General features: G+C 33.3%; 1 protein-coding gene across 4 annotated transcripts; it reads left to right on the forward strand.

Moving 5' to 3' along the window:
• Positions 1-17,783: 17,783 nt before the first annotated feature.
• On the forward strand, positions 17,784-236,815 carry Tusc3 (tumor suppressor candidate 3). 4 transcript variants are annotated; one of them, XM_027954702.2, is made up of 11 exons: positions 17,784-18,083; positions 83,576-83,745; positions 110,254-110,371; positions 122,657-122,797; positions 125,103-125,243; positions 143,108-143,197; positions 199,555-199,618; positions 211,559-211,633; positions 215,229-215,319; positions 230,859-230,921; positions 236,720-236,815. In XM_027954702.2, exons 1-10 carry the CDS (start codon positions 17,946-17,948, stop codon positions 230,875-230,877), a joined length of 1,047 nt encoding a protein of 348 aa, XP_027810503.1. In that variant the 5' UTR covers positions 17,784-17,945; the 3' UTR covers positions 230,878-230,921; positions 236,720-236,815. The 4 variants fall into 4 exon arrangements, with proteins under 4 accessions (XP_027810503.1, XP_027810504.1, XP_071465334.1 ...); XM_071609234.1 differs by lacking the exon at positions 17,784-18,083 and adding an exon at positions 24,644-24,729; XM_027954703.2 differs by lacking the exon at positions 230,859-230,921.
• The last annotated feature ends 51,543 nt before the right edge of the window (positions 236,816-288,358 follow it).

A 288,358-nucleotide genomic window follows, 5' to 3' on the forward strand; every position in this document is an offset into this window, starting at 1 on the left:
TACAAAAGAAATTTTATTCATCAAAAAAAAATTGTTTGACTAGAACTTAGTGCTTTCTCACAATTTCCTATTGGATGAAATTATACTAAACAAGTTGTAGAGAACTTTGGGAAAATGTGCAATGAGATCAGGTAAGTATAGATTTTTATAGTAACTCTTTGTTAATGACTTTCATGGTTGAGTCAACTGAATTTGACTCACCTCATCTATCGTATGAGAGATGCTTCACTGATCTTAGAATTGACATATATTTCCTATATTCCGTCCTTGATATTTGCAGCATAGAGTGTGTATTAAAATAATTACAGAGGAATGCATTGACAATCAATAGACAGAATTCATGTTTTATTTTAACATTTTAAAGCAAGTTATTAAAATGTTTCTAATGTTCTCACCTGACTTTAATTACTGACAATTTCACTTTGTTTACTAGCTTTCTTTGTTGAAGAACGCTTCTCACTTTGATTACTTTAGGGCATTATTCATTTACAATACATTACACTTGGGCTCTGTGAGTTTCTCTTGATACATACATAGCTTCCTGGTACTATGGCAGGTGATTTTTTTTCCTTGAAAATGGTTTGGGTTTCCATTACCATACAGATTACTTTTCTTAATTAAAGTGGGTAGGTTTATAAATTGGAGCTGAAAGCATTGGGCTCCTTCTTGAAACTCTCTGTTTTGCCATTCATTACTTGAAGTGTTCTGGCTCCCATTCACACTACCATTAACCACAGAGCAAGAATTCTTCTGATTTAGACAAGCTATATTTAGACAAATTAATTTTATTAAGTATAAAATTTCACTCTATTCCTCCAACATTTGTTGAAGAAAATGATGAGTATTATACCATCAGACACAACGTAAAAATGATGGTTTTCCATTACTAAAGTTGTACTTCCAAATAGGTCTACGGCTTTACCTAGTAATATAGGGATGCTCTTATTATTTAATTTTAGAATGAAATTATTAATTTTTTTGTGGTGTTGGGCATTGAACCCAGGGCCTTGTGCATGCAAGGCAAGCACCAACTGAGCTATAATCCCAACCCAGAGATTATTAATTTTATACTCTTTTAAAAATTGTTTGGTTGTTACGCGAACAATGAACATATTCATAGTACTCTGGGTTTACTTTTGAACCATGTGATGTTTTGACAACATGAATTCATTGTACAGTATTCAAATCACGATATATATATATATATATATATATATATCCTCACACATTTACCATTCCTTTATGTTGAACATATTCAAACTCCTTTGTTTTAGGTTTTTAAAAAACATATAATGTATTATCTTTATCTATAGTCAGCCTACTATGCAGTAGAACACCAGAATTTCTCTCTTCTCGGTACCCATTAATCAACCTTTTGTCATCTCCCTGAGCCCCATTCTAGATTTCACTTGTGAATGTGATCATGCAGTAGATGTCTTTCTTTACCTTGTTTACTTCATTTAACCTAATGACCCTGGGCTTAAGTTCTTTTAAATGCAACTATTTTAACTGAATGCCAGCTAGGCAAAAAAAAAAAAATTACCAGTAAGTGATAAAATTTTAGGAATAAGAAATTCTTTGACGACCATCTACTTTGTGGCTCTAGGGCTTTGATTCCTTTCTTCCCTTTTCCCCATGATTGATGTTACTAATCAATACCTGCATCTTCCTTGGGAACCTGTGTTACAGGCTCAGTGGGTTCTTGGGTTTTCTACCAGAAAAATCAGATACAAAAACTGTAATGGAACAAGATCCATTATTGGATCTTCTTGCCAGACTGGACACATGGCAGCACTGACCAAAGCAGTGTTAAGCTGGTTCCTGTACAAAGAATGGAGCTAATTCTGTACATGTGAAAGGGTGGTAGGACTGAACTAGAGTTTAGCAATAGTAACTGGCATTAGTTATATTTCAAAGGTATTTTTCTTTTCGTTGTAAGCACTTCTACCTTGAGGGAAGAATTGCCAGTCAGTCTTCCTGGTACTAAAAGTTCTGTTTCTCATATTGATGCAACATCCTGCATAAACATCTTTGCCCTGTAATAAGGACAAGTTTCTGTATAGCTGTTAAGATAACACACAGGTGGGGAGTGGAAGCAATTGCAAGTCACAACCAACAAACAGGTCCTGGGAACTTGCTGTTTCAGGGACTCCCCCAGATTTTATCCTTTATGTTACTAGTCTTTGTAGAGTAATGGTGACATTATCCTGGCTTTAGTGATGCACCTCGTTTCTGAGGCCTTAATTAAACTGTTGGAGAGTAAACGAGTGAAAAGGCATAAATGGGCACATATGATATTAATAGCCAACAAGCCTTGAGTTAAGTTGGGAAAATAGGGAAAAGCACTTACCATGCTTTTAATAGCTAAGGAGCTTTGTATGAGTTAAGGCCCAGGAGCTCATTTGCCTTTGGGCAGGAGTGACTATCTTTTTCCCCCAAGAGCTTTTATTCTTTTATTCTTAAGGGATGCTGGTTTTCATGGGGGTCCCTGACTATCTCACCTGGACCTCCTCTGAAGAGAGAACTCCAGGCTCCTCTATAAGTAGCTCAGAGTCATAACTTTGATATTATATGCATTTTCCAATTTCTTTATTTTATTCCTTGATTTTTTTAATTTTATAGGTGACAAGCAAAGCAGTAAATTGATTTACTTACAACATCATGAAAAGTTATTTCCATAGCTAAAATGAGAACTCAAGTTGTCTACGTAGTGCTACAGTTTCTGTACCTCATCAAGCTGAGTTCTACCTCAGTCTGCACTATTCTATTCACAATTTAATATGTGCACATGTATAAAGTCAGATATGAACATATGTATGTATATATACCTATTAGGGAGAAGATGACAATAATTGTAAATCTAAATGACCTTGAGAGCTTTCTCATATTTAGTATGAGATAAAACTACCACAACTAGTACATTCAAGGGTTGACAACTGTTGGGTGATTGTAGTTTCTGGAAAAATAACAACATTCAACAATGTATACCTCCAAATGAGATGTTTTTTATATTTCAGTAAATACTGCACCCTAAATAATTGCTAAACATCAACTGTATCATAAATTTCATCTTTGATTAGATATTTCACATTTTGTGCTTGTTTGACTTCTTTTCCCTGGGAAATTGACAGATTTCTACCAATATTGTCATACATAGTCATCCTCAAATAAAAGAGTAAATGATAGAATTTTAGAATTTTTTATTGAAATATAATTCACATGATATAAAATGTACACTTTGAATAATGCAATCCTGTAGTTTTTTCTATGTTCATAAAGATTTGCTTCTATAACCCTTATATAATTCCAAAACACTTTCAAACCCGCCCCCAAAGAAAATCCATACCCATCGGTATTCACTCCCCACTCCCCATCCCAGCCTCTGGTGACCTCTGTTCCACTTGTGTCTGTATTTAACTAGTTTGTGTTCTTTGCATCTGGATTCTTTCACTTACCCTAGAGTTTATACTCCTCAATTAAAATCCCCTTCCAGCTTTATAGTTTGCTTAGTATTTATATTATTTTTACCTTTTATCTTTTAAAAGAAAGTGTCTGTCAATCACAATAAAGTGTGTTTTTAATTTGCTAGATCGGCAATTTACTAGAATCTCAAATTATATTATAGTTTATTCTTATAGAAAGTGATGTTAAGAAAACAGAAGTAGAATATTAGATAGAGACTTCAAAAATAGAAAAAAAAACCCAGAAACTTTGCCAAGGCTTTTTATCAAATCTGTATTTTGTTGTCTTTAATGGGAGAAAAAATATATATATTTTAATCACTTAGAAATTGTCATTTAATTTATTTACTTGGTCACAGTCTTGCTATTTTGTTCAGGCTGGACTTGAACTCCTGCACTCATCCTTCTAAGTAGCCGGGACTATAGGTTTGTACTACTAGATGGGCTTTGGACATTTACATCTTTTTTTTTAATATTTATTTTTTAGTTGTAGATGGACATAATACCTTTATTCCATTCAAGGAAGATGCAGGTATTGATTAGTAACATGAATCATGGGGAAAAGGGAAGAAAGGAATCAAAGCCCTAGAGCCACAAAGTAGATGGTCGTCAAAGAATTTATTTTTATGTGATGCCGAGGATCGAACCCAGAGCCCCACACACACCAGGCGAGCACTCCACCGCTGAGCTACAATCCCAGCTCCCATTTACATCTTAACTAATTAGATTACATAAAGACATCGTCAAATAATGTCTTAAAAAACAATGCTCTGCTTCCACAATGTGTATGTTCTTCTTTTTCTTTCATAGAATTATAAAGAGTCATAAATTAGTACACATTTGTAGGGATGATAACTAGTCTGAGCAGCAAAATAGAACTTTGAGAGAAAACTATGGGGTTAAAGCAATTTTATGTCACTAAAGATTTATGCAGAAGGACTTGTGGTATATACCTAAAGGAATATTAAAAGTTAGGAATGCTAACAACCCCTCATTTTTTCATAAAATTAAACATAAATTTTATGCTCAAATTTGCATATGAATGTGAAGATATAACTCCATTAAACATGGAATCAATCTAAATTATATTATTCTCTCTTCTCTATTTGAAAATGTTTATTAAAATAGGCCCATGACATTATAAGTCCATCCTAAAATGGAATCAATAAATGAAATCTCAGTATGCAAATAAGTCACAAAATAGCATTTGCTTATACAACAAAAAGTTATTATAACGATGTTGTGTGGTCCTGATTTTGGCTCATTGATTTGGCTCACTGCTCACTCTGATATACACATCTGCTGACATAAGATTTATCACCCATCTTTTAATTAAATTGTTGAAGCATGATGTAGAAGTCATGATTGTGGGAATAATGATTGCATTTTATTCTCTTATTTGGCTAATTTTAGGATAGTTTAAATATTTTTGAAGATAAAATTCTAATTGAAAGTTATTAAAGATTGTAAATATTAATCCAAGAAGTATATTTTATACAATTAGCATTTGTCATAGTTCTTTCTTAATTATACCTATGTAGGCTTTCAACTAACTGATTATACTTAAATTATAGAAACCTGAAGTTTTAATGAATTAAATTATTATTTAAGTTGTAGAAAGGTAGATATCTGCCTTTAAAGGCAAATGGACTTCTGTTTTATTTTCACATGGACATGAAAATTCTCCAGTTTTTCAAATGGCCTATTTAATATCAAATACTATTGTTGGAAATATCCTCTTTCTTCAAGGAATTATGGAAATACCAAGGAAGGCGAGAGAGAGAGAGAGAGAGAGAGAGAGAGAGAGAGAGAGAGAGAGAGAGATTTTTTTTGACAATAAGGATTTCTGATTTTGTGAGTATATAGACATATTTGAGTATCTTTTAAAGTCACAAAAACAGATTAATGCTACATTAAGATCAGATTTTCCTTCTAGTTGTATCACTTAACATTTTGACCTTGAATAAGACATTATATATACCTCCAAAAGCTTTCATCTTTTCATTTGTAAATGAGATAATTTATGCAAACCACTTAGTCTAGTGCTTGATACAGTTCTAACAAATTATTGGCCATTGTTACCTAATGTTATTTAAATAGTATCAATCTGTATTTCTATGACTGAAATATGGCATGAAACATTGCCACTTCAGTATTGTATTAAGCCTCTGCATTGAGGGATAACAAAATTTTTATTGTATTTACCTTGGAAAATAGATGAAATTTACAGGTTCAACTCCTCCAAAATTGTCTTCAGCCATACAAATTTCTCCCTACCTATCTAATTCAAACCTGTAGCCTATATTGTCTCAACTCAAAAAAAAAATTTCCTTGAAATGCTATCGATTATTCACAAAAGTAGAATAAGTGTTTCCTTGTGTCCTAGTTCTAGGAGATCTAGAAATAAATAACTCTAAGTTGTTGCTCATATAGACTTGTTGGCAGAAAGAAAGAAAGAAAGAGGAAAGGAAAGGAAGCTAGCTAACACAATGAAGGGGCAAAACTGATGGACAGTGCAAAGCCGGAAACAAAGACTATATGCACGTATTTTTATTGGAAGTGATCATAGGGAAGAAGTGAAGGGCAGTGGAAATGAAATATAGAAGAGGGAAGTCTTAAAAGGATGAGTTATCTAGTTTGTTCCAACTATGGTTATATCATCCCATTGGACTGAGATACTTTATGAAATGTTTCAAAATCGATACTTTGTGTTGGCATTGACTCCTTTTTCTCACTGGTCCCCTTCCCCATTGGTCAAGTATAGCTCTGTCACTGGAAAAGTTCCTGGAGAGGGGAACCTCTACTCAGGACAAGTGGGGTTCTTGGATAACATGATGGGAAAGAATTTCATTCAGCCACATGCTGGACAGAGACATGGATTTATTTAGGAGAGCAATTACACGTTCAAGGAAGAATGCAGGCTATCCTGAAAAAAAGAGAGAGGAGGGAGAGAGAGTGGGGGGCAGAGGGACAGAAAAGGAGAGAGAGAGAGATTTGGGGGTAAAGTAAAAAAGACAATCCTCCCAAACTAAAGGCCAAATGTTTTCTCTGATGTGCAGATGTTAATTCACAATAAAGGGAGGGGTGTTAGGGAAGAATAAAAGTACTTTGGATTATACAAAGGGGAATCAAGGGAAGAGAGGGGAAATGGGAATAGGAATGAAAGATAGTAGAATGAACTGGACATTACTATCCTATGTGCATATGATTACATGACCGATGTAATTCTACATCATGCACAACAGGAAAAATAACAAGTTATACTACATATACGTATAATATTTAATACGTATAATATGTTAAAATACATTCTACTATCATGTTTAGAACAAATTTTTTAAAAAAGAAATATACATTCAAGGGAGAATGCCAGCCATCTTGAGGGCAAGAGACTTTAGGATAAAGCAAGGAATACAGGTCAACTCTAAAGGGAGAGACAGCAACCCATTGTTCTACAATGTCTGTATTTATAGAAGAATGGTAACTAGGGGCTGAGCTGTAGGTGGAGTCAGGGTGGAGTTACACAAGTTCTCACCAGTTTTTCTAGCACTTGAGTATTACTATCATTTACTTTTTGCAGGAAAAGGAATGAACTCAGGCTGAGTTGCTCAGTAATGCCTCTTTTGCATTCCAACTGGCCACATGGGAATTTACTTCTCTTTTTAGACTCAATATTTCTTTTTCTGTATCCTTAGATTCCTATCTCAGTCCCATGGCTTTAACTCCCTTGCACTCTCCACTGGTATATAGCTGAGTGACTAGCTGATCTTGCCAGTAATTCAAGCCACAGGGGTAGGAAATGTGAAGTATGTTCCAACATTCCAACTTTCCAATACTCCAGTCCCTTGCATTTCTGGAATCTTCACCTCAATTACTGTAGACTTTTGTGCCCCAGATTCAAAGAACTATCAATTTGTACCAGAACCAGGTAACTTTTCCAAGTCATTGACCTCAAGTTATGAGTAAGTGCTTCCAAGTCAATAAATCCTCCTCCTCCTCCTCCTCCTCCTCCTCCTCCTCCTCCTCCGCCTCCTCCTCTTCCTCCTCCTTCTTTTTTTCCTAGTCATGCAGGGCCAATGCATTCCTGATCCATCTTCACACGTTTCACTGATTTCTGCCTAGTTACTATCCAGATTGTGAAATAAATTTGGTGTGTAAACTATTTTCTTCCAAAGCCAGGGCTATTTCCTAATCCATTTGTACAAAGTTCTGATTCAAGATACAGGACTGTAAAACAGTAATGAGAAACAAATCATTTTGTGAGACTCTGGTTTCACCCTTTTGTTGATATCTCTAGACAAGAGGAAGCTTCTTTCCTCTAGCAAGGTGATTTTCTCTGTCAACCTCAGGCATTTCAGTGACTTTAAGATTTTCAAGCTTGTACACATAAATGCCCAGTTTCAGGGATGAAGTGCAGGTGCTTTATATGAGAAAAGAGGGGCAATGATAGTGAAAAAGGGAAATACCAATTCAAAGATATACAATCACCAAAGAGACTGATGCAATATGACCTTTTGAGAAGTTTTGTGAAAGGCTTAGAAATATCTGACAGTGCAAAGACACTGGGAAACATCTAACCACTGGTTCTCATATCCCAGTGGTCAGGAGGTACTCCACAGTGTGAGTTCTCCTATACTTATGGGTGTCCCTGAGGCAGGAGGTAAAAAGGATGTGAGACAGTCTTAGTTGAAGTACTGCCCCTTGCATCTGTGTAAAGCCTGGACAAAGTGGTGACTTTCAGCATGGCTTAGATAAGTAATTGGTGGGGAAGGGGACAGCAAGAGAAGATTTGAAAATGGCACACAGAGAAGTTTGATGTAGTATATTTTACACTATATATTTTTTCTTTATCCTTTACAGCTTATGTACTCTTCATGAGTACTTTTTTCTCCAAAACATGTCAGCTCTTTGAAGACCACATCTATTTGTTATTTACTAATTACATATTTTTATTTGTGCATTATAACTATATGTAATAGTAGCATTCTTTGCTATATATTTGTTCATATATACATTATAATTTTGTCAATATTGTTTCCCCATATTTCCCGTTTTTCTTCCTTCCTCTCTCTCCCGATCCCTTATCTCTATTCAACTGGTCTGAGTACCACATCTATTTATATTACTTATTTTTAAAGTATTTTTTCAGTTGTAGATGGATACAATACTTTTATTTTATTTATTTTTATGTGGTGGTGGGGATTGAACCCAGTGCATCACACATGCTAAGCAAGTGCTCTACCACTGAGCTACAACCCATCCCCTATATTACTTATTTTAAATTCTAGGATGATCCATCAATGTGTGGTGTTCCATGATAATAGCATGTTAAATGATTAATTAAATAATAAATTTATTTTCAGCTTCCCAAATATCTGACTTTCTAAATAACTGGCTTAAATAAAATAATAAGTATATTTACTAGTAGAAGAGATAAGATAAAGTCAAAATAGTGATGAGAGTTTATTTTACATTTTTTTAAGGTACATATATTTTAAATTTTAAACTAGCCTGTAATCCTAATGTTTTAATGGAATGTATTTTTCTTTCCTTACATTAACTGCTGTGATCACAGTATATGTTTAATTTTGTATTCCTTGACGTAGAGATATTAAAAAGGAGTTAATTAGCACTTTAAAGAAATAGTAAGCCTATGCAGTCAACTAGTATCCTTCAATAATTCTACCGTCATCAAGACATAAGAATACTGAACAAAAAACTTGGGAGAATTAATAGACTTAATTCTCAGTTATCATATCTAAAGAAAAGAAGTTGTGACCTAAATAATCTTAAGACTATTTACCTTTGAGTTTAGAATTGTAGGGATTTATAACAATAGTAATTTCTTAAACTCACCTAAAACCCAGGGCTTTGCTTGAGGTGATATTAAGACCTATATATTTTGTTCTTAGACAGGATAGACTATGTGGAAATGATACCCAATATTAGTATTGGGAAGGAGTTACTTAGGTTTAAAATCTTAAATAAGGTAATCTATACTTGAATATTTGTGAACCCATGTGATTTCCTTGTTCCTTTTATATTTTGCAAGTAGATAGAGGAGTAGAGTACTGATAGACTAATTTTTAAATATCCAAACGTGTCTCTCACAAGGATATATTGTGGAGGATATATTGTGATGTATAATTAAATAGGAGAATTCAGCTGTCTTTTATTAAGTTAGAAATTAAGAAGATTGGTAAAAAAATTGCAACAATCAGACCATTCTGATTTTTTGATAAAAATATGCTATTTATGTCAACAAGGAATAGGCTTACTATTATTTTTAAATAGTTTATTTTTTGTTTTATTTTATAATATGGCAAATAGCAACAACTATAGGCAACAAAAATTAAAGTCCTTGGATCCTCAATATTTTTCGGGAGTGTAAAGAGGTCTCCTTATATTGAGATTCGCTGCAATATATCACTAATTGTCCAGTGACAGGACTAGGCAAAGAATTCAGAAATAGAGCCAATGGTGATTGGAAGATTCTGTGAAGACTTCTTGGAGAAATAGAAACTTGCATGGGGTCTTAAGTGACAAGTGGGATTTAAGTATTGTAGAATGGGAAGGATTTCTATGCAATGAAGCTGGTGAGGGCAAAAACACAGGTACAAAACACTGAATGTAGGGGTAGGGAGACCGGATTGGTTTGCTGCAATGGGAAATAAAGTAGAAGCAAAATACATAGAAAACAAATGAATGGTGGGAAAGACAAAGGCTGGAACACAGGACTAGGGATTTAAATTTGATCATATTAGCTATTGGGAACCATTGAACATTTTCAAAGTGTTGGGGGAGTGATATGAATATAAATGGATTCAACTTTATAGAGAGGGAAACTAGTAGAAATCTTATCACATTAGTACATATGTAAAACGATAAGAACCAATGTTGAGGGTTTACGGTTTGAAGCATGAATGATGTGGGAGAGTAGAGCATGAAGGGAAAAAGTACACGGTAGGGATTTGAAGAAAGGATAAACTATTTACAATAATGCTAAATCACTATTTGGTGTTAAAGATGCTCCTGAATCATAAATGCAAAATGATATTTGATATAACTTAAGTATTTTTTATTTTTATATTATTAGGATTTTAAATTATGTGAATATGTAAACAAAGTATATGAAAGATTTAAAAATTAATTTGAATAACTGGTTAATTAGAATTCCTTATATTTTTAACCATGCCAGGTTTACTATAATTTGCACATGGACACACATTATAGAACTGTCTCATTTATTATGAATAAAGTATAGTTCTTGTTGATTTAAAATAGTCACTTCATATATCATTAACCCCTTTCAATGTGAAGCTTGAATGCTTCTGAAACTTACTTTATTCTCAGTTGGAAAAGCACTATATGCAAGAACTAAACCACTACTGAGAAACAGTTTCTAAGACTGGAATAAATAAATTCCTTGCTTAAAATAATGTGGTTTGTTTGTTTGTTTCACTCCAACATTGTGCACACATTCTCCTTTTCTGTCCTACACACACACACACACACACACACACACACACACATATCCATTAAAAAATGAACAAATTATTTTTTGGAATATAGCCAATGTAGATTAAGCCCATTAACTAATAAATCGGTACCCTTAAAATTAGAGCTTCCTGGTCAGTCCTGGTTTTAGTACAAAGAAATATATTTAACATATTTCTTCATAACCAATCTAGCCCTCTGAAACAGATGATGATGAAATATTGCAGGAAACCAAATGGATTTGTCATAATATTCTACCAATAAAACTTAATGACTGGTTATAATTTCAATTAAATATTTCATTTTGTTAATATGAAAAAAACCTCATCCACAGCTCAGCATTTGTGGTGTTAAGGAAAAAACCTATTCATCATTTCTTTCCTTGAAAATGACAAGGTTAAAATGAACATTTATTAGGTGAAATAAAATTATTGGCATGTAAGTTATTACCTCATTTGATGAGTGTAGGAAATAAATTGAGAAGAAAGCCATGTACTTGGAGATTCAGCATATGGTTTACTCATTAATTTTAAAAGTTCAATTCAAACTTTTATATATAATTCAAAAGAAAGGGATAATTGAAAGGAAGTCAGAATATGTTGAATTGGTCATTTGTACACAAGCAAATTACAGCATTTTAAATCCAGGAGAACCACAAATCAAAATACGCTGTTAAGTATTCTGTAGCAAACTCACATCTATCCGAGCCCAGACAATTTGTTTGGCATAATAAGGATAGCAAAATTATCTCTGTTGCTCACCTGGCTTCATAGTTTCCTTTCCAATGCTTCCCTGGCTCTGTAGAACCCTTTTTCAATTATTTCCAGAATCTTAGAGATACTCTCTAAATACTCCTGTGACCCTCTTGGATTCTTTTCTCTTTTTAAAAAAATTGCTACAGATGGCTTAAATTAAATAGCGTCAATCATTTGTCCATATTCCTACCCTCTCTCTGTATAATTTCATTAAGATAAAGTGAATCTTCCTAGTGAGTCTTGGAAAACTCTGAATGCACAAAAAAGTAACCACCATTGGATTTTGACCTCAGAATATCTGATATACCAGAATTTAAGAAAATAATTCCTTCCCTTTTTCCCCTTATTATTCTTCCCTCCTTTGAGTTACTAACCAATTTACAGTTCTTTGGAATTATATTTCTTGGCCCTTATGTATACTCTACAGGCCTCTTTAGATACATGGAACTGGCTTGAACAAATAAGTGAGATACTGTTTGAGATAACCAAATGTTCAGCATAACTATACTGCATGCTGGGGGTTGTTTCTGAAAACATCTCAACCACAAATACTGGTTAAAATCCAATTGCACAGGTGCTTGCTCTTTGTATGATCATTTCAGTTAGAAAATACTTTATTGGACTATTCCTTAATACAATGTTTTAAAGATAAATTTATATTGGCCTTGGCAGAAATCCTAGGGCAGAAATCAAACTAGATAAAAAAATCAAAGCATTTTATAAATGTTACCATTATATAAAAATGAGAATATTTTAATTTAATAGTATGGAACGTGGCTTTAGGTTGAAAATAATTTAATTGCTGTTCATTGTATGAACATATTACTTTGAAATTTCAGTTATACAGTTTAAAAATAATTGAATGAATTCATCATAATATACAAAATCACTTTTATGTTAGAATATTTGTAGAAAACAGTATGGAAACTTAATCAACTGTTTGAAAACTACTATTATTACTAACCTATTATTATGTTTAGGGAAATGAAAAAAGGCAGGTAAGTTTAAATATGAATGACTGATATTTCCAATTGTTGGTTTTTAAGCTATATTTTTTTTGGGAGTTAAGAGGTTTTTCCTTTAAAAATGCATTCGTATGTACATGTTGACATCTATATAATAGTTCTGGAGACAAAAAGGTTTCTGCTCTGCTATGATGTCACAGACAATATCAGGAACTTGGAGCTGAATTCTGCGCCCATCCTTGTTCTTGGTATTTGATTGTTTACCCATCTGTTAAAGAGACACTTTGACATCATTGTTCTGCTTGTTTCTCTAATGGGAACATGCTGAAATTTCTGTGTATGCTTTTCAGAGATGGATATTTCGTTTTTGCCCCTTCTCTTGTATTCACCCAGTATCTCACATAATGGAGGATTTATTGTCTGGAATTCAGTCAAATATTTATTGAGTACCTACTACCATAATGGAAGTTAATACATAGATAGCATTTACCAGGTTTTAGATGCTATTCTAAATACTTTGCATGTATAGACTGATTCCGTCTTCATGGTACATTATTATCGTCATTTTCCAAGAAAATAAATGAGACAGAGATGGGGAGAAACCTGTCTAAAGTCATACAACTAGAAAGAGTTAGAACATGGACTTTAGCAAACACTCTACTGTGATTGGCACGGGGAGAACAAAGATGAACACAACACAGTCCCTGTTCTCAAAGTATTTACTATTCAGCAAGAGGGAAACTAACATACTTTTAATGTAACTGTAAATCTAGTAATAATAACACTAGCAAATACTTATGAATTTTATATCTATTCTGAAACCTGTAATCATCCTTTTTTTGTTATTGTTTCACTCTCACAAGAATCTTATGATTTTCTTTTTTTAGGAAATAAAGATAATTTTGCCCCATGTGGGAAAGAACAAACCACTCTTTGATTGTCAGTTTGAAGCTGGTCTGGCTCTGAAAACAGTCCCCTGAAAACCAGAACACTGAAGAGTTCTTTTGGATATCAAATATCTCACAGAATGTTACTTTCAGGCAAAGCTACAAGGGACCGTGACAAAGCAAGATAAAATTGAGTACTCTCCACCATCTTGTCAGAGCACAGATAAAAACAACAACACTGACCAAACAACAAAAATGACCCATCATCCAGCTTTCTTGGATAATATAATGTGACTGCTCCCCTTTGATCAATTGTAGCTTTAGATCTACTTTGTTCTTTCCATTTTCTAGACAAAAATCAGTAAGATACCCTACATAAAATCTTTCATTTCTGCCAGATTCGAATCAAGCAAAATCACACTCCTTGAATCCTCTTGAAAGCATACAAAGAAAGTCTATATGAAGCCCCATCTAATATCCTCTTTTGGGACTTCTCACAGTTCCTGTAGGGTTGCCTTCCTTGCTGCAATGAACCAATAAATCCAAATCCAACTTGGTTTGATCCCAAGTGTGTTTCTATGGTCTTTTACTCGAGGGTATTAACAGAAAGGAAGGTATTTCAGCAAGGATGTGCTGCTGGAGCAAGACCCTAGACACAGTTTACAATGTGTGTATTGGAGGCCCCTGGGGAGCTTCTCATGTTCAGGTATTCCAGTTGACTCTGGCATATGTTCTCATGGGATTTTTTTGGTTTTTGGATCAGAATTTTATTGTTTCTCTTTGAAATTGTTCTCTGGCCTTGAAGTTCTACTTCTATGGTCTACTGTTTAGTGTTTTGTCTACATAAGGAAACGTCATAAGGAGAAAATGGATATAGACCTGCATTGTCTGTTTTTGAGCCAGTGCCAGGGAAGGAGGAGTTCAGAAAATATCATTAGATTGGTGTTCTTCAGATAACAGTTGCCAGGGTCACCATTTTAGAATCTTAAAAAGGACTTTTCTCTTAGTTTTATGAGAAATGACTTATTTAATTTCATCTCTCCAGAGTCCAGGTTTTTTTTTTTATCATGTCCCTGATCACTATAAATTAGCTTTTGCCAAATTCCAGATACACATAATTACACAATTATCAACCTTATGGACCCCTTGAGTTCCCATGTGGTCCTCTTAATCTAAAATTGCACCTTTTAAGCCAAACACTTGTTTCTTCTCTGTTTTCTGAATATAAACAATACTTAGGCTCTGACTGGTAAAATTTCCCAGAGCAATTCAGAATTGTAGTGACAACTGGGGGAACTCTGACATCAGCAAAACATAAAGCAGGCAGTATTTAGAGAGTGTGCATAAAATGTCCCTGTCTCATGGCATTTGTGTTAGGCTAGAAACAAAATGAATATAAATGGTATGATGTCAGGCAGTAAAAGGCCAGTACTATAAAAAGTTTGGGTGCGTGTAAAGAGAAAGGTGTTTATTTTTTAGATACGGTCATTTGAGGGTCTATATAGAGAGATCATTTTAAGAGAGGTAGACCTTGGCCTGAATAAAGGGATGAAGTACACCAGGTGAACATCTATCTAGGTGAAAAGGGTTACAACAAAGAGAAAAGCAGTGCAAAACCTAGTATAGAGTGTATATGGCATTTTTTTTTTTTTTTTAGGGAAAACAAAACAGCTGGTCTGGCTGGAATACTGTGAAAAAGCAGAAGAAAAATAGAAGATGAATTTGGAAAGGTAGCTGGGAACAAGGTAATGTGAGGTTCTGAGGGCATGGAAGATTTTGTTATTTCTAGTGTAGACAGGGAAGACACTTTGCACTGATTTATGTATTGAAGGAGTCACCCTGGCCGCTTTACTAACAATAGAAATCAGGAAGGTAGCATTAATGACTCTTGGATTATGCTGGTCTAGGATGTAGTTAAGATTGTAAGAAAAGGAGCATCAACAAATAAAGCTGTCCTGTGTTGTTCTAAAGAATGCTAGAGTTACAAAATGGGAAAAGGAAGGTCAATTCCTAAGACATTGAGAGGTAGGGTAAATTGGAAAGTGAATGTGGATGGCAGCAGGATTAGAGGGAATTTAAAAAAAAAGGAACGCAGATGTGAGGCTCTGAAAATCCACAATTGGGACAGTGGTACCAATAATTACACAAAGGGATTTAAAACAAGTTTGGGAAAAGGGGAGATAATGGATTTTATGTTCACTATATTTAGAAGTAGGGGTAGAATTGATAAAGTCATAAGTTCACTCAAATACCAAAAGTTGAGGCTAGTTTCACAGGTCTCAAGGAAAAAACAAGGGGCTATACTTTGGGAGTGTTTTAGCAAAATAGGCAGGAGGCTATTAGCCAGGAGTTGTTTCTATACCAGAACTCTAATGTAAGCATACTCTGAGTTGCCTTGGAAACATTTCTTGTAACCAATTAGGGAAACAACTACTATAAATGGAACCTCAGCCAATCACAAGCACCCAACAAGATGACTGGATACAATCACCCACCCCCAAACCATATCTACCTAGGGTGAATGCCTAGCTGTGGATATCAGGCAATTTCCTTACTTTGCTATTATAATAAGCCTTGCAAGTTGTCTGCTAATACTGCTGGAGCTGAGCTCTCTGAACTTTTTCTGGTTTCGAGTGCTGCCAGATTTATGAATTGTTCTTTGTTAAAATAAACTGTTCAGTTTAACTTTTTCTTTTAACAGAGTGATAACTAATATAAGCAAAATGTTCACATAATAATGGGAAATGAAAAGCCTGGGAAATAGGAAAGAGAGATTTATTTGTAAATGCCTTTTAAAAATGTGATGTAGCATAAACATGACTATAGAGCTAGACTGCCAAAGTTCAAATTTCTGCATCAACCTTTTCTAGCTGTACTATATAACCTTGGATAAGATCGTCTGGGCCTTTGCATTTGAAAATTATTATATTAGAACTTCCCTGATAAAAGTGTTGTCGTGCAAACATTTTTGATCTGGAGGCCTTGAAATTTCATAACATCTGTAAACATTGTAATGGAAAATATTATAATCCTATTTCTGTTAACCATTTACAAAATTTGATTCCTTTCTTTACAAAAACCCCATATAGTGTTAGTATCTATGACTTTGTTTCCTATAGAAAGTATAGATATTTTCATATTGCAATACAGTGGTTGCAGACATCATGAAATATTGTGATCACTGTTACTTCAAAATTACCAAATTTATTGCAACTGCTGTTAGATTGCATGTGATGACTGAACTTATCTATATCCTCATAACATTTAGTTGGCCAAGTCTCCTGTAATTTTATGCCTCTTGGTCAAACACAATCATGTTGGGTTGCCTGAATGTTTATAGAGTCACACATCTATATTGCTGTCCAATATCCACAAAATACAAATATTAGTTCATCATTATGAGGAAGGAGGAGAATTGTTTTAATTTGATATTTCCATTATGATGGATTCTTTGGAAATCTTATATATTTAATTTCATACATTTAAAATATTATTTTCAGATTAGGTCCATAGGGTTAACCCCATTATCAGACATGTTCATGGTACAAGAAATCTTGAGGTAGAAGAATAAAATGAGTAAGCATGACAACACCTGGCCCTTATCAAAAGTTCAATAAAATGCCTGCTACTATTCTTAAAATTTTAGAGGACAGAAATTGAGTTAAATTCTATTCATTCTTGCATTCAAATCAGCTAGAACACTGCTCTGTCCATTGGCAATCAATAAACACTGAAAGAATGAAGCCAAGTCTATGTTGGCTTCTCAGGATCTTCAGTTGGGGTTGGAAAACAGGTGTCAAGTTGTGGGCCCACTTCTTATGCATCCAGGGAACTCCAGAGTATGTTAAGAGCGCCTGAGGGTTTACGGAGACACATATGTGTCCCTAAACTTATCCCAATAAGAATACGACTGCCAGTGGCTTAGAGGGGCCAGATTCTTAATTCTTCAAAGCTTTCCATCACCCAAGAAGGCAACCAGGTAAAGTGTTGGACTGAGAAGTCCCTTGCTTATTCCTGGGATCTAGTTTCAAAAGGACAGTTTCTGTTTGAGCAAGAGTGACAACAGCCTCTCTTCCCTATGTGGGGCACAGGGTACTTTCGTGGTGAGAACTCCGCGCCTCACGCACCGAACCCTCGCTTCCTCGCCACGCCCACTTCCTGCCCCATCCAGCGCCTTTCCAGGTCTCTCTCCCGGTGAACCGGATGCGCTGTCAGTCTCCTCCTCCGTGTCCTCGGCCTCCACCCAGCTCCTTCGCTGAGCCGCTGCCACCCCGAGGCCCCAACCAGGAGGCTCCCGGCGGCTGGCCTGGCAGGTGTGGGGCGCAGTAGGAGCTGGGCGCTCACGGTTACCGCGCGTGGAGGAGACACTGCCCTGCGGCGATGGGTGCCCGGGCCTCTCCTTCACGCCGGAGACAGGCGGGGCGGCGGCTGCGGTACCTGCCCACCGGGAGCTTTCCCTTTCTCCTCCTCCTGCTGCTTCTCTGCATTCAGCTCGGGGGAGGACAGAAGAAAAAAGAGGTAGAATGAATCCCGTTGGCTTTCTCTAGTGGGCCTGGGCGGGACACGTTGCCAGGAAGCCCCGCTTCGTTGCTAGGCAGCAGGGCTGTGGGGCGTGGGCGGTGGCAGCCGCGTGGGTGGAGGCCTAGGGGCGGGTGCTTTGCGGTCTGCAACCTTTTAGCCCAGTACTGTCCTGAAGGAGAAAGGACGCGTCCGCTTGGCTGCCCTGGGCTGCTCCTGGGAATGTCACTTAGGACCACTGAGAGTCCCTCTGTGTGCAGGCCGAGCTTTGGGCGCTGGTGTCGCTGACAGGGGTGTGGTGGATGTGAAAATACCCTTGAGAAGTATTTATAAAGCCCCAGGAACTATTTAACTCTTTATTTTTCTCCCTTTCTAGATTAAACAGAATATTGAGAGTGTTTTAAGTTTTTCTCTATTCTGAATTATACCTTCTAAAAGTGTACGTTTATTTTTATTTTAAACTCAGTGTATAATTGTGAAATAACCTCACATTATTTACGTTATGCACATTTTTGGGTGAAGTTCAGATCACCTGATTTCAATCTTAGTCTTTGGGCAGAGTGAGATTTGAAATGACTGTGTTTAAAGTAATTGTAGAGGTATTTGTGAATTCGGTTATGCATCATTACTATGGATGATTGATCTAGAAGCTTCAGAAGAAAAATTCAGTGTTTCTAATTGTGGACCGTTTTGGTTAACATACTGTTTATATAATCCAAGATGGTTTTTCTTTGGTGGAATTACACAACTACACAGGTCTCATAATTTGAATCAAGGTATTGCCAGAAATTTCTTAATAGCTGGATAGAGAGTGAAAAAATAGTATAACTTTCGAAGTAATCGTTTTGTCTTTTCTCATTAATCATTGCAGAAAAAACTGTGGTCAATATTAACTTTTTTTTTTTTTTTTCCTTTTGGGTCCTGGGGATTAAACTCAGTGGCACTTAACCACTGATCCACATCCTCAGCCCTATTTTGTATTTTATTTAGGGACAGGGGCGCACACTGAGTTGCTTAGGGCTGCTTTTGCTGAGGCTGGCTTTGAACTTGAGGTCCTCCTGCCTCAGCCTCCTGAGCCACTGGGATTACAAACGTGCACCACCATACCTGGCAATATTAATGACTGTTAGTTTTTTGTTTTTAATTTTAGCATGAAATTAGGCCATACAAAATTTCTTGTGGAGTTTTGACAACAACATTTAGAGAATCACTAGTTTTGTTACAGTTGTATTTAGAAATATAAATTGAAGATATATTTTTAATACTTGGTATTTATATGCTATATTTCGAGAGTTCTAGGTTTTATAGTTGATGATGAGAAAAGTAGAAGATTGAGTAGTAGACTTTTTTTTCTTTTTCTTTTTTTTGTGAGTTACCAGAGCAGAGAGCAATAAAATATGATGAGGAATTCTGATGTTTTACCTCCTGGGAATGTCACTTAGGACCACTCTTTAAACTGCAGGGGGAAAAAATGCAAAAAAGGGTACAGGTTCATGGCATCTTAGTGTCTCCATTTGTAATATTATTTGAATATGTAAAGATGATACCAGTATAATTAATTAAATCTAAAAGTCAGTAATATATTTCCATTAAGATATATTTTATAGAAGGTATTTTTAAAATGAAAAACTGGGGAGAACAATGCTGAAGATTGAAAACGAGCATCTTCCAAAATTATTCTTTTTCTCATAAAAAGGAGAAGCTAATACTAATATATGGTGGTGTTACAGTAACCATGTATTTTTCTTTATGGAAAAAAAAAGGCATATTAAAAAAACATTTGAAGTTTGATACTTAGGTCTCTGAAGTATTATAGGCCAGTTCTGTATATGGTACTCTGTTAGCAAACTGTGATATCTTCCATTATTGGAATAAAAACATTATACATTGGAAATAATGAGAAATGATTGTTCACCAGTATAATGCTTTTTCAGGGGTACCTCTGTTTTTTTTTTTTTTTTTTTTTTTTTCCTGTATGTGGTTTCTTTCTTTGCTGACATTAGAACCTGATGCCCAGTGTAAGATTTGCCATTGAACCAGAAAGTATAGCAGCTGAAATGTAGTTTACTGCAATGAATATGACTACCAGTATATATCAGAATAGGTGACATGGCATGAAGAGCTTTTCTTCCTTGGGAATCCAAATTGAACTCTAAAGTTGAGTTTGGAGTCAAGAATGAATATTAGTTGCTTTTAAGGAAGTAATAATTGTGGTGGTAGTATTTACAACATGTTTTCTTGAGTCAGACAAATGATACAGTTATAACTCAGTCCTTGATTATATGACACCAGGCAAACCATTTAATGTTGCTGAATTCTGGTTCCTTTTTTTAAAAAAATACAGACATAATACCTATATCTTAGGATCATTGTTGGGATTAAATAAGTTTATGTAGTATCTAGGGTGATGACTAGAACATAACTGATGATCAATAAGTGGTAAGTAGCTATTATGTGTTTCTTATTTAAATAAACATGTTAGTATGGTGAAATTCTAAAATGTAAGATTTTTAAAAAATTATTTTTAAGCTTTCTGATGATAATAAATTATATGGCTTCTAAAATAGATTATCTATTACTTATGATGAAACACTGAGAATTCTAGACTTTTATGTTGAGAATTTTGCACATAGAGATTTTGCATCAGAATTAGTGATACTCCATGCATTTGTGTATATGTATGTGCATGTACACGTGTATGTATTATATATATGTTTATATATATGTAGGAATAGTTAAGTGGATAGACAAAGAAGAGTGAAGATTCTTACAGTCACATTTCTTAATTATATTAAAGACAGTCATTAAAAAGTAATTTTTAATTCTCAAATTCAGTGATGTGAGTCTGGAAGACTTTGGCCTCTTAGTCGTTTTCATTTGTATATTAATGCATTTTGCTTTTCTTTTGATAGTTTTTCTATTTCTTAGATTATTATATCAGTTAATCAGCTTCATTTGGAATTGTTGTAATTTATAATGACCTCTTCTGATTATTTAAACAGAGCTCAAATTGTATAATGAATTACAGTAGAAGTATTGACTTTGTTACCCATCAAAACCAGCTGTTATAATAATTTATTATATTTGCAAGGAATGTAATTAGTTAATAGGCTAGGATATGTAGGTATAATGAATATGCAATATGAAAAGTTGATTTGCTCATAAATGCTTTCTGGGAGATTAGTAAAATATTTGCTTAAAATTGTTCAGCTGCCTTTGACATAATTCTGTATGCCATTAATGTTTTTAAACATGTTTTACACTGGATGAATGATATCTAATTTCTAGTGTCCCAACTGTGAAATAGAAATTTTACTTAGAAAATGATAACAAGGAAGAAGATGGAGGTAAGCAATAGAAGTTCCCTTTAAGCAAAGAACTTAAGTGGAAGAAGTATGCAAACATTTTAGAAATGCAGAACAATTTTACATTGATCTGCATACATATAAAAAATAGATGATGCTGATGTCAGGCAGTTGTTTCATTTAGGTTAGATTAAGTGTGTGATAATCTTTGAAGAATGATTGAAAATGACAAGTCTTACTTAGAATAGCCAAATGTGCCTGTCCAAGAGCTCCAGTTTCTTGGATGATGGCAGAAGGTATGGTATTCCTGTATCACGGCATTCCATGAGGAATGTGGCACAGAATTCCATGACTTTTAGGTACATGAATATATTACAGCACTAGAGTTGCCAGAATATCAACATATGCATTGGTTCCTTGAGCTTTAATTGGTTCAGGGCAGTGTAAGAGGGCCAGGTGATCCTCAGGTATGTAGTAGTTGAATTACAGGAGAGCAACCTTGACTGTAGGGAACCCACATATTTTAAAATGCACGAGCTTTTTAATTTTTTTTTTTTGTACCAGTGATTGAACCCAGGGGCGCTTTATCCCTGCATCACATCCCCACCCCTTTTTATTTTTTCTTTTGAGAGAAGGTCTTGCTAAGTTGCTTAGTGCCTTGCTAAATTGCAGAGGCTGGCTTTGAACTTGTGATGCTCTTGCCTCTGCCTCCTTAGCCACTGGGATTACAGATGTGCACTACCAAGCCCCCTTTTTTTTTTTTTAAATAGAGAACTCTGTCTTGACTAAGACATATATTATAATTTAAACATGATGGCTTTATGCTACACAACATCCTTAAAAAGATAATCCAAAACCAAGTTAAGTCTGTAGCTCCACTCACAAGTTGTGTAGAAACCCACGAAGAATTATCTCTTGGAGAAATTTCATCAAAAAGGAACATTTTTAGGATATTTTCTTACAGGTAAATATACCACTGGCATGTATAGTCCCATGTATGTGCTTAATTGTATGTGTATGTCATCGAGAAGGATGGAATGGAAATATGTAACACAAAGCAGACAATATTAACACTTAACCTTTTGTTACATTTACTTTTTCATTTTTTCTCTTTTGCCCTAAATATTTAGTAATTTGAATGCCAGTGCAGTCTCTTATGCCCGTGACTGATGTTGGTTTCTTCACTGTATTAGACTATCATGATTAGATTATTTGCATAAGAATTCCTCTTGGAGCATCATGGTAATTCTACCAAAATAGAAAATTTACCTTTGGTTAAGTGTAGGAGTAATGTGTTCCCTGCTAGAAAATGGGTAGATGAAAAAAATGACTATTTGTTGCATAACAGTAGTGTGAGTGTGTGTGTGTGTGTGTGTGTGTGTGTGTATGTAAGTGTGTAACAAATGGATAATACTTCTGCTGATCTCTATGTAGTTTTTATTTCTGTTGTTAGGACAAGATTTCTGCAGTTCCTCAAATTGAGCATATCTATTGAGCATATCATCCTTTCCTCTCTCCATGTGGTCCATCTAATTTCTCATTGCTATTAACAATGTTGTTTTATGGGAAACAAACTTTTAATGTTCAAGAGCTTCATTTTTTTTTAATCTAACCACCTGCCAGTATAATACATCTTTGCAGTTTTTTTTTTTAACATTTATTTAATTGTAGATGGATATAATACCTTTCTTTCTTTCTTTATTTATTTAATGTGGTGCTGAGGCTTAAACTCAGTGCCTCACATGTGCTAGGTGAGCACTGTACCACTGAGCCACAACCCCAGCCCTCTTTGTAGTTCTTAAATTGCATTTTGCAGATAGTATGTAGAGTCTGTGTTTACAAGATTTCTTGTGGAATTATACATGGATTTAAGGAGAGAATTTTAAAAATAGGGTTCCTGTTATTATACATAAATATGTAAAACATTTAAGTATTTGGGTTGAATATTAAAGCTTCAACATTGTTATTTAGAAGAATAGATAATTGTTGAGAGCCATAGCCGAATGTGCCCCAGCAAACTTCCAGCTGCCAGCTGATGATTGGCTCACAGCGACCCCAGCAAACTTCTAGCTGCCAACTGATTGGCTCTTCTGTGGTGATGCTCATTAGGTTGTTTCCCTGCCCTTTCAGACCACAGAGCTGCTCATTGGGGGACTTTTTTTTGGCTCTGCCCACCGGCCCAGCCAGTTGGCCTCAAGAGCAGGAGGAGGTGGGGAGGTTGAGAGGCTTGTGGGAAGCCTGTGGTGGCAGTTGGGCTCTGAGGGTTTTTCCTGAAGAGCTGTGTGGTGCGGTGTGTGTGTGTGTTCTAAAAATAAAATTCGTTTCTTTTGACAAGTGGCTCCTGAATTGTGCCCAGCCAGACTGCGGCAGATAATACTTTTTTCATAGAAATTATTTTCTCTCTGCCTATCTATATTTCTCTTTAACTCTGGAAAAAAAAGATCATGAGCTAGCTTATTGAGTGTTTTGGAATCTGTAACTTAATAAACATTTTAGTATAGAATAGCATCCTGAAGAAATTAATGAGCTGAAGACAGTTTTGAATAAAAGTAAGTCCTTACTGACATATTTAATAAAGTTTCTGTTGATCATCAAAAATACCTATTGAGTTTTATACTTGAAAATGTCAGAAATTTTCTTTTTGCTTCATGTTACCTTGAGAAATCAAGTAACTGTGATGGAAAGGGGCAGTTCAGTATAAGTTAAATAAATGTGGTATTGATTGTATTTAATGCAAATGTTTGTTGCTTATTTTATATCTTTTAGAGATGGTTTATTTAGATGTTAATATTATGTGACTTAAGTTTTGGAAATATTTTGATATTTTTGGCTCTGTTTGCAGACACAGACAGCTATTGGCAAGTTAGTTCACATGAGTGGTAAAACTTATTTTTTGTAATTATTTATAAATTGTGTAATCTGTTTAAATTTTAAATAGAGTGTAATACCTTAGTATAAATTCCTGAATTTGGTAAATTGGGAGTTGAAAATAAGTATTAAATTATATCAGGAAAAGATAAAGAAAGTAGCAATATAGTAGACAGGATGCAAGGCCTTTCACTTAATTAGATTATTGAAATGCATTGCATGTTTGTGCCCTTCCAAAATTTATAATTTGAATTCCTAACCCTAATGTGATGGTATTAGAGGTATTGTGATGGTATTGGAGAACCTTTGGGAAGTGATTAGGTCCTGCAGGTAGAATTCTTATAAAAGGCACCTGAGAGTTCTTGTTTTTCTGCTCTGTGAAGATATAGTGACAAGTCAGCATTCTGAAGAGAGCCCTTATCAGAACCTGACCATGCTGGCACCCTGATGTTGAACTTTCAGACTCTAGAAAGGTGAGAAATAAATCTGTTTTTTAAGCTCCCCAGTCTAAGGTAATTTGTTGTAGCAGCCTAAATTGGCTAAGACAGTTATATATAATTTTCACATGATGGTTGTGGCAGATAGTCTTGTTTGCCTGACTTTTGGTTTGGTTTAGCTGGGATTATTGCAAGCTCCAAGTAGTAATTTTTATTAGTCAAAGATCATCATGATTTTTCCAGCATCTTTCAAATTGTTTGAAAAGTGAGCAGATGATACAATTTTGGGTAAGTTTCTTTGTTCTTAAAGGATGCAAGAAGATAAATTTTCTCTGTCTTTGAGTATGTGTATGACAGTGGGATGCTTGAGTTGCTGATCTCAACTTGTAATTATGATGGTACAAGCTTGAAGCAAAACCTGTGGAGGAAAATAATAAGAATATGAGGTCTTGATTATGTAACTTAGCTAACCTTGTTATTGTTCTAACTCTGGACTCTTGTGTTCTGAAGTTAAATAAGTGTTTTAGTCAGCTTTTCTCGTTGCTGTGACTGAAAGGACCCAACCAGAGGGAAGGAAAAGTTTATTAGAGGGCTCACAGTTTCAAGATCCTAGTCCATAGAAGGCTGGTTCTATTCCTTGGGGCTCTAGGTAAGGCAGAATATCAAGGTGGAAGAGTGGCTGAGAGAACCAGCTCACATGATGATCAGGAAGCACAGAGAGAGAGGTCTCCACTTGTCAGATACAACTGTATACCCCAAAGCCACACCCCCAATTCCCACCTCCTCACTTCAGTTACCACTCAGTTATCAGGGGATTAATTCACTGATTGGGTTAAGACTCTTACAACCCAATTATTTCTCCTCTAAACCTTCTTTCATTGTCTCACATGTGAGCTTTTTGGGGACACCACATTTAAACTATAACAATAACCTTCCTTATTGTTTAGGAAATTTCAAATTGGATTTATAGTTGTATCATAAAGCATTCTGCTAAAGAAGAAATTACTGAATTAAAGTTTTTTTTTTTTTTTTTGTATCAGTGATTAAGCCTAGGTGCTTTACCTCACCCTTTTTATTTTAAGACAGGCTCTCACTCAACTCAGCTGCTTAGGGCCTTGCTAAATTATTGAGGCTGGCATTGAACTTGTGATCCTCCTGCCTCAGCCTCCCAAGCTGCTGGGATTACAGGTGTGTACTACTGTACCCAGATGAATAGAGGGTTTTGACCCTGTTTTTACAATTTGTACACTTACCGTTTTACTCTAAAGTTCTCCTTCTACTCTTAGCTTCATAACCCTATTTATGAATTAGTAGAGGATTATTTAAATATTAGTAGATGATTATTCAAGTGTGCATAACCCTTTCTGATCCTTGAATCTCAGTTTCTGATCCTTGAATCTCATTTGTGCAGAAGTGAATTTTTCCATGTGTTTCTTCTATTGATAGAATTTTGTTTCATTGTATGTTTGAAATTCTATTTAAATATTGTATGAACCAAAAGTTTTTAATAAAAATACTGTAAGCTTAATATGTGTCTTAAAAGCTGCTAGCCCAAGAAAAGAGTGGAAGAGTAATATATGCCTCAGATATATTTTCTGTATATGATGCATTTTACATGTGAATGCTTTTAAAAATATTTTGTGTGTATAATAGATGAGCAGGTGGTTTCATTTTAAAGGCACACCAAATAAAATACAGGGAAATACCTTTATTTTGAAAAAAAGAAATCATATTTTAGTAACATTCTTTTGATTAACACTTGAGTTAGTATTAGACAAAACTAAAATGGATTTCTTAAGAAGGTATGCTGATTGGGTCATGTTTTCTTAAAAGCTGGAGTTCTCAAGGGGAATAAAGGGACTTTTCATCCTGATGAAACAGGAGTGATTGTGCTCTGTCTTGCCATTGTTTCCAATACATTTTTTTTTTTTTTGGAGTCTTTATGGGAAGGAAGGGTGGCTGAATCAACGTTTAGCACTGTCATAATGGCATTCTAATTCAACTTCGCTTCCAACTGACAGCCACAGGAGTTGCATGCTTTCATCCTGGAGCACAGTGCACATCAAAATAGTAACTATAGAATTTTTTTTAATACTACATTATACAATGTAGTGAATGGGAAATGTCAGATTTTGGGCTAAATAAGGAAGCTGGGACTAGAAATAAGGTTTGCTGACACCCGAGTTTTTGTTTCTATATTTCTATGATCTGTTTTAAAAGAATTTATGCTGTCATGGTATTTCCTCCTTTAACATTGTCATATTATTTTATTACTGTCATTATTCCTTCTTTTATCTTTACATAGTTTATCATTTATGGAATTCCTGTTCCAGGGAACTTGTTTAAATGTTTTGTTTTTTTTTTTTTAATTCCAATTTAATTTGTTTCAAATGTATCTGTATATGAGTTGGATATCACATAGGATGCCTTGTGATGATTCAAAATATGTATACATTGTGTAATGTTTGAATCAGATTAAATATTTCCTTGAACATTTTTTATTTATAGTAGAAGCATTCAACATTCTTCTAGCTTTTTAAAATACACAATACATTGTTGTCATCTATAGTCACCTTACTGTGCAGTAGCACACCATTACTCCTAGCTAATATAACTTGGTGTACCCATTGATCAGCCATTCCCCATGCTCCCTCCTGCCTCCTTTCCGTAGCTGCTCACTACCAGAATCAATGTTTTAAAATTATATTCTGCATATGAATGAGATCATGTAGTACTTATCTTTATGTGCCTGACTTAATAGTTCCATCCTCATTGGCAAAAATGACAGGATTTCATTCTTTTTTATGGCTGAATAGTATTGTATTGTGTATATGTACCTCATTTTCATTATTCATTTAGCAGTTGATAAACACTTGTGTTGTTTCCATTTCTTGTCTACTGTGAATACCCGTGCAATAAACAAGAGAGTACAGAAGTCTCTTTGACATATTGATTGAACTTCCTTTGTGTATATAAACCCAGTAGTAGGACTGATGGATCTCATGGTTTTTGAGGAACATTTATTCAGTTTTCCATAATGGCTGTACTAATTTACATTCCCACAAATGTGTGCAAGAGTTCCCTTTTTGCCACATACTCATCATCACTTGTTATCTTTTTGAGAATGATCATTCTTATTAGGATGAGGTGATATTTCGTTGTGTTTTTTTAATTTTTTTTTTTTTAATGATTAGTGACACTGAGCAACTTTTCATATACTTGTTGCCGGGTTGTATGTGTCCTGAGAGATGGCAATGTAGTCTGTTGCTCATTTTTAAATTGGGTTACTTTTATACTGTTGAAATTTGGAGTGCTTTATATATTCTGAATATTAACCCCTTGTGAAATGTATAGTTTGTAAATATTTTCTCTCATTCTCTAGATTGTCTCTTTGTTCTGGTGGTTATTTCCTTTGCTGTTTAAATGCATTTTAGTTTTGTGTTATCTCATTTGTCTCTTTATGCTTTTGTCTCCTGTACTTTTGGGATCTTACTGAAAACATCCTTGCCCATTCCAGTGTTTGAAAGTTTTTCCCCTGTTTTCTTCTAATAGTTTCAGGTCTTACATTTAACTCTATCCATTTTGAATTGATTTTTGTACTGTGTTAGAGATAGGTTTCTAGTTTCATTCTTGTACATGTTTTTTTGAACCCAAAGAGCGACTGAAGATATGGCAGACAAGTCTTTTAAAACTTCTTAAACTTAACCACTGTAAGAGTATAATTTATAAAATTAGACCATTTGTTTCTTTGTGAAGTTATTTAAATAAATGAAGTTAGGCTCAGGTAACCTTAGATCACACCTAACATCTAAAGGATTTAATCTATATAGTTAATAATGTATGAGGGGTAAGGTTCTATTCTGATTTTCTTGCCCAAACTGTTATAATTCTATCACAGATAAAACACTCTCACACATCTATTTGCCAAATGCAGATATCTGGACACATTTCTCTGAACCTCAAACTTTTTTTTTTTAATCGCCTCTGACCCACCTCAGCCAAAGATATCTGCTGGGACTTCTCAGGAGAATTCAATCTTTGAGGAGTACAGTTTAAATACCAGTGGCCTTGTAGGACACAATCTAAAATTCTTTGCATGATCTTTAGTGCTTTTTCCTGTATGAGCATTGGTCTACCTTTCTGTTCTGTACCTAACCACTCTTAAATGCTTCCTACCAGTATTAATTTAGGTGAGTGACCCTTCTCCGTTTTGGATGAAGTGCTTTTTGATGCTTGCCTAGGTGAATCTCTGTTTTGTTATAGCCTCATGTGCAGTGTTGTCTGTTGTCATTCTCTTTATTAGATATGCCCTTTGAGGAGAAATTGTTTTTTCCCCCCATAGCATATTCAATCATAATGCCTTATGTTTGGCAAATGATTAGTAAAGTTGTTTTGGTCAAATTATTATATCTAAGCCTCAATTTCCTTATCTGTGAAGTGGATATAGTCTGATAGATCCAACTATAGAGTTGTGAGTCATAAATGAGATGATAGTGTAAGTAGTAAAATCTGGTGCATAGTGAGTGCTTAATGCATGTTAGTTTTGGTGCTGAGATTGGTGAATGAATTCTGGGTGTGTAGTATGTGTTTTTGTCATACTGTTGATTTAATCATTGTGTTTTTTGTTTTTGTTTTTGTTTTTATGGGTACCAGGGATTGAACTCAGGGGGCACTTGGGCACTGAGCCACATCCCCATCCCTACTTTGTATTTTATTTACTCACAGGGTCTCACTGAGTTTCTTAGGGCCTTGTTTTTGCTGAGGCAGGCTTTGAACTTAGAATCCTCCTGTCTCAGCCTCCTGAGCCACTGGGATTATAGGTGTGCGCAATGGCACCCAACCTAATTATTGTTTACTTGGGCCTCCAGGTCAGACCTGTGATACTTTATATAACTTGCTTTGGTGTTTCTCCCTTTCTCTGTTGGGTTCTTATTTTATTTTTTAAATTTCATTTTGTTGTGATTTTTTTTGGCACTGGGGATTGAACCCAGGGTGCTTAACCACTGAGTCACATTCCTAGCCCCCCTCCCTGCTTTAATTTTGAGAGAGGATCTCATTAAATTGCTTAGGGCCTTTCTAAATTGCTGAGACTGGCCTTAAACTTGTGATACTCCTACTTTAACCTCCCAGGTCTCTGAGATTACAGGTTTGCCCCCACCATGCTGGCTTTGTTTGGCATTGTTATGGATGGAATTAAAGTGAGAAAAGCAGATAATGTGAAGTCTAGCCCTATTGCTTATCTTTGCAAATTATTAGTTTAGATCATAATTTCTTTTTTTAGAAGGAGTTTAATCGCCTCTGACCCACTTGTACCTGGTTGTTTTGAAGATGATCAGAAGTTACCAACCCATGATGGAGATTGTGCAGCTTTAATTATTTTAATTACTGATGTTTGGAGCTGTTAGTGCATGCATTATAACCTAAACTATTTTGATTGTTTCTTAGATTCTTGACATCCTTCACTTTTTAATACAGTTTTAAATATTATTGTGAGACAATGTAATTTGACTCAGAAAATAATGAAGTATTATTAAGTTATTGGAGGGACTACTCAAATTTGGAGTTCTAGAGAAGAGATTTGAAATATACACATTAGTTGTGATTTTGACAGTTTTCAGTAGGACTTTTCCCTTGGTTAGGTGACTGTAAGTATTTCTTAAAAGAGAAATTGTTGGTCTGGGGTTGTGGCTCAGTGGTAGAGGGCTTGCCTAGCATGTGTGAGGTATTGGGTTCAATTCTCAGCACCACATATAAATAAATAAATAAATATCCATCAACAGCTAATAAAAATATTTTTTAAAAAGAAAAGTTGTTAGGCAATATTAACAGTAACCGTCATTCTTTCATATCTTCCAAGGTCTCAAACCAGTTTCCTAATGATAGGACAGTTTCATGAATCAGATAGACCTTTTAATATTTATATTATTTTCTAGCTGTATGAAATATTACTTCTGTTTATATGATCTTGTAGAAATAGACAACATTTGATCATTTACTCTAAGCAAGTGTTTGTATAGAAGTATTAGTTTTAGCTAAATTTGTTATAGATTGACCCTTTAAGTTGTGGGCCCTTTTGTGAGATGTATGACAATATGAATTCATAATAGTTTATAGTTTCATGATAAAAATATACCAGTAATGTATGATTTTTGAATGTAGGTTATCAAAACCATTAGCAAGTAGAGAATATAATTCATTTTTAAGTAAACTTTCAGGCCTTAGATAAAAGTGGAAAAACAGCATCATTGACACTAATTATACAGGAGTCTGGCTTCATGGATTTTTGAGATTAAAAACTTCTCAGTATTATTTTATAAATGGGATATCGTTATGCAAATACTGTATGAGGTTAAGTACAACAGTGATTTACTGACTACTATTATCTCATAGTTTTCTTCTGAGATGTTATCATTTGTGGATTGTACATAAAATGCCCTGTTCTAAAATAGTCTTATCTCTTAGAAAATGTGGTATAACTAAATAAAACGGCTTTGCAGTTTTTCTTTCTAAGACTCTCATATTCCCCTCTTAAGCTGAATAATCTATGAACATTAAGAAACAGGATATGAGTACATGGGTGGTTTGTGAGTATGTTAATTTAAAACAAACACATAATAAATTGCAACAAATGGCTTAAAGTTACACCCAGGTCTTGTCTTATAGTTTCTCTATAAGTCTGGGTATAGCATAGCTAAGTTCTCTGTTCAGGGTGTTAGGAGGCTGAAATTTAAATGTGGTTTGGTTCCATTCTATTCTAGATCTCCAGGTCTTTTTTTTTTTTTTGTCTCATCCAAGTTATTGACAGAAGTCAGTTCCTATTTGTTAGGGAGTAAATTTCATGTTTTCTTGCTGTCTGTGCTCTCTGTTCTTTGCAACCAGCCTCAGATTTTCTCTCTCTTTATATGCAGTTCACAACATTGCTTTTCAAATTTTTTCTGGGCCATTAGGATGACTTTTCTGATACTACCTTTTAGGATGCTCACCTGATTAGGTCAGGCCCACCCATGACAATCTTCCCTTTTAAATAACTGATAGATCACTGACTGAACTTTGAATCTGGAAATATTTACTGTAAAGATCAACAAAATTTCGGAAATGATATTCCATTGCATCTCAGATTTTGTCTGTATTCTAGGGGAGAGAATTATGTAAGAATATGGGTCATTAGGGATTATTTTAGAACTCTCTCTACCAAAAGTGAACAAATTAGATCTTTTAAATATTTATGTACTTTTAAATGGTGGCATAAATATGGGTATTGGTGTATAGCATGGGAGTATTTAATATGAGACATTTATTAATGACTGTAAAATAAACGTATTAAAAATATGTGCATCAATCAGGGTTCAGTCAAAGAGACACAAGGCCACAAAGAGTTGAGTATATGTATCTATTTATCTGGATTTGTTCCAATGTCTTTACCTTTCACAAAAGTGGGAACTGATTCAGTGGTCTCTGCAAGGCTCTTGTGTGCATGTTGGTGCTGGAGCTAGTGGTCCTTGACCAGGTAACTGGGAAGGGCACATAACTGTAAGGTGGGGAAGAATAACAAGCTGGAACCTATGAGGATGGACCAAATTATCCTCAGAATGATTTCAGAGCTCAGAGTACTGAGAAAATAGTTATTCACAAAAATAGTTGTAAATGATGGTTATTAATTTAAATAGCTCACTTATCTTGCCGTCTCAGCATACCCATTAAACTAATCCAAAAGTTTGAAAGAATGATAGACATTTTTTTCCCCATACGGAAATGAAAAATTAAAACCCACAATTAAGATGAACACTGTTTCAGTGTGTAAAGCAATTGTTTGGTGGAATATGATTTTAAAGTGTATTTTCTTACATTAAAAACTTTATAGAAATGTTCTCCTCCACCTCATTATAGGATAAACAGTTATATTTCTAGGAGATATTTATTTGAAGCTTTACAAGTAGAAATAAGTGTATTTATTTTGAATATCAGGTGTAGTTTTTTATTTCTATGACATATATCTATATAAGCCTAATAAAATGAATGCTGTTTTCAAATTGAGCTTATTAATAATATTATAGACAATATCAGATACTTAAGATGGACTACTCATTGCTTTTGAGTTAACAATCAGCTAAAATAAAAAAATAAATGATCTGATATCTTATTTGACATATTTGTATATGCATCTTACCTTCACTGAGCTGCCAAAACACTGATATTATTTAAAAAATTATGGTATTTTTTTCTCATTACTAAGCCTGAATAGTATAGAATCGAAAGCTAATACTTGAATAGAATTAACAGTTTATATGTATGCTCTACTGTTTTGAAAGATACATATATCTTTTTAATAATCAGGTTTCTTTGTGCATATCAGTGACTATTTGTAATATTTGTTAGCAGCTTTGAGAGAACTACTTCTCATGTTGTTTTCCTGCTGTGCTTTCATACTTTAACCAGATTGAATTATATATTTTTTTCCTAAAGTGTTTTGCTGGTTTACCAGAGATATGTAACATTATCAGTTTTCTCTTCTTTAAGGTGTAAGCTGGATGGCATTTCCTCATGTCCCATGTTTAAATAGGGCCACCTGACAAAGATCTGTGTCATTTCTAATGTGACCTGTGAAGATTCCTGGGTGCTTGGACTGGATTGTCCATTATCACCCTGTTTTAACACTCCACCACTTGGAGTTACAAGTTTCTCTGTGAGGTTCTGAGATAGTGTGCCACTGAGACATAGAAGATATAAGGCAAGGAGAGAGGCTCTTGTTCTTCACAAATAATTGAGACAGACTCATGGCCAGATATAAGTTTTTTTCCCCCAGTATTGTTCAGGAAGGCCAGGATGACCATTGTATTAGTTTCCTATTGTTGCTATAACAAATGAAAAATTTTGTGACTTAAAACCACAAAATTAATTATGTTAGTGGTCTGAAAGTACAGTGTTGCCTCACTGGGCTAACATCTAGGTGTCTGTAGGGCTAGCTACCTCAGGAAGCACTTAAGGGAAAAATCTGTTTTCTTACTAAGAGAGATGGTTTACTGAAAATTAAATATTAAAACAATCTGATCTTTTTCTGTATTTTAAAACATTTAATTTAGAGTAGTACATTTTCCTTACATTTGCATTTGTGAATGTATTGTATAAGGAAATTGTGTCCATCATGTATTAAAAAATTATTCTCTCAGCCTTCAGTCTAATGTAGAGATGTGCATTTGTAGCATCTTCTCTGGACTGTGGTATTAGAATATGGTATTGCTTGAACTGTGGAATCAGAATATGGTATTGTTTACATATTTAGAGCAGTGGCCTCATACAATATACTTTTTGCAATGTTCAGACTACAGCAAGAAATTCAGTACCTATTCTTTAATAGTATTCTACTCTTTCTGAGGTCCAGCAGTTTTATTGCCAGTATATTTTTCCCAAAACATTTAAAGTGTTTCTGGAGTTCAGAAGTAAATTTCAATGACTAGTGTTTGGGGGAACATAGCTTTTAGCATCATCTTATTTATTCCTCATGGCTTTTTTTTTTTTTTCTTTTTGGAACAGGTGATATTGTTACCATTTTAAGATGAGGGAGCCTAACTCAGTTCAAAGATTTTTATCCCAAGGTAACATAGTTGATAAGGGAAAGAGCAGGGTCTCAAACAGATGTAAGTTGTTGATCATCTACCTCTGAAGTCACTACTTTTTTCTTGATATATGTACTTCAGAGTGGGCTTGTGTACCTTGCCTCACAGAAGATGTGTGCTCTTAGCATGAATCCTATTTTAACCTTTTAATTGATGTTGTATATGTTGAATATATTCTTGGCTAAGAAAATGGTGTAGCAAACTGGGAATCTTCAACAAAGGTTTTAGTCAGATAGTCTTTAAATTATCAGCTTTGGATCTTCATTAAGCCACCATATCTTTCTGGGTCACAGTACTTTTATCAGTAAAACTAGAGATGAACCAGATTCAAGGATGTCTTTGATTTCCCATATGTTACCATTTCTTTTAATGAAAGAACTGAAATATACTTCAGGGAAGTAGAGAAAGTTTTATTTTAAATACTTTAAAATTTATTTATTTTCAAGGGAGCACTGAAATTAATATTTTTTTCAGTTAAATAAGTATGTCTCCTAGCAGTGTTTCTTTACTTAGCTACCAAGTATTAATCATTCTCTCAGTGCTCTCATAGTACTCTGAGTCATGGTCTTTGTCAAATGTTATTAGTTTAAGGTTCTTTATGTTGTTTATCTTCTAATCTTCTATATAACCTGGCCCATTATCATGCTCACAGTTAGTTCCTTGCTTAAGTATTTGTTTAGTATTTAAAGCAGTAGCAATTATTTCTCCAAATAAGATTCACCTTTAATTAAATAGTACTTGGGAGGAGGCCAGTTTATGAAATACAGTTTAAGTGATGTGTAATATTTCAAAATAGTGAAAAAGGATTTGGAGATCTTTCTTTAAAATTAAACCAAACTTATGAAAAAATGTTAATTGATTGCATTCTTAAAAACTAGCTTTTAATTCTAAGTAGTCATGTTTTATTGGAATGAACAATGAATGAAATTAAATGTGATAAATTCTGGTGTGATTTTTGTCAATAAATTATATGATAGCATAGTACATTTTCAGTTAATGTTTAACTTTTTCAGCATGATTCTAGAGGTCCTTTCTGTGGAAATATTTTTTGTTTTACTAATTTTCTCAGGTGCTGCTTTGAATTCTTTGACATTCATGTCATTCTTTATTGAAGTATGTAATATGATTATTCTTGTTGACTTGCTTTTTTCACATGTTGTAATTTTTTTTCTTTTTTGAACCTGGGGGGTTTGAACCCAGCCCTTTGTGCATGTGAGACAGGTGCTTTACCTGGGAGCTACATCCCAGCTCACACCTTATAATTCTTTACTTTACTTTGCATATAATTTGAGCAATTCTCTTGTATCAGTTTGTAAAAATCAACTTGATGAAATTCTTTGCATTTATAATGTTGTAGTCAAGTATGGGAGTGACCAAAAAAGTAGTATGGTATGATGAACTGGGATAGAAGCTGGAGGGGAAATTTAGATGAATGTCTGTGATTGGTCCATTTGAACTAATAATATAATTATCTTTTTATTGTCTATATAGCTATGTGTGTGTGTGTGTGTGTGTGTGTGTGTGTGAGAGAGAGAGAGAGAGAGAATGTATTGAATTAACTGTGGCATATGCAAGACTAAAAACCACTGTATGTTGAGATGAACGATTTATTTATGTTGCTAGTAATGAAGGACATGTTAATGTTTGATATCTATGTTTTTGTCCTCTGTAGACCTCCCTTTCCCTTCTTTTTTTTCATCATAAGAAGTTGCTCCTTTATGGCCACATATTATTAGGCCAGGCTCAGATCTTTGTCAATTCTCTTGTGTCTTGCATAGGATTGGCATAAGATTGGGCTAGTGGCTAGAGCACTCCCTGGAGTTTTTCTAAATGGAACTGGCAGGAAGATTGCTTTGCTGATTAGTTTATGAAGTTGGAAGAAAGTGCTTTTTTAGATTATCACTTTTGGCACAGAAAACACTCATGTTTAGTAGCTAAGCTGAAACAAAGAGGGGATATTTATTCAATAAATATTTAAGTACTAACTGTGCCAGTTTCTATGCCACTAATATAGAAGTAAAGCATAAAAAAAATTTGTTGCCATCACTGAGCTTCTATAACTAGAGGGAGTATTGACACCATCAAATTCTTGGGTTTAGTTCTTCCCAAAACCATATTTTTCTCTATTTTTTGTCATATGATGTTATCAAGTCTCTTTTTCTAAACTGGATTATATTAGGCTTATGTCATTTGTTAATTCCAGGATTTTTGAAAAATATAAAAGAACATTTTAATTTTTTTCCTATTTTTATTAAGAATGTAATCTAGAATTTATGTGAATTCTGACTGATGAATTTGGGTAAAATCCTAATATTTTCACATTTCTTTCAGTTTTTGGTATATGGCTGTTATCCTATTTTTTCTCCTATTTCCATTTTAAGCTTTACCACATTGTTTTCTGGTAAGACACATTTGTTGAATTCTTTTTTAGTCGTTCAGGAAAATATATTTGTTTGGTAAGCTTTTAAGTGAATATACATTATCTAATACTTTTTATTGATTGGTAAAAATATAGCAATCTTAATTGAAAATTTATCTGTATTCAAGTAGAATAGATAAAAAAAGATTTATAAATAATAAATTTTGGGTTGTATATACAAAGCATTGCTTTTAACGTTTGTTCAGAAAGAGACTACAGATTTCAAAAAGTTACTCATATTATCACTACTTATGTGTTGTTTATAGCTTTTCCATTACATTGTAAATTCTTGGTTACTTCTTAGTATAGTTGAAATGATGTGTACATCATGTCTTCTCTGAATAGTAATTTTTTTTCACAGAACACCTTAGCACATATTTTAGTCTTTTTCTAGTGTTAAAACAATATTTTTATAACGTGTTCTATGTGTACTCATGTAAAAAACATATGTAATTGAATGTTGACTGATTTTCTTAATTATACTTGATGGAAATTTGTTGAAAGATTGTATTATTATTTAGTTTGAGTATGCTGCAATTATATTTACAGCATCTGAAATTGTGTATATTCAAATAGGAACCTATGTTTCCCCCCATCCCCTTTGTTTATCTTAAGAGCTTAGGAGAGGAAATTTGGAAATGATTTTTAAAATCATGTAATTGTTTGGATGTAATTAAAGCAGGCACTAATATTATATATTATTATTTCTTAATTAAGTTGAACTACTGATAATTACCATTTATTACATGCCTATAATGTAAGTATTTTGTATGTACCCTATTATTTAATCACAACCTTAGTATGATTTTAATTTATAGATGAGGTTAAGAGATGAAAATGTTTTATAAATTAGGATAATTTGCTCTGAATCATACAACTAGCAACTCTGCGAATATTCACGTATGGATTTGACTTCAAAATTGTTCTGAATCAATTCTTTTTCTTTCTTTGCTTCTCATACTGAAGGGAGAAGAGAGTGAATGTGTACCTTTCGGGATATTGAGGTGTAACACAAAGCCACCTGATTGTTTAGAATATCATTATGATCTTTTATTTTATATTGAAATTGTTTTGCAAACATTGTTTTCTATTTCACTGTCAGTTTAGTCCTTTTTTTTTTTTTGTACTGGGGATTGAACTCAGGGCCACTCGACCACTGAGGTACATCCCAGCCCTATTTTGTATTTTATTTAGAGACAGGGTCTCACTGAGTTGCTTAGTGCCTCACTTTTGCTGAGGCTGGTTTGAACTTGAGATCCTTCTATCTCACCCTCCTAAACTACTGGGATTACAGGCGTGCACCATTGCATCCAGCTACTACTAGTTTAAAAAAAAAACAAAACTTTTTAAATAATATTCTCAGTTGACTATAAGGATGGCATCAGGATGGTGTACTACATTTTTCTTGGCATACTATCAAGTCATACTCTAGGGATAATTCTGCAAAGCCATATGGTCATATCTACATCTGGAGTAATTACCAGCTTCAACCATAAAGGAGTTGTATATGTCAGTTAACGGCTCCTAAACAAGTGTGATGGGCTCTGCTAGGTTGGCTTGCTGTACTTCCAATACATTCTGCTGCTCAGGAGCCAAGTGGATTTAGGGTAGTGTGTTTGTTATTCAGGGCACAGCAGACGTCTGAACCAGAGCCTGCCATTGAATCATTGGGTCTGTATCATAGCTGAGAAACCCAGAGTTTAGGGACCCTAAGATATTAAAGGAGTTGCTTTAAATCTCTCCAATTTTTGCCTTGCAGAAGATATAGCTTTATTATTCTGGTCTAGGAAACAAATTCTGTCCTCTGCCTCAGAGGGAAACTATGCTTCTAGGCTATTTATTATGCAAATGTTCTTGAGAGAGATTTTGGAAGAAAAGCTGCCCTGAGACATGCAGAAAGGTCATGGAGAATTATTTCCCCAGGACATGTTATCAAGAAACTTCCCTGATTGTTCCAAAATGTAAGGGGGGAAAAGCACTTATATTCATATTAGTAGAAGGTAGAGAATGAAGAAGGTGGGTAAGCCATTTCTTTTTTTAGGTAACTTTAGGTGCATCCTTGCCATTTTGAGGTCATCATTTGTTCCTAGAAATTATTTCAGACATTTTTGTTTGAAAGTTTATCTATCTTATGTGAACTTAGGGCAATTTAAGAGACATTAACAATTGATGTGTATTCAATTGTTAACCTGCTTAAGTCACCTGTTAGTTTTTATCCATTAATGTACAATAAATCCCTCCTTCTCCCTCTTTTTCCTGCCCAGAGATTTGTCCTATTACATTGTTCATCACTGTCTCAAAGTGTGCAATTACAGATATAAATAAATGAGTAATAGAAAATTGAATAGTTTGTAGAATTGTTAGGAGGCATCATTCTTTAGTGCTCTACTTTTATCTTTGTTTTATTGTCATCCTGCTCTCAATTATTCATTCATCAGACTCACTGTCTTGCATAGGCTCTTCCCTAAAAATGAAATGTTATTTTTTACTGTAAGACATTAGGTTACGGTGGGTCTGGATAATATATGTGTTGTAGTAAAGCATTCAGCCACTTTTAACTCCATCAGAGTGATTTTTTAAAATTGGTAATTCTGGTTGCACTACCTCACCAAGCTTACTTTTAGGGTTTTGACCCTTGGCTCTTTCTATAAGAGCTAGTTCTCATTTTGTAGCTGGCATTGTCTTATTCCACTTGAGAATTTGAGTCAGTTTATACTATATTAGAAAAATAGATCAAACATTTTAGGTTACATTTACACTTTGTGTCCAAATGGGTTTTTATCTGGGTGCAAATCACTTGGAAAACATCTAGAAAAATTAGCCAATTAGAACCTAAATAAACATGTTCAGCTTTATGCTTTCAATTATAAGGAATGTCTCCTGCTGTTAAACTGCTCTCTTTTTAGTATATTTTAAGGTTATTTTGAAGGAGAAATATATATACTAACTTTGGGATGGTTATTTTCCTGCAGAGTTTTCACTTTTATTTAATTTTTTTTCTTGAAGTAATTGTTTGGAAAATTTTTAAATTTTATTGTAAGGTTACTCATCAAAAACTAATTTTTAAAATACAATGCATTGTAATTTAAAGGGAACATTTAGTGGGACATATTCAGTTAAATAAATTTCTGTGTATATATGGCATGTAAATATTTTTATATTTGGAATTAACAGGAATTTTGTGAAATGCAAGGGGCTGGCGTTGTGGCTCAGTGGTAGCGCCTCGCCTAGCAAGCGTGAGGCCCTGGGTTCGATCCTCAGCACCACATAAAAACAAATAAAGGTATTGTGTCCAACTACAACTAAAAAATAAATATTAAAAAAATTTTGTGAAGTGCAAAAGTACATTTCATGTCTTCTATTATGTTTTTGAGGTTAGGGATTAAACAAAGTGTCTCATGCATACTAGGCAAATGCTCTACTGCTGAACTACATCCCTAGCCATGTGTTCTCTTCTTAAGAATTTGTGGTTTTAGGAAAGACAGTCTGCCTTATAAAGTTACCAATGTTGTATTGAAAGATTTCTAAACTGGAATTATTTGAATTTATTTTGCAGTGATTATCCAAATTTGTTATTTTTCAATTCAAATGGAATATTTTCACAGCAGCTAGTTTAAATATTAAAGAAGTTAAATATCTAATGTGTGTGTGTTTATATAGTTTCATTGTAAGAGAATAATTCATTTTTTATTTCAAACATTCTTTTGAGGTGTATAGCAGTTCCCACTTAGTTTTGTTATCATTTTCCATGGTTTCAGTTACCTCTGGTCAATCATACTCCAAAACCATTAAGTGTAATATTTCAGAAATAAATAATTCATGTTTTAAGTTAAAAACTTGAATGATGGATCTCACTAAATTTTGTATTTTGAGATGGGGTCTCACTACATTTAAATAATTCATAAATTTTATGCATTCTGCTGAGCACCATGATGAAATCTTGCAACATCCCACTTCTTCCCTTCTACAATGTGAATTATCCATCATATCCATGGTGATATGCTATTGAGCAATTAGTCATGTAGTAACCCTCTTGGTTTCAGGTAAGAGAGAGAGAGGGGGGGACAGGGACAGGGATAAGGAGGGAGGGTAGAAGGAGGGGGGAGAGAGAGAGGGAAGGAGGGAAGAACTGACCTCTGGGGATCTTAAAACCTAACCCCAGTAGATTAGGGAGGATTACTGTTATTTCTTTTCTAAATATATAGTGCATATCATTTTTTGGTAGTATTATATGTTTAGACTTTTAAGAGATACATTTATTTATGTCCAATATTGAAATTAATTTTGAACTGAAAGGGTTATAAAAGTGAATCAGACACTTATGATTTATATAACATAAATAAATTTTATAAATCTGTATTAATAGCACATTGATATAATAGCAATTGAATAAGATACTGATTTCAGATTTTGAGACTGATGTCAGTTTTTTAAAAAAATATAAATGATGCCAGATATGGCTGTATACGCCTCCAAACTACTCAGGAGGCTGAGGCAGAAGGATTACAAGTTTGAGAACAACCTCAGCAATTTAGTGAGATCTGTCTCAATATAGAAAGTAAAAACATGGGGATGTAGCTCAGTGGTGAAGCACCCCTGGTTCAACCCCAGTACCATAATTAATTAATTAATTAAAATATGATTAACTGGTTTATTTGAGCCTCTTATCACTAAAGTTTCCCATTTAACTTTTTCTAAATAAAGTTTTTTTTTTCTAAATAAATTAAAGCAACAAACCAGAGGTTTTGAATGATTTCTGAAGAATTCTTTCTCACTTAGATATTGGAGTCTGGCTTATAAATTTATTAGCTGATGGTCTGTCTTGCTTAGCTAGCTAATTAGGCATCTAATGCTTTTTATGTAGGTATGAAATTTGGGCTAAGTTAAATACATTGTTTTTTGTGAGGAATGAGACAAACCTGTTTTAATAAATTCTTTTTTTTGTTCCAATACCTTTTTATTTTGAGATGGGGTCTCACTACATTGCTCATGATGACCCTGAACTCCTGGTTTTAAGTTATCCTCTTGCCTCAGCCTCCTTAATAGCTGGGATTGCACCATGCTACTTGGGAGTTAATGCTTTTTTACTTATTGTTTGTAAATGGATTGAGGATGCTTTAATGCTGTAATGAAGGACATTTTGACTACTTTAAATATGAGCAACTGCATCTTAAGTTTCTGAAAATGTGTGTTAACATTTTAAATGACAGTTAAAGATTAAAGAGTCAAAAAATTTAAAATGCTATAAATAACATATAGCTGGATGACTATATAATTGATAAGTGAAACTGCAGCACATTTGGGAAGGAAGGGAAATGCTAGTAATAATTACCCCATAGCAATAAGAATAAACTAGAAATATTTGAAGCAAATCTAATACAAACAGACTGAGATGTTACAGTGTAAAGACAAAAGTTAATAATATATTTTGTTGTGGATATATTTTAAAAGCATACTTGTGTTTTACACAGGACATCCTAGCATTAAAAATAGAAATCATACTTTGTTTTAATATAGTCATGTCAGGGCAGTTTCATTCTTTTTAGAATTTTTGAGGTAGAAAGCATCTTTTAAAGTTGGTATTTTTTATTTGGTTATTGTCTTACTCTATTTTCTGCTGTTACAACAGAATTCCACAGACTAGAGCAATGTGTAAATGATATTAGTTTATTTAGATCACAGTTCTGGAGTATGGGAAATCCAAAGAGCATGGTGCCAGCTTTTGATGAGTGCCTTTCTACTGTGACACTATATCTTAGAAGGACAAGCAAGTATATGTAAAACAGAGTCATATGGAATTCATTGTTTTTATCAGGAACCCACTCCCGTTATAACTAATCTACTTCCACAGCAATGACATTAATTCATTTATGATGACAGAGCCCTCATGGTCTAATAACTTCTTAATATTACCAGCTCTTTTTTTGGTACTGAGGATTGAACCCAGGGATTCTCAAACACTAAGCCACATCCCTGCCCTTTTTTTATGTTTTGAGACAGGGTCTTGATAAATTGCTTAGGGCCTCTAAGTTGCTGAAGCTGGCTTTGAACTCTTCATCCTCCTGCCTCAGCCTCCTGAGCTGCTGGAATTATAGGTATGCATCACCATGCCTGGCTAGCATTACCATCTCTTAATACTTTTTTTTTTATGACAACTAAATTTCAACATGAGGTTTAGAGGTAACATTCAAACCATAATGTTTATGTTTTATAATTTTCTGTTTATCTATATTCTGTATTTGATGAGTCATTGCTATTATACTTTTAATTTTTCAGGAAACTTTAGTTTTTCAAGAACAGTTTCCTTTAGTTCTTTGAATATAATAGCTAATTTGAAGTTTTTCTGTTGCTTATATTTTTTTCCTTTAACCTATATCTGCTTAAGATTTTTCAGTTTGTGTACTTCTTTTAGTTATTTTTATGCATGCTGTTTTGAAAACTGGACATTTTAGATAAGAAATTTTCATAACTGTAGATTCTTATTAATCCCCCTTTCCCTCTGGCATACTGTTTATTTTATTTTTTATGTTTATTTGGATTACTCATAGTTCTGGATGAATTTTTGTGGAGTTTGGCTGCAGTATATAGCTTCTGATTTTAACGGTCAGCTTCCCACATCCACTTGTTTTTATTTTTAAGCCTTGCTTCCTAGAATTTGCCAATGACTGGTCAGAAGTGCGTACCCTAGAGGCAGTAAGTTTTCCATCTTTTGCCAGTTTCTTGGTGTGTGGTTTGAGGAATGCTTTGAAAGTTCAGGGACTTTTAGCCAAGCTTACCAACTGTCAATTATCTTTTCCAGCGGTTACTGAGTAGGTTCATTCTGTGGCCTTCTAGACTAGTAGGCATAAATGCAGTCTTAGAAGAATTCCTTTTGGCTATGTTTTTCCCTAAGTGTTTTTTGTTATGACTGATATGCTGTTTTCACTGTTATGAGTATCTAATTGTTGCTGTAATTGCTCAATACTTTAATCTTTGTTCTTTTGCATAATTGCAGAGGCAGTACTATATATGCTCTTCCTGGAGATCCTCTCTTGTATTTTCCTGGAGCTGAGGAGGAGAAAATGGTAACCCTTTCATCCTAGCAGGAGGAGTTAGAACAGGATAGTAGCCCATGGTCGTCTTAGCTTGCCCCTCTTGGGAAAAACTAGATCTAGTAGATGGATATGACATAGGTGAATATATATACTCGATATAAGGAAGAATTTTGAAATGTCATTTGTTTTGAAATGGAGTTGGCTGCTTAGTGAGAGAGCAAGCTAAGTTTTACCAGAAGTATTCATCTTTGCTGATCAACTGTCAGGATAGTGCACAACGCCATGTTGTGTAGGAAGTTTAATTAAATTATTTCTATTCCAGTGTCAATTATTCTGCTGCATAAGGGAATGGTAATGAATTAATAAAGAAATAGATATTTTTTCTTGGACAACTCTTGAAAGCATACATTATAAGAAGCCAAGTCTTTTTATATCATAAACCATTTTTTAAAAAAATTGAGATGAATCTTAAATGAAGATAAAGTTTTAGGAAGGAAAAATCAGAAATGATTATAAAGAAGGTTTAGTATCACTTATTAATCACTTGATGGATGGTGTAACTATTCTCTTTTGTAAAAGAATGTTGTTTAAACAGGTACTTACAGGAAGTCACATCAAACCTGGTGGCTTAACTATTGTACTATTTCTGTGGGAATTTAATATATTTAGATGTTTAATTGAAGTTAAACTTATTTAATATTCTTGTAATATTCTTAATTGTGAGCCTCATAATAATATTGTTAATACTCAGTTGCTAATAGTTAGTATGAGTAACTTCGAGGACAGGTGTGTTGGTGCCTATTTAATTATAAAATTGTCAACTAGGCAGAATGCTGAAGTAAGGCAAATTAATTCAGGAAGATTGGTTCCCACCCCCTGCTTTTTGTATTATATTGTAAAAATGAGAAAATATTCCATGTATGTGGAAGAAGTCTCTTAAAAATTTTCGTACCAGCTATGATTAATTTGCTCACTTATCATTCTTTAAATGTGCACAAGCACTCTTACAGGTTAGGGGAATCCAAAGGTGAAGACAGTTCATTGTATTTAGAGACTCAGTAGTGTAAGCACTACAGTAGGGTCACTTTATGACCTAATAAGAAATCCCTGTCTCTGCAATGGAAATGGAAAATCTTCATGGTTAGGCAATTGACTAAATTTAGCCTTGACTAATGAGGGGAGTTTGACGTGATGATAAAGGCTGCAGCTTAAATCTGGAATTTGTGTGTGTAGGCGGTGAAGTTGGTGAAGGAGAAAAGTGAAATGGAGTATCACAGATGATAAGAATAGAATTCACAAAGGTACAGCAATGTGAAACTACCATTAGTTTAGAGAATTTCAGAAAGTAGGACCCGTTATGTGTACAGGTTTTTATTGGAAGTCTTGAAACAAAATTTTGAAATTTTATGTTGTTAGGAAATGTGAACACTTTGAAGGATTATATGCACATGTATAAGATAAAGCATATCTGCATTTAAAGAGGTAATTCTATAGAAGTATTGAAGGAATTTTGAATCAGAGGTACTCCAAAAAAGGATTCTTGGGATCTAGGTTATGAATATACTAGTTTGGAAGAGATAATGAAAGACTGATGGTGTTTGTTTAAAAGCAATGGAGAGGAGGTGATAGAGTAAAAAATTCACCATTTCATCAGTTAAACATCCAGCAAATTCACTGGCATTAAGAATATAGGTATGGGAGCTTTATTAGGGGGCACATGAGTTCAGTTTTTGATAATGGCATTTGAGACCCTTGGCAGTTTTATTTAAGGGTCAGGAGAGATAGGAAGATTGGAGATTGATAATAGGTGTCATAATTGTGTAAAAACTGATAAAGCTGTGTAAGTAGATGAGATCTCCTGGGGATTTTTTTTTTTTTTGGACCAGAGATTGAGCCCGGGGCACTTAACCTCTGAGCCACATCCTTAGCCTGAGTTTTACTTTGGGACAAGGTTTCACTGAATTGCTTAGGGCCTTGCTAAGTTGGTGAGGCTGGCTTTGAACTTGTGGTCCTCCTGCCTCACCTTCCTTAGCTTCTGGGATTACAGGTTTGTAGCACAATGCCTGGCTTACCTGGAGAATTCTTATGGAGTGAGGAGAGCAGATGGCCAGAGAAAACAAATTTCTGAAGAAAACCAGTAAAGGCTGAGAAGCAGCCAGGGAGGTAGGAGGAAAATGGAGAGTGTGGTATCACCAAAAATTGGAGAAGATTTTTGAGGGAATGATTAATGGTGCCAAATAATATATTTAGATAAAGCAAAATCAGAGAAGTATTCATCATATTTGCTAGCTAAGAGGTTATTTGTAAAGAACAGTTTAAGGGAGTGATAAGTAGTGAGGACTGAATATTGTGGGTTAAGGAGTAAATCCAAGGTAAAAACATGGAGGAATAACCTTTTTAAAGATGCTTATCCAGGGGCTGCAGCTATGGCTCAGTGGTAGTGCACTTGCCTGGCATGTATGAGGCACTGGGCTCGATTCTCAGCACCACATATAAATAAATCAAATAAAGGTCTAATAACAACTAAAAAAATTTTAAAAAGATCCTTATCCATAGTATAGAGGAGAAAAATACTATTAACTTGAAGTAAATGCAGATTCAAAGGAGTTTTCTTGGGATGGAGTAGAAAGACTAGAATGTGGATATTGGAAATCATTTGAAGGAGTTAGTAAAATAAGAGGAAGTGTGAGGGTAGGAAAGTGGGGGGCCTAAATAATTGATCATGGTCTTAAAATGATTGGATTCCTGGAACACAGTTAAAGGGGATATGTTACCTTAGAACCATGTGGAACTATACTTCTAGATCAGGAAGGAGGTCATTAGTATGGATTCAGATAATTAGGGGTAGGAATTTGAGAAGGCTTATGCAACATGCTTCACTTTTCTCTATGAAGTAGGAAGCAAGATAGTTGGATGTTGTCTAAATCTTATATGTCATTTAAAGCTGAACATACCTTTTTGTGGAGCCAGGACTGACCTGAAGCCATAGCTGGGTAGTGCTTAGTAGGCATTTAACTGTTCCAGCTTTAATTTAATACAGTGGTTTTCATTTTAGTCCTTAGACCCTCACCTTAAACATTATTTGAAGGTTATTAGAATGAAATTTCTTGGGCCCTACTGACTTGACTTTGAAAGACTTAATTTTTGAAAAATAAGTCCTCCTGATTTTTTAAAAACATTTTCTTAGTTGTCAATGGACTTTATTTTTTATTTATTTATATGTAGTGCTGAGAATCAAACCCAGTGCCTCACACATACTAGGCAAGTGCTATATCACTGAGGCACAACCTCAGCCCATCTCCTGACGGTTTTGATGGATGATAAATTTTGAGAACTACTGCTGGTCAGGAGATTACATTTTGAAATGCACTATTCTCAACATGTTAATAGCTAGTTTTCCTGGCTTCCTTAGATAGGCCTAACTCTGAATGTGTTGAAGAAAATGTTTCTTCTTGTCTTGAAACAGAATTTTCACAATAATCAGCTGGGTAAATTCTCAGATTGTACTATAGGTTCAGTATCCCTTATCCAAAATGCTTGTAACTAGAAGTATTTTGGATTTTTTTCTTAAGATTTTGGAATATTTGCCTATATGTAATGAAATATCTTGGGGATGTGACCTAAGTCTAATGAAATTCATCTATATTTTATGTATACATTATACAGATGGCCTAAAGGTAATTCTGTATGTTATTTTTAGTGAGTCTGTATTTTGATGGTGACTTATTACATGTGTTTAGGAATTGAATTTTCCACTTGTTACATCATGTTGATGTTTAAAGAATTTTGGATTCTGCAGCATTTTGTATTTCAGATGGTTGGATTAGGGATGTTCACTTTGTTCTTATATATTGGTTTACTTCTGAATATGGGGCAAAACTGAACCTAATAAACTGCTTATGGACTCAGTTCCTTACATTGATTTTTCTTTCTTTTTTAAAATTTAATTGATTTTATTTTTTTAAATACATGACAGCAGAATGCATTATAATTCTTATTACATGTGTAGAACACAATTTTTCATATCTTTGTGTATAAAGTATGTTCATGCCAATTCATGTCTTTATACATGTACGCCCAATTTGTGTCTTCATACATGTACTTTGGATAATGATGTTCATCATATTCCAAAATCCTTGCTAACCACCTGCCCCCTTCCTTTCCCTCTTACCCCTCTGCCCTATCTAGAATTCATCTATTCCTCCCATGCTTCCCCTCCCCATCCCACTATGAGTCAGCCTCTTTATATCAGAGAAAACATTTGGTATTTTTTGGGAGGGGATTGGCTAACTTCACTTAGCATTATCTTCTCCAAAGCCATCCATTTATCTGCAAATGCCATGATTTTATTCTCTTTTATTGTTGAGTAAATTTCAATTGTGTATATATATAACACATTTTTTTTATCCATTCATCCACTGAAGGGCATCTAGGTGGGCTCCACAGTTTAACTATTGTGAATTATGCTGCTATAAACATTGATGCTGCCAATATGAAAAGCAATATGGAGATTCCTTGGAAATCTGGGAATGGAACCATCATTTGACCCAGCTATCCCTCTCCTCGGACTATACCCAAAGGACTTAAAAACAGCATACTACAGGGACACAGCTACATTGATTTTTCTGTTATCTGTCCAGATCTTTAATTTTTAAAAACTTCTTTCCAGACATTAGAATTTCAGAAATGTGGAATTCTATTTAATGTGTCCTTGTAACATTCAGTTTGTTACTATTTGTTAAGTATCCATAGTCTTTTCACACCATTCATACTTAAATGACACCTCCATATTTTTGGACCAATCCTTATTAAGGCATATCTTGTTTCCCTCTGCTACTTAGAAACATGCTAAAAGGAAAATTTCCCCAAAATAGTATTTTCAGTGCTTGAATAGAATAACTGAGTGAAGTTTTAGAAGCTATTTTGCTCAAATCTTTTAGAATTGACACTTATTAAAGAATGGAGTAAGTTAATAATGTTTGTTGCATAATTATATATGAATACTATTTTATGCTGTAATTTTAAATTTTAAAGTGTTGGAAGTTTGTTTTTTAATTATAAACATTTGAATTTATCAGTTTCACATTAACACAGCTTCATTTTTTTTTTTTTTTTTTGCCTCAGAAACCACCCTTTTTATTTTCCAGGTAATTGTTCTGAGTTTTCTAGTACTCAGACCATTGCTGTTTAAAGTGTGGTTCATGGATTAGCATCATCAGCCTAACCTCAGAGCTTAGAATTACAGTATTTTGAACTGCACTCTGAGCAATTAAACAAGATTTTGAAGTTATCCAAATTCACATTAAAGTTTGAAAAACATTGATTTAGGACTAGAATAGAATAAGATTAGCATGTTAAGTGGATTTTTGTGAATTGATCAGTTAGAAACCTAACAGTGTTTAGGAAGGAAATGTATATTATGAAGAAGTATTAACATTAGGCTAATATAGGTAATTAAAACTTAAATTTTAAATTAATATTAAATTTACCTTGAGCTAGACAATTAGCCTGCTATGACATTGGTATTCATAAATAGTGTGCTGGATCTGTAAGCTAATATTATTATAATCTATACTGATTAGATTTTTATCAAAATTATGTGTAATTCCAAGCTGTGGGACCTTAGATTATTTGGACAGTATATGTAAGTTTGAACCGAAAGTTTAAAACTTGAGGATTAAATTCAAAAGGAATAGTAATAAAGTTTTAAAAACACATTTATAGCTTAAAAATTAGAAATTATGTATTTAAGTACTTTATTTTCTTCTTGGTAGATTGCTTATTGTCATACAGATGAGCAAACAGCCTAGAGAACTTAATGTAGTCAGTGTCCTACCAAAGTGATTAGTTGTTAATCCAGTACATGTTCCAAATTGTTTTTAGAACATCTTTAGGAAAAATTGGAAGAGAAAACTACTTCCATGTTAGGAACAAATGAGTATAAAAATCTAATTGTCTCTTAAGAATAGGAAAGAACTAATGAATTTAGTTTATTTAAAGTAGACTTGTTCTAGTTGGTGGGATAGATTTCACTTCATAATGCTGTCTAATATCTGATGGCTATTTAAATTTTGAATTGGGCCCAACTCTATTAAGGTTCTGGTAAAAGCCTCTGGCTTAGTATTTAGGAGGCCACAAATCTCAATATCTCTCTCTCTCTCTCTGGCTTAGTATTTAGGAGGCCACAAATCTCAATCTCTCTCTCTCTCTCTCTCTCTCTCTCTCTCTCACACACACACACACTCTCTCTCTCTCTCTCTCTCTCTCTCTCTCTCTCTCACACACACACACGCACACACACATACACACACACGTATCTGTTCAATCCAGTAATTCATTAATTGAAAGCAATGCTTCCAGATTACTTTCACTGAAAGGCTTATAGAATCGGTCTTTGCCTCTAATTTTTTGGTTCATTGTAAGGACAATTGATATTTGTAATTAATTAAAAAAATTAATTAAAATGTCTTAAATAAAATCAGTGGGAAAAAGTGAAGCAGGAGTTGGTTTTGAGAAGAAGGTTCAAAGTTTTTTCTCTTCCTCCTTCCAACCCTTCTATTATTTGTAGTTGTATATTATAATGGTAATAATTTTTGTGACACTAGTATTTGGGAAATACCAAATTTAGTGTTGTGATTTATATGAGAACAATTTCAGAAGAAAATTTATAGCTCCTCTGATGCATGAGAATGCTGTACCTGCTTGAACCTATGCTTAAACTCCTTGCTATAGAGACATTGATTTTATTGCTTTGAGCCGCCCTTCCTATCTGTGTTTTAAAATTGTCTTAGGTAATTCCAGTGGACAGCTGGCTAAAACTGTACGCAGTTTTTTTTTAATATTTATTTTTTTTTATTTGTAGTTGGGCATGATACCTTTGATTTTATTTATTTATTTTTATGTGGTACTCAGGATCGAACCCAGGGCCTCGCACATGCTAGGCGAGCACTCTACTGCTGAGCCACAACCCTAGCCCCATGCAGTTTTTGATTAGACTTCTTACTCTGTTGTGGACTCTTCACCTATACCCCTTGACTTCTATCTTAATGGCGTACAAAACCCAAGCTGTAGGACGCTAGGCATGGTGAGATAGTGAGATGTTTCCTGGGTGCATATTAACTCCCTTGTATTTTTTCTTTTTCTCTTTATTTCTTGCATCTAAGAAATCAGTTACTCTATGTTCTTGCCAGTTCTCCCATGCATTAAAATCTAATTTTGTTTTACATTTTATTTATTTTATATTTTATCCTTTTATAGAATAGAAGGAAATTCCTTGACCACTAATCTGCCATGTTTTTGTACATGGAAAATCCCTAAAAGTATTTAGAATTTGTTTCGGAAGATAAGAAGTAGGAGAAATTCTTCCCATGTTGGTTTCTTAACTTTAAAGTACTTCAAGAAAGTAAGATGATTCTTAGTACACAGGAAGTGATGAATATATGGTGGCTATTTTTATTTTTTATATTATTAGGTTTGGACTTTAGTTATTTTAGAAAAACTGTTTCAAAGTGTAAAAGTTGCCTCCAAATGGAATTACTGGAATATTTAGCTTAATCCTTTCAGGTTTTAAGTATATACAGTGTGTATGTGTGTGTATGTATTTGTGTGTTCTGTTTGTTTGTGCTGGGAATCAAACCCAGGAGTATGTGCATTCTAAACTTGAGCTACATCCCCAGCCCATAAATGAATTTTTTTAAAGCAATGACTTTTCATTAACATGTTTTAAAGTTTTTTTTTTAAATAGATAATTTGAGGGTTTAGTATACTTACGTTTATACATTAAAAGGTTGTGCTCACTAAGAAAGATTTTCTCCTATAAAACATAAGGTTTTCTCCTATAAAACAAAACAAGGCTGGTGCTGTGGTGCACACCTATAATCCCAGAGACTCAGGAGGCTGAGGCAGGAGGATTGCAAGTTCAAAGCCAGCCTTAGCAATGGTGAGGTGCTAAGCAACTCAGTGAGACCCTGTCTCTAAAGTACAAAATAGGATTGGGGATGTGGCTCAGTGGTTGAGGGCTCCTGAGTTCAATCACTGGTAACTGCCATCCCTCCCCCACCCCACCCCCCCCAAACAAAACAAAACAAAACAAAAAACCCTGAAATAACCAATAAATAAATAAATACATACGTACATACATACATACATACATACCAAGGTTTTTAGATGGAGCTTTGTGTATTCATATATATTGATTTCTTTACTAAGATATCTATGTCATATTACTATGCACCAGACAATGTACTGTAGGCTCTGGGAAACAGTATGAGGAAGGTAAAATTTTTCCCCTCAACACAGATGAGAGAGAGAGAGAGAGAGAGAGAGAGAGGAGAGAGAGAGAGAGAAAGAAAGAGAGAAAGACACACACTTCCTGCCAAGGAAATAAGTATACAAATGAATGTATGAATATTATTATAGTAAGTGCTCTGAAGAAAAAGCATTCCCTAATAACAACCTGTTCTTTCTCTTCAGAATACTTACTATAAACAATAATATTTAATAATAATAACAGTAATAATAATAAATAGAGAAAACATTAGTTTTGACTAGGAGTTTACATTTCAGTGGAGACCTGAAGTTAAAAGTAAAAAAATCTTCCAGTTATCAAAAGATCTGTGTAGAGGAGAAACATTTTAGTTGTATTGTATAGTGAGCTAAGGAGAGAGCACTTATAATGATATTGGAGTTGTAGGCAGAGATCAGAACAAAGAAGTACTTCCTGGGTCATGTTAAAAGGTAGGCACCAAGACTAGATGATAAAGTGTTTAAGCCAAAGGGGTGACATGATGTCTTTTAATGTTTCAAAATAATCACCCTTGGAATAATTTGGAGAAAGAATTGGTGAAGGGCTGGGGATGTGGCTCAAGCGGTAGCTCGCTCACCTGGCATGCATGCGGCCCGGGTTCGATCCTCAGCACCACATACAAACAAAGATGTTGTGTCCGCCGAAAACTAAAAAATAAATATTAAAATTCTCTCTCTCTCTCTCTTTTAAAAAAAAAAGAATTGGTGAAAACAAGAGCAATGCTGGAGAAAACTTCTAGGAGGCAGCTTTAATAGTTTAGGTAATAGAGATTAATGGTTGATTAGGCAGTTAATAGCAACCAGGGAAGTCAAATCAAAACTACCCTAACATTTTAGCTCCAGTTAGAATGGCAATCATGAAGAATACAAAGAACAGTAATTGCTGGCAAGGATGTGTGTGTATGTGGGGGAGTACATTTATACATTTCTGTTGGGAATGCAAGTTAGTGGAGCCACTTTGAAAAGCAATATGGAGATTACTCAAAAGCCTAGTAGTGGAACCACCATATGACCCAACTGTCCCACTCTTTGTCCAAAAGACTTAAAATCAGCATACTATAGTGTTACATGCATACCAACGTTTACAGCAGTGCAGTTCATGGTAGGCAAGTTGTGGAACCAGCCTATGTGTCCCATCAGATGAATGGATAAAGAAAATGTGGTAAATATATGTAATGGAATTTTTTTCCTTTTTTTTTGATGTTGGAATTTTTTTTTATTGGTTGTTCAAAACATTACAAAGGTCTTGACATATCATATTTCATACATTTGATTCAAGTGGGTTATGAACATAATCCTTTTTTAAAAAAAAATTAATTCTAATTAGGTATATATGACAGCAGAAAGCATTTTGACTCATTGTACACAATTGTGGCACAACTTTTCATTTCTCTGGTGGTATGTGATATAGCATTGCACCATGTATGCAGTTATACACGTACCTAGGGTAATAACGTCCATCTCATTCCACCATCTTTCCTGCTGCTAGGTCCTCTCCCCTCCCCTCCTCTTTACCTAATCATAGTTTCTCCATTTTCACCACCCGCCCCCCCCCCCCCCCCGCCCCGCCGCAAATATTGGATCAGTATCTACTTATCAAAGAGAACCTTTGGGTTTTTTGAGATTGGCTTACTTCGCTTAGCATGATTTTCTCCAACTCCATCCATATACCTGCAAATGCCATGATTTTATTCTCTTTTATTGCTGAGTAATATTCTATTGTGTATATATACCAGTTTCTTTATCAATTCAGCTATTGAAGGGCATCTAGGTTGGTTCCACAGTTTAGCTATTGTGAACTGAGCTACTGTAAAAATTGATGTGGCTGAGTTACCCTAGTATGCCGATTTTAAGTCCTTTGGTTATAGACCAAGGAGTGGGATAGCTGGGTCAAATGGTGGTTCTATTCCTAGTTTTCCAATGAATCTCCATACTGCTTTCCAGATTGTTTGCACCAATTTACAGTCCCACCAGCAATGTATGAGTGTGCCTTTCCCCCCACATCCTTGCCAACGCTTATTGTTGTTTGTATTCTTGATAACTGCCTTTCTGACTGGTGTAAGATGAAATCTCAGAGTAGTTTTGATTTGCATTTCTCTAATTACTAGAGATGTTGAACATTTTTTCATGTATTTGCTGGTCAGTTGTATATCTTCTTCTGAGAAGTATCAGTTCAGCTCCTTAGCCCATTTATTGACTGGGTTGTTTGTTTTTTTGTTGTTAAGTTTTTTGAGTTTGTTATATATCCTGGAGATTAGTGCTCTCTCTACTGTGAGTGTGGCAAAAATTTGCTCCCAAAATGTAGGCTCTTTTTTCACCTATTGATAGTTTCTTTTGCTGAGAAGAAGCTTTTTAGCTTCCCATTTATTGTTTTCTTGATTTTATTTCTTGTGCTTTAGGGATCTTGTTAAGAAAGTCAGGGCCTAATCTGGTGTAATGAAGATTTGGACCTATTTTTTTGCAATGTAGGTTTAACTCGGACATAATGAAGAATGAAATTTTGTCATTTGCTAGTAAATTGTTGTAACTGGAGAACATCATGCCATATGAAATAGACCAGAAAGTCAGGGTCAAATGTTTTATGTCATATACAGAAGCTAGAGGGGGCTGGGGAAGGAATATATATTAAAAAGGGAGGGGGGAATTCTCACCAAAATAGAAGACCAATAGAGTAGAGATAGGGAGGAAGGAGGCATAAAGAAGTAATAGGAAATGAAATCTACCAAAATGTGTTATATGAGTATATAACACAATGAATCCTACACATATATATGTGTGTGTGTGTGTGTGTGTGTGTATCACATATATAATTATAATGCACTAATTAAAATAACAAGGTTTAAGAGGGTAAAGGAGGATAGAGAAAGGGAAGGTATTAGGGAATGAGACTGATTAAATTATATGTATATATGAAGATGGCATAATGAATTATACACTATTATGTATAATTATAATGTATTAATAAAAATTTTAAAAAGTTGGAGATGGAAAGAAGTGGAGAAAAGTAGAATTCATTCAACATGATGATGTGGGAATTGAGGAAGGGAAGTACTGATAAATGTTTCTTAAATTTCTGACTTGGATATCTTTGCTTTATTTACTAAAACAGGAAAAGTTTTGAAAAAAAAATCAGAATTCATTTCGAATCTGGTAGTTTTCATTTTCATGTCTTTATTATATAATCACATGGGGTTTAATGATAGAGATATGATCTGAGATAATTATCAGATGACTTGGTCATGGTCTGAATATCATAGAATTCACTTATTGAAACCTACAGGTATAGCCATTATACACTTAAAGTGTATGGGTTGTGTGTGAATGTTCATATAGAGTGGGGGATACTGGTGTGGAGAGAGAGAATAATCTACTGCTCTTGGAGTGGTAATGATCAAGCACAAGAGGAAATTATGCAATAAGGAGATGTAATAAACACAGGATATTTGATGCTGCTGCCATGTAACAGGGCATACTGTTTTATAGTAAACTTTTTTTTAAAAAAAAATAAACCAGAAATAAAAAAAACTTGAAAGTAGTGATAATAATTTTTCAGCTCCATTATGGGGATCACCATTGTATGAGATCTGTTTTTGACCAAAATAACCTTATGCAGCACAGCTTACACGACCATCAGTTTATTATTATAATTGTGGTGATAACTAGGAGTACAGAATCCTAGGATTAATCAAGCTATTCACTGGGTAGGTAGAGTCTTTATGGTAAAAGCCTCACTTGTACTGCAACTAAGGGACTTTAGAAAGCAGTGGCCTTGGATTTTATAACTCAGGCCAATACGATTATGTGTCAGAGCAATAAAAGAAAAATCCTTTTTCTAGAAGGGACTACAGTGAGCTTAGGTTGTTCTGGCCAGTTCTTCTGTATCTGCAGGACCTCACACTCCTGAACTGTTGTAGTTATTCTTGGAACTATAATTGAGAAAGAGGGGAGATCTGGGTTGTCTGGGGACACTTGGAGAATTGTCCTGTAATTCTCATATACTGTAGGATAGATCTCTTTCCTGGCCTCAGGTAATTTCCTTACAGGATATGATCATCCAAATCTCTAGATTTTCAGTTTTCTCTCTGCATAATTATTTCATCTCTAGCACTTTGCCCTGTGATTCTAGCTGTGTTGGTTACCTTGCCTCTACATGTGTTCACCTCTTCTACCCCTCATCCTTGAATGTTTATCAAGGCAGTGGAGTAGAGTAGTCATAGGGCTCACCTTACTTGTTTCGTGTGTCTTAAACACGTGTGCCTTTTATTTCCTGATGGCCAGTGTCCTGAAAATTATTTCTTTTTGTTTGTTTGTTTCTGTTAGGTGGGTAAGTCCAGTCTCTGTTGCTGCTCTGTCTTTGCCCAAAATGGAAGATATATATATATATATTTAAGCTGTATGATATTGACAAGAAAAATTCTTGAGGGATAAATGTAGTGATTAGGTTACCCTTATATTTCTATGAAGTTATCTCAAAAATTAAGTAAAGTTTTTTAGTATATATGTGGAAGCCAAAATGGACTTAACCATTTTTTTCCCTAGTCTTAGAAAATGCACTTCAGCTCTCTTTGTTGTTGAAATTAAAATGAAGGTTTTTGTAAATTCAGTGTATACTATAAGGAGTTAATGGTTTTAATGGATGACAGATTTGACCAATTGAATAATAAAGGTCCCATGAATATCTTTAACATACTCTAAAATTAAGGTTATGCGTAAAATAGCTCCGTGATGAGAGCTAGCATTTCCTAGTTGTAGTTTGAAAATTTTCTAACTTTTACCTAATATTTGTTTTCTCAAAATGTTTAGAAGAGATATAGAAAACTAAGTACTCTTTCCTACTTTAAGTTCACATATTCTAATTGAATACATTATTTGTAATAATGAAATGAAATATCTAAATTGGATGTCTTTTTAAAAGGTTGATTTTATTTGTATAATCTCCCACAGAAAGAATGAAATGTTTTTAGTTGTGTTTTGATAAAAAATATTTGGAACATGAATTAGCACAGTGTATACTAGTAGTAATGATAATTATAGGGCATACTATAAATTGTAACCTTAATTTTTCACACTGTTATTATGCTTTTGCTGTCATTTATCAATTGTAGTCATATTTTCCCCATAAAATCCCAAATTAAACTGGATTACAAATAAGTGTTCAAAGTATGATACTTGGTTTAAGTATTTGGAGATTTTACATTGCTTAAGTGAGTGGATATAGTGTTTTTAGAGGATTGACTGTAGTTTTATTTATAATTCTTTTTACCCTTTCCCTGATTGTTTCAGAAATGAAATGTTCTGATTATACTCAGTTATCATGTCAAGTATGAGAAGGTCTTTAGTAATTTAATTGTAAACTGGTCTGTGGGTTGTGATAGAGACTACATGATAAGTAATAGGATTCATAGTCCAACGTAAAGCTTGGTCAGTAGCAGCAGTTAAAAGAAAATAATTAGTATGGAAGGCCAGAAGAAATTGGGTGAGTTCAGAAGAAATAGTAAGACTTCTGAGAATATCATAAACTAGTGCATTGTAGGTTAGTGATATCAGAGATAAGCAAAATATGCAAATGAGAGAGTACTTGGACAAGATCAGGACTGGAAGAGTGGGAAGGGGCTAACTTTAATAATAGAGATTTGCTACAGATTTTTATGGAGGTAATTTAAATATCTTATAGACCAACCCAAGAAATGTCTACAGCCTTTGGCCCTTTGAGCCAAAGGTTTCTGAACCAGTATCATTTGGTTTATTATATAAATTTTGGAAACTGCTGCTTTGAAGGTAAATTTTGTATAGTTCTTCAGCCAATTGGGTGCTTGTTTATGAAGTATTACTTTCTAGTTTCAGTTTGTCTCTTATGCTTAGGTAATTTATTGAGTAATGAATGCTTCTTTTTCTCCTTTAGTCCCTTTGGTATGGTGAAATTTGTGTTAAATAAATTTTTTTGAAAATCGTTTTTACATGGTCAGATCTATAGCATTTTATTAACCTAACCTCCCAGAATATTGGTTGCATAAGCCTAGAACATAGGATATGTAAAATATGCTAAATATACATCAAAATCAGATTTATGCTGTTTAGAAAAACTTTCATGAATTTGTTTTTAGAAAATGACCATATATGTAACATTGGAATTAAGGACATGTACTAAAATCATATGGCTGAGTCTTAGCATCTTGAGCTCTAACTAGTCCATACTTTATCATTTGTCAAAAATAAATATGGCCTAGATTTTTAAGTCAATTGGAATTCTAAATTGGTAATTAGGGATAAAAAACTACAGTTAATACTATGCATTGTTTTTTTTGTATTAACATGTAGTCTGTGTTTATCTCTCAGCATTTATATATTTGTATGTATTTACAAATTTTTTTCTGTGGTCTGGCATTGATACTTTCAAGGTATCTTGAAACTAACTTTTCACATAAGTTGTTTTTTTCTAGCTTCAATATAAATAACATCAGATTACTTGTAAATTTCAAGAGCTTCTTGTTAAATAAATCTGACTGAAAGTAGAATTTGGAGGGTATTAGGTAATTGGTATTTTATGTGATTATCTAGAACTTCATCTCTTCATCATCTTCCTACTACACAATCAAATGTTTATTAATTGATATGTTAAAACTCTTTTCTCTAGGATTTTATTTTTCTGTACATACTTTGGTTTCACAATAATATCTCATTTAAAAATACTTCATTTTGGGGGGAGCATATTTAGATTCATAGCCAAATCAGGGGAAGGTACAGATATTTTACCTATATCTCCTGTCCCAAACATTTATATCCTCTTCATTATCAACATCCGTACCAGAGGGTACATTTGTTATAATTGGTGAACCTAGAATGACATAATAATCACATAAAGTCTAGTTGGCTTTAGTGTTCACTCATGGTGGTGTAGTTCTATGAGTTTGGACAAATGTCTAATGTGTCCATCATTACAGTGTTATATAGAATAATTTCACTGCCCTCAAAATCCTGTTTTCTTCATATTCATCTCTCCCTCTCTCCCTATCCTGGCAACCATTTGTCTTTTTACTGTCTTCGTAGTTTTGCCTTTTCTAGAATGTTGTATAGTTGGACTTGTACAATATATAAGCTTTTCAGATTGACTTCTTTTACTTACTAATATGCACTTAAATTTCCTCCATGTTTTTTCTTGGTTTGAATAGATCATTTCTTAGCACTGAAAGATACTGCATTGTTTAGAAATATCATAGTTTATCCATTCACCTATTGAAGGACATTTTGCTTGATTGTGAGGTTTGGCAATGAAGCTTATAAAATAAATTTGTTCAGTTTTTTAAAAACTTTTTATTATTTTTTGATATGTGTGTGTTTGTAGATACAAGTTTTCACCTTCCTTGGATGTATACCAAGGAAAGAGATTGCCAAATCTTGCCTTTAAGAGTATGTTAATTTATAAGTAAGTAACTGTCCGATTGTCTTCCAAAGTGATTGTGCCATTTTATATTTCTGTCAGCAGTAAATGAGAGTTTTTGTTGCTCCTAATCCTACTTAGCAGTTGATATTGCGAATGTGCTAGATTTGTCCATCTGGTACATGTGTAGTGGTATTCCATTGTTTTCATTTGCATTTCTCTGTTGATACATGGTGTATGTCACCTTTTCATTTACTTATTTGTCATTCTTGTATCTTCTTTAATATGTATTTTTCAGTTGTAGGTTAACCCAGTATCTTTATTTCATTTTTATGGGGTGCTGAAGATTGAACCCCATACCTCACGTGTGCTAGGCGAGCACTCTACCACTGAGCCACACCCCAGCCCCTGATGTATCTTCTTGATGGGAACTTTGATACGATATTTGGCCCTTTAGAAAAAAATCAAGTTGTTTGCTTTCTTGTTAATGAATTTTATGGAGTTTTTTTGTATATCGTGGATAACAATCCTTCATCAGATACATGTTTTGCAAATATTTTCTCCCAGTTGCTTGCTTGTCTTCCCATTTCTGTGACATTAATGATGTCCAGCTTATCAATCATTTCTTTTATGAATCCTGTCTTTAGTGTATGTAAAAAGTCATCACCATGCACAAGGTCATCTGGATTTCTTCTTCTGTTATCTTCTTTTAGAAGTTTTATATTTTACATTTAGATCTGTCACACATTTTGAATCACATTTGTGAAGGATATAAGATTGTATCTAGATTCATTTTACTTGCATAGAAAAGTTCAAGTGTTCCTGTATCAATATGGAAAAGACTGTATTTGCTCCACTGTATTTCCTTTGCTCTTTGCCACAGATCATTTGACTATGTTTATGTTAATCTATTTCTTGACTCTGTATTCTGTTCCATTGAATCTGTTCTTTTGCTAATACCATGCTGTCTTGATTGTTGTAACTATGGTAAATGTTGAGGTTGAAGGTTGGGTAGTGTTCCCCAATTTTGTTTTTTACCTTGAAAGTTATATTAGCTATTCTGGATCTTTTATCTCTCCAAATAAACTTTAGAATAAGTTTGTCCAGATCCATAAAATAATTTGCTGTGATTTGGTTTGATATTACATTGAATCAGTAGATCAAATTGTGAAGAACTGCCATCTTGACAGTGTTACATCTTACTATTCATGAAAATGAAGTAACTCTCCCTTTATTTAGTTCCTTCTTTCATCAGAGTTTTATAGTTGGCTTCATACAAATTTTGTGAATATATTGTTAAGATATTTTTCTAAATATCTCATTTTTTGATTTTGCTCATGTAAGTATTGTGTTTTTTAATTTCAAATTCCACTTGTTCATTGCTGATATTTGGGAAAACATTTGAGGTTTGTCCTTTACCCTGTGTCCCACCTTTTACTATTATGACTTATTAGTTTGAGGAGTTTTAATTGCTCTTATTGATTCATTTGGATTTTCTGTATAAATGATCCATGTGATCTGAGAGCAAAGACAGTTTTATTTACTCTTTTCCAGCATACTTTTAATTTCTTATTGCATTAGCTTGGGCTTGAGAGTGAGTGGTCTGAGGGGACATCTTTGCTTTTTTTTTCAGTGGGAAAGTATTTATTTCCTCATCATTAGATACGATGCTAGCTTTTGGTTTTGTTTGTGTTTTTGATGTTCTTTATCAAAAGTTGTAGAAGGTCCCCCATTTTCCTAGTTTCCTGAGAGTTTTCTGTTTATCATAAATAGGTTTTGAATTTTGTCAAATGCTTTTACTGCATCTATTGATATGATTATTTGCTTTTTTATCTGAGCCAATTTTTATGATGGGTTACATTAATTACATTAATTGATTTTCAAATGTTGAATCAGGTTTGCATACCTGGAATAAATATCACTTGGTTATGTTGTGTTATTCTTTTTTTACATTGTTGAGTTTGGTTTTCTAACATTCTGTTGAGGATATTTGAATCAGTGTTCATTAGAGATAATATAGTCTGTAGTGTTCTTGTAATGTGTGTTATGACTTGGATAGGAGGTGTCCCCCCAAAAGCTCCTGTATTAATGTGGAAATGTTTGTAGGTGAAATAATGAGGTTATAAGAGCTGTATTAATCAGTCTATCCTAGTTTGAGTGAATTGAGTGTTAACTATAGGCAGGTGGGGCATAGTTGGAGGAGATGGGTCACTGAGGCTATGTCCTAGAAGTGTGCATCTGTCCTGCAGCCCCTTCCCCTGCTCTTTTTCTCCATATCACTCTTTCCTGTTTCTGCCATGAGCTGATAGATTTCCTCTGCTGGGTTCCTCCCTCAATAAGTGCTGCTACCTGATGCCTTAGCCATCTATCCACTTAGACCTCTAAAACTGTGAGCTCCAAATAATTTTCCCTCCTCTATGTTGTTCTTATTAGGTGTTTTGATCACAGCAATGCAAAAGCTAACTAAAACAATGTCTTCATCTGGTTTTGGTCTTAGGGCAGCGTTGGTGGCATCAAGTGAGTTGTGAAGTGTTCCCTTTGTCCTTTGAAAGAAAATACAGAATTGGTATAATTCCTTCCATAAATGTTAGTAGAATTCCTCTCTGAGCCTATTTGGGCCCAATGCTCTCTCTCTTTTGGAAGTCTATTAATTATTGATTTAATTTCTATCATCAATGTAGGCCTTTTTAGATTGAGGATATTTGTGTCTCTGTTCATAAGAAATATTAGTCTGCAGTTTTCTTGTACTCTCTACTATGGTTTAGATATGAGGTTCTCCCCAAATCTCCTTTTGGGTGTGTTTTTGCAGATTGTGTTTTTGAAGGGATTGGTCCATTTTTATGTAGTTTATTAAATTTGCAACCATACAGTTATTTTTAGTACTACTTTTGATCCTTTTACTGTCCTTGGAATTTTTAGTGTAATCATCTTTTTTTTTTTTTTAAATTTCAGCTCCACTTTTTCCTTCTTTAATAATCTCCCTGTCTTTGTATAGAGTGAGTTTAGAACTTATATTATTTTCTTTCTCTCTAAAGAACTTCTTTTAGCATTTCTTGGAAGGCAGGTTTATTGGCAACAGATTTTCCTAACTTCTTTGGCAGGTAAAGTCTTTATTTCTCCTTCTCCTTTGAAGCATGTGTTTTCGGGCATGCAATTCTGGAGGTTTTTTTCTTCTTTCAGCACTTTGTTTCACTCCCTTGCCATCTTTTTTTGTATGGTGAGAAATCAGATATAGTTCTATCATATCTTTGTTCTTCTAATAGGTAAATAGGAAGGAAGGCAGAAAGGTTGGCAAGACAGGGGAGGGAGGAGAATGTGAGAGATAGTGAGGGGAGGTTGTTATTCAGTACTTTATCTTTGATTTTTCTATAGTTTGAAAATAATATTCCTGGTTATTTTTTTATTTTTGTTTTTTAATGGCCCTTATCCCTTGGTGGTTTAGAGCTTTTAAGTGTATTGTTTTTTGTCTGACATTAATTTAGGGAAATTCTCAATTATTCGTGTTTCAGAGATTTCTTCTACTTCCCTCCTCTTTCTTTGCCTTTTGGTTTTCTGATTAATATATGTTAATTTTTTGTAATTGTCAATAGTACTTGTATTTTCTGTTCTGTTTTTTAATTTATTTTAGTCTTTGTTCTCTTTGCCCTTCATTTTAGAGGTTTCTTTTGATAGAGCCACAGGTTAGAGATTTTTTCCTCAGCTGTGTTCTCTCTACTGATAAACCCATCAAAAGAATTTTTCCTTTTTGTTACAGTGCTTTTGATCTCTATCATTTGGTTTTGGTTCTTAGGTTTTCCATCTCTCTTTTTACATTGCATATCTGTTCTTGCATGCTGTCTACTTTATCCATTGGCGTCCTTGGCATATTTATTGTAGTTGTTTTATATGCCTAGTCTCATAGTTCCAACATCCCCTTTCTGTTTCTTATGCTTGTTTTAGCTCCTTAAACTGTGTTTTTCTTTCTTTTAATTATGTCTTTTAATTTTTTTTTAAATCCAGAAATCATGTACCAGGTTAAAGGAACTTTAGTAAATAGGCTTTAAATAATGTGGTGGTAATGCCTTCTGTCCTCCTTTAATTAGGTTTCAGTCTTTCAGTGTTCCTGGACTATGGACTGTATAAGTAAGTATTCTCAGGTTTTTCTTCTCCTTTTATTTTTTTTATTTTTATTTTTTTGTGGGTTTAATGACAATTTTAATATACACAACAAAAACTGACAACACTAAGGGAAAAAAAAAGAATGTATTTCATACATTTTAGATATAAATTTAAAATTCTCTATTTCAAAAAATCATTAAAGTAGAAATTTTTGCACTATCAATATCCTTCAACTAATTGGTATTATTGAGTCCTCCAGTGAAATTCAAATTTTACATTATTGTGAATTTCACAGGGAACATACATAAAGCCAGATGGTAAGTTGGACCACTAAATAATTCTCAACAAATTTCAAGGGATGGAATCATACAAAGTATTTTATCTGAACACAAAGTTTTGAAAATTGGTAACTGGTAATAATGAGATGTCTAGAAAATCTTTAAGTATTTACATTGAACAACACACCTCTAACTGATTGAACAAAGAGCACATAGAGGAAGTTATGAAACATTCAGAAGTGTTTTCTTCTCCTTTTAAAGGTGGGGCAGAATAGGTAAAGTTGAGGTACAATTGGGAATTTTCTTTTTCTCCTGGATCAGTTAGCCTCTGATAAAACCCCTATATATTAAACTCTGGATAACTAGTTTCTTCTGAGAATAGGTCTTGTGTCAGAACATAGTGCTCTGGCATATTTCAAAATGGCTCCTTTTCATCTATTGAAGGGCATCTAGGTTGGTTCCACAGTCTAGCTATTGTGAATTGTGCTGCTATGAACATTGATGTAGCAGTATCCCTATAGTATGCTCTTTTAAGGTCTTTAGGGAATAGTCCAAGAAGGGGAATAGCTGGGTCAAATGGTGGTTCCATTCCCAGCTTTCCAAGGAATCTCCATACTGCTTTCCACATTGGCCGCACCAATTTGCAGTCCCACCAGCAATGTACAGATGTACCCTTTTCCCCACATCCTCGCCAGCACTTGTTGTTGTTTGACTTCATAATGGCTGCCAATCTTACTGGAGTGAGATGGTATCTTAGGGTGGTTTTGATTTGCATTTCTCTGACTGCTAGGGATGGTGAGCATTTTTTCATGTACTTGTTGATTGATTGTATGTCCTCCTCTGAGAAGTGTCTGTTCAGGTCCTTGGCCCATTTGTTGATTGGGTTATTTGTTATCTTATTGTTTAATTTTTTGAGTTCTTTGTATTCTCTGGATATTAGGGCTGTATCTGAAGTGTGAGGAGTAAAAATTTGTTCCCAGGATGTAGGCTCCCTATTTACCTCTCTTATTGTTTCTCTTGCTGAGAAAAAACTTTTTAGTTTAAGTAAGTCCCATTGTTGATTCTTGTTATTATCTTATGTGCTATGGGTGTCCTATTAAGGAATTTGGAGCCCGGCCCCGCAATATGTAGATTGGAGCCAACTTTTTCTTCTATCAGACGGCGTGTCTCTGATTTGATATCAAGCTTCTTGATCCATTTTAACTTTTGTGCATGGCGAGAGAAAGGGATTCAGTTTCATTTTGTTGCATATGGATTTACAGTTTTCCCAGCACGATCTGTTGAAGATGTGGAACCAACCTAGATCCCCTTCAATAGATGAATGGATAAAAAAAAATGTGGCATTTATACACAATGGAAGACTACTCAGCACTAAAAAATGACAAAATCATGGCATTTGCAGGGAAATGAATGGCACTAGAGCAGATTATGCTAAGTGAAGCTAGCCAATCCCTAAAAAACAAATGCCAAATGTCATCTTTGATATAAGGAGAGCAACTAAGAACAGAGCAGGGAGGAAGAGCATGAGAAGAAGATTAACATTACACAGGGATGAGAGGTGGGAGGGATAGGGAGAGAGAAGGGAAATTGCATGGAAATGGAAGGAGACCCTCATTGTTATACAAAAATTACATATAAGAGGAAGTGAAGGGAAAGGGGGGAAAAAAAACAAGGGAGAGAAATGAAGTACAGTAGATAGGGTAGAGAGAGAAGATGGGAGGGGAGGGGAGGGGAGGGGGGATAGTAGAGGATAGGAAAGACAGCATAATACAACAGACACTAGTATGGCAGTACGTAAAAACATGGATGTGTAACCGATATGATTCTGCAATCTGTATATGGGGGAAAAATGGGAGTTCATAACCCACTTGAATCAAATGTATGAAATATGATATGTCAAGAGCTATGTAATGTTTTGAACAACTAATAAAAAAATTTTTCAGAAATAAAAATACCAACAACGTGGAATTAACCTAATAAGTAATTATTGAAAACACTTTCTAAAGAAATAACTCCTCTATGTAACAACCAAATAACAAGTTGTTTATTCTAAATAAGTAATTCTCTTCTAAATAAATGATTCTAAAGAGTTATTCAAATTACTATCCTAAATATATGACAGATGATTTAGAAAATAATCAAAATAAATATTATATTACCAGACCAAAGAATTTGATCAAAAAAAAAAGGCTTTTTTTCTTTTCCCTTGCTATTTATGGTGAAAAACTAGTGAGTTCCTACAGACAAAACTCAAAAATGTGCGAGTCTTCCCCCATGACTGAGGCCTCATAAAGTTTTGAACTCTGGGTTGTCCAGTTTGGATCTCTAGCAGTTTGTTAGTTACAGCTCAGATTTTCCTGTCCTTGCAGTGGTTCCCACTGCAATTTCTACTGTTGAGACTGCACTAATGAGCTGTGACTCCCTTTGCTCACTTGTTGTTCCAGTCTTGAAGGCAGTGACTTTTTGTATGGATCCAAGAAGTGTTGATTTTTTAGTCGGTTCACTTATCTTTAGGATGTAGTGGCTACTTAGAATTTTCTCATGTGTGCAACTGGAAACTAGAAATATGTTATGCCTTTTTATTGAAATTTTTCATTTGCTTAAGTCACCTTTTAAATTTGTTTCAATCTAGACATACAGTATTTTGTTACAAGATTTTCCTACTTTGGAATTAATCGAAACCAATATGTTATGTTTTGTTCCATTGCACATTGGACCATAAGAATCGATGTTAAAGTATGTTTCATCAGGTTAAATTTCTATGCTTTAGGTTGGAGTGGGTTTTTCAAAGTCAGTTCATTTACAATAAGATGCCTTTTATGACATATATATATATATTTGAAAATTTTACTGTGGTTGTATGATTTAGAAAAACTTCTTGATGGGATAGTCTTTTACATTTTAAATATTAATATCTTCTTAAAGATTTATAGTTTGGTATGGTAGAATAAAATTTATATAATTTATAAATTTTATATAATTTTATATAAATTTTACAGTGCTTTTGTTTTAAGATTATTTTGTAAAGCATTTGTTTGACCTCACTTGTTGTCTTAATACGTTTTTTTATTAAATTGTCATTAATCTATGAGAGACCATCAAATTGACAGTAGGGAGAAAAATGATCTTTTTAATTAAAGCAAAAGTCAATAATATTGGTAGGAGTAAGATTAATTAAGAAAGATGTTGATTCAGCAAATATCACCAAAGATATAGCCGGGAAGAGATTATTCATACATCTGCAGTCACACTGAGTGCTTTGAATTGCTTGTGTGCTATTTTAATGTCATTTCACTTGTCAAACTTTGCAAAGAGAGAAATTAATTATTTGTTTGTCTCTTTTAAGTAAATTGCTTATATTAACTTTAAGGTACCTTCACATAATTGCTTTATTTTGATCTTTGATTCCAAATCCTCAGGCTTCATGTGCCTTATTTGCAAAATAATAATAATAATAATTGTGTTATTATTTAATAATAAAAATACTGTCATTGTTATAAAAAAGTAAGATGTTGAATTATTGAATTAGAATAAAAACAGAAATGCATTTATTGAAGGATAGATAGGTTAGAATAGGATGTTGGTAGGCTTAGGAAATATGAAAAGAATGTTAATTCACTGTAAAGATGAAAGATGAGTAGTGATTCTTACAGTTTATTGTATAAATTTCTTTGGTAAAAGCTTAGCATTATTGTGACCATTAAATTTGTTAGGGATATAAAATGTTTTTTTTTTTTGTTTTTTCTTTATGGGTTACAGGTTAAAATAAACTGGATGAGAGATGGGGAGGTGGGATAAACATATAATAAACATTGTAGGAGGTGATTCAATATAGTGACTCTAAGGGTATGAAGTATGAGAAGATGTTATTTTGCCATGTAGTTCAGAACTGAAATCACTCTCTTTCTGTACCCTCTGAACAAATAGTTCAGTCCAGTTACCCACTATGAACTTTTTTGGTGTTTAATATCACTATTGATCATGCTTATAAAGAACATGATCTTGGTAGATGGGTTTAATGGAATATTTCGTGTCAATAGAAATAACTGTTCTGAATTACTTAATAATTATACATGTTGAGAGATAACGTATACATGTTGAGAGGTACTGTATTGAAATGCTTTTTGTTTAATAGTTTAATAGAAAGAATTCCACCCCCCCATGGACTTTGAATTCAGGCTCACTGGATTTAAAAGAAGTAATTCAAAGTGCAAATCCATAACACTACAGAACTTTAAGCTATGAGTTTATTTTATAAAAAGTGGATTTATTCTCACAGTATCCATGGTTTTCAAGCCCAACTAGGTCTGTTATCTAAATGTTTCTTAAGAGATGAGATCTGAACTTCCAAAGGATGACTGTTATTTTAATTAGCAGCGTTTATATTCATTTGTTATGAGGCTGTCTATATTTGTATTTGGCAGTATATAAAATTCATTCCTTGCTCCCCCTCAACAGAAATGTTTCCCTGAACTATTCTGTTACCAGTGCACTTGAGGAGGGATGGAAGGACTAAGGTTTATGGTTTGTGAGGATCTCAGGAGAGATCCTAGCCCAGTGAAAATGAGAGTAGTGTTGATACTACCACCTAGAGTCAGATACTGGCAGTGGAAACATAGTAAGACTGAGGTCCCATTCTATGAAGAATTTTTTGTTTGTGTAAAAAAATAAGTTACAGGCCATACAACTGTTGAGGAGTAGATCCTGGGTTAATATCATAATTATTTAGATTTATTGTTGATATTTTAGATTATTATCCATTTATAAAAACTATGGTCTCTGGCAGTAGAGGATTTTTTTAATATTAGATGCAAGCTAAATCTTAGGCTTATGAATAAAGTAGAGAAATGTACAATGGTATATTGAAATGGTATATATATGAATGCTGAATCTAAAAGAGAGACACAGAAAGAGTGAAAGCAAGCAATTGATTAATAAAAGATTTCCTGAGTTTCTAAGGAATGATGGGATTTCAGATCTTGAGAATGATGATTTTTCTAGCTTTGAGAATAAAAACATAATATAATAAATGTTTTATATTTCTGCTATGTGTATAGTTATACCAATCACTAAAATAGAATTTCTAATAGAATTACTTTTTCTTTCCAAGTGTATCATATAGAAAGTGAGATAATCGCTTCTACTACATGTGTGTACATAATGCTGGAATACCTTTATTATATTGCTATATGCATGGAGACATTTTTTCCCTCAGAAATATTTGTTTTTTTTCATGTGTGTGAATATAACTCAGATGTTATATATTGTTGCATATTTACTGCATTTTACAACTTGTTTTGTGCCAGTTCTTATGGATATATTTGCATTGTCTATACTGTAGACAATGTATTCATGAAATTGATAGTTTTTTTTTAATATCATAGTTTTTCAGTTTCCACAATTAGCTACAATGGAGAACCAGCATTCACTTTTACATTACAATTTGTAAAGTATATAGGATTTCATTTACTAGTAAGTTTATTGTGTTTTATTTCCTGCTGTTCATTTGGAATTATTTATATTTGTGACATACACAATAAATGATTATAATACGATTTGTCTGAGTTATACCTACATTAAATGAGTTTTAATATACATGATGAAAAATATAGGTTTTATTTCCACATAATTTATCAAGTGGACTATAATTTTTATATCTCACATTTTACATCTACTTATAAACAGTATTTTGAGCTTATTTACAGATGATTTCTTCTGGCGATAGAAGAAAGCAACTCAGTGGTCTGAGATGCGTAGTATAGAGTTAGCAGTTAGACAGGTACAAGTAACTATCTTTGTGACCTTGTGCAAATAGCCTAATCTTTATAAAGGTGCTTGTGGTAGTTGCTGTTTTACTGGATTATTGTGAAGATTAATTTTTTTTATATGTGAACATGTATATATTACATGTGTATCCTTATCATTTATTATTTACTATATTTGTTTTATATGAATAAAAACAGGCACTAGAAATTACCATGGAAAATTAGGATTAGCATAAATTAAAAAGACAAAAATAAAAATAAGGGTAAATGAAACTTTAAAATTATTAGATTGGGAGACTATCCTATGATGTCATGGTAGACAAGTACTTTATTTTTTTATTTATTAAGTACTGGGGATTGCACCCAGGGGCACTCAACCATTGAGCAACATCCCCAGTCCTTTTTATATTTTATTTAGAGACAGGGTCTTGCTAGTTGCTGAGGCTAGCTTTGAACTTGCAATCCCCTTGCCTCAGCGTCCCCAGGCACTGGGATTAATGGCGTGCACCACCATGCCCAATGAGAAGGGCCTTTAAAATAAGACCCAAAGAGATTACGAATTGTAGAGGAACATATTTAACTTGACTGTATTAAATAACAAAATTTGTGGGATAGAGTATATCGTAAATGGATTTATATATCAAGTCATAGAAGATAGATGCCGTACATGTAAATAATTAATATTATTAATATATTACTAATTAATTACCAAGATAGAATAATTACAAAAAAATAAGACAATCCCACTGAAAAATAGTCTGAAAAGGAAGTGTATAGTGGAAACCTGATTGGTTAGTAAACATTAATATGTGTAATATCATTGATCATCATGGATATGGAAATTACAAGGTTAAGATACCATTGTTACTTATCTGTCTTGCAAAAAATTTTAAAATTATGAAAGTGCTAGAATTGATAACTGAGAAAATGGGGACATCTACATTGCTAGTAAGAGTATAAATTAGTATACAGTTAGCCCTCTGTTTTTGTAGGTTCCATGTCTTTAGATTCAACTGGTTGTACTAGCAAACAGGTAAAAAAATTGTTTAGGTCCTGAGTTTGCACAGACTCTATTCTCCTGTTGTATTGCCTAAACATTACAATATAATGGCTATTTATGTAGCATTTACATTGTATTAGGTATTATAAGTAATCAAAAGATGATTTATTAAAGTACATGGGGAAGTATACAGAAGTTATAAGCAAATATTATACCATTCTACATAAGGATCATGTGAGCATTTATGGATTTAGTATTTATGGATCCTCTAAAGTTACTAAGGGACCACAGTAATTAGTCTGGAAAAGCAGTTTGGCTAGATCTTATAATTGGTTATTACATTTTTATATGCCATAGGCATATGTCATAGTCTGGTAAATAAACCTCTATGAACTTCTTTACAGAATAATTTTTAAATGCATAAAATAGAATATGTAGATTACCCTACTGAAATGTAGTTATCAAAATATAAAACAATATAGTAATTTTTATTAATTAGTAATACAAATCTAATAACTGAGCTATAAACATTGTGATTTCAAAAGAGTGATGAGTATGAACCATATTTTGAACCATCAGCAACAAATGGAATAGAGTAGGAAAATATCTATGATTTCTATTGGTTATGAAGTGGCAGTACTGCTAATTCTCCTCTGTATTTGTGCCTCTCCTTAAAACTGAGATGCTAACTTTTAGTTAGAAATTTGTGAAAATGAAGCCTTTCTTATCCCATTGTTCATGAGTTCCTAAATTATAATCATGGAAATGTGGAGTCCCAATTTAAGAACCTTGTAGAATGTCTCACTCATTAACAATACCAATGGTTATAACTTTTTTTTTTGTAATTATTCTTATAAACAAACAAAAACAGAAAAACCTGTGACCATTATTAAGAGAAATGAAAGATTTAATGTGATATATAAATATGATGAAGTGCTCTACAACACTGGGAATAATTGAATTATACTTATGTGTCAACATGCATAGGTTTCTTTTTTTTTTTTTTTTGGTACCGGGAATTGAACCTCAGGCACAACTACTGAGCCACATCCCCAGCCCTTTTATTTTACTTTATTTTATTTTATTTTGGAACAGGGTCTCACTGAGTTTCTTAGGGCCTCGATCGGTTGATAAAGACTGGCTTTGAACTCAAAATCCTCCTGCCTCAGCCTCCCAAGCTGTTAGGATTACGGTGTGTGCCACTGCGTCTGGCTTCAACATGCATAGGTTTCTGAAACAGAAATTTTGAATTAAAAGTTTCAGTATGATATTTTAGAAGTTTGTTATATAAATTAAAACATCAAATTAAAAACAAATCTTATTATGTTTTCATATATAAAGATTGATTTGAAAACAATAGTATTTTTTCCTGATTGGGAGATAGGAAAATAAGATGGGATAAAGAAGATCAAAGGTAATTGTAATATTTTAATTCTCCATGTTTAAACAAATCATAACAAAACCAAAAAGCCAGGCATATTGCAAATAAAGAAACCTGAGTGGTGGATGCTTGGGGGTTTATTTTTATTTTTTTGTAGTTTTTTAAATTAAAACAGCTCAAAGTTTCTAAAATAATGATTATAATCTGAAAATTTTTATAGTAAGAAATAAATATTGCAATGAAAAAGAAGTAGCATCAAGATATTTAAGAAATTATAAAGATTTCTGTCACATTGCTTCATGTATGGGTTGCTCAAGTACATAATTACAGAATTGATATTTTAAAATTAATGTTAGGTTTTATTTGCTTTTTACTTTTTAAAATTTGGAATAAAAAAGAAAGTCTTGAATAGTCTTTGATGATTATGGTAGCAGAATGTGGTTAGGTACTCCCAACAACTTAATAGCCCTAAATATATCCATTTTTGGAATCTTTATCATCAAAAACAACAAACAAACAAAAAAGCCAAAACAAAAATCAAAGCTCAAAACTTTTATCTTACTACATGCAGGAAAACTGTTATATTTGTTGGATTTATATTGGTTTCTTGTATCTCTTCTTTCTAATGGTTCACTAAATTATATTTGAAATATCTGGAATTGCTTTCTTCAGTTTCTTAGCAAAGAGATACATGAAATTCTTGTTATTGAAGAACTTCTGATATATACTCCACGTCATTTTTTTGAAATAAACTAAAATGTTAGTCAATAAAGATGAATGTAGTAGGAACTGTGCAAGTTAGAATACAAAGAAACATCGTCACTTTTTCAAATAGCATTCTGATCCCAGTAAGAATTAGATTGAACTGAAGTGAGCATAGCTTCCAAAACAGTGCAGTCAGGCAATATATTGGAAGATGAGTATAGGAGCAGCACAAAGACATACAGTTCCTGATGCCAATACCTAGAGGAATCAAAATTTCTTGATTTTTCACTACTATCTTTTGGATATTTCTTGCACTGTCCCTCTTTGCTGCTATAGTGTTCATATGTGATATAGGTAAAACTTTCAATAACATAGACATTTATAAAGTAGAAATATACATAGCCCTATAATCTTATATGGAAATAAACCATTATCAATTATCAATGTATCCTTTCAAATATTTAGCTTATATATAAAAATGTTAGTGAATAATCACATATGTGTATTTTTAAAATACGAATTGGTATGTTAGTGTCCTTAAAAATAGTTTTTAGCTGATAAATAACATTTATTGAATTACTTAAATTTTGGATACCCTGTTAGATAAGAGGTATTGTTCAATAAATATATTAATATTTTATGTACTGTATTATGTTCTAACCAAACTCTTATTTTGTAAAGGCACAAATATTATTTCCTAATATTTGCAATTATAAACAGTGCTACAGTGAATATCCTTTTACATAAACATTTGCATATTGCTTTATTTCTTTAGATTTCATAGATATAGTACCAAAGGATGCACAACTTTAAATTTTGTATGTCTTAATGTGCATTATTTTTATGTGTATTGATTTCATCAGTGTATTGATTTCATCAGTGTATGTACATATTGTGTCCCATGATATGTTTTTAAACATTTTCACGAGTATTTAGGATAGAGCATATTTATTTATTAAATAATGTATGATTTTATAATATTTTACCCACTGAATATTACCACTAAATATTGTATTGTATGTAAAGACTACTTCCAAGTTTTAATGATCTGCTTTCATCCTGGCTTCTGTCTCTGATCACAAAACCAAGTGTTTTGCCACAAGGGATTAGGGGAGGTTGTCTGATCCAAAGAAATATGCATTGTTAGTAAATTGTTGAATTACTTAGTTAGTTTTACAAATATTTCCTTATGAGGCAGGAACTATCTGGTCATTAGAGATTCAGTGAAGAACATAGTCATAGTTCTGAGCTTTCAGGAATTTATAATTTAGTGATAGAAACTACTAAGTATCTGAAAATAGTCAACTCTTTTAAAAACTTCTGTTATAAAATAACTGTTAACACCTTAGTTTCCATCTCCACCTCTAAATATTTTATAACTTGCTCTAAATTTGGAAACTAATGTATCATATCCAAAGTGACCATATAGGTTACTCAAACTGGAATATTTTTGAGAGAGTAAGAGGAGATGCTATTATTAATAGCTAGGTAGGGATTCCAAGTGCAGTTTGTAGTTTGGGGCTTCCAAGACAAACCAAGACACAAGATTGTCTATAATATTAATTACTAGAGTTGGTGGTTTTATATTTAAATGTATTTTATTCAAGAAGCATTATACTTACTTAACATTTAGTATTCTACTCTAGATCTTATTTTATGAGTTCTTTATTTTGATTCACCTCTTCATGGAATTCCATCCATAGTTTTTCCATTCCTGAATACATTTATTTCTTGGTTAGATTTTAACCTCAAGTAGTTTTTGTCTCCATAATGGTCCAATGTGTACAATTAACTTTTTGCCTTACATTAGTTTTGTACTTATTATAAGTAATACATTTCAAGATGAAATGGTTATTTATACTAAAGTGATATATGGAATGGTAGTCAGGTATTTGAGTCTGTCCTGGGCCATGTGATTAGAATATTGTCTCTAATATGATATATTCCACACTAAGTTCCATGTAAGACGTTCCTTTGAAAATTTTATTGCTTTTGGGAGCAGTACAGATTGCATTTAGTAGGTAGTTTGATACTTTTTGATTGTATATGTTTTGTACAAAATATCCAAAGCAAATCTTTTGATCTACTGAAAAACTGGACTTGCTCCCTTGCCATTTTGAAATAATTGTGGTAGACAAAAGTCTATTCAAGTTGATGAAAAAAGCATTGGGAAACTTTTTAAGTATGTTTAAAGCTTTGCTTTTGCCTTGTTTTGTGTTGGATTCTATTTAATTTTCTTGCTCTTAATAACTTAACCATTATAGACTTTATCGACTATATGACAAGAATAAGCTCACTGAAAAAGTATCTCTCAATTTCTCAATGTATGAATCATTATTGCTTTTGTTTTTCCATATTCTTGTAGTAAAACTTTTTTTAGCTGTCGCATGTATATTGCCATTTACAATGCAGAGTTGCATACTTTGACTTTTGGAGCAGCACAGATCATTTTATGATATGATATATTATTATAATATGTTACATGCTGAACTCATTTACACTAGTAATGGTCATTATGTCTGGATCTGGCTTCCCACTAGAGTAAGACCAGATGGCTGTATACAGCTGCAAGTGAAATTTCTTCATTGCTCTTAACAGCTGCTGTGGTTTTTTGTATTTGGTACCTGCTTTTTTAATGGGATATTTATTTATACAGTGATGACTGTTCAACAGAAGGGTTAAGAAAAAAAGTGACAGAAGCTAAAGCTGTAGTAGAATAAAAATAAGATTCTCATTTATCCCATTTTATGACCATCCCTGATAGAAATGACTTCATATTTTGAACCTTCAGAGAAAATATGGTCTTCATCAATGATGCTGTCTTTTTACAGGAGGGTATTGTACTTCAGCATTTTGAGAGAGAAAAATAGTCAAAGGACAATCCACATATTTTTTAAAGACCTTTTTATTTGTAGTAAAAATAAAATAGAATAGCTCCCAATACTTCAGGAGCCTATTTCAACTATGACTTTATGAGCTATCTTTACTACGCATATATATATATATATATATATTTGTGTAGTTGTAATTAGTATAAACATATTACCTTCTATATTTCCACTTCCTGATAGAATTTTTATTAGCCACAGACCACATGTGTCATCATAGTCTAATATTTCATTGTACTAATATAATCTCTTCACTATTAATATTTTCTTTTTTTTTTGGTACCAGGGATTGAACCCATGGGTGCTTAACCACTGAGCCACACCCTACCCTTTTTAGAGACAGGGTTTCATTAAGTTGCTTAGAGCCTCACTAAATTGCTAAGGCTGGCCTTGAACTTGTGATTCTCCTGCCTCAGCCTCTGAGATGACGGGATTATAGGTATGGTTCACTGTGCCTGGCCTAATGTAGCCTTTATTTTCTATTATTTGTATCTTTTAACATTTCTCTCTTAACTATATTTAGATTTTTTTCTCTTGAATTATATTATTTGGGTATGTTAAGAAAGGTATGTTTAGTAAATCAACAATTATCAATTTAATGTATTTGTATCATTGGGGCTTTAAAATCAGTGTACCTTCTGAAGAGGTGTATCTCTTAAAATTTGAGAACTTAATCACTATTAAAATTTGAGAAATATAAAATCATTGAGGGTAGGGACTAAGCCATATTTACTCTTGGACTTAGGTTCTCATTCTGTGCGTGGTACACAGTAATTATTATTTCTTTAAGTTAGGTAATGCTGATTACTTCTCATGTAAATACACACACTCTTGGAACTGTGCTTCCATTATTTCAGAGCATGCATTAAGAATCATTCTGATGATTTCCCAAAAAGTCTATCAAGATCTGTTGAAGTAAGAATTTTGCCTGAGTGATTTCTTTTTTCTAATCTTCATACTATTTGGGAAACTTCAGAGTAATTCTATAGTTTTAAAATTTTCTATTTTAAAGCAACACTAAACTGTAATATCCAATCTGAATTTGTAGCACAGAAGTTTTCATCCCAACATAGAAAAACCAGTAGTCAAGTTTTTGCATATTAAAAAGTTTATGCAAATAATGTGGTTTTATATTGCATGCCTTCCTTTTACATTATGAAATAATTTTAGACTCAGAAAAGTGTTACAGAGCACCTAGCTGTCTTTCATTAAACTTTTCCCAAGCTTAACAATATGCATAGTAGTTAAAAATAAGTGTTGTGTATATGTACTAATATGTAACAGTAAATCTCACCATTGTATAAAATATAATGCATCAATAAAATTTTTGGAGAAAATGAAGTAAAAAAATAAGAGTCAACATTAGTTCATTATTAACTAGCATTTAATCCACATTTCAGTTTTACTAGTTTTCCACTAGTGTAATTCTCCTGTTCCAGGACCCAAGCGAGGGTACCACATTGCAATAGTTGCCATGTAATCTTAGTCTTCTCTAATCTATGACAGTTCCTCAGTCTTTACTTTCTCCTTTTCCAGGAATTTGGCTCCTTCAAAGAAGATTGGTCAGTTATTTTATATAATGTCACTGCATTTGGGTTTCTTTAATATTTTCTTGTGATTAGAATGGAGTTATACATTTTGGGAAAGAACTCTGCCCAGGTAATCTGTTCTTACTAGTAGATCATGTGGAGAGTGCATGAGGTTGATAGGTCTTACTACTGGTATTGTTAAGACTGATTGTTTGGATAAGGTAGTGTTTACTGGGTTTCTCCACCATTACAGTACTACTTAAAACTTCATTATTAATGAACGTCTTTGGGAAGATAGTTGGGAACTATGTAAGTATTCATTTTCTCCTCAAAATTTACCTAAACTTAAAATCTTTTGGTAGGTATTATTGTGGAGTTATGATGATTTTCTGCTTTCTTTGTTGCTTCTACTTTGACTGTTTGTAATTCTTCTGTAAGAGTTATCCCTTTCTCCAAATTTTATATTCATGTAGTTATTTATCAATGTAGGTTAGACTTGTGGATACTTATTTTATTCTATGGTTTAGAATTTAATGCTATTTGTCATTTCTCTTGTTCTCAAAATTTTCCGGCTTTAGTTATTGGGATTTTTTTCCCCCTGACTGAGGATTTACTTTCTTTTTCTTTGTTTGTTTGTTTATCTATTATCTATTTATTTCTTACATACATGACAGTAGTGGAATGCATTACAATCATAATTATTCATTCACAACACCATTTTTTCGTAACTCTGTATATAAAGTATGTTCACTCCAAATTATGCCATTATAAATGAGTTCTATTATTATTATTATTATTATTTTTGCATTATAATTCTTAATACACCTTTTTCCTCTTCTTGGACTATACCCAAGGACCTAAAAACAGCATACTATAGGAACACAGCCACATCAATGTTTATAGCTGCATAATTCATAATAGCTAAACTCTGGAGCCAACCTAGATGTCCTTCAGTGGATGAATGGATAAAAAAATGTGTCATTTATACACAATGGAATATTACTCAGCAATAAAAAAGAGTAAGATCATGGCATTTTCAAGGAAATGGATAGCTTTAGAGAAGATTATGCTAAGTGAAGTTAGCCAATCCCCCCAAAAAACAAATGCTGAATGTCTTCTCTGATATAAGGGGGATGACTCAAAATGGGGTTGGGAGGGAGACCAAGGGAGGAAGATTACCTTAATGGGATTTTTTTAATACTGGTTTTTAGGCCCTTTGACTTGCCTTTTTTGAACACTTATTTACTTTCTGTTACCATAAGAAATTACCATAAATTCTAATCTTCTGTCAATTTTCTCTGCTTCAGCCTTTTAATCAACCATGTCTTCAGAGAAAACCCAAGTTCCTTTTTAAAAATTTGCTCTTTTTAGTTATATATGACAGTAGAGTATATCTTGACATATTTATACAAACATGGAGTACATCTTTCATTCTAATTAGGATCCCAGTCTTGTGGTTGTACATGATGTGGAGATTTATTGTGGCGCACTCATATATATATGAAACTTATGTCAGATTCATTCCACTGGCTTTCCTATTCCTTTCCCCCTCCATTCCCTTTATTCCATTTTGTCTAATCCACTTGGTTCCTTTTAATGAAGAATGGTGTTTAGAAACCAAGGTCTTAATGTTAGGTGTGCTGTCGGTGTGCCAGTGTTCCTCAGCTCTGTCAGCAAAATGAGCTAGGAAATAGATGTATACAAATTTGTTAACCCATGCAAGTTGATACTTATTTTTGTATCTATTTGTAAAATATAGATATTCATATTTCTATTTTAAAAGCCACAATTGATAGATATTCTTCCAACACCTACCCAAAATGCAGGATTTATCTTCACCTTCTTTATTTGTAAATTCTTTTCTGATAGTGATAAATCTGGCACTCCTTATCTGGCATTTACTTATTTGTTCAACTCTGTAATCATGGAATGATAAATGTGTAAATCCATACCCCTGCGAGGAACAAAATAGCTTTAAGTATGTTTTTATGTACAGTTCTTTTAATTAATTAATTATTTTTTAGTTGTGGATGGACACAATACCTTTATTTTATTTTATTTTTTTTTAAGTGGTGCTGAGGATAGAGCTTCATGCCTCACATGGCTAGGCAAGTGCTCTGCCACTGAACTACAATACCAGCCTCTGTACAATACAGTCAGAATCATTTGTGAAGGCTTATATTTCATATTGTTAAACCCCACTCCAGTTCTGGTTAATCTTTTTTTTAAAAAGATCCTATGTACAATAAAATTTATTTTCGTCTTGTATATTTCTATGAGTTTGAACAATTGCATAGTCATGGTTATACCACCAAGTTCATGAGACAGAATACTTCATTTCCTGAGATGCTATGTTTTGGAAGATACTTAAAATTCACAGGAAATTTTTGTGTGGATTTCTCTGATATTCTCATCTGGTATATATAGTGAGATTAAGAGGAAAACTTGTTTGAATAGGCAACGAGAATAATAAGAGAGATTAGGAATGAGATTTTACTTCCTATTGTACAATTATTTGATATTCATTGTGGTGCTAGAACATAGATTTTTTTATGTTTTAAAGAATTGAATTTTTTTTTAAACAGAAATAATTCAAATTATATAATTATATGTATTTTAAATCTATTTATTTATTTTGACTATTTTTCCTGGCTATTCTAATAGGTATATATTGATATCTCATTGTAGTTATAATTTGCCATATTTATTTTTATATTTATAAATATTGCTTACATGTATAAACATGACACACACACACACACAATTTTCTCATGTATTTTACCCTGTGTTTTTCCTTTTTTCACCTATAAGCAAAAAGAAGAAGATTTAGAAGAGAAAAAATTTTATCCTGTTATAATCTGGAAAGGTTTTCATGTATTTTTATCATTTCTCTTGAACAAGTTGATTTTAATTATATTTGTAATTAATTAATGATAAAAGACATGGGATAATGGAGACTACATGAAGAAATTTGGAAAATGTTCAGTTTTGCCAGAAAATACTGCTAATTAAAACATTGAGATACCATTTTCACTTACTAAGATTGAGGTGTATATATGCATGTATGCAAGAAAGAAAAAAAAATGGGAATGAATAAGGGGCATTGTAATATATTAATACATTACAGATAGCATTGGAATCTCACACTAATAATGTTTTTTGACAGCACTGAGTATTCAAAAATGTTAATATTGGATCTGTTGGACAGTGCATGATAATGGACTTTTTTTTTTGGAGAGAATTGTTTTTAATATTTATTTTTCAGTTTTCGGTGGACACAACATGTTTATTTTGATGTGGTGCTGAGGATCAAACTCAGTGCCCTGCGAATGCCAGGCGAGCATGTTACCGCTTGAGCCAATTCCCTAGCCCCGATGGACATTTTTTTAAAAAAATATATTTTCTAGATTATCTGTAATAGGAAAACAATATAATTGGACTTCTTTTCAAGACATTCTTTTATTTTCAAGACATAATTGTGTAAAAGTTACATTTTACACAGATTTTTGATATTAAACATGATTATGTACCCTAAAGTTAGAGCACAGTGCTTGCAATCTTTTCTTAAACAAATACAGTGTTGTCTTAGAAGCCAATTATGAAAGTCAAGATTATTTACTTACCTCTACCAGTCAAGGTTAGTTGTTTTTGAAAAATTTTGTGTATATTTCCATATTATTATTAAGCATACATAGCAGAACAACCTATATTTAGTGTTTGACTTAGTTTTTTTTTTTTTTTAAGGTTATGTTTTCAAATTTTGTGTTCTAAAGAAATCCTCTTCAGTACTGTTGGGAGACAATTCTCCATGGATCTCTTCTGTTTCTGCAGATTCTCTTGAGTATAAGCATTGACATGTTTTGTGTTGGACTATTGTTTTGCAAAGCCTTGATACATGGAGATAATGTCTTTCTTAGCTAGAGGGTAGATTTGCTTTCTGCCCAGGAAAATGGAGATAATTTTTTTCCTTCAAGGTGGTCTGGCATGTTTACTAGCAGTCCTTTTAAAAGATTTGGGTTTCCTAATTATTAAGTTCTTCCGCTAGGACATAAAAATCATTACTGTTGCATCTTTCACCCAGGCTGCTCCACAACATCCCTTGGAATGTAATTGACAACAGGAAGCTCATGTTGACTATTGTGTCATAAGAAATAGCTCTAATTCAGGATATTGTTTCTTCTAGCCCCCATGAAATTATGGTTGGCTTCTTTGATAACTTGTGAGTAAAATCTTTGAGCCAGTATAGTTATTTTATGTTTTGATAGACACATATTGGTGAAATTATGTGTTTTTTTAAACATATTATTGTAGGAATTCAGAGTGGTATGTGTAGATTATTGTAGGCATTTGGAATGGTGTGAGTGTGTTAGATTATTATGGGAGTTCAGAGTGATGTGTGTGTGAGTATGTTTAATGAGAAAACTACACTAAAATAGTTTAGGAACTAGATTATTTCTTAACATCAGTTCCCTCTCCCTCTATTAATGGATGACCCTGCTCAATTTCTAGTCTGGAGAGTCTGTCTTTGCATCAATGGTCACAATTCCTATATATTTAAAATATGAAGTTTGGGCTGGGATGTTGCTCAGTGGTTAAGTGCTCCTGGGTTTACTCCCTGGTACCAAAAAAAAAAAAAAACAAACCATGAAATATGAAGTTATCTAATGATATTGGCTTGCTGAGTTATAGTAAAGAACAGTGATATATTTATATATAATACTTATATTTTAATAGCAAATCCTATTAAATATATACCTGTTTTCTGTAAATTATCCTTAATATGGAAAATACCCTTGCTTTTTTCCTCAGATATAAAACTAAGAACAGTTAGTAAAAATTCTTTTATGTAGTTCTCATTTATTAATGAGAAAGAACAATGTCTTCTAAAATAACCTTTATTTTACATTATTAAGAGGATTATTTTACTTTGAAAATATAGTATGTTCACAGGCAGAATTAACACTCTTGACAGTTAAATATAACTAAATCTAAGTAATTAGTTTGTTTTGACTTTAGGATCAATTTCTCTTCTTGCCTTTATAAAACTATGTCATTTAAAAAACTTAATAATCACCCTAGTAATTAGCCATAATTTTTCTTTTTCATGCAGTTAGTATGCCATTGTATGCTTATCTGAATGTTCCATTTCTACAAAATTACTAATTTGAGTACTCTGCTCTTTGGCCAGATTATTTTTCCTCCTCTTTGCCCTTCCATTCCTTTTGATTTGTCTTTTTCCTTTGCTTGGGTGGGTACATAGCACTAAGATGTCTGTCTTCTCTCTTCTTTCCTTATATTCATGCCCAATTTCTAAATGATTCATGAGGGAACCACCCTCACTTCTCGACTTGAGAGGGGAAGAGAAAGAGATTGCATTTTTCCTGAATTCTGTAGTAGAGCTTGCTTAAACAGTGCAATTTAAGCCTTTCTCCTGATCACTAGTATTTGCATGGTTTTGCAAGGGCAGGGAATTTTTCTTATACAGATACAATACTGTAGAATTCTTTCTTAGACTTTTTCAAGTAAAATGAATGATCAAAAGACAAGAGCCTTCTCTACAGAAGCTAGAGTACTACCTCCTCCCTTTGACCCCATTTGAACAGGATGTGATTAGTACCCCAAATTACAGAAGTATATTACTCCCAGCCTCTCTTCCAGGACCATGTTATTCACTATTCTGACTTTTATCACAGTAGATTAATTTTTCTTGTTTTTGACCATATATAATCAGTACTCCTTTTTGTGCAGTTTTAGCTTTGTGTTTATTGAGATTTTTCCTATGTAATTGTATGCAAATGTTTTGAAGAGAAATTTATAGTCAAATGGAGGCTTCCCTTTTAGACTTTGCTAGTGAGGGTGGTAAAGAGACCACAATTGTTATTAATTTATTTTTTTGTGGTGTTTGGCTGGAGTACAGGAGTTATTATTTTTATCTTCCTAGGCTGCTCTTTTCCTTGTCTTTGGGTAGAGAGAGCAGAGCAAGCTTTATGTGAGGATTTTTGTGTGTGTGTGTGTGTGTGTGTGTGTGTGTGTTTGGTCTGTATTCATTCACATTTTTGTATTGTTGACTTCTCTAACATCTGGTCTGGGAAATATGAGACCAAAAGAACCTAAGGAACTCCTCATTCTTCAGGCCAAGCTGCCTTCTCTCTACCTTTCACAATCTTCTTATGTTTGTTTTATACATATTAACAGGATTTTTAGCTCTGTTTAGTAGGGAATTAGGAAAATGTATATCTATGGCATCTTTATGGAAGCAGAAATTGAATTGTTTTACTTTTAGTATCTTTTTAAAATAGTCTTTTGAAGTCATTAGGAAAAGTAAAATGAAATATTTTATGCAATCTGGTCAGTTAATATATTCACCAAAAGAAGGACTCCGAACAGAAAGTAATTTATGATAAAAGATATTCTCAGTGTAATCTGTTTATATTCTAAACTGAAGAATTGTAACCCTGTGTAAATTTAAATTCCTGTGTTTAATTACAGAATCTTTTGGCTGAAAAAGTAGAACAGCTGATGGAATGGAGTTCTAGGCGTTCAATCTTCCGAATGAATGGTGATAAATTCCGAAAATTTATAAAGGCACCACCTCGAAACTATTCTATGATTGTTATGTTCACTGCTCTACAGCCTCAGCGGCAGTGTTCTGTTTGCAGGTAATTTACATATTTAAAATTCTTAAAACTACTAACTCAGGTTTAGAATTGTATTTTATGATTAATATGTATAAGAGAATTAAAGAGTTGTTCATCATTGTGAAATGTAGCAGTGTGCATTCTAGTATATTCTAGAAAATGACTTTGATAGGCTAATATTTCTTTATTATGGGCATATAAAATATTTATTGCATAGTTATGTAAACGGTCACTAAAATTGATATGTTATCTTTAATTCCTGCATGTTGTCTTGTAGATTGCCTCATTATATCTGTGGTCAATGAAGTAGCTCCCTTAAATATACTCTATTTTAACAATTTTATAGAGAATACTCTTTTTTTTTTCCTGAGGGAAATCCATTTACTTTTTGATGTCTCTGGTGATCAGCATTTTTTCCCTAGACTGTAGAAATAAATAAATTGAAATTAATGAAATACTTTTTCAGTATGTATACACTGAAGAAAATTTTGGGCAAGTATAAATATGATATATATGCAACAAATACTTTTTCAATTAAACTTATTTTGAGATAATTGTAGGATCACATGTACTAGTAAGAAATAATACAGAGATATTCTATATATCTTTTCTAGTTTTCTCCAATGATAGCTTCTTATAAATCTGTGGTGTACCATCACAAGCAGGTATTGGCATTGATAAGTCAAGTATAGAACACTTATAACATCATAAGAATAACTTTCTTGCTCTTTAGAGCCAAACCCACTTCCTCTTGTTCCATTCTCTCTTTTGAATTTCACCTCTAGCAATCATCCATTTTCCATTTCTTTAATTTTATTTCAAGAATGTTACGAAAATGGAATCATATATTGTTTGACCTTTTGGGTTTAACTTTTTTACTTATGTAATTACCTCAAAATCCCTCCAAATTGTGGCATTTATCAACATTGGTTCGTTTAAGTATTCAGTAGTAGTTAATGGTGTGAATATTCTTTAGTTCATTTAACTATCCATCTGTTGAAGGACATCTGGGTTTTTTGCACTTTTGGGCTTCAGACTATGTATATAAGGTATACATGAAATGTAAATGAGTTTCATAGTTAGGCTTTAGTCCTGTCCCTATATATCTCAATATATATTCATGCAAATATTTCAAAACCTGAAACCCAGTACACTACCAAAGCAACTTTGGATACTATTTCCTAAGCATTTTGGGTAAAAAATACGCAAACTATAAAATAAAACCACTATGAAAATTCACTTCATAGCTAATGGTGTTGAGTCTTTTCCTATGTTTATTAATCTTGTTGAACATGTTTTTGTGTGCTTATTTGTCATTTGTGAATCCTCTTTGTTGAAATATCTGTTCATGTGTTTTGTCTATTTCTAATTGTATTCCTACCCCTACCCCTGGGCTGCTGAGTTTGAGTTCTTTATATATTTAGTTACTATTCCTTTGTCAGAAATGTGGTTTTCAAATATCTTCTCCCAGGCTGTTACTCCTGTTTTTATTTTCAGCACAAGGTTTTATTTGTTTTTTGTTTTTGTTTTTGTAGGTTTTAATTTTGATGAAGTTTAGTTTATCAGATTATATTCTTGCTTTAGTTACCGAATTGCAGAAGTCTTTGCCTTGTCCTAGGTACTAGATATCTTCTCCTATGTTTTTTCCTAAAAGCCTTATAGTTTTTTATTTTAAATTTTAATGCAATCTTTGGGAGGAAGCATTTTAGTCTTTTATCATTAAGTTACTAGCTCTAGACATTTTTTTCTGGATGGTCTTTATCAAGTAAATTCTTCTTTATATCTATTTTGCTGAGAATTTTTATCAAAAATTGATGTTTTATTTTCTTATCATTCTTTTTGGTGTCAGTTAATATAATTTTGTTCATTAGTATTGTTGGGGTAGTAGATTATGTTGATTATCTTTCAAATGTAGAACCAGTTTTTTATACAGAAGTTTGTGGAATATTATTCTTTTATGCATTGCTAGATTCTGTTTGCTAGTATTTTGTTGAAGACTTTTGTATCTTAGGTTAGAATAAAGATGGATCTGTAATTTTCACTTTTTATGTTGTTATTTAGTTTTGGTATCAGGATAATTCTGACCTCATAAAGTGAATTGAGGAATGTTCCCTTCTCTTTACTTTTTGGAAGATATTATGTGAAATTAGTGTTATTTCTTCTTTGATTGCTTGATAGAATCCTCCAGAGAAATCATTTGGGCCCAAATATATATTTTTAAAAAGCTTTTGAACTACATATTCCTTCTTATTAATGTTTAAGGACAGTGTAGGTTGCCTTTCTTCTTGGCTGAACACTTTTTCTTTTTAGGAGCAAACACTTTTTAAAATTTTTCTTCTTCAGGAACAAACTCGTTTTTATGTTATGCCATGACTCTCTACATTGTATGTTTTCTGTAGACCTTTAAATCATTTTTGGACTTTTAAGTCATTTTGAACTCCAGTGGAGACTAAAGTTATTAGTAATTGGTAATTGAAAATAGTCAGTTTTACACAAACTAACTTGCAGAAGGGAAATTTCAGTGTTCTGAAATTTTCAAGAAGGACATTATAACAAGCTAATAATGTATATTATAGCATGACTAGAAGTCAATAGATAAGATAGTGAAGAAAAATAGTTTGAAAAACAGAACTTCAGATGATACTAAGTATCAAATTTGAGAAACAGTGCCTAAATGGATATATAGCACTGTTGTTAGAATTGGACTAGCACATATAGATAGGGCTTATATGCCTTAGGGATGCTGTAAGGTTCCTACTCAGACAAAAATACCACTGTAATAGGTATTTTGTTATAACAGTTTAGTTTCCATTAAAAAAAGGTGTTTGTGTGTCTGTGTTTGTATTTTGGAAAAATCATTTATTTGCTTCCAAAATTAAATATGTTAATGTGGAAAAAATATATTTAACCAAGGTTTAAAAAATAAATATATTTTTTTCCTGCTGTTAGTACTATTATGAAGAAATATTTGATTATATTTTCATTACTGTAATCTAGAAAGATTTTATTTTCAAATACTTATTTCACAGTGACATATAATTGTATGTATTGTGAAAACATAGTCTATTATATAGTGTTAAATTGTACATGCTTTGGGTATTATTTTACTAGATTATTCTGTTGCTAAATTTGTTTTTCAGTATAGACCCTGAATTTTTTAATAATAGCTAGCTTATAAAACCTTTATTTATTTTATTTCCATTTACTATAGCCTTTATAGTAATATACATTTAAATGTTAAATGTTTTAGAATTAGAAGAGAAAAAGATATTAGAAAAATTTAATTAATGGATCAAGGAAAGAGCTGGGTTATTAGCAAAGAAAGCACAGGTGAAGATTTAGAGGCAGATAAAAAGCATGCAGCAGATTTATGGGCCCCATACCTATGCTTTCTGATTATGTGGGGGTAGGCCAAGGAATTATTATTCTAAAACGTATAATCTTGACAAACCTAGTATGTGTACCGTTATGGAGAATGGGAAAGAAGCAGGTTCATGACTCATAGCTTTTATTTATTTTATTTCATTGACAAGCAATGGAAATGGAAAGGCTTATGTAATGGGATTCAATGTAGCATTGAAAATCTTTATTGAAACTAGAATACATAACTTCTTAATGACAAATCTGCAAAATTAAATTGTTTTCTTCCTCTGTACTGAGCAATTTAGGAGCAAGAACCACTCTGCTTGGAGATCATTACGTTTGCTTTATGGTGTGAAGTAAATTAGGAAAATGATCAGTATATATTTGAAATTGTGATGCTAGTTTCAAAGTTGTATTGGGGTTAAAAGGAAGCTGGAAAAAATAGAGCAACTAGTTGTGTTGCAATTAAGTTAGATTTTCAACAGGATAGTGAAGAGGTTTTCTGTAGTAGTAAAGTAGGGTTGAAAATTAGAAAGTTGGTATAAATGGTTTATGTAATAAATGAAAAATTGCTAAAGTATGATGATGGTATAGAGAAGCATGAGTTATTATGAGATTTTGGTAATGTCTACATTGTAAAATTGTATGTTGAAATTACTATGATGATATTGGAAATGGAGAAGAAAAAAATTGAGCTATCTAGAGTATGGCTTTGGAGTACGTTAGATTAAGCTAATAAATTTATTTTATAGGGTGATATAAATTATAAAGGAGAATATTAAGTAATCATCATTGAGCAATGGTCTTGAGTTCTAGGTGGGACCCATATGATACTGGGCAAAGTGATTCAAAGAGACCTTGAGGTAACATCTGAGATGAAAAACTAAAAAGGAGCTTTAGGAAAAATTCTTCAAGAAAATTATTTAAATCATGTGTCTGAATTATTAATTAAACATTAATAATTTTTAATTATTAAAGAACTATCTTCCCACCAACCATCTTCCTCCCACCACATGAACTAAGTGTTTTCTGGTCCTTCTGTGTCAGTGGAGTTTGGACTATTTCTATAATACTGTTGTAATCTTTTATAATTATATAGAGTGTTTGAAAAGTTCATAGCTATAATTTAAAATATATGCTTTCCTTTGTGAGACTTTTCTGCTTTTTTCTTTTCTTTGAGAAATTGCTTCTGTTCTCAAATTATACTTAAGATTCTGCAGTTGCTTTTCTTTGTTGAAAGGCTGGTGAATGCCTTGCCTTCCGTTTAAGTTCTTTTAGCAAATCATTCTGCTCTTCCTTCACACAGTCAGTTTATTCACAAATTTCAGAATTCAATTCTCACCTCTCTCAGTGCTAAAATCAAACTTCTTGGCCAAATAAAGTTGTTAATTATGACTACTCAGTACAATTCTCACCTCCCTTAAGTGTTAACTCCAAACATCCTTTATCAAATTATACTGTAGGGAATATTCCCAATAATTGCTAAATCTTTTAAATTATTTTCCCATTAAGTAACTCATCTCCTCCAGAGTTTCTTACAGATAGCCTCTTTTAAGAATATTAATATTAATTAAGAAAAAAATTCAGATGAGGGAAAATCAAAAGCTGTTTGTAGAATCAAGCAAAGAACATGCAAAACCAAAATTTTGGTGATGAATTCTAGAAATTATTATATTTTCAGACTCCAAATAAATGAAAAAAATAGTAAATTACAAAGATATTTTAAAATAATTGTGAAGAATGTATTACATTGACATATTAGATGTTAACTGGATAACACTCCCCACCCAGTTGAATAAAGTTTTTTCTATTTGTAAACTTTTGGGGGACTTACGTTGTAAGTCAGAAACGTACACACACAGAATCTCTCTCTCACGTAACTTGTTACTCGGAAAGATAGATCCATTTTATAGATGAAAACATTAAAATTGAGGGGTTATGTAATCTATCTGAAGTCACAAGCTTACACTTGTCAGTATTGGGACCTGTTATTCTAAGGCTATTAGATATTAATACTTTCCTTACATACATATATATTCATTATCATCTGTGAACCATAATTTATATCTTGGTCTCTGTTCTCCACTTATCAGTCTTAGATCAGGGCTCCATCAGCCAACATTTCTTAAACTCCTAAGATTCATGAAAGCTTTTGTTCAAGGATGTATCTCTTAAATGGGACTAAGACATTGAATGTAACTAAAAAAAAACATGTGGAAAAGAGCTCATTAGCCTTTGGTTTCATTACAGTGAGGTCACATCTCTCATAGTATTAGATTCTAAAATTAACAGATAAGGTAAAAATCATGTATGGATAAAATTATCCTTTCTGTTACTTGAAGCACATATAAGTACATTATTTTATAAGTGGAAACATTGCTTATTGCTTGCTTAATCCTTAGAAAAAGGAATAATGATCATTACATTTTTTTCTCATTTTCTTGGCTACCTGAGTAAGCTGTTTCACTTCTTTTTCAAAGACTAGAAAATACCTGTGTCATTCACATTTTTCCCCCCTGTTTGATACATGAGAATTGTTTCAGGCTTCAGTGAAACATGTAATATATAATACTTTATATAATGAAGCTAAGGTTATTGCTGAATCTCTATTTTTTATATTAAAGGCATATAATTTGTTTTGTTTTAATGTTCTTCTTTGATACAATCTAAAAAAAGAAACATCTTTCTCTTTGGCTGTTTTCAGGGAACTTCCCTGATATTGTAGCATTCCTGAATTATTTTCTGTTTTTTGAATTCTTTCAATTTAAAGTTTAACTTTAATCTTTCTGCCTACCTCTGTAATTTCAAACCTACAGAAAATTGAAAGAGTAATATATAGTAGACACCTGTTTTATTCTTTATCAATCAAGGTTTACTAATTATTAACATTCTACCACTTTTGATTTTGTTCTCTTCATACATATGTCAAATATCAGCAAAGTTACCCATGAGTTGTAGACATCATGGAATATTGCCCTAAAGAACTTTTAGTAATACATTTTAAGAACTGTAGCCATTCTTACACAGTCAGAATACTGATACAACTTTAAGCAAATTATCATTAATTCAGTGATGTAATTTGTTGTATACACCTATTTAAAATTTAGATTTGTCTCCAAAATATCTTTTATAGCACCCTCCCTCCAGTTTGGGACCTTATGAAGGCTTATCTATTACCTTTGGTTGCTGTGCTTCTTTAGTTTCTTTTAATCTTCAACATTTTGTGCATTTAAAAAGATGTGTTTTTGCTTTAATGATATTGAATGCTTCTTTAAAAATATTTTTTTAGACATTAAGTGTTCCAAGCTCTAGATTTGTCTGATTGTTTTCTCAACATTAGTTTCAGGTATTTATTTTGAGGAAAAAGTACTATGGGAGTCACTGGTATATTTCATATTCTTTCATGTCAGGAGGCATATAATTTAGATTGTTCAGATACCAGTGTTGAGATTGATCACTTGAATTATGTGATGGTCACCAGATCTCTTTGTTGTATAAGTGTATTTATCCTTGTTATATATACTTGGGAGAGGCAGGTTGGCTGGGAGGGACAGTTCTTAGTTATCATGTGAATATCCTGTTGCCTAGTAGATTTTTTTAAATTAGTGATTGTAACATCCATCAATAATTCAATAATTCTTGCTTGAATTTGATATTTGTGAAATGGGGATTGTTAAGTTGTCATTCTTTCTATGTTAATTAGTTGCCATGCATCTGTAAAGGAGAGCTTTTTGTAACTCAGCTTCTCTTTTGAGTATCCCAGTTCAAGGATTCTCCTTTTTCACCAATCCATTACTATGATTATTCTTCTTATGTTCAAATTGTCCTAAATTTGGCCAGTAGGCATCAACACCTATATCATGGCATTTTTGTACAAGAAAATCTAAGTAATTTATACTTTCTTTACAATGAAACTATGATCAATACCTTTTTTCAAGGAGTTGTGATTCCTCTTGGTTAGGAAGCATTATTTAAAGAAAGTAAGTTATGTGCTAGGTATGCTCATTTCTGGTGGGGTAGTATCATTGTGGTCAGGCTACCATGGTATCCCCAGAAGAACATCAAAGGCCCAGTATCATGCAATTGCTAGAAGTGGTTAGGTACAATGATGTTACCATTATGGCCTCTTTGTTCACAAAGTAAACACATCTAGGATGCATTGTAACTTCTGTTTGAAGTTAGGATAGTGGAGCCAGCTGTCAGTGGTGGTGATCGGGGCAATGTAGGTTCAATCAGCAGCTTAATAGCACTTGGTCTTATCAAATAACTGGTTCTTACTCTGAGCATCTTTGTTAGTGATCCATTAGTGATCATTGGGCCGGTGCAATGTTTTTCCAGAAACAGAGATGTTTTCAAGGAGAGGCAGAAGATTATATGCGTAGGTCATTTGCATTAGTTAATAATAATGTAGGATAGTTTTTCAAAGTCAGCCTTGGTTAGGACTGAGATCTGTTTGGAGTTCTGCCCACTATACAGAACAGCTATATCACTTTGGATATTGCATAAGTATTTCTACATCTGAACAGCCTTAGTAGCCCTTCAAATGCTAGTTTATTTCAAATTAGAGTCATTAATAAACCAAGAGTACACATTTTGGGGAACCTCTGAATTACGCCCCACTGAGCTTTGTTTTAAGTGGCAGAGTTGGGGTTCCCCCAAGGTATAGCTGCTGCTATTGTATATAAAACTGAAAGGCTTCTGTGGCCAGGTCAACTGTAATTTTTTTTCTTTTTGTTTTGGCACTGAGGATTGAACTGAGGAACACTTAACCACTGAGCCACAGCCTTTTTATGTTTTATTTTTAGACAAGGTCTTGCTATGTTGCTGAGGCTAGCCTTGAATTTGCAGTCTTCATTCCTGCCTCAGCCCCGACTTGATGAGATTACAGGCATGTACCACCACTCTTGGCTAGTTGTATTCTTAACTTTACCATTTCTACAAACAAATTCTGTTTGATCCTTCACACTTAAGGAGTTGACCTGTCCCCAAATTGGGATATTAGCCATTTCTATTTGGGGTTTATGTCAGGTGGATAGAAAATCCAGAAATCAAATGGGCAGTGGTAGGTACAAGACAACTTATGTTGCCATAAGCTGAGTCAGAAGATCTTTAGTCACAGAGACCTGTGGTTTAAAGAGGTTGTTGGTTTTGTGTGGCCCCAAAGGCAGAGGATATGCAATGGCTTCCTGGACATTCCCAGTTCAGCCTATTGGATTAGGACCCTGATTTATGGGTTATTAAAATAAGTGATCATGAACAATATTCAAATGTATACTCTTTTTTCAGTAGTTAAAAGAATACAGTCAGGGGTTGGACATCCTTTTGGTGATCAAGTCTGAAGTAAGCAGTTTTTCTTTAACTTCAGAAGAAATTAAATGTTCTTTGCTGACATAATCCCAAGAATTTTTATTTGGCATGGTCATAAAATTGGTGCCAATTTAGTTCTCTTAATGTGATTATGATTCTTTTTTTGCCCTAAGAGCCAAAGTATGCTTACAGTTTTTCACTGAAGGCTAATAATTTTGTTATGCTATGTTTCATAGTTGACAATGCTTGGTCACCTTTTGCAGGTGTACAGTAGGCTCTTTCAATGTGTAGATAAAGGTTTCCATTTAATTTAATTATATTACAGCTTAAAATATCAGTTCTGTTTCATTATTTTTTTTCCACCTCAGGGATTCAAATTCTCTGTTTAATCTTTTTTTTTTTTTTTTGGTGTGGGGGGGTGTCCCATCTTTTATACTTAGCATGGATTTTTAAACTTTCATTTTGTTTTTTGTTTCTTACCTGCTTCTAATTCCTATTCTTAATGTACTTTATTATTTTTTTGAGTCTATTCTTTGGGACCTTGTAATATAGCTTTAATTTCTTCATTATACAGTCTTCTTTTTGCCCCTTTTCATTGGTATCCTGAATCTGATTAACATTTTTTTCTATTTCAAGTTTTTGAATTTGAATTTCTGATTAGAGTTTTTTATGTCTTCAAATGCTTTTGTAATGACATTTACTTTAGATTATTTATGTTTCAGTTTTCTTTCTGGTTTTTAAAATTTTTTAAAGGAAAATGTTTTATCAACTGAAGAATTTTGATCCCCCACACCTGTGATAGTTTTTTTATAGCTGCTGTTGATTATTTGCTGCTCCTTAAAAATATCTTAGACTAGAATAACAGTTTATATTTAAGGAGTGATGTAGGCTTACTAATTTCATAATTCAAATGCCCATTTTGTTTATAAGTGAAATAGTTTGAATATAAAAACTTTTTTTTCCTTCTAGTAATTTTTCCTGTTAGATGTCCACTTTCTTTGCAGTGGTGTGTTCTGAGATAAATTTTGTTTTTCATAGTTCCCTTAATTTCCAAGACTTTGTTTTCTGTTTTGTCTATCACTAATCCTTCAGTGCATGTGTGCCTCTTATTAAGCTGCCTCCTGTTTCACACTATACACACACATACGCACACACACACATACTCTTTCTTCTGTTACCTTTTAAAATTTACATTGAATAATTATACATATTTACAGAGTATAATGCAATACTTGATATGTGCATTGTATAATGACCAAATCAGGGTAAAGCATTTCCATGTGCTTACAGATTTATCATTATTTATGTTGAGAACCTTTGGATCGATCTATTCTAGGTCTTTATAAAATATGATTATTGTAAATTCTAGTCACCCTACAGTGTTGTAGGACCTTGTAACTTATCCCTCCTGTGTAACTTTTATTTTGTTATCTGCTATTCAACCTGCCTCTAAGTCCCCTCTTCTGAGTCTTCCTTAACTCTGGTACACACTATTCTGCACTCTACTTTTGTGAAATCAAACTTTTAGCTTCCACGAGTGAGAACATAACAATATTTGTCTTTCTGTGCCTGTCTCATTTCATTTGACATAATGTCCTCCTATTCAATTCATGTTGCTGCAAATGACAGGATTTCATTTTCTTATAAAAGCCACAAATATTACACTGTGTATATATTTTACATTTTCTTTATTCATTTGTGTACCAGTGGATACTATACTTACTGTTGATTTTGTACTTACTGTGAATATTGCTTTAATAAACATGGGAATATAGGTACCTCATTTATACACTGCTTTTATTTTTTATTGAATATATACTCAGTAGTGGATTTTGTGAGTGTTCTATTTTTAAATTTTTGAGGAATCTCCATACTATTTTCCATCATGTCATACTAATTTATATTCCCATCAGCATCATATAAGAGCACCTTCTTTTCTACATTCTCATCAGCATTTACTATTTTGTATCTTTTTTAATTATAGCCATTTCTAATTGGAGTGAGGTGATGTCTCACTGTGGTTTGTATTTGCATTTCCCTGATGATAAGTGATGTAGAAAATTTTTTCATTTACATGGTCATTAGTATATCTTATTTGAAAAAATCTTTTCAAATCATTTTTTCATTTGTAAAATCTGATTATTTGAATTTTTGCTGTTGATTTTTAAATTCTTTATATATTCTGAGTATTAATAACTTGTTACATAAATACCAGCATATATAAATATTGGCATATATTTTTCTTCCAACTTGTAGATCTTTCACTCTATTTTCTTTGTTGTGCAGAAGCTTCTTAGTTTGACATAATGCCATTTATCTATATTTGCTTTTGTTGCCTTTGCTTTGGAGGCTTATCTAAAAAAAATCATTGGTGATAGTAGTATTTTGATGTGTTTCCCTTAGGTTTTCTTCTAGTATCTTCTTGTTTATATTTGCATGCATTTAGAGTTGTTTTGTGTATGATGAGAAATATAGAGATCTAGTTTCATTCCTCTGCTTTTGGACACAATTCTTACAGCACTTTCTAGGGTATGTTTTTGGCACTTTTGATGTAGAGTTGACTGTAGGTGCATAGATTTGTTTTTCTGGCTTCTGTGTTCTTTTGATCTGTGTGCCAGTTTTTATGGCAATGCCATGCTGTTTAGTTACTTTAGCTTTGTAGTATATTTTGAGGTCAGATAGTGTGATGCCTCTAGCTTTGTTCCTTTTGCTCAAGATTGCTTTGGCCATTTGGGTTCTTGTGTGGTACCATATGAATTTTAGGATTGCTTTTTCTATTTCTGTGAAGAATGCCATTGGTATTTTCATGGGATTTCACTGAATCTGTAGATTACTTTAGGTAGTTTAGAAATTTTAACACTATCAATGCTTTCAACCCATGAACATGATATATCTTTTCTTTTTGTTTTCAATTTTTTTATCAGTATTTTTAAGTTTTCATTGTAGAAATCTTCTACTTTCTTGGTTAAATTTATTCCTAGACATTTTATTTTTTTGAGCTATTGTGTTTGTGTTTATTTACAAGATCCTTCCTTTACATTGTCTAATAGCCACTGTTATTTATCCATCCAGTATTAAACCTTTTTTTCGTATTTTCCAATTTAGACAAGTTTTTTTCCTCATCTTCTTGTCTCTCTCACCTCTCACCACATTCCACCTCTGTTAGGCTCCTTCTTTTCCTTTTTGTTTTTCTATCATCTCTCCATCTTACTTCCTGTTCTGGGGTTGGTTTCTAAAGTTGCAGGTGTGAATTTGTGAATTTCCAAACTCTGTGTACCTTTATATTCTGTATGATTCTCTTTATCCTCATTACATTATCAGCATGAATACTTTTATTTGTTCTTGTGGAAAACTAAGTGGTTTGTAGAAGTTGTTAGTTGTCATTATCCTACAGGAACTCAGTAATTTTCTAGGCATAGTATTAATCTTAGTAGGTAAATTTGGAATCTAACCACAAGTAAGGTAGTTCTTTTAGTAAAAATTATTTTACTGATGATGATGAAGAAGAAGATAATGTATTTATGCTAGATCACATGAAGTTTAGGGTTTTCTACTTCCCGTGTGCTTAGCAGAATTTTATTAAGTGAAGTGAAAAAGAATGCTTTCATATTGGCATAAAACTCATTGAAGAGTTTTTTATTCTACAAAATGGTGTTTTATTTCTCTAAAAATGCTGCATTTATGAAAGTTATAACAGAAATGATATAGTTACTTTGAGAAGTATCATCTTGATAGCTACTCACACATTTAAAATAAAGATGGGTGACGCAGCCACATCAATGTTTATAGCAGCACAATTCATAATAGCTAAGCTATGTAGCAAACCTAGGTGCCCTTCAGCAGATGAATGGATATAGAAAATGTGGTGTAAACACATGGAGTATTTGTCATAAAGAAGAATGAATGACTTTATAACATTTGCCAGTAAACAGATGGGTATAGAGGCTATTTGAAATAAGCCAGGCCCCCCAAACCATAAGTTCAGTATTTTCTCTCATATATGGAAGCTCACCCACAGCATGGTGTTGGGTATAAGAATAGAAGTTCAATGAAGCAGACAAAGGGAAATCAAGGGAGGGCCAGGATGGGATGAGATGGGAAAAGGAAAGAGGGATGGGACAGGGAATACAGTGGAATGAATCTGACATAAATTTCCTATGTTCATTTATGAATATACTACCGTGAATCTCACCATTGTGTATATCAACAAAAATTAACTTAAGAATAACTATGGGTAAATGGCAGAAAGATAAATAGCGGAAAGGGAGCAGGGTGGGGATAGGGTAGGGAAAGGAGAGATACTGGGTTCTGATTAGAACAAGATATATTCCGTGCTTGTATAATTATGTCAAACTGGATTCTGTTGTCATGTATAACTAAAAAGAATCCATAAAATGTCTAAGTTTTTTACATTTTTATCCCTAAAGCTAGAAATGTTATGTACTAAGTTCATGTTAATAAATTATACTTAATATTCATGTTATTTTGAGGCTTTTGTTCTCTCTTTTCATAGTTTCAGAATGTTAGTCCTTTAACATATTAAGTAAGATTAACTATTTTTTATGATTTCAGACCTTAGTTCTGAAATATTTTCTCTTAGATACACAGACTTTTACTCCCACAGGGATAACTTTACAAAATATAATACTTTTTCAAGTAAAATTTCTTCAGATATATTCTTTGTCTGTGGTAGATTGTATCTTTGTGAACAGAATACAATGAAGAAATGACTTGCTCGTTTTATGTCAGAAGATATCTATGCAGAAAAGAGTTAATATAGCAAGCCTGAAATTTCTATCTTTAGACAAGCCAGCTCTTAAGGTTTGCATTTTCGGATTATATATTGGAACTTGGAAATTATAAACTGAAACCACTGTTCCTTAACTGATAGTGGAAGCTCTCTGTTCCTAAACTGTTGTTTAAACAATGAAGTTAATGCTGAACACCTGCTTTCCTTATGGGAGTCTGGAATTTTGTTATGTCCTGGCAGAGGGTGTCTGCATGACCAGCCTTGTTGGGTACTGAATCTTTAATGAGCCCCCTAGGTAGAATGTGTTTTACACATGTCATAACTCTTTGCTAAAGGAATTAAGTAAGTCCTGTGTGACTTGGCAGGGAGTCACTCTGGGAATCTTTCATCTAGTTCCCCTTAGACTTTGCTTTAGGCAACTTTTTTTCTTCGATGATTTTGCTTTATATCATTTTGCTGTAGTAAATCTTAACCATGAATATGACTAAATGCTGATTTTGTGAGTTCACCCACCAAGCATGTGGATGTTATTGGGGATCCTTAACATAAATTTAATAATTCTGAAATGTTTCTTAATGCTCTTGGCAAGAGGTTACATATTTAATATTCATTTTAGTTTTATTTTAATTTTAATGTGTAAGATCTATTGAATAAAGTGGTTTTTAACCTTCCACTTAAGAATCTTAAAAGGTATTAGGGGAAAAGAAATCAAACTATTTTATATAATCAGAGATTAGGCACTATTGCAGTGATATAGTTTTGTATCAAATGTTGATATTTATTTTTTGCACCAGTAGTTAGTTACTGAGCAGTCACTATGTATGTAAAGATATTATTATGGTTACTAGGGAAATAATGGGAACAAAATGATCTGGCTGCAGCTTTCGTTAATCTCAGAATCTAGTTGAAGTTTTGAACACTATTCACATTACATAGTTATTAACTTATAATAATCTAACTTATAAACACCATTAAGGAAAACACATGGAGATTTATGAGAAGTCCCTTGTCATATTTCTTAACTTAAATGTATTATGATCTAACCAGAGGATTGCAGAAATGACTTTCTCCCAAATTACCAAGTGAAGTACAACTCCAAATAGAACACTTGGAATGTAGCCTTTCAATCACCATTTAAAAGCCCCCTGTTCCTACTGATGGGAAGAATCAGAAATCCCCTGTGTTTCTCTTTTGCTAGCAAATCTGTAAAACTTCTTTTTCCTTTTTCTAAAAAATAATAAAAAATGTATTATGATCTAGAGGATGTCTAGAAATTGATGAGACATATTAATCTGCTGCCATGCACTGAAAATGGCTGTGTGTGACTTATGTTCTGTATGTGTTATGGATGTGTTATATGTGCTCTGTAGCAATAGTAAGTTAGGTTAGGAGAAGGGATAAAGAGCACATTAAAAAATTCTGTACTGAGAATAAGCCACTTTATTGGGGAAATTGAAAACTTTGAGGTCTGGTGCAGAGAGTGAGGGAGAAAGTTTTAACTGGCTACAAAATTTTAATATTCCAATATATAGTAAATGGATTTTAAGGTAGATGGTGAATACACCAAGATTTGCATAACCTTTGTCATTTTCTAAAGAATTTGATTTGTCTCATGCTTTGTTATTCTTGGGACTCCTCTTTATTATTAGTATTATATGCTAAAAAGAGAAAAATCAACAAATTTATATAACTTATCCAAGTTTATACACTATGAAGTGCAAAGCCTACTTATTATACAAGTCTATATTTTCAGAATTCAAATGCTAGGTCTCTGTCCTTACTGTTTGACTTCGTGGTAATAATGGATTTGTATTACATTGCTTACAAGTCATGATAATGTTATGGTGGTAAGTTTTATGTTTGTTTAATTTTATGCTGAATTGTTGTAATATTGCACATTATTTTTCATTTGAACATAGACCGATATATTTAACTGAAGAATAAAACCTACAATCTAATCAGGTGAATTACATCATGAAAAGAAAACTTTCCATTTTTTTCCTCCAGCATTCTTTTATCCCAGCTATCCTCTCTTCTGTATGCATAAATGGTATTTTGAAAGCTGGCTAAAACATATACATTACTGAAACCCATTCTTAGATCTAATATAATATATGTGTTCAATGATTTGCATTAAAAATAATTTCACATTATTTCTGATTTATGTGTACTGGGAACAACTCTGAGAATTAAATGTATAATCTCTAGCTATAGCAACAGGTATAGTCAAAGTTGTCTTTCTGAGTCTTTTTTACACCACTAATTCTTGGCCATGAGACATATCAAACTGCTTTACATTCCTCATAGGAAATGAGGATAAAACTAGTACCTGTATCATAAAGCCTTAGCAAAAACATCCCCCTGCAGCAACAACACAAAGTGATACAAGAAAACTTTTGAAAGTCATAGAAATGCTTATTTATCGCCTTGACTGTGGTGATGGTAACACAAGTATACATATATATGAATTCACCAAACTGTACAGACTATGGATATTAATTAGATACAGTATTTTTTTTGGGGGGGTGGGGATAGTACTGGGGACTGAACTCAGGGGCACTTGACCACTGAACCACATTCCCAGCCCTGTTTTGTATTTAATTAGAGATAGGGTCTCACTGAATTGCTTTGCACCTCAATTTTGCTGAGGCTGGCTTTGAATTCGCTGTCCTCCTGTCTCAGCCTCCCAAGCTGGTGGGATTACAGGTGTGTGCCAACACGCCTGGCTAGGTGCAGTATTTTTGGAAGACAGTTATACCTCAGTATAACTGGGGGAAGAGAAAGTAAGAATATTCCTTCAGTGTTTAGCGTTAAGACATTCCTATGGGTACTCTAGTAATTCAGAATCTAGGTAGAGCAATAGTACTGGATAAAAAAAGTTGCTCGTAATATATATGTTATATAGCAAACAAGATCGGTTTACTATATAACATATATAATACATATAATCAAATGGTTAATTGGTACACCAGTAGTCCCAGAATTGTTTTAAAATAATATGTGAATCCCTGTACCTTTTAGTTAGTTTTTCTATGAACCTCTAACTGCTCTAAAAAATAAAACATCTAATTTGAGGTGATGGAAGTCTTAATTAATTTGATTTAGTTATTCTATATTGTATTAAAAATCATAGCATCGCTTTGTACCCCATAAATAAACACACTATAATTTACCAACGTATATGAAACAATGGTCTACCAAAAACAAAATACATTTGATGAGGAAAGCATAAAAAAGAATGAAGATTAAATTATATATGTATAAAACATAAACTGATTCCTGGCATATACTACAGTGAATATTGCTGATGATTTTGATACTTTCAGTCAGGCAGACAGCATATGATCTCCATCTCTTGGGACACGGTTTCTATAACTTTTTGTCTGCTTTTTTGATTCATTTCAGTGAAGTTGTTTGAAGTCTGCCTATATTCTGTTCTTTAGCACATGAAGCTAAAGCATAGATTTGTTGGGTAATTCTAGAGGATTTAAGGTATAAGTTAATGCTTTCCTAAATTTTACTTTTCAGGTTTTACAATAAATGCATTAATTCATTTATTCAATAGATACATTGTAAATACCTTGAGTGTGTCTACATACATTATCATAATAAGATTTATTACATTGTTTTGAACTCATTTTTTTGTATTCATTATTTAATATTTTAAAGTGTTTTTATAAAGTATTGAAGTATATTGAAGCAAGTGCCTGTGTCTACCCCTTTCCCACATGAATTAATTCTTGTTGATTCAGCCATTATTAATCTTTATTATTAGTTATGCAAATATTTATCAAATACATAATATAATTCTTCTATCTATAGTATGCATATATAAGAGGTTATATACACTTGTTGAATGAGTTGGGTAAATCACTTTTTATCTGTTTAGGTCTGATAATGGAAAAAAAATGGATACACAAGAAACAAAGTTGTAGTAGACACAACTCTTTATTTACTAACCAACCAGTAAATTATGTGGTCAGTTGCAAAATGGCAGTGAGCTGTTGATTCCTCAGCTCTGTAGTGGCATTGGGTCTGTTTAATATATTTGAGTATATTCATCTGCTTACCCTAAGTATGTCTAGCACAGAGTATTGCATAGGATACTGTTAATCCCCCATTTCTGCCTCCTCCCCACCCCACCCCCCCACTTAAGAGCACCAGAACCTTAAATGTTAGGTAAGTCTTCTCATTTCAGATCTATGTATGTCACTATCAATAGAAATTATTAATTTGGAGTTTTATGAAGTCTTACTTTTATATAACTAACCTATATTTATGTCTGTATATAATTTGTAAATCTATGACTAAAAAGGCTTATTATTCTAGGAGTTTAATATGAATCTGTTCCCTGATATTCCTAGTTTTATTAATATTATTTTTGATAATTGGATTAATATTAAAAAGAGAAACCATACTTACCATACTTTTTAAAACATTCCTTCAAGAGCTTTAAAGATAAAAATTACATTCATCATGAGAAATATTAAGTATATACTACTATAGATGAGTTAATAATCCTTTCTAGTTTTACATAATCTTTTAAAAAGAATTAAAATATAAAAATTATAGCATTTGAGTTCACTGATGTTTTGTCTTGTTCCCATAATAAAAAATGGAGAAGATTCAATATAACAAATTTAAGTTAACAGTACCCAGCAGTTACTGCTTAAGCACTCCTGGATCCTTGTGATGCAGCATGACTGCCCTCTTCAGGCTGTATGCAAATATATTAGAAAACCCTAAATTCATCAGATTTGGCTATGAATGTTCCTGTGAGCATTAACATGAAATATTTTTCAGTTAGCAGTGTTGGAAATGTAGTTATCTGACTTAAGTGTGTGGAATGCTTGTGTTTTTTCAGTTTTCAATTTAAAATGACAATGAGGTCTGAAGTGTGCTAAAAAGCACTAGTAATGTCTTACTTTGTATTATTAGTTTAGGCTGACATAAACATAGAATCCATATGCGAGAATTCACTGAATTAAGATTCTTAAGCTATCTCTTGTTAGGTTTCCTCTATCCCCCATTAAACATTAAGAAATTGGAAGGGGAGAGTATAAGGGATAATGGGGTAAGGATGAATATAGGATAGGGTCTTCACTGGGGCACATATTTTCTACTAAATCTTTTGTACTCTAAACATATGTCATTAATACTAAATTACATTTCTCAGGCTCATCAAATCATTTTTAATGACCCAGTTTTGCTTGCTGCTCTTATTGCTAATAAATTACACACATTGGAAGAAAGTCCCCATTTACTTTGTTGGTATTAAATTTTCACTAAGTATTTTATTTTAGTTGGAAAGAATGTTTTTTACTTTGCTTCCTATAAAAATATTTATTCATGGTAGAGATATTCCTAGAAGATTTTACTGGATGTTTTGGCCTTCTAGATACCAAAGGGAGAGTATGTACAAAATAGATCACATGTTTATATATTATTTTAATAACCTATGTTTTCCCCACTAGGCCATTATAATAGTATTTAGTTGAATTCCAAACATTTATTTACTTCTCCCTCAATATATTACATGCATGGTTGCAAGGAAGAGTGTTTTTAAAAATAGTATTTTGTATAATGCACTTCTTTCAAAAACAATATGAAATTGTTCACTATTTATGGAATTAAAGTCTTGGTCTTATTTTAACATTTACAGTCTTACTTTCTAATATGAAGTTTATCCTGTTATTTGAACACATTAAGAAACATTTCAGAGGGCTGGGGCTGTGGCTCAGCGGTAGAGCACTGGTCTCACATGTGTGAGGCCCTGAGTTGGATCCTCAGCACCATGTAAATAAAATAAAAAGGTATTGTGTCCACCTACAACTAAAAAAAAATTAAAAAGAAAAGAAACATTTCAGAGTAGTTTTTATTAATACTTTTTCTGTTACTTAATGCTATTCATACTACTCATTCCCTGTTCTTTCTTATTATACTTTTACATTTTTAAAAAAACTTGTTATTTTTCAGATTTTTTTCACATTAACTCTTAGCTACATTCTACTATTATCCCATCTTCCTTTTTATGATAAATAGCACCTACAAATCTTCATTCTTTTTTGCATATATATGTCTTATTTATATATTACAGTATATATCTTTTCCTTCCTTGAACAGCCTTCATAAAGGTAGAGGCTTTGACTAGGGAATTATTCTTTCCTGGCAAGAACCTAAATAGAGTAACATAAATCTAACTTGGGCTTTTAGTCAGACTTCTTATATTTGAGAGTTTTTAATGTTTTAAATTTAGTTTTAAGGTATTTATGATACAGTGGTAAGGAAAGTGCATTATTTACCATCACTATCAGCAAAACTTCATTGATGCCTGTTTTATACAAGATGCTAGCCATTGGACAGTCACTGTGTACAAAACAAAACAGATCTGTGCATAAAATAAATAGTAGTATGCAGTAACTGTGAGAATTTTTGTTTCAATCAGTCACATCAGCAAGTAGGTAGAGATAATTTGAAGTGACTTTTGAGGAAGAGACAGTTTTTGAGTGAGCTTTGAAGGAAGACAGCACATTCTAAGCAAAATTTTTAATACATGGGATAAGAATGGACCTGGGATGTTCATGAAACAGACTTCTTGAGTGTGGTATGTATAGATAGATTATCCAAGTTGTGTCTGGAGTATAGAAGATCTTCACTTCTGCCAATTGTCTTCTATATTATATAGGTAGTAGGAAAGTTTTTCAGGATTTAGGAATAGGGAAACATCTACAATTTGGTTATTGAGCACTTAAATCTGAAAAAAAAATGGAATCATACAAAAATATAGAGTTTGAAGGCAAAATTCATCTTCTTTGCTCATTACCATGTTTCTTTTTTTTTTTTATTAGGAGTACACATGAGTGGTAGAGTGCTTGCCTCACACATGTGAGGCACTGGGTTCGATCCTCAGTACCACATAAAAATAAATAAGTAAAGATATTGTGTAAATAAAAAAAGACTCTGATATTATTTTTTAAAAGTACATATGAGGCTGGGGTTATGGCTCAGTAGTAGAGTGCTCAACTAGCCTACATGAGGCAATGGGTTTGATCCTCAACACCACATAAAAATAAAATAAAGACACTAAAAAAATAGGTACATATGATTATCTGATACTTGGTGTTTATTTGCATGCAGACTCTTACAAGAATGTAAGCTCCTTGAGATCGATCAGGGACTTTGCATTTATTATTCACTCCAGCATTATTACCAGGCAAATCATTTGTGCTAATATGGATTTGTGGATTAATAAATGCATGAATGTATACTTACTAGATTTTTGTAGGTCTATCCTAGGTTATAACAATATGAGGATAAGAAATTCAACATTTTCCCTGTCTCAGGTTATAACATAAGATGTTATACACAGATGTTGAAAAATCTAAACTAGGGTTATTTTCATCCTGGTAATTTGTTGAAATTAAAACATTTTTATTTTGTAGTATATTATCACAAGGATGCTAGTTTTTGCCGAATTTCTATTTTCCTAGGTTTTATTTTAAAAGTTAAAATGTTTTTAATGAAATACCCTAATAAAGCAATTTTATTTATATACTGTTTTCTTAATTAAAATGCTATCCTTGTAGTATTGTTTAATAGTGGTATTGGTATTTCTTAAGATTTATTAGTATGCCAGATGTTGTGCATGCTAATTCACTGTGTGAAATTATATATTTTTCCTTTAATAATCAGTGATGGATTCTTATCAGTAATATTGTATTCCATTGGACAAAAATAAAAACAAACTAAGCTAAGCTGTTCATTCTGCATGTATTCCACTAAGAAACAGCACATTTTCATTCATATGTCAGCTTCATTGTACTAGCATCTTAAGTCTTTCCCTCTTTGGACCTTTGTGCTTGCTATTTTGATGTCTGAAATGTTTACTTTCCAGCTGTTTTCAGTGTTGACTCTTTCTCATTCTTAGGATTTCACCTTTAGTGGCATCATCTAAACAGCCTTTTAAGACCATACCATCAGTTTCTCTGTCATACTGCTTATTTTTTGTCTGCATATATCTTTATCTTTTAATTACTTATATTTATTAATTTAGATATTTATTATGTGTCTTCCCTCTAAAACATCAACTCTATAAGAGCAGAGGCCTTGGAGACTAGCTTACACCTTTCTTTTTCATGCTCAGTAAATATTTTTTCAGGGAATTAGCAGTGATTTAAATCTTATTAAATTACCAATATTTTCAAAATTTGTGACCATTTTCATAGAAAATATTACAAAATCTATCCTGTGTATATTTCTATGTACTAAGCAAAATGCAGTCTTACAGTATTCTTTACAGTGATCAGTTTTTGTACTCTGCTTTGAGAAAATGGTGTCCTTAAAATATTTACTTTATGCTAAGTAATCTCAGATTATAGCACTGCTCATATTCAGTTTTCTTAAAATCATCTTTAATCATCAGCTATACTGCATGCTCCTTTTTAATTAATAAAAGAAGAAAAGAAAAACGAACTAAAATGAAGAACTGCAGTCCTTGACCATTGCAACTCACCTGTTTGTAAGAGCTGCAGAGATGATCACTGTTGTTTCTTTGTGTTTTCTTTTTGTTTTTCTCCTCATGTGTCTAAATCTTGTTCCTTTTTTTGATACCAGGGGTGTTTAACCACTGAGCCATCTCCTTAGCACTTTTTATATTTTATTTTGAGACAGGATCTAAGTTGCTTAGGACCTCTCTAAGTTGCTGAGGCTGGCTTTGAATTCGTGATCCTCCTGCCTTCGCCTCCTGAGCCACTGGGATTATAGTCTAAATCTTATTCTTAAAGCAATATTTAATATAGTGAACTTATGTTTACATTTCTTGCTGTGATAGGTTAAGATTTAAATCCTCTCACCTCTTCTGATTTTTAGTACATTTTATTTCTGCTTTTGATTAACATTGTAACAATAAATAGCATTCTTGTTATGTCTTGTCCATTAACTGTAGCTGACACTTCTTGGTTTTCTGATTTTGACATAAAGATCAGTAAGCACAACCTTCCCTATCTTCTCTTTTTCTTTTACCTGCCAAATTTTGTCAGCAATACTTCTATATTGTCATAGTTAATACATTTTCATTCTAGAGCTTAAGCATAATATATCTGTTCCCTGTCTATAGAGAGAATTAACAAATGTGAAAGAAAATAAGCAGCACTTACATTATTTATTTCCACATAATAGCATTCCTTCAAAAATAGGAGGTTATATTTATGTCCTACTTTTCTGTAGGACAGTTGTGTATGACACCTGCCCCAAACAAAAGAGAGCATTCAGAATAATTAATTGTTTTCTTCACTGATTGATGGAAATTATGCTCCATTTTAATTTGCCTCTTTTCTTGACCTTGCCTCTTATGTTCATTGTTTTCTTCTTTTCCTTTTGTGGTAGCAAATATGTCTTTCTTAATATAGTAAATATTACAGCAATTTCTGATTTTAATTATTGTCTAGCATCTATTCTCTTCATCTACATGTACAATTAAATTCCTATTCAAATTTGTAGTGACTACTTCATAGCTTCAGAATTAGATTACAGCTTTTTTACACATTTTCTACCTTTCCTATCTCACCACATTTTTACTTGTTTTTTCATCCCCTCTGGTAATGTTTCTCTCATTTTCTCACTTTTTCATTATACTGCCTTTTCTCTTGATTATATCTTAATGTAATTTCCTAAACAAATGTGCAGGAAGTAAACTTTAGATCCCTACATTTCAACATGTTTATTTCAAATTTGATTGTGTCATTGTAGAATTTTAAATGGAAAATATTCCCTCAGAACTCTGAAGAACTTGGTTTTATCTGTCAGAGTCTAATATTGTAAGTGACCAAACATCCACTTTTACTGTTTGCCAGTTATGAACATTTTTTCTGTGAAAACCTTTAAAATCTTCTGTTAATCCAGTGTTTTGAAATATCACAGTGTTTCTCGATGTTGGTCTTTTTTTCATTCCTCTTATTCAAAACCTGGGAAATCATTCTAATTTTAAGGAGTAGTCTCTTTTAATTATATCTAAAATCATCATCTGTTTCTTTTTTCCTCCCAAATAATGTCTTAAAAAGCTTTTTTGTTGATTGGTAAAAATTCTTGTATATTTTGGGATGTACAAGAGGGTATTTTGTTATATTTTTCTTTATCAGTTTATAATACTTAGATTGCCTATCATCTCAAACATTTATCATTCTTTCATGATAAAATTCAAAATTCTTTCCTCTAGCTATTTAGGACTATGTGATACATTACTATTAGCTATAATCATAATTCACAATAGAAAACCAACATTCATAGCTCTTATCTAGCTATAAATGCAAATTATTAAGCAGTTTCTCCATATACCCCAGTCTCACCCTCTGCCCTCTGATAATAATTATTCTGCTAACAATTTATGTCAGTTTACCTTTTTTATATTCTTCATATGAGTGAAATCATATTTGGTCCTTGTTTCTGTGTGCTTGCCTAATGCTCAACATTACTAATCTCCAGTTGTATTCATACATAAATGACAGGACTGTGTCCTTTTGATGACTGACTAGTACTCCATTGTGTGTATCTACTGTATTTTCTTTACTTATTGATGAATGGTTGATTTTATATCCTGGCTATTTTGAATAGTGCTGTAATACATATGGGAGAACAGGTATCTATTTGATATTTCATTGCCTTTGAATAAAAATTCATGAATGGGATAGCTGCATCACACAATAGTTGTGTTTCTTTTCTTTTCTTTCTTTCTTTTTTTTTTTAAGGCTTTAGTTTGCATTAGTTTTTTCATAGTGGCTTTACTAATTTATATTTCTACCAACAATGTCTAAGAGTACCTCTTTCCCCATGTCCTCGACAGCACTTGTTTTATCTTTTTGATTATAGCCATATCTTGGGTGAGATATCTCAGGATGTGGTTTGGATTTCGTTCCTATATCCCTAATGATGTGGAGGACTTTTGTCTGTATCTTTTGAGCTACTCTACTCAGTTTATTTGCCCACTTTTAAGCTGGACTATTTGCTTTTTTTTTATTGCTGTTGAGTTCCTGATATAGTCTAGATATTAATGCTTTGTCAGATAGTGTGCAGATATTTTTTCCCATTCTGTAGGTTGTGTCTTTACTGTGTCGATTATTTCCTGTACTGCCTAGAAGCTTTTTAGTTCTGCATAACCTCATTTGTCTATTTTTGTTTTTGTTGTTGTTATTATTTATGCATTTAGACTTGTTTTGAGGTGGTTTATTGGATTATAGTTCCAGGTTACTTTCTTCCCTCTTCTACTCATATTCTACCTCTGTCTTTTTTGTTCTATGATTTTTTAAAAACTATCTTCTAATGTTCATATTTAATTTGAGCTGTCTCTTTTACTTTGTTTCTTATATTCCTTTTCTTCCTTCATTTTTTTTCATCTTTCTTTCTTTTTGGGGTGAATACTGTTGGTTGGACAAGTATGTGTACCATGTGCCCTGAGCATCCTGCACATTTTTCCTGGGTATGCCACGAAAGGCTTGGCTGCTCTTTTGCCTGTGCAGTTTCTCAGGGTTTTGTGTATAGCGATAAGCTTTGAGGAGTTAGATGTCTCAGACAACTAAAGCACAGAGCACAGGCTTGTTAACAGTCCTCCAAACTTAGTATTTCTCTCCTGTAACACAAGCGACTATAAGTGTAGGCATCCATGAGGGGCCTTTGTGTTACTCTATGAGATTGGGGGCAGTGAGAACTAATGCAAACAAAAATTAAGTAATAAACTCTTTTTTCTTTTCTCTCTCTCTCTTTCTTTCTTTCTTTCTTTCTTTCTTTCTTGTCTGTCTCCGACTCAACAGTATTATTTCACAAGAATTTATGCTTGTCTTTTACTTTTTCTAAGTCTATCAGCATTTTCTTTTTAGTGTTTTGACCTATGGAATCTGCTTTTGTTCGGGGAATTTGTTTTAAAATTATGTGAGGTTTTCCTGTCATATCTGATGATTTTTTTTTTTTTATAGTCATTAAACAATAGAAAGGCTGACACTGGGATTGGGGAGGGCAAAAGTTTGTGTGTACTATTTATACAAATAGTAGAAGTTTAATTATAAGACCCTTATTTTCAGATCATTTTTTTATCTCTAGACTCTGCTGCTTATGAATCTAGTGTTTTTCCTCATTTCTTACTGTTCTGTAATTGCCTCTTAGATTGTAGCTTTCTCTATCAAATCTGTCCACTAGTTGTTTTCCAATATTTGTTTAAATTTCTTATCTGCTGCTAGTTTCAGTCTGTTTGGGACTTTACCTTTGTATTTCTTACATTTTGGGGGAAGCGGACGAGAGAAACAGTTGAGAATAGTTAACTATATAGAAGAAGCATTCTTTTTTTTTTTTTTAAACTTCTTGCTTCTGGTTTCTCTTATGTTCTTTCTGCAATGCCATTTCTCTTGTTTCTCCTTCCCCTAGATCTAGTAGGAAATATCATCATCTGGAAAATCGGCAAATGTTCAATAAAAATAGGTTCAATACAGGAATAAATATTATCTTAAAAAAAGGTTTGTGGCAGCTGGTTTAGTACTCAGAGAAATTGGTGCTTAATTTTAGGTTTATTAAAAGCATTTTTACATAAATACATAAAGGTGAAGTATACCTGTATTTATAGCTTTAAAACTTTACATTTTCTTAGGATTTTTGTTGTTCTGTTAAACTCAAATGAAAATATTTTAAAAAATTGCTGTGTGCCTTTTACTAAAAATTATTGGAAAATTTCATATATATGTATAGCAAATGCCACAGAATGTTTTTATTCCCTTGAACAAATGTTGGTAAATTTTAAAAGAGCATGTCAAACTTTTGGCCCAGCAGTTTTTGTTGCAACTATTCACCTTTACCTTACAGCGTAGCCCTAAGAAATACTTAAATCAGTCAGTATGACTGCACTGCAATATAACTATTAATGGGCAGCAAAATTTGAGTTGTATGTAATTTCATCTCATAAAATATGTTCTTATTTATTTTTATAAATATTATCTTGTAGACCATACTTGTATTATTAGCTTGCAGTTCATACCAGAACTTGTCAGTTCTTGCCCTAGATTACTTGTCCTATTAGAGACTTTTTTATTTGAATATTGATATGTTTTCTATTTGCTCCATTACCTTTTTAGGCAAGCTAATGAAGAATACCAAATATTGGCTAACTCCTGGCGCTATTCATCTGCTTTTTGTAACAAACTGTTTTTCAGTATGGTGGACTATGATGAAGGAACAGATGTTTTTCAACAGGTAAAAAAAAAGTTGTATTTCATTTTGGTAATACATAGTATAGGGGGTTACAGTTGATACATTTTTGCTTGCCAAATAAAACTGTATTTCATTAAGTTAATAAATATAATAAGTATTAAAATATATGATTTGATTAAAGTTATAGTTAATATTATCTCTATCATTTTAGTTTCAGCCATTGTGGGTAAACACATTTTGAAGTTTGTATTGTAGAGCAAATGTGTTTTTATCAGCATACAGTGGCAGTTTACATGCATTAATGTTATTTTTTTATTTAGTTATATGTGGTCTAGGTAATATTTTGCACAAATTTATGATACTTTGTATAAAACCTAATAGAAGTTTTACTTAATCTTAATTTCTCCATTGTGGTAAATATAAATATTTTAATATAAATTGTTATTTATTTAAAAGTGTTTTCTCTCTGTTATGGACTGAATTTTATCCCATTCCAAATTCATATGGTAAAGCCATAAATCACAACATGACTATATTTGGAGGTAAGGTGATTAAGGAGGTAATTGACGTTAAAGGAGACCATTAGGGTAAGCTGCTAATCCAATAGGACTGATGTTCTCATAACAGAGGATACATCAGGAGTGAATGTTCGCAGAAAAAAAGGCCACTTCATAGCAATAAGGTCGCTTTCTAGCAAAGCTAGCAAAGGAAGGTTCATCAGAAACCAAACCTTGCCAGCACATTGATTTTGTACTTCCAGTCTCCATAAATGTAAGAAAACAAACCTTCTATTTTTTTAAGCATCTTAATCTGTTATGGCAGCAAAGTAGAAGAATGTAACTTCCTTTACAGTCTTCTCTATAAACAAAGTATTGGATTTGGTATACAGATACTAGTTGCCATTGATGTTGTCAAGTTGTGTTGTTGTCTTTGCTAATGCTGAGTGCTTATGTTTCTGCTTCTGTTCTGAGTGCTTCGGATTATGGCTTTTGTTCAGGCGGTTTAAGCACTTAGACCTTTTTGCCCACCCAGGGACATCACTTGCGGGTTGCTCGCAACTAAAACACTCAGGGGTCACTCCAGGGGAACTGAGCTAATTGGGCTGCTGAAAATACCACACAAGAGACAGAAATACATTTATCTTTGGGGGTGCTGTGACAGCTCCTCTGACCTTAAGGGTCCCTTGGCACAGAAAGAGAAGAGACCATGTGCTGACCCCTTTTATGGAGGAGAAGCTATTCAAATGAGGCAAGAGGTCAGTTTTCAAGGGGCTGAGTCTAGCTTCATGATGTCTGCTGTCAGCAGGTTGACTGACATATAGACAGGCCACACCCAAGGGCTGTGTAAGAGAAGGGGACACACAAAAGGTGATTCCATGGAACATTCTATCCGAAACAGGGCAAGAAGTAATGTTGCAAAGGAACAGGTGAGTGTAGCTCGATCCATGGGGCTGTAGGAAGGCACGCCTATGCAGGAGACATAGTGGCTGGAACCCTAGAAGATCCAGGCTATCTAGCAGCCTGACCACACCACTCAGCAGGGGAGATGGACCCAGTCACATGCTAGTCAGCATCCCTCCCGCATCGGATATATTCTTTTCATTTGGCTTCACAGTGACCAATGAGAGAGAGATTACGTCTCCATTTCACAGATGAGGAAATTAATGTATAAAGAGATAGTTACTTTTTCAAAGTTAGAATGCCAGTGTAATTTGTACCTAGAATTTGAATTCATCTGCTAGCACTCAAGTCTCTAGCTCTTAATCAGCTATTTTTCTCAGTTAATAATTTGTATCCAATCTGACTACTAGAGCCAAGGCTTCCAGTCCAAATGTCTACTCGTTGTAGGCTATTCTGGTCTCTTGTTTTTCCAGAGGAATTTTATGACTGCTTTTTCTATTTATATGAAGAATGTCATTGGAATTTTGATTGGAATTGCATTAAATTGATATAGTGCTTTTGGTAGTATGATTATTTTGACAATATTAATTCTGCCTATCTAAGAACAAGGGAGATTTTTCTCTCTTCTAAGGTCTTTTTAAATTTCTTTCTTTAGTGTTCTATAGTTTTCATCATAGGGGTCTTTCACCTCTTTCATTAAGTTGATTCTCAAGTATTTTATTTGATTTTTTTGAGACTACTGTAAATGGGTTAGTTTTACTAGTTTCTCTTTCAGAGGATTTGTCACTGATGTACAGAAATGCTTTTGATTTATAGGTGTTGATTTTATATCCTGCTACTTTGCCGAATGCACTTATAAGTTCTAGAAGTTTTCTGGTGGAATTTTTTGGATCCTCTAGATATTGAATCCTGTCATTGGCAAATAGTGATAGTTTGAGTTCTTCTTTTCCTATCCACATCTCTTTAATTTCTATTTTCTGTCTAATTGCTCTGGCTAGAGTTTCAAGAATTATGTTAAAATGGAAGAGGTGAAAGAGGGCATCCTTGTCTTGTTCCAGTTTTTAGAGGGAATGCTTTCAATTTTTCTTCATTTAGAGTGATATTGCCCTTGGACATAGCATAGATAGCTTTTATAATGTTGAGATATGTTCCTGTTATCCCTAGTTTTTCTAGTGTTTTGAACATGAAGGGGTGTTGTATTTTGTTGAGTGTTTTTTCTGTATCTATTGAGATGATCATATGATTCTTTTATGTCTATTGACACAATGAATTACATTTATTGAGTTCCATATGTTGGACAATCCTTGCACCCTTGGGATGAATGCCACTTGATCGTGGTATGCCATCTTTTATATGTTTTTGTATTTGATTTCCTAGAATTTTATTGAGAATTTTTGCATCTGTGTTCATTAGAGATATTGGTCTGAAGTTTTCTTTCTTTGATATGTTCTCTTTCTGGTTTTGGAGTCGGGATGATATTGGCCTCATAGAATGAGTTTGGAAGTATTCCCTCTTTTTCTGTTTCATGAAATAATTTGAGAAGTATTGGTATTTATTCTTTGAATGTCTTGTAGAACTCATCTGTGTATTCATCCGGTCTTATGCTTTTCTTGGTTGATAGGCTTCTGATGACATCTTCTATTTTATTGCTTGAAATTGATCTGTTTAATTTGTGCATATCATCCTGATTCAGTTTGGGGAAATCATATGACTCTAGAGATTTTTCAGTGCCTTTGATAGTTTCTATTTTATTGGAGTACAAATTTTCAAAATAATTTCTAATTTATCTTCTGTATTTCTGTAGTGTCCATCGTGATATTTCCTTTCTCATCATGGATGTTAGTAATTTAAATTTTCTCTTTCCTTCTCTTTGTTAGTATAGCTAAGGGTTTATCAATTTTATTTATTTTTTGTAATAACCAACTTTTTCTTTTTTTAAATTTTTTAATTGTTTCTTTTGTTTCAATTTCATTGATTTAAGCTCTGATTTTAATTATGTCCTGTCTTCTACTGCTTTTGGCCTTGGTTTATTCTTTGTCTTCTTGGGCTTTGAGATGTAATGTTAGGTCATTTATTTGTTGACTTTTTCTTCTTTTAAGGAACAAACTCCATTCAATGAGTTTTCCTGTTAGTACTGCCTTAGTAGTTTCCCAGAGATTTTGATATGTTGTGTCAGTGTTCTTATTTACCTCTAAGAATTTTTAAATCTCCTCCTTGATGTCTTTCGCAACCCCTTGTTCATTCAATAGCATATTATTTATTGTCCAGGTGTTGGAGTAGTTTCTGTTTTTTATATTATCATTGATTTCTAATTTCATTCCATTATGATCTGACAGAATACAGGGTAGTATCTCTACTTTTTTGTATTTGCTAAGAGTTGCTTTGTGACATAATATATGGTCTGTTTTAGAGACGGATCCATGTGCTGCTGAGAAGAAAGTGTATTCATTTGTTGATGGATGAAATACTCTATTCTATATGTCTGTTAAGTTATTGATTGTATTACCGAGTTCTGTAGTTTTTTTGTTTAGCTTTTATTTGGAAGATCTATCCAGTGGTGAAAGAGGTGAGTTAAAGTCACCCAGAATTATTGTGTTTTGGCCTATTTGATTTTTGAACTTGAGAAGAGTTTGTTTGATGAATGTAGATGCTCCATTATTTGGGGCATATATATATTTATTACTTTTGTTGATGTATGGTTCCTTTAAGCCATATGAAATGTTCTTATTTATCCCTTTTGATTAACTTTGGCTTGAAGCCTACTTTATTTGATATGAGGATAAAAACCCCTGCTTGTTTCTGCAGTCCATGTGAGTGGTATATTTTTTCCCAACCTTTCTCCTTCAGTCTGTGGATGTCTTTTCCAATGAGATAAGTCTCTTGCAGGCAGCATATTATTGGGTCTTTTTTTTTCCATCTAATCTGCCAGTCTGTCTCTCTTGATTGGTAAATTTATGCCATTAACATTCAGGGTTATTATTGAGACATGATTTGTATTCCTGGTTGTATTTATTTATTTTTGGTATTTAACTTGATATTTCCTTTAGCATAATACCTCCCTTTGCTGATTTTTATTGTTTTTTGTTTACTCCTTATGGAATATTTTGCCAAGGATGTTCTGTACTACAGGCTTTCTAGTTGTAAATCCTTTTAACTTTTGTTTATCATGGCAAGTTTTTATTTTGTCATCAAATCTAAAGCTTAATTTTGCTGGATATAAGATTCTTGATTGGCATCCATTTTCTTTCAGATCTTGGTATATGTTGTTCCAGGACCTTCTAGCTTTCAGGGTCTGGGTTGAAAAATCTGCAGATATCCTAATTGTTTTCCCCCTATATGTAATCTGATTCCTTCCTCTTGTGGTTTTAAATTCTCTCCTTATTCTGTATGCTAGGCATTTAAATTACAATGTGCCTTGGTGTGGATCTGTTATGATTTTGTACATTTGGAGTCCTGTAAGCCTCTTGTATTTGATTTTCCAATTCATTCTTCATGTTTGACAAATTTTCTGATATTATTTCATTGAATAGATTGTTCATTTTTTTGGTTTGGTTTATGCCTCCCTCTATCCCAGTAACTCTTAAATTTGGTCTTTTTATGTTATCCCATATATCTTGAATGCTGTACTTATGGTTTCTTACCATCTTTACTATTTATCTTACCATCTTTTTTGCTGGGAATGGTTGAAAAGTCATTTTATTATCACTTTTGGAACCCTTTTTTTCCACTTAGGCCCCACCCCCCCTTTTTTTTAAAGCAGATTTTTTTTTTTTTTTTTAAGAGAGAGAGAGAGAATTTTAATATTTTTTTTTTTTTTAGTTCTCTTCGGACACAACATCTTTGTGTGTGGTGCTGAGGATTGAACCCAGGCCCGCACGCATGCCAGGCGAGCACGCTACCGCTTGAGCCACATCCCCAACCCCCCAGCCCCTTTTATCAGTGCCACACCCACAGACATTCCAGGTTGTCAAGTGACTGCCAAATGTCACTCCAGTCAAGCCACACCCCTCCTCACCCCCTCCACACAGTACCCACCTTCTAGCTAAAAAGGAGTACTTCTGGGTATGCTCACACCCACATACTTTCTTAGGCTGGGTCAGGGATGGGCCAAAGCCCCACCCCCCAATGCACCAGTGCCCTGGCGTGGACAAGTGCCATAGTCAGCTGCCCTAGTACTACTGAGGTGGCACAAGGATTCCTAAATTTGGAGGGGCTTGGACAAAGGCGTGGAGGGGATGAGGAGGTGAGGGCAAAGACAGTTTCAGTTGAACAGGTACCAGTGCTCAACAGTGGAGAGGCTACCCCACTTCTAGGGTCCCCTTTATCATGCATATGGTCAACATTCTTTTCAAGATATATTATATATTTTGTCTTCATTGTCTGAGGTCCTGTCTTCCAAGTGACCTAATATATTGGTGGTGCTTTCTATTGAGTTTCTAATTTGGTTTATTGTTTCTTTCATTTTAAGTATTTCTTTTTTTTTTTCAGAACCTCTATCTCCTTACTGAAGTAATCTTTTGCTTTCTGTATTTGCGTAGCTGTTTATCAAAATGATCTTTTGCCTCCTGTATTTGCTCTCTTATATCACCCTATAATTCACAGGACATTTTAATTATGTACATGAGGAACTCCTTTTTCGTCATTTCTTCTGCTGTGTTGGCCATGGATTCTAGTAATGTAGTATCTTGGTTTGTTTGGGGCACTATCTTCCCTTGTTTCTTCATGTGGTTTGTATGTCTTCCCTTCTAGCACTGACAGTTTTTACCCTATAGGCTTATAGTGTCCCTGCAGGGTTCCAATACCTCTCCTTTAAGGCGGAGAACAATATTAACATCCCAATACAAACAAAAACCAAATAGCCTTAAACCAAATAGCTGGTAGTATGACATATATGTTTTTTTCACAATATACAGAAATGGTGAGTTCAGTTATTATCTATAATATAAACAGTAGGTTTGCAAAAAAGTCTACAGTTTCTGGTAGTATACAAAGAACCAGGGGTGAGGTGTAGCATGAGATGTTGAGTAGGTAGGAGTAAGGATATAGAGTTATTATATATTAGGAAGCAAGAAAGAGGAATCCAAAGAAGTTGGTTAGTAACAGGAGAAGAGAGAGAAAGTGATTTTGGGTTGACAAGTAAGTGGGAAGACAATAGAGAGAGTACAACAAACATTAAGTATTATGAAATATTAAAAAAATATATAAAAATGGGAGATAAAAGAATATACAACACAACTGTAATATACTATTCAGACATCCCAGTCTTCAGTAGCCTAATTCATGAAAAGTACTTGGTTTTACAGATTTGGGGAATGTGCGGGTGAGAGGAGAGAGAGAGGGAAAAAAAAAAAAAGAGAAAAAAAATCTGGACAGAATATAAAAGATTGTTTTTGTTGCAAGCCAGTATCTTTCTTGCTTCTCTTCTCATCCAATAGGTTGGGTTGTCTATTGTTTGCTGGTATCTCCACCCTCAGGATGGTGAAGGTTATTAGGGTGGGAGGGTTGGTCTTTCTTGCAGGGTAGAACTCCTGTAGGTGGGGTTTAGCTGACTCCTTTGGGGTCCTCTTATGTGATGTGGGCACCTGGTCTTATCTCCTTATATTGCCTGTAGACTTCACAATTCCTTGTCTCTAATTTGGTCTCTAAATTGTATCTCACTCATCCCTTCCCTTTCTACTTCCCAATCAGGAAACTCTCTCTCCCAAGGTCTATGGGCTGTGCTCTGTCTATGGGAGCTGTACATCTGTCACCGAGAGCTGTTTTGTATTGTGTAGTTCTGGACCAGGTTTTGTAGCTATGGATGGCCTTTTGGCTGTAAGCACTGTACCGGGTTATTGGCTGCAGGGGAGAGTGGGGAGTTGTGGATTATAGGTACCTTCATTTTGTTTCCAAGCCCCATCCGGTGTCTTGTGTTATGAGTTGTCCCAACTAAAGATGGTGACAAAGGTGTCCCAAGATGGAGGCGGCTACTTTTGGTGCTGGGGTGTTGGGTCTGGTGGGGCCTGGTGGTGGTGTTGGGCAGAATGTTCAGAGATGCTGCTCTGTGGCTTACAGTGTTGTGGCTGGTGGCTGACTGCAGACTCTGTGTAGTGTCCTCAGGTGCAGGCTACTGCATGTAGGGGACTCCCACAGTGGTTGCAGTATCCCAAGATGGAGGCCACCTGGGCAAGCCCCACGTTAGTAGATGGGGGTCCACACAGGCATGGTGGCCAGAGGTCCAATGCATGGGCTGCTGTCGAGAGTCCTCTAATATCTTGCAGAGGAACAGTCTTCCCACTACTTGAATCCCAGGTCACGGAGCAACACAGAATGCAGCCTCCCTCTGGCCCATCATCTTTGATCCTCCCAGAATTCTTAATAGAGATCTGCATTGTCTTTTCCCGAAACTTAGCCCCTGGCAGAGCAATAAGGGTTTTCATTTTAAATGTGGAAATCCACAAAGTTTTAGAAGTTAATGATTTTTATGAGGAGCTTTATTCTGCAAAAGTGGGGAAATATGTACTTTGTTCCACTTGAGAACTACTAAGGGAAAATATAATGCTTATATTTTCTTTCCCAGTGAGTCATGTTTTGTTTTGATGTTCCTTTAAATCAGTGTTTTAAAGTGCTGTCAGCAATAATTTGGTATCTCAAGATAAAACTAATAAGTACAGAAACTTTTAATTCCTAGCTTATTCGGGAGACCTTCTCGGAGTTACTTCAGTTATGTGTAATTTACATAGGAATGGCTGTGGCTAAGTATTGGATGGCCAGTGGGTTAATGAATATAGTGTGTTAGAAGCAGCTATTAAACAGATATATGTTGTGCTTTGTTTAGTGCGCCCTTGAAGAATTTCTTTGAATTACATGACTGAAAAAACCTAAAATATTAACCTCTAGTATGGATTTTTCTGATTGTTATAAGAGAAGGCATATGAAAGACTTCCTCCCTTTTAATATTATACTTAGATGTTGAGTGTAGCTCTGTCTTGTGTATTCATTGAAAAAAATGCAAGTGAACAACTTCTAGAGTGGGAGAAAAACAGGAAAGAAAGGAACTAGTAACTCCATACTTTTTTCAGTTTAAGCAAAGTTACTAAATGCCCATATGTGCAAAGTTCCCTGCAGGAAAATGGACTAAGATAGACTCTTGATGTAGAGTATTTATGTGTGTAGACACGTATATTTGTGTATATGTGTGTATGACACTTCTCATATATATGTGATGTGTCTGTTATATGATGTTATCTTTTATAATCTACCTCATGTTTGCAGCATATTGTAGGGACTTTTTATAATTTACTGTTACAATGAACTAGCTTAAAATTTTTATAAAAAGTTATTTTGAAAAAAATTGTGGGCAATTTACAATTTTTATCCAAAGGAGATTGTTCGAAAAGCATCATCATAGAGTGGCATTGAACTATGCATGCCTGTAATCCCTGTGATTTAGAAGGCTGAGGCAGAAGGATCGAAAGTTGAAAGTCAGCCTCCATTTCCCTGCAAATTCCATGATTTTGTCATTTTTTAGTGCTGCGTAATGCTCCATGGTGTATAAATGCCACATTTTTTTTATCCATTCATCTATTGAAGGGCATCTGGGTTGGTTCCACAGTCTAGCAATTGTGAATTGTGCTGCTATGAACATCGATGTGGCAGTATCCCTGTAGTACGTTCTTTTAAGGTCTTCAGGGAATAGTCCGAGAAGGGCAATAGCTGGGTCAAATGGTGGTTCCATTCCCAGCTTTCCCAGAAATCTCCATACTGCTTTCCAAATTGGCCGCACCAGTTTGCAGTCCCACCAGCAATGTACAAGAGTACCCTTTTCGCCACATCCTCCCCAGCACTTGTTGTTGTTTGACTTCATATTGGCTGCCAATCTTACTGGAGTGAGATGGTATCTTAGGGTGGTTTTGATTTGCATTTCTCTGACTGCTAGAGATGGTGAGCATTTTTTCATGTACTTGTTGATTGATTGTGTATCCTCCTCTGAGAAGTGTCTGTTCAGGTCCTTGGCCCATTTGTTGACTGGGTTATTTGTTATCTTATTGTCTAATTTTTTGAGTTCTTTGTATACTCTGGATATTAGGGCTCTATCTGAAGTGTGAAGAGTAAACTAAAAATGACAAAATCATGGAATTTGCAGGGAAATGGATGGCACTAGAGCAGATTATGCTTAGTGAAGCTAGCCAATCCCTAAAAAACAAATACCAAATGTCTTCTTTGATATAATGAGAGCAACTAAGAACAGAGCAGGGAGGAAGAGCAGGAAGAAAAGATTAACATTAAACAGAGACATGAGGTGGGAGGCAAAGGGAGAGAAAAGGGAAATTGCATGGTAATGGAGGGAGACCCTCATTGTTATACAAAATTACATATAAGAGGTTGTGAGGGGAATGGGAAAATAAACAAGGAGAGAAATGAATTACAGTAGATGGGGTAGAGAGAGAAGATGGGAGAGGAGGGGAGGGGGGATAGTTGAGGATAGGAAAGGTAGCAGAATACAACAGTTACTAATAGGGCATTATGTAAAAATGTGGATGTGTAACCGATGTGATTCTGCAATCTGTATTTGGGGTAAAATTGGGAGTTCATAACCAACTTGAATCTAATGCATGAAATATGATATGTCAAGAGCTTTGTAATGTTTTGAACAACTAATAAAAAATAAATTAAATAAAAAAAAAAAAAAGAAAGTCAGCCTCAGCAACTTCGTGAGGCCCTAAGCAACTCAGTGAGACCCAGTCTCTAAATAAAAATGTAAAATAGGGCTGGGAATGTGGGTCAGTAGTCAAGTGTCCCTGTGCTCAATCTGGTACCAACAACAACAACAAAAAAACAAAAACAAAAAACAAAACTAAAAAAGGGAGAGAGAGAGTTAGAAAACCTGAGTCCGCATCAAACTGAACCTCTTTATAGCTGGCTGTGTGACCTTTGTAAATTGTGTGATCCTTTCTTTAAGCCCCTCTCTTCTAATCTTTAAGAGGCAAAATAATAGTGCCTTTCTCTTATGACTTTTGGGAAGATTAAAATGAAATGCTAATATATGTAGATGTTTAATTTTCTGCCTGGTGTATAAATGTGTATTCAATCATACTGGCGTGGCAGTCTTCCTTCTCCCCAAATTACATTATTGTTATTATTATTGTTATTTTGCAGAAGTTTAGTTAAATCTAAATTCTGTAGAATAAATGAAAAGTTGTATGGTACAGGAATGAAGAGCAAGAAGAGAAACCATTCCAAAAAAAAATAAAATAAAATAAACTGTGTATCCCTTTGGAAAAAATAATTCCTTAAATGTTTTCTTATTCTGTGCTACTGCAACAGAATATTATGAGTTTATAATGAACAGAAATGTATATAAATGTTCTATGTAAAGGTGCCAGAATCTCTCAAGGGCCTTCTTATTATGTCATCACATGGTGAAAGACAGATAAGACAAGAGTAGTCAGCTTTCCTTTTTATAAACCTCTAATCTCACTCAGAAAGGTAGAGTTTCGTGACCTAGTCATCTCTCAAAGATCCCACCTCTTCCTATAATAGTAGCAATTTTTTTTTTTTTTGGTACTGGGGAATTAATTAAACCCAGGGGCTTTTTACTACTTAGCTACATCCCCAGTACTTTTGATATTTTATTTTGACACAGGGTCTTGCTAAGTTGCTGAGGTTGGCATCAAATTTGCAATCATCTTCCTCAGTTCCCTGGAGTTTCTGGAATTACAGGTGTGTGCCACATACCTGGCCCAAATATTATTATTTACTGGTGGTATTTATAAAGTACTAATGCAGATAACATGGAGGTAAATAATGAGAATTTGATTGAATTGGTAATATTAAAAATGAGAAATATTTGGAATAGGTTTCTTTCAAGTATTCAACTCTTGTAGTGAGCTGACTAAAGCTGTATAAATTGGAAGTTATTTAAATATGACAGCTACAGTCAGAGTTTGTTTATAGGGCACAAGCTGTTTTAGTCCTGACTGTAAACTTTGTTGCTCTTGTTAGCTAAACTTTTACTGTATCTTTATCTTGATGTCAATTCTTAATTTAATGGTGTAATGGATGTGAATTGATTTGATTTTGATTTCATTCCGATTATTAGGGAATGATGAACTATGTTTAACTGTTGGCCTTCCATTTTAAGAGTTTTTAAAAATAATTTCTGGGCAACAGAATGTTAATCTGTGTATACTTGTGTAGTTTGCTCCTCGATATAAATTAATCTAATACATATTTTTAGACTTCATATCATTAAAAAGTATTATAATTATTATAGGATAGTGTTCTGCTTAGTATGCTTTTCAAATGGAAATGACCCATGGAAAACATTCCGGTGATATAACCATTTTAGACATTTGAATTAATAGACATGTTGAACGGAAAAAAGACTATATTGTGGGTTTCTTTTGTAATCTCTGGTAATTTTAAGTTATTTAGACAAAATATATCAATTTCTATTGCTTAATAATCATTACTACAAAACAGATTTTCAGTTTTATAGGAAATTAAATCTACTTATAATGTGTTTGAAATTAATTTCATAATATGTATATTTTTGCCAAATTTCAATAGTTGGTTAAGAAGCAAAATAATCTCTATACGTTGTAAAATCACAATATTTCTGTTACTTTCAGTACCTTTTTCTTTACCTTAATTACAAAATTCTAGAAAGATGAAGAATGAAATGACTGTAAAAATGTAGAGGATGCAGTTGAGGATATTAATAATGTATATTAAATGTGAGAGTTCAGAGAAGTTAGTCAAATTCACCATTTTTTTCATTCAATAGTGCATTGGGATGCATAAAAACAAAAATTAAGCTCTCAAAAGCCATTTGGATTTTTAAATAAAGTCTATTTCCAAAATTCAGGCAAAAAGAGTATAAAATGTTAGATCTACAATAGATAATGTTGGGGTGATATTTAGTGTTTTTTATCATGTTTTACAGCTCAACATGAACTCTGCTCCTACATTTATGCATTTTCCTCCGAAAGGCAGACCCAAGAGAGCTGATACTTTTGACCTTCAAAGAATTGGATTTGCAGCTGAACAGCTAGCAAAGTGGATTGCTGACAGAACAGACGTTCATGTATGCTTTCATTCCCCACATTGTAATAATAGACTTATTAGCTTGTTTTATTAGAGTATTTTAATAAGTCCATAGGATTTTAAAATTTGCATATGGATATTTGTTCTAGCATAGAGAAAACTATGTCTGATATCTAATGAATGATAAGCTGAACTTCCATTAGGTGAATTCAGATGGTTTTTAGAGCAATGGTTGGTTGATATTTTAAAAACTGTTAAAAAGTTCATGAGTTAGACCCAAGCTAATTGGAGAAGGGTGAAAATGCATTGAAAGTGGTTTAATAAAATTAGCAATTAAAGAAATTTAATTAAAAACCAAGTGATAAAAATTTTTATCTTTTGTGCAAATAGGAATAGAATTTAGAACCATATGAAAAAAATACCTACTTATGTGTACTGCTGTTACAACTGTAAATTGATGTAACTATTTTAACAGTATATGTTATAAATCTGTCTTTTGTAATTTAACTTAATTCTACTTCTAGGAATTTAACTTAAGGATGTAATTAGGAATGATTCAGATTCTTAGTCATAGAAAATTTTTAACAGCTTTCATTTTAATGGAAAAAATGGAAATAAATCAAATGTCTAAAAAATAAGAGACTCAATAAATGTGCTATGACATAGCCAAAAAATGATTTGCAAGAATATTTCTCATAGGATCAAACTCACGGTCTGCCAAGTGAGAAAATAATTTTGAAAGTATTTATAGTATGATCTAGAATTTTTTAAGAGCATAAATGTAAATATCGGTTGAAATAGACTGATTATTGTGAAAGGAGATGATGTTAATGATAACATCTAGGACTTAGAGCTATTTTTTTCCCTAATAATGTCATTATTTTCTGCATTGAACAAATTTAACCAGTTACTTTAAAAGTGCATTTATACTCAAAGTAATACAGAAACATTCATTTTTACCAGTAGGTCTGTATACATTTAATCTAAGATAGTTGTCTCTCATGTGGACCAATTGGACAAATTGTGTTCACAGTGGTATCATAATTTTATTTGAGCTGCTACTGTCCATGTTAGAATTATTGAATCCTATTGTGTAGTTCCAATTAGAATGTTATACCTTTTATAACATTTTCCCACCTTTCAAGATCTATTCTAGAATAAGTCATTTCATTTAGTTATCTTTCTTATCTTGCTTTAATCTGGAATATTTCTATAGCCTGCTGGCTATCCTTTAGACACATTGACACTTGGAAAAATGGAATTTTTATCCTACTTTTTACAAAGAATGATTTCTCATTTGATCTACCTAATGTTTAGTCATATAGGATTCTGCTTATACTTTCTTAGCCACCATATTATGTAGGTCATGTTTTTTTTTTTTTTTTTAAATTATCTCCTGTATTTGTCCTATAAATTGTGAGGGGATATTATCTTCATGCTGTAATCACTCCAAGGTCAGGTACTAAGCAATTGGAGACCTCCTGCAGCCCAAAGCCTTTGGAAGTTATCCGAATCATATTTTCTGTCACGTATCACTTCTGGTATCTTTTTCATGTGGTGTGTGATGCCTGTTGTTTCTTGAACTTGTGAGTACAATCAAGTTGTTTTTATCTTGAACTTTTCCACCTGCATCTGACTAATCATATCACAAAAGAATACAAAACATATTATTTCCCCCTGTGGTTTGTAATTTATTGCTATTCTTAATTAATTTGGTTCTAAATTATATCAGAGTTCACTAGTGGGAGTCCTTCATGGTGACTCCTGTGTTCTGTGACATGCCTCATCATGTTAAATACTTTCTTATTTTCTGACCTAACAGTTAATTCCAGACTCTTCTTGTATCTACCCATTTACTCAACCTAACTTCAAAAGCCATCTCTCCAAAGATCCTTGGTTCTTTTTAGGAAGGAAAAGTTACTATAATCAAGAACTATATGTACTTTACAAATCATGAGTTCCTATCAGTTGTATCTATTTCTATTAAATAGCCTTTATACTTTAAAAGACAACATCAAGAGTGAGTAGACAGCCCACAGAATAGGGGAAATATTTTGCAAATCATTTTTCTGATTTATATTTAGTAATATATAATAAGGTTCTAAAATGCAATAAGGAAAAGACAAAACCCATTTAAAAGTGAGCCAAGGATCTGAATAAACATTTCCATATGGAGATTGTACAAAAGGACAATAAACCCATGGAAAGATGCTGAACTTTGTCATTCCTTAGGGAAACCAATCAAAAATCCAATGAGAAGGGCTAGTAAATTGGAAAAAAAAAAAAAAAAAAAAAAACTTGATTATTTCTCTTTCACTTTTAAAATTTTCATTTCATTTTTGCAGATTCGTGTTTTCAGACCACCGAACTACTCTGGTACCATTGCTTTGGCCCTGCTGGTGTCACTTGTTGGTGGTTTGCTCTATTTAAGAAGGAACAACTTGGAGTTCATCTATAATAAAACTGGTTGGGCCATGGTATCTTTGGTATGTGATTCACACTGTCTCTTTTTCACCTATTTCTTTGCATAATAGTTAAGTTTTATAATATTAGCAAAATGAGCCAGATTATTAATATAATGGATTCAAGTATGAATGAGAAGAATTCATTTTTTATGACTGTGATGATATAGTGTAAGTTCATTGTCAGTTTAATCTACACTATCTTCCTTCCACTTTTCACTATTAAAATGCAATGTTCCTAAGCACTTGGCACATTTCAAGTGCTAAATAACACATATTGAACATATTTAGAAAATCAGTAAGAATTGATAATGATAGCTTGAAGTAATTTGCAAACTGAAGCAATTTGCAAATGTATTCATTTTTTTCCAACTACTATTTCTACTGTTTGCCTGATGTTTCTTAGGTAGTGGGGTTAGTAGATAAAACACAGATCTGCCTATAATGAATTCATTGTGAGGATACAAACAAATCAATAGACAAATACAGATAAGGTTATTCCTGCTCTAATGGAGGGTAAGCAGGTAGAACTATAGGAATACAGAGAAAGAGTACTTACTCTAGAGTAAAGGGTATCCCAGAGTATGAGAGGAGCTAAATTTTAAAAAGTAATGAAATTCTTAAGGTCAAGTAATCAGTGATAAGGATTATGGACTATTCAGAGGACTATATTTCTGTGTGGCTAGAGCAATGATGACAAAGCAAGAAGCAGTAAGAGATGATGCTGGGAAATAAAGAAGGCAGTTCTTGATCACAATGCTAAGACGTATGGGTTTTATCCCACAGGCAATGGGAATCCATTAAAATACTCCTGAGACAAATATCATGATTAAGTTTGTTAAAGTGATCACTGTAGTACATTTCATTTAAAGCAGTGGATTGATTTGGCAGATGGAATACTAGTTAAGATAATTTTGGAAGAACCATATGAACATGCTCCTTTCTGAATTTCTACAGAAGTATTTTTCTTCCTGATTCTTATGATCATGCTAAATTTCTTTAAATAATTAGCTAATAAAATAAAACATAAATATTATATAAGTAAAATGGATTCAGATTCTGATAGGTCTGGTGCTTACTAATTATATTAATTAAGACGTTGGTGTTAAAACATAAATATCACAAAATTCATATTATACGTATGGAAAATAAATAAAACGATTTCCTGATGTAGAGGGAATTATTATTATTATTATTATTATTATTATTATTATTATTATTTTAATGTAACTATTTTGAAAGACATGAGAGTAAAGCAAAAAATAGTAACATTAATAAATTGATGGGTTTATATGTGTGTGTGTGTGTGTGTGTGTGTTTAAGTGGAATAGTATCAAATTAGTTGGGATGAGTTTAAGGTACATAAATATTGTAATCTCCAGATGAACAACTGAAAATTAGCAAAGAGATATAGCTAGCAGGTAATAGAAGGATTAAAATATAAAACTAAAACTTACCTATAATTACAGAAGAAAAGAGGAAAAACACAAGAATAAAAAACAAATGAAGCAAGCTGGGTGTAGTGAGCATGTCTGTTATCCCAGCTACTTTATTCCATTTACTGGGAAGGCTGAGGAAGGAGGATCATAAATTTGAGTTCAACCTAGGCAAATTAGAAAGACTTGCCTCAAAAAAATAAAAGAAGTTGTGGCTGGGGAGGTAGCTTAGTGGTAGAGCGTTTGGCTAGCATGTGCAAGGCGCTGGGTTCAATCCCTAATACTACAAGAAACAAACTCGTCATGAAACAATATAAATTAAAAAATGGGAGAAAACCATAATCATATTAATGTGTTTATGTGCATTGTGTAAACAAACATAATACTCTAATAAAATGCAGTTTTCCCACAGGATAAAAGTCAGTGAGAAACTGGTGCAAGAGAAATACTTTAAAGGCAAAGGTACTAAAAACAAAAGAATAGAAAACTACAATACCCAAAACAGGCCTAAATAAATGAAGAGATACCCTATATTCAAGATCACAAAATTTTATATTGTCATGTTATATTTCCTTCAGATATACCTATGGTTTTTTTCTCCTGGTTAGAACTCCTAAGATGGTGATTGGGCACAAACATTAACGGGAGCGGTTTCTGGCACTGCTTTGGCTTCTGTATGAACAGGGATATAGCACTTGGGAAGTTGCAGCCAAGCAGCTCAGATGACTTCCCCATGCCCAGTGCTGTTTGGTAAGTGGCAGAGTTTGTGGATGCATCCTGGTTGCCACCCTTGTGCCACTTTTTTTATGCTGGTATATATTTGAGGCAAAAAGTTATAAACTCTACCTGAGTAGCCACTATCACAACTTCTCGAAGCCCACCTGAATCCAGCACAGACATGTCTAGCATTCAGATTACATGGAAATGATGGTGTCATTGCTGCTGCTATTCCTGATTGTGCTGTGCTATCTTGATGCTGACTCCAAACAAACAAACAAAAAACCCCTCTGGAGTAACTCACTTTGCATGGCATCACTAAGTTGGACAAGATTATCTCCTTTATCTTGAAAGAGAACTAATGAAATTTCTAAGGTTTCTTGAGGCCTTTGCAGAGGAGCAACTGAAGGTGCATATATATTTCCTCCATTGAAGTTGTAGTCATTTATCAACACTAGATACTCATTCAAAGTTAATAGTTATTAGTAAGAATCAGCTTTCAGGGACTCCAACTGTCTTTGGTCCCTTTGTCATAGGGCTATAAAAAGTGGCTAGGAAACTATGTCTCAGCATTTTTAGAGTTTCTTTACTGGATTTTTTATTTGATCCAACAGCAAGTTTGGCTGGGGATTAGGAGCTTAAAAGAAAGAAAGACCAGTGGTTTCATCTTTAACCCAAAAGTTTCTGTAACAATCTGTAAGCACTTCCCAAGCATTGCTGGTGAGTGCCCCTTGGAATCTATTTCCCTGAACATCTGATGAAATGTCCCATGAGACCCTTAGGCTCTTGGAAAACGCAGAAGTCATCTCTTGAGTGCCCTGAGAGACCTTTAGGCTTTTTTATTCTTCTAGAGCAGCCATTTTGTTTAATTGCCCAATCTCTGCACTGTGTCAATTTGCTGAGCTTTCAGATGTCAAGGCGGTAATTTAAAACGTAGCAGAAATGAAAGTAACAATCAATATTTATTTACTTACTAGGTCAGTTTATAAGCAAGACACCAAGAAGAACTGATTCATTTTTCCCCCCAGAATAGTACTGGGCAGGTATCAAATGATACTCATTGCAGACAGGGAAATCATCTTACTATAAAGGAGTCCGCTAAAGGTATCTGCCTTTATTAGACCTGATGGGGTAAAGGAATTCTGAGTCAACAGGGTTCCCAAAAATGTGTCAATGTCTCACCTAAGGCTCCTGGATAGTCTAGGAATACACACACACACACACACACACACGTTATATATATAAGCAAAACTGGCCTAGGAAGGGGAGCATGAGTATCTGACTACAATCAGAAAATGAATATACTGGCTGGGCACCAAGTCTGGTATGAAAAGGGCAGCCTTCTCTGCTCAACCATCATGAGGCCTTTTGGTTGCCTATTACAACACTTGAAAGATGAACACTTAACGCTTGTGTCTTGTATGTAGACTCATCACATTTTAACCAAGAGAAAGTTAAGGTGGCCATAAGGCAAATAGGATTTCAAACATATAAATAGTTACATTGTAAGGATTGAGAATAGAGTCTGCCATTTTGGCTTTAAGGACATAAACATAACCTGAAAGAAAAGATATCCTATGTAAATTGCCAACAGAATGACAGCAGGGGTGGCAGCATTTACTTTAGACAAAATAGACTTTAAGTCAAAAACAAGACAAAGAAAATTATTGTATAATAACGGAAGAGTCAGTTTATCAGATGTGTTTAATAATAGCATAAATATATGCACTCACAACATTGGAATGCATTTTATATATAAAGCAAATATTAATAGAGTCAAAAGGAAAAATCGACAGAAATACATAGGGAACTTCAGTGCCTCATTATTATTATTATTTTTTTGGTACTGGGGATTGAACCCAGGACCTTGTGCATGAGAGGCAGCCCTCTACCAACTAAGCTATATCCCCATCCCCAGTGAATAAATCATCCAGTAAACCAATGAGGACACAGATGACTTGAGCAGCACCTTACACCAAATAAAACTAACAAGAATACACAGAAATTCCATTGCAACAGCAACAGAATACACATTCTTCTCAAGTACACATGATACATTCTTTAGGATAGATTATATGTTGGGAAATAAAACAAGTATTAACAAGTTTAATAAGATTGAAATAAACTCAAGTATGTTTTCTGACTAGTGATGTGAAACTATAAATTATCAAGACACAAATTAGAAAATTTACAAGTATATGGAAATTAGCACACAAGCAAGAAGATTAAAGAAGAAATCAAAGGGAAATAAATAAAAATATAAACATAGCATGTTAAATTTTGTGATATTTAGTGAAAGAATTCAAGAGAGAAGCTTATAGAAATAAACAACTTATGTGAAGAAAAAATTAGATCTCAAATAAACAGGCTGACATTTTACTCTAAGGATGAAAAAAAGAACAAACTAAGCCCAAAGTTAGCAGAGGAAAGGGGAAAAAAAACAGTAAGATATATAAAACAAAGACAATAATAATAGAATGATCAATGAAACGAAGAGTTATTTTTTTAAAACATAAAATAAACAAATCTTTACTAGCCTAACTATGAAGAAAGAAGATTCAAAAGGAAAAATGAAAGAAGAGACATTATAATTTATACCACAGTAGTACAGATAATCATTGAAAAGAAGATGTTTTCAAGGTCATTTTATAAGGCTAACATTACCCTGAAACCAAAGACTCTATAAGAATACTACATGCCAATATCCCTGATGAATATGAATGCAAAAATCTTCTATAAACTAATGGCAAACCAAATACACCAGTATATTAAAAGGATTATACATTGAGCTGGGGCTGTAGTTCAGTGGTTGAGTGCTTGCTTAGTACATCTGAGGCCCTGGGTTTGATCCTCAGCATCATATAAAAATAAATGAAGACATTTAAAAAAAAGAGGATCATACACCATGATCATTTGGGATTTGTTACTGAATGCAATGATGGCTCAACATGTGAACCTGAACACGTTACATGTGGAAATTAAAAGGAACACTAATCATCCTGAAATTTTTATAAAGTACTATCAGCAATTGATAGATTCCAAGACCCCCCCACAAAAAGCTTCCATGAAACCATAGGTGTCATGAAAACATGATTTAAACGCTATACTCAATAAGTAAATGTTGTGTGTTGTTCAAGCATATGCAGTGCATTCAAAAACTTTGATCATGAAATTCATCATGAAGGATGAGTTCACAGATTTCAAAAACCAATATAATGTTTTGTGACACTAGTGTAGTGAATTTAGAATTAATATAATATATAATTGAAAAAAAAAACATGCTTGGAAACTATCAGTGCACTAGGATTTGAATGTATAATAAATGAAATGTAAACCAAGGTCCAGAGAGAAGAAATGAGTTGATCCATATTGTAGCTAACAGCATAGTATTTCTGCTTATTGGTCCAAAAAAGAGTTTGGGTCCCAATTAAATTCCTTATAATATCTAGATAATAAAACAAACCTCCTCATACAACTAGTGGTTTTCCAGCCCATTCTCTGAGAATTTTTGGTGAAGATACAAGTTTCCTATAGTCTTAGAAAAATATGTAACATGCTGGATTCTCTTTACTGAGAGGCTTCTAGGGTGCCACCACCTTGATATATGGCTAGGTAGACATTGAGAAAGAACTTTGACTTCTCCCACTTAATTCTGATGGCTCAAGACACTTCTTTTTTTTAATTGTAAAATTATTATACTTCTTACTAAAAGTGAAAATAAGTTAAAATATAAAATGAGATTAAAGAAGCAAGTATTAGAATAATTACTCAAATAGGAAGAGGGTACTTTAAAAAAGCTGGCTCTATGAAAGCATCAATGAAATGGATATACTTAGTAAGACTGATCAAGGTAAAAACACAAAACAAATAAGATGGGTAAAATAGTACCTAACTCTAGAAACAGTTCTTTAAAATTTAATACTATATATCACTATACACACATGTAGAGAGAGAGAAGAAAAAGGTTTTTATTGAAAACAAAATTATTTTATGAATATATATATTATAATAAAGATAGTAACCCTTAATAAATTTTATCAGCATCTGCAAGTTATCCTTGAAAAAGTCGCTTGTCCAGTACTTTGTTAGGTCATTTAAAAAGAAATATTCATGAAGGGATTATCTAACTATGAAAGCCTTTTTAGAGACTAGTAAAAGAGAAAATTCACACATTTTTAAAAAATTATTTTTATTATAATTATTCAATCATGAATTCCACACATTAATGGATTTCACCGTGACATTTCTTTATATGAATATATTCTTCTCTTACTCCTCCCTTCTCTCCCTCCTAAATCTGGTGTCCTTTCCCTTCGCTAATAGTCTTCTATGTTGTTCTAGACATCTTATTTTTTTAATGCTTTCCACATATGAGAGAAAACATGGGTCACTTGTCTTTATTTATCTGACTCATTTTGCTGAACCTATAACATGATGATCTCCAGTTCTTTCCATTTTCCTGCAGCTGACATGATTTCATTCTTCATTATAAGCCCCAACTTCTTTTCCTTATAAAAGTTTTCTTTGGAATATGGTTCTAGTTTAGGTCTGAGCATTCCCATTTTCCTCTTGAAAACTAAGTACATAATGAAGAACAAAATAAAACCTCTGAAAATCCATTTCCAAGTGGCTGGAAGAGGGAAAAAACCGTCAGACTCCAAGTTACCCATGAATTTTTGCATTGACATAGGAGAATAGCAGAGACAGTGTAAGGTGCCCTCCTTTTAATGACCTTTTATCATAATGAACAGGGAGTTCTGAAGTATGGGTGGCAGATCTTAAAAACTATAAGGAAATATATATTCCCAGAAAATGAAAATGCTCTTCTAAGAAGTAATAGCTATGATTTCAAACTTCTATTTGGACAGATTCACTAGGAAATGATAAAATGAGAGCAGAGACAATGCTGAGGAACCCAAAGGTTAAAAAAACAAACAAACAAAAAACTTCATAAAATATCCCATCTAAACTCACTACTAAGGTATAATAAGGTAAAATAAAATTATACTAAGGTATAATAAAATAAACTTATTTATAATTTAAATATGAGCAATAAGAACAATATTACAAAGGAGATAGCAATGTCTGCACACATTTACTACAAAATTAATTATAAATGGCAGAAATACTTCCCCACACATAAAGAAAAGTTAACAGAAAAGTTTGCCACAAACTTTGTGGAAATTAAAAAATCAGTCTGCTATGGATAATGAAATGTTATAAAAAAAGACCATAAAACCAAATGTGAGAATTTAGTGAAGAGATGGCCAAAGTACAGGAATAAGTAAAATAGCACATGGCAAACCTTACTTATGAATGTAGAAGCAAAAATTCTTAAAAAAAAAAATAGTGCTAACCAAATTCTTAAGTTATTCAAATCGCAAAAGTTAGGGTTTAGGAAAGGTTAAGAATTTAGGGAAGTATGAAGTAATTATAAGCCCTCACATTAATTGTTTCAAAGGGAAATATGATTTATGATTATAAATATGATTAGATGTCATAAAATTACTTTAATTCATCAGTCATGATTTTAAGGTTAATAAAGTATAAATTCTTAATTTACCTGATTCTTAACCAGGTAAAGTGTACCTATTAAAATATATCTTAGTGAAAATTGAAAAATGATGTCTACAGTTTCCTACTATTTTTTGTTTTACTAGGGGGATTAGTCAATGTATAAGATCAGAGAAAGAAATATTGGAAATAACAATTATAAAGAAGGAAGCATATCACTATTTACCTATAGTAAGATTTGCCTATGATATAATTGTCCACAGGAAAATTCAGGAGAATTGATGGAGTTCCAACATTTTTCTGAATTATGTTCAATATCCAAAAATCATGAGGGTTCTTATATACTAAATCATTTAGACATATTATTAAAAATGAAATATCTTTTACAATAGGAATAAAAAATATATGGTACTCAAAAGTAAATCTAACATAACATGCACAAAATTTTTACTTATATCTATCCATCTGTCTGTCTGTCTGTCTATCTATCTACCTACCTATTGGTACCAGGGATTAAACCCTTTTATATTTTATTTAGGGACAGAGTCCGCCTCACTAAGTTGCTGATGGTGGCTTTGAACTCCAATCCTGCTACCTCAGCTCTCTGAGCTTCTGGGATTATAGGAGTGTGCCACTGCGCCGGGCTTGTAGGAAATATTTATAAATAGGTCCTTGAAATGGATATATACATGTATAATACCTTATCTGTAGCAGATTAAAATATTGTTACACCTAATAATCAGTTTCTTTTGCCTTCTTGGAATAGCCATTCATCCTTCCTATTTTATTTTTATCAAAAAAAAAAAAAACAGGAGTCTTTTAAAATTGAGAATTACAGAAAATTCTATCCCATGCTTTTATAATTATACAGAATGAATACTAATGTTACATATAACTAAAAAGAAATTGCCTCATAATAAAAAAGAATACAACTATACTACAACAGACAGGATTGAATTGGAAATGACAGAATAGAATGAAAACTATCCCATGCAGTAGGCACAGTAAAGCAGTTCTCCCTTCTGCAATAATAATTCGAGATTATATATGCAAGCAGAGCCTCTTTGGCCTTCTAATAGATAAAGCAAATATAAATTTAAAGTTTGTATTTTTGAGAGCAACCAAGATAAGATCTATTAATTATATAAATTCTTAATATTTTCTTGAATGATTTAAAATTAATTAATTTTCCTCTAGTGAAAATAAATGGACACTATTTGTGACATTAATTATCTCAGTTGTTAATTTCAACAGTATTTTCGGGTTTCCCAGGCTTTTTTTCAAGTTGCCTCTCTTAGTAAAGCTACCCAGCAACAGTATCTCTTTTAAAGTGTTGTTGAGATGTTAAAATTTTTTTTGTATTTAAACATTAATATCATGCTTATCTCCTTTTCAGTCTATCAAAAAAATGATATTGTCTTCACTCTGAATTCTTACTCTTTGAGAGATACTCGGTAATTATATTTTAAATTAGTAATTATTGACATTACTATGTTGAATATCTTTCATTTTTTGGATATGCCTTATGTTTATCCTTTACAATGATTGCAAAGAAACTTATCTTATTTTCATTTTGCAAACAAGGAAAGAAAGATTAGGTTAAAGGCAACTTGTAGGAAAGTGATTCAATTCTGAAATTTGATTCCACATATCTGATGAAGTTCTATATTCTTTTCACAAAGCTGAACTTCTCTAAACCTGAGCCCATATCTTATATGTTGGATATTAAGTAACTGGATATATTGAGCCATTATGATTGCAAATAAATGGATAAACACCATATGATTTATGTGTTAAATACTTGAAGAGACCAGTTTTTTTGCATTCTGTCACACAGATGTTGTGTTTTACTGTGAATCCTTGAAAGCTCATTAATTTGGTGAAGCAGAAGATATTATAACATTCACAGACACATACTTCAGGAGGCAATCTTGGCAGGTATGCCTGCTCCCCAATGACAGCCTTTTAGAACTCAATAACTGGCTGCAGAAAGCCAGACATATTTTTAAACAGTAACTCTGCACTGATAATAAAATGTTGAATTAAAAAAAAATTTTTGCATCTCTCCCTGCTTTTCTTATTAATGTGGAGATAAACAAAACCATGGTGGCTTTGACTTATCTGTTGATTCACAATGTAAACAATTTAAATCATCTGAGGAGTAAAATTAGATATATAATTTAATTTTTTTTCATTTTCTGCCTTCTTCCATCAGCATCACCATTACCACCAAACTTAATTCTTCATTTATATGGCAGAAAATTGGATTTATTTATTTTCTATTTCTCTTAATCTAGTTTTTGATATTTCCTTAGAAATTTAAGACATAATCTAAAGTGATGCCCCATTTATTGAGATTCTCAAACATTTGTCTACTTAAAATAAACAATATCTCATTCTGATTTGGAAGTTTGAATGTATTTCTAAAAAAAATGGTAAAAATACTCTCAGTGAACATGTAGCAATTCTGATGAAAGTCTTGGATTGCACAGTTAAAACAAAACTCTTAAAAACAGTGAGGAGTTATATGAAATTAGATCACTTTAAAATTTTCAAAAAAATATACAGAAGGGTGAATAATTAGAAAAATAGTATAGTACAAACTATCTCCTTGATACTTCTTAATAAAGAACAGGACTAGCTACAAATAACTGATGCATTTTTTACTAGTGAACCTATGCAAAAGTACTTCCTAGTGGTATTTCCTAGTGATAATGAGCCCTCAGTTTGGTGTAGACTATATTCTAAGACTTTATTTTCATTGTTGTATTCACTTTATTTTGTATGACTCACAGGAAGAATAAGAATGATATGTATATTGGGGAAAGGAATGACTCATAGGATAAAAATGAAATGTATGTATATTGAGGATAGGAAGTTATTGCTTTATTGTATAGGACAAACAGAAATCCTGTAACTTCCTGATAAAGAGGAATTAAAACATACATATATTAAAACATAGATCTATTAGGGCTTCTGGTTGTTGAATTTTAAAACACATAATAGAAATGTACTCATGAATAGATCCTTCTGGTTTCATACTTCCTAGAACATGGTGGAGGGAACAGAAATACTTGTTCGGTACTGTATGTAGAAGCTTATGATTGTTTCTGGATAAAATATGCATCATTGATTGGTTATGGTTTCACTCCCTTCTCCCTTTTGCTATCCCCAAACATGAAGGTAATGGACAGTGAGTGAACATAATACCTGCTTTTTGATATGTTTAATGTAGAATGGTTCAATAAAATATTGAACTACGGGTGTACATAATATTATAATTCATATATACACAATAAAATGTATAGTGTTTAAAATGCTACTTACTTGGAGCCTATAATGCAGATCTTCATGGCAGCTTAAAGCTCTTCATAGATTTTTGTCATTTCAAACCAGATATTATTGTGATGAGTAATGACACTCATTTTCAAACACAAAGAAAAGCATCCTAAGAATATATTGTTAAAAGCATGTAAAATAAAACATAATTAAAAATATCTATTAACCCAACCTTTATTATCATAGTAAACCACAGTAGGTTAGAAGCTATTTTCTGCCTGTTAGCTCAAATTATCTGTATTAGTAGGATGATTCAAATACCCCAACATTTCTTCTGCACCAGAACAAATTATATCAGTTTCATTACTTAAATTTTCTGAAAAGCTTAAGAGCTGAAGATTATATACACTTCTTAATTTTCACACTTATGAAAGGTTCTTTGGCATATATGCTTTGTGATTTATTAGAATAATTATATTTCTTATTTCTTTCAAAGCTACAGGATGGCTGTGACCTAAGAGATGTTGGAAGAGGACTTTCATTCTTCCAAACTTATTTGAAAAGAATTGTATGCTTTTAGTGTTAATGGTTACTACCTTTGTGATTTATTGTTTTGTTCACTATGAGGAGTGAATAATTGGTCACTGTTGTTTGTGGATGACCCTTAATGGTTTTGGCCATCAGGCAATGGAGTCCTCTGGCCATTTGAAGATAGGAATGTCTATTTGCAAATAGGTTATTTCTATGTACAGGCAAATGAATATTTGTATAAAGACTTATGACTATAATATAATGAAATGAGTTTATATTTTTCTTAATAAATCTAGTTACTAATTTTCTGTAATGAAGAGAAGCAATAGCCTCAATAACAGAATTTAAATTACCCATATTATGGACAGAAATTTTTTTAGCATTTGAATGTGGTTGCCTGAATCTTTTGCTTCTAACAGTGACAATTACTTAGCCTGTGAAGTTCCTCAACACTCCATGCCTCTGCTAATCTTAATTGAACTCATTGGTGATTATAAATAATATTTATTGAACAGTTATCCTCAGTGTATCCTTTGGTCCTTTCTATCAAATTATATACCTTATCTTAAGAAGCCTTTCTTGGTAACTGAAAGAATCATAAAACATTTCCTACCTTTTTTCTTACAAATATAGTCTATAGAATGAGTACAGTACAATAATGATAACATTTTTACAGAAGATTTTTATAAAATTGAATATGTTAACCACGTTTTTAAAAACTCAGTACAAATAATTCACTTGTGAATAGTAGAAATTGAGTAGTATATGAATTCCCTGACAAGCTTTTCTGCTGTTACTCTGGTCATTTATACCAATTGTTAGTTAAGTGATGAAATGTCATTAAATTACTCAAAATGTAATAATATTATATTTTAAAGATAAGGAATATAAAAGAATTGCATAAAATCTACATAAAATATTAAATCTTGTTCTATAAAATTATGTCATTTGATATCTGTAGGGAATTGGTTTACAGATTCCACATGAGTATCAAAATCTATAGATGCTTAAGTCCCGTATATAAAATGAAATAGTTTTTGTATATAACCTATACACATGCTCTATATAACATGTGTATATAACCTATACACATGTTAATATCATCTTTAGATTACTCAAATACCTAGTACAGGGTAAATAGTTGTAATGTTATATCTTTAAGAATAAGTGACAAGGAAAAAATTCTGTGTGTTTTTAGTCAAAATTTCTTTATTTTGAAGTGTTTTTGATCTATAGTTGAATTTGCAGATGTGGAACACAGATATTGAAGGCCAACTGCATTTAATTTTCACATGTATGAACAGTTTACTGAACATTTGATTAATTAGGATAACTTCAAATTAACTCATGATCTTATTTATATTTTGTGCTTTGCAAGAAAACAAAAACTTTTGATTTTCAAGTTTATATCAATTTCATAGTGGAAATCCAAAACATATAAACCCAAAGTGTTAAAAGCATGTTATGATTTTTTCCTTTTTCTTTTTCTTAAAGATACAATAAGAAACATTTTCCCCAAATTAAATCTCTCCTCAAGTTCTATTTTCTAGGATAGTTAAAAGCACAGTTACTGTAGTGGAAATGGGCATGAAGCACATTGTCCCTCTTTGGTCAATGTAGGAACTGAGGAGCTCATTTTGAAAAACAAGGAAAATAGATACACCTCAGGCCACTGGTGTTCTTAATTCAGGGTTACGGAAACCTGCATTTGAGAAAGATACCAAGTTATGTTGTGTTCAGTTTAAGGTTTATTGAATACTTACCTATTATAATACTAGAAGTTAACTATTCTCTTGCTACATTGAGGTTGATGTTTCTGTCATTTTTTTGTGTAATCCTAATGTTTAGATTGTGCATGACATGAAGAAAGTGCTCAGTAAATATTTTATGTGAAAGTTAAATGGATAAATACATTTCCTTAGGTTTAAGGAAAATTTAATATATGGTTGTTACTTTCATTGGTATTTATACCGTTGTTTTTTTATGACTTAGACTAGTACATGTTTTTATTTTTTTCCTTAGAAATACTAGCTTATGTTATTTACATTTTTAAAAATATATTTCTAGTTGTAGATGGACACAATACATTTATTTTATTTATTCATTATTTATGTGGTGCTGAGAATTGAACCCAGTTCCTCACGTGTGCTAGGTAAGCACTCTAGCACTGAGCCACAACCACAGCCTATGTTATTTACATTTTGATTAGTTTTAAAATAGCAATGATGGGTTTCAGTGCATTAACCTTTATTTATTCATGTTTATTTATTGACTAATTAACTAGAATTTGAAAGCCTACTCTGTGTACTCAGAACTATGAAGAACAACATGGAGATACAAAGATAGAACAAGGTAAAAAACACTAGGACATGAGCCCTGGGAATCTGTTCTCAGGGACTTTACTTCCATAGTGAGGAAGACAAATCAGACAAGTGCATCAATATGCACAAATGCTATGAAATAGCATATTATAGCATATATGTATGCTATTGTATATATAGTATACATATGATATATATACCAATTATTGTTTTTCTAAGATGGAACTATTTTTATAATTCTCCAGGAAAATAAAAATCTAGAAAATAAAATACTTTCCAAAGAGACAGCCTTTAAAAGTGTTCTTTGAAATGACTACAGCAAATAATCTGAGTGCTGTTTTTAACATTTCTATTTAGTCATTTGGTCTGAAGCCAGTGTTCAAAAAGAACAATTATATGAAACTTTAAACCCTGAAGTGTCTGATTCTATGAAGAAGCAGAAAAATAAACATGATTGTTGACAAAAACTTCACAAGTCTTGAGATTTGGGAATTTGCTGAGGGATAATAACTAAAAATCCTAAGTGAAAAGCTTCTGAAAAGCAGATTATTTTGTAATTTTTTGAACCAAAAATTAAATTGAGGCTCACTTACGGGATCTGACTTAAAAACCCTTAAAGGCTGGATTCAGTCAGACAGACTGAGTTTTATCAGAGTCATAATTTAATCATGACTTAGTACATTACCATATTGGATTAAGTGGTCATATCACCAATGAAGTTGATAGTATCAAGGAAGTTGAGCATCTTTAATAAACGAAGCTAACACAAGCAGAAAGAGAATATGTGCCTAGTGCACTATTAATTAAATTAATTGAATCCATTGCTAACACCTTCACATAAAGAGGCTAATATTTCCAAACATTTAAAAACTAATGCCAGTGTTATTTAAATTTTTTTTATAATGTAAAAAGAGGATATGCCTCTCAACTTATTTTTAAAACGTTTTAAAATCTGATGGGGACATTTTAAAAACATAAATGATAGGTCGATCTTTCTCATGAATTCAGGGATGTAATTATTTTAAACAAAGTACTAGCATTTAGTGATTAAAAATAGTAATATGTCATCAAATGTTTTTTTCAGTAATATAAAATAGTTTCATATGTGAGAAACTGTCAATATAATTCTCTACACTAACAACTATAGAGAAAAAATATCTTGGTCATCTCGATATATGCATATAAGCATTTAATGGATTCACTGACAGTGGGAATAAAGAAAAGGATGGAACCTAAAGTCAATATCATAATTGATAACTTGAAGCTCCAGAGATAAAGAATGAGATGGCTTGTATGGAATATTGTATTAAGGCCCAGAGTGATGCATGAAGACAAAAATAAAATATATATGCATTCTACAAAGACTAAAAATAAAAATGCCCTATTAGCAGAAGATTTTGTTGTGGACATGGAAGAATTATTAGACCTAATAAGTAAATTAAGCAAGATTTAGATAATCAATGTGTATTGAATCAAACGTATTTGTATGTACCTGCAAAAAAAATAAATAGAATTTCAAAAGAAATCATCTGTTGCCATAGTATTAAAACAGTCATGTATCAATCTAATTAAAAGTATGTGACACCTGTACACTGAAAACTACCAATTATCATTTGAAGAAATTCTTTAAAAGATTTATACTAATGGTGGGTATAACATGTTCTTAGATAGTTGTCTCAGTATTTTAAATATATCCATTTTTACCTTGAAAAAATCTATATTTTCTATATTTGGGTTGAGGGTATATCTCAGTGTTAGACTGCTTGCCAAGCAAACAAACATGAGCCATAGGTTTCATCCCCCATACCCCACCAAAATGAGAGCTTTTTGCTAAAATACATTATTTTGAAAGTGAAAAGAATGCAAAGTCATAGTTTTGATAAAGATTATTTGCTTTGTATATATTGAACAAAGAATTGCATCCAGAAGTATAAATAACTTTAACAAAAAAATAACAGGCAGGTAACCAAATATTAAGAGGTCTTTTGATGGGAAGTTCATAGAACTATCCAGATTTCAATCAAAATTTGAAAAAGTATTCAACTGCATTAATCAGCATAAAAGTGCAAAATAAAACTGTAGTTTGACCCTACTACACCTCAGTCACATTAAAAATGAATTGTTTGTGAAGATTTTTATCCACCAAAACTCCTATTTGGAAGATAAATTTAATTTAGGCTCCTGAAAAATGTTTCATTGTATCTACTAAAGGTGAGTATTCATACTCTATAATGTTGCATTTTCAAGAAAATGTTAGTAATGTTTAGGAAAAGACACAAGAGGGCTCCTGTCTTTCTGACAGTGTTCCATTTCTTGAATTCAGCTGATTAAAGGAGTGTGCTAATTTTCTAAAAATATATTTATCTGTTTACCCTTACGGGTTAGGCCCTTTATTATATAAATATTTTAGTCAAATAAAAATATGAAATTCTATTAAAATTAATTGCAAAAATTAAAATTTCCAGATTAATGAAAGTAATGAAATGGTGATATTCATTTGTTAAATCAAAAAAGGAAGCATCATTTACACTTATTTATTTAAAGAATATTTAAATGTGGGCTATTTTACATTGCAGAAGTTTATGTTTATTCAGTTTATGTTTAAATTTATGTTTATTTATGTTTATGTATTGTCTTATGAGAAAAGTGCTATAGTTATATGAGTAATTATAAGTACTGTAAATGCATCTGTTAATACTTCAAATGACTCAGCAGAGTATTTTATATTTAAGCCTGCTTTTATTAAACTGGTTCCTGGAATCTTGAATAAATCATGTATTAAAGTGCATATTAAGGAGCATACCATTATAGCATTTATATCTAATTTTAACATCACAGTCTTTTTAGAGAATTTAAGCATCTCAAGTACTAGAAAAGCTGGTGATATCTGTTTCCTTATTTGATGTATTAAATCACGAGACCCAATGTGGATCTAAAAACTACCATAAATTTAGGTAATTATGAGTACAGATAATATTTTGAGATATTAGCTATAACTTATAATTTGGGACTCTTATGATCTGAAATATATTTCTCTCATTGGCAAAACTACAGGTCCTAATAAAATTATTGTGATCTGCTACTTACTTTCATAGTTGAAGGAAATTACATATGTTAGTTATAAGATAAAGTGAATGTTTGTTTTTATCCCATTGAAGAGCAAAGGTGTTCAGGGTCATGAATTTAAAGATTTTATGTGGTTTAAACAAATCACCCTTACACATGTGTTGTAGTGATTGATCTGTGACTTCTGACTTATATATTCTCTCCCCCACCCTCTCTTTTAATGCCTAGGATCTTTGAGATTACTTTTTCATATATATATATATATATATATGAAAAACTAATATATATATATATTTGTATATATTTGTATATATATATATATTCATTATATATATATTTGTATATATATATATATATATATACAAATATATATATAATGAATATATATATATACAAATATATATACAAATATATATATAATGAATATATATATATACAAATATATATATATATATTTGTCTCATAGGCCCAGCCGGCATAAAAATGATCTCTCAGTTATCCCTGGCCGTATTTTTTCATGATTTCTTCCATCTCTAAACATCTGCTGAAGTTACTGTTCTACAGTGTGCTTCAAGCAGTTAAATACTTATGGGGATATAAGTGTGTTAACCTAAAAATGTAGGCTTTTGGTGATATAAGGTAATAAAGGAATGAGTTTTAGAAAATCTAGATCATTATCAGGTCTCACTGAAACATCAAAAATCTCATCTGTGCTTTTGACTAGCTCAGGTTGGCACGTATCAGATTGTCTGTCACCATGCCAGATACTTTACATATGTTATCCAATTTAACCATTAGTGTATCTCTTTAGTAGAGTTGGTATCTGAGTTCTATAGACATGGAGTCTGACAGGAAAATAAGTAATTTACCCAAAGTTCCATGGTTATATGTTTAGTAAATTTGAAAACTTTTAAAGTGGATACTAACGTAGGATATTTTTAATGATGACCATTATTTTTTTAAAAAATACATAATTTTAGTATTCTCTGATTTATATATTGAAACATCGTAACCTTTTTTTCAGTGTATAGTCTTTGCTATGACATCTGGCCAAATGTGGAATCATATTCGTGGACCTCCATATGCTCATAAGAACCCACACAATGGACAAGTGGTAAGCGTGTTTTCTAACCATTGGTATTCTAAACTTAATTCTTACTTAATGATAGGAATCAGAAATTAGGTTTAGCATTTATAATAGAGGATTCTATTCATAACTGTATATTTTGTTTATTCTCACCACCCCTGTCACATGTTTACATGTGCGTGTGCACACACATGCCCACACACATGCTCACACACTCATACACATATAACTTTTTTTTAGGGTGAAGACTGCTCTCATGTTGATTTTTAAGATCAATATATCTATCACATCAATATATATGATGTATATTCTACTTTTTTAACTTCATAAATTGCTATGGTGAAAACATGTAATGCCACAAAAGAAAATGTATACACCTTGTAGCCAGTGTACCATCAATGGTAAATTTAACCTACTTCAGAAGAGGTTAATTAAACCATCATTAAGATTTCTAGCTGTCATTATGGTAGAATGTTAAGAATCCTTTGCCAGAAAATGAAAAGTGGAATTGATATGTTTTTAAATTACTGGCAGATTTCACATTAGTCACTCACTGCTCCTGGATTCACTTGATAATGTTTATTGCCTTCCCTTTTCTTTTGATGGGTAGGAAATACTGTAATAGATCAGCATAGCCTAGTACTTTCCATGAAGCTTAGTATTAGGATGGTGAAGATTCAAAATACTTTTAAAATACATATTTTTCTCTAACTTAAAAAAAATATTTTATCTGTTCTCCCACTTTGTTCTTTTCTCTTGCTGCTGGAGTTTTTGGAAATGAGTGCTTACATTACATTTCATATATAAATATTTCAGTAGATATCCCTTGATGCGGGATAGCTTAATCAGGTTTTAGGAACTAATTGCATATTAGCAGACTAGCAGTCATTTATACTGTATAATAAGCAATTTGGTCTTAACGGTTTTGCAAACATTTTCAGATTTCTCCTATAGATGGTAAAGTTACAGTCAGCATTAGACTATATGGATAATCATCTGCCATAAGTTAATCACACATGACTTTTATATTGTTGATGGTTTTGAAATGTCATTATATAAAGAGAAGAATGATTTCAACTTGCCTTCAACATTCAAAATCAAGTTATTACAAAGAAAATTGGATAGTTATGGAGCAACAAATCATTCCCTTATCTTTAAATCTTCACCATAAATTCAATCTCATCAGTGATACCACCTACCACCCTGTTTGAAAAGTCCTTTTTTCTCTTATAAAGTGAGTCCTTATACTCACTTTCTCCTTTTCCTGTTTTATTTTTCCTTAATAGCATTGATCACCTTATAATATGATGTAATTTACATATTTTGTGTCATTTCTGTTGTCTTTCACTGTGACTCCAATATTATATATAAGCTTCTGACAGCACAGATTTTTGTCTGTTCTGGGCACTGATATATTCCTATCATAAAAATGGGACCAATGCAAAGATTTGGTCACTGTTATGATATTTTTAAATGTGTATGTTTAGGAAATATAAATTTATAATTACTGATATTTTTTAATATTTATTTTCAGTTGTAGTTGGACACAATACCTTTATTTTATTTTATTTATTTTTATTGGTGCTGAGGATTGAGCCCAGGGCCTCGCACATGCTAGGCAAGCGCTCTACCACTGAGCCACAACCCCAGTCCCATCATTACTGCTTTTTTTTTTTTTTTTTTTTTTTTATAAAAAAACCTTTTTTTTTCCTTGAGTTTTATTATTTAGAAAAACTAGTTTTAAGGGAATTAGGATTTATATACTTTTGGTTAAGCAATAAGTTTTATTTCAAAGTTTTACATTACATTCCAAATTTCAAATTTTTCTTTAAAAGCTGAACTTAGATAATATAAAAACAACAATGTAACTATGACAATTATTATTCACTTGGTATATATTAATTGTATCTTTATCCAGTGTAAAAGTCTTTAAACTGTAAGATTTCTTTAAATTGTTTTTATTAGTTATACATGACAGTATTTTGACACATTGTACACAAATGAAACACAACCTCTTATTCCTCTGGCTGTACATGGTGTAGAGTCACACCAGTAGTGTAATCATACAAGGATATAGGGTAATAATGTCTATCTCATTCTACCATCCTTCCCATCCCCACAGTCTTTATTATTTTTTAATATTCTTCTAGAACAGCATGTCTTAGGCTAAAAAATTCTTTTTATTAATGTTTTTATTTCATTAAAGTATATAAAATTGATCGACTTTCTTATGTAATATTTTAATATGTCTATGTGATCTATGTCCTTGTTTTCTTCACCGTTTTGTTCTTGAGGCTCTGTCCTCTTGCATATGGTTTACTGAAGTGTGCTTTAATGATGAAACTTGCACTGATAATGACAACAAAAGCCATCTTTTGTTGATTATTGAATGTCAGGCACTAGGCTATGTAAATGAATATTTTAGGCTATCACATGAATATTCCTAAAGCATACTTTTGTGGTAATAATAGTGTTATATGTGCATTTCAGTTACCACTTAAGTTGGAAATCCTAAATGGCTCCTGATTTCCTGCCCATTATAATTTTTCTTTTCAACCTGATACTCTGCTACTTTGTAGAGAAACTCAGTGTTAGCCTATTTGTACTGTTCATTGTTCTCCAAAGACATGATTTATTTTTCTGCTTCCATTTCTGGAGTATTCATTACTTTTAAAAAATCATGACCACCATTCAAATATCATCTAGTCTACCATTCCTCTGAGGTTAATTCCTTCTTTCTTTGTTGTCTCTCCTTTCTTATATACATTTATGCATATATTGTTAATCTATTTAGATATTGTAAGCTTTCTTTTAGTAGAATAATTTTTAATGTTTCTAACAATGCTTATTAGTCAAATCCTTAAACATACAGAGTTTCTCTTAAGCTGTTTTTCATCTGTAAAACATGCATACCATTTTGAAAGGTTGGCACGGCTCTTGAGAAAAGGTACTCTGAAGGTACACAAAGAAGCATAATAATAAAATAAAATTTTCTGTAAAAACCATTTTCCTCATGTATAAATCTAATTTTCAAATATATTTATTTATATTGTTAACACTTTAATAGAGAATTTAAAGAAGCTGAGCTTATAGAAGTAGAGTAAAATAGTGGTTACCAGAAGCTAGGGAGGGGAAACAAAACAGGGAAGGAGTTGAGATTGGTAAAACTGTATAAAATTATAGTTAGATAGGAAGAATAAGTTCTGGTGTTCTCCTGCACCATAGGGTTACTATAGTTAACAATAGTGTATGTTCCAAAATAACTATAAGAGAGGATTTGGAGTATTCTTACACAATGATGAATGCTTGAGTCAATAAATATGCCAAATAACCTGATTTGATCGTTACACAGGGAGTACATGTATCAAGACATCATTGTGTCGCATAAATATGTACAATTATTATGTGTCAAAAATAAAATTTAAATTATAGTCTCCTTGTACTAAATTTTGCAAACTATTTATAGGAAACTATTATACCCCAAAAGCAGCAATCGGATTCTAATTTTTTTTTTCAGATTTGCTAAATGATTGATGTCAACTATATTTTGATTTATGTTCAATGGATTGAGAAGTTTATGCTAAAACTATTAATGAAGAATTATGTTCTTTACTACTGAACTTTTTAAATGCTTTAGATTTTCACTATCAGATTCTCTATAGTTTCATGAAATATTGTCTCACTTTCTCTGAAGACATAGTTTCTAAAAACAATTCTGAGTAGGGATGAGTTATTTTGTGTCATGTTTTTCCTGTATTTGTGAGGTGTTTTTTTTTCCAATTATAGCAAGTACATTTAACATTACATCTACTCTCTTTAAATTTTAAGTGTACAATACAACATTTTTAACAATAAGCAAGATTTCCTGGATTTATCTTGTGAAAGTTTTTCCTTTTTGAGTATTAATATTTCCCCATTTCACAAGTATTAGGTGCTTAGCCATCACCATTGTACTCTCTACTTCTGAGTTTTGACTGTTAGATACCCTAAAAAATTGGAACCCTGCATTTTTTGTCCTTTGGTATCTAGGCGATTCCACTTAGCATTTTGTCTTCAGGTTTCATCCATGTCATGTATGATAAGATTTCCTTCTTTTTAATTCCCGAAAAACATACAATTATATGTATATGCCACATTTTTATTTATTAACCTGTTAGTGGATATTTAGTTTGTCCCATTTCTTGGTTATTGTGAATAGTACTGCAGTGAGTATAAGAGTGCAGATTTCTCTTTGAAATTCTAATTTTAATATTTGGGACAAATACATAGAAGTGGGATTGTTGGATCATATAGTATTTCTGCTTTCACTTTTTTGAGACATTTCTATACTGTTTCCCATTAGATGTACCATTTTACTCTTCCACTAACAGTGTACTATGCTTTTCTTTTATCCACAACCTTGCCAACAGTATATGTTTATTTCATAATAGCCTTCCAAATGTATATGTGATGATATCTCATTGTGACTTTCATTAGCATTTACTTGGTGATTAGTGATGTTGAACAAACAGTTTTTGATGTATATATGGGCCATTTGTATGCATTCTTTGGAAAAGTATCTATTCAGGTTCTATGTTCATATTTTAAATGTAGTTGTTTGTTTGCTGTTGAGTTTTAGGAATTCCATATGTTTTGGATAGCAGCCCGTTATTTGATGTGTGATTTGCAAATATTTCCTTTCATTCTGTAGATCACCTTTTCTCTTTATTCTTTGTTTCCTTTGTCATGCAGTTTGATGTGGTCCTACTTACCTATTTTTTTACTTTTGTGTTCATATCCCAAAAGATTATTGCCAGGACCAGTGTTGTGAAACTTTTCTTCTGTTTTCTTATAACAGTTTCAGGTATTATATTTAAGTCTATCATAGATTTTGAATATAGTTTTATATGTCCTGTGAAATAAGGGTTCAGTATTTATTTGTTTTTGTTATTGGAAATTGAACCCTTGGCACTTAACCATTGAGCCACATCTGCAGCCACCCCCCATCCCCCTAGCAACTATAAGATGCTAAGCAACTCAGTGAGACCCTATCTCTAAATAAAATACCAAGTAGGGCTGAGGATGTTGCTCAGTGGTCAAGTGCCCCTGAGCTTAATCCCAGGTACCCCCCCCCAAAAAAAAACAACAACAGCAGCAAACAGCAGGATAGATAGATTCCAGTGTGTTCAGACATTGGAACATATATAATAATAACTGCTATTTTCACAAAACCATAAGGATGAATCTCTATAATGCCAAATGAAAAAAGCCAGAAACAAAAATGTATCTATTGTCAAATTTCATTTATTTAAGCTCAGAAACCAAACAAAATAATCTGTGTTTCAGAGTCAAAAAAAAAGTGCTTACTTTTGAGCTGGTTGGATAAGTAATTACAGTGTGACATCAATGGTTTTCTAGATAACTTATTGTTTGATCTAGGTGATAGGTACATACATGAGATCAGTTAAAATTCATCCAACTTTATATTCTTAAAATATGAACTTTTTTCTATGTCATATTTTCCTATTATTTTTTTCTAAAACAAAAGCTTTAAATAGAAGCTTTAAAAATGTTTGATCTTATTGAACCTAATTCAGCTCTTTCAAATAATATTTTTATAGATGTTTCATAATAAAACCTACTCAATTGATGGTTTACAATGATTAAGAGAGATTGTTATCATTGTGTTCTAATTTTTTTTCTTTATTAGGCATTTAGTAAATCCCCAAATCCAATATTATTAACTTGGAAATGTTTAGTACATATTCAGAGATAAAGGAACCTATGTTTAACTCAGTGCCTCTCACACTTATTTATGTCCTCTGTTCACTTTTTATAGGCACTAGACATATTCTTGGTAGTCCTCATAATTAATGTACAAAGAACTTTGACATATATTATTTTACAAGAAAAAGTACTATGAATTTGGAGAATAGGTATTGTATAAATGAGAAAAAGTATTATTCTGTGAGAATGCAGTAGATTCAGAATTAGAATCATGAAACTTATAATGTGACTAAGAATTACTCAAGATTAAATTGATGATATCAAATTATTTCAAAATATAAATTTAAAATTAAATTTATTAAATATATTACTAAATATATATATATATATATATAAATTTAAACATATTAAATATATTATTAGCAGAAGTGATTAATGTTTGAATCTTTATGCTTATGTCCATTTTAAATTTTGATTGAAGTTCAAAAAAACTAAAGATTCTGAACAACTTGTGAATCCAGTAATACCTTTTGTTTTCTTTATGGATACTAGTTACATATGGTGAGAGAGGGCTGGGGGTATAGCTCTGTGGTAGAGCATGAGGTAGCATGTGGGAGGCCCTAGGTTTGATCTTCAGCACAGCTAGAAAACAAAAACAAAAACATCCATGTCGTAATACCTGTACAACTTAACTAACATGATCCTTTAAAAACACATAGGTAAGGACTACTTAGACCACTGAGGTGGCTTAAAGATAGGTCAGGAATAAGTACTTAAATCTGTCATCATGTTCTAGGCTTTTTTTTTCCCCCTAATTATCTGATTCTTCCAAGTTTTTCTCTCTGATATATTTTGATTGTTTCTATTTCAACCTTTGTTTTTTAAATTTATTTTCTGATCATAGAAGGAATATGTACTTATTATCATGGAAATTTAGAAAATTCTAAAAAAGGCACCAGTATAGAACTATAGTTTCTTGTAAGGGAAAGAATATGTTAATGTGGTTAAGTAAAGTACCTGTTCATAGATAATAGGTTAAAGAGAATGTTACTGGATTAAGTAATAAAGCATTGAGAAATATAAAGGCAGAATATTAATATCCCAACTAGTCATTTAAACTAAGCAGAGTACATAAAAAGCCATTGAGGATTGAATGTTCTTTTTTACATCAAGCAAATATCAGCCTTGTAAATATATGTATTAAATAAAGAAATGATTCTGTATAAATTCCCAAGGCGATGTTATAAAACGATTGAAGACAAACAGGTGAAGAAAGATTTTCAGGCTTAAGATTTTCGTAAACTTCTGCATTTCTTCTTATAACACGGATAACACAATTACAAAATAAAGCTAAGCTTAAATCCCCAATTGCAGTAGAATTTCCATTAACATTCAAATCTATTAAAATGAACATAGGTACAGTTTCTTTATGCTTATAAACTTCTTCAAAATTCATATGAAATTTTGCAGTAGCGTACTTTTCATCTGTCTTACTCTCCAGAAATACTGCTGCATGTCGTGTGTCCTGTCTTCTTTATCTTACCAGAGAATTTTGTATTCTTCTTTGTGCTGTTAAGAAATGGAACAATAAACTTGCTCTATATAAACTGACAGTAGATTCCACTTTTGAATCAAAACATGAAAAGCCATGACTCTATGTAGTACTATTAATTTATGTTTCAGAATCGTAAGTTTCCCACTCATGGTTATTTTTCTATTCTTGGTATTTTTGGAATCCTGAAACACTAGATAAATGTTATTAGAACTTTAATTTTTCTCATTTATAAAAATTTCAAGGTAGATATAAATACTTGTGTTCCAAAGCCACATTAAATTTCACTGCCCTTATCGACTGGCTGTATTTTGTGAAATGTAGAAAGGGTGTTTGGTATATAAAACTAATGTCATATGACCTGGCACGATTTTGTTCCCTGCCCCTACCACAGAGCATTTGGTAGTGGCTGTATACATTTTAGGTTGTCATAACTGCAAGGACACATACCTACAACTTATAGTTAGTAGTAGAGGACAAGATGCTGTTAAATATCCCACAGTACAAACAGCAGCCACATGCACATATCAGAAAAATCATCCAAAATGCCTGATTGTTGAAAGTCCAAAGCTCTGTTTTTAGATCTTCGGAGAGCCTTAGATATAAGTTAGTTTTAGATATAATTTTGTTTTATATATTTTGTGGCCAAAATCAGATCACATCTAGCAAAGGGCATGACTTTGTTTTCTCTTAAAAAAAAAAAAAATGAGTGAAATAACCCATGCTTAGGATCGTGCTGATCTTTAATATTTAGGAAGATTGTATACATTGAATGTCATCACAAAATATGACTTCTTTTTAAATGGACTTGCTAAAATAACCATAAACATGATTTAAGCTGTGACATTTTTGAAAGACTGACTTAAAAAGACATTTCTATTCCTTTGTCTTGAAGTCTATAGGCAAGGAGAAACAGATGGAAGGAAAGCAGGACTGAGCTCTTCTCCAACCTCTGCCTCTTACCGAATGTGTTGCTTTGGGGAAGTTACTTAGTCTTTCTGTTCTTCTGTAAAATTAGTTTAATATTCTTTTTCTTACTTTATCATTTTTTTTTCTGAGATAAAACCTAGTAGTAGGTTTGTTTGGTTCAGTGAGGAAAATGTTTATTTCTATGCCCATGCCAGCACAGACCTGGTGGAGACTAGTGTCATAGGATAAGGAGGGAAGGCTCTGTCTGATAAAACCAGACTGTGCCAGACTGGCTATCAGGCCAGGACAGCCAGAAGCTTAATCCTGGGGAAAGACAGAGTTGGTAGAGTAAGACAGAAGCTATAGGTAGTGAGGATGAGTGGCCCGGGGTGGAGCAGCAGAGAAGGGGTGGGCTGTATGAGTGCTTTTTTAAACAGTTTAAAATATTTCTGTCTTCATTTATGTGTTCCTTCCAAATAAATACAAAGATAGTGATTCAAGTGAATGTGATTTATATTGAAGGTAAAAGAAATATGGGAGAGGAAGGAGAAACTGAGTCTCAGAAGAGAGGGGGGCCAAAAGTAGTATGTTACCCATTCAGTTAGTATTGTGAATCACTGAAGCTTACTTCTTCTAGGAGTGCTCTTGAAGCCAGTGTAGAACATACACTAGCTTTCCCACTCAAGTAGTGATAGAACTGAGGTTTTTATCTACCAGCTCTCATCAGTCATTTTTGAGTGCTAGTTGTCTGGTGAAGGCATTACTTTCCTGGCACTGGTGAACTTCAGCTGTCAAAGTCAACCAAGTAAAGAAATGATGAAGGTCCTAGAGTTAAAGTCAGGCTGGAGTACATGGAGGTACAAAGGGAAAGGAGAAAACAGGCAGTGCAGTCAGAGACAGTGTTTACTGCAACTTTCAATAACGTGCTAGTTTGATTTTTTTTATTTAGTATATTACAAAACAGTGGAAAATACATATAAAACCATATTTTCATACTGGTATTTTTAAAGATAGCATACTGTGAAAAAAACAGCAACAAATAATACTAAAATATTTCACCAACTGTAGTTTTATTTCTTAAAGATAATGTATGTCTGGTAAACAATCATTCATAGGAGTTTAATTTCATTTTGTTGCATATGGATTTCCAGTTTTCCCAGCACCATTTGTTGAAAAGGCTATCTTTACTCCAATGCATGTTTTTGGCACCTTTGTCTAATATAATTGTAATTTTGTGGGTTAGTTTTTGTGTCCTCTGTTCTGTACCATTGGTGTACCAGTCTGTTTTGGTGCCAGTACCATGCTGTTTTTGTTACTGTTGCTGTGTAGTATAGTTTAAGGTCTGGTATAGTGATGCCACCTGCTTCACTCTTCCTGCTAAGGATTGCTTTAGCTATTCTGGATCTCTTATTTTTCCCAGATGAATTTCATGATTGCTTTTTCTATTTCTGTGAGGAGTAGCATTGGGATTTTGATCAGAATTGCATTAACTCTATATAGTGCTTTTGGTAGTATGGTCATTTTGATAATATTAATTCTGCCTATCCAAGAGCAAGATAGATCTTTCCATCTTCTAATGTCGTCTTTGATTTCTTTCTTTAGGGTTCTGTAGTTTTCACTGTATATATCTTTCACCTCTTTTGTTAAGTTGATTCCCAAGTATTTTATTTTATTTTTTAAGCTATTGGAAATGAGGTAGTTTTCCTCTTTTCCCTTTCTGAGGATTTGTCACTGATACACAGAAATGCCTTTGATTTATGAGTGTAATGGGCCAAGGACATGAACAGACACTTCAAAGAAGAGGATATACAGTCAATTAACAAATATATGAAAAAATGTTTATCATCTTTTGCAATTAGAAAAATGCAAATTAAAACTATTCTAAGATATCATCTCACTCCAGTCAGAATGGCAGCTATTATGAAGACAAACAACAGTAAGTGTTGGCGAGGATGTGGAGAAAAGGCACACTCATAATTTCTGGTGGGACTGCAAATTGGTGCAGCCAATATGGAAAGCAGTATGGAAATTCCTTGGAAAACTTGGAATGGAAACACCATTTGACCCAGCTATTCCTCTCCTCAGTCTATGCTCCATTGAACAGCTAAAGCAATTCTTAGCAGCAAGAGTGAAGCATACTACAGGGACACAGACACATCAATGTTTATAGCAGCACAATTCACAATAGCTTAAATGTGGAACCAACCTAGATGCCCCTCAATAGATGAATGGATTAAAAAATGTGGCATATATACCCAATGGAATATTACTCAGCAATAAAAGAGAATAAAATCATGGCCTTTGCAGGTAAATGGATGGTGCTGGAAAAAATAATGCCAAGTGAAGTTAACCAATCTCAAAAAACCAAATGCCGAATGTTTTCTCTGACATAAGGTGACTGATCCATAATGGGGTAGGGAGGGGGAGCATGGGAGAATTGATTAACTCTAGATAGGGCAGAGGGGTGGGAGGGGAAGGGAGGGGGCAAGGGGTTAGCAATGATGGTGGAATGTGATAGACATCATTATCCAAAGTACATTTTGAAGACATGAATTGGTGTGAACATACTTTATATACCAACAGAGATATGAAAAATTGTGCTGTATATGTGTAATAAGAATTATAATGCATTCCACTGTCATGTATTTAAAAAAGAAAATCAATTAAATATTTAAAAAACATTTATAGTGTTAAAATGCATACATATGTAAGAAGATCTATATCAGAAATAATTTATCCTTATTACACATTTTAACAATTCTTTATATAGACAGATCATTTGTTACCTTACTGAAGGTTTGTTATTGATGCTTTGTCAGTAGCATCTGTGTTTTGAGTTGGTTTTTCAGAAGTGGTATCCTTTGCAGTTCTCTGAGCTTTAACTTTAGTAACCGATGTGATTCTGCAACTTGTATTTGGGGTAAAAATGGGATTTCATAACCCACTTGAATCAAATGCATGAAAGATGATATGTCATGAGCTTTGTAATGTTTTGAACAACCAATAAAAAAAAAAACTTTTCAACAATGCATCCTTGAGAAATAATGATCAGAATAGCACAGAGTTTGTAGTCACATCTGTGGGTGGAATATATATTTTCTATAAATATGTATATATACAGGAACATATATACTCACATATGTATATTATATATATTTTACATAATCAATATAGACCTGTGTCATCTCTGAACTTCTTATTCTGTCTTTCATAAAGATAGAATAATGTTTCCCTTATTGTTTATTAATAATTTTTTAAATAATTTTCTAACTGGATTCAGCTTTCTATACCAGACACATATACTAAAAAACTGTGGATTATGTTTTTGGGTCTTCATTTAGTTATTAGTTTTGTAAAAATTAAATGTATTTTAAAGTTTGGTGACTCTTCACATTATCACATATCGATTATTAAATAAAACCTGACTAGAAAAACTGAAAATATTAAGTTTCACTTCATTGAACTTAAATGTAAATGAATAAAAGAATGTAAAGAAAATTAATAGTGCATGCAGTATGATGCTGTGCTGATTTGCAAGTTTATTTGTTTGTTGCTATTAAGATGGTATGTAATGGCACAAGCCAAGTACTAATGGTCCACTTAACAGCATGAAAGTCATCACAAAACTAGTCATTACTATGTAGCTGAAGGGTAACTATACAACTGTATAGTTACATGAAACATAAAAACATTTTGCGCTGTTAAAAAGATCATCTTAAAGAAAAATGCACCCAATGCAATGAAGCTTATACTTACATTATAACTTCCACTGTAAACAAATTTATTGTTCCTTTTGTTTTTGTTTTCTGAAATTTGTAGTTTAGATGCTGTCTGTGGATTGCTAGGGGTTTAGATACATAACCCCAAAATTTTCACTGCATTGGAGTTAATTTATGATTAAGACTGAGTGTTGTGTTCTACATACAAAGGCAGAAGCATTTATTGTGAAATGTCATGCTGCTCATTTAATCTAGAATTCATCATTAGTAAGCACCAAAGTCTTACACTTTCTCCAGTGTGCTACACTTTCATGCCTCAGGGATTTTGCACATCCTAGATCTCAGGGATGTATTAAGGGTACTATAATTCCATGTCTAGTTTTAAATTGAAAATGTATAGACTTAAACTGGATGTTATTGTTATATTTTGAATGGAAATATTTATAAAGGCTCTTCAGTAGTTTTAACATTTTTGCCACCCACAAAAAGAATGTTATTTACATTATCCTGGTTTTTTAATGAAAAACTGACAAGATGAGAGTAATTGACACACTAAAGATATGCAGAAAACTTAGAATTTGGAATGGAGATTCTGTCCTCTCTTTTATTCATTCCTTATTTTTTCATACAAAAAAAATTGTGGAGAGCCTATTAAATGTTAGGTACTATATTTTTCCTAGTATTAAAGCTATATCATGATGCTCACACACTAGTGGGAAGACGGAATGATGTGGGTGGGCACAAAGTCTCAGTCTTTCGAATCTCACTTATTATATCATGTAGTAGGAGAAACTGGAATTGTTTTAGAATTCTACTTCAACACCATGGTTACTTGATGTGACCCTGCATTTGATCTCTTGGAAAGTTTACCATATATTCCCTTTTATTTTTTCTATTTTTACCTGCCTCTAATTGGGTTTGATGAAATTCCTTGCCTTAATATCTAGCATCTGTTGCTGGGCTGTATGCCTGCCTTCTACCTGGTTTTGACTTTCTTTGTCACCATTAATTTTAGGGACTCTTGATCCTAAACTCTGGTTTTATCTTGATTGCCAACTTATGTTGCTACCACAAACTGTTTCCTTTCAACTGTTGCTACATATGATCTGATTAATAAATTAAAAAGAAGGCCCTGTGGTTTATATCCTTACCTCTTCATAAAGAAGTTCACACATGAGAGAGATTAAATAAATAATAGTTGAATAGGTGAGTATTTGCAAACAAGAAGACAAGTTCTATTTCAGCCTTTTAGGAATTTTAATTATACATAAGAATTTCCCTTTTAAGATTTGTTTGTACTTTTTAGTTAAAACCTCAGAATCTCATACACACAGGCGTTATCGAACTACAAAATGAGAATGCATTTTAATATGCCAAATTTCATCTAATGCAGTTAAATATTCTCTGAAAATCTAGAAGAAATATGAGTTCAGAAGAGAAAGTTTAAGAACAACAACAACAAAAAAATGAAGAATTAGCCCTCCCACAGAGAAGGGATAAGTTCCTTATTAACCTGTTCATGTCATTTAATTTTTTTTTCAATCAGAAAATTATTTAATAATTGGAAAGAGAAATGTGCTAAATAGATTCCTGTGGTCTTTAAAAACAAGGATATTTTTAAGCCTATCAATAAAATCAACTATATTGAAGATAATTCATAATAAGCATATATATGGAGTTTTGAAAAAAGCACTTTTAAGTTATGTCTTTGAAATTAAAAAAGCAAGACTCTGAAATTTCAGTAACTCAGACTATTTCTTACTCTATATATGTTTATCAAGCATTTTGATTCTATAGAGTGAATTTTATATAAACTTAGATAAATAAATATTCAAAACTATTTCCATATTTATATTACCTACATTACCCCTGTCTAGGTAAAAAAGAGAAACTTTTGTGTAAAATTTAAGTATCAGGTTACATTAAAATATTTTTTAGTGTTTTTATATGGCTAAGGAGTCTTTTCACTTTTTCCCCCATAAAATCATGTTATATATAATTATCAAAACAGAGAGTCAGTATATAATGTCCCTCTTCTATTTAAAAAAGCCATAAAAATAGTAAGATTTGATTATGTTGTAGACAAAATTAAGCTTTAGTTCAAAAAGAAGCCCTAAAATTTTAGAATAATTATTAATACTAACGGGATGGATGAAGTAATAGATATACATTGGGGAAATGTCTCATTCTTGCAAGAGTCATACTGAATATTTAAAAGTTTAGCAATAGATTTCTCTTAACTTTTGTTTCTCATTCATTTCATCCCTCCAAGTATTATAAACTGTTAGTGTCATTTTTAGTTATTTGATAAAGTAGTATAAAGCATACAGTAGAATTGGATACAGGTAAAAAACTGAATGAAGCATATTTTATTTTAATTTTGGTTTCTAATGAACAAATAACACATTTTTGCTTAGTATAAATATTATAATCTTGGAATGGAATCCTCCTCTCTTTGTACTTTTTAAGTCCCCTTTCTCTGTCATTGTTCAATTGTCTTTGTCTTGACATAGTTATTCTTTAGCTCCTTGGCTAAATATAAAGTTCTGTTCTGAGTGGCCATGGTATGGGCCAAGGATGTAGCTTATTGGTGGAACACTTACATAGCAGGTGTGAGACCCTACTTTTATCTTTAGCAGTTAGGTTGGGGCTAAATGTCCATGGTAGTTGTTTGTCACAGTTATTTAATCTTCTTTTTGCATATTCATATCTATTAATAAAATGAAAACATTTTGACCACAGAAGTAGAATGCTTACTCATCTTTATAATCCTCTTCATGAGGATTCATTGTGGAATAAGTGAAGATTCCAAAGAATGTTCACCCAAGATAACTAGGACAAGTGGATTATGTCCATTTTATTTTTTACTTAGGTATGTAATATTGTCTGTTTTGCCCTACATGTTTATAACATGATTGAGGTTTTCTTTTGCTTCCTTTGTTTTGGGAGTAATTTGAGAAAATAAGTTCTTTAAATTTATTTTGTTTTACTAACTAGACATTGATTACATAGAATATAGTTTATTTACAAAATTATTTCTGTATAACAGTATTTATGTTTAGTCTGCTTAAAAATTTACCCAATTCAGGTTGTAATTGTTTATTTTTTACATATGCTAAATCTATCTGTTTAAAAAGTTTATCCAAAAGTAACTTCATTTAGACTTACCTGAAACTATATTTATTTAAGATACTTTTGATACTGTGTGTCAAAATAATTAATATATATCAAATCATATTAAAAGTTTAAAATATTGCTTGCCTTTACTATAACTTATAATCTTTGATCTCTGAAAGTATAACTTAAAAACAACCTTGAAATTTGTAATATTCAAAGTAAGCCTCATTCCCCAAATGAATTTTATAATAGATGTACTAGCAGAGCTGCTATGTTAATGTGCAAAAATGTTTTAATTCTCTACCCAAAAGCAATTACTGTGAAAAGCAATATTTTATTTCTTCCCAAAATAAAATTATTGTATTCTACATCAAGTCTTGCAAGAATCTTTCAAAAGTTATGAATGTTGGGTAACATTATAGTCTTTTTTCACCAAGAGATGGAAAACAATCATCTTTAAAATAAAGAAAAATTGTGAAATATGTAGTAACTATATATTGTGTCTGAGTTTGATATGCAATTTATATAGTTGGTAAATCTTTCAGTTATGATTTCAAGTTCAAATTATAATCTGTAAATCTTTAGGAATGCTTCTGTCATCCTATAAGATTTTATCTTATCTATGCTCTCTCAGGGATGATGCATATCAATTCAGTTGGATAGGCAGTATAATTCCTACAATTTCATCTCACATGTTCAAAATTACATTTGACAAAATTTGTTACATACTTTATAACAAATTTAATAGTAACTACAAATAGATCAGATTGTACCTACAGTGCCATATCACTTTCTTTTATTCTTTAAAATTGTCCAGTAAATTTTCCTTTCATACAGCCTATCTCTAGCCTCACTAAGGCAATGCCACTAAGGAAGAAGAAATGCCTGCATTATTATCAAGTAATTTCTGTGGCACCTAAATTGGGTGAAACTGTTATATCTCAGTAATATTTGTTGTTGGGCAACTTTAGTATGTGACACTATATTTATTTATGATACTTTGCCTATGTTGTACCCTCATTAATTATTATGTGCAAATTAAATGCTTTTCATACCTTTGTACTGCATCTTCACTATGTTCTTATATTGCTTATAGTTTAAATTTTGATAACTAGAAACCATTATTGTTCTACAGTTTGCTTATTGTTTAATGATTTAAGTTTTTAAAGCATGGATCATCTTCAACATATTTAAATAACTATGTATTTATTAAAATATTTTGTATATATAATGAGCAATAATTTAACGTAGTAACTCCTGGATGAGTTGTTGTTTATATTTCATTACTTATTATGAAGTTATATTAAAGGCGTTTTCATTTCAGAGTAATGAGTGCTACTTGGTCCAGGAAGAATCTTAAATGCACAATGAAACTTACTTCCTTATTTATTTATGACTGGATTTATCAATCAATTTTAGATCCCAGTAGCACATGACATTTTCCATCTTACATAAGACTTTGGAAGATGAGCCAATTGTATAAGAATCAGAAGCCATTGGAATGTTTTGTGACTTTTTTAGAAAAATTAATGAAGTTTACAAAGAGTATAGACTTCCACCTTCCACTAGGCAGTAACTAAACACTGAAAAATCAAGTTCAGTGTTTTAGAAAGCACTTAGGGGTAAAACAGATTCTTAAAGTTTTTTTTTTTTTTAAACATGTGGTTATCCTTTTAACAAATGCTATAGAAACAAGAATTACACAAGCAGCAACTAAAACCTATGTATAATATCCTGCTAACTCATTTTTATAAGCAGGATTTGAGTCAGAATAAGGGGCATTTTATTTTATTTATATATTTTTTAAATTTTCTGCATCTTTTTTTTAACTTTATTTATTTTTTATGTGGTGCTGAGGATCGAACCCAGGGTCTCTCATGTGCAAGGCGAGTGCTCTACCGCTGAGCCATAACCCCAACTCAAATAAAGGGCATTTTAATATTACAATCTGTTTATAGTATACACTTGAAAATAATTCATTGTTAGTTGTAGAACGTGCATACCTTGTCCTTTGCATGTTCCATAGATTAAAAATAAAGGTGGAGACAGCAGGATTGCAGTCATAGCAGAAGTTTAGAGGATGAAATTATGAGTCCAAATACTCTTCTACTCCACATGACCTTGAATCTAATAAACTGACAGTGAATTTCAGAATGTGTTCCTACTGGAAATATTCATACTTGAATTCATTTCCTTCTGTTCACTTTATGTTATCTCTCTTTGCCTTTCATGTTGTATTGAGTATATCTTCTGGGCTCATTTCTTGGATTCAAGAAGTTCATAATTGAGTCAAGGATGCAGATGAATGCCTGGTTATTTCTTATAGAATTTGACATGAGCCATAATCATACATACAAGTGAAGGGCTATGTGAGCACAAAATGAATAGGAGTGAAAGACCCTGTCTCTTAGGCTTGGTTGGCAAAATAAAATTTTCTCAGTGGAAAAGTGGAAAGCAGATTCAAGATATGACAAAGAGCAAAGTCCACAGAGAGTAATTGGATGTGATTAGTGCGTGGGAATGTTGAGAAATGAAGCTAGAAAGATAACTTGGTGCTAGATTATGAAGGACCTTGGCAAAGGTGATAATTTGCCCTTAATCATATGAACTATAGGAAATCATGAAATAATTTAAAGTAAGAGTAGAGTGGGTTGGAGATACCTAAGAGAATATGTTCCTAAACGAGATAAGTATCTTTTACAGTATTTGTCTAAAGTTTTGTGAGGATACCCCTTTTCTGGAACTTTAGCTGCAGAGATTAGGGTCAGTGGCAGTCCACCTCCCTTTATCTATGTCCCTTTGTGTTTCTGTGTTGCTGGCTTCTTTAATAATGTTATCCAATCCAAGATGTATGAAAAGAAAAGCCAAGGAGCTCCTAATGTTGTTGCTGGGTCCTGAGGTCACGACCTGTATGTGTTTTTTCTGTCTACATGTCAGAATCTTCCAGGGGTTTAGACACTATTTAACCAGATGAATGGGGAAATAGATAACCTTATCTGGAACTAGAAATCTTAAAATGACTTGTAGAAATTTTTATGGAAGGAGAATGTTAAAACAATGTAATACATAGATGTTATATATACATTTAAATAAATGTGTATATCCCTATAATAATCCAGATACCAACCATTTTATTTCCCCCCAGTTTCCTAAGACCTTCTTCTATTTACATCTCCTCTTATTCAAAGGAAGTCACTGTTGTGATTTCTGTCACAATAATTTGCCTGTGCTTGAACTTTCCATCAAATTTAATTCTATCAAAAGAATTACATACCATATTTCTGAACATTGTAATTAACATCATGTTTTTGAAATTAAAGATTATTTTTAAATGTTTATGCTACAGTTGGTTTCTCCTAAAGTTCATATATTGCAAATTTAATCCCCCATGCAACATTGTTGAAAAGTTGGAACTTAAAGAGGTGATTTGGTCAAGAGGGTTCTGACCTGATGCATGGATTAATGTAGGTTCATTGTTGTGAGAGTGAATTTGTTATAAAAATAAATTTGGCCTTCTTTTTCTCTTTCTTGCACTTCTACACTCCTTCATGGGATGATATAGCATAAAGGCCTTCACTAGATGTCAGCCTATTGAACTTGGATTTCCCAGCCTCCAAACTATAAGAAATAAATCTCTGTTCTTTTTAAATTACCCATTCTTGTTTATTCTTTTATGCCCAAAATGGACTATGATGCTTTGTGAGTATATATTTTTTAGTATTAAAATTTAAGTCAAGGGCTGGGGCTGTAGCTCAGTGGTAGAGTGCTTGACTCACATGTGTGAGGGGTTGGGTTTGATCCTCAGCACCACACATAAATAAGTAAAAAAATAAAAGTCCATTGACAACTAAAAAATTTTTTTAAAAAATCAGCTGGCCACAGTGTTGCACACCTGTAATCACAGAGGGTCAGGAGGCTGAGGCAGGAGGAGTACAAGTTAAAAGCCAGTTTCACCAATGGCGAGGAGCTAATCAACTCAGTGGAGACCCTGTCTCTAAATAAAATACAAAATATGGCTGGGGATGTAGCTCAGTGGTTGAGTGTAAATCTCTGGTAACCCCCTTCACCCATGAAAAAAAAAAATTCAAGTCATAGGATAATGTATTAAAAGTGGAGTTTTAGGAAGAGAGTTAGTTTTATAGCAGGTATAATAGGTGTTGGGGGCAGGAGAAAGTTGATTCTGGAAAGCAGAAGGTACTGGAGATGTTTAACTCCCCAAAATATCAACAGAAAACTTTGTTAATAAAGCAAAGCTAAATTGTATTAGAACTCACTAAGAATTTTTTTTTCCTTCAGTATCTCAAAAGTAAGAAGTAGAAGTAGGAACTTTAGATATCTGTGGGAACTGGGACTGATTGTTTAAGGTGGGCTTTTCAAGGCAGGCAACTGATATGGATTAGGGAAATTTTATGGTAGAATAGTTTAGGTTTGCTGAACTGTAAGATGAGGATATTAAAGTAAGCTGTTTATCTAGGTATGTGGACTATTGTCTATGATAAATTGATGTGTACAAATTTCCTGAAGCATACAGTGAGGTTATTTCTTTGGTTTATAGTCTTATCTTTGCCAGGCAAAGATTTCCTTGAACAAACCACTAAGTCATGTTGACACAGATGGTCTCAGTTCTCAGTGATAAGTTAAGAGGTTGTTGATGAATTTCAGGTTATTAAGGCTGCAAACAAGATAATGGCATTGTGATGAGAAATGGAAGAGCCATTATATAAGGAATGAACAGAGTGTTTATGGAGTAAAAATAAAGAGATTTGCTTTTCAAGGGCAGATGGGGCTTATTTTTGTATCTTTTACTTTGGCATTTATCTTCAAGATTTTTCATAGATCTTAATAGATGGAAAAGACTCTGTAAGTACAAAGAAAGAAGCCTCTACTTGTAAGAAAGCCTTTTGCAGCATCCACATTAAGCAATAGTTGTTGAGCCTCCTAAACAATTTAAGTGACAGGAAACTTGCTTTCTCATGAGACACCACTTTTAGCTTTAGGAAGCTTTATTTTTGGGGAAAATATTTCTTACGTTAAGGTGAAAACTTGCCTTGAAATCCTTTATAATTCTTTCTTCCCCTTTTCTGGAAATTTGTAGGGTAAATGCCTTCAAAGTTTCTCATTTCAGCTAAGCAAATGTTTTAGTTTAGTTTATCATGCTAGACTCTAGTTTTCTATATGTCTATTTCTATTTTCTTAAGTTGTTATGTTGATTTCTAAAGCTTCTCCATCCTGGGTTTCTTTTATCCATTTTACTCTTTGGTTTGTCAATGCCACTCTTAATAACTGCAGTGATCCAGTTGAATTATATTTCTAGATGTGTTCTGATCAGGGAGGAAAGGAAATAACCGTCTTTCTTTCTGGGTACTAGAACTTATATTACTTAAATAACAAAACAAGCAACAAAGCTAACTTCCGTTAGCTTTTCTAATAGCTACATCAGACTGTAAACTCATGGTTCATGTGGTTTCAGCATTACTAGGTAGATCAGAGATGGTAGCAACAGAGTTCCAGAGAGATCAGTTGAAACTGTTCAGGTGGGTGATGCTGAGAAGTGTATCTTCCCTGTTTACTAATAGAGAATAGAACAGTTGCTGTTTTCTTTCTGTCTGTACTCTCTAAAAGTGAATGTTATAAGAAAGTGTTTGTAATGATTCTGTGTGAGTAAAAATTAGACTGCTACAAGTTACAAGAGAAAAAAAGAATTGTATTCCTGAAGTAATTTCCAACAGTGAGTTAGTAGTTTCAATAAAGATACTACAAAGTATTGTCAGCAGAATCCCACAAGCATATAGATTTGTGGTATATTATTAAAAGAATACTTTGTCCTTTGGTAAGGGTGAGGTACTCCACCTTTTAACTCCACTAGTCTTTCTCTTCTTGAAATAGAAAATAACTGTGTAAAGAGGCAGTATTGAAACTGTCTTATTATTATTTATTTTTGACCCTAGTAGAGGGAAAACTGCTGCAATTCTTGCATGTTGATTCCCCAGATGATTGCAGAATTTCATTTTAGTTGCATCACTTGCTATTATTAGAGAAGAAAGTGTCTTCTGAACTCTTTAGATTTCAAGGTTGTTGCAGAAGAAATAACAGGGCACAGTAGTACAAACGTTAAAGAGATATGTGACTTGAACCTAATTAGATATAGAATAGAATATTGTGGACATAAAATTAAAACAACAGTATGTATTCCAACAATCCTGCGCTTCTCCTTTTCTGAACTATTCTGCATGGGATTTTCTTTTTTCAAAATTAATGTACTATGTACTACAATTGAGTTGGAAAATTTGAAGTTTTAGTCTTGTTCTTAACATGTGTATTTTATATTTTTAAGCCATGCTGAAAATGGCACTTTGGGCAACCTCATATTCATTTGTTTATTCATTTATTCCTTCCACAGAAGTTTAAAGAGTACCTGCTGTGTGCCACATATTTTTCTAGTCAAGCTGCTAAGCATTCTCGGCTAGGCACTGCCAATGAGGTGATGAACAAAATAGATAAAGTTCTAATCCTCTAAACATTTTTATTTTAGCTAGGGGATACAGACAGTAGAAAAGCAAATGTGGCAGATGGTAGTAAGTACTTTGTGAAGAAAGCAGAGTGCTAGGAAATTTGGGAAAGTGTTCTTGTTGTTTTGTTTTTAAATAGTGTTCTGAGAAGGCCTATCTTAAAAGGAGTCAGTTAAGCTGAGATTTGAAGGAAATGAGAGTGTGATTTGTATTGGTATCTTGAAGAAAAGGATTCACTAAGTGCAAAGGTCCTGAGGTAGACATATTCTTAACTATGTTTTTGAACTTGCAAGGAAGGTAATACAGTTGTAGTGAAGAGAGTAAAGGAGAGAGTGATACATGAGGTTAAGGTGATAGTAAGGTGCCATGGTTTGGGCAGGAGTGTGGGTTGGCATGTATACTATAGACTGGGGCCTTGTGAACTCTGATAAATTTGGTGATGGCATATGGATCACATTCAGACATTTCTATTTTTTAGATATTATGAAAATAGCTTTTCTGCTATAATCTATGCTCTTAGTCTTATTTCATCTAAGTCTTATTTCATATCAGGTCAATCTGTATTCCTCTTCCTGCTTGTAAACCTTGAGAAATTTCTGTCCTGTGACATAAGAGAGATTATATTTCATTCATCCACTTTCTACTGATTATTTTCTTAAATATAAGCACTTTGGATTCTGGTTTCCAGTTAAATGTTTAAAGATACTCATACTGTAGATGGTTGAATCTCTTAAATTTTAGTAGTAAGTCTACAGCACCTAATTGTTCCAGAGTGTAATCTAGAGACAGGAGCATTTTGCCTGTTGTTTTAGTCCTATATAGTATAATATTGTATAGTGCTTTCCTCAATTTTCATTGAATAAAAATGATTATTAAGGGGTATATTATCTATATATGGTATATATATTGATGGATGTTTATATATCTGTTGCTTATTTTCATTTCATAGCCCAGTAGTAGTATTCTTTGTATTTATTGTAATCAGTAATCCAGTTAAAGAAGCAAAAGGAAAAAATGTCATTTCTCATAAGTAACATTCCATTTTAAGGTGTTTTCCCTAGGAAATGAAACAAAAGTTTCTCATAATATGCAATCTAACAAGAACATCCAATTACATATTAAAATATTGGTTCTAGGCCAGGTGCTGTAGCACATATCTGTAATCCTAACAGCTCAGGAGGCTGATGCAGGAGGATCACAGGCTCAAAGCCAGACTTAGCAACTTAGCAAAGCTATAAGCAACCTAGTGAGAACGTGTCTTAAAATTAAAAAAAATAAAATAAGAAGAGCTGGGGATTAGCTTAGTGGTTAAGTGCTCCTGGGTTCAATCCCTGGTACTAAAATAAATATTTTAAAAAATAAAATACTGGTTCTAAGTAAGCTAATTAGGAAAGTACACTTCAACCTTTATGACTATGCTTTTATCATTCAAAGATATTGGTGTCATAATGTTGATGCTTAAATGGGGTTTGAAATGTCAATATAAAAAGTACCACTCTGAAATTATGTTTTCAAGAGTGGAAAAAAAGTAACAGTATTATCAATGTTTTTAGAAGATAGCCAGTTTCATTATGATCATACTGAAATGTGGATTGTGATGTAATGTGAATACAATGATAAATATTGTGTAACTGGAAAGTAAAATCATAAGTACGCCTTCTATATGGATGAAACATGAACTACATTGAACTCCCAATTGTGCAAGAACAAGATATAATAATGAACATCTTCTGAACAGATTTCCATTTTTAGAACAGTTTCAACATTTTAGGAAGTAAATTCCTTCTCAATAAACGGGTACTGAGTTATCAATGTTATTCTTTTTTGTACATTTTATGCTTTTAAATTTGGGAAATCACCTTGTAGGGAAATATACAAAATTAATTCAGCTATTCAGAATAGATGAAAACAATAATAACGGGAAGAGTATTGGTTTTGCTTATTTTATTGTATGAAGTATCAATCACTTATTGTCAAAAGTGTGTGTGTTGTGTATTGTAGGCTCCATATTTTTTCCTAAATACTGGTTTCATTGTTTTTTGAGTTACTGTGTCACTTATAGCTTAATACCATTGTTCAGTAGTATATTGAAAGTTTATCAAACTAACCTAATTTTGTATCACATGGCATTTTTAAGATTTGCCTTCTTTCATAAAGTAATTAAATTAGATAACAGGTTAATGTGAACACATATGTGTCTGAAAAATGTTATTCCAAGTGATTTTCAATGAGCTTTAAAATGTATATTTAAAAAATCTGGGACCCTGTAATCTCACATACTCAAAAAGGCTAACAACATAGGATCTTAAGTTTCAGGCCAATCTGGGCAACTTGGGGAAACTCCTTTAAAAATGAATGAATGAAATAAAACAGGATGGAAATATAACTCAACTGTAAGTCACTTGTCTGGTAGATTTGAAGCCCTGGGTTCAATTCCCAACACCACAAGGAAAAATAAAATCTGATATTAAGTTAAGGTTGTTGGACTTGTGTTTTCTGTCTTGATCTTTTGTGATAAATATTGTAATGATAATTTCTTCCTATTGTCTGTCTTTTCAGTGATTCAATACAGTATAAGAATTGATAAGGAACCTATACTTTGTTATATTTCAATAAGTAATTTATGATGCTCTTTTATCTCAAGCACCACTAAATAATGGAACAGTGAGTCATTTTTCTAGACATAGCTATAGAGGAAGTGACATATAAACAGAAAACAACCATGCAATTCAGTAACAGTTGCAAGTATAAAGTTGAATATATTTCTGTGGGAGCAAATATGGAACAACAGCTTACTGCCTGGATCAATCTGCAGGAAACAAAAAAGAAATGGAAAATCACAGATCTTTAAATTTAAGTATGAATTTAGAAAGTGGATAACACAATATATTAATTTCCTAGAACTGTCACATCAGAGTACCTTAAAACAACAGAAATTTGTTTTCACAGTTCAGAAGACTAGAAGTGTATAATCAAGATATTGGCAGTGTTGGTTCTTTCTGTAGTTTCTGAGGAAGAAACCATCCCATGCATCTCTCCTACTTTCTGATAATTGCTTATAGTTCTTGGCATTTCCTAGCTTGTTGATGCATCAATCCAATCTCTGCCTCCATGTTCACAAAACAGCTCTGTGTTTCTCTGAGTGCCCCTACAAGTCTGATGACTGAAAGATTAATTTGGATACTGAAGCAGCAGATGATGGAATGATGAACAAAAAGTGTTGTAGTGATGCTACAGCAGCAATTATGGAACTCCATAAATAGTTAAATGATCAAAGTTAAGAAAGGATTGTAATGATTTGGGGATACAAGTAGATAGTGTTTGCTGTAATTAAGAATTTTTGTGGGTAGGAAAAGCATAGCACTGATTTTTTAGATAGAGAATTTGGATGAACAGTCAATCTAAACTTATTTAGTTATATTTTCTCTCTAGCATTATCCAAAATATTTTAGAGATCATAATCATAGATCCCATTTCAAGAATGTTTTGAAACATTTATAATCATGAAACTAATAAAAATGAAACAAACAATTCAAATCAGCATATAAGTAAGTATGCACCTAGTGATTCTGACTTGTAAATATAACAGAGTTTCAAATTAGGAAAAAATCTATATGGAGTGTAGTGCTATAAACAGCTTAATTGAGAAGAGGTACTTAAATTTGATAAGTCATTTGAATTGGTTATAAAAGGAGTAGAAAGTACTCTACCTGATAGGTGATCATTAAGATTGGAATACATAAATAAAAATGTGTACTACTCAGGAAAGATAGTGTGATTAGAAAAAGAGAGGGCAGCCAAATACAGATTGCATTAAGTTTAAGAAGGAATACAACAGACAACATACTCTAACTTGGGAGGTCAGGTAGCAAATTTGTACTCATTGAATAGCTAAATGAACCAGTGGTGGTGGTAGGTGTTCTTTTAGTATATTAGCTCAACAGCAATATATAAGTCTGTAATTTTATTAGAAAATAAAAATATTGGAAGAAAGCTAAAAATCTGAAAGTATGAGATGATAACAAATATTACTAGAGAAGAAGGATTTTGTGTTGGCTTTTTCACATATTTCCTCTTTCTGGTTTGACTTATTAAACCGGATCTAATTAATCCATCTTCTTAGATGTATTTTACATTTTCTCCAATTGTTGTTCTTCCTTACTCTTTACTTTCCCAATCAGAATTTAGCTCCTGACAAAATTCTTGTGTGAGCCATCTAAATATATCTTCTACAAAAGCATAACCTAGCTGAGAATGTGAATGGTGATGATGACAAACTCCCTATAATATTAAAAGCTTCATGTTATCTTTTTCAGTCTTTACCCTTTTATGAAATACTCACTATTATCCCCCACTTACAAGTGAAGGAACTCTTTTTCAGAGAGCTTAAATAGCTTAAGCAACCTAGATCTGCCTAATTGCAGAGCTCAGATTCATAGTCACTTTATCTTTTTTTTCTTTTTTTTATTAGATGCTCAAGACAATACAATGATCTTGACATATCATACATTTGATTCAAATAGGGTATGAATTCTTATTTTTCCATGTGTACAGATTGCAGGATCACATTGGTTATACATCCATGTATATACATACAGCAGTCCTAGTGTCAGTTGTATTCTGCTGTCCTCCCTATCCCCCCTCCCCTCCCCTCCCATCACCTCTCTCTACTCATTCTACTATGACACTTATCTATCTCTCTCTCTTTTTTTTTCTCCCCTTCCCCCTCACACCATTGTATATGTATTTTGTGAAACCATGAGGGTCTCCTTCCATCTTCGGTGCAATTCCCCTTCTCCCTCCCTTTCCCTCCCACCTCTTTTCCTTGTTTTGTGGTAATCATCTTCTCATGCCCTTCCCTACTCTGTTTTGAGTCACCTCAGAGAAGACATTCAGTATTTGTTTTTTAGGGATTGGCTAACTTCACTTAGCATAATCTGCTCTAGTGCCATCCATTTCCCTGAAAATGCCATGATTTTGTTATTTTTTAGTGCTGAGTAATATTCCATTGTGTATAAATGCCACATTTTTTAATCCATTCATCTGATCTGTTGAAGGGCACCTAGGTTGGTTCTACAATCTAGCTATTGTGAATTGTGCTGCTATGAACATTGATGTAGCTGTGTCCCTGTAGTATGCTCTTTTTAAGTCTTTTGGGTATAGTCCGAGAAGGGGAATAGCTGGGTCAAATGGTGGTTCCATTCCCAGCTTTCCAAGGAATCTCCATACGGCCCTCCAAATTGGCTGCACCAATTTGCAGTCCCACTGGCAATGTACAAGTGTACATTTTTCCCCTCATCCTTGCCAGCACTTGTTATTGTTTGACTTCATAATAGCTGCCATTCTTACTGGAGTGAGATGGTATTTGACAAAGGTGCTAAAAGCATGCAATGGAGAAAGAATAGCATCTTCAACAAATGGTGCTGGGAGAACTGGAAATCCATATACAACAAAATGAAATTGAATCCCTTTATCACACCATGCACAAAAGTTAACTCAAAATGGATCAACGAGCTAGGAATCAAACCAGAGACTCAGCATCTAATAGAAGAAAAAGTTGGCCCCAGTCTCCATCTTGTGGGGTCGGGCTCCAAATTCCTTACTACACATATAGCACAAGAGTTAAAATCAAGAATCAACAAATGGGACATATTCAAACTAAAAAGTTTTTTCTCAGCAAGAGAAATAATAAGTGAGGTAAATAGGGAGCCTATATCCTGGGAACAAATTTTTACCCCTCACACTTCAGATAGAGCACTAATCTCCAGAATATATAAAGAACTCAAAAAGTTAAACAACAAAAAAAACAAATAACCCAATCAACAAATGGTCCAAGGATCTAAACAGACACTTCACAGAGGAGGATATACAATCAATCAACAAGTACAAGGAAAAAAGGCTCACTATCTCTAGCAATCAGAGAAATGCAAATTAAAACCATAATCACTTTATCTTAATCATCTTATGATGATGTCTTACAAGAAGGCTTGTCCCCCTCTCCACTTTTCTTAATTTTTTACTGCATTGTTACCACTTAGCTCTTACTTTTACTTTAAATAATATATACTTACTTAAACAAGATTATAAACTTACTGAAGGCAGAAATTATGATTTTTTTCAGTTTTGTTATCCAGTGTTGATCTTTGACCAAGAAAAAAATAAAAAGTTAAAGTTGATATGAGCACTGACCTAAAAAGAGTCCTTATTCCATATTGAGTGATGAGCCTGCTTGCTGGACAAGTTGTAAGAAAGGTTTAAAATAAGCAAATTCGTTGAATGGTACCAAAATGCCTATGGCAGGAAAGAAAACATTGCTGAGAATTGATAAATCATTTTTTAAACTCTCCACTGTATTTTTTCAGTTACGTTTTTCAGATTGACTACATAACTCCATAAGTACTTAATAAAATGTAAATTCCAGGAAATGAGATCCATAGAACTTCAAGTAGATTCCCAGATTACTTGCTTATCCTCACATAGTTTCTATAAATACATTAAAGCAGGGAATATACAAATGCCGAATTTAGTGAATTTTCATGAAGTGTGACCAGCACCAGATCAAGTAATGGAATATTATCTCCATTTAGAAGCCACTTCTTATTCCTGTATCACCCAGTTTTCCATCCAAGCTATCCCACAAGAGTTTCCTGTCCCTAAAAATTTCTTCTCCAAATCCAGGCTTGCTCCTGGTAATGAAATAACAAACATTATTTCCCAAACCATTACCACCGTTTTATTCTCCTCCCCTTTTTAGCATTTTCCCTCACTCCAAGCATTTTCCTTGGTTAAAAAAAAGAAAGAAAGAAAGAAAGAAAAATTTTTTCTTCGGAAAAATTCCTGTAGGTTTCTCCTCAGCATTAAACTCATTTGAGACTAAAGTTATAGTTGAAGAGCTCTCTCCTTTCTTTGGTAGGATTCAGAATTACTCCATTCGTCTTAGAAGATTCTGTTTTTTTGTCAAATGTTATTAGAAAGATTGAAAAGGATAAACATAATTTTTAAAAGCTATGTACCACTGATAATTTATTTTACTGCTTCTAAACCAAAAGAACAAATATTTTGGAATATATCCAATCAAAACGAAAGAGGTTACTAGGTATTAGTGAGAAAAACAAAGGAACATAGACATTTTTAACTTCTATTAAGCATCAAGTAAGACTCTTAGTTTTAGAATTAATGATAGTTTAGCATCAGCATTAGATAAGTTTACCATTGAATTGTTCAGGTATGCTTTACTAAGCACTTTAAGTGTATGAACACGATTGTTGGAATTATAAGCAGTTTGCTCAAGAAAATATCCGTTAGAGAACAGAACTAACTTTATTGTTTATGTCAGTAAGGATAATTCTAATTGTGAATATATTGAATATTGCATATTGAATCAAATTTTCATTTGAGATTTTTAATAGAGCATTATAATTATCCATGATGGTAAGTTTCATTATGATATTCATATATGCCTATAACATAAGTTCCTCAGACTTTTCCCTCTTTCCCTTCCCCTGATTTCCTTCTTCTATTCTGTTGGTCTCCTATTTATTTTTTGATTTGGTGCACTATACTTGTACATCAAAATGGGATTCATTGCGATATATTCTTATCTGATTAGCATAATTAGGGCAGTTTCATTCTACAGTTTCTCTTCTTTTTCCTCCCTTCCTTCCTCTCCCAGATCCCCGTCCTGTATTCTACTGTTTTCCATTCTGTTCTTGTGACATCTGCTTTTTTTTTTTTAATTTCTTATTTCTCCCTAGTTTTCCCATGAGAGAAAATATACAACCTTTGGCTTTCTGAGTCTGGCACTTAATTTAGCATAATGTTTCATCCTTGATGTAATTTCAGTCTTCTTAATGGCTAAATAGAACTCCATTGTGTATATATACCACATTTGCTTTATCCATTCATCTATTGAGGGATACCTCCTCTGGTTTTATAACTTGATTATTGTAGATTATGCTGCTGTAAACATCATGGTGCTGATAACACTGTAATATGTTGGTTTCACTTATTTTGGATAAATACTGAGGAGTGGAATAATTGGCTCATATGCTGATTACATTCCTAGTCTTTTGAGAATTGTTTTTGGCAATTTTACTACTTGAGAATATAAATGTATACATTCCTCTTTCCCACAGTTTGATATAATCAGGTTTTTACTCTAATATTAGAAACCAAAATGGAATCATAAACAAGAAACCTTTTTAAATAATATTACTGTTATCAAAGAAAAATACTTAAGTACTAAATAGATAATATACTAATTCTAGTTGTGTAGGATGATTCATAATTGTTCAGCCCTTTTTTCATCTTTTCAACAGAAAAACATTAAATTGATTTATAATTTCTTTACATGATATAATTTTATATTTCTTAAGATTAAAATAATACATATTAATACTCAGAAAGTGGGATTAATCTATTTATAATAGATCAACTATTAACCTATTGTAAATATTTACAGTATTCAAATTAATCATGTAATAACTTACTCAAAAAATACAATGAAGGGGTCTTAAAGGACTTTTAAAGGTTATCTGTTTTTTCTATTATTCCTGCTTATTTGATTTTCATTTCTTATCTTTTTTCTTAGATCTCTTACTTTCCTATCTCATCTCTTTTAAGAGATTTACTCCTATCTATAGGACACTAAGATTTCTTTTTCCAGAATCTCCATCCTCTTTCTATTCAACCATATCTTCTTCCTCCATCTGGAATCCTATTAAGCCCTAGCCTTTATTCACTGCCACTTGTAAAATATTGTAGAAAGTCAGAAATAGAGTTTTGATTGGATGTATTTGAAAATATTTGTTCGTAAACATTAGCATATTTCTACCTTAATCTTTACACCTTGTATTAAAAATAAATTTAGATGACCTTATTTTCTGTATGAATTACTGTAATTGTTGTCTATACCCATCAAGCTGCCCACTTGCTCTTTCCATTTTGTTAAATTAATGGGCATTTTAAAATTTGATTTGTCCATAACATTTGCAAGCAATTTTTACTTTGGTGGAATATTATAAACTCCTTAATGACAACACTAAATATTTTTGCATTTCCTTACAAGAGAACATTGGGCTGAAGATCTGACTCAGTGGTAGAATGCCCTAAGTTTAAGCTACAGCACTGAAAAAAGAAGAACAAAAACAACAAATGGTGGGTAGGGAATGGAAAAAGGAACATATCAATCCCCATAAAATCCACATATTCTTTTTAATAACTGTTTCTAAAAATTCAGATAATACTATCTATATAAAAAAGGCTCCCTGTCATTATTCTTCCTCCAGTTCGTCAATTTGTTCCACAGATAATTATGGCATACAGTTTTTAATGGATTCTTCCAGTTTATTTTATGTCTTCTACACATGTTCACTTGTAGACATGCTTATATTATACATGTATATAATTTCTAGGTTTGTATTAATATTGCATTTGAAAAGTAAAATCTAAACATGTTGTTATTGTTCTAAAGGAAGCTGACAATAAGATTATCAGTCATTAATTGACAGACTTTTAGAAAACTATCATTCTGTCATTTGGACCATAAATTAGTTTGCTTGAGCTGCTATAACAAAGTACCACTGACTGAGTTGTTTAAACAACGGAAATTTTTTGCTCAATATTTTGTATTCTTAAAATCTGACATCAAGGTGTCAGCAAAGTTGGTTTCTCTATGGCCTCTTTCATTGGACTTTAAATGGCCATCTTCTCCCTGTGTTTTCACTTGGTCTTCTTCTGTGCATGTCTTCATTGGGATCTTTTTTTGATAAAGACACTACTCATACTGGATAAGGGCTCATCCTAATGAACTCAATCTGACTTAATGACCACTTTTAAGACCCTGTCTTAAAACACAGTCATATTCTGAAGTACTAGGTGTTAGGATTTAAACATATGAACTTTGAGGGCCACAATTCAACCCATAATGGAAGCTGAATATTCATTTGAAACACTAAAAATATTTCACACATGGGCTGGGGGTTTAGATCAGTGTGTTAAACTACTTGCTTATCATATGCAAGCCCTGTTGTCCCCGGCACTGGAAAAAAATTGAAAAAACTAAAAAAAAAAAAAAAAAAAAAAAACTATACCTAACAAACAGTTGTTCACTTATTAATATGTTTTGTCTTTACAATTACTTAACACTACATGTTAATGTAGTTAGTGATTAAATTTTCTTATAGTGAAAGTACATTTTGGAGGATGTTATATGCTCATTGAAGCTATGACTTTTAGTAACTTCACCTAGTTTGTTCCCCCTGTGATATCTTGTCCGTGGTATAAGGCAATTTGAAAACAGGTAGTATATTAATATTTTATTTTATTGTTTATCTTAAAGTATTATTCACATTCTGTATGATGTCATTACAAAAAAAATGTTCCATTGTTGGGAATACAAAGATAGAATTGTTTTTATAGCCCTTTACCTCAAACAAATTTATAAAGTAGTTGGATTAACTTATAAAGTCAGTTTGTCTAAATAACAAATATAGCAATATATTGAATTATTTTGTTTTGAATTTTTAGTTTTGGATCTCAAGGATATTTTTGTCATCATTGAAAGGTAGAGGAATGAAACATAGCTTCTCTCCACCCATAAAATGTTTTAATTACGTTAAATTTTACATTATAATACAGGTACTATATTTTACATATTAGTTATATTTGCTGGAAATGCTTACCAGAGAGAGTCTTTAGCATTGAGAGCAACATGGTTCTGAAATTATTATACTAATGAATACTAGCAAGCTATTTTAAAGCCTCTGATATTAACACAAAATGGAGTACAATACTGACTAAATAATTTCCGGAGTTATACTTCTTTCTTAAAGGAATGATAAATACAATTTCTTATTGTATACCGGGTAGTTTGTGGTCTTTCAATCTGTTCAATTTTATTAGGAATCAGTTTATTTGAAAACACAGATATTTTTAAAAAATTATGTGTATTAACTAAACCTGGAGAATATCTAAAGCAACATCGATCTAACCAATATTGATAAGTACTAGTTTTAAGTTCTCAAGTACTTAGAATTTTATTTTTATTTGTATTTTATTTTTAATGATTCCCAAGGCAGAATTTCTTCCTACTCCTACCTCTTATTTTATTTTATTTTGGGGTGGATGGGGAGAGTTCCAGGGATTGAACTCAGCGGACACTCAACCACTGAGCCACATCCCCAGCCCAATTTTTGTATTTCATTAGAGACAGGGTCTCACTGAGATACTTAGAGCCCCACTATTGCTGAGGCTGGCTTTGAACTCTCAATCCTCCTGTCTCAGCTTCCCAAGCTGCAGGGATTACAGGCAGTTATCACCATATGCGGCCCCTACCTCTTTTTTTGATTTTTTATTTGTTCTTTGTAGTTATACATGACAGTAGAATATATTTCAACAGTAGAATGATTTTATACACACAAACACATGCGCGTGCACACACACAGAGTATAACTTTCCATTTCTGGGTTGTACACGATGTGGAGTTATACTGGTCATGTATTCTTATATGAACATAGGAAAGTTATGTCTGCTTCATTCTACTATTGGCTTTTTCACATTTATTTTTGGGGGTAGACTACAATACAGTGATAGCATATGAGGTTCGTATTTTATTTAGTCCTGACTATGGACATTGTTACTTATTATTGGGCAAGTTACTTAGCCAATATAATACATTTCCTTTCATGTAAAATGAAAGAATATGTATAAGGGTTTTTTCCTTTGCTTTTTCCTTTTCCTTTTTTTATTGCGGGGGAGGGTTTACTGGGGATCAGATCTAGAGTTTCTTAGGGCCTCGCTAAATTGCTGAGGTGTGTCTTGAATTTAAGATCATCCTCCCTCAGCCTCCAAAGCTATTGGGATTACAGTGGTATGCCACCATGCCCACCTGTTTGTTTCTTTTTTATTCTGTTTTGATCATTGAATAAAATAATGTGTACACATTATCTGATGTAAGACAGATTTAAAAGAATCAAATCATTTCATATTTTTCCAGTAATATTCTATTTTAGAAAAAAATGTTTCATAAATACAAATGAAAAATTCACAAAAATATTTTCCCATGGATATGAGAATATGATGAATATGATTCTCATTTATTTATTCTTTTTTTAATACTGTTTCTTAGAAAACATTTCTCTTTCATATTCAAGTATAATTTATATACAGAAAAATATATAAAGATCTTAAATACACTATTTAAGATAAGTTTTTAACTATGTTTGAAGATGCCAATGGAGATTTTGTGAATGCCCTTTTCTCCCCAATATATATATTGAATATATATAAATGTATATATGTATGTGTGTATATATATATATATATATATATATATATATATGAATTAGCCAGTCTAAAAAAAAAGCCACAGTTTAAAGAGAAGTTGCTCTTATTCTTTAAAGAAGCTATGTTTACAGTGTACCACACTGCTAATAAGTATGAAAGTAAATTATGATTTTTATTTTTGTAAGCTAATGTGGGATATTTGAAATTGATAAAGAAAAATACAGTGTTTTAAAAAATTTGGAGTATATTCAGTTAAACCAGTTTATGGATAAAACAGTAAGTGCATCTATGTGCCTTTATAAAGTAATATGCAAGTAGAATATACTAGTAATGTTGGGATATATTTTTGAAATGTTTGGAAAAGTAGAATTTTTAATTGTATGCTTGTAAATAAGTGCATAATAATCACCAAATATCAATATTTATTTCGTTAAGAAACTTTTTAGGCAAAAAATTGCTTACTGACCTTATATACAAACAGAGATATGATAAATTTTGATATAAAAGTGTATTAAGAATTGTAATGCAAAAAAAATATGAGAGCTCATGTATAATGGCATGATTTGGCGTGAACATACTCTATATACAGAGTTATGAAAAATTGTGCTGTGAATGGATAATTATGAATGTAATGCACTCCACTATTGTCATGTATGTAAGAAAAAAAATTGCTTACTGAAATAAAAATCATTTAATGAGTCAGCATGAATCTAAGGAGTAAACTGTGGTTTTATCAACCAATATTTATAACTAGTTAAATCTTTACTTTTTTCTCTAGGATTTATATAATTTTCTTATATTAATTTCTTCATATTATTCTGAGAAAATTTAATATAAATTTCATTAGATAAATTAAAAAATAAAAATGGAATTATAAGTAGATTTGAATTATATGAAAAGATTTTGATTTTCTCTAAATATATAAATTTTTACAATCATTTCATATTTTACTTTAGGTTTTAAATTTCTTTTATATTGAAATTGTTTTGAAATATATTGAGATAAGTATTTTAAATCTGTTTTTTTTTTTTTAAGTAGCAGAAATATTTTTCTCATTCTATAAATTTTTCCCTATTTCTGAAATGGTCATCAGTTCTGGACTTAAGATTCATATAAATAACACTGGACATTACAAATCCATATATGATTAATACATAGATTATTATAGAAAGTAGATATTAAGATAGTTTAGCAGCAGTATGTATTATCTTCAGCAAAATTTTATTACTAAACTAGGTTAAATTTCAGTGACCTTCAAGTCAAGGGGAATTTTGTTTAATCTGTAAGAAGAAAGATCTTTGGTTGATATGGGTCAGGAAAGAAAATGAAATAGCCTTAAGAACCTATATAAAGGTCAAAATAGGGATAGGAAATTTGGGAGACATGAAGATACAGTTTTTACTAAAACATGTAATTGTGTTACTAGAAATAATGTGAGAGAAATTGTTTTTAATCTTGCATACCAATTATGTCTGCCTTCTATCACTTGCCAGTTAGATCAGATAAACAGTTTTATTTTCCATTGTCTATTAATTTCCTTGTTCCATCATACCTGTTTGAAGTTCTTTTCTAATATCCTTTACTTATGTCACTATAATTCTACATCGAAATAACGATTTTAGTTAGCAGTCTCTGGGGTCTTTTCTTTGCCTTTCACATTTTTCTAAAAATTATTTGAGTATATAGCTAAATTGATGGCCAAATTTATACTCTTTGATAAAGACTGTGCAATTTAGTGTAGCTACTTTTATTAATTTATGATCTATTTAATCCTATAGCAACTCTCAATGAGCAAGATAACTATATTATCTCTATTTATAACAGTGGCAACTCAAGCATAGGTTCAGATCTGAGTCTTCTAAATTTTAAAATGTTAAAGCACACTATTTAAAATATAATGAGGATTCCATTTTGCTTCATATGGTTAGGTAGCTTTGTATGTTTCCTTTTACTTAAAGGTGCTATGTTTTATATTGTTTTTCTCATTTTATGAAGCACAGTCTTTCTTTTAAATATGTTTGTTGGTTGTATGATAGATTCAGAAGTATTGACAGGGCTTTAAATGACCTCTATGCAGTTTCAAGCTTTCTAAGGTTTGTGAGTGATAGACTTATGAAAGTAGTGATTTTGAGAGGTTGGAGAGTAAAGATCAGAGAATCCATAATCTAAGCATGATGTGGTGAGCATTTAGGCAGTCAGTTATGTCAAAGTAGTAGAAAAGTGGCAGATATAAATCTGGAAGTGCACACTGGCTTCATGGTTGGTTGTAGGCAGAGATGTCCAATTTGAAACTCAGGTCATTAGAAGAGTGGTTATATTGTTGACAGCAGTGTCAAAGATAAACTAGTTTATATGGAGAATATTTACATTTATTTCTGAAGTTTTGACTTTAGAGAAGATGTGAAAGTTGACTTGGCTGGAAAGGGTTCTGTCACATATAAAAGCTGTCAATTCTTTTTAACTTTTTTTATTATGAAAAATTTTAAACGTACACAAAGCAACACAAAATAGTACCATGAGATCCTACAGATTTTCTTCCAATCTTCAACAGCTGTTAAGTTGTCCACTATCTTACTTTTTTTGTTTTTTGTTTTGTTACCAGTATCAGGCACCAGTGATTAAAAGCAGGGAATTCAGGGCTGCTTAACCACTGAGTCACATCCCTGGCCCTTTTTTTTTTTTTTTTTTTTTTTTGGAGACATTCTCAACTAAGTGGCTTAGAACCTGGCTAAATTACTGAGGCTGGTGATCCTTCTGTTTCAGCCTTCTGAGTCACTGGAATTACAGGAATGTGCCACCACACCATTAACTATCTTCCCATATATACTCTTGACCACTTCCAGTCCTTCCCTCCAGGTAATTGTGAAGCAAATCTCAGACATTATATAGTTCATCACTAATATTTTTTATTTGTTCTTCTTAGTTATACATGACAAATAGAGTGTATTTTGAAGCATTACACATACAGGGAGTGTAATCTAATTAGCATCCCATTCTTGTGGTTGTACATGATGTTTGGATTCACTGTGGCGTATTCATACATGAACATAGGAAAGTTATGTGCAATTCATTCTACTGTCTTTCCTGTTCCTATCTCTCCTCTCTTCTCTTTTCATCACCAGTATTTCAGTACATGTGTCTCTTAAACACAACCACAATACTATTATTACACACAATAATTAATAATAGTTCTTTGGTATCACTGAGTCCAAATCTCCCTTATTCTTTTTTTTCGTCTAGTTTTTGTTTGTATTTTTGTATCAGTCAAGTTCCAAATAAAGTGCTGTGTCTGAAGTCCCAAAGACTACTCCAAGGTTTTATGATTCATTAGGAGGACTCATAGGACTTAGCATCTGATCATCTACATGGCTTGGTTTATGACAAAGACAGGACATAAAGCAAAAGCTCAGCAAAGAGGAAAGGCACACAGAATGAAGTCCAATGGAAGTCCAAAGGCACAATGCGATGAAGTCCAGACACAAGCTTCTGAGAGTTTTCTCTCCAGTGGTGTCATGCAGGACTCAATTCTTGTAACGTCAAATTGTGAGGAGTGTGAAGTGTTGTCTCCTGAGAAAGCTCATTGGGAACATGGTGCCCAGGGTTTTTTATTGGAGGCTGGTCCTGTAGGCCTCCTCTGCCTAGTAGATACCAGAGTTCTGGACTATGGAAAGGAAAGCAGGCATTTGCCATAAACCATTTTGTGGAACAGTTTAGGCACAGAGAACCTTCTTCATCCCTGAGGGAATGATGGTAACATTCCTGAAATCCAGGTTTCTAGATGCAGCCAAGAACCAACCTTTTAAGAAGGGCTTTTCAAGGATAGCAGTCCCACGTCTGTTTTCTTCACAGGTGAATACATTGTGACTGCTGGTATATCTTTAATCTCTCTTTTTAAATGTTTTTATTAGTACATTATAGTTATACATAACATTGGAATTTACTTTGACATAACCATACATGCATAGAATATAATTTGCTTCACTTTTGTCCCCAGTACATCCCCTTTCCTTTTCTTTCTTCTTCCCCCTGTTCCCCTTCCTCAACTCTACTACTTTCCACCTATATGTCTTCCAAAGGAAAAAAATATATATAAAGAGACTAGAACTTCATGGACAAATTTCTTTTCTTAGAGAGAGAGAGAGAGCATCTTTTTTAAGCCACCAGCATCTTTTGTCTATATTGCTGCAGTAACCTTTCTCTATTCTCCTTCTTCCTTGCTCCATAGATCATGTTACTCTTCTGCTCAAAACATATGTTATATGTATGTATAATCTAAGTCCTCAAACAATGTATTGACCCTCTTACCCTTTTGTGAGCATGTTTCTGTCTTAAGACCTTTGTATTGGCCATTACTCCATCTGCCTCTTTGGTGCTTTCCCAGTATGGCTAACAACCTTAATTGATTGAAGTCTGCTCAAATGCCAGATACATTCTCTGTGGTGTTTTTGCTGACTTTTCTCTCATTTAAATTGCATCCTCTTCCCCACTCAGAACATCCCCAATCCCCCTACTTTGATTTACCTTTTTTTTGTATAGAATTTTGAACTGATACAGTATATAATTCATATTGCATTATACATACACATGCGTGCAACTTTTATGTATTAATTGTTGTTTCTCTCTCTTCTTCCAACCCAGCATACAAATACACACATGTACACATACACTATGTCTAACCCCATCAAGCCAGTCATATTGTTTTGTTCAGTATTTTATCTTAAGTGCCTGGAGATACAGCTATCACATGTTACACAATCAATAAATATTTGTGGAATGAATAAATATAGCAACATTAATAGCTAACACTTCCTGAGGGGTTCCTTAATGTCACACTTTTCTAAAAACTTTATTATAACAACTTTGTGAAGAAGATACTTTTTTATCCTCATTTTACAAATGAGGCAACTAAGCTATAGGTCGGCTATGTAATACACCCAGTTTTACACAACTAGAATTCAAACCTAGCAGCCTAGTTTAAAATCGCAGTTCCTTACTATTGGAGTATGGGACTTCTATCAAAGATGATTCTCATGCTTAGTGCTATAAATTTTATAGTAGAACTTGAAGTTGTATAACATATTGTTATATGTTATATATACAAAGTTTCTCATAAAGCTGGATTCACAGTGATACTATACTGATTGAATATAAAGATGAATGTTGGTAATTTGTAAATTTTCAAATAGTAAGCTTTAAACAATAGAAATTTGCATAAAAAATGAAGTTCTCATTTGACAGATTAGCAGGCTTAACCAATAGTATCCATTAGTGGTTAAACCAAATCCAACACACTTCAAAGTCATGGAACTGTCAACTAAGTTGTATTGTTCTAATATCTGAATCATTATCAGTGCCATTTTCATTTCTTAGGAAGGTTTCATTTATCATATTTCACAAGAAATTTTGTGCTATATTTCACAAGCAATGTCAAGATAAAGGCTGTAATGTCAAAGATTTAGAGGCAGTGACTTCCCAGATTTGTTCATCAGACTGCAGTGGTCCTGGTCATATAAAGGAAATGAATGGGACTGGACTTCTAAACCTGTTGGCATTAGGTGAACTTGAGGGAAAGTATCATTCTTGAGACCATAAAAGAAAAGTTTCATGAGTGTGAACTAAAGCTATGTGTAGTACTAGAATATAAGACTTTCTGTAGCAAATAGGCATGATATAACAGGGCTCAGACTCAGCAGTATTTTGCTTGTATTGCACTCAGTAAAACGTCTAACAAATACTGTAAAAGTTTGTTATTAAATAATAAACACCTGGCCACCCCAAATTCATTATCCATGAATATGCTTCAATATATAGAGAGAGGAGGCGGGAGAGAGAAAAAGAGAATTATGAAAACATTAGCATAAGTACTAGAGTATTCATAGGTACATTAAAAAAAAGAGAGAAAATATGGTAGATCATCCATCTAAGAGAACATGATCATTTTTTAAAAACATTTGATAGCCATCTTTTTTATTCCTTAATATTCCAATGAGTGTCAAAATATGATCTGTAGCAGAAAATTAATCACAGAGACATTAAATAGCTTTTCTGGAGTGAGGGAAATCATTCTATTTACTGATAACTCTAGAAGAGAGTTCCTTAGGCTTATCACAAATAAAAAATATTTGGTAATATGAAATGAGTAACTTTATTTTTAACGTAGAGTGATGCAAATTTAAGCTACATAAGTTTCCTTGCATTTTAGATTTATAATAATCTTATGAAAATATTAATCTTCCCTGATAGTTACTCTTTTTCCAGGATACAAACTTTTAAAAAGCACACATTTTTATTATATTTTTCATATATACCTTATGTGACATATCTACAAAATCATTTGAGCTATAGGTTTACATATAGACTATATCTTGCATTAAAAGCTATTCAATTGGATTTTCAAGTGCTGAAGAATATAACAAATAATTTTCCTCTTTGGACTTTTTATTAAATTAGTTAAAAAGAAAATTCTATGAAAGTAATTACAGTATGCATTTCAAATTTTGCTACTGAATAAAATGAAACCCAATGTCTAGAAATATATTAGCAACAAAATATTAATTACTGAAATTACTTAGAAGGTTAATCATAGGACAACCTTTTAAACTTCTACTTTATACTCAAGGGAAGCTTTCTTAGTCTTATTAATGTTGTCATATTTTTGTTCTTTGAACATTTATTTTGAAAGCACAGTAGAACAAGGTGTTCTAATTGGTTATATAATCAGCTTTGTTCATAAGCTAAAAAGTGCTTCTCTCTATAGAGTTTATTCCCAACCACTGTCTCATCTAGTGTCTGGGACCTAAGGTTGTTTGTGTTATCCTAGGAGTTTTCCAACCATGCCATCTATGTCTTTACAGGCCGACTTTCTAAGGAAGGGCAATTAATTATGAACTATTTCAACATATTCTGCTTAGAATCTCTTCAGTATTGATTGATTTTCTTCTCTTTTCTGTTTCCTTTCACTTAAAATACATAGATTACCAGTCTTACTGACACTGTAATTAGGGAAAGCTCATAAGGATAGAGGCTTCTACACTTTACCATCTAAACATACAACTTTAAGGAGAAGAGTCTGAATGACACCAAGCATTCCCTTCCTAGTCTTGGGCTGCAATTACAGAAAAACTGAATTTCTCAAAGTCCCTGGTTAGGAGCTACTAGCTCTCTATTGGTTCTTCCATTTCCAGTTGGTTCAGTTTCTATAATTTTTACCATGTCTTTTATAGTATCCTAGAGATTCTCAGAAAACTAGATAGGATAAATAAAATACAAGTTCTGATTTACTGATTCACCCTGATGTTATTTGTAGGTTACAAGCCTAATTTACTTCATGTAGGTTTTTTTTTTTTTTTCCCCATGTTGTTAGGGGTCAATTTACTGTCAGCACTCTTATATTAAATCTAAATTACTGCAGTTCCACTAGGAATCCTTTTATTGTTTAAACACACACAAACAAAAAATACTAGGAAATTGTTTCACCTGAATATATGCCTTTCTTAAGGGATTTGATAAGATTACAACATTGCCTCTTCCTGCACAGCTTTCTGCTAAATGTAGTTAAATAGATATGGCCTGCAACTCATCCACAGTGCAAAGTTCTAGTCCTATCACAGACCCTACTGTATTAGAATATTCATATATCGAATCTGAGAATCGGTTTTATAAACAAGTATACCAGGGAAGTTTCATGCATAAATAATTTTCAGAATTCTTTTGAGATCTACCAACATACGTTTAGTGATCAACCTTTTTAACCCTCAGTAGGATAACAAAATTTAAAGAAAACTTCTTGGAGCATGGCTGGGACAGGTGAGGATTTAACATGCCTCAACAAGTCATGTGATAAGTACAGCTGGAAAAGGGCTATCTTAGACAGCTTTTTTGTTACTGTAACAAAATATCTGACAAGAACAACTTAGGAAAAGATTTATTTTGGCCTACAATTTCAATTCATAATCACTTGGTCCAATCATTTGGGCTTGTGGTAAAGCAGAACATAATAGCAGGGAGGGTATGGAAGAACAAAGCTGCTGACCTCAGGGCAGCCAGGGAGAAGAGGGAGAGGGAAGGAAGAGAGAGAAGAGAGTGTGTCTGACTGACTAGAGCTCTCATGATACTGTCACTTTTCAACATCTTGCCTCTGTATATCACTGCATTGAGGAAGTCTTTAGAGGAATGTACATCATAACAAGGGCTAAAAGATGTCTCCAAAATTTCAAGTAACAAGAAAGCAGTGGCTTACTGCTACCAGATAACAAAATCAAAATATATTGGCCAATAAAGAAGCTTATCTCTGTTTTTATGACAAACTTTTTTATTTTGTGTCAATTATCATCATCATCATCATCATCATCATCATCATCATTATTTTAGTTAAACCAATTATTAAATGAAGTGCTAAGAAATTTCTAGTAGAAGACGTATAGCTTCTGGGGAAATCAAACATAGATGGGTTCTTTGTCAACTGGATATAGGTAATAATCTATTTATCTCTCTTTCTTCAAGCAAAATCCAGAAGGACTTACCCTAGCTATTTTATTATCTGTATTACATCTGCCATTTGCTGTAACATTCTACTTATAATTAATCCTGCCTCAGAGAAGTTGATGTAGCTTGATGAATGCAAAGTCCCAAAGGACAGAATGAGAAACTTGCAAATATCAAGAAATAGAGGAATCTTTTATTGGAATATAAGTGAGGGATTTCGGCTTATTTTGTACAGTGACAGTGGTGATCCAGGACACTTGATTTCACTACAGCTTTAACAGAAACCTACCTACTGTCTCATAGGTGGGATTTCCTAATTCCCTTTCCTAATTCCCTTTCTCCTTTCTTCTCACTTCCTTCTCTCATACTGTTTTCATCATTTTTCGTATTTTTTACTAAAGACTCAATTAATTAAGCAAGATTATATTATGATACAATGGGAAGTTCCTAGGGTGTCTTTACAGTATTTTATTAAGGCACAAATGAATTAAGATAGTCTGTGTTATACTAATAATTTCTAAAGTATACTTTCCTGAATATTAGTATTCTAAGAAAGAAACGAAAAAGGAAATAAGAAAGATTATTTCATTTTAGTATTTTGGGTACCTTGGCACCGAAAAGAGACTCAGGACTAGAATGCTGTGACTACATTTCTACTAGATGATGTATGAAAATTTTATCATATTTACTTAGAATTAACCTGTGATTTGGGTTAATTGCCCCCAAATTCATATGTTAAAGCTTAATGCCCAACATGAGTTTGTTGGAGATAGGGTCTTTAGGAAGTGGAATTAAATAAATTCATATGGAAAAGGCTTTTGTTGGATAGGATTGGTGACTTTATAAGCAGAGCATCCTCCTACCCCCCACTCCTGTGTTTACAAAGAAAACGCCACTGAGCACACATTGAGAAGGTGACTATCTATCTTCAGCCCAATGGGAGCCCTCACCAGACTCCAGTCCTGGGGAAACCTTGACCTTGGACTTTTCAGTCTCCAGAACTGTGAGGAAGAAAATTACTATCCTCACTTCCTTTTTTCCCTTCCTTCCTTCCTTCCGTCCTTCTTTCCCCTCTTTTCTTTTTCCTTTTCTTTCTTTCTTCTCCTCTTCCACCATTGAACCCGGAAACTACATCCCCATTGCTTTTATTTTTTAATTTGAGATAGGTTCTTGCCACTTAGCTGAGAGATTTACTAAGTTGTTGAGGCTGGCCTCAAACTTGCAATCCTCTGACCTCAGCCTCTTTAGTTACTGGCATTACAGGTGTGCCACCATGCCCAGCTAAATTTACACTCTTTAAGACACACAGTACTGGTATCTTGTTTGGGCTATCAGAGCAGATTAAGATACTTGATAAACACAGTTGATTCTGTAATACTCAGAAAAGTAGTGCTTTCATTTTGTGTAGTCCTTTGAGCAAGGAAGCTAGGATGCTTTTACTGGAAAATCTTAAACATCGAAGATGAATTTCAAAGACCTTTAAGTTTATTTGAAAGCAGTAAGGCAAGCAACCCTTGAAATTTTTTTTCTTTTTTTTTCACTTGCTATTGGAATAATTTCTGTATTTGCAAAGATACAAAATCATATATTAGATAACAGAGTTATTATTACTTAGAGGATTTTCTTAGGTTTCAAGAATATACTACCCTCATACTGGCAGGTAGTGAAACAGTGACTAAAACAGGCTAAAGGGATAAACGCTAGTACTTTTTTATGATGTTTTCAAGGAGGGGTAAAAGAAATGGAAAGAAAGAATTTACAAATTATTTTATACTGATTGAATAAAACTACATGAAAAGATTGGACACAAAGAATTCATGTAGATAGTGTGAAAGATAATCACAGTAGTGTTTCTGATAAAAGCTATTGGTTCTTTTTATAGTCATATTTTATCATAAAAGAAGATACCAAGTGTGTTTTGTGGATTTGACCTTGAAATGAAACAAACTGTCATTTGAGTAATACCCAAGAATATTAAATTTTAGTTTCTTTCATGTGCATTTTCTTGATGTTACAAACAGTTCTTTATAAATAGTTACATTTTTTTAAATGACCAGAATTAAAAAAATTACATCCCCTGGGTTTGGTTTAAGTATATTTTTTATTCTTTGTTGTTAAGTAACTTGTGCCAAAGCAAATAGATGCCAAAATGTATTTTATCAATGAATTAGGGAGAAATAGCAATTAATTTGAGCTCTACATATGTACTTTGTCTTCAGAAGAGCTATTTTCTGAGATATATATCTAAATAGATAGATAGATTGATTGATTGATTTTGTATTAACTAATGGATATTGATTTTACCATCTATGAGTTCTATGATTAAGATAGAATAAATTTTTTAAACTCATTTGATAGTCACCAGATCCATCCATTTACTGGTGGAATGTCATAAAGTCATTCTTCTTTGTGGCTGAGTAATACTGCATTGTGTATGTATACTAATACAGATTGACTCCATAGCTTAACTATTTTAAATTGTGCTGCTATAAACATTGATGTGGCCGTGTCATTGTAGTATGCTGATTTTAAATACTTTGAATATATACCGAGGAGTGGGATAACTGAGTCAAATGGTAGTTCCATTCCTAATTTTTTGAGGCAACTCCATACTGTTTTCTAGAAAAGATAACATTTTTAACAAATGGTGCTAGGAAAACTGGAAATCCATATATAGTAGAATGAAATTTAACCCCTCTCACTATGCACAAAACTCAACTCAATTGGATGAGTGACCTAGGTATTATGCCAGAAACCCTGCACCTCAGCTTTTTCCCTTTCCTCATTCCTCCCCCTATTCCTCTTCTTCTGTGTTGTTGTCTTCTATTTATTTATTTTTTTAATTAGTGCTTTACAGATATATATAAAGGTGAAATTCACTGTGGTATATTCATATATGTGTGTAGCATAATTTTTTCAATTTAATTTCATTTTTCAGTCCCACCAGCAATTTTTGAGTGTACCTTTCCCCCCACATCCACTTGTATTCTTGATAATTTTCATACTATCTGGAGTGAGATGAAATCCCATTGTATTTTTAATTTGAATTTCTCTAATTGCTTAAGATGTTGATTATTTTTCATATATTTGTTTATGTATTTCTTCTTTTGAGAAGTGTTTGTTTAGTTCCTTTGCCCGTTTTTTTCTTCAATTTAATTTTTGGTATTAAGTTTTCTGCATTCTTTAAATATCCTGGAAATTAACGCTTATCTTAGGTGTAGCAGAGATTTTTTTCCCTTTCAGTAGACTGTTTCTTCATGCTCTTGATTGTTTTTGAGCTGTGAAGAAGCTTTTTAGTTTGATGCTATCCTATTTATGAATTTTATTTCACTTCTTGCACTTTAGGAGTCTTGTTGAGGAAGTCGGTTTCTAAGCTGACTTGTTCGAGTGTTGGACCTACATTTTTTTTCTAGTAGGTGCAGTGTTTCTAGTATAATACCTAGGTCATTCTTCTATATATGGATTTCCACCTTTCCTAGCACCATTTGTTAAAAAGATTATCTTTTCACCAATGTTATATTTTTGTGCCTTTGATAGTATGATAGAACTGTATTTATGTGGGGTTATCTCTGTATCTTCATTTAGTACGATTGGTCTACATGCTATTTTGGTGCCAATACTATGCCATTTATGTTACTATAGCTTTGTAGTATAGTTGAAGTTCTGGTATTATAATGCCTCCTGCTTCACTCTTCTTGCTAAGGATTAATTTGGCTATTTTGGGTATCTAATTTTTCCAAATGAATTTCATGATTGCTTTTCTATTTCTATGAGGAATCATGTTGGGATTTTAATTGGAATTGGATTGAATCTGTATAGCACCTTGGGTAGTATGGCCATTGACATTATTGAGTATGGCTATCCCTTTCCATCTTCTAAGGTCTTCTTCAATTTCTTTCTTTAGTGTTCTGTAGTTTTAAATACATTTATGACTGCTTACTGTGTTTTAGGCCAATGCAAAGGGTTTTGAGTTTGTTATATGATTCACTTTTCATATGTTTTTTTATTTCTATCAAGCAGCTTTAACAGTTTGAATCCTAGAATAATTTTTTGAAGGTTTTACTTATTGCAGATACAAGACAATAATACCACTTAAGGTATTTTTAAATAGTCTATTAGTGCATTATAGTTACACATAATATTTGGGTTCTTTTTGACATAATCTATATGCATGCAATATAATTTGTTCCATTTCAGCCCCAGTGTTTGCTTTTTCTCTTTCCTCATTCTTACCCCTATTCCCCTTCTTGTGTGTTCTTGTCTTCTATTTAGTTATTGTTTTAATTAATGCTTTATAGATACAAATAAAGGTGAAATTCACTGTGGTATATTCATATATGTGTAGCATATTTTTTCAGTTTAATTTCATAGTTTCTCCTTTCTCTGTCCCTTCTTCTTCCCTCTCTATCCTGTCCCTGTACTAAACTGATCCCCCTTCTGTATTCATGGGTCTCTCACCCTGTGTTTTCTACCTGCCTTATTTTGCTCTAGCTTGCATGTATGAGAGAAAATATTCAGCCCTTCACTTTCCTAGACTGGCTTATTTCTGCTATAACTTCATTCTTTTTTATGGCTGAGTAAAACTCCATTGTGTGTATATGTGTGTGTGTGTGTGTGTGTATACATGTGTATATGTATACACACACACACACATATATACATCCCTATATGTATATATGTGTATGTGTATATATGTATCACATTTTCTTTATCCATTCATCTGTTTTGGAGTACATAGGCTTGTTCCATAACTTGGCTATTATGAATTTTATTGCTATAAATGTATATGTGCCTGTATCCCTATAGGATAGAAATTGGATAGCTATGTCTTATTGTAGTTCCATTGCTAGTCTTTTGAGAATTCTCTATACTGCTTTCCAAAGCAATATGCTAATTCAAAGTTCCAACAACAGTGTATGAGTGTATCTTTTTTCTTATTATCCTTGCCTGCATTTACTAATATTTGTATTCTTGATAATAGACATTCTGACTGGAGTGAGATGAAATCTCAATATAGTTTTGATTTGCACTCTCCCAGTTGCTAGAGATGTTGACAATTTTTTAATGTATTTGTTGGGTATTTGCATTTGTTCTTTTCAGAAATGCCTTTTACCCATTTATTGATTGGGTTATTTGGGGTTTTGGTGTAATTTTTTTTTTGAGTTCTTTATATACCTGGATATTAATCCACTGTCAGAGAAGTAGCTGGCAAAGATTTTTCTCCCATTCTGTGGGCTCTGTCTTCATGCTTTTGTTTTCTTTTCTGTAAAGAAGCTTTTTAATTTGGTGTCATCCCTCTTACTGATTTCTTATTTTAGTTCTTGAGTATTAGGGGGTCTTAGTAAAGAATTGGGGCTTGCCACAACTTGTTGACCCTCTATTTGTCTAGCAGTTGCAAAGTTTGTGGTCTAATTCCTAGGTTTTGATCCACTTTGAGTTGACTTTTATGCAGGGTGAAAGACAGGAATCTAGTTTCATTCTTACACATATGAATATCCAGTTTCCCCAGTACCATTTGGTTAAAAGGCTGGGGTTTTTTTCCAACATGTTTTTGACACCTTTGTCAAATATGGGATGACTATCTATTATCTACGTGGGTTTATTTTTGTGACTTTTATTCTATTGGTCTTCAGGGTTTTTTTGATGGCAGTACCATGCTGTTTGTGTTACATAGCTCTGTAGTGTAATTTGTGGTCCTATATTATAATACCTTCAGCATAACTCTTCTTGCTCACAATTGCTTTGGGTATTTTAGGTCTTTTGTTCTTCCAAATGAATTTTAGAACTGTTTTCTCTGCTTCTGGAAGAGTGTAATTGATATTTTGATGGTTATTTCACTGATTCTTTATAATGCTTTTGGTAATATGGCTATATTTGTGATATTAATTCTGCCTGTCCAAAACCATGGGAAGTTATTTCCATCTTCTAAGGCTTTCTTCAGTTTCTTTCTTCAATAATGTTCATTGTTAGAGGTCTTTCTCCTACTTGGTAGGATTTATTCCCAAGTTTGATTTTTTTCTTTCTTTTTTTCATAAATTTTTGAGGTTATTGGGAACAGGACAGTTTTCTTGATTTCTCAGCAGATTCATTATTGATGTCTAGGAAAGCTATTACATATGAGATCTTGTATCCTGCTACTTTACTGAAATTGTTTCTGGTGTAGAAATCTGTCAAAGTGTTTTGGGATCATCTAGGTATACAATGATGTCATCAGCAAGCAAATATAATTTGACTTCTTCTTTTCCTTTTTGTTTCCCTATAATTTCCTTCTCTTGCTTGATTGCTCTGGCTAGAGTTTCAAGAAGCATGTTGAAATAGGAATGGTGAGAATGGACATTCTTGTCTTACTCCTGATTTTTGAGGAAATGTTTTTATTTTTTCTCTGTTTAGTATGAGGCTATCCTTGGATTTGTCATATGTATAGCCTTTATAATGTTGGTAAGTTCCTTCTATCTCCAGTTTTTCCAGCATTTTAAGTATGAATTGGTCCTGTATTTTGTTGGAGGCTTTTTCTATAGCCATTGAGAAAATCATAGGGTTTTTGTCATTCATTATATCTATGTAGTGAATACATTTTTGATTTGTCCATGTTGAACCAATCTTGCATCTCTGAGATGAAACCCAATTGATCATGGTATATAGTTTTCTTAATGTGTTTTTGAATGCAGTTTACCAATATTTTTATAGAGGATTTTTGCATCCCTACTCATCAAGGATACCAGCGTGTGATTTTCATTCCTTGATATTTTAATATCAGGTATTTTGATTAAAATCCATTTATCAAACCACTATGCTATTCTGTTTCCTTCATTTAATCAGTATCCCTGTCTGATTAGAGATTAGAAACTCTAATTCAAATTATTGAACTGACCAAGTAAATAACTAGTTTCTCAAATTGAATGGTTATTATCAACACTAAAACCCAAAACTGGTAAATTCATTTCGTTACAATTGCTCCCTATTCTGACAACAAACTATTTAATCACAATGGCATTATTATTTTCACAACAATAAGTGTTTAAGGTAAATTAATGAATATTTACTAAAAGCAAAATTTTCAGATATTATCAGAAAAGCAAAACATGTTGACAGATAACATCTTCCCAAGAATTTAGGAATGAATTAAGTGGAGTGAAATTCCTTTCATCTATTGATATATGGTATAGTTAGTTTAATTTTTTTTTCATCTTTATTCATTCTTAGCACTGCTACTAAGAGGTATTAGAAACACTGTATTAAACAAAATATACTGTTTTTATTTTCAAATATGTTACTTTAAGTTAAGAAAATATTATCTATTTGTATACTTTCATGTCATGCTGTGTAAAACTTTATTTAATTTTCATTGTAAGTAAAATTAGGCTTTTAAGTTAGCAGTCTTATAAAATGATTTAGGAGCCATTTTTAAATTTTATTTTGGCTCATGTATGCTGTGAACTATTCAGTAGACTGGACAAGTAAAGAACATTGTTATACATGTTCTGTTAGAATATTTGTCTCTATGAAAAAATTTATGTCTATTAAATGTCAAAGACTGCTGACATTTTCTTAACTATTTATTTGATCTGCAATTGCCATTGAAAATACAAATTAAATATATTTTCCTGAGTAAGTCACCAATAGCCACTGATATTTCCTCATTCATAAGATTTAGTAAAAGACAGAAAAAGAATGTAAATGAATGCTTTAACTACAAAGGAATTCATTCCTCAATATTCCTTTTTCAAATAATTTTGAAGGAACATGCATTTGTTAAATACAAATTTTTTAAACTATTTTAAAATTATAGAGCTTAGTTTAATCCTATGTGAATTAGACGATTGCTTTAGGTGTCCTCATAAATGACAATGATGCATGGTAAGGAAGACATCTAGAATGCTTATTTGTCCTTACTGCTCTTATGGTTGCTTTCATGACTTTTAGTATTCGCAGTGTCTTTGCTGCATTTTACTGTACAACAGTAGTTTGAGTGTGTAAGCTCCTTGAAAACATAGTTGTTGTTATTTTTCTTTTCTCTAAGTGCTGGATGCCCATTGCCTAAATTGGTGCCTGATACATACTAATTACTCAGTGAAGATTATCAAATGAATTCTGGTTTATTAAATCCAAGAGTCTTGGGATATCTGGTCTTCATGAGATTTTGAAGACTCAAAAAGATGAATGAGTCCTTTGGGTATAGACCAAGGAGTGGGATAGCTGGGTCAAATGGTGGTTCCCAAATGACTTAAAAACAGCATACTACAGGGACACAGCCACATCAATGTTTATAGAGCACAATTCACAATAGCTAAACTGTGGAGCCAACCTAGATGCCCATCAGTATATGAATGGATAAAGGAAACGTGGTATATATACACAATGGAATATTATTCAGCATTAAAAGAGAATAAAATCATGGCATTTGCAAGTAAATGGATGAAGCTGGAGAATATAATACTAAGTGAAATTAGCCAATCCCAAAACACCAAATGCTGAATGGTTTCTCTGATTTAAGGATGCTGATCCATAATATGCTGGGAGGCCAGTGGGGGGGAGATTAAATGAACTCTAGATAGGGCAAAGGGGAAAAGGGAAGGGAGGGGCATAGGGGTAGGAAAAATGGTGGAATGCAATGGTCATCATTACCCTAAGTACATGTAAGAAGACAAGAAGGATGTGACTCTACGGTGCATATGGAGATATGAAAAATTGTGCTCTATATGTGTAATATGAATTGTAATGCAGTCTGTTGTCATTTATAATAAATTTTAAAAATTTTAAAAAGGATAAAAAACTTCGAATCTCAAAAAAAAGATGAATGAAAGTCAAGTATTAGTACTGGTTTCTGAATATCATCTTTTAAAAATATCAGCTTAGTACACAATTCATCTGTGACAATGTATTTCCAAATGTATTTGAGCTTGCTTATCTAATGTTTAGAAAATGGAGTTTATTTAAGTGTTACATGCTTAATTACTTTTGATTATTTACTATAGGGAGTGCCAGGTACTATACTAATAACATGATAAGACATCTTATTTAATTTTTAGTACTTTGAGAAATATTCTCCTATCTTTTTAAAGATGAAATAATTAAAAAATAAAATCAATCAAAAAATAAAAAAGATGAGACAATTGGGGTTAAATTATTTGTGCTAGGTGACACATGTAGTAAATGACAAATTGAGGATTCTCCAAAGCTGCTCCTTGCAACAGTCTTATACATAAAGGAAATAAGCTACAAGAGTAATAGATGAGTTTTGGTGAAATGATAAATCCTTAGTGAGATAAGCCTCTGAGGACCAAGTATGATTTTTTTTAACCTAGCTATCCTTTTCAATTGGAAAAAAAAGTTTGTAAGTTCTGCCTTATTGTGCATTACATGATAAAGTGATATTCTCACATGTGAAAAAAGCATTCAAAGGTTTTGAGCAAAGTAATGATAGAATTTGCTTTCTTTTAAACTGTTAATTTGGCAGACAAAATATAGGGTAGAGACAGAATAATGAAGAAGGCTTTGCAATAGTTGAAGCAAGAGATGATGATAGTTTGGGCTTTATTCCATAGGCTTCTTTGACACTTTTTCCTAGAAATGGCAAGAAGTGTTGAATTTGGAATGAATTGTAAAAGTGGGGGCAACACTATTTTCTGAATGATTGGATTATGGGGAGGGAGGAAAGAAGAAAGAGAAGAGATGGGAGACAGGGATAATTCCAAGGTTTTGACCTAAACAACTGGAAGAATCACATTGATGTTTCCTGAAATAGCAGAGAGAACCCTTCTGGGATAGATATGAAGACAGACCACAGTTTATGTGGCCATTTTAAGGTTTAGACTTCAAGGTAATGACCATGAAACTAAAAATGAAAATGGGTGTATATCACCCTGGATATAAATGTGAGAATCATCCATATAGACTTGATAAATTACAGCCATGAGATTGGGTGAGAATATGAGGAAAGAGTGATTATAGAGAAAAGCCTTAAGTGGAATTCTGAGACTTCAGAGTCTAGAGAAAATTAGAATTAGGAAGGGAATAGCCACAGGGACTGAGGAAGAGGAGCCAGTGAAGTGGGAGAAGTGAGAGTGGTGTCCATAGAAGACATATGAAGATATGACCAAAAAGGAGGAAGTAGTCAGATATGACCAACTTTTCAGATAGAGTATGTCAAATAAAATTGAGAAATGGCTATAGAATTAGGCAATGGGGAAATCCATTGATAACCTTGACAAAAGCATGATCAGAGAAAATCCTCTTTCTTAAAACAAGAAAGTGTGAAACCATTCACTTAAAAAAATATCAGTTCTTTTCTAAATTTTTAATTCTAAGTGAAGTATCTTGCAGTTTTAATAAAAATGTAAGCATATTATCCTTTACTATTAAATCTAGATATTTTAATTATATAAATAATTTTAACTCCTTTATTTGTCAACATTTTATTATCTGAATGCCAAGGAAAGCTTTAATATTCTTCTTCTTCATGTTTGTTGTGTTCTTGGTTTTTAGAGGGCAAAAAGGGCATGACCTGTATAGACAGACCCAGGTTTCAGGCCAAACTTCACTAATTATTAGTTGTACCATTGTTTGCAAGGAGTTGTATTTCTTCTAATCTATTTCCTTGTTGGAACAGGTAATAACTATTTTAAAACATAGTAGATACGATGAGAACATATGTGAAGTTTCTAATGAAATGTTTAGCAAATAATAAAATAATATAGTAAATATGAGCTGAGATTATGAGTCACAGAGACCTAATTTCCACCCCAGAGCTTACATATACTATATGTGAAAATCAGGGCAACCTTCTTGACTCTCTTAAACCTTTGTTAGCTTATCTGTAAAATTGATGTGATCAAATTATCTACCCTATATGGTAACTAGAATTAAATTAAATATTTCATGCAAAGTTCTTACCAGTCTTAGACAAAATGAGTGCTCCATAAATGGTAGCTGCTATTATTATTTATACTTATGGTTCTATAATTATCCTTGCTATTATAGTTATTTCAAGAATAAAACCTTAGTCTTAGTTCTTAAACTCTGAGTTTCTAATCATACTTGATATCAAGTATAATTTATATAGTGTTTGTATTTCTTTTGTTGCATGTTTGTTTTCCTTAATAATTTTATTGTTGTCTTCCATTAGTAATATTAAAAATCTTACATGGTTAATTAGCAGCTAGTTTGTCATTTTTTAAGTTACATTGGTCATCACTTGGAAAATCTAAATAGATAGAGTCAGAAGAAGAAATATGTATGATAGGATTCTTTATCCTCTACTATCCCCCCTCCCCTCCCCTCCCCTCCCCTCCCCTCCCCTCCCCTCCCCTCTTCTCTCTCTGCCCCCTCTACTGACATTCATTTGTCCCCCTTGTATTATTTTTCCATTTTCCCTCACTTCCTCTTGTATGTACTTTTGTATAACTCTGAGGGACCTTCCATTTCCATGCAATTTCCCTTCTCTCTCCCTTTCCCTCCCACCTCTCATCCCTGTTTAATGTTAATCTTCTTCTCGTGCTCTTCGATCCTACTCTGTTCTTAGTTACTCTCCTTATATCAAAGAAGACATTTGGCATTTGTTTTTTAGGGATTGGCTAGCTTCACTTAGCATAATCTGCTCTAGTGCCATCCATTTCCCTGTAAATTCTATGATTTTGTCATTTTTTAATGCAGAGTAATACTCCATTGTGTATAAATGCTACATTTTTTTTTTTTATCCATTCATCTATTGAAGGGCATCTAGGTTGGTTCCACAGTCTTGCTATTGTGAATTGAGCTGCTATGAACATCGATGTAGCTGTGTCCCTGTAGCATGCTCTTTTTAGGTCTTTAGGGAATAGACCAAGAAGGGGAATAGCTGGGTCAAATGGTGGCTCCATTCCCAGCTTTCCAAGAAATCTCCATACTGCTTTCCAAATTGGCTGCACCAATTTGCAGTCCCACCAGCAGTGTACAAGTGTACCCTTTTCCCCACATCCTCGCCAGCACTTGTTGTTGTTTGACTTCATAATGGCTGCCAATCTAACTGGAGTGAGATGGTATCTTAGGGTGGTTTTGATTTGCATTTCTCTGACTGCTAGAGATGGTGAGCATTTTTTCATGTACTTGTTGATTGATTGTATGTCCTCCTCTGAGAAGTGTCTGTTCAGGTCCTTGGCCCATTTGTTGATTGGGTTGTTTGTTCTCTTATTGTCTAATTTTTTGAGTTCTTTGTATACTCTGGATATTAGGGCTCTATCTGAAGTGTGAGGAGTAAAGATTTGTTCCCAGGATGTAGGCTCTCTATTTACCTCTCTTATTGTTTCTTTTGCTGAGAAAAAACTTTTTAGTTTGAGTAAGTCCCATTTGTTGATTCTAGTTATTAACTTTTGTGCTATGGGTGTCCTATTGAGGAATTTGGAGCCCGACCCCACAGTATGTAGATCGTAGCCAACTTTTTCTTCTATCAGACGGCGTGTCTCTGATTTGATATCAAGCTCCTTGACCCATTTTGAATTAACTTTTGTGCATGGCGAGAGAAAGGGATTCAGTTTCATTTTGTTGCATATGGATTTCCAGTTTTCCCAGCACCATTTGTTGAAGATGCTATCCTTCCTCCATTGCATGCTTTTAGCCCCTTTATCAAATATAAGGTAGTTGTAGTTTTGTGGATTGGTTTCTGTGTCCTCTATTCTGTACCATTGGTCCAGCAGAACACAACAGACACTAGTATGGCAATATGTAAATCAATGGATGTGTAACTGATGTAATTCTGCAATCTGTATATGGGGTAAAAATGGGAGCTCATAACCCACTTGAATCAAAGTGTGAAATATGATATATCAAGAACTATGTAATGTTTTGAACAGCCAACAATAAAAAATTAAAGAGTTTCAACACACACACACACACACACACACACAAAGGATTCTTTAGAAGTTACATGAGTGAATCAGAAATGGCTCTTAGCCATTTTGCCTAAAACTGTGCTTAAAAATATCTGAACACATCTACAAAGGAGGAAACTGATTTAATTGTTGGAAAAATTAAAAATGAAAACGAAGGATGGTTTCGATCAATAAACAAACAATAGATTTTACATAAAAATAATGAGATAGCTTTGATGACAAAACTCAGACTTTTTCCTTCAAAAAGACCACGGGAGTCATCTTAGTTCTTGATTTAATTGATGAAAGAATACAAAATTTATGAGTGATTTTGTTGTCTTGTCCAGGGTTAAGTGCTGGAAGGAATAATTTTCTGACTCCAGTTTAAATACTCTTCTCATTAAAACACACTTAGTTCCAGTCAGTTATTGTTATAAATAAAATGAAGGAAAATATTGAGTAAAAGAAATGTTGAAATGACACAGTGAGGCAGTGTAAGTGATGTAAAACTTGAGGATATTGATTTATGTTGTAAGGTATTCTATTTTTCTCCAGTAATGTTTTATAAGTTAAAAACCTAGAAAAGGACTTTTGTTTTAAAATAATTTTGTTTAAAACTATAATTAAAGCAACTAATTATCATTGGAGAAATTAATGGCAGAAATATTTGGGGAATTAGTTTAAAAGCAAATCTCTAAATGGAGATTTGTGTGTGTCAGATTTTCTGTAATTAAGTGGTATTAATACATATATGTAAAATTCTTCCTAAGTGTAAAACTAAATTATGTATTTTGAAATAAGAAAAATACAGTTCAATAATTGTACTTTGAAAAAAATGAAATATGTGCATTTTATGAAGCTAACTCCTTATTGTAGAAACTTTGGTAAACTGGAAAAGAGTAATTTGACAATTTTTGAAACTTATTTAAATGATGAAAAATCAGCAATTTTATTTACTATAACTTGTAATCTTATGTCATCAAGTAAATTTGTGTCTGTGTTTGTGAGAAATCTTTTAACAACTTTATATTTATATATAAGTTTACTCTTTGTTAAATTTCTGTCTACGGTTTAGTAATATCATGAACTAACATTTTCATCTATTTCAAGTTAACTAAGAATTATTTTATTCAAAAGAATTATAAATAGGAACTTCTTTAGTGGATGTTTATATTGTTTATCTTCATGACATGAAACTCTGAAGTAATTATATCTTTTTCCCAGATTGTTAATTTTGTTTCTTTTTCTTGTTTTATAGAGCTACATTCATGGGAGCAGCCAGGCTCAATTCGTGGCGGAGTCACACATTATTCTGGTACTGAGTATCCTTTAATACAACTGATGAATTGAAAAGGGAAAAACAAAGCTGCATACTGTCAATTTGATTTTATTTCTGGCAGTAAATATGAAGACTTTTAAAAGATATTAAATTTTAAACTTTATGATTAGCTTTCTAATTCCTTTGCTAATTTCCTATTACAGTGTAATTTTATTGTTATGCTGAATCATTAACAAACTATAATTTTCTTTTTTTCTTCTTCTTTTTCAACTGACTTGAATCATAAATATTGCTTTTATTCTACCTTGACTACTACTGGCTAGATATTTAGTTTGTTTATGTGGTTTTCACTGCAGGATCCCTGTGACATAAATAGCATAAAAAAATAAGCAGTTATCTTCTATGTTCTGTATGCATTAAGTGAAATAGCACACATAAAACATTTAGTACTCATAAAAGACTATTTGGTTTAATTTCCTTTTTTTTTCTTTCATCTTTCTCATTCAGAATTTTACTAGGTTGCAGATAGTATGCATAAATACATATTTGTTGTTTTTTTCTTTAGCACCAAACAAGGTATAGATGACCAGAAGAATATTCCATATATTTGTAAGAAATGTAGCCTGAACTATCAATCACAGTGTTACTTTTTTTAAATTTTTTAATATTTATTTTTCAGTTTTCGGTGGACACAACATCTTTATTTTATTTTTATGTGGTGCTGAGGATCGAACCCAGCGCCCCGCGCATGCCAGGTGAGCGCGCTACCGCTTGAGCCACATCCCCAGCCCCACAGTGTTACTTTTTAAAAAAATTTTTTTAGATGTTGATGGACTTTTATTTTTATTTATTTGTTTATATGCAGTGCTGAGAAATGAACCCAGTGCCTCACACATGCTAGGCAAGTGCTCTACCACTGAGCCACAACCCCAGCCCAATCACAGTATTACTGAAGTATTCGAAATGTTTAAATTTTTCCAGAGGAATATTTATTGAACCCTTCTAATCATGTACTTTACGGGATAATGAAAAAAAAAATACTGTTTTAAGACTGAACTTTAGAAATGAAGTTTGAAGAGATTCTAAATGTCCAGTTTATCCTCTGGAAGCTAAATGTTGTGTTTCTGAAATTCATCTAGAAAACATTATCATCTTTTTCCTCTGTGTAATTTCTCAAAATTTTATTTTTTCCCATCTTAATTACCATATTTGGATGCACACAAAGAATTAGGTATATCTATAGCTGATGCCTTGTTTGCGTTACCTGTGCACATAGGATATCAAAATTGAGAAACTTCCATGATGAAACTAAAAAGAACAAACCTAAAATTCATATGAAAGCAAAGGAGACAATGAATAGCCAGCCAAAACAATCCTGATCAAAAGGAGTGAGGCTAGAGACATCATAATACCTTATTTCAAACAGTACTTAAAACAGAATGGTAATGGCATAAAAACAGAAGTTTATTCCAATGGAATAGAGAGCATAGAAATAAACCTCATACAGCTATAAGTATATTATTCTTAACAGAGGTACCAAAAACATACACTGGCAAAAAGTCAGCTGTATATAGGGAATTGAAACTAGATCCCTCTCACAAAAACAACTCCAAATGGATCAAACACCTAAAATGTAAGTCCCAGAACTTTGAAACTGCTCAAAGAAAACAGGAAAAATCCTTAAAGATATAAGCAAGACAACAGCTTTCTGAATATGACTTTAATAGCTAACTGAGTGTAGTGGCTAATGCTTCTAATCCCAGCAACTCAGGAGGCTGAAGCAGGAGGATCACAAATTCAGGGCCAGCCTCAGGAAATTAGCAAGGCCCTAAGGAACACCAAAAAAGTAATAATCCTATCAATAATTGAGCAAAGGAACTGAACAGACACTCTCAAAAGAAAAAAGTACAAATGACCTTTAAATATATGGAAAAAATACTTGATTTCTTTAGCTATCAGGAAAATACAAAACTATATTGAGATTCTTGCTATCATCAAGAATATACAAAATAATAAGACTGATGAGAATAAAGGGGAAAAGAAACCCCTGTGCATGGTGTGAATGTAAATTAGTATAGTCACTATGTAAATCAACATGGTGGTTCCAAAAATAACTAGAACTACCATATGATTTAGCTATTCTACTACTGGGTATCTGCCCAAAAGAATTAAAGTCAGAATACTCTATAGAGATAACTGTATAATTCAAAATAGCCAAGTTATGGACTCACCCTAGGTGCCTGTCAGTATATGCACAATAGAGTAATATTCAGAACGAAATGGCATGTGTTCCCTCATTTGGAATCTAAGGGAAAGAAAAAGACATCATGAAATAACAGGGAGAAGAGAAGGGCATTAGGAGGATCACAGTTAGGGGAGTAGATATGATATTTTCATATACTAATATTTGTATTATATTTCATAGTATATTTGCATATACTAATGAAATCCATTGTTCTGTGTAATTAAAAGGCACTGATTTAAGAGAAAAAAAAAAAGAGAATTGTTCCACGGTAGAGGAGGCTAAAGACACATGACAACTTAATGGAATATGTTATTCTGGACTAGATTCTATAATAGAAATTTAAAATAAAAATAAAGTCACAGGGGCTAGGGCTGTGGCTCAGCAGTAGAGCGCTTGCTTAGCACGTGCCAGGCACTGGGTTAAATCCTCAGCACCACATAAATATAAATTTTAAAAAAGGTATATAAAAAAAAGCTTTAAAATATAAAGTTACAGAGAATACTATTGGATAAACTAACAAAATCAAATGTATATGAAATATTAGTAAAAGGTTTTATGCCAATGTTAAATTTACTGAACACGATAAATAAGTACATAAAGTAATTTTCCTAATATACAATGGAATGTTCTCTAAAAAAAGAAAAAAAAATTGTGATGATGAGTATTTTTTTGCTTTAGTTTTTCCATAGATTGGAATTGGAAATATCTACATTTGAATATACATTTCTCATATTTTGTGATCTTGTTTAAACAGTACTATATTTCTAGACTCCAGCTTTAATATGGTAAATGTTAGTGTTTTTTTGTGTATAAGAGGAGCCTTAAATGAGAAAATGAAATATATATGAACATGTCAGTTTTCCTCTTTATTAAATAATAAAGGCGTAGCCTTATTTAGCCTTTATTTTTTTTTTAAAGTTTGTCTATGAAAATACATTTGTGCTAAAACAAATGGTAAAAAATACCAAGTATTTGTTGCAGGTAAATTGATTTATGCTAAAACAAATGGTAAGAAACACCAAATATTTATTGAGGTTAAATTGTTTTAAACTCTTATTTACGTACATATTATTGTTTCATTTTTTCATGTTCTCTAATTTGTTTCAGTCCATGGGCTATACTTTATCCAAAGAAGCAAGTCTATTAAAACACATCAGGAATACCTAGCAATGAAAAGCTGTGTTGAGACTATTATTCCATTGTGTGGCAGGAATTCGCCAAGTTTTCATTTCACAGATCATTGACATCAAGCTGAGATTTAGGATGCGAAGACATTTCACAAGCAGTATGAAGTGTTCAATATATATTTTAGCAGGAATACAGAAAAGAATTAAAAGTCCCTGTTTTCTATATGCCAGCAGTAATTATTTGCTTTATTTCTCCTGTGTATTTTTATTTTAGAGATATAATAGATATATAAAGAGAAAGAAAAAAATTCTTTTAAAACCATGGACTTATTAATATTATCAGTAAATGTTTAAAAATACCATTTTATGGTAATTTCTTATTTTAATTTCACTTGAGAAAGTCTACAGGTATTTTTGAACTTAGCACATTTTAAAAATTTTACATATGTATTTTTTCTGTTAGTGCAAAAAAAGTAAATATCAGATGGTTAGTTTGTGTTTATCTGTACAGAATATTTCTGCCTTTTGGTTTCCTCCTTCTAATTTGGTAAGTCAGATTATTAGATGCAGTTGCTATATACAAAGTTTTGTTGTAAAAACCTAAGGGAAAAGAGACGAAGTTTTTTGGTGTCATTGGTTAGAAATTCATATTTAATCTCAGTAAGATTTTTCTTTTTATCAGTAGTGGTTTTTTTTCTTATTGTGTTGTTTTTATCCTTTTTAAATAATAATTCTAAGTATTGTATAAAAGAAAACTATGACAAAAGAATAATGAAGTATTGCAGGAGGCAGCTATAGAAGAGCAGCTTGCTGCCTAGAGAAGTTTGACTAACTTTTCAGCTCTGTTTTGAAGTGCAAAAAGGAGACTCACAAAGGAGTGCAATCAGTGCAGAAGTACATATTGAAATTTAGGTGCCTTATTTATTCATTCATTCACTTATGGTACTGGGGATTGAACCCAAGGGTGCTGAAACCACTGAGTCACATCCCCAGCTCTTTTTAGTGTTTTATTTAGAGACAGGGTCTCACTGAGTTGCATAGTGGCTTTGAACTCGAGATCCTCCTGTCTCAGCCTCCTGAGCTGCCAGGATCACGGGTGTGCACCACCAAGCCCAGCCCCTTATTAATTCTTCAGGATGTATTGTAAGGTTGTAACCAGATTGCCTGATAAATTTTGATGTGGAGAGATAAATAGTGTCACATCTTTTTTCTGTTCAAGCAGTCAATCAAGGAGGTTCGTTCTAGTAATACATTGAGGATAGAGTTCAAAAGAGAGAGCAGAGAAATTGGGAGGTACTAACAATTGACTGTAGAGGAGAAACTTAAATAATGATGAGTGACTCAGTGACTCATTGAAAGGAAGAAACATCAAAACTTGATGGTATGTGTTACAAGTGAGGTTCATGAATAGGAATAACATGACTCAGGAATTCAGAAATGTATTGGAGGATAGCTTTACATTAACAATCTTAAGAAATACAGGAGGAAAATAAGGCATGAAAAGAAATAAGCCTAACAAATTCTTAAGTTTAATAGGCTTCATATTTGATGGATGAAAAGGGTTTACTTTGTTTAGAGTGCTTAATATCATAATGTCAATCAGTTGCATAGTGAAGAATAAATTTTTCAACCCATTTTTTGTACTCATATTTTCCCAGTAGGTCAAAATTTCTGTGGTGAACAGGCCACTGGTAGTCTTTCAAGATTATAGTGTAAGTACATTTGTTAGGCATTTCTAAAAGATTGTTTCCCTAAAGATATAGTGGATATGTTTGTATTTGTTTAGTTAGTCTGTCATATTACTGTGCAAAATACCATACCTTCTTGCATTACAAAATGAACAGTTTTTTTGGTAAAGCATAAGTATATAACTATAAATACCTACATGTGAGCACCTGCTAGCCACTGAGGTATAAAAGTTGCCAAAATTTATTGACAATGTCCCCGATGTGTGTGTAAACGAAGAGATAGTTTTACAACAAATAATGATGCAAATTATTTATTTCAATTTATGTTCTTAAAAAACCTTTCAAATGCCCCAGATGTGATAAATCTCAGGGTTAAGATAATGGGTCTCAACTGGAATTATTAAATTATACTCATATGATTTTTGAAACTATAATTTCTTGAATTAATATGTATATGAAATACATTAGCATATAACATTATCTATAAAACATTTTATATAATTTCACAAAGTAGGAATTTTGAGCTATAGTGATCACATGGGAAAGCAGGATATGCTTTAGGTTGTAGAATCTTCTCGATACAAAACTTCATATATGACTTTTAATGAGATAACTTGTTTTTTTTTTTTTTTACTAAATGTACTTACAAGCATGGCACAGTAGAATAAACAAAATTGCAAGTAGTGATTTGTTTTTATTATAGAGCAACTTGTTTTCACAATTAGAGGAATATTTTCAGAAATGCATTATTTTATTATCTTAAGTATCTGCAGTTGTTTCTACCAGTGGATAAGAAGGGTAGTGGTAGGTAGGAGAAAATTGTTATTTAAAACTTTATTTAAAATTCCAAATTATAGTGAATGTCCATTGGTCATAGTTTTTCCCACTGAATTAAGATATGGTTTATGTCTGCCAGTATGTATAGTACACATGAGTTCTAGGATCAACTTTGTTGTCTACTGTATAAGCTTTGACCTGATACTGTACTTTAATTCTTCACATTCTTAATGTTATGGAATCACAAGAAGATCACATGAAATAAGTATCAGTTGGAAATAAGAGTATTGATACAAAAAACAAAAGTTTTACTAGCAATAATTTTTAAATATTTTAATGTTTACTCTTACAAAAATCACATTGCATTTCCTATAAGATATATATATTTGTTTTCTATTTATTATGAAAGAATTTCATTCTGCATTTGTTTCCAATTTGTGCTAAAGAGTATTTTTTTATTTTAATGAGTATATCTAAGGAGAAGTATACTATAGAAGAAAATTAATGGTGAATGCAAGTTAAAGATAATTTTAGATTTAGATTCTTAAGTATTTTATAATGTGCTAACATTTTTTCAACATCTGTTCTCATTTATCTTTAAATTGACAAAATCTCAATTTTCTTCCTAGAAGCAACAGTAAATTTACCATAATATGCAATTGAGAATGAATTATAATGAAATGTAGATATATTTGTTATTAGTTCTGTAGGGTGTATAATGCTTCTGTGGATTGTATGTAATTCACACAATACCAGTTTATTTTATGTGGATATCAGTATTTTGACTTTTAAGCAGTAGGACAATGATCAGCAATGATCACCTTGTCTGTGACCACTTTTGCAATGAACACCAGATTCGAGTAAGAGCAACAGACAGCATACAGCTTGCAGTGGTTGAAAATATTTACTTTCTGTCTCTTATAAAAAGTTTGCAAACTCCTGCTCTGTAGAATGTGGTCAATAAAGAAAAGTGAGGTCTATGACTTTATCACTCCAAGAACAGTTCCTGTTAACTTTTTGATATCTTTTTTTCTTCCCACTGTGACTTTTTTGCATTTGTTTTGAAAGAGATTAAGCTATATTTTATATGCTTTTCATTTTCATTTGGCATGGTGACTGTTTTACTTCATGATTAAGAACTTTTTATCAGCTTCATTTTATATGACTACTTAGTCTACCACCTATAAGTACCATACACTATAGTTGACATTTGTGTTTTTAATATTTCACTAGTATAAATGACCCTTAAGTAAACATTTTCATATTGTCAATTTTAAAGGCAGGTTGAGGTGCACCAAATGTGAAAACAAAGACTTTTTGAGGCAAAGTGCAGATGGCTACCCTGAAAACACATATACTAATGTCCAGAATACATTCTTCAAAATGGTACCTGAGGAGTCTGGTTTTTATAAATAAAAAGAGAACACATTGGTTGAGATAGTTACATTAAGTGGCAGGAATAGCACAGATTGTTGATTGGACATGGCTCACTTGTTATGCGTTTCAGGGAAAGAACTGCATAGCAGGAAAGGCTTTTACTGGGGTATTTATTATCTTTATAACATTGGGGAGTTGGCAGAAATCTGCTTTGCCAGGTCAGAGTGACCTAGGTGACTGCAGTCTCATGCCTGATGCTTGATGTATTCCCTGGGTCACAAAATTCTTTTGGTATTCTATAGTTTGCTTTGTTTACTTAGAATGGCTTTATATGAGTGGAGTTCCTAGTCATATTCTTGGAATATGCATCTATTCCTGACACATAGTGAATTATCATTGAGATCTGCTGAGTTTTTTGACATGCTGCAACCTCTTAATATTTGAGACTTGACAATTCCTTTCCCTTCCTGCCTTATTTATTTAGTATAATAGGGATTTTGCTTATACATACTTACATAATTTAAAAATACTGTATCATTACTGCATGTGCTTCCAACACAAATAGTACATTATGAGAGTTTGATTTAAAAGCAACATGTAAAGAAATGATATAAAGGTAAACCATAATCTAGACAGATGTGTTTGAGAAAACAGTTTTGTGAATAATTTGCAAACATATTTGGAAAATCTATAAAATGAAAATGATCTTGGAGTAGTAAAAGAGGTTTTTAATGCTCTATGCTTTATGAAAAAAAGATTTTTATGTTTAGCATAAAAATGTTTTATGCTGAAAATCAAGCTAGCTACTTTTGCTCCTTTAACCCACTCTCATCATCATTTTCATCTAACCCTGATTCATTTTTTGTAATTTATTTTATCCTTTTTTTTGATTTGCACCTTTTGCTCTCTGTAACTTTGAGAAGGTTATGTAGACTTCTCTGGACTTGAATTTCCTTTTGTATAAACTGGTAATAATAACATCAAAGTGTGTTGGGTAAGATGGTAAACAAAACACTATTTCTGCTCTGTAGGGGCTAAAATTGTAGTGGTAGGAGAATAACAATAAAGTAAAGAAGAAAAGATGCAGTCTGAAAGTTTTTTTTTTTTCAAAACAATGTTATAATAATAAGTAAAAGGAATTAGGGCAAAGAAGGCTTCTCTGATAAGATCATTTGAGCAGAGAACTGATAGAGGTAAGGGAGGGAGTCAGAAGGACATCTGGGAGAAAACCATTTCAAGCAGTGGAAATAATAAATTCAAAGATCCTAAGGGAGAGGAATGTCAGTCTTGTTAGAATACTAGTAAAGATAAGAGTAAGACCAAAAAAGGACAGAAGAGTGTGGGCATCGATTTGAGGTACAAATCATGTATGAACTCAAGGTTATTTTGAGGTCTTTAGATTTTATTCAAAGTGAGATAAAAAGCTATTAGAGTAAGAATAACATTATCTGACTTGAGTTAAAGGTACATGAAAAGGCCATAGATGTTTTTAAGACATAAGGTTAGCAATTAATTTCATAAGCAAGAAACAACTAAATTCATAAAGAAAAATGTTACTTAATTTGGCTGTGTTAAAATTAGGTCTTCTGCTTGATAAAATCATTAAAAAGAAAAGCCATAAAGCAGTAGAATCTGCATGTAACACTTCAGTCAATTTGTGTTCAGAAAAAGTGAAAGACATTCTACAAATTAATGAGAAAATAAGATTTGTTAAAGTTGGCAAAAGAAAACAAACAAGCATGTACAAATGATTGAACACAAAAGTAAGAATGAGCATATCAAAAGATGCTCAGACTCAAGTGGGGAATATTAATGCAGCTCCCCACTTACCTGTTTGATAAAATGAATAGTACAAAGGTACTGTGTTCATTGAATATAAGAAAAATGGAAATTCTTACATTGCCAATTTTTTAAAAACTATCATTATGCCTAACAAATTTGAACCTACATATACCTGACCTCAAAAATTCTGTGTCCAGGTGTACACCCTTCACAAAAAATAATGTGCACTAGGAGAACTATAAAAAGTATTTCTTTGTAAGAATATTTGTAATAGCAAACATTGGGAACAAATTGAATGTCATCAATAAGAGAAAGCAATAAAATATATTGCAACCTTATGAAAAAATGTTTAAATTTTTATGAAATTAAAAAGTATTTTAAATAAGAAGCCATTGCTCACAATTCGGAGGAAGAATAGTAAAAATGGAATGAAGATACATCCAGTTACTATCCATTAAAATATACTTTTGAGTAATATACTTTTCACTGAGATAGTATCTGTATGTTTATGTGTATAAAAATTTAACCTTGAGGATATCTTAATATATGGTTTTTGCTTTTAAAATTGTCAAGCATTTAATTTTGTAAATTTTATTTTCCCTAGTAATAGAAATAATGCCACCCCCCCAATTTTATTATTGGAATTGGGGAAAGTACCTAGAGTCATTAAATGAATAGGTCTTATTTTTAATGCCATTTATGTTTTAAATATTTACCAAGATGTTTGTTATGGCTAAAATGTTCTAGAATTCTAGATGAATTATCAGTAGATCAAATATCTATAATGTGTGTATTCAAATTTATATAAGAATATAAAAGAGAAAAAGAAGATTAAAGGCGAATCGTAATAGGATCCACATTGGTCCCATCTTTCTGCACCAAACATCTGCGTTAAGCAGTAGACATTCTCTACATATGAACATGTTTAGTGATACAGATCTTTAGTTCTTTTTTTCTGTCATTATTTACAATGTGCTATGATTAGGAAAATTTATACAGGTAGATCGTCCAAAACACTATAAAATAATGAGTCCTTAAGGTCTGCAGACTTGTACTGGTACTACAAAACAGTCATTCTCTCAACCATATCCTTTGCAACATGATTGAAATTCAGTAATATCTAAATTTCAGTGGTTTAAAAACTGTATCATGGTCTCTTAAGGTTTAGTGGTAGCATTTGAAGGGTGTGGGGTGGGGGACAGGGCAGAACTTCATAGTGCTGGTCAGGTGTTTTTCTCTGGTATACCTAAGCTTCCAAACAGGTTTTGCTTGTTTTTTTGTTTTTGTTTTTCCCCCCAGAAAGGGTTCCAATACTATAAATAGAATAGTTTGAAAACCTTCTGTATAGAGAGCTGTTTGTAAGCAAAAGTGCGTAACTTGTGGAGTCAGGTATTTATTATGCAGAAGTTGGTTAATATGGTCTTGAAAACAGAGTCAAATGCAAATAATTTATTAATAATCAAATTCAATAATGTGGTTATAAAAACTGACTCAGTGTAGAAACATTTACCTGTAGAACTTTCTCTGACCTCTACTTAATTGTATAGATATAACCCAGTGATATCCTTCCAGGTTTTGCTATTATAGAAGAGGCATCCTGCTTCTACTGCTGCTGTGTCTTAGAGACTTATTGATACTATTTGTACACATATAGCTAGAAATAAGAAAAAAAATCAAAGAAAATGGAGGAATTTCTGGGCTAGAATTACTTTATTTTTTCCTTTGTTTTTTTAACCATTTAGTTCTTTGAGCAGAATACATAATAAATACATTTCCAGAATTGGTGGGTTCTAAATCTTAACAGTAGACAATGTCAAAAATGTTGTAATAACATGAAGAAGAATGTTCTTAGTTGAAATGCTCCCATGATTTTCTTAATACCTGACATCTTTCAACATGGCATGAATAAACCCATGATTTGAAAGTAGACAAAAAGTAAAGAAGATATTTTGTGTTCTCAGTTTCAGTTTTAAAATGGCAATTAACTGACTAGCTGTAGGACCTGCTAAATTTGTTAAATTGTTTTATTATAATGTGCTTTTTGTAAGTTTTTTTTTACTGAATCCTCAAATTTTCTAAGTGAAATGATAACTGACTTAAGTATTTATCTAACTAAACAAAATCTTTGAAACAACACATTTAAAATTCAAGCATAAAAAAGCAATTAAACACAGAGACACGCACTGTGAAAAGGAAAGAAGCCAACTTTAATACATTCTCATTTTCTAGGAATTCAATGAATTTTGTCACTGTCTTCAAGTGGTATGGTTTAGATGTGAGGTATCCCCCAAAAGCTCAAGTGAGAGACAATGCAAAGAGGAGAAATGATTGGGTTGTAACAGTCTTAATCCAATCAGTGAATTAATTCCTTGGTAGGGATTAACTGAATAGTAGGGTGTGGATGGAGGAGGTAGGAATTGGGGCATTCTTTGGGATATGTATTTGTATCTGGCAAGTGGAGAATTCTCTGTCTGCCTTCTGGTCACCAAAGTGTGAGCTGCTTTCCTCTACCACCCTATCCTGCCATGTTGGGCCCTAAGGAATGGAGCCTGCCTTCTGTGGACTAAGACCTCTGAAACCATGAACCCTCAAATAAATTTTTCCTACTCTATAGTTGTTCTGGTTAGAACCTTTAGTCAGAGCTGTGAAAAAAGCTGACTAAAACAGAAAGTAACACAATTTTATGTATAACAACATGAAATGTTAGAACTGGTTTTGAAGTTTCTTAAAGTGTTATGAAAGTTCTGAATTTAAAGAGTATTTAGAATTAAACTCTCAAAATCTAGCAGATTAAAGAACTCTAGTTATAAGTATTAAAACTTAAGACATAAATAAATAATGGTCATTTTATGTAATGTAAATATGAGTTGCATTTACCTGTGTTTGCATTTGTAATTTAACCATTCTGGAACACTGTATTCACTTCCAGAAAAATTTATAGATTTTATTGGCATCTATTTCTACTGTCTCCTTGACAACTACTACAGATGCTGCTATCACCATGGGAATGGTTCTTCTAAATGAAGCAGCAACTTCCAAAGGAGATGTTGGAAAAAGACGGAGTAAGTCTCTATTGGTACTTTTTTAATTTTGTTTTTAGCTGGAAGATTTTTTTAAAGCAAATCGGAAGTATAGAAAAATTTCTTTATAAACAAACTTCTAAAGAAGTAGTATAATTTGAAGGTTAAGATTTTTTTTGTTTCTTGGATGTTTGTATGAATATACTTGAAAATGTTATTTCTTCCAAAATGGGATTTGGGTGATACTCTTTGGAATTATATATAAAAGAGAGATGCCATCACCCTTGTCAGGGATGCCTTGATCCATTTCTGCTGAACCATTGTCTTTGTAATAACATCCAGACTACAGAGATAGAAAAAGAATTTCTGAGTAGCATCTTCAGAGATTTTATTGGCACATAATATGTTCCTTATGCCGGGATAATCAAGGAGCATTAGAAACCTGACTTGGATTGAGGGGTGCTTCTGCATAGGTTTTATACTTAAATATCATTCTTTCCTTCCAATTTCCTTCAGATCTTCTTTTATCAACCTTTTTAAAAGGAGGTCATCTTCTGTTACTATCTTTTCCTAGGGCTTTGCTTTTCCATTGATATACCAACATATACAGCTCTATCAAGTTCCAGCTTTATGATTTTAAATAAATTAACTGTTTTATCCTTTGATGAAATGATTCTTCTCAGAGGGTTGTAGAAAAACAAATAGTTTTATAAGGTAACAAATTTTGGTAGGTAAAAAATAATGCATAGGAAATATATTTTTCCTGGAAAAACATAGATTAGCAAAGAAAAGAGGCCTTAGAGTCAATGTTTTCTCCCATAAGCCTTTTTATAATTAAGTCCATACATGATTTTATGATTATACCTCCACAAAACTATAATTAAATTTTTGCCAATACATTTTGTATTTGTGAACACTTTTTAAGACCCAGAGTTTCTGTTTAAAAGCATAGGTATCTGAAAAATATTAATAATTTTTTAAGATATTTAAAATAAAAATCTAGGTACTTTCTTTGAGATTTTTAACACATATAAATGTATATATATAAAGGAATCAGTGATTTTTTTAATACTTGAAAGTGTTAAGTATTGAAATGTTTGGATGTGTAATGTACAGTCAAAATTCACCTCTGTTTTCCCTTGATACATTCTACACACTGTTGTAAAGAAACTACAGGAGAAATGAGGGAATTACTTTGCTTCTTTAAACATTGTTGAGGATCGTAAAATGATGTATCTTTTGAATAAACAAGGTCGTGTTCTTGGGATTGATCAATCACGCTTATGAGGACATACTCTTAATGTGATGATATATTTATCTTATGTCCTGTCATATCAAGGTAAGTAATAGTAATAAGAAATATATAAAGTTTTTAATATCACAATATGCATGATACAGTAGAGTTTATAAAACCACTACTTCCAAATTCCCTCTTGATAGATGTTTCTATCATGACTCCTCCCAATTACCTCCAAGTTTTGTATTCTTGTGTGCACATGGATACATGTGTGTAAGTGAGAGTGCATTGTGCACGTGAATGAATTGGAAAGTATATTTTTTAATTACTGCTTTTGGATTCAGATGTGATTTCTTACTTTGATATTGCATAACTGCTATGATTATTAATATTGTCCAGTTCAAAATGCTTCCATGTCATCATGGCATTTTCTTCTTACAGGTGTGTTGTTATCTCATGATCTGTCATGGTTCATTTATTATTCTGCACTATGCTCAGTTCTTCTGATTTCCCCATGCACAAACACTTGAGTCGCATTATTTTGTTCCACTGCCTAATATTAAGTAAATAAACTGTTTTACTTGATCACATATTTTGAGCCTCATCACTCATTTGAGCACAACCTACGAGACTAGCAAACAACAGGGCATAACAAAGAATGCTTTATTCCTCTTCTGAAAAAATTAAAAAGGGGACATAAAGGAAAAGAAGTGTTTGGTAAAATATCTTAATTTGGAAAAGTATAAAGTAAAGCATTGTGTAATTAATTCTAAGATTAGTAAGATTGATGTAAGTGGTTTTTCATATGTTATGTCTTAGGGTCTGGTGTCTGTCTTACTTGGCTATTGTATGATTTTTTGAAAGCACGTTTTTCATTTGTGGTATTTGGGAACCTTTTTTTTTACTTTATTTTCTGCTAATATTCATTTCAAGTTCAATTGCATCACGTGTTGTCTAAAATGAGAGGTCACTGAGGCTACAATTGGATACAATTAAATGCTTATGTTTTATAATTTGTACTCCAAACTTAGATATTCATGCAGAGTTGAATGAAAACTGGCAGAGTAGACCATATTTCGGCAATGCTGTACCTTATCTACTCACTGATTTTCAAGATTGAGATTAAACCTGGATTCATTTATATGCCAGGAAAAAAATTTAAAATCATATTTCATTGTTATAGAAGCATATATGTCCATTTAATTTTCCTTTCTTCTTCTTCCTTGGTGTTTTAAATCTCTTTTCTCCTGTCTTCCTTTCTTTGACAGTTATTTCAGATATTTTATAAAACCAGATTTTAGAATTCCCTGTGTTTTTTTCTTAAATATGTCCAGATACTTCTTATTGAGTATTAAAAAAACACATTAATTTCTGATTTTATAGAAATTCTATAATTCTAATTTTAAGAAAAAACAATTTCTCATTGTGTAAAACAGATTTAGATAGAATTTAATTTACTTGTTTTGTTTCATTCTAAACATACCTACATTTAATTGGCTTAGACTTTTAAGCATTTAAATTTGATAAGCATGTTTAGATATATTTTACTAGTAACAATGAATCTTCTTTAATTAAATATCAAAAATGTACATGCAAAAGAAACATAATAGATTTTATCAATCATTTACTTTTGAGTAAAATCTTCCCAACCATAATAGAAAGGAAATGAAAAAAATAAGAAAGTATTGTCAGCTTTTCTGGTACAGAGTAATATAGAAAAAAACGGACCACAGCACGTAGTACCATAACATATGCCTTTTGTTTCTCTGTAAAACATACTGAAATACCCAGACATTATTACCTGCTTTGGGAAGGAGGGTGGTTCTCCCTTTCGCTCTGAGACCTTATTTTCTTACTCTCCCAACTTTTATTTCTAGCTTTATATAGGCTAAAATGAACTATTTTTTAGTAACATGCTTTTATACTGAGGCAAAAATCTAACCAGTAACTTAAAATTATATTTCTTTATGAATACTGCATGGCATCTGAGAAGAATAAAATTTAGCATTTCTAATAATGCAAATGTTCCTGCTGTTACAACCAATACTTCAAAATGCAGGGGCTGATAATCTTGTTTGTGGTTTGTTATATTTTGTTTTGTTTTGATCCCTTTGGGGCATTTTAGTACTTGTAGGAACTCTGTTAAAAGAAGAAAACCACCAGAAGACTTAGATAAGTCCATTTTGTTGTTTTCATACCCCAAATAGTAGATTTTCATTGAGAAGAATGTGGAAAATAATGAATACATTGTATTGTGGATTATCTGGTTTGTTGTACCTGTGTGTGCCATGAACTATTAAATGTAAGTATTCTGTAAATTGGATGCATTTTAAAAATATGAACATTTGGGTTGTCATTGCATGTGTTTAGACTCTAATGGCATTTTCTCTCTTTTTCTAGTAATTTGCCTAGTGGGATTAGGCCTGGTGGTCTTCTTCTTCAGTTTTCTACTTTCAATATTTCGTTCCAAGTACCACGGCTATCCTTATAGGTAATATCTTTATATTATCATGAATGGTTTTATATTTAACTCAGAATAAACAGAATTTCAGTAGTTGGTATATAATTAAGGATTAGTATAAGGTAGCTAATTAATTTGCTATGTGGTCTTAAATTCAATTAAGCAAATTTTTGAGCACCTACCATGTGTTCAGCATAGTAGACTATACAAAGGAGATATAAGGCATATTCCTGTTCCTAAGTAAGGTACAGTTTCACTTTAGGGATATATCACTGTGTATTTATATGCACATATAGTGAAATGAGTTTAAGCTCTATGGATTTCATCAAAATTTCTTCTTTCTTTGGTTTGCGTATTTATCATGATTTTGACTTCATTTGCAAGATTATGTTTTCATGTAATCTCCCAGTGTCAAATAAACATTCATCATCTTTTGAATTCAGCAAATTTATAACTTTTCCAAATAAGAAAAGCCAACTTGAAAGGGAAAAAATAAATGATAAACTAATCTCTGGTCACTAGAATTCGTCATAATGAATATCTTGTAAGATTTTCACCAGCATGTTGTCCAAATTGGAAGATGATGAAAATTCAATCTGAGATCATATTACTGTTACCAAACCTCACTGACTAAAGCACACTGCAGTAAATGTGTCAGATTACACCTATTGAGTTTATGAATTAGGCATGTTTGTCTTTTGGGCATATTCCTGCCTTAGCTTTTTTTTTTTTTTTTTTAAGAAATAACTTTTACTGTCTCTAGAGAATTCTTCTTATAGATTAACCTATGTTTCTCTCTTATAAAGAAATAAAAGCCATATACTTCCTTCCTCAGAGACTTTAAAGACCCTATCTGCTGAGGTGATAGAACCAGTGAAATGTGGTTAGAAAAAAAAAAGCTCATTATACTTTAATATACCTTCCTCACATGAACAGTGGACATTTTTTTTAATTTTATTAGTGCATTATAATTATGCATAATATTGGAATTTAACATAATTAGCCAAAGCATGGAATTTAATTTGCTCCAATTCAGTCTCAAGGATTTCACATTTCCTGTCCCTTCTCCCTCCCTCTGATGCCTTTCTTCGACGAGTCCTTCTTCTATTTATTTATAGTTTATTTTTTAATTTAGTGTTTTATAGACATAAAGTGAAATTAACTGTGGTATATTTATAAATACATACAGTGTGATTTTGTCACATTCATTCTACATTTCCTCCCCCTTTCATGTCCCTTCCTCCTTTCTCCTCATCAGTCTCTCTTCTACTTCATTGACTTTCCATGTATCTTTATATCTGACCGCCACCTCCCCGCTTTTTCATCTCCTTTATTTTGCTGTAGCTTCTTCATATGAGAGAAAACATTTGACCCTTGACTTTCTGGGTCTGACTTATTTCACTTAGCATGATATTCTCTAGTTCCACTCATTTACCAGCAAATGCCATAGTTTCGTTCTTCTGTATGGCTGAGTAAAACTCCTTTGTGTATTTATACATTTATTTATCTATTTGTTGACATGTGTCCAAGCTGTTTCCATAACTTGGCTATTGTGAATTATGCTGCTATGAACATTGGCGTGGCGATATCCCTATAGCATGCTGATTTTAGATCTTTTAGACATATACCAAGGAGTAGGATAGCTGAGTCAAATGATGCTTCTATTTCTAGTTATTTGAGGAATCTCTATATTGCTTTCCAGAGTGGTACTGATTTGCAGTCCCACCAATAATGTATGAGTTCCCTACATCCTTGCCAACATTATTGTTTTTTTGATAATTGCCATTCTGACTGGAGTGAGTTGAAATTTCAGTATAGTTTTGATTTGCATTTTGCTGATTGCTAGAGATGTTGAATGTTTTTCCATATATTTGTTGTTCATTTATATTTCTTTTTTTAGAAGCATTAGTTACTTTGCCCATTTTCTATGTCTTTTTTTTTATTTGATTGTTCATGTTTTGTTTTTGGTAGTTTTTTTCAGTTCTTTATATATTCTTGATATTAATCCTCTGAGGAGCAGATAACAAGGATCTTTCATTCTGTAGATCTTAAGTGTTTACTGTACAGAAGCTTTTTAATGTAATGTCATCCCAATTATTGATTCTTGGTTTTATTTCTCATACTTTTGAAGTCTTGTTAAGGAAGTCAGTGACTGTGCCAATGTGTTGAAGTTTCTGGCCTACATTTTCTTCTAGCAGTTGCAGGGTTTCTACTCTAATTCCTAAATCTTTGATCTACTTTGAGGTGACTTTTGTGCAGTGTGAGAGAGGGGGGTCAAATTTCCTTCTACATTTGTTTTCTTGTCTTGTTCCTGTTTTTAGAGGAAATGCTTTCAGTTAATCTACATTCAGTATGATGTTGGCCTTGGCTTTGTTGTATATGGCCTTTAGAATACCGAAGTAAGTTTCTTGTATCCCTAGTTGCTCTAGTGTCTTAAACATGAATGGGTGCTGGACTTTGACAAATGCTTTCTCAGCATCTATAATCATGTGATTTCTACCCTTAACTCTATGTGGTGAATTTTGTTTATTGATTTGCATATGTTGAACCAACCTTGTTTCCCTGGGATAAAACCCACTTGATCATGGTATACTGTCTTAATGTGTTTTTGAATGGTTTGCCATTATTTTATTAAGGATTTTTGCATCTTTGTACATTAGGGATATTGGTCTGAGTTTTCTTTCTTCCCTTGAGTTGTCTTTGTCTGGTTTTGGTATCAGAGTGAGGCTGGCCTCATAGAAGGAATTTTAATGTTTGTACATACATGATGGTAATGGTGTTTAGCTTTATATTTAGTATTATCTGGAAGACAAATAATCCCATAAAAGGGATATCTAATTATGGAATTATATAATCCAAGTGTAAGTCTTCAGTGCTACCTGTTTTCTCACATGGATGAAGGTACAGTTCTAATTCTCTTCATCACACATCCATTAAAAATAAATGTATTGTGGGAATAGAGGCAACATGGGTATCAGATCTGAGTTGTGGGATCATCTACTTTAAACTTTGTCGATGATATAAACTTTTTAAAACATTATTTCTGGGGGCAACAATAGATAGACAAAGTGTCCAGTTTCTTTCATTTTATCCTTAATGTTAGCCAGCCAGCCAGTTTTTTTCTCTGAAAATGTGAAAGTATTAAATTAATCAAATCCAGGACAACTAGTACTTTAAGAAAGATGAAGTTACTTTTTTTCCCTCATTCCTCCAACCTTGGGATTGGGAATTCTGGTGCTGTATGAATTTTCTTAGTTTGACATATACTAGTTCTATAACAGAATCTGTAAATAAAGAGAAATACTCTGTATTTTTAAGTCTTTTATCTAGAATACCAAGAGCATTTAAATATCAATTCATTTTGATCTATAGCACTTAAACTATGTCAAAGGTAAAGATTGTATCTCTATATTCATTAAAATATAAACTACAGCAACATCTGCTGTGAGATCTTAAACCACATTAGTTGACAGAAAGAAAAGTAAATAGCAAATTCTAGCTTTCCTTGTATTTCAGATCACATTATCATACCAGAATATCATTTACTATGTAGATTATTTTGACATAGCAATATGAGTAGGAAAAGTAGAGAAAAAAATCGGGATTTACTAGTTCCTTATATTGTTATTTTTGATGGCAGTATTTTTGGCATTATATAAATAGTTTTCAAGTTTGTGCTTTCTTTCAAGTCATGACAGTCATTTACTACAATAACTCTCTACTACTCTGGGTTGTTTTTACTTTTTTTTTTTTTTGCTTGTTTTTTTTATTAACCAGGTTAAACATGTAAACCACCTGAGAAGCTTTTCCAAATTCATATTGTAGGCTTACCCAGATACATGTAGTAAGCATATGTAAAATAGGATATACCTATTGATTTAATTGTAACTTTCTTATGTGTAACCAGTCCCATGCTCTTGCCAAGATTCTACCATCCTAATGAGATAGGAAGCCAGCTGAAGGCAAGCCTAAGACTGAAATGTATATCAGATCCTCTTTAAAAAAAAAAAAAGAGAGAGAAGGAAATCATGGCCACGAATGGCTTACAAATATGAAATTTTACATAGTTTGATGTAAATCCATAAATAAATGAGGAGCTACCAAGTAAAGAATCACAAGAGAGACTCAGTGTGCCAAACTGAGGTGTGGTATAGAGAAGTGAAAGGGAGACTTCTGGGTGCTGCAGTGGCCCTGCAGTGTTGTCTTTGATGTGCTGTTGTGTGGGTTTACCAGGTTGGTTTAAATATCCTAAATAGCATTTGGCTGATCTGTGGGGCAATTTTAGATTTAAATAGCATAAAGGTAATTAAGCCATTTTAGAAAATAGAAAGAAGTAAAGACAACTAAAAGCCTACTTGCCACACAACTAGATATTAGAGAAAAAAGGGTTTAGAAAACAGGTCATAAGGATAAATTTGCTGCCCCTATTTTATGCTGCAGAGGTGACGCAATTACTTGGAGGTACAAACCTCTAATTTTTCTACCACGGTAATTGAGTAATTTCTTTTCAACTCTCCCACCCTTGCTACCCTGAAAAATGTGTGAACTTTTTCTGAGAAGGGCCTGATTTCTTAAATTTGTTACTCCCCAGTATGTGGCATGAAAGTTAAAGAGAACTTTCATTATTCCTCCTGATCGTAGGCCCTGGTCCTCCCTCTGAACTCCTTAAAGGTATCTCCATCACCACAATTACTTTCCATATTCATTAGTGTTATCTGTATATGTCAGGTGTCTGACTTTGTTGGTGCCATTCAAAGCTGAATGTAAATTAAGCATCTATTTCCATTGAAGGGAAGTCAAATTAAATGACAGATGCCTACAAAAGCATTAAGTGAACAGAGCAGTATTCAATTCAGCTAATTTGTGTATGTAATATAGCTTTTGAAGATACATCGTTCACTTTCCTTAGAGGTAGTTCTCAAAACTGACTTTACAAATACATGTAATGACCTCCATGAAATGGCAAAAATAATTGAATTTTTAAATGAGTTAGCATCTATATGAAGATTGGTCAGAAGACAAACTGTTTTGAAATGTGATTTGTACAGTATTCCAGCTAGCATCCAGTGTAGTTCAAATTATAAAAGTTCAAGAATAATTTGTGATGTCCTGTGCAGCAAATTAATAAATTTCCTCAATGTTGGATCAAGCAGTTACTGTGTTCCAGGTATTAGGAATATGACCATTAATAGGATAACCAAAATCTCTGCCCTCACCTCTCTGCCCTTACATTCAAGTGGGGTGGGTGATGAGACAGAAAAACAAGTGAAAAGTATATTTCACTAAAGATAATAAGGAGAAAGGGAATAGAGATGTGGTTTAAATCTGGATGATATTCTAAGGAGGTCATCATTGAGAAGGGACATTTTATTAATGACATAAAGAAAATGACTAGAATAAGCCTTATAGATACCTGGAAGAAGAATGTTCTAGGCACAGAGAACAGCAGGTTTAAGGACTCTTACAAAGGCATGAGACCCTGAGAAACAGACAGTTGTCTGGAGTATAGAGCAAGCAAGGGGTAGAGTATGGGAAGTGAGGCTGCTGAGGTCAGAGGTGAGGCCAGGCTGTAGATCATACGGGTTTTCATAGGACTTGCTAAGAACTTTTTTCTGAATGATAGGGAGTCATTGGAGGATTTTAGAGAGCATTGACATATATCTGTCTTATTTCTGTGCATTATGAAATTTCAGGATGCTTTATAAACATCCTGTATCTGACTGCTAATAGACAAATCCTCAGAATTGTTGTACAGATTGAGAAATTTTTTTTGATCCATTACTGGTAGGATTGAAAAAATGCTTTATGCATTTTAAGATCTTGAAGACATTTTTCTCCCACTTATTTTGATTTTTAAAAGACTCTCTGAAAACAATGTTATTTTTCACCTTATGAAAGAAGCACTATTTTGATAAGGCAGCAAATTCAATTTATTACACTTTAAAAAATAAAGTTCCTTTGAAAAAAATGAATAAAATTTTAAAGGGACAAATATGCATTTGGGGCAGCATTTTATCATATTTATATAATTATTTAATGTTTGTTTCTTCCATTAGAGAAAAGCTCTCTATGGACAAGAGCAAGCTTTGTCTTATTTGCTACTTTTCACTAGATTCTGGGACAAAGCTTATCACAGTGCGTAGTATTTAACAAATAAGTGCAATTTAATTTGTAATTACAGTATAGAACAAGTATTTTGGTGACAAAAATCTACTTCATGAATTGAAAAATGTATACAGACTGAAATCAAAACATGACCTAGAGTCTAATGAGGTTGAAGGAATGGCCTTTAATTTCTTTTGAATTGTTTTCCTCGGGCTTGCATGAAAATATTATGTACATGCACTTGTTTTGCCCATATGCTTTCTTGAAGAGCAAAATTCTGTTATGTTGAGGGAAAAAGTAAGAAGACTGATATGACAGACATTAAAACCTTAGGGGTTGTTTAGAACTTTTACCTTACATAGACCAGGCAGGTTATCTGAAGTGATATGAAAAAGATTAGCTATTGTGTGTAAAAACTTGAACTTTACATTTTATATTCTTACAGTAAGAAATGTATCTGTACGGGCTGGGGCTCAGTAGTAGAGCACGTGCCTTACACATGTGAGGCACTGGGTTCAATCCTCAGCACCACATAAAAATAAAGATATTATTTCCATCTACAACTAAAAATATATGTATTTAAAAATGTAGCTGTAGATATAATATGGATTATCAGAACATTTTTCTTATGGTTCTTGTTACAATTTTTTTAGTTTTTGTTTTAATATGTAATAGCTAATACTGTTACATGTACTATCCAGGTTTTGTTTTTTTATTTATTTTTTAATGACAGTGGAATACATTATGGTTCTTGTTACACATATACAGCACAATTTTTTATATCTCTGGTTGTATATAAAGTATGTTCACACCAATTCATGTCTTCATACATGTACTTTGGATAATGATGTCTATCACGTTCCACCATCCTTGCTAACCCCCTACCCCCTCCTTTCCCCTCCCACTCCTCTGACCTATCTAGAGTTCGTCTATTTCTTCCATGCTCCCTCTCCCTACCCCACTACGAAGAGGCCTCTTTATATCAGAGAAAACATTCGGCATTTTTTGGGGAGGATTGGCTAACTTCACTTAGCATTATCTTCTCCAAGGTTATCTATTTACCTGCAAATGCCATGATTTTAAACTTTTTTTCCTGAGTAAAATTCCATTGTGTATATATATATATATGCCACTTTTTTTATCCATTCTTCTACTGAAGGGCATCTAGGTTGGCTCCACAGTTTAGCTATTGTGAATTGTGCCGCTATAAAACATTGATGTGGCTATGTCCCTGTCATATGCTGTCTTTAAGTCCTTTGGGTATAGACCAAGGAGGCGGATAGCTGGGTCAAATGGTGGTTCCATTCCCAATTTTCCAAGAAGTCTCCATACTGCTTTCCAGATTGGCTGCACCAATTTGCAGTCCCACCAGCAGTGTTTGAGTGTACCTTTTTCTCACATCCTCGCCAACACTTATTGTTTGTCTTCATAATAGCTGCCATTCTGACTGGAGATGATATCTTAAGAGAAATGCAAATCAAAACTACTCTAATTGCTAGAGACGATGAACATTTTTTCATATATTTGTTGATTGTATATCCTCTTCTGTGAAGTGTCTGTTCAGGTCCTTGGCCTATTTGTTGATTGGGTTATTTGTGTTTTTTTTTTTTTTTTTTTTTGGTGCTTAGCTTTTTGAGTTCTTTATATACTCTAGAGATTAGTGCTCTGATGAGTGAGGGGTAAAAATTTGCTCCTAGGATATAGGCTTTGTCTTCACCTCACAGATTGTTTCTTTTTGGCACCAAAACAGACTGATAGACCAATGGTACAGAATAGAGGACACCGAGACTAACCGTCAAAATTACATTTATATTAGACAAAGGTGCCAAAAACATGCATTGGAGAAAAGATAGCCTCTTCAATAAATGGTGCTGGGAAAACTGGAAGTCAGTATGCAACAGAATGAAATTAAATCCTTATCTCTCACAATGCACGCAAAACTCAAAGTGGATCAAGGACCTAGGAATTAAATCATAGACTGTCTAGTAAAAGAAAAAGTAGGCCCTAATATGACTCCTTTAGTGAAAGAATTAAAAATCAAGAATAAATGGGATGGATTCAAACTAAAAAGTTTCTTCTCAGTGGGTTCTGTTTTTTGACTGGTAAATCTTTCAATGACAATATCCTTTAATGGAATTTTCTAAATTTCACAGTGTGATCAGAGGAATCCTTATTATCCTTACATTGTGTGTATTTGTCTGGTAATCATACTGGCATCAAATGTAGAATTTTTCTCCCAAGAAGATTGTAATTACACATTAATTTCAGTTAGGATGATTTATCCAAATAGACTTTGGAATCAGGAATACTCTTCAAAGCTCTCATCAGTGATCCATATTGAAATATCTTCTGTTACTAGTGCTAATTAGCAAGAATTTGGAATTTTGCAAGGGGAGTCTATTAAAAAGTAGCTTATATCCTTTATTACTCATACTTAAATCCCTTATTATATGATTGAGCAATTGAAATTGATCAAATGAAAGTTTACCTGTGTAGTCTTCATTCCAAGTTCTCTAAACTGTAGTGGTCCCTAGGTAATCCATACCTTTGCAAATCATCTTTTCGCACAAAACATTCTGTCTGGAATAGGTTTTCCTTTTCCCTCAAAGCAAACATCTTCTCAGAACTAACTCCAGTTGCTTCTTCTGAAAAGCCTTTTTTAAACTCCAGTAGGAGTTCTCTCCATACCTGACACCTCAATACCCTTACAGTACTTTGGTATGTATCTTATGTGTACTACTTAGAACTCAAATTTCATATTGTCTGTTCTTCATTGAGTTCCTTTGGGTTTAGGAATTTAATGATTTGCCTTGCACAGAAAAATTATAAATATTTGGCTGAAAGACTGAGGGATAAGGGAAGTTGCCCTAGTTCTAGCTCTGATTAACAGGATATTGGCCAAATTTTCTACTTTGCCTTAAAAACTAATAGCTTTAAATTAAATACCAATAACAAATTCTGCAATAGAATTTTCAAGTTGAATCCATAGAATTTTGGTTTTAACATTACCTGATACTAAGATCATTTTTTTTAAGTCTTGAACCAAAGCAACTATTGAAAAGTATGTTCATAAAGAGATGTTTCCAAATGTCCTTGCCTACTTTGTGTTAAACTAGTTGTTTTCAGTATTTTGGACATAATCTACCCTCAAAATGATACACAAATAGCATTAATAGTTACATGGAGATTGAAACTTTATTACTAAGGCAACTCTAAAGTCTCTGACATCTGTGATTGCATCCTCTCAACTTCATGCTTTGGTAATTCACTTCCCTGGGGTTTAATTTTCCACATAAAATGAGGTAATAAGGTTGGATAAATCAGATTTCTTCCCTGATTCATGTGGTAGTCAGCTTTATGTCGCTGTGACCAGTATACCTGGCAAGACCAACTTAGAGAGAAGCAAGCGTTTATTTTCACTCATGGTTTTACAGATTCAGTTTGTGGTCAGCCAGCTCAATTTCTTTGGGCTAAGGTGAGGCAGGATATCATGGTGGAGGAGAGCTGTTTAGTTCATGGCAACCAGGAAGTAGAGAAAGAGTGATGACAAGGTACCCGGGACAAAATATGAATCCCAAAGGCACACCCCCCACCCCCACAGTCACACTCCATGTGCCTACAGTTACCATCCAGTTAATCCATTTAAGTGAATTAATTAATCCACTGATCTAATTAATCTAATTTTATATCTGAATATTTTTGCATTATCTCACCCATATGATTCAGGTAGGCCGTGCCTCCCAAAAGCTTAACATTTGGTCATTTTCAAGGAAATTTTTAAAACATTAAAATTATGTCTAACAATCATAATCTTCAAAGGTGGCTCTTAATCAGTTGAATAGTTTCTGTGCATAAAGAATTATGTGCTAAGTTATTTCATATTTACTGTCCAGTTTCAAATTTTGAATTACTAAAATGCTTTATAGACATGTTATGCTTATTATAAATAATTTTGATCTGTTTGGAGAAAGTAATTATGCCCATGAAACTAAGTATCAAAAGCTAATGGCAGTCTGTTGTATGGAAATAATCTAGAGGTGGCAAAAATCACTGTGGGTTTGAATGAAAAGGGCTGACTCCAGAACATGGCTCAAATTAGATTAAAATTCCAGCCTTTAGACAAAATAGAGAAGAGTGGCTAACAATATTTCTTAAGCAGAACATATACCGACAGAAATGTGTGACTGGTATCTTGTGAGGTTATGAGTCATTGCTGTGGCTTGATAAACAGTATGGATTACTCAATGTATTTTTAGCCATAAGTGCACTAATTAGTCAAAAGGATACAAAAAGAAACATATAACACATGAAAATATTCTTATCACTTTGGGTGAATTTTAGGACAATTTTGCAATTCAAATTCTAAATATTTCCAGAATTAGTTGTTTTTCCAGGTAAGTTTTGAGTCTTCTTCATAGTGATCTGGAATTTAGAACAGGAAAGGACCATGGAAATATTACCCTCAAACTCATTTTACAGATGAGCCTGAGAGCATTTATCTTATTTGAGGTAGAAGTAGAACTTTTGATGATCAGCTCAGTTCTCTTTCTCCTGTGCCATTTTTTTTTGTACTTCATTAATTCTTATACACCTGTAAATAAAAAGTTGTTTAATACTCATTCTTTTCTGAGCCATATAGGATATTAATTACATTCATTACAATATAGAGAAACATTATAATCAAAGAAATCAATTTTCCATTTAATTATTTCTCTAGCTGAAAAATTTCTGTGAGGTCTGATACACAGTGACCTCAATAATCTGGTAGCCAACGCATCTTGACAATTTGATATTGAAGACCATGGTAATAGCTTCCTAATCGGTTCTCTTGACTCCTTTGTGAGCTTGAGTAATTCAAGAGGAAGAAGCAACTTTACTTAAGTTAGAATTTATCTTATTTTTTTCCCTTATGATAAATTTTACAAATACATTAAATGGAACAATAGGAGATAGGCAGAAGAACTGAGTCACTCACAGCGTTGGCTGGTTAATAAAAATTGTTTTTATGTCCTTCAATTTACTAAATCAAAGCCACTATAATTTACATGGTGAAAGATGTGATTCCTTTAATTTTTTCTTTAATGTTTTATAATATTCTCCTTCAAATTTCTTCAGATCTTTACTGAGATTTCAACTGTTTTCCTATCCAGTTGAAATTATTCCTCTAGCTTAATTATCACTTCCCATATTAAGCCTTCATGTAGTTATCTTCAGCTTTTATGAGAATTACATATGATTCTGGCAAATTGCTCATCATGTGTCCATAAATCCTTAATAGTATATATAGATAGCCCTCTTTATGTTTCATACTTTTTTTTTTGCTTTGTCAGGCTATGTAGGATATAAATTCCATTCATTACATTATGAAGGAGCATTATAAACAAAGAAAAATATCTATTTTCCACTTACAAAACTTACTTGCTTTTATTAACTATATGTATGCTAAAGTTACCTTTATAATGATGTATAAGATATGTGGATCTACTTTATTCTGATGAAATTTTGCTTTCAGGTTTTTCCCTTCAGAATTTTTATCAATTCTTATAAATTATTATGTTAATATGTAAATTTCAAAAGTAGTATTTAAAAGGATTACAGAGATGTATATACCAGAATTCTGGACAAATCCTGAGCTAAATTCTAAAAACCTGGCAGAACAAGTTAAAAATATATGTATCTGTAAATTAATTAATTGGAGAAAGCAAAAACGATGGTAAAAGCAAGAGTGAAAAAGAAAAGTAATTCTGAGACAAGTAGATAGGCGAGATGATAAAGGAAAAGACCTTTTCAGTTGACTTTTCCTGTGAAAGTAGCTCGTTCAACTATGAACATAGCACCACATAGTTAAGGGACAGTCTGTATTCCCAGAAGCATTCATCTATACTTTTAAAAAAGCAAATAAGCCTTCATGTTAGGTAAAGGCAGGTTGTGAATGAAATGCAAGAAGCCATTATTTAAAAGAAATGTCCTAGAGTTATTTCTGAAAAGGCATTGGTAGATGTCTATTTTCAGAGATCATCAACCCTTACAGTCTTTAACCATAGACCTTGGGATCCAAGAACTAAACCAATTCAGGCATTCTATGTCAGAAATACAGTGTGCTGTGTTTATAGCAGGAAAGAAAGCTTTTTTTTGGCCAAAACCAAATACTTGACTTTCTCAATTTTAACACGTATACCTAATTAAATAAGAGGTGAACTGCAAAGATAGTTACATATTCTCCTTCATAGTAGCTCTTAGAAAAACCTCCCATTTCTACACACTTTACAAAAATGATTTGCTGTATGCTTAAAATGATGGAGGTTGTCCAACATCTTCCAAGTACAAGGAAGAAGATGTAATGGACAGTATGGGGCAGTTTCAGAGATTTAGAAAGTAACAGGTTAATGTGAGTATCTTTATAGACAGGCATTTTGGAGGAAATAAATGTACTTTGGGGAAAGTGGGAAGGTGACTTACTCACATTGGGTCAAGTGAAAGAAGCATAAAATTATCTCTCAGAAGGGCTGGGTGGTAGCTCTGTGATAGAGTACATGAAAGCTTGAGACTCTTTTATCCCTAGCATTCCCTCCCCCCGCCCCCGCAAAAAAAAGTGCTTTGTAATAGTTAGTTCAGTATAGATTGGTTGGAAAGCTGATGAGTGAAAATAAAATTGGGAATAATTTCAGTGGAAATTATATTGATATTTCTTAGCACTTTCAGATGGGCTGGGATGAACTAGTCTTGGTTTTTATGACTGGACAAATGATTCCAGTATATCCTACTTGACTGGTGGTGTAATCCAAGCTGAAAATGTCAACCTAATGCTACATGATTCTACTTCAGAATAAAACAGTACCTGGACCAAAAAAAAGAAAAAAGAAAGTCTATGCTTGGGATAAGACCCTTGAGGTACCTATTAGTAAAAATGTACACTAAAAATCGCTTGTAGCTATCGATTATTAGGCTTCAAGCCTAATATCAGATTACTTTATTGAGTATTATGTCATTGTTCTCTGCTATTTATATCCTTCAGAATCTTCCTTCTGAATTGCTATAAATTACAGCTTTTGTACCAGTCTGATAGATTTATATGGATAATTATCATTATAATTATCCATATAAATGTCCATGATCATCTTTAAACCCATTTTTTTGGTCATTCTTTTCTCACAGTTTTGAATTCTATTTAATTTGAAACCCATAATTACTTCTACCTGGAGTGATCCTTTTCTGATTTTCATTATTTTAATCTTATTTTTATAAATTCTTGAACATTTATGCCCCCATCATATTTTCTCAGTATTTCACACTACAGAATTTGTTTCATCTTGATATATGTACACCGCTAAAGGCATAAAAAGCTATTTTAAATTTATAATATATATATATATATTTACATCCTATTTCTGTAAATCTTCCCTAAGTTTTAGTATTAATGGTGTATTCTACAGCAGCATTATGTTTTATACCATTACTAAAATTTCCCAGATTCGTTTGTTTCAATAAGCAAACTTTCCTTGCTTGTGTGTCTCCTTGGACAAACTGTATGACTTTTCTAACCTTACGTTTTCTTGTTTGTAAATTGAAGATGACTTCACTACCTCATTCTGTGTACCTGAGAGAATGCATATAGATCACTGTTGCTTGCTACATAGTATTAATTAATGTTTGATGTTAATTATCATTAATTTTGATTAAATACATCTGAAATAATTATATCTTTTTTTCTAAACAGGGCTTTAAAAAAAAAAACACTAAACATTAAGTAGCTTTGTTTCATATTTGCATAATTCAGTTGAGTGAAGCAGTTTTTCCCTGAACCTTTTGATGAACTTAATATCAAGGGCCTCTGGAGTCCAATTACCAGTGAAATAAGGTTTCTTATGAATTTTATCTAATTACCATCTGAGTTATATTGAGAAATTTTGCATGTTGAATAAAAATTGTCTTTAGTTCTTGCCCTATTTTCTAAGAGCAAAGTGCTAATAAGGATACCTGATTGTCTTTACTTACTAGTAATTACCTTCTCTGTATTTCCCACTGGCACCCTGACTTACAAATCTTCTTCAGAAGACTTCTATGACACAAATCTCTACTAACTGTCCTTTTGATGCCTAATCATCCTCAAGATTCTTTAACTGTTTTACATAGTGTAGTATAAGGCAGGAATAATAATAATTGAGTTCAAGTTTGTTTAATTTGGTATATTAGTAGCTAAAAGCTCTGGTTCTTCAGTTAGACAAATCTGAGTGTGCATCTTGGATCTTAACTTTAGGATTTCTGAGTTTTGTTTTTCCTCAGCTCTAAAATAGTGTTTTTCTGGTGTTTCACTTGTTAGAGTAGTCTGTTATTTCTCTATCTTTTGCAATATATTTAACTTTCTTGAGCCTCTTTCTTCATCTGTAAACTTCATATAATATTTACCTCAGAATTTTAAGGGGATAAATTTATAGCCACTGAAATACAATGGGTTCTGAATACAAATTAATTCTGTCATCCACATCTCTCCCTGTATCAGCCATTTTAGCACTAATTATTCATAGCACTTTACCGATTTACATTTTTTATTGTTTTCATACACAACTGCTTCATGTGTTTAATTTCTTTCTAGAACACTGTAAGGCCTTTGGGAAAGATTCCTTGACAAATAAACCTTTTTTATATCTACAAAGTGCTATGCACATAGTAGGTGCTCATCCTATACTTGTTAATTCATTGTTTACTTAAAGATGTTAATTCTTATCAACTTCCAGTAAATGCAAAGTAACTTAAATAGAGTGAAGAGCGTTGGTTTGCCAGATTGCATGACTTCAGGACATGCAATCCATATTGAATGGCACCCCCTAGAGTTGTGAGGTGGTCCACACAACTAAAGGCATGTGTGGAAAGATAGCTCAATCAGGTTTCTGGAATAACTATCTTACAAGTAAAAAAGCAGAATGCAGTTTAATTAAACGCACAGTAGACACAGTCTCTCCCCTTATCTTATCATGAACTATAAGTATCTATACCTTTGGTTATTTTGCAAGATGATTGATAATAGAAATGAAAGGCATTCTTAAAAATTCCGGGTAAAATACAATAGTGAACGAACAAGCATAGCAAGGCCAAAAATTCTCAGGATGTACAGTGTATAGCAACGTAGCATTCATCTGTATATCTTGTATGTAACCTTTCATCTATAGAGAAATCAAATAGAAAAATATAGAAATAAATGTGGTGACCACATTTGTTGACCACAACACAATGTATGTCATTGACAAGAATTTTGCCATATTGCCTTTCTCATGCCGAGTCCATAAAAGGTCCAAAGATGTAGATGTGGTTTAGAAAAACTGGGAGTGCTATAAAGGCACCATCTTGTATCTTATCTAGATAAAGAATACAGTGCTAAATCTTGTGATAATATTGTACAAATGGAAATTGAATCTTAAGGATTATTTTTTCCATATTGTTGTATTTCATTGTGGTGTATTGGAAAGTGATCTGGACTTTGAGTGAGAAGATCTGATTTGGACCATGGCACTTAAAAACTATAATCCCAGGCAAGTCTTTTAATCTTCTCTGAGCCTCAGTTTTCCTCATCTTTTAAATAAAGACCATATTTTATCTCATAAGTAAGACAAGTTATAGTAAATTACTGTTTTACAAATGTAAGATAATTGTGAGACTCCTATAATTACAGTCTTATGCTGTTATACTTTGTTGCTACAGGGATAAATCTTCAGTATAAATTTCTACCAGTAGACTTTGACCCCTGGAATTAACCATTTTTGTAAATATTCAAACATATCCCCTCCACCTCAAAATGTACTTCTCTTTGTTATCAATTTTGAGAAGAAATGAAAACCTAGATCAATGAAAATGTGCTTAATTCTGCATAGGAAAAAATATAGTCAAATCCCTTTTCCCATTAACAATATAAATAATATATACAAGATTAATAAAGCAAAACAAGTCCTCCACGCACTTAAGTTAATTACTCTTTTGTAAAACCAACATTTGATCATTTCAGGTATAGATAACTTCTACATTAACTAAGTTTCTTAGAAAGTTGAAACCAGTTTGATTCTACACAGCATATCCTAATTCCAGCATAGGAAACAGTCTGAGTTAACATGTACACAGAGGTGCTCTAGGGGACTTTTTCTGTTGGGGAAATTTAGCTCATTTACTCTGGCAGAAACAGCAACATTCTGCATCCCACTGGAAGCAGGGAAGGAATAGAAAGTTCCTGTTATGCAAATGTGTTGTTTTTCATCTATCCCTTGACCCACATACTAGCTTTATTGTCCCCCACCCCACCCAAACTTAGTGTCCATGTTTCTTGCCATTCTTAACTATTAATAGTCATGTAATCAAAACTCCAGTGTGCCCCTCTTCCAGCTGCATGGAGAACTGGCCTTAGCAATAGGCTTGACGGCTATTACCCCATATTACTTGTAGAAAGGTTTCTGTTTTCAAAAATCTCTTTTCTTGCTAATAAAGGTTTGAATTTCTGTAGGCCTTTTCAAAAGACCATTTGCTTCAGACTTGAAGACTTTTCTGGGTTCAGGAATCTTCTATTATAGAGAAAAGAGCCCCAGGACTTTTGACTAAAGAGATCTGCCTAACAGCTCTAATGTACTGCTCCCTAGCATTCCCATTTAACACTTATAAATGTGAAGATTAAAAAAAAATTACAAGTTGAGTTGCACTAATCATAGGCCAATGAAACAGGAGTGAAAATTCAACCAGTGACCTGTGAAGAAATGAGGCCTTTCTTTCTGCGCTCCCCTTTTTGAATACAAAATCTGAACAGCGGTTCCTTTCACCACCTAAGTAATTTCTGAGACAGAGTGCCTTTATGTAACCACTAGATATCCCTGATTCCTTCCCCCAGTTTGAGACAGAAGGTAAGAGCAGTGCCCAAGAAAATTCTGTGTATTGAAAATTCAACTATTTCCCAATTGGACAGAATGCATTCCTTCAGGAACATTGTGTACATGTTGGTTTTTCAAAACACCAGGAACAGAGTAATTAATTCAAGGAAAAAAAAAAAAAAAAGCAAAACACACATTCCCAGTTCAGATATTTCACCAGAAGGGAAAACGACGTGTTTTTATTATATCCTCCAATGACCACCCAGTGACCCAAGAAAAGCCAGACACTCTTATCCCTTCCTTTTTTCTTTTAGGTTGCTTTTCAATCCCAAATGTGTGACAAATCTTGATCTTTCACTTGAGATCTAGATGTGAATACTACATTAACAGCTCACCTTGTGTCCAAAATCAATGTCATGTCTGCCTCCAAAACTGTTGTATTGCCACTTATTTTTCCTAAGACATTCTCGGTCATATGGGATACAGACCTTGGAATCATTTTGTACTGATCCCATACCCTTGTCCTGTATTATGTCATTTGATTTGGTTTTCATCACTTTTATAGTCCCACTGCTGCCATCTTAATTTACAATTTACAGCTAGCTTCCTAATATATATCTTGATATTTAGTCATTATCCTTGGTATTATCCTAGTATAATTCCAGAGTTATCATTTTAAGATATGTACCAATTATGTAGCTACTTTTTCCAAACCCATTGGTAGCTGATGAGGAAGAATGGTGGCAGGGGGTGGGGGAGGATCAATGTATTACAGACAAGCAAAGTGGGAAGAAAATAAAATTAATCAATCCCCACACCCAGGTTATCAAATAACACTTTAGCTTGCATATGCTTTAAATCTAGGGAAGGATTCTGTTACACAAATCTTGTAAATCACATGTCTTTCATGTATCATGAGCATATTTCAGTGTCACTAACCATTTCCAAAGTATAATTTTACTAGCTATACAATAATATTGGAGGATAAAACATGACTTTAAATTTGGGCTCATCTACACTTATAGTACGGTACAGCCTTCAGTGTAACCTATGGTTTAGTTCAGGAATCAGCAACTAATTCTTGCTTTGGTTTGCCCCACATTACTAATAATGGATTTTATAGTTTAAATCATTGACAAAATATTCTATGATAGGTGAAAATTATATGAAATTTAAATTTCAGTGTCTTAAGAAATTTTATTTGAAGCACATCCAGATTCACATAGTATTCATGGCTGCTTTTATTCTACACCAATTTGAGTAGTTTTAAAAGGATCAATAGTCCAGAAAATTTAAAATATTTTCTTTCTGAACTTTTACTGAAAGTATACCAACTCCTTTTAACTCCTTGTTTAGCCATACAAAACATAGCACTTAAAGGTATCACAGCATGAAAATTCATTGTGTATTCAACTTCTTTAGACTAGACTAGACTATCCCTTCATTTTACTATCCCATCATTTTACTTATTCCAATGTCAGCTTTGTTTCTTTTGTTTTTAAATTCTGTAGCCCTATGACTCAACAACACATTAACTAATTTGAGCAGGTTTATCCCCTTTAGATAAAAACATAAGAACTATGTCTTTCAGTCCTTTCATTTTCTGCATACCTTCTGTGTACAATACTCAACATTATTGATAATCAATAGTTCTTTGTTAAATGCTTATTGAAATTGACTTTACAGTCTGGATAAAATTTAACCAAGTTTCCTAGAAAAATTTATTTTGAATTTCAAATAACAAACTTGGTAATGAATTATTAGAACATCATTCCTCAGCAAGTCAGCATTTTTATCTAAATCCTGGATATTTGAGGGAATCATGAGGAGAGAGCCATTCTTAAAGAGAATTGTTTAAGATCATCATCTCCTTATCTTTTTGTATACAGGTATTCATCTGCAGCCCTCACATACTTTAAGTAAGAAAGTTATGCAGACTGGAAAGGGGATAGTTGAAAACCTTCATGCTGAGGGAAGGGAGCAAATGAGAATTTGTGCTAGTTCTGCCCTGCTATCAAAGCTCAGTGTGTACAGTTTACTACCCATGCTTCTATTTTATATTTCCACCCCAGTTAAAGTCGCCCATGCATGTTTTCACTCCAGTGTAAGGTGGCCACAGTCATTAGTGATTATAGATATGCAGACTTATGTACATCTTAGTATTTGTGAGTTTTTTTTTAAAGTACAGTGTAAAAGCACTTACACATTTTTGTGATAAACATTAAGAAAAATGTGCAAGCATTGTTGGGAGTATAAATCAATAAAAACTGTTATGCTTTTGGATTATACATCAAAATTATTAGACAAGTAAATGTGAAAAGAGAAAAAATTCAGCTAGATAGAAATGAGAGATTAATCCCTTGAGTGATGATATAAGTATAAAACATTCATATTGAGCATTATTTTTGACATTTAATATTTATATATTAAAAATAAAAACATGAAATCCTGAATGATCAATTACCTTAAAAAGTATGAACTCTTATTCGTTAACATTTTAACAAAATTGACACTTTTGTGCTCATGTCTTTACATGTATATATTCAAGATATTGGAAAGATTTTTATACCTCATTTTTATGAAAAGAAACCTACTTAATAGTTTTAATCCTTTGTTGTAGGACAGTAAATAGAATGAGCAGTTGGAGATTGAACATATTTGTCATTTCATAATAAGATATAAACCAGCAATTATTGCAGCAAGTTTTAGAAGTAATCACTGAGCATTTCAGTTTAGAAGAACTAGAATGAGAAAATAGCATAGTAAGGATTTTAATCTATTTTCATATAAAATGTTGTCGTAAAGATCCTTTTACTCTGTAAATATATCAGCATCTAAATATCACATAACTTTGACCTTTCTAGCTCTAAAAATTCAGGCATTATAAAATTATAAAGGGTTATATTATATTTGCTTTTATGCAGGTGTATTTTTAACAATAATCAAAGGTTAACTTTATTGGTGTACATTTTGAAACTTTCAGAACATTTTTTTTTTTTTTTAAGAAAAAAATCAAAACTCCCACAGGTCCTCCATTTCTAGTTCCAGTTTTTCCAACTATGTTTTAAAATACTTTATGGTTTCTTTTTTCATTAGCCATCATTCTTCCATTAACTTTATCTTCAGGGTGAGCTTATAATTGAGGAAAGGAAATGCCAACAAGTTTATCTGTAAGTGACATACCTACTATCTTTTTTGCCATCGGTATTGTGAAAGGTGGCATGAATTAAGCAGCTACCAAAGCTTGGTGTTCTAATGAGGTTTATTGCTGGCATTCTTCATGGAGATGGTTACCCCTTCAGCACTTTAGTTATAACTTATCTTGAAAAATAAAAGTAGTGTCTGATTGCATCCTGATAATCAGCATGATTTGATAATTTCTTAAATACATGTATACTAATTATTCTTCTTATGTTGTATAACTTTATAAATAACACTACAGTGTAAATTATGTAATTACTAATATTGATGTAACTATTTTTTGTACTTTAAAAATAATAATGTATAAATATATTTTATGCCTTATAATAAAATGCATATTTTAAAATATGTTTAGTTTTAGCACAATACAAGAATCATAAAATACTAGCACTGGAAAGAACTTTGGAAATCATCCAAAACAAACATACCCTTCACTAATGAGGAAACCGAGGTTCAGAAAGACAATACAATATGCCTAGGATATAATAAATTTAAACAGTTTGAACAGTTTTCCACAGTATGGTTTTCAGCTGCAGTAATCACTAGTTTCTTTTGTGCTTCAATATTTAGTTAACAATTATTTGTGTCTTATTCATTTGTGAAAACTCAAAAAATATACCACATCTTGGCAGATACAAATATAAAATTTAAACTTAATAAATTATTTAAGATATCTTACAAAGTTAAATTCTTGTTTACAAAATAAAACTTTGCTTAGGGATATTAAAAAATATTTCCATTTTCCTTTTAGTTCTATATGTACCAGCATCTGTTTGTAATATTGTTTTATCAAAATCTATTGACAATTTTAATTACATGTACATTGTTTTTGACTGTCCAATATAATGAAATTGCAAACCACAATAACAAAAGACCAAATGTTTAAATAACTATGGTTTATGTAAGGAATTATAAATAAGAAAAACAATATTTTCTTTAGGACATTCAAATTCAAATATTTCAGTCCATTTCTTTTATTCCCCTACATTATCATTCTAAATGTTTAACTATTGTTCTATCCAGCGCAATGATGAGAGATGCTTTTATAAACACAATTCAGGTCATCACATCTTTTCTCACCTCTGACCCTGTTCTCACTATAAGCCTGACCCCATTACAAAAACTAGTTTCAAAAAATACCCCTGTTAGCAAAGTTACAATTAGATGGATTTATATAATCATGACATTTGTTGCTTTTACTTGTACTAATTTAGAATGGATTAAAAAGCATATCATGTTTTTCTTATGTTCAGTACATAATAATTTTCTTTCTTTTTCAGCTTTTTAATTAAATGAAGCCAAGTGGGAGTTGCATAAAGTGAATGTTTACCACGAAGATAAACTGTTCCTGACATTAAAATATTTGTACTTCTTGAGTTCATTTCTTTGTCAATTGTGATAAGCTAGCTTATTCTTGTATACTTTTTTAAAACTGTGGGTTTTCCTAGTAAATTTAATTTATAGAAATAGATGGTAGCATTTAGTAATCTACAAGAGAAACAGTGTTTTTCAAGCATATTCAGTGTATGCCACAGGACTGAAATAAGTGACAATGTAACTATAAACTGTTTTAGAACTGTTCACTCATTTGTAAGGGAAACCACAATGTTAGTTAAGGAAACCTATGGAATGTATGTTAAAGAATTATTAGTGTTGTACAGGGATAAAGCATATGCATGAAAACATGTCATGTATGGAAAATTATACTACTGCAGTTTCAGTTATAAAGGACGTACACTGTTGCAAATAGTGTTTGGTTCTTATTAATCATAACTAGTTCAAAGTGTGTAGGATGAATGATACCAGCAATTTGGATAACTAGCCTAGGAAAGAGTTTCTTCATGGATTCTCAATCTAAAGCAAATATGCACTAAGTCAACATGTCTCAAAGCCATCACACAATGGAAGCAAAATCAAACTACAAATTAATATTTATTCATCTTTACAAGGATCATCCAGGAATCCAAATTTATAAGAGCAAACCTAACCCAATATGGCCATTTTCCTTTTGTTTTATGGAAGCAACTTTCATCAAAGCCCCATGCCCTAAATCCTTATGAAAGGTTAGTTTTCCTGGGATGAGTGAATAACACAATGAAGCTTTTTTGAAAACCAAACACAGGAATGTAATATTGTGTTTGTATCCTGGTTTAGTTTATAAAGCACATTCACATACACTATATCTGTTCTTCACAACAACCTTGAAATTTAGACAGGAAATGTAAATTTTGTCAGAGTTATAGGAATAATGGAAGCAGAAAGCCAAAAATAAAATGTTGAACTCATAACTAGCATTTCCAAACTCTCAAACCTCTACTTTTTACTCTGTAGTGCAACTCAAAGATAGATATAGGAAAATAATTCTTTATTCAGTAAGTCAAAACTTATCTAATTTTCATTAAGAGCTGAATAATTAACCACAGAGCATTTTGTCTATTGGGAGTTCTAGCTATATACTCTCAGACAGGAATTGGGTATGTTCCACTGAGTTTACTTCTTTGGTACCTGTGAATTTCAGTGAAGAATGGGGGATATAAAAATCTACTGATGCATGTTCATCAAGCTATATCCCAGGGCAATATGTGTGCTAGCAGGATGAAAGGTATCTTTTCAAAACGTAATATTCAGTGAAAATAATTCAGAACTATATTAACCTTATCATATATTCCCCAAGTTTATTATTAAAAACACTAATTTCCCTAGTTCCTAATCACGGATTAATAATAAATTCATGGAAATTATGGAAATGGTACTTATGGAAAAGTATATATGAAAATAATTATTTGTTTCAAGCTTATCCCTAGGTAGTAACTGACTTGTAATTCTTAACTGCTTATAATTTTAAGCCACTTAATATTTTTATGGTCCTAAAAGTTCACTTGGAACTTAAGACAATACAAAGAATTTGAGACCAAATTTTTTACTTTAATTGGTCCCCTTAAATCTCAAAATTATCTTCTAGTTAGTATGCATTTGATTAAATGATGATGTTGACAAAGCACATTAATTTCTCTACAAAGCTTTTTTTTGTTTTAAATCATGACCAATCAGATCATTCTCAGACAGACCCTATGACCAAGGTAATAAATACTTCCTAATCCCATATAAGTTTTCCACCTTCTATTTTATAATTGCCTCTGAACATTAGAAGTAATTTCATCAATAAAAAATTCTTTCTAAAGTGCATAGTTTAGCTTCACTGTAGATAATTGTTGCATTCGTGATATTACTCTAGAGGGAAATAATCTGTCTCAACAAATCATTTCTAGTAAGTGCTGTAAGCAAAACTACCAAGAGTGACTCAATATATAGTGTGCTTACAGAATGCAGTTATGTGCAAAATCACATACCTAATGTGTTCATTACCTTTGCTGGACAATTAGAATTGGTTTGTATCTGGTATGTTACATCCTGCAGTATCACTTCACAGGCAGATTCATTGTATTAAACTCATAAAATTGATTGTATATTTATCCAACTCCAGTTAGAATTTAAAAAAAAAAATACTTTTCTGCCTGAAGAAAAAAAAAAATCCTAGTACAAAATTTCATCCAAAGGAGTTTCATTTAATAACAACATATGATGAATAACTTGTTGCATTTTGTTTGGCATACGGTTCTTTGCATTAGATATTCACATGAGTAAGCCCAATAGTGTTTATCGCTTACCATAATTCTTTTACGCATAAAGAATATTCCTTGTCAATTACAATTCAGTGGGCATGGCAATTGGGGAAATTAGATCTTGCTTTAACCACACAGCTTGGCAAGTGTTCCTTTTCTATTACGAGAACCTCCCTAAGGGTACTTAAAGAGTAGTTATTCTTAATTATTCTTTTAAAAAAAATCATTCCTTATTATTTTTTAGTTATAGGTGGACACACAATAACTTTTTTTTTTTAACATGGTGCTGAGGCTCAAACCCAGTGCCTCATGCGTGCTAGGTGAGCACTCCACCACTGAGCCACAACCCCAGCCCGTGACATTTTTATATCAGTGACATTAACATATGGTATTTTAGGAAGCTCTATAATGGGCAAACACATCATATAAAGAATTAGGAACAAAATATTTGAAAGGATTTTAGGAGCCTTAATGTACTGCAGAGTTAACATAGCTTATAAAGTTTTAAATATTGAAACATGGTTAATTTTCATACACCAGGAAAAGTTGTACCGCATCAGATTAATCATGTAACTAGTGATTTTTTCTGATAGTAGGGAAAAGGGTGAGTGTTATTGCTAGTCATACTTACAAATGGTATAAGTATGCCTCCAAAAGTTACAAATTTCTCATAATTCATAAAGATCTGTTATTAGTTTTTCCATATTCCTTACATATATTTATATATTGAGAATACACACATTTATATCATATGTATAAACATTTATATGACAAGAATCTAAGTAGTTACATAGTGTTTTTAAAAAGTATGGGAGGAATAGAAAAATTCTAGATAGGGCAGAGGAGTGGGAGGCAAAGGGAGGGGGCAGGAGATTAGCAAGGATGGTGGAATTTGATAGACATCATTATCCAAAGTACATGTCTGAAGACACGAATTGGTATCAACATACTTTATGTACAACCAGAGATATGGAAAATTGTGCTGTATAAGTGTAAGAAGAATTGCAATGCATTCCACTGTCATTTAAAAATTTTTTTAAAGCATTTCACCTTCAGAGTGTAATAGGAAAATCATGTCACAATCACTTAGATGTGAGTATATTTCCATTAAAAATTAAGCATATCAGTAAAAATTACATTGTCAGGAAGGGACACACTCCTCCATGGAAACACTGGCCAAAAAAACTATCAATTTTATTACAAGTCTGTAAAATAGAGGTTTATAGCATTCAAGCAAATGTTTAAATCAAGTTTTAAGGTAACTGAGAGCCAGTAGTTTACCTTAATGGCTTTTATCTTACCCTACCTCCTTTTTCCTCCCCAGTCAGTCCCTTCTTTCAACATGGTGGCCAGCATTTCTGGTGTAGGTTTGTGTTTCTGAAGGAAGCAGAATTGGTCTTGTTCCCAAGACATAGTCTAGCAGCTTGCCCTTGTATCATCTAACAAATGAGTCTGCGGCTAGACTAAAACAATTTTGCAAGGGAAAAAAGGCAGGGGGGGGCGGCTGTAGTGGGAAAGATTTCTTAAAAGTATTGATAGGTAAATGAATAAACCACTGTTGCTTGGGGCAAAAGATTGTGTTGGGACAAACAATAGACAGTTGAAAGGCTGGGAGGAAAAGCTACAGAATGAAATACTTTGGAGAATAATATCTCTCAATGTTCCCACATATGCCAGGGACTCTAGAGCACCATATAGATTGCCAGGGCAGGGTGTTTTTCTAAGGCAAAACCCTGAGAAGATGCTGAACTTTGACTTCTTGCTGCTCTTGACAACTTTCCCAAGCAGGAGGTGAAGTCTAAATCAGCATTGCTGGGTACATATTGAAGGAATGCACTATACAGTCATTCTGCAAAGATGGGGAGAATCTTTTTTTTTTTTTTTTTGGTTTTCACATTTGACAGCCTTCCTTAAAATGTGTGCAACCACTAGACAACTACTAAGCTAATGAAGTAGAAACCCCATTGACCACACATAAAAAATCGTTTTTACAAAAGTAGTTTTAAGTCAGCAGCCTGAGGCTGTAGCTCAGTGGTAAAGCGCTTGCCTCGCTTGCGTGAGGCACTGAGTTCAATCCTCAGCACCACATAAAAATATATTCTGTGTTCATCTACAACTAAATATATATATTTTTAAATAAAATTTTAAAAATATAAAAGTCACTAAGCAAATAGTTCCAGTCCACAACATGCAACAGAGACAAAACTTGAGAGCAGATTCCGATTCACAGGTGCCATAATAATATCCAGTTTATTAAAAATAATGTATAAGGTATATACACAAAGAGACAAAGTATAGCTCATTCATATATAAAAAATTAACAGAAATCCTGTGAAGTATTATATTGAACTTACTAGACAAGGTCTTTAGTATATAAAGTTAAAGGAAACTATGAACTATGAGCTAAAGCAAGTAGGGAGAATGATCAAATTGAAATATACCAATAAAATTATAAAAAGGTGTCAAGTAGAAATTATAATGTTGATTATTACAATAATTAGTAGCATATTAGCAACCAAAATAGTAGAAGTAACTATAATAAAAATAGAAAAAGTTACTACAAAAGGTTCAGAACAGATGGAGAAAAGAACTTGAAGCTAGGTTAAAGTGATACTGTTCACTTTTCTAATTATATTAGACTGTAAGTAAAAGATGGGTCCATCAGACCAAACATACCAATATACATATTGCATGAGTTCCAGAAGGAGAAAAAATATTTGAAGAAACCTGAAAAATATACCAAATTTGAAGAAAGATACAAATTCCTATTAGCGAGCTCAAGAAATTCTTACTAATAGAAATTCAAGGAGACCCAGTGTTGAAGCACATTTTAAGTCAAACATATACAAAGAATTTTGAAAGCAGGAAAAGTAATTTAATATGCAAAATTGTTTAATAAGATTAACATCCAATTGCTTATTACAGACAATCAAGGAAGAAGGCATTTTAAAGTGCTGAAAGAAATTGTCGACAGAATTCTTTATCTGGCAAAGTAGCCTTCAAAAGGAGTGATAAATTAATACTTCCCTGATAAGGAGTCTGTTGTTTATAGGTCTGTGCTATGAAACACAAAGGGAGTACTTCAATCTATAGTAGAATGCAGTAAAAGCCTCGGGAAAAAAAAAATGAACATTGGTAAATAATTAAAGATGAAACATTTTAAAAACATGTATAATATAATTATAAATCTATGTTAAAAGATAATATGTTCATGTAATTTGTGACAACAAAAGAATGTATGTGATTGTATAGGAAACTAAGTTGACATAATTTATGTATTAAATTCATGCAGAAGAGGAAATAAGGGAATTAAATTGTATGTTAAATAACTAAAAGCAGTAATTGAATAATTGAGGAACACCAAAGATATTTAACATATAGAAGATGATTTGCAGAATAGCAGAAGTCTTTTCCTATCAGTAATCACTCTAAATGTAATTGCATTTAAAGCCTCAATAAAAAGCAAAGATTGGCACAATGGATTTTTAAAATAGGGCCAACCTTCCTGCTGATTGTTAGAGATTGCCTTTAGATCCAGGCATGAATAGGTTGAAAGTGAAGGGAGAGAAAAAAATATTCCATGTAAATAACCACCAAAGGAAGATAAGCAAATAGAAGCCAATGCAGTGTACAAGCCAATAAGTTCAAGCAACATACATAACATTCCTCTAAAAAGAGCAGAATATGTATTTTTCAAAGTTCACATGAAATATTCTTCAGTATAGACCAAAGTTGAGACAATTCTCCAGTTTAAAAAAATTGAAATCATACAAATTATCTTCTCCAAACCACAAGGGAATGAAACTACAAATGAAAGCTGGAAAACTATGGATTAGCCAAAACATGTTGATCATAGAAGAAATAGGGGAAATTAGCAAATACTTTGAGACAAGTGAAAACAAAAATGTTACATATGAAAACTTTTGAGATCTAATGCAAACAGTGCTCAAAGAGTTATTTGTAACTGCGAATGTTCAGATTTGAAACAGTTGCAGATTAGCATCCTAAATTTTTCTAATTTTTATGAATATACACTAAACTGAGACCAAAACGAGCAGATGGGTAGAAATAATCAAAAGTAGAGTAGAGCATTTATGCAGAACCTGCATCCAACATTCAGAGTGAAAGGTGTAAAGATCTTCATCCAAAAATTTGGATTAGGATGCACAGTTGTACTACTTCTGTTCAGCATTGTGCTGCATGATTTAGATGAAGGAAAATATGAATTAGAAAGGAAGACAAAATTACATCTATTCACAGATCACATGATCTTTATATACATAAATCCTAAAGAGTCTTTTAAACTATTAGAAGTCACAAATTTGGAGAATGCAAAATTAACATGTAAAGATTGTTTTATATACTAATGTTTTATAATCTGAAAATGATGTTAATAAATCAGTTCCTTTAATAGTAGAATCTAAATAGATAAAATAATTTGAGATTAGCAGAGGAACAAAAAAAAAATTGTGAAAGAAATAAGACCTAAACAAATGAAAAGACATCCTGTACTCATACATTGAGATATTGTTAAGAGGGTAATCTCCTCTAAGTGGTCTGAATATTCAATTACCTATTAAAATCCAATGGTTCTTTAAAGGGGGAAGGAGAACTAGTTCTAAGGTTCATATGAAGAACATGCATCCCTAAATAAGCACTGCAATATTGAAAAAGAGCATAGTTGGGAGACTCAGATTTGTGACTTCAAAACTTATTATAATCTTTCATTGATAAGAACATTGGTACTGACAAAATACCAAACAGATACTAGCATAGTGACAAACTTACAGATTAATGGAATAAAATTGAGGATCCTAAAAACACCTATAATCTCATCTGTTGCTTTCCAACACGGGTGCCATTCAATGGGGACATACTGTCTTCAACAAGAGGTACTGGTACAACTGAATTTTCACTTGGAAAGAATGAAGTGGGTCCTTTCCTCTTGTCATATATGTGCTAACCTATAAAACTCTTAGAAGGAAAGGTAGCTGTCAATCTTTATGACCTTGGATCTGACAGTGGTTTCTTAGATGTTACACCAGAAGAACAAGCAACAAAATAGATATATTGGACTTGTTGAAACTTTTTAAAAATGTGCAAATGATACTACATTGAAAGTGAAAAGACAACTTGCAGAAATAGAGAATATTTGCAAGTCACTTGTCTGATGAGGACCTAGTACCTAGAATATATAAAAAATTGTAACTTAGAAGTCATTCATGAAAAGACAGAATTCCAATTTAAAAATGTAGTGTGGGTCAAATTATGTCTCCCCAAACAAAGATATGGTAAATCCTAGCACCAGTACTTCAGAATGTGACATTGTTTGAAGAGTTGATACAGGTGTAATCAGTTACAATGAGGTTCATCAGGACTAAAAAAGTAGATTTACAGGTGTATGTAGTGTCCATAGTGGTGAAAAATCCAACATGTAATTATTTTAAACAAAAGAGGCATTGCTCCTGAATTTGGTTTTCTATTTTACTATGCTTTTGTATAGATTAGTGTGAGATAAAAATGGGCAGAAAACAATACAATCAAGTTCGATAAAGGAGAATTAAATGAGGATAAGATTAATAGTTTTCTATTCTTAAATTCCAAATGAATAGTTTCTATATGATGCAACCCTTTTTGCTGATCACTATGGAAAAGGGGAGTAAGCCAGAAGAATGTCTTAACTGCTGATTGTTCATAATCATCTGAAGATATAAAATCAAAATTCAACTTAATGTTAAAGCCTTAAAAACAAACAAAAAGGATTCCCAGTATTTCAGTTTCATCAGTAATCATGTAACTATACTTTTGTTCTGATCCCTCATGTAACTACATTTTTGTTTTGTGTTCCCTGAAGGCATTTCTACCTTTGATGTATATGTTAGTTTCCTTTATGAAAGGGTAAGTATACTAGGCAAAAATAAATAAATAAATAAATAAAAGTGGGCACATGGCTTACCATTCCTCTGGGAGGGGAGACTGTTGCTTGATACCTCTGGAATACTATTTTTGAACCATCTTTGCAGTACTATTTTTAAATTTTGGTGCTATGGTATTTAAAATGCATGATTTAAATTTCTCCCCATGAATACTTATTCATATTTGTAAGTTTTGATACAGCTAGCTTTAAAATCTTCATCTTATTGTGTAGTTTTTAAAACCTGGCATTACTTTGCCATATGTTCAAATCAACTAACTTGGGGGTGGGGGGAGGGGTTACTGTAATATTTTTGCTTCATCTCTAGTCTGTAATTGACAATAAGCTATATTCTCACTTTAAAAAAGTACTTTTATCATCAACCATCCTACATTCCACAATTACAAAATACAATATCCAAAAAGGGCTTTAAAGTGGGTAATTTTAAATATCTTCCAAAAATTCGTGTGTGTGTGTGTGTGAGAGAGAGAGAGAGAAAGAGAGAGAGCGAGCAAATTTTAGTTCACCGTCATTGAAAAACATCACTTACCTTCTGTGTGTTGCTTTTTCTGCCTTTATCAAAATAAAGTGGTGGTACTATGCTAATGCAGGCAGGTCTGCAACCCAGAATACACTTTACATGTTTCTTTGTATATCCTGCCACCTCACCACCACCACCAAATTGGATTCTCACAAGGTTCTTTTCCAGCTAGAGTTTTCTTTTGAAGAGTAGAAGACAAAGAGAGGACTTTTTCCTGACTTAATTTTAAACTGTGGAATAGGGTAACTAAAGGACAAGTCAACTGCTGCTTAAAGTCTCCATCTTCTAAGATATCAAGAATAACACTCCAAAGGAAATACACCAATGCTCCAGAAATTCGAGGTATAATGATTACCTTTACCCCTTGGGGGGAGGAGTGGGGTAGAGGTTGAATTGGGAGGTGTTCCCAAGCTATTCCCAAAAATGAAGAAGGAAAAAAGGCATAATTTTCCTCAGTGGTTTTTCTGTACTACACATTTCCCTAACTTCAGTCATTGTTACTCATAAAGGGAGACTTTTGCCATACATTGGTGCTATTGCACAAAACTTACTAGGTAAAAGGCACCTCCTTATATGCTGCTTAAACATAAAACCTGAACATGTTATTCATGTTTGTACTATGCTAGATGTTATCAGGTAAAAGAGAAAAACAGTCCCTGTGTTGAATCAGATAGAAAGTACACAAACAATAGTATTTCCTCTAGTTTTGTAAACTTTTTGCAGGCGAATCATCATTTGATCCCTACAAATATGATAAACCAAGTGTTCAAGTGTAACTAAACTTTATAGATGTCTAAAGCTCAGAAAAGAGAAATGCCTAAAACTTAAAGGATTGTGATAATTCCTGAATCATTTTAAAGTTTTATCTTAGAATATCACATAAACTCATTTAATAGTATAAATTCATGAAAGTTCTTTTTTTTAATTTTTATTGTTGGTTGTTCAAAACATTACATAGTTCTTGATATATCATATTTCACATTTTGATTCAAGTGGGTTATGAACTCCCATTTTTACCCCGTATACAGATTGCAGAATCACATCAGTTCTTAACTAAGACCATTAATGAATGTTTTCTTAGTCTCTTGGCTGACATAGGAGAACTTCAGTTTAGATGGACCAGATTAAAATACATGAAGAATCTATGCCTGTACCTTTGAAAAAAATTCCTGAAAAACATCTTTTTACTCTCCTTGCCACCCCAATCCCCACCTCTCTGTGTGTGCCCTTCCATTAGACACTCAGAGGCCTTGCTATGAGGCAGTTAAACTGGCTACCACCAACCATACTTTCATCTAATTAGAAACCATTTAAGTTAATTGCTTGAAAAGAAGAGGAAGAATAAAAGTATGACATATTCCTAGCATTAGATGAAATTGTATCAGAAACTAATCTTATTTTTAATTCCATACTTTGAAAAGGATAATTCAACTTTTTTTAAAAAGGTAGAAAAGTCATGTTTTAACAGTCTGGATTTAACAATCCAAATCACTAGAGAGAAATCAACATCTACTTCATATTAAAACTCTTACTGAACTTGGCAGAAAGGAACTTCCTAAGCCTGATGAAGGGCAACCATAGAAATCCTGCATCAAATGTCATACTAAATAGGGTAAGCCTTAATGCTTTCCTGAAAGATCAGAAACAAGAATGATCTTATTTATAGTCAACAGTATACTGAGGTTCTAGCCAGTGCAGTTTGAGAATAAAAGGTGTCTCATATGAAAAGACTGAAGTAAAAGTATTTCTATTCACAGATAATAGAATAATAGAATTCTGATATAATCAACAAAAAAATTACTATGACTAGGTAAGTTTAACAAGTTTGCAGGATATCAATACACAAAAATCAATTGTACTCCTGTTTATTAGCAATTAAAAAAATTAAAAGTTGAGATTAAAAGACCATTTATACTATTAATGAAAACAGTTGAAATACTTAGGAATAAGTGTAATGAAAGAAGTAATAAGTTCTATATACAAAATAACCAACTTAAAAAGGACAAGGGATTAATTGATTTTGTAACAATATAAAATGGGGCTGGGTGCAATAATGCATCCCTGTAATCTTGGCTGAGGCCTGAGGGTTAAAAGCCTGGGTAACTGTCTCAGAATTTAAAAAAAAAAAAAAAAATGAAAAGGGTTTGCAGTAAGGCTCAGTAGTGAAGCGCCCCTGGGTTCAATGCCCCATACCAACAAAAAACCACCACCTACAGAAACTCCAGTAGTCAAAACTGACATGTGTTTAAGGATAGCTATATAGAGCATTAGAACAGAGTAGATGATTGGTCCCATCAGTATAGGCAACAGATTTTGGACAAAAGTATAAAGGCACTGAGGTGGATTGAAGATCCTCTCAGTGAATGTTGCTGGAACAAATGGACATTCATGTGCATAAAAATTAACTTGGAGCCACAACTCACATCATGTGAAAAATTTAACTTAAAAATGAATAACAAATGTGAAATTTTTACAAATCTCTTAGAAGAAAACCAAAAAAGTCTAATTTTGAGTCAACAACAATTTCTTAAATATAACACTAAAAGATATTAGCCTTAAAAAACAAATTGATAAGTTCTTTTTAAAAATTTAAAATATCTATCCTCAAAAGGATGCAGTTAAAGAAAAAAAAACCTCTGGCTGCGAGGGAATCTTTGAAGCATATATTTTATGAAAGGATGAGTATCAAAAGTATATAAATCTGAAAACTTGATAGAAATAAAACCAACTCAATTTAAAAATAAAGATTTGAATAGATGCTTTTCCAAAGGAGACATTATAATAATGATTACATGAAAAGATATCACTAGGGAAATGCCCAAGATAGGATTACACACTTGTTGAAATGGCTAAAATAAGAAAGACTGCCTCTACCAATTATTGGTGACAATATGGGGGAATTGATGTACTCATTCTCTTCTGGTGCGCATGGTATTAAGTCACTTAAGTTTGGATAGGTCTGCCATATGCTCCTGCCCTTCCAGTCCTAGGTATTTACACACAAGACATGAAAGTGTATGTGTATATAAACAAACATTACTACTAGTTTTATCCATAATAGCAAAACTGCAAACAATTCCAATATCATCATCAGGTAAATGGATAAAGAAATTGTGGATTCCTTATACATTGAAATGCTACTAAATTCTCTATACATTGAAATGCTACTAAGCAGTATGTATATGCAAAACATGGACAATTGTGGTGATAACCACAAAAGAATGCGGTACATTTATATAGACTGCTAGGAAATGTAAGGTCATCTATAATAACAGCAGATCACAGGTTGTTAGAGGAGTAGCAGAGAGGCAGACTTTACAAAGGGAACAAAGTAACTGTCGGGTAATGAATATACACCAAGTTATGCCCAAACATCAAGTTGAAATCTTAAATATGTGCAGTTAATTTTAGGTCAGTGAGGCATTTATAAAGCTTTACAAAATGAAATTCACTTCTAATGGGACAAAAGACTAAATGTAAAGTTAAATGATTGGCAAAATTTCAACGAAAACGTAAAAGTGATGTATGGATAGCAACATATCTGATAACTCTGTATATTTTATTTGGCACATTAAGTGACAACTTATAAATAAAAGAAGAAACTACCAAAAATAAAAATCTCAGTGGGAGATTTTAATATCTCTACCAACTTTGACAGGCTAACTGTACAAAAAAAATTTTTTCTCAAATAAAGAACACTTATTTTGAAACCGTCCACAAAACAATACTATATATGAAATTACAAACAAAAGCTGCATTACCCTAAATCAAAAGATGCATGAAATAATTATTTAAAATTGATACTTTCACATCCTCACCCCACAAACTACTTCATAAATTCAATGAAAGTTACAAAAAATTACAATTAAGATTTATACGAATATTTTTGGAATTATACATATGGTAATTTTAGAATACAAAGTTAAACTCAGTAAAAATGTACTCTTTAAATGTTTACTTTTAAAGAAAGATGAAATAGCTAATGCAATTGAATAAATTGATATAGAGGATGCATAAGGAAGACAGGAAGAATATAAGCATAGAGACCTAACTCAAAAAATAATTGAAGATTTTTTTGAGGATAAAACAGAAGTAGCATGAATTGTGAAGATAACAGATTGTGGGTTGTAAAAATAACCATTTTGCAAAAAGTATAAATGATAATAGCACCACAAAATTTTAGATTCAAGAATATGAAATAGTTTATTCATATTAATTCAAATGACAAGGAAATAAGTCATTTTTTCTTACATATACAAAAGACATTTTCAAGTTGTCTTCATGATGGTTTTCTCCTGAAAGTTAATATCATACGTAGCTATTACTAAGTATCAGTATGCACAGGGGTGTGTTACAGGTGCTTAAAGTACCCTACAATCAATTGAAGAACCTGGAATGCCTTAAAGACCTAATTTATATGGTGTCTGGCTGTATTTAATTTTTGAAAAGCCTTTGCTGTCATTCTCAAACAAAACTCATTGCTATTCATTGACCATAGTGAATATGTAAACAAGTTTCATTGTCAAAAGACTATTAATGCTTAGAACTGATCCTAAGCAGAATCATGTATGTCTCTTGTAATAGAAATTTTAGAATAAATGGAAGTAGCTTATTTCTGGATCAGAAGATTGAACAGTTGAGAAGTCCATTATTTCTAAAGTAATTACAACTGGATTATTTTTGATGTAACCAATCCATGTTAGATTATTCAATTTGATGAGTAGTTAAGAATTTCTTTAATTTTATATAACAAAAGATCAGTACACTTGTAAAAATAGAAAAGAAGTAGTGCAGATGTTAAATAATTCTCACAGTAGTGGAATTAGTGTGAGTTTTGTTTTCTTTGACAATAAGTTTAGTTTAAGATGCTCAAGGTCATAGTGCTAGTTAATGACACAATATAGGATTACTTTAATCATACTCCAAATAGCAGTTTTTAGAGGGCTGCACTTGGGGCCATGGTATCTTAAAAATCAATACTTAAATTGTTCTGCCTCACATAGATTTGGGATTGAAAAAGTATCAAAAGAATAGATGCCAAGAGCCACAAACGGCAGTGCCCTGTGGCGAGAACCCAGTGGCACCACATGCCGAAAGGATGCTTTTCTGCAGACAGTCCACAGACCTCTCTTGTGATCTGGGGAGGACAACACACCAAAGGGCTGTCATCTGTATGTTGAGAATGCCTCAGAGAGGAAAGTAGAATAAATTAATGGCTACAGTGGTGGTAGATGTAATATATCTGAAAAGAAAAACAAGTATGAAGAATCAGAAAGGAAAAGACTCATATTTGTTGTCATAATGGATTCAAACATACTATGGAAACTCTTTGAATCTAGTCATGTTATAAGTTCCTGATCTGTAAAGTAGTGATTCCTGTTTAAAAGTGATACAGTAGACTCAGTGGATAACTCTCTGTAAAAGGAACCTAAATTATGGGCTTCCAAATTAGTATATGGCAGAAATGCAGTATAAAAATTAAAAATATCTTTGGAGTAAGAAAAAAGTAAGTATCCTGACACAGTTTAGAATCATTCTCTTCTAATTAAGAGAATGTGTTATATGTAAATATATAAATACAGCACTTATTCAAATGTTTAAAAGCACACCCAATATTTTTGAGCTCTTGTGATTTTATCTCACCAAATATCACCAGCCAGTTTCTAGGTGTATAGGCAGATGAGACTGCCACAAACAATTGATCAAACTTCTCACATTTATTTCCCTGCACTTCAAATTATATTGTGGCTACCACACACTTTTTGCAATCTGGCCTTAAGTTGTCTTTCCAGTTTTGCAACTCAACATCATTACCCTTATCCAGTCAGCTAACTGAAAATATTCCAGCCAACCAAACTGTTTGATAACCTTGAATAGACCATGCTTGCTTTTGGCCCTTTATTTCTAATTGAAAGACCACTTCTTAGTTCAACTCTTACTATTCCCAAATATGATTAAAAGACAGTTCAAACACTACTTTCTGTGGGGTTTTCCTGTCCCTCAAATTTTCACTGTTTATTAAATATCTCCATATCCTTCTATAGTTGCAATACTTTCTATTCTTATTGTGACAGATCAAGTATTAGGTCTCATATATTTAACATGTAGTAAACCAAACACCTAATAGACTGATTACATAGTAAATAATCAATATTGGTTAAATATAGTTGAAGACAAATAAAAGAAGAAAATGACCTATTTCATCAACAGCTCATGCAAGGTCATAGTCATCTGCTGCCTGAATTTTTGTGGGTAACTTCCTGTTCTAAACAGCTCACAATACCATTTCCATTCTTCAGTCCATCACTCATTAATCCATCACTCATTAATCCATTCTATGCAGCAAAAATTAATTTTAAATAGAGTGTGTTACTCCCTGGTTTAAAGCATTCAGTTGTTCCCAATGCATTCAAAATTAGACTCCTTTCCAATAGTCTATATGGAAAGTCTGATATGGTACCTTCCTCTACCTCCAAAATTTGTCTTACCATTGTGGCATACCCAGTAGATGTCATTACACCTGGTATCTAGTAGATACTCAATGAATATTAATCAATAAATTAGTTAATAGTTCTAGAATTTAGGTAGCTTGGTTTTGTTCAGCATCTTTTGGCTTTCCAGTGTTAGAATAAAAAAGGTGAAAAATTGACACTAAAATATAATTATGTAAATTTTTGTTTGAGAATATCTTTTTTTAAAATAAAATGCAAAATTTTGCACACAACTTTTTAAAATTCTAATCATTTTTACCATAAACTTCAATCATTCCTCTACCACAAATATGACTTAAGCAGATGAGATTAGTTAAAAAAATATGCTTATGGAATCTTCCTTTAATGATACATTTAATGGTAAGATAAAAGTATTTTCAAATAACAGAATATTGATCAATAAATGTGTGGTTTCTCACTCCATAGAGAATACAGAATGGTATATTTCAATTTTTCTTCTAATTAGAAAATAGAAGCTGTAATTATTAAAGAGAATATGAAATATCTAGGGAAAATTATTATGTTAAACCTGAATTTGCAACTGGGTGTGGTAGTGCATGCCTTAATATCTGTGGCTTAGAAGGCCTAGGCAGGAGGATTGAAGTTCAAGGCCAGCCTTAGCAATTTAGCAAGGACCTGAGCAACATAGAGAGGCCCTGTCTCAAAATACAAATTACAAAGGGTGGTGGTGTGGTTGAGTTATAGAGCAACCCTGTGTTTAATTGCCAGTACCAGGAAAAAGAAAAAGGCTGAATTTGCTAAAAATTTGTCTTTAATCTAAACACTACATAAATGGTTTTCTTCATCCTTCTACCTAACACCAAATTAGCAATATCTTATGCCTTTCAGAAAAATAATGTGGTGATGTCAACATGTGATCAATAGGAGATCTGACAGTAAACCAAATAAACATCTGTTAATGGATCAGCTCCCTCTGAGACCACATCAGAAATGAGTTGAGAAACTCCTGTGCACTAGGCAACTGAGAAAATATTCATATCACATGGTTATGAGAAACTGAGGCAGAGCCCCCTGGGTGCACACACACACCACCAGGCACTGTGACAAGGAATTAGGAAAGAATCTCTTAACAACCAGTTTCTCCAGAGAGGAGAGTTTGGACCAGAAATCTACTACACTAACAAAAATTCAACAATTTAGCTCTTAATTCAACTCTGAGAGCAGACAAGTATAGGCATAGGCCTTTCTAGACCACAACAGGGTAAGTGGTAGTTTTAGATAGGTGCACAAGCACTGTCAGAGTAACAGAGACTAACAAAGGTTCCAATTTCTCCCTGCAAGGGACTTGCAAGCATATTCTGCCAACAATCGCTACTGGCAGTTGAACCTCTAACTAACCTGCATCAGGGAGATGACAGGAACAATAACTGTAGATCACTGACAGTCTGAGCAAGACCTTAGCACTTCTCAATCCTTCCCTGGCTTGCCCCAGCAAGAACCCCATGTCTAGCAATTCTTCCTGAGAGGAGTTTTCTTATTTATCAATAGTATTCTTACTATAGCCTGAGCAGGAGTCTAGCACTTCCTGAATCTTCTCTGCTGACCTGCCCCAGTGATAAGTTGTGGTCCATCTATTCTTCCTGAAGGAGCTTGTCCATGCACAAGTGCCACAACTTCTATGCCTCTCCCTGGAGGCACTGCCCCTTTAACCACCCAGCTGATGGGGATCTACATTTCTAAGACTTCCTACACCATAGAAACAAAAAGGTGGGCAATAAAATGGGTGGACTTGCAGTGCCTATCTCTACAGAATTTGAGGGCACATTCTGAATATGACTGCAGGCATTTGCTGTAGGTCATCTCCCTGAGGAGAATGGGGAGTAAACATGCACTCTCGGCTTACTGTGGGGATTAAAGAAACGTAAAGGCATTTAACATCCCATTTACAGCTACATCTAAAAGATCAAGCTTCTACCTTACCTGTTTAGTGGTACTGACAGGGTGTGGTACATTCTAATCTGGTGGGCTATCAAGAACAGAGGCAGGCAGTTTCAATAAACACAAAGATCCAGATCCAAGAGGCATGTTAGACTCTGGCTGGCTAGATTGCCATCTCTGTATGAGGCAAGTCTGACAAGGCTAGGAGAGGCAGTTGTCTTAATACACAGAAACCATCACAGAGAGTTAAGGAAGAGAAATATATTACGATTAAAAGAACAAGATAGATTCCCAGAAACTGATTCCAGTGAAGTGGAGGGAATTCAAAATATTTGTCATAATTCCAGTGACCAAGAGGGAATTAAAATATTTGTCATAATGATGCTCACTGAGCTCTGGAAAGCAAAGCAAAATTAAAGTTTCAACAAGAGTATTTTTTAAAGCACTAAACAGAAATTATAGATTTGAAGACTATAATTGAAGTGAAAATTCAATGTAATTTATGCACAACCACGCATAAAAAACCATTCTAGAAGAGGAGCAGATATTGAAAGGGACAAAAAACATTTAAAAGAATTAATGGCAGAAAAGTTTCCAAACTTGGTTGAGGTTATAGAATTCCTAGCCCAGGTAGCTTAAAATACGTCAAATAAAATTAGAGACTTCCTGAGACAAAAAAAAAAAAAATCATACTCAAAATGTTCAAAAATTAAAGTCAAATAGAAATTTGAAACCAAGAACAAGACAATGTGTTACATACAAAGGAGCCTCCATAAGACTCAGTGGGTTTTTTGTTTAACAAAAACTGCAGTCCATTAGGGAGTGGGCTGATATAGTGAAAGTTCTGTAAAAACAAAACAGACTATCCTGATAACAATTCTATACCAGTAATCTTATTTTTCAAAAATGGATAGGAGGCAGACTTTCTCAAACAAAAACTGAAGATGTTTATCACCTCTGAAGGGAGTTCTCTCATCTATGAAAAGACACCAATTAGTAACAGTGAATATACTTTCATGTACTTTTATGTTAACAGTAAGTACATTATTACATTCAAAACACTAATACTGGGGGCTGGAGTAGTGGCTCTGTGGTAGAGTGCTCACCTAGAATATGCAAGGCCCTGGGTTCAATCCTTAGGACCACATAAATGTAAAATAAAGATATTGTGTCCACCTAAAACCAGAAAATATTAAAAAAAAACCCAAAACACTAATATTGTATGGAAGTGGCAGTTATCTCTGATAACTATAAAACTATTAAAAGTAAAAGCTACAATAATTTGTTAAGGGATACAATTTTTTTAAATTACTAATATAAAATTGTATATATATATATGACATCAAAAACAAAACATGGGAGTAAAAGTGTAGAGTTTCTTATTTAATTAAATTGATTATCAACTTAAAACAGTCTGTAATGTTTTACATAAGCAAGCTTAGAGTGACCAAAAAGCAAATGCCTATAATGGATATGCAAAAGATAAAAAAGATTTCCAATGTAGCACCCATAGAAAACCATTAAACCACAAAGGAAGAAAGCAAGAGAGGAAGAAAAGAACAAAGGATTTTCAAAAACCCAAAGACAGTTAAGAAAATGGCACCAGTAATTTAATAATTACTTTGAATATAAATGGATTTAACTCTCCAATCAAAAGGCATAGTGTCGAGGGATAAAACAATTTCTTAAAAGACCCAACTAGACACTGCTTATAAAAGGTAAAAGATATTCCATGCTAATGAAAACCAAAGAAAGGTATAGCTATAATTTTATGAGACAAATAGACTTTAGGTTGAAACTGTAAAAAAAATCATGTTGGAGCAAAGGGACAAATCAACAAGAATTTACATACAATTATAAATATGTATGAGCCCCAAATCAGAGCACATAAATACATAAAGCAAATATTAAAGATCTGAAGCAAAACATATTGCAATGCTAGTTATAGTAGGGGATTTCAGTACTCAACTTTCAATAATAGATCAATTATCCAGATGAAAAGAAATATGGAAATATTGGACTTGAATTACATGTAACCCAAAGGACCTAACATACGGAAAGTGCCATCCAATGGCCGAGAATACAGATTCTTCTCTAGTGCCCATGGAGCATTCATTCTTGAAGGTAGAGCATATGTAAGGCCACAAAAGTCACCTTAACAAATTAACAATTAAAGTCATATGGGGGAGCTTTTCTAACTGCTCTGATGAACTATTTTCATGAGGAATCAAGAAAAATTGAGTGGAAATTAAACAATAGCTCCCAAATACCTATTGTGTGAAGAAAGAGGAAAATTTAAAAATACCTTGAGACAAAAATGGAAACAATATACAAAAGTTTGGGAATGCAGCAAAATCTTTTCTAAGAGGTGACTTATAGCATTAACTGCCTACATCCAAAAGAAAGATCTTAACAACTATCAGTCATTGTAATCCAAAAGTTAATGTAGGAAGGAAATAAACAGCAGGGAAATAAATATAATAGAGATGAGAAAAGTAGTAGAAATAGAATTCTGTTGTAGAAAACCTAGACTAAGAAAGAAAACTCAAAAAATGAAAGAGGAGACATTACAACTGAATGTAAAAGAACAAAAGTTATAAGTATGCTAGAAAATATTATATACTAATGACTTGGATAACCTAGAAGAAATTAATAAATTCTTATATCCTACTGAGTTTGAATCATTAAAGAAATTGGAAATATTGACAAACTAATAATGACTAAGGAGATTAATGGGAGACTACTTAGGATTGTTTCAAAGTCCAGCATTAGATGGGCTCACTACTGAATTCTACCAAGCACTTAATGGAGAAATAGTACCCTTTCTTCTCAAATTCTTGGAAAAAGCTGAAGAGAAAGGAACACTTCCAAACTCATAAGGCTAGGGTCACCCAAATATCAAAGCTAGGCAAGGAGTATTTTTTAAAAGAATTACGGGTCAATATTCTTGGTGAACAAAATGTAAAAGTTGCCAAGAAAATGCTAGCAAGACAAATTCACCAGTATAGTAGGAATTATTCACTATAATAAAATGGGATTTATTCCTGGGATATAATGATGATTCAAAATACACAAATCAATAAGTATAATTTACCATATTAACAGAATGAAGGGAAATGCATTTGATCATCTCAAAGGAAAGACAAGGAATCCCACTCTTGCCTCTTATATTCAATGTAGCACTAGAAGTTCTAGCCAGATGAATTATGCAAGAAACACAAAAGGCATCCAAACAGGAAAGGAAGTATAAATCTCTCCCCTTTTGGGGGATAACCTGATTTTACATATTAAAAAACCTAGTCTCTACCAAAAAAAAAACTCTTAACTAATAAATGAATTCAGTGAAATAGCAGGATACTAAGTCAACACAGTTAATGTTTAGCATTTCTAAAGAATAACAAGGAACTATCTAAAAAAGAAATTAAGAAAACAATCCCACTTACAATAGCATCAAAAAATACTTAGGAGTAAACTTAAGAAGATGAAAAAACCATATACTGAAAACTATAAAACTCTGAAGAAAGAAATTGAAGATGACACAAATAAATAGAAGGATATCCAGTGTTTGTGGATTAGAAAAATATTGTTAAAATGTCCATACTAACCGAAAGTATTACGCAGGGTCAGTGCAATCCCTGTCAAATTTCCGCAGGCATTTTTCATAGAAATAGGAAAAACAATTGTAGAATTTGTATGGAACCACAGAAACCTTGAATAGCCAAAACAATCATGAACAAAAGAACAAAGCTGGGGACACCACACTACCCAATTTCAAAATATATTAAAAGTTATAATCAAATTTGTTCTGACATAAAAGTAGATAGAGTGACAAAAGAAAAAGGATAGAGAGAACTGAAATAATCCCACATAAATGTGATCAATTGATTTTTAACAAAAGATACCAAGAACACACAATTGGGAAAAGGACAGTCTCTTTAATAAATAATACTGGGGAAATAGTCTATCCATATGCAGGGTAATGGAAGTGCCCCTTTAATCCCACCCCTTATACAAGATTCCACTCAAAATCGTTAAAGACTTAAGCATAAAAGCAGAAACTGTGAAAGTACTAGAAGAAAACATGGGGAAAAGCTCCATGACATTGATCTGGGCAGCAGGGATTTCTTGGCTAGGACTCCAAAAGCACAGGCACAGTTTGTGGGCGCAGGGTAGGGGTGGGGGGTTGGTGTGGAGGAAAGAGGCAAACCACAATTTGGGAGAAATGTTTGCAAATCCTATTAGAAAAGGGTTATTATCCATAATATGTGAGGAACTCAATGTACTAAAAAAGAAAATAACCCTTTTAAAAATTGGGCAATGTTTCTCAAAGAAATAAAGACATACCAAAAGGCCAAGAAATAAAATGTGCAAATCACTAATCAGAGAAATGCAAATTAAAACCAGTATGAGATACTACTTCATACCTATTAGAATGACTCATCATAAATATGAAAGATGTGTTGGCAAGGATGTGGAGAAAATAAAGTCCTTGCCTATTATTTCCTGGGAATATAAATAAGCATAGTTAGTTTCTTTTAAAAAGAAATATGAACATTCATTAAGTAAATGATTACTGGAAATCCACTAAAATGTAGAAATCCTACTTCTGGATATATATCATCAAAAGAAAATGAAATTAGTATCTTGAGAAATCAGAACTTCCACATTCATTGCAGCATTATAGTAACGGAAACAAGCAAGAAGCTCATTGATTAATTAATGGATAAAAATCTGGTATTCACATACAATGCAATACTATTCAGTCTTTAAAAGGAAATTCTGTCATCTGCCACCACATGGATGGATATAGAGGGTATTATGCTAGATGAAATAAGCCAGGCACAGAAAGACATACTACATGATCTCTTACATGTGAAATCTGGGGGAAAAAAAAATCATAGTAGTAGACAGTATGGTGGTTACCAGAAACTAAGGCACAGGAGATCATAGTGCAGGGGGAAAGGAGAGATGATGGCCAAAATTAAGAATTTTAAGTGAGGAAGAACAACTTCTGGTTTTCTACTAGCACAGAATAGAAACTATAGCTAATAATAATGCATTTTTTAAAAAATTTGCTGAAAGAATGGATTTTAAATGTTCTCTTCATGAATAAATGAGTACACAAGGCAATGTCTACATTAATTAGATTTGATATTTAATCATTTTACAATGTATACATGTGTAAAAATATTCACATTGTACCCCATAAATATATGTAATTATTAATCTGTCGATAAAAAGTGAATTTTAAATGACAAAAGAATATTGTGGTATTACTCCATTAAGAATTCCCAATGCTATTTGCTCAAATATTTAAATGTACTATATGAAATTCAATTTCAATAGAAATCGACTTAATTCTTTGCACATTATTGAGATGCTTTAAAAATTATACGTATTAACTCATTTCAATAGTTACACTGGCCACCAAAGCTAATACATTTTGTATATAATAGAATGAGTACATTTAAAACATTTTTAAAATAAACTTTGAATCAGTATTATACTCCACTTTAAGGTGGTCAACTGAGCACACATGTTTTCTTTAAACCCTCACATGAGCACTGCAGCTCCATTACATGCAAGATAGGCCCTGATAGAGTTGGAAAACAAATGAAAATTTGCTCAGGTTATGAGACACCATCTCAGTGAAGCAGTCCATTATTATGCATTAATAAGAAAATTTTTACGAATTGGAAACATTCATCTTAAAAGCTATATAAGGAGAAATATACCTTTAGAGGTAAAGTATTTTAATATATCTTTAAAATAATATGGAAGCTTAAAATAGCAGAGAGAAATGTTTCTCCTAGGGATTCGCAACCATAATAGTTTCTTACCATTGGAAGCAGGGGAAAAAAAAATTACAGGATGTGTTTCTAATTCCCTTAGTCTTCTCACACGCACACACACACACACACACAGGTGTACCTGAAACCTCATATACACCAGATAAACTATGGTCAAATAAAATGGGATCTGAAAGTTGAAAAGGAATCATGAAGTTTCTTGGCTATTTTATTTGCTATTCTGCTATGCTTTTTATATTTTTTAAAATTCATCCATACACTACATCTCAAAATACAGAACTTTGGCATTCAAAAAAATTTTAAACATTTATAAATTTATTTTTCATTTAATCCTTCTGAATTGATTTATACTTCTATTGCTAAAATTAGGGTACTAATTAGTCTATTTCCAAAAAAAAAAATCTTAGAAATTAAATATTGCATTTTTTAGTGTTAAATTGAGATTTTTTCAGCATGATTTCAAATATAATTCTTAAAACCAAGCTATTTTTATAATCAGCATCATACACACTAATTATAGAACAATGACAATATCAATGCACCAGTGAATAGTGGATTAAAATCAATCTTTTATGATGAAGTGAGGCATAGAATATGAAGTGAAACAATATAAAATATAAATGGAATATGAAATGGGAAAATCAAAATGATGATTATTTGGTCAGTGTGAAGTGGTAAGCAGATGTTTATCATCAATTGTATTGGGTTAGTCTTATTAAAAAGAAAGAAAAAGGTCCAGAAAATATATTATTTGAAGGATTTTATGATGTTCCTTAAACTCTTCATAGAGTATTGAAACTAGTACCAGTAATTACTATATATTTCCTCACTACAACCTATTATTTCTTACTCCCATGTTGTGTTTCCAAAAACACTAGAATTTGATGCTTTTACCTCTTAAGAGCCGTTTTGCATATTGAATCATAACTCAGAACAACAATAACCTTGGTCACAATGTTGGACTGCTTATTCCCCTTTAATACACTCTTCCCAGTTCATGCTACAAATAACAATCATGTTTATTTCAAAAATCTAGAAGAAAGGCTTTTGGAAGTTTTCACCATAAAGAAAGATAAATCAAAAGATGAATAAGCTTAACCTTATTTAAACATTATTCAATGTTTGCATATATCAAACATTATTTGGTATAGCTAATATGTACAATTTTTACCTTTTATGTATCTGCTAAAAATATATTTTTAAAAAAATTAACAAAATAAAAAATAATCAGTTCACATAATCCTTCTCATTCTTCAAAGAATTATTATAAGTCAGGCTGAACTTTAGTCATAAGCGCTAGTTGTTAGGGAATGTCATTCTTTACAATTTGGAAAGATGGAGTTATAGTCATAATAGATATATTACTGCTCCCAAGTGTTACTTTTCTTTCTTAAATAGTTTTTAAAATGATTCAGAAGGAGCATGTAACTTTCAGGAGATAGTTTCCAAACTTCCTGAATTCTGGCCTTCCCCCTCTGCCCTATGTTTTGCTTACCTCCATGGGAGAATCAGGCTTTTAACAGAGCATGGCTCTGAGGACATTTGAAACCCAGCTAAGAATGTGTGGGAGAACATTCTGAATTGAAAGCCATTTTGAGGACTTGGTTACTAACACTTCTCAATCCTGATAAGTTTGACATTAGAATACAGGGATTCTTCCAAATGTGTGGTGGTGGTGGTGGGGGGGGTGGGGGGTGGAGCAAGTACTTAAGAGCTAAGTTTTAAAGCTGGCTAATCAAAGGAAGTCAGGTCTTCATCCAGACTGCCTATCTGGGAACTGATCAGAATGTCAAGGGCGAGTACCATCAGGTGAAAGATTTATTTCTCCTAAAGGTCTGTCTTTTAATCAGCCTCTTTACTTCAAACACAGTGTTTCAAGAATGCTGTGGGCTCTGAGGAAACCTGACTTAATGCCAGTGATGTCACTGTCATCATTTTAGGGTAAAAAGGCACATTGGGAAAGCCACTCCTCTAGAAATGAGAGTGATGGGCTCTAGAGAAGTTATTATTGGTGTTTCCACAATCCTCAGCCATTTGGGGATAAAAGAAAAGTCTCACTTGCAGGTTTTAGATTATCAGGAAAAGTAAGCAAATGGCTTTGACTAACAATGCCTCCCCTTTCCTCCATTACCAAGAATTCCTACCCTCAGGCTGAGCTTCACACATGCTTGTTTAAAAGCTCCTACCATTTTCAAGGAAACAGAATTGATGTCACTATTCAAGCATGTCCAGAACTATTAAAAGTAGCATCATCCACATTTTCCCAGAGTATTAGGTGAGAACCTTTTGCTTTTTGTGTCACTCATAACCTGCCAGGATGGATTCTACGGAGCAGCTCACATCACTACTGATACAGGAGGTAAGTTGGTGTGATGCATCCCAGGGATCATTTGCAGTGTGCAGCATGCTATAAAATGGACCTGACAGACACTCCAATTCATCACACAAGCAAGGGCAGCCAAGCCTCATGTCTTGGCACAAAGATTACAATAAAATAAAAGCATTTCATGTTGTCTAAACCTAGCCACTTTGGTAACATTGTCATTGCATCGTAGGTTCATTTGATTTATTAACCAGTCTTAAGAGACAACTCCCAAGTTTGACAGAGGATCTCATACAAATGCTTAATTAAAGCCATTAACAAAATGAAGCCATGAATTGTGAATTAAAAACATTCTGAACATTTAAATTATCCTAACAAAAATTAAAATAACCTATGACTATATGTGGCAATTATATTTGCATGTGTAGGTATATATAATCAAAATGAAAGAATATATATATATATATATATATATATATATATGGTCAAAATGAAATTTTAAATTTATCACAATGAGCAAAATGTTATTTATTCAACAAAAATATATAAACCCTTTACCACGAGTCTAGCACTATGAAATGCATTAGGGCTACAATAAGGACGAAAGAAGACCACAGTTCCTGTTCTGAGCAAGAAAAAAGAAGAGCTAATCACAAGGAAAACTATTCATTGTCAGCCAATCTCCAGAAGGTTGAGGTAATGGGGAAAAGGCCTTGTGATACCAGAAGGGTGGTAGCAGTAGGCCAAGCAAAGCACACAAGTGACAGAACTTCTGGCGGAAGCCCAAACTTGAGGGGAAGCAAGGTATGCTCAAGAATGTAAAATTACGGAAGCCCAAACTTGAGGGGAAGCAAGGTATGCTCAAGAATGTAAAATTACTTCTCCATGGCTAAGTATCATGGTTATAAAGAGAAGGGGGCCAGAGATATGACTGGAGACATCTTGGAGAGTTACTATAGTCAAAGATCCTAAGAGTTGATATTGAGCCCTTCAGCAAGCACCAGGAGGTTTTTCCAGCAGGAAGTGACCTGGGTAGATCTGCATTTTCAAGACAGCACTCTGACCACCCAATGGAGAATGGATTGGACTGAGGCAGGAGTGGAGGAAGTTGTAATACTCTGGCCAAAAAGTGATGAATTAAAACTGGGACAATGAAAGTGGAGATGAGATGATAAGAATTTTATCTTAAGAGAAAAATTCACAATCTTCCTCTAACAACATTTTAGGAGAATTAACAGCTAAATAACTTCTGCCAATTTGTCCTAGTCTTTGCCTGTTTGCTACTATAAATGCTAATGTAATTTTTATAAAAAGCTGCATCAAAAAACAAAAATAACATGCAAACAATAATCAGCACCTTCTCATCCCACCGAGTGTGGTTAAACATGCATGCACACACACATCCTATCATCTGTGCACAAAAACAGTAGTAGAAAATGCTTCGAGTTGTCTTTAGAATGTTAATATATATACACAGTCCTGCCCACCTAAATGTGTGGCATGGATTTAGTTCTAAACTAATTAACAGATCATCTAAATCCATTTCCTATTGGGGAGATAGGACCAGGCGGGCAACTATTGTAAGCGATACTTTTCCATCATTGGCCAGCTCTTATAAAATTTTTCTTTCTTATATTAAACCCAATACCTTTCACAATGTGGTTAATGCTGAAATGCAAAAATCATTCCCTTTTGCATCTTACACATAGAAAAAAACAACTGAATATGAAAAATAAAAAGCTCATTTAAGCTCTTGCCTTTCCCATTTAAAAAAAATACTAGTTTGACCTCTTCATGAGGTCAGGGGTCTTCTGTTAACAATGACTTTTTCTCTTTGTGACAGGACAGGTATCTGCCTTGCTATCACTCTAGCTTGTAAGCTCTGCTTCACACAACAGATTGTGTGGCCAACCTTCATCCCTTCCTTTCTTTGCCAGTGTGAAAATTCACCTGTTAAGGAAGGAATTAAACACTGGCTCCAATGCAGTCCTCTTGCTTTCCAGGACACAAAAGGCTACAATGTGCAGGCAAGCATTGTGGTTCACAGGCTGGGTGTCTATATGCTGTCTTGGAAGTATGATTAGAGAACAGTTGGAACTACTGTTAGGCACACACGCACACACATACCTATCTACTAGTGAACACCTAAAAATATATACCAAATGATGTTTTAAAACATTTCAGTTGAGTGAGGTAGAAACAAATCTTGCTCTCATATTTCCATCCAAGAAACTGTAAACACCTGTACAAACAAGGAGATAACAAAAATACATATTTGTTACATGCTATGCAGGGAATTAAAATAGGCTGTTAGGGAAGAGATTTCCCTAAAAAAAATTATATATAAATAAATAAAATACTGATTGATATTGAGATACGAGGGCTAGTTTTCATCTTACCTGTACTGACAGCTGAACTGAACGTGGAATAACATGCACTACCATGATGAGAAATTTCATCTGAAATTCATGATCGCGGACCTCCAAAGGACTCAACACCACTAGCTCTCACACTACATTTCTCTAGTCCATTTCATACCTGTCGTTTCTTTAGAACACCACTATCTTATTTTGTCACCGTCTGCTGAGGACCTTGCTTCCTATTTCACTGAGAAGTAGAGGCAACGGAAAATATCTTTGGCTCTTAACACCAAATCTACCCATTTTGTTGCCTTTTCCCCTGTTGCCAGGGAGGATGAACTTGGCATCCCCTTCCACTTCTGTGCTAAATCCCTTGCCCTGCGACTTGCTCCAGGGTAGGACTTCTACTTCACCCTCTCACATCTCCCATCTTTCCTACTTCCCTTGGTGGATCCAATCAGTGTTATTCCATTCTGCTGGAATATAGAAACTGCATCCCTTCCCATACAGCAACAACCACCTACAAGGACTAGATGGCTTAACACAATGCAGCCTCAGTAATTTTATGACTTTGGCTCCTTCCTCCCCCTTTGTTAGACTCCAGCAAAATTGGGTTCTTTGCTGGTCCTTGAATATGGCATAGCACATTTCCACATCAGGGCCTTTGTACTTCTGATTCCATCTTCCCTAGGCGTAGCTTCCTCATATCTGCATCACCCCCGCCCCCTCACTTGTTGTGTCCTTAGTTCACATGTTAACTTGTGAAATAGCCTCCACATCCTACTCAACAGCCCCCTTATTTCCACTCTTTAGACATCTTGTTTTTCTCCATAGATTTGTCATCATTTGAAACATGATTTGTTTCATTTTTTTTATATGACATATAGCCGATGTCCCCATACTTCACCAGAATATAAATGTCAAGAGGGCAGGGATTTTGTTTTTATTAACTCAGTTTCTTTTTTTTTTTTTTAACTTTATATTCAGAATGTAGAACAAAATCCTGGCACACACACAGAGGCATTTATTAAATGTTGAGTGGACTGAACTCATCAAAAATGAACAAATCTTGCAAAAATCATGGGAAGGAACATTCCAGGCAGAAGGAGTGGCTAATAAAATGTCCCTGTAAAGGGAAAAAAATTCACATGCTTGAGGAAAACAAAGCTAGTATGGCTGGAGCAGAGAGGGAAAGGGAAACAGGATCCAGGATGCTTCCTCCTAAAGACAAAAGGATCTGCCAGCTGCCTTTCCCACTCCTGCATATTGATTGCGCTATGCCAATGCTTTCCTCCTGCCACTAGCTGGGGACTCCAGCTGTTACTGAATGAACTGTACATCTCAATTGTAGCACCTTCACTTCATAATGGCCCTTACTGAATCTCAGCAGGACCTCAAATGACCATAACCCTTGAGAATCACTTTCTCTTTGGTCCTTGTTCTCATACCCCACTTTTCTGAGAATCCAGTCATTTTTAGAGTAAATATTTCCACAAAAATACAGTCAGTCTACAACCCCCCCCCCCCAATAAACTGTTTAGTAAAGGAGACCATTGGGGTCTTCATTTCCCCCTCTAACTGGAAAGTCAGATTATATTTTTATCATATAAAAACAATGATTCCTCCAAAAGAGAAGGATAAGTCTAACATGTAATTTGAATGCACCAGAACTTATTATCAAGTACTGTAAATGATTTGAGATTATTTATCCTACTTGCACACTAACCAGGAAACCTGCCACAGCTTCATGGATAAAGGTAGAAGACATCAGATTACTCTTAGCCCACAGTTTATTACTTTAAATGACTCAAAGCAATAGAAATAACCAGAATAACTGCCTTTCCTTCTGGTTTCCCCAGTGTCAATTCTCGGCAACCAAAAGAGGGCCAAATGACACCCGCACATGAATAGGTTGCATTACAGGAGAGGAACCTCAAGCTTTGAGAGCCCCAAGATTTTACAATGGGAAAAGCTTGGTTGCTTTTTGCTGAAGAGAAGAACATTTCCTTTATTATTCTAGACTGTATGTTCTTTGCTCCAGATTAACAAGTTATATCTTTCATACCCGTTTTCTATACAAAGGAAAGTCCAAGCCCTGCTCAGAAGATGTGCAGTAATAGAATCCTGTGAAGAGGACAGCTCTTTTCACTTCTATACTTTTCTGGCCTTTGATGAATCTTCCACAAGTATGCCATTCCAAAAGCCACTCTGCTTAATGTGGCTGACACAGGATGGGACACATTCTTTCCATTCATCTTATGTAGCCTTTAATTGAGTCCATTACCCAAAAAACTCCACACAGCAGTCGTGACCTCAATTATAGCCCTTGAAATCCCAGTCCTAACCAGCTAAACAAATCCCATAACCATCAGTTTCTGCATTGAACTTTTCACTTGGCCCAAGGCATTAATCCAAGTACAGAAGGGTGTATTAGCATTTTCAGACTCTTCATTGGCCTGTGAGCAGAAAATATAAGGCAATTCTGTCATCCAAAAAAACTCTGCCCAGTGAACTGAAACTGATCTGATTATCTTCCAAGTTGGCATCATTGATCACTTCAGCTAACATTAGGGGCCAATTTTATACCAACATTTTAATTTGGAAGACTCCCAAAGTATAGATAACTGTCTGCAGATTACACCTAAGTATTGTATCCATTACCCCTCCAAGAAACTCTTTTGATAAACTAAGTATAGCCTCATTTTGGAGAGATCTCTGAGATCTGAGCGCTCTCTGAAGACCAACCTAAAGACATGAGTCACTACATTTTCAAGTAGAAGGTAAGAGATGCTTAGCATGTTTCCTGGAGAGATATGGTGCCTCTGGAAAGAAGCTATTGCTTATATTTGTTGGTATATCCCAAGTAGTACCTAAATCAGTTTTTGTGCAAAGACTCCCAGAGCTTCCAATGTAACCTCCCGTTTGGCTGCTAAGTTCTAGAACTTCCAGTTCAGTTTGAAAAACATATTTCATCCTTGTTTTAAAGGGGTTGCATGAAGTCCGTCAGTCCAATATGCCCTTTCTTTTCATGTCACCAGCTGAGTGGCATTTGTCTGCCCCACAGCATGATCTAGTGTCAGATGACCACACTGGGACAACAATACAATCTTAAAACATATCCAGAGTGGGTAAGTACCACAAACAGCTCTGAAAGGGGATCTGAAAATTCAGTATAGTCAATCTTCCAGTAACAGGTTAAGGCAACATCTCAAACAACATGAGCTCCCTTACCCTAAGACAAACACATCAGTCTCTAGCAGAAGTCATAAGTTGGGCTTGTGGTTATGGTCTCTGTATCAGAAATACTTGGTCCTTTTCTGTGTACTCAATATATGTTGGTGGATATGTTACCATGCCTGGTATAATGATGGATTCTGATAGGAAGAACAGCAATTTGGGTAGTGTAGGCCCAGTCAGCTGCCTAATTCCTATTGGTCTCATCAGAGAATGGGGTCTCATTGTGTATTTTACATTCAGTCTTCACTTAAGGAGCAACTTGTTCTTAGGTGGCAGAAAGGGGAGGTAAAGTTTGTACCTAAAGCTTGGCTATCTTTAGTAAAGTTGCTGCCATAAGGCTGAGGCTTATTGGGCTCTTCTTATTCTATTAGTCATCGATTCCGAGTTGATCCCCACCCAAATGGGAATATTAAAACAGAAAGTCACAAGGTTCCTTTTGTAGACAAGTAGCTGCTTTGTGAAGAGGTTATACTTGATAGACTTGTCAGGGAAATGACAAGACCAAAACCCAAAGGGGAGTCTCTGGATGGAGGCAAGTTCTCTTTGCTAGAGTTCAAAATAGAAAAAACATTGGTCACTTGAAGTTATTAATATCATGGGACCCCAAAATAGAGTGCATGTGTTTGCTGGAGAGCTTCCAATGGAGACTGTGATTTAGGCCCTATTCAAAATATGTTTTGTGCCAAGTGCTGAGGCAAGTTCAAGCCAGCCTCAGCAATTTAGCAAGATCCTATGCAACTTAGTGAGACCCTGTGGTCAAGTGCCCCTAGGATCAAGCCCTGGTACTAAAGAAGAAAAACAAACAAAAATAAGTGGTTTGTGGATTAGCTGCAAAAGGACCAAGTAGAAATTCTAAAGGTACATTCTGTCTCCAATTCCTGAAGGGACCAATGAGGTTTTAGGCCTCATTTTGGTTCTGGGGTTTTGAAAAGAGCATTTTTACTTCAAGTGCCAGAGTGATTGAACTTTGTGAATTCACCCACATAGTTCTTGAAACTGTACTTAGTAAGCAGTCCTCTGCCATTTTTCAGGGTCCATAATTTACTCTGGAGGAAATGTGTGCTAATACAACAGTAAGGGCATTGAGGATGAGTATTCTGACTTGATAACATTATGCATAGAGGGAAAAGTTTGGAAATTAGAGGATGAATACAATTTTGATAATCCCCAAATGACTCACAATGGGCAGGAAAGTTTAGGTAAACGCTGGGGGAGAACTACCACCACACTTTGAAGCTCTTAGCATGGGAGCAAGAACCCATTGCAAATCCTTCCTTGCAGTAGTATGGTAAAACAGGAGTTGGCAGTGTATGAGACCACACAGCAAGTGCTATCAATCTGTGTAATGGATTCAGTTACTCTTACAATGTCTGCCACTGCTGAGGCCATGAGAACAGCAACTGAACTCAATTGGTAATTGAATTCACTATGAACCTCTAGCTCCTATTAGTTTTTTCACCAGCTGTAGAAGACTGTTGTATTGAGTGATTGCAACATCCCTTACTACCTTTCTACCTTCAAATCCTTCATCAAAGTGGTAATTTTTCCTTTCTCCAAGATATTGCACTATTTCTGTTAGGTCACCTCGGGGAGGTCAGGGATGAAAGATGGGAGGAATTTCCAAGTCCTACTAACGGTTCTCCACTGGTGGCTCTTCCCAGTCAACAATGCCCTGCCCCTGGCATTATGGGACACTGTCATGCGGCACATTCATATCTATTGTACATTCAGACATAGAAGCGCCACCAGCAGAACATGGAACAGAACTGCAAGGTCGTATTAGCTTCCTCTCCCACTCTGAATCCCTTCTAAAGCCTGATTAGTGGAATCTGAGTACACCTTTCATTGACCAGCAGGGAATAATGTCAGAGGTGCCCATATCCAAAAATCCAAAAGTTTTGAGTTCCTCCTCTTTTCAGTGTTTTCCCAAACATAGTATGGTGGGTGGATATCACCTTCAATTCCACCATGGGGACCCACAAAAAGAGACCCTTAACTCTGCCCCTAATTTTCTTCATTGTTAAACTTTTGGAGGGTAGAGAAAGAGTGAAGGATTAGAGGCACAGAGAAAGCAGGAGATGAGAGAGCAGCCCCCTGCTGTTAGTTAAAGAAGACATCACATTTACCTTCAGTACTGAGCAGAGCGGCATCTGCTTTGGCTGAACTTGAGGCATTTTGTTCCACCCGTTCCATTCCTCACATTAGTGAGGTCCTCTTGTTTCTACCACGGAATCCCTTGACTCAGCATCACAACCAAACTGCTTTCCAGCCAGGACTATGCCTGCAACCCTAGCCAAGGCACGCTTGGCTGGCACAGGGGCAGCTTTTATAACAGTTCACTTTAATGTGAGACACCTGCAGCCCTATTGTCTGCTGACATCTCTAAAGCTCTTGCCTGTTTCGACATAAAGGTTAGGGAAGTTTGCCATAGAGATGGGGCTGACTGTGGAATTGATGTACATTTTGTTGGGTTAGTTTCTCATTCAGCACTGTAAATCAAATGACAGCAATAACAGTCAGAATACTAGTCAGTGTCTCCTCCATGTTTTCCCTACGAGTAAAACTGTCTAGGAGTAATCTCCCTAAAAGGGAATATACTCACTGATGGCCACCAGGACCCACAGCAAAAGACAAAACAAAACAAAAGCTAAAAATCAAAAAACAAGCACCTCTGGGTCCTTGTACTATTGTCTTCAAACAGCCAGCATGATTGACTACAGGAGGGGGGAGGCAGAGCTTCCCCACAGCTGCTGATTGTCTTCCTTATCATGCTGTACCTCTGATTTCTAAGGGAACCAACCAAGGTTCCAACACTCAGCCTAGTTCTGCTAACAGTGGTCCCAGATTTCCTTCCTTTCATACTCAGTGTAGACCTGTCCCTTTACAATTGTTGACAGAAAAGTGTGAAAACCTTTACTAGCCCAGAACTATGCTCGGTAGTAGTTGCTACAATGCAGTGCATCTGAGCTGACCGTTATATACTCAAGGAAGTTCCTCTGCCCAGAGGAGAGTTAACAACTTACCATTTAGTACTTAAAAAAAATTTTTTTTGTACCAGGGATTGAACCCATTTAGTACATATTTTGATATTTTTGAGTCTGCTTCCTGGTACTGTCAGCCTACATCCACCTCCTCAGTTTCTTCTCATCAATATACAATGGTGAGAGACCATTTATTGTCCCATTAATCCTACAATCTGAACAACATGTTCACTACCAATTCCCATGGACTTCCCTCAAACCCTGTTTATTAACCCACAAGGTCCTTACTCTTTATCTTCTAGAAAGACATGTCTTTGTCACCATCACCCCCTCATTGCCAAAATTGCCAAGGATTGTGAAGGGTCTGAAATCTTTCTGTCCTGGGCAGCTAACAAATTGTCCTGTTCATTGATGTTGACAGATGGCATGAGACTCTAGGTTAGAGACAAATGACATTTTTTTTTACTTCAAACAGTAGCAGAAGCCAGAGTATCTGCATATTTGGTGGCACTTTCCTGAGTTCAACATCCCACAGGACAACACAAAGAAGGCCAGGTGACACCTGTGTGTATAGCAGATTGCAAAGAAAGAAAGAACCTGGAGTTTGAAAACGCAAATTTGGGGGGGCATCCTCCCCTGTCTTCCAAGGCTGTAAGCAGACTTGCCCTTTATTATAAAGGGAAATGGTCCCATTTTTCCAAGGTTGCTTCTTGAATAGATAGGCCAGGATAAAGGACAATCAGAACCTTGATCAGAGACATATGGAAACACAAGGGACTCATGGCAAATTAGCTTCTCATAGTTTACCCTGACAACACTAATTGGAAAGCGCATAGATAAGGCTTTCTCCTGGGATGAGCCTACATCACAGCAATGCTGGTTTTATGACTCCTTTTCCCCCCACTATATGACCTGCCAACTTCCTAACCTGAACTACAGATGTAAAAGCTTGACAGGTACTTTCTCAGTAGTTTCTGCAAGCTTAGAAATACACAGCACAGCTGTAATAAAATCATTCTTTTTTAAACACAAGACACATGTAAAGTGTTGTTCTAAATCTAATGCAGTTTTCATTGCCTCCCATTTGTTTCAATCCTAAGATTCTAAGATGCTGGATCTAAAAACTTCACACAATGTGGCTAGAGACTGCTCAAGTCATATATCTTTGAGCTCTTCTTACCTGTCTGGTACTATTCTAGCCACTGAGGAGAAAACGGTAAAATCAAGAAAAATTCTTACCCTCATAGGTTAATATATACTATGGGAGAAGGGAGAGACTGAAATAAACAAGTAAATACAGGACTATGTGTGATAAATAAAAATAAAGCAAATTTAGGAAGATAGGGGTGCTGAATGGGGCCATGGTGCTACTTTAAAAAGTGGCTAGAGAAGCCATCCATGATAGGGAGGTTTTTTTTTTTTTTTTCCTTCTTCTCTATTTTGTATTTTATTTAGAGTCAGGGTCTCACTGAGTTGCTTAGCAGCCTTGCTTTTGCTGAGGTTGGCTTTGAACTCGCAATCCTCCTGCCTCAGCCTCCCAAGCCACTGGAATTACAGGCATGCACCACCATGCCTGGCTCATGTTAAGGAGATATTTGAAGGCAGGTCTAAGGTACCTGAGGTTGAGCAATGTCACTGGTTGAGCCAGGCAAAGAGAGAACAGCAAGTGAAAGGCCACAGACTCATATCTTCCTTGGTGTTTTTGAGCCAAAATATACTATTGTATTTGGAGCAGAATGAGGACTTGGTCAATTTGTAAGAAATACAATCAGGGAGGTGGCCAGAGGTGAAACAGACAAATTTTGGAGGTCCCTCTAAGCCAATATAATAACTTTCAGGTTTTATTCTGTGTGAAATATCAGTAGTAGGTTTTGGGCAGAGACATATCATCCATCTAATATGTTTAAAAAGTAATTCTGGCTGTTATGAGATGATGGGCCAGGGGCATGTGGTGAGGATGGAGGAACAGAAGAGAGAACAGGAAGCAGGTGAGACTGGCTTACATGGAGGAGGCAGACTGGGTGTAAAGGTAGACCATTTGCTGATGCTTTAGATACGAGGGAAAGAAATCATGGATGATTGAAGGTCATATTTTTCTGAGTAACTACATAAGTAACTATAGGAGTTGTCCTATACTTGTTCTGATCTCAAGGTGATTGCCAGAATGTGGGTGGGTTGGGATGAGGAACCATTTTTTAGGAGTCTAGTTGATATTTAAGAGGGGCAGTGGGTAGGTGAGTATGAAGATCAAAGGAGCAGTCCAGGCCAGAGACAGAAATTTGGGAGCTGTCCATTTACATATGTATTGAAAGCTGTGAAAATTGAAGAGATTGCCTAGGAGAATGGTGGAAATGCAAATATTTGCAATGAGAGCTCTAAACCTCCAGCACTGGAGATGCAGAGTGAAGATCTGCAGTAAAGTGAGAGAACCAAAAGACAATGGCATTCTGGAAGCCAGGTGAAACAAGTTTTGAAAAGGAGAAAATCATCATCAAAATCAAGTGTTGCTGAAAGATTCAATACATGAGGACCACGTGCTACTCATTAGATTTGGCCACGTGAAGAATCTTGGTCAACTCGCCCAGAGCAAGTGCAGCAAGGGGCTTGTGCAGAAACTTGACTAGAGTTAGTTCAAGAAAATGCAAGAGTGTTGGAAAGCAGTGGACTGAGACAATTCCTTTGAAAATGATTTTCATTAAAAACGCGAAGAAATGTGGTACTAATTAGAAAAATTGCAGGGAGTTGAAGACAATTCGTGTAAAGAGGTAGAATTTCTAGAGCCATGTCCCGAGTGAGAGAGAATGGTATCCAGGGATCTGTGGAGCTGGTAGCCTAGAAGAACAGAGAGGGAGAGCCATTCCATGCGGACAGGTAGTGACAATGGGACAAACACCATTATCGGTGGGAACTTGTGGTAAAGCTCTTCTGATTAAGGCAATGCCCTGTATGAACTAGAAAGCAAGGTTTATTAGGACAGAATGAGAAGGGAGGCCAGGTGTTAGAGGTTAGAGTCAAAGGGAGAAGGTAGGACACAATCATAGAGGGGAATGGAAGAATAGGAGTGGGAAAGGTTACCATGGTTGCCAGTTGAGAATTTCAAAAAGTAGCCTTGAGAGTAGGTTATGAATTTGAACTGATGTCAATCTGAGTGCCATTGTATATGTTTCCTCAGGCAACTTTAGCTGATAGGTTACAGGAATAGAGCAGGTCAAGAATTGTTTTAGGGGTTTGAGTTGGTCTTTTATTTTATTGTTTTGTACTGAGGATTTAACCCGGGAGTATTCTAACACTGAGCTACATCTCCAGCCATTTTCTAAATTTTGTTTTGAGATGGGTCTTGCTAATTTGCCCAGGCTGGTCTTGAACTTGTGATCCTCTGACTTCAACCTCACTAGTAGCTGGTATCATTGGTGTGTGCCACTGTGGACCTGCATTGCTGGGTCTTTTTAAAGGACAGGAAATCTAGAATGTTAAGGGGAAGGAAAGCCAGAGGGAGCCCTGTAGGACATTGGGCTGAGTTTAGAGAACATGCGCATACACTGCAGGCTTCAACTTATGAAGTTTCTTTTGAGCTATGCAATAAATATTCCCCATTATCTGGCCCCACAGGAATGGTCCTGAGTCTTCCAGACTTCATTCAGATTCTCCAGGAGTGAGAGCTCACCCTGCTGCCTTCTCCTGGGTCACAAGAAATGTTTTATATTGCAAGCCTGTGCTAAGCACTCTGCATACTTCATCAGCTTTAATTCTTGTAAAAGCCTTGTGATATATTTATTGAAAATTCATTTAATAGAAAAACAAAAACAAGTGGAAGTGAAAAGGGGGAAAACAATGCCAGACATGTTACAGCATCTGGATTCAAATCCAGGTCTCTCCAAATTCAAAGTCTGTGGACTTATTAAACACTTCAGTCTTTCCCACATACCAATATGAATAACAAGTCAGGCCAAGCCTTATTTTGTGGAAATATCTAATATTTCTCAGTGGTCTAATACATAACCAGTGTGATTTTGATACAGATTGAGGGTTGGTCTGTCCTTATAGTGAAGAGTAGCATTTATAAGATGCAGAAAAGATATAGTTGGCTTCTGCTCTGCCAGGAAAACTTACCCTACTTAAAAAAAAAAAAAAAAAAAGACTTCCACTCCTACATCAGGCTTTGATAGAATTTATTTATTTATTTTAGGTACCAAGATTGAACCCAGGGGGTCCTTAACCATTGAACCACATCCCAAAGCCCTTTTGAGACAAAGCCTTGCTAATTTACTGAGGCTGGATTTGAACTCATAATCCTCCTGCCTCAGCCTCCCAAGCTGCTGGTATTACAGGCATGCACCACCATCCAGGATTTGATGACTTTTAAAAATCCAGTGCTTAGCTAATGAGCAGGGTCTGTCACTCAGGTGTTCACAATCTAACCTGAAGGGCCCCAGGATGGATGGAGAACACCAGATGAGGGAAGTTTGTAGCATCAGAGACACACTTGCCAAATTCATGTCTGAAATGCACAATTCTGGAAGTGTTTATTTAAAATAAGTGTTTCTATCTTTCCAAATTTTGTTCCCTGTATGAGGGAAATTAAAAAAAAAACTTAAATAAAAATAAACACTCATATTGAAGACTGTGACTAGAAATATCCTCTTGAGTCTTGCTGGTGAGATTCTGAAAGTATGGAATGGATCTCATGCATTTCATGTAAATAATGTCTAGCAGACTGGTGGTCCTCATTAATGCACCATGGCTAGGATGTGCTCTGAGCTCATTTTCTGAATTAAGATGCAGAAAACACCATGGCAAAGTTGCCTACCAATGAAGATGGCAGAAAATATAACTATATCCCCAAGAGACTAATATAATTGTAACTACAGTTATTCCCCACAGTTCACAAGACAGTCACGAACTCCCAGATTACCACAAAGAGATATTTAGTGAGGAGATTGAATCAGTCTCGCTGTCTCTTAAACACTTTAGTGAGTCTAATGCCTGCTGTGTTTCTCAACTTTTAACGAATAAATGTTGTTATCCTGTTTAGGCCTCTAAAACCTGCAAGCATATTGCGAGATTGGTGGTATAGGTTGAAGGGGCAGCAGGAGGGACAGTTGGAAGAAGGGTGCAACCATGCACATGGTTGCTGGGAGCATGTTTATTGAAGAAATCCTATTTCTGGAATGGACCAGTTTCACAAATTAAATTAAAATCATTGTGCTCTTGTTGCTATTTTCCATAAATCATTTTAATTAATATTCATGACAAAATAAAATAAGATGATCTGTCCATTTGGGTACCTTGTGTTTTTCAGTAAATATGACATTTTGCTGTAGAAGACAGGGTATGTTGGAAATGACATGGCAGATAATTTGACTAAAAAGTCCAGAGATGGGCTGGGGTTGTAGCTCAGTGGTAGAGTGCTCCTTGATGCTGGGAGGGGTTTCATGTCACAAAATCTCTTGTAGCAGAGGAGTATAAATGCGCATGAGCAACACTCTTCAATAGGTTGGATAAACAAGGGCCATGAAGATGATTAAGGTGAGGATTTTGCAATGGACTGGAGGACTCAGGAGTCCTGCAGAAGGATACTGCTAGCTGAAATTAGAGCTGCTTTTAGTCTCTCAGCTCTTTCTATCTGGCCCCTAAGTCTCACCTCAGATCAATGTTCTCTTTGGAGAAGAATCTTGAGAATATTTGCATGAGAGAGCACATTAGAGACCAAAGACTGCAGCTCTGCTAAATGTCCATGGACTCTTGCACCTTCCATGCCTTTTTGAAGACACCACCAAGTGGCACGGGAGATCCTGAGACCTCAGTCAAGAGACAGACCATTCATTAAACACACTTTTTAATCCACATTAGAGAGTGAACAGGTATATAGGAGACTCCAGATGAAATTCCACTTTGAGGGCATGAAAAACCCCAGATAATCACCAGGTAATCAACACCTCCCTTCTTTCTTATCAAAATTCATGGGATTAGCTAGGCACAGTAGCAATACTGGAGGCTGAGGAGGAGGATCTCAAATTCAAGGCCAGCCTCAGTAACTAGCCCCCAGCAAATTTGTGACACCCTCTTTCAAAATTAGAAAGGAATGGAGATGAGACTCAGTAGTAAAACACCCCTCAGTAAGCTAATCCCCCAAAATCCAGAGGTCGAATGTTCTCTCTGATATATAGATGCTAACCCACAACAAGGGGAAAGGGAAGGAAGAATAGAAATTCAGTGGATTAAACAAAGGGGAATGATAAAAAGGGAGGAGGTGACAGGAATAGGAAAGACAGTGGAATGAATCTGACTTAACTTTTCTATGTACGTTTATGAATGAATACACCACAGGGAATCTCAGCATGGTGCAATGCATCCACAAGATTGGGATCCTAATTAGAATAAAATACATTTCATGCTTCTATAAATATATCAAAATCAATTTTGCTGTCATGCATAACTAAAGAAAACAAATATTTTTTTTTAAAAAAAAGTAAGTTAGCAAGAAAATAATAAAAAAAAATTCCCTGTACCAAAGTAAGACAAAAACAAATGAATAACTTTGTGGCATTAATAAATGGCTGGTTGTCTGTGGTTCTTAAGTAAATTCCACTAAGATTCAGGTACCTTTCTCAAAGATTATCTGTATATACCATAATATGGGAAGAAATGAATGTTTGCAAAATCTCTATAAAAGATTTTCCTTCACCCAGAAATTAAGCATGTTTAACTTTCGATATCTCTATTAGATTATAGAGACCAGCCCAGCCCTTTGTTCTTCAAAAGAAGTGAAATCTGTGTGTGTGCATGTTCAAGAGTGTTATGAAGTGCTGAGGGGAGATAAGGCTTTATCTTTATCTGATATTTCTTCTTATCAGGGCATTAATCTCATTATAAGAGCTCCACTCTTGTGACCTCATCTAAATCTAATGACCTCCCTGAAGCTCCACATCTAAATAGCAACATATTGGGATTTAGGGCTCCAACATGTGAATTTTATGGACTTTGTTCACAGCATTTGACATTTAGGGCCCATGATTTCTTCTGAAAGAATTTAATAAAAAGTATCCAGAAGACCTCTTCTTCTTTGAAGAAGACTTCAAAGCAGTTGCCAAGTCATTAACTGTGTGTGTCACCACTCCAAAGACCACTTCGAATGCCAAGTAAACCAGTACAGCTTCTGGTAGGTGACATGGTGGTCCCTAAAAATTTTCACATCCTAATCCCCAGAATCTGTTTCTTATGTGGCAAGTGGGACTTTGCATATGTGATTAAATTAAGGATTTTGAGTTGGGTCCTTAAAATAGAGAGGGTCTGAGTCAGAGAAGATGTGATGATGGAAACAGGTCACAGTGACTTGAGTCAAAGAACTCAGGTCCTTTAGAAGCTAGAAAGAACAAAAAGATGAATTCTTCCTATAAGGTCTGGAAGAACATAACTCTGCTAACCCTGACTGTAACCCACCCAAGCTGATTTTGAACTTCTCATTTCCAAACAGTAAGATAAATAAATTTGTATTGATTTAAGCCACAAATTGTGTGGTAATTTGTTACAACATTACTAAGAAACCAATTCAAATTTTGATACCTGGACGGGCAGTATTGATGTAACATTTACCTAAAATCACAAAAATGGTTTTGGAATTAGCCAGTGAGCAGAGGCTGGAAGCATTTGAAGGATAGTGGGGCAAATCCACAGCCTCCCACTAGGCTGAGCAAACAGCACAAGCAAGGACAGGAAATTCTAAGCGTGCTTGACATGTTTGAAGTATGGTGACATTTGCAGAGTAGGAGCCTTAAGTAGACAAATGGCAGGTCTAGCGACACCGGATGGGGGAAGGGCAGATAATGCTGCATAGCAGGAAACATGCTGATTCTGCTGCAGCCTGGGCGACTGAAATTTGTAAAGCTCCCAGGATTAGAGGAATGATAGGCTATCTTTGTAAATGGTGTTTCCTCTATTTGTAGACCCACATTGAAAATCCAGTTTTTCTTCATACAGGGTATGTCTATAATTGCATCTATTGAAAATGGTAAATGACTTTTTTTTTTTTAAATCCCTGCTATTCATATAATTCACCCATGGTCAGTCTGAGGAACATTAGTCAGAAAACAGAATCCTTAGGTAACTCAAATGAAGCATATCTTCTTAAAGGAAAGGCCATTTGTGTAATCAAGTACCCAGGATTTGGCTAAATGTAGCAGGAAATCACTAATTGCAGTCATGCTCAGTGGTCATTCCAGCTGTAAAATTAAAAAATAATAATGATAAGTATATGCAATTATTATGTGTGCACTATGTAACCTGTGGGTAATTGCTGGCTAAAACCAGTATTCACTTTATTTGTAGGTAAATCTGTGGTTCTTACAAAGAACTTATGGAAATATTGTCTGGGAGAAATTAGAAAAATTAAATATAAGGACAAGGTCAATGCTGATGTTTGCTCTTCTCTTTTGAAAGTTTACCCCCCTTATATCATCATAATCAATGCAGCAAGTGAAGGATGAGGAAGGAGTCAATTTTCAGATGACTCAAAAAGTGCTTCATTTTTTGAAAATAGGATTTCTCTTTCAAGAAATAGACTCTTGCAGCCATTCTGGATCATTTTTTCCCAGGAAAGGAAAGCCTAATAAGAAATATTACATTGAGATGCTTATATCTTAGTAAATTTAGTATTATCATCCTAGTTAGACACATACAAGACAGTTTAAATAACTATAAAATCTGTTATTATTAGGATATAAAATAACCTTGTAAACTCACATACAACTGTAAAAATCTGTACCTTCTTTCAAACTTCATTATGATTTCTGAAATTAAAACATGCCTAATTAAATATAAGAAAGCCCACAGTAAGCAACAAGAACTAAACTTTTTACTATAAAATTTTTTTCGTATGCCAAGTTGAAATAAAAATAAGCAGGACATTTCAGTCACATAAAAGATTGGAGTTTTAAAATGTTTACACTAGTATAATTTAAAAGTGTCCTACATATACTAGGTTTTTTTTTTTTTTTTTTTGTACCAGAGATTGAATGATTGAATTCAGTGGCACTCAACCACTGAGCCACATCCCCAGGAATTTTTTTTTTTTTTTGTATTTTATTTAGAGACAGGATCTCACTGATTTGCTGAGGCAGGCTTTGAACTCAAAATCCTCCTGCCTTAGCCTCCTAGCTGTGGGATTACAGGAGTACACTACCAAAGCTAGCCACATACTAGCTTCTGAAAATGTTTTAAAATACGAGTTCTTATCTTTTTATTTTAGAAATTAGGGTGGCTTTGTTTTCTGATCTACATTGGAAAATATTTAATTGCATACCAATTAAACACGGTCTTTAATACAAACTTCCTTCACCTGGTAAAACATGTTACCTATGGAGCTTAACATTTGTTCAGATTTTTTTTATTTATTCTAATTACTTATACATGACAGAAGACTGTATTTTAATTCATTGTACACAAATGGAGCACAACTTTTCATTTCTGTGGTTGTACAAGATGTAAAGTCACAACATTCTTGCAATCATACATGTACCTAGGATAATGATGTCCATCTCTTTCTACCATCTTTCCAATTCCCATGCCCCCTCCCTTCCCCTCTTTCCCCTTTTTCAAAAATATTTTTTCAGTTGTAGATGGACACAATATCTTTATTTATATTTATTTATTTTTATGTGGTGGGGCAAGAGCTCTACCACTGAGATACAACACCAGTCCCCCTCCCTCCCCTTTGCCCAATCCAAAGTTCCTCCATTCTTCCCATGCCCCGCCCCCATTGTAGATCAGGATTCACTTATCAGCGAAAACATTTGGCCTTTGGTTTGTTCACATTTTGTTACAAATTTGGCAAATAATTATTTTAAAATATTAAACAAAAAGTACATAATCTTTTTAAAAATGTTAGTTCCTGAGCAGTAGGGAATAAAATGGGTACATTTAATTGATATTTAAGTCTTCTCCATACTCCTTCGAAATTCCTTAATATCAGTTAGGGTTTCTTTATATTGGACAAAGAAAAATTAAGAGGATAAAAAAATTCCTTCCTTTATAAGCCTTCCTTTAGTCACTCTCCCCTAGACTTGGAGTTAATCATATGGTCTAGAATTATTCTATAACTTAATACCTTTTCCTACTCTCAGATCTGCCATTGTTAAAGTCTTCCCTGAAGATAATAATATGGATAACAGAAGCAATTCATGTATGAGTCTTTTATATTCCTCAAGGTTTAGAGCACCAGATATTTGGAAATGTCTTTGATGGCTTTTCCATCCCAGACAATTTCTCTGCTCAGGTATGGGTGAGCATTAGCAGAGACCAACTTCTGCTTAAGCAACTCTCTCTCCTTCCTGAGTTCTCTTCTCACTCAGATTGCTAGTTGTGCTTTCAGGGACTCTAAGCTCCTTAGTCTGCAACAAATTATATTTTTAAAGGATAAACTTTTCATAACTATGAAGAAATTATATACATATAATTCTACATAAATATATTGTTATATATTTTATTTAATATGAATTTATATTATTTAACAGTACTCAACATTCTTTACACTAGGAAATGCAGGACTTTGCTTAAGCCTCAGGAGACGATTTTACCCTACACACCTATAGTTTAGAATTCTAATAATTTTCAAACTAATATTCAAAGAATCACCTGGAGAATGCACCTTATTAAGAATGCACATTCTAATTAAATAGCTTTGGGATATGGGATAAAGGCTGAGATTCTGAATTTCTTACATGCTTCCAGCTGATGATGCTGATACCACTGGTCTAAGAATCACATTTTTAGTACCAAGCTTTAAACAGTAGTTCTCAAAGTATGATCCTTGGACAAAGGGCAGCAGGATATCACCTAGAAACCTGAAAAGTCACTTTCTTAGATTTTATCCTAAGCCAACTAAGTCAGAAATTCTGGGGGTGAGAGGCAGAAGTCTGTGTTTTAATAGATCCTCCAGGTGACTCTCATGTACACTGTAGTTTGAGCACATCTAGCTTAGAGTATTGAATGTTAAACTATTTCTTCCACACCAATTTATCATATGTAAGATGCTGAATGATCTGGTAAAAATCACTGTGTATACTGTGAAACCAAAATATGTCTCATATTCAACCAGTAAGCTATGATGTGAAGTAATTACAAATCATTTGTAATCTTCATTTTTCCTATGGAAATTTGAAATGTGAATAATGACATGTCATGAAAATAGATCAAGGTATTCTGGAATATTTCCGTTTGTGATACAACTAGATTATATCAGATATAGAAGAAAGTGTAGTGTCCAGAGAACTTAAATAGTTCTTAAAAATTTTTCCACTGTTTCACTAGAGTATAGTGATAAAACAGATAAAAATACTTTATCTCATGACCAACATATTCTAAGAGGTATAGGTACAAAACAAAATTTAAAAACAGCATAGCAGAAGGCAAGAGTGTCAGGAAAAAATCAGAAAGGAAATAGATAGTGAATAATATTTTAAATGTAGGAGTGGGTAAAAGATATTTAGGAAGATCTCATTGAGAAAGGGATTTTTGAGCAGAGATTTGAAGGAAGGGAAGAATGAACCATATAGACAGAGGGAGTTAAAGGAGCATTCTAGGCCAAACCAAAAGCCAGTGTAAGACCCAAAGGCTGGATCATGCCCTGTATGGACCAAGGGAGATCCTGCAGTGAGTGCGATGGGAGAGGAGAGAGCATTAGGAGAGGCATTGGAACTGAGGTCAGTATATTAACCTGACATTTGACAAGCATGGGTCTGGAGGGTCTTAAGTATTTGAGGGTCTTACTTTCATTAAAATAAACAAAGGCCACCACCAACTAACAATAAGCAGAGGCTACAGATTCAAGGGAGTAGGCCACTGTCACTTGCAGATTCAAAGGCAGGCAGGTGAGTGGGAAAGATTCTTGGTGGAGAAAACAAAGAGGCTTCAGTGATGCTCTGTTTGGAATTTGTTGGCCTGTGGAGGCCTGAGGTGAGCCATCTAGGACAGGAACACATTTGGTTTTCTAAGGTAAGTTCACAATTGGAAGCAAGGTTAAACCAATAGGGAAACTCTCAGTCTTTGCCAAGTCCTGCCAATTGCTGCAGAATTTGTGGTTTGGCATCCCCAGCCAGATTTCTCCCTCTCCCTCTCCCTCTCTTTTTCCCTCTCCCTCTCCTTCTTTTTTCCCTAGTACTGGGGATTGAACCCAGTGTGTCTCTCATGTCAGGCAAAAGCTCTATCATTGAGCTACATCCCCAAACCCCTAGTCAGTTTCTGCAGGTTGTATGTCAGGGTTCTATTGTCATATTGTAACTGCTGTTCCTTTAAAATTAGGGAAGTATAGTAAAAGGTGAAAGATTTATATGATTTGAAGAGATACTAGAGTGTATTAAATTTGGAAAGTTAAAAGAAGCCATTGTTCTGTTAACCTGTTCTGGAAGTTATTTCTCCATCCCAGCCTTCTACAGGCAATCATCTCAATCTTCTCATCCTGAGAGCAGGAATTGTCTTCCTCCCCCAGTCCTGGCACCAATAGAACCAGTTTACAACATACTTCTCTGTTCGTAGGCCCACAAGCCTGATAGTATGTATGTGTGTATATATATACACACATACACACACACACACATACACATATACTTTTTATATAAATATACTTTTCAATTTTGTTCTACAGGAATGATCTCTCCTATAAATTGTAACACTGCTCTGGGGGTTGGGGAAAGCAGAGTGAAAATTGCTGCCTTCCTGGTTTTCGCCAAACTATCATAAATTCATCTCTTATCCTGCCATTGTTTCTTTCTTTTGTTACATAGACTTCCTACACAGGCAGCCATCTGAATTCAGTCTGCTGGGACCTCCAGTGTCCCCAGTTACAATATATGTCAGAGAAGTTGTCCTTTTACATATTCAGTTTGTCACTCTGAGGAAAATAGGACATCATCCTAGGGCGTTGAACAAAGAGATGTGATAATTTGATTCATGCATTCACATGATCATTCTGGCTATTATTTGGAGATGAGATAGTAGGAAATCAAGGAAGGATGCAAGGAGTCCTGTTCTGGGACTAATATAATCTGGGATTATTCATAAGAATAATCCATGCAAGACGTGATCTAGCTGGGATAAGGGTGCTATTGCTGGAGGTGTGAGCAGTGGTCTGATTCACAGAAAGTCAACCAACAAAGTTTCCTGACAGGTTGAATGTGAGGTGTAAGAGAAAGAAGAGTCAGAGGTTGACCACAAAGAATTTGGCTTGAAAGAGTATACAAAAGTTTGAAGTGTCATCAACTGAGGGGAAGGGTGTATGGGAGGTCAGTGGTAGGGAAGAATGTTCAGTTTCAAGTGTCACAAAGAATCAGGTAAACATGTCATGGAGAGAGCTGAATAAAAATTGCTTTTACTGGATGGCAAGTAAACTTGGAATGTGCCAATATATGGATTATATTTAAAGCTGTGAGACCTTAAAGGTGGGAGTGTAGGCACAGGAAAAAAAAAAAAAAAAAAAAAACAAGGCCTGAGTTCTTGAGTGACCTACAAGAGATCAGGGTGACAAGGCAGAGCCAGGAAGGAAGTCTTTGAGGTAGGGAAAAAGCCATGAGATTCTAGTGCTCTGGAAACATTTACCATGTTCCAGGTTAAACTGACCATGGGGTTAGCAGTGCAGCAGGGAGAGTGGAGAGAAAGGCTGCTATGATAGAGCATAGGGGGCAAAGATTGGGGTAGTTTTGAGAAAATTTAGAAGAAAGAACTGGAGACAGCAAGTACAGTTACCTACCTATAGGAGCTTACTTAAGACTAGAGAATTGAGAGCATGTCCATTGAGCATAATTGGAGAGAGAGATGGATTTTGCAAGAGAGATTGTTGCCAGTGAGAGGGCGGAGTGTCCAGAGGATAGTCGTGGGAGCACTGGCACCAAGGGAAGCAGGGATATTACTGCAGATGCAGGTGAGCAGGTGGATGCGGCAGCATGAACTTACAGAAGTTCTCCATGATTTACCACCCAGTCTGTTAGACAAACAGGGATGCAAGATATCGACAGAGTGAGGCAGAGATGTGTTGGAGATTTGAGGAGAGTGGAGATGTGAAAGAATCATTTAGGAGACTAGATGTATGGACAGGCTTGGGAAATGTGGCCTGTAGCATTCGAGGAAGGACCCGTTGTCTGGGGAAATTACACTGGATGGGGTAGGCAGATGACTTTAGCAAACACCTTCAAATCTTCAGGATGTAATAAAAGGCTTTTTGTTTTCTTTTTCCTTGTCATATTCCAAAGTGGTTTAAGGGAAGAGGAATGTGCTCCACACACACTTTCCATCAAGGGTCTCCCACTGTATATCTGTACTCCCCACTCCTCAGCTTCAACACTCTCCACTGACATTTCTTCACAGATTCATATAAAAAAAAAGAAGAGGAGATGGACAGTTTTACAAATTTTTCAGGAGTCAGGCTGTAGGTGCCATAGATCACTTTTGCCCTCATTTCACTGACCAGATTCCGGTCCCACCAGGGGCTTTGGCCAGGTGTGAAGGAGAATAAGAAATCTAGCCAGGCTTGTGTTGGCTGAGTTGCATTTGACCTGTACTAGGGGTTTGTTTGCAGAATGAGTACAAGGGACCAAGTTGGGGGGCAAGGAAGTACAGAGGGTGAACAACCAGGAGAATATCATAAAAGACCTTTGAATACCATTAAAGAAAGCAGGCAAATGAGGAGGAGGTATAGGAAGTAAAGAGGTGACAGGATCAATGGATTATTATTATTATTAAGCATACAGTTCTTTGATAATGTGATAAAGGTTAAAAGAACCCTGTGGGATAATTATGTCTTCAAGTTTCCTTACAGGCTGTCACACTTGTCTAAGGAGCAAATGCTTGCCTAAAATGGCCAAGCCAGGTCTCCAGTAACTGATTTCTGCCAGATTAAAAATAGAAAGGAAAAAAAAAAGTAACAGGTATTTGAGGAACAGAGGGTTTTATGTTCTCTTTGATGATGATCCATTAAAATATTTTGCCTATGGTTTCTCATTGACTTAATTTGCATTCCTTTTATTCTCCAAAGAAATAGGACACAGGATGCAAGACTACTTTTATTGGTTTTCTTGTCAAGGTTTTGGGGACATCCAACTTAGATGAGAAGTTTTAATTTTATTGTCAGCAGGCATTAAAGTGCATCTTAAGTTGAAATGTATTTGCTGCCATGAATATAAAGCTTATAAACAAATAAGTAGTACTCGATGTAAAACTCTGTGTTTCTTCAGCTGGATGATTGAAGATGGAAAGTTTTAAAAGAATCAAACAGAAAACATTAGAGTGTTGCAGAAAAAAAAAAGAAGACTTCTTATATATGTTCTAACAATTTCTTTGGGAACAAGAATCTGAAGGAAATGAGAGTGTGCATATTGAAACAACTAAGAATGACACAATTTTGAAAAACTGTTTTTGATTCCAATGTATCTATTTTCTTATTGAAGAAATACTCTCAGAAAACAATAGGTTGACATAGACTTGTGGTTGCCATAAAAATATGGCATAGTGGCAACCAATTAGATCATACGCTATATCTGCCTCAATTGCAGATGTCAAAAATGTGCACCTGGCCATCTGCATTTCCTTGGCCACCAGTGGTCCACAAAAGGGCAACTTATTGGGGTTGGGAGGACAATGGGTGTTCCAACAACCCCCAATAACAGAAAATCAGTAGAAACCTATTGACAATAGTATGAAGATGGTAATAGCTTAAAGCACATTGTGCCTTATTCCACTGATTCCAGTATCTCTTGGGATGTAAGATGGTACTATGATTTTAAATGTTGTCCTGAAAGAGGGCAGGATGCTCTTGTGTCACAGGAAATTTGCATTTCAAAATTGCTACAAAAGGGCTGGGGATGTGGCTCAAGCGGTAGCGCGCTTGCCTGGCATGCGTGCGGCCCGGGTTCGATCCTCAGCACCACATACAAACAAAGATGTTGTGTCCGCCGAAAACTAAAAAATAAATATTAAAATTCTCTCTCTCTCTCTCTCTCTTTAAAAAAAAAAAATTGCTACAAAAGCTCGTTTAGTCATCCTATAATCAACCAAAAGAAAACGTAACAGAATTACAGTGTTTAAAATGTTCCTGAAAATTCTTCCAATTTGGAATTTGACACATCCAAAATAGCTTTACAAGATATCCGAGTCTTTGGTGCCACCACTAATATAGGTGATATTGTATTTCTTACCAAAAAAAAACCCAAACAAACAACGGTAACAAAAACATGCATCACTGGTTTCCTGGTTTTCTTTTAAGCTTTTGAACTTACCAGAAAGTAAGAAAGTGTCAAGTGATAAAAATTGTCTCACAACTGCCCTCTTTTGGACAGTCATCGGAAGATGCTATAAACTTAGGGACATTTTAATTTTAGAGCAAAATGAATACAAAATTTAAGAATGTAAATGATTCTAAGGAACATATCATATTATATTTATTTCTATGAAATATAATGTAGGGGAAAATGGAATCATTTTAACTCAACAAATTTGTATTGAGCCTACTATCTATACACTCTTAGTACAATCAAGGTAACTTAGTACCCCTGATGTGAGAGTTTTCCTTTAGCTATTAAGTATTGTTCATCAATCATTTGCTATTTGTGCTATCAAAGTATTAGGTTGACTTTGCACAACTGAGGTAGTGAAGAGTACTATCTCTGGGGAGAATCTCCTTGTATCTAAAACTTAGCTCTGCCATTGCTAGTTTTGTGACATTGAAACAATTAATTGACCTATGAGTCTCAGTTTCCTCATAATAATAGAGTCTTCTACTGGATGACTGTAAGGACTAAGTGAACTAATACACATCAAGTATTCAGAACAGTGCTTGAACATTTCAGGCTTTTGTATTTTAGGAGTCCTATATTAGAACACTACACATTTATCTGTATCTTTGGGACTTCATTTAAAGAATTTACACATTGTTGTTGTTTAGCCTAATACAGAATAAACCAGTTTTTCCTGTCAAAATCAAGAAATTAAGAACTCAATTTAATGTTATATGCATATATGAATATGCCACAATGAAACGCACCATCCTGTATAATTAATAAGCACCAATTTTAAAAAGGTATAAAAAGCTATACTGATATTACAGCACAAATGATTTCTTACTAAAAATCTGAAATTTTATTTCCTAAAAACAAAATGAACTCAACTTAAGAGCTGGGGGTATGTCTCAGTGGTAGGAGTGCTTGCCTAGCATCCAGAAGGTCCTGTGTTTGATCCCCAGCATCAAAAAAGCAAACCAAAAACCTTAATTTAATTTTTTACTTACTTGTAGTGATGGTTAGTCTTTCTGTAACACTGGTATTCCTATTAAGTTCTATGATAAAAACAGTAACATTTTTCTTCTAGAATAATAAAGATGCAAACCAAACAAATTACTACTTTAATATTACCTTACCCCTTGCAAGAAAAAGAACTATGTTTGAAATTGAGTATCAAGTAGGAGAAATGAAAAAAATACAGTTTTCAATAAGATTTAAATATAGATGCCTTATAATTTAACCTCTCTCAAACAATACATTGTTGATAAATACACATTTGATTAAAAAGATTTCTAAAGAAGAGTGTTTTATTCTGGGGATTTGTGTGCTGGTGGACTTAAAGCAATTCAATTTGTTCAAGTCCATAAATGCTCATTTGCTCAGGAGTTTAATAAAAAACTCATGTTCAACACAAATGCCCATGTAATATCAGTCCTTTTGTTTGTCTATATTAATTATTTAAAAAGTTGCCTCATCCAAAA

Source organism: Marmota flaviventris, chromosome 3, assembly GCF_047511675.1.
Source record: "Marmota flaviventris isolate mMarFla1 chromosome 3, mMarFla1.hap1, whole genome shotgun sequence".
In the NCBI taxonomy this organism is placed as follows: Eukaryota; Metazoa; Chordata; class Mammalia; order Rodentia; family Sciuridae; genus Marmota; species Marmota flaviventris.

Bases quoted from the DNA above. Each gene is read 5' to 3' on its own strand.
- Tusc3 (XM_027954702.2), top strand. From the start codon at position 17,946: ATGGGTGCCCGGGCCTCTCCTTCACGCCGGAGACAGGCGGGGCGGCGG. The intron at 110,372-122,656 runs GTAAAAAAAAAG...CATGTTTTACAG, and splicing joins GAACAGATGTTTTTCAACAG to CTCAACATGAACTCTGCTCC. The intron at 122,798-125,102 runs GTATGCTTTCAT...TCATTTTTGCAG, and splicing joins CTGACAGAACAGACGTTCAT to ATTCGTGTTTTCAGACCACC.